The sequence below is a fragment of the Thamnophis elegans genome, chromosome 4 (genome assembly GCF_009769535.1).
Source record: "Thamnophis elegans isolate rThaEle1 chromosome 4, rThaEle1.pri, whole genome shotgun sequence".
Classification (NCBI taxonomy): domain Eukaryota; kingdom Metazoa; phylum Chordata; class Lepidosauria; order Squamata; family Colubridae; genus Thamnophis; species Thamnophis elegans.
The window spans coordinates 90,456,672-90,745,029 of record NC_045544.1 but is presented as its reverse complement, the minus strand read 5'-3'; the positions used below and the strand labels follow the sequence as shown (position 1 = coordinate 90,745,029).

General features: G+C 40.4%; 3 protein-coding genes across 3 annotated transcripts; 2 read left to right on the top strand and 1 right to left on the bottom strand.

Annotated features, from left to right (window-relative positions):
• The first annotated feature begins 30,887 nt into the window (after positions 1-30,887).
• Positions 30,888-72,147, top strand: SMYD2 (SET and MYND domain containing 2). Its single transcript, XM_032216259.1, has 12 exons — positions 30,888-31,403; positions 36,184-36,247; positions 44,594-44,704; positions 46,778-46,838; positions 54,285-54,409; positions 55,224-55,291; positions 57,548-57,650; positions 64,344-64,454; positions 65,154-65,274; positions 66,476-66,650; positions 68,682-68,790; positions 71,709-72,147. The coding sequence occupies exons 1-12, from the start codon at positions 31,222-31,224 to the stop codon at positions 71,787-71,789; spliced, it is 1,311 nt and encodes a 436-aa protein (XP_032072150.1). The 5' UTR covers positions 30,888-31,221; the 3' UTR covers positions 71,790-72,147.
• A 9,396-nt stretch (positions 72,148-81,543) lies between these two features.
• Positions 81,544-214,417, bottom strand: PTPN14 (protein tyrosine phosphatase non-receptor type 14). Its single transcript, XM_032217033.1, has 19 exons — positions 213,685-214,417; positions 154,194-154,518; positions 149,534-149,703; positions 125,866-125,981; positions 123,348-123,412; positions 113,927-113,997; positions 112,984-113,071; positions 111,016-111,104; positions 109,569-109,656; positions 108,097-108,179; positions 104,135-104,192; positions 103,655-103,733; positions 100,500-101,983; positions 97,898-98,041; positions 96,882-97,100; positions 93,136-93,264; positions 88,297-88,528; positions 86,542-86,705; positions 81,544-83,420 (listed from the first exon to the last, which is right to left on the bottom strand). Exons 2-19 carry the CDS (start codon positions 154,365-154,367, stop codon positions 83,292-83,294), a joined length of 3,582 nt encoding a protein of 1,193 aa, XP_032072924.1. The 5' UTR covers positions 154,368-154,518; positions 213,685-214,417; the 3' UTR covers positions 81,544-83,291.
• A 17,686-nt stretch (positions 214,418-232,103) lies between these two features.
• On the top strand, positions 232,104-271,304 carry CENPF (centromere protein F). The gene is given in 18 exon segments (XM_032216064.1): positions 232,104-232,198; positions 234,547-234,727; positions 239,292-239,488; positions 240,740-240,849; positions 241,078-241,169; positions 243,265-243,562; positions 245,132-245,334; positions 247,397-247,513; positions 249,624-249,698; positions 250,235-250,357; positions 254,261-254,396; positions 255,609-257,794; positions 257,797-258,630; positions 260,989-263,115; positions 264,106-264,268; positions 264,524-264,853; positions 268,378-268,547; positions 270,116-271,304. Coding segments are annotated over 17 exon segments (7,497 nt in total). The 5' UTR covers positions 232,104-232,198; positions 234,547-234,565; the 3' UTR covers positions 270,290-271,304.
• Positions 271,305-288,358: the final 17,054 nt, after the last annotated feature.

Here is a 288,358-nt window from a genome sequence, read left to right as displayed (position 1 = left end):
CGGTACCATTTCATCTCTCAATGTCTTACACAGTTTCATTTTTCATTTTCCTACTTTCTCTTAAAATTCCTGATCCTTTTATGGCTCCTTCTCTAAGTTAGACACACTCATATGAATTTAATTGTTGGATTCTTTGATTAATTAGATTAATATAGTTGGAAGGGACCTTGTAAGTTATCGTCCAAGCCCCCTGCCTAAGCAGGAGACCCTACACCATTTCTGACAAATGGCAGTCCAACCTCTTCTTGCCAGTCTCCAGTGATGAAGCTCCCACAACTTCTGAACACAAGCTGTTCCATTGGTTGACTGTTCCCACTGTCAGAAAATTTCTTCTTTATTGTTAGGTTGAATCTCTCCTTGATCAGCTTCCATCCATTATTCCTTGTCTGGTCTTCGGGTGCCTTGGAAAATAGCTTGACCTCCTCCTCTCTGTGGCAGCCTTCCCCCACCCCCAAAAAATATTGGAACACTGCTATCATGTTTCCCCTGATCCTTCTCTTCACTTCTTGATGTACATCATTGTTGGAGGATAGGAAATGTTATTCAAGATCAGGTTCCATTGAAAATAGAATGTAAGATATCTGTCCTTCCTACCTGCTAATAACAAAAATTGAGTACGAGCCTTCAGACATGAAGTGTCAGCAATCAGGGAAATTCAATAGTTTCAAAAATATCAAACAACTTTAGGAGTAAAAACAGTTAAGCAATTAGAATTACCACTTGACTTAGTAAAGTCTGAGCACACTACAGACTTAACAGCCACAAGATTATGAATGTGTGGTGGTTAGCTGGGTCAAATCCTAACATTCTATAAAATAGGTTTACTAAAGCTGCACTATTTGTATATGTCAGATTACAACAACTATCATTCCTGATCAGTAGGGCAATGCACTGGAATGATGAGGGTAGTAACTTAACACATCTGAAGAGAATCAGATTTGGGAAGAGAAGCATGGGGGAGGGGGATCAATCATAAACTTAGTAATATATGAGGGACCTATCAATTTTTTAAATTGTTTTGATTCTGACCACCTTGATAAACAAATGAAAGGAGCAGAAATGAAATGGGACTGAAATAAAAGACAGTATTAAACTAGAGTAGTCAGTAACTTTTACTGGATTTCCCAGATCTTTTATAATATATTGCCAAATGAATCATAGAATGAATTAATCCAGAGTTCTCAGTCAAAATACCCATGACTAGGATCAAATTATATTTGGAACATATTATGTGAAGACCAGCTTCCTTGATAAGTCCATTATGCTGAGAAAACTTAAAGGAAAAACAAGACAATGACCAGCAGCAAGGTAGATGGATTTAATTAGAGCAGTATCGGGGGCGTCTTTTAGATCAGTGGTCCCCAACCTTTTTATCGCCGCGGACCAGTCAGCCTTTGATAATTTTACCGTGGCCCGCTGAGGGCGCGCAGGAGTGGGGGGGCGTTGTTCGCGCGCGCTGTAAAATGTAAAATTTTATTGAATATTAACTAGGTTGCTTCTTTTAAGCTATTTTAATGTTTTAAAAAGTAAAATCTGATTTGACAACATTCTCAAGAGTAGTACATGAAAATTTGGCATAAACCTGCGTTATTCTTAGGTGAACATTCTGAGTAAGTTCTAAATAGCCGAATTTCTCTATTTCCTTTTGAGCCTGTATCCGCAAGACTCCATGCAACACATTCAAGGAACTCATATCCCTCCATGAAGTATGGAGCATTCCCAGAGTTTACAGAATACGCATCTTGACACCATATTTGACTCTTCACAAGGAGTAGAATACACAGCTATAAAACGGGAAGAAGCAGACTCGGTCGGGGGGCGGCAACGGGCGCTTCACCAGGCGGGTCGAAGGAGCCGCAGTTGGCTTGGCATTCGGGGCTGGGCGGGAGGCCTGGTGCACCGAAGCCTTCGCCTCTCGGAAGGGTCAGAGAACCGCCTGGCGACACGGGAGGTCGGCCGCCTGCCCCCTCCCCTCCATGGGAAGCACGAGGCTCCGCGTCGTTTCAGCCCGAGCGGCCGCCAGGCCAAGTGCGCGCCTTCGCTTCGGCGACAAAATGACAGCCCTGGAGAGCTACTGTGGTGCCAGGCTGGGCGAAGGGAGCCGCCGGCGGCGGGCGGGCGCCCTCCCCTCCCTCCCGCAGTGGAGCCTCCCTCGGCCTCTCGGAACGGCGAAGCTCCCCAAGTTCCCCCGAAACGGCCGCGCTGCGCCCCTCCCCCCCGCAACCTTAGTTTCTCCTTGGGAGGAAAATGCAGCGCCGCCGCCCCCTCCTTCCCCCCCTCGTCATTCCACGGGGCAGGCGGGCCGGGCGAGTCCGCGGACAAAGTTTCGCCTCCCAGGCAGCCTCCGCCAGCAGCATCCCAAGTTCGGGCCGAGGCCGCCACCGCCGCCCCCTCCCTCCCGGGGCGAGCAGAGCAAGAGGGCGGGGGGGAGATCAGCTATCATGGCCCCCGGCCGCTGCGCGGCCCGGTGCCAGGTACTCCACGGCCCGGCACCGGTCCGCGGACCGGGGGTTGGGGACCACTGTTTTAGATAACTGAAGGAACAGATTACAGATTAAGGTCAGATCATCCTGGAGGAAAATTATCTACAGTGTGTGGTTGCTAAGAGACAACATTGACTATAACACAAAATCAATCAATCAGTCAATCATAACTGCATAATTCTTTTGCTCTGCCTTCTATGTCCCTCAAAATTCCATTTTGGAAACTGAACTCATAACAAACATGTGGAAAAGTGTCTTGACTTATACTAGGAGTCCTGAATGAAATATTTACGGCGAAGCTTTGAGCCATCTGCCTCTGTTGTTAAATTGTCCTCGATGAGCTTTCAGCTAAGCAGAGCACATTTTGTGGCAGGGAGCCCACAGCTGAACTTTCAAAGCAACCTCTGTACAGAAGCATCCTGGAGGAAAGCAGGTCAATGAACACAAAAGAACAAGCATCTGTGTCAGTATGAGTGTGTCACTTCAGTCCACTGGAAAGATGTTGACATTATTTTACTTGGACCCAGAGGAAATACTGTAATTGTGACTGATTTCCAAGACAGAAGATGAACAAAATGTTGCATTATGGATTTAAACCACTGTGAATGAGAAAGTGCAAGGAGGAGAGGAGAGACTGATTAAAGGAAAAGAAGAAAAAAGTGAGAGGCAGCAAAGATATTTCTGAGAGAAAGGAGGGGTGTGTAGGAGGGAGGGGGGACACAATGCAACCAAACAGTAAAATCATATATTCCACCCAGTGACTTCTTTTGAAGGTTGAATTTATATAGATAAATGTTTTCCAAATAATAAGGTAATAATAAGGTAAAGGTAAAGTTCCTCTCACACATATGTGCTAGTTATTCCCAACTCTAGGGGGCGGTGCTCATCTCTGTTTCAAAGATGAAGAGCCAGCGCTGTCCATGACTCCGTAGTCATGTGTAAGGTGACCAGATTTTCAGATTGGTAAAGAGGGACACCTTTGATCGGGGGGGGGGGGGGGGTTGATTAAAAATTTTATACGGAGCAACAAAAATTTTCATACAACGCAAAAATAGTATTGTAATGTTTTTTTTATTTCAACATAACTACAATTTACAAATATAAATTGTAACTGTTGCCAAACATCCGAATTTTGATCACGTGACCATGAGGATGCTGCAACGGTCGCTAAGTGTGAAAATGGTCGCTAAGTGTGAAAAATGGTCATCAGTCACTTTTTTCAATGCCATTGTAACTTTGGTCACTATATCACCTTTCTTGCCACAGTTCTTAAGTGAATAAACGCAGCTGATAAGTTAGTAACATAAGTGAATCTGGTTTCCCCATTTGACTTTGTCAAAAAGTGATTATATGACCCTAGGACACTGAAACCATCATAAATACGAATCTGTTGCCAAACATCAAAATTTTGATCGCGTGACCATGAGAATGCTGCAACGGTCTCTAAGTGTGAAAATGGTCGCTAAGTGTGAAAAATGGTCATCAGTCACTTTTTTCAATGCCATTGTAACTTTGGTCACTATACCACCTTTCTTGCCACAGTTCTTAAGTGAATCTTAAGTGAAGATGTTATATCTTAAGTGAATCTTAAGTCTTAAGTGAAGATTTTATACAGTAGAACCTCTGGTCACGAACGCTTCTGACCAAAATATTCACATTCTCCACGCTGCTGATTTCCCCTTCCGCACCATTTTTTTTGTAAGCGCCAAATTTCCAAAATTAGGTTTGATTCATGACCAAATCAGTTTGCGACCAATATTATGGAATGAATTATGGTTGTGACCAGAGGTTCTACTGTATTCATGCCTTTACATACTCTATATCACCTCAAAGTGTTGCACAGCCTTCATAAGTTTCTAATACAGATAAAATTAAATACAACATCAAAACCATAAAAAAGTAAAATTAACCTGGCTAGAAAATCCTATGCCTGTCTTGCTATTATTACTGACACACTTGCTGCAGTATTTGATGGCTAAAAGAAAAAAAAATTGTTAAAGTGTGTATTATGTTCACTCCCATGTCTTGTCTGCTGCGTTGATTTTGAATTCATTAAAAGAGCTTATTTTACATCAAATCCCTCTCATATTATTCTCCTATGTTCAATAAACCCTAAGAGACAGCATACTATACATGAAATTCCTGTAACTGTATATTTAGTAAATTGTGGAGCTGAGTTTATCCAATTAACTCAGTTTTTGGACTTGAGTAATCACATACAATAAAGGAAATAAAACTATTTAGAATGAAGTGTAGTTGGCTATTTGTGATTAAGGGTGTCATGCAGAAACAATTATAGTTTTGATCAGGAAAATATCCTAAAAAAACCCTTTTGTTCTTTCAGAGGTTTTTTTAATGATTTTTCCATGGCACATCACATATTGTTTTGAATAAAAAAACAGCAGCTGCACATTTTTAAAAACCTACATTATTTTAAAATGCATTAAAAAATAAAAGAAAAAAACCCAGCACACTTACCAGCAGACAGAAACTCAATATTTTTCAAAGAAACTTTCCCACCATCTTGGAGTCCTCCAACCTCCGTGCCCCTCCCCTCCTGAAAATCCAGGCAGTAACACTGGCGACCTCTCTAGGCATTTCCTGCAGCTCTATGGTACTAGTTCATTTTTTTCTTATAAAATAAGGTAAAAAAGCGGTGCGGTGGGGGGGGGGGGAGGTCCGTTTTGTTGCTTTAACATTTTAATATCTCCAATGAAAGTACTGAGACAGAGAGAGGGATTAGACAGGGTGTCTTTTGTCTTGCCCCGTTAGGATTTCTTAAGCAAATCCACTGGCTTTCAACATGAAGCCAGAAAAAAATCAGGACTTTTTTAAAAGGCGGAGGGACGCGGGAAAAATTGTTATAAATCGTGACTGTCCTGCTGAAATCGGGTCATCTGGTCACCCTAGTCATGTGGCCAGCATGACTAAACACCAAAGGTGCACAGAGCACTGTTACCTTCCCACCAAAGGTGATTCCTATATTTTCTACTTACATTTTTACATGCTTTCGAACTGCTAGGTTGGAAGAAGTTGGGCAAGTAACAAGAGCTCACTCTGTTACACGGTGCTAGGGATTTGTATCACTGAACTGTTGACTTTTCTGATCAACAAGCTCAATGTCTTAGCCACTGAGCCACCGCGCCTCTTTCCAAATAATAGTTTCCCTTTAGTTTGGAAGCATTGAAAAGAATTACACTGGAAAAGTGCTGAATAATATGAGGAAAATGAAGGCATAAGACCACAAAGGAAACAGTCGAAGGATTTTCTCAACCTGGTATCTCCGGAGATCCTGGAACTGCAACTCCTAGAATCCCATCCGTGGTATTTCCAGCACAGTTGAACGGCATCAGGCTGGAGATTCTTAATAGCAAGTAAAAAACAAGTAAACATTCATAATTGGATGGAAGTCATTCCTGAGAGGTTTCTTTCACTTACCCTTCTTGGCCTATCAACACAATGTAAACATTTACAACAGCCTACAGATATTCATTACAGCAGCAGATTAGGTTTTAAAATATTTAGATTATAATCTTTTGGATTTGATTTAAATGTACATTCCTTGAAGCTTTATTTTTTTAATTGCAAATCCAATTTGTATTTTCCTATTCTGAATCATTTATTTTTATAAGCTTTTAATGGAAAGTATCTGTTTAAAGTTCAACTAAACCCCATTGAAATTCAATGGTGAAAAAAGTAAGGTTCTACATTTAGGCAAGAAAAATGAAATGCACAGTACAATATAGGTGGTACCTTGCTCAATAGTAGTAACTGTGAGAGGGATCTTGAAGTCCTAGTGGACAATCACTTAAATATGAGCCAGCAGTGTGAAGCAGCTGCCAAAGAAGCCAACACAGTTCTAGGCTATATAAACAGAGGAATAGAATCAAGATCATGTGAAGTGTTAATACCACTTTATAATGCCTTGATAAGGCCACACTTGGAATACTGCATTCAGCTTTGGTCGCCACAATGTAAAAAAGATGTGGAGACTCTAGAAAGAGTGCAGAGAAGAGCAACAAAGATGATTAGGGGACTGGAGGCTAAAACATATGAAGAATGGTTGCAGGAACTGGGTATGTCTAGTTTAATGAAAAAAAGGACTGGGGAAGACATGATAGCAGTGTTCCAATATCTCAGGTGTTGCCACAAAGAAGAGGGAGTCAAGCTATTCTCCTAAGCACCTGAGGGCCGGACAAGAAGCAATGGGTGGAAATAAATCAAGGAGAGAAGCAACTTAGAACCAAGGAGAAATTTCCTGACAATTAGAACAAGTAATCAGTGGAATAGCTTACCTCCAAAAGTTGTGAATGCTCCAACACTGGAAGTTTTTAAAAAGATGTTGGATAACCGTTTGTCTAAAGTGGTGTTGGGTTTCCTGCCTAGGCAGGGAGTTGGACTAGAAGACCTCCAAGATCCCTTCCAACTCTGTTATTCTATATTCTAGTTACTTAATGCTGGTCCAATACATCGATATATAGCTGCTTCTTTGCACCATGTTTTTTGGTCTTCTTCACAACTATCTAGAACATGGGTGTCAAACTCAATTGCATCATGTGATGTATCATGACAGATTGCAATGATTTTTTTGCCTTTGCAGAGCTGGGATGGGCCTGGCCTACACGTGACACATCCGGCCCATGGGCCACCAGTTTGACACCCCTGATCTAGGAGAAGCTGGGTTAGGGAAAGCTGTGCCAGAAATCTGTGCTTCTCTACCTTTTTGCTCCACTACGTTAGTTTTGTGCATAATGTTTACAGAGTGAAATGTTCAAAAATCCAACTTTTTAAATATATTCTAAAGTCAGAACAAAATACCTTGCATTCCAAAGTTTTGTCTCAAACTCAGCACTCTACGCTCTGTGCTTGCCTCAACTTTAGAAGAAAAATAAGGACATTCTTTCCATACTGTTTTGAGTGCTCCAATATTCTGTGATTGGTTTGTTATTGTTTTTTAGGTTAAGGCGAAGCCAAGGAGACTCATTATTCAGTATAACAACAAACACAGTTATCATTCCTCTTATCATTTGCTGGTGCTAAAGGAGATGGGATGAAAAAGTGTTAGTTTAAAACATATTAAGAGACTGTGAACATTTCAGGTACAGCAAAAGATTACTTCCTATCTGGTAATTAAGGTTATAGGTAGTTCTCAACGTATAGCCACAATTGAGCCCAACATTTGTGTTGTTAAGTAAGAATTTTTTAAAGTGAGTTTTGCCCTATTTTATGACTTTTCTTGCCACATTTGTTAGCCAAATCACTGCAGTTCTTAAATTAGTAACCCGATCGTTAAGTGAATCTGGTTTCCCCATTGACCTTTGCTTGTCAGAAGGCCGCAAAAGGAGATCACATGACTCTGGGACACTGCAACTGTCATAAATGTGAGTCAGTTGTCAAGCTTTCAAATGTAAATCACGTGACCATGGGGGTGCTGTAATGGTCGTGTGAAAAATGGGCATGTCAATTTTTTCAGAACCGTTGTAAGTTTGTCACTAAAACAACTGTTGTAAGTTGAGGACTCTATTTAAATGTTTTGCCATGTAGGCATTGGGATTCATGGGTTGTATTACATCATAATGTGGTTATTTTGTGAGCTCTTTTATTGAGCTTGGTTTGTATGTGGGTCAGGCAGAATGCCAAATGTAAAAGAATGCATCGAGCAATGTCTGGCATTTCAGATATCTACTCTAAAATATTACTATTGAAGTTTCAAACTGTAAATGCCAAACATTAAGTTGTTTCTGAACAGAGCCATCAGTATATTTTTGTTTTTATATTCTCCATTCTGGTTTAAATGAGTCAAATGGCTATGACTTGCTTCTTAGCTGGGCTTCTACAGCCGTTTTAGGGCAAGCTAGGTTACTTTTGTTTGCTATGAGAATGTTTTCAAAAATAATGAAAACACTTCGCTCGCTTCTTCTGATGGCTGGGTTTAGATATAATTCTGGATGCGCAATAATAATCCAATCTACTTTGGTAGCACTGACATGAAACCAAAGGAACTAAAGGTTTTGTATTACTTTCCCCAGTGTCATTTAAGGCATTCTGTGAAAACATAGGAAACCTGAAAAGTTCAGATAGTATGGATGTTTTATTCCGAGCTCACAGCAAAACATGAGGATGACACATCCACAGTGGCATCATTTACACCAAGGCCCTGACTGATTTCATTTCATTTCATTTATTGAATTTCTATGCCGCCCAATCCCGAAGGACTCCAGGTGGCTTACAGAAATGAAAAATATTAAAAAAGAATTAAAACAATAAGACACAACAAAATTAAGAAAAAGCACAACATGCACCTAATCAAAACGGGGCTGGACCTCAATCAAGAGGTCAACAGCCCCAGGCCTGCCGGAAAAGCCAGGTTTTAATGGCTTTACGGAAGGCCATGAGAGTGGGTAGGGCCTGGATCTCTGGGGGTAGTTCATTCCATAGGGCCGGAGCAGCAACAGAGAAGGCCCTGCTCCGAGGCGTCGCCAGCCGACATTGTCCCACTGAAGGCACCCAGAGAAGGCCCATCCTGTGCGATCTTATTGGTCTTAGGGAGGTATGCGGCAGAAGACGGTCTTGCAGTCTGATGTACTTATACCAGACATTGTCACACAATTACATCAGCATGGCCTTTGAGTTATTTATCACACACATCATAATTTGGCTTCTTCTCATCTTCTCTGTAGAATCCTGCATTCTATGACATGGTGCCCTGTTGGTTGTTAACGTTGTATATTTGTGGACTGGTTATGAAAATACCTTACACAGTCCAGCTGAATTTGATTTTGCTAACCCTAGGATAAATCTGAAGAAAACATTGTCTTCTAATAGTTATTTTCCAGATGACCCGACTGTCTATTTTCCCACCACGTTTAATAAACATCTCCAGCAGCTCTTACTAGCACATCCCTATGTCACATGCCTTCTTCTTCTCAAAGCAGGAAATGACCTCTGTTCCTCAGCAGGAATCTGTTCACACCATTCTGCTTCCTTTTCCACAGACAGACCCAGCAGAATTATAAGAGTTCCATTTAAGTGAAGAAAGCAGCTTCTTTTTTATTCCTGTTTCCACCCCTTTCATCACAGATAGAAGCAAGTTTTTCTTGTTCTAGTTATAGGCTATATCTCTAGTAATTTTAAGACTTTTTATTAAAATATCTTTGATAGTGTCTTGCTCCTCAGATAGTTATCAGCGTGAAAAGATACAATTTGCACTGTTAGATCTATTAGAAAGCACACTAGAAATCTTTCAATATACTTGCTCCAAACAAACTTGGGAATGTGGGGAAGAAAAAAAAAACAGATTGTCTAGAGCAGGAGTGTCAAACTCACATCATCATGGTGGTGCCATGTGATGTATCTCGACTCCCCCCCCCCTCAGTAAACCATCTGTGGGTGTGGCCAGCACATGACGAACCCGGCCCATGGGCCGGGAGTTTGACAGCCCTGGTCTAGAACTTCCCTTCTATTGTTTAGGAGATAAGAATGTAAAATCTAAGATATGCAGCCAACTTTGCAGATTTGTTTCCCTTATGAAATAGTTCCTGGGGAAGGAGGTATCAAAAGGCTGTCAAGACTATCACATCCCTAGAATTCAGAAGATTTGATCTATAATCTTTGCAAGAAAAGGCACTCTTACTTTCTGTTTCCCATCATTAACACCAACTAGATGACTTCATCTTCAAATCAAGCAATTCTGTACCATATTAAAAAGGAAGAGGAAAGACATTGTCTACATGATTCTAAACTCCAAAATGCCAGATGCAGCCTTTGTATCAGCTCCAGGTAGGAGGAACTCCTGGGCAAAATAGGCTAAAGTAGCATCCCCTTCATTTACATTTGTTTATTTCTTTGTATCGGGCCAATGTGAAAGAGCAAGATAACTGCAGTCTGGTGCAGTTTCTTCTTCTTCTTACCATTGTTCATTTATCTGGACAGGCTCTGGGGTCAAACAGAAGTAAAGAAAGAGGCCACACCCAATTAGTACCGGATCCCTGATGGACCTTGCTTAATGGTGTCAATTTTTGATACCACATGGTAATAGCCAGAATCACTTTTCTTCCTATTGATGAAAGCTGGGATCCATAAATATGATGTATGGTTTGAGTATGAATAATGCAGTGGTTCAAAAGCAATGCTTACTTTTGCAATGGTTCTGGTTTCCACTTCTATAAGAATATCTAGAGTTCAAAAGATATCCATCACAATTTATTATTTTAAAAAAACTTCAAGGCATTTGCATCTCTCCTTTCTGATGAAAAAATGATCAGGGCATCTTCCTTTTTCCAGGATCAATTCCAGTCATACCCTATCCTACTCTGCTATGCTGCAGGGGTAAGTAAGTGCTCTTTCAGCTTCTATTTAATACCTACATTTCTCTGGGTGCACATTCATTGCCATAGGGTGAAATATTATCAATATGCTGATGATACCCAACTGTACATCTCAGCTCCTGCAAATTCAGCAATGCTGTGAATAAATGTGAACAATTAACCAATGGAACAGTTTGCCTTCAGATGTTGTGGGTGCTTCATCATTTGGGGTTTTTGAGACTAGACAGTTATTTGTCTGAAATGGTATAGCATCTCCTGCTCCAGCAGGGGCCTGGACTAGAAGACCTCCAAGGTCCCTTCCAACTCTATTCTGATTCTGATCTTATGCCAGTATCTGGAGGTTGTGGAGATCTGAATGGGGAACAATAGGCTTTAGCTGAACTCTGGCAAGACTGAGTAGTTTTGGGTTTGGAGGCTCTCTGGCTCTAGGACTAGACTATCTCTGGTGCTGGAGAGGGCTGTACTGCTCCACATAAACCCCATATGCCATCTGGGAATCCTTGTGGACTCACAATTCCTGCTTTAGGGGACAATTGTTGTTATGAGGGTCTTTGCCTAACTTCATATTGTTTACCAGTTGTGCCTGCTTCTAGACCAAGGGGCTCTCCTTATAGTCACTCATGTACTGGTTACCTTCTGTTTGGACTGTATAAATAAGATGTGTTACATGAGGCTGCTCTTGAAGAGTAGCTGGAAACTTCAGCTGGTTCAAAATGCAGTAACACCAGGAGTAATGTGTGTTATTAGTTCAGCTCTGCTGCAAGAGCTGCATTATTATGGCTCAGAGTCCAATTCAAGGGCCTACATGGCATGGGAGGGTTTTTTTTTTAAAGCACCACCTCTCCCCAATTTCATCTGCTTCACTGGATCCAAAAGAATGGGGATGAGAAATGGTATTCAGCAGGTTCTGACCAGTTCTGGAGAACCGGTAACAGAAAGTTTGAGTAGTTTGGAGAACCGGTAAATACCATCTCTGACTGGCTCCGCCCCCATCCATTCTCTGCCTCAGCTGATTGGGAGGAAATAGGGAGTGGGGAGGGAATGGAGATTTTACAGTATCCTTTCCCTGGAGTGGGGAGAGAATGGAGATTTTGCAGTATCCTTCCCCTGCCATGGCCACCAAGCATGCCCACAGAACCGATAGTAATAAAAATTTGAAGCCTACCACTGATGGGAATATTATGGGTTTCATCATCTATGAAGTTACATCTGGTGGGTCCCAACTGGCAGACCATCTATATTGTGGCATTAACATTTGGGGAATCTTTTCGGTTCCACCACAAATGCGCAAACGACAAAAGCGCGCCTGACTAAACTGCGGTGACAAAACCGCACCGACGAATGAGCACTGAAGCGCGCCGACAACAGTGCCCGACAGAGGCGCGCTGTAACCCTAACCCTAAACCTAACCCTAAACCTAACCCTAAACCTAACCCGAAACCTAACCCGAAACCTAACCCGAAACCTAACCCTAAACCTAACCCTAAACCTAACCCTAAACCTAACCCTAAACCTTACCTTACCTTAAATCCCGCTTCTGTCGGCGCGCTGTTGTCGGCGCGCTGTTGTCGGCACGCTTTTGACATCGCGGTTTTAGCGCCGCAGTTTTGTCGGCGCGCTTTTGCCATTCGCGCATTTGTCGGGTCACGATCTTTTCCCCTTGAGGTAAGATTGGCTTCATCATTTCAGAAGGTCCTTCAACATCTAGTAATTCCAGAAGGTTTAGAGATTCCAGGTAATAGGTGAACTAGTGTAGTAACAGTCTTAATATTAACATTCCTTCATCTATTATTCTTAGTTTAGCTATTTATATATTCTTAAATGCTTTTTTATAATTGTTAACTATAATGGTTTTAGGTATTTATTGTTTTATTTTTTATTTTATGCCACCCAGAGTCAATTGCTTGTGAGATGGGCAGATATTTAAATCGTGATCTGTCAAAACCGCGGAGGACAAAATCGCGCTCAACGAAAGCGCGCATTTGACGTCATCACAGCGCGATGAAAAAAATTAAAAATTGAAATAAAAATAAAATTAAACCAAGCCGATTCACATAAAGGTAAGGGTTAGGTTTAGGGTTAGGGTTAGGTTAAGGGTTAGGGTTAGGTTTAGAGCGTTAGGGTTACGTTTAGCATTAGGTTAAGGGTTAGCATTAGGTTTAGCGTTAGGTTAAGGGTTATGTTTAGGGTTAGGTTAAGGGTTAGGTTTAGGGTTAGGTTTAGGGTTAGGTTTTGGGGGGTTAGGGTAAGGTTTTCGCTTTATTTTTACATTTTTCGATCACAGCGCGATGTTTTCATCGCGCTGTGATGACGTCAAATGCGCGCTTTCGTCGAGCGCGATTTTGTCCTCCACGGTTTTGTGGTGGAACCATTTAAATTAGATTAATAAATAATTAAAACAAAACAATAAAAGCCTGCTAAAAGATGATGATCTGTAATGAGGTAAAATCTCATTTTGTAAGATCAACCATTCCATAATCAAGGTACTGCCATCCTCTCCCTGATCCCAGTTAAATGCTTCTACCCAGATTTCATTCATATTCAGGTCAAAATAAGGTGGAAGAAGACAAGAGACAGTTCTCTAATGCACAGCCACAATTTTTTGAAAAGCAAAATAAATATTCAATGGGGTAGAAAATGATATGTGCCAATAGGCATAGGCATAACTATCCTAGCCAGCTGGAGTTCATGGGTTCTAAACAAGAGATCAAAGTATGACTCCAGCTGACAAAATGATCTCTCTTGTCATCTTCTTCCTGTCCTTAAAGGAGTTTCTTTATTTTTCTTCTGAAGTTTGAGTTTCCATGTGAAAAGTGTGTTTGCTTAATTCATTTGGCTGGATAAAGAATGAAGAATCATTATTTCATGATCAAGAGGAAGAGAAACATTCTTGCTGTTCTGATATTATCTGAAAGTGTTATTTTTTCTGCCTCAAATAATGGGATTCTGGTAGGACAGCTATAAATCTTCAATGCTTACCATTGCTTTATACTCAGATAAAGGTAATTATTGCTGATGGTGTCATGCATTTTTCTTTTGCCTGGCCAAACAACATACTTCAAGTGAAACAGGCAGAACTCCAGCCGATCTTCTCCCTTCCTTTAACAGAACTTGGGCTTTGAGCTGTGAGATTACTCATACCATAGGAAATACTGTTGATTGAAAGCCATAGTCATTATTTGGTTCAAGAATCATTTCCCTTCTCAGCAAATGGAAAGGTGTTGAGTGCACTCCAGCTGAAAGGCTAGCTCACACAAAGAAGTCTCTTGTGCTGTTGAAAGAAACAGAAAAAAATAGTATGGTAAAATTAGAATTAAGTTCTTACTTATTTGCTTCACCCAATATTGGATTTTTGTCTTCTTCTGAAGACCTCCTAAACTGCTATCAAAAGACCATTGTGCTCAACAGCATCATGCCACCTCACAGTGAAAGTTGTAAATTAATTTTCGCCTACCTACTATTCATTCTTCACCTTACCTCCTACAAGCAGAGTCTTCTTTATTGCTGTTTGTTTGTTTGGATTTTTTTAAAATTTGCAATGGGAGTTTCTCCACCAAGGACCCTCAGTGCATTTTGTTTCAACAAGAGACACAAACATTGGTTCTTTGACTATGAAAGATTCTTCCCACAAAGATTTGAAAGTTGTCTACATTACCATTTTTTCAGTATGTGTTCACCATCTTTTTATTTAATCAGACATTTCATGATTATACACTATTGTGATGATTTGATACTTTTGTTGTTTCAGTATATAAAACTTTGATTTCGTTACTTTTTTAAAATTGTGAGAAATAATGTCATATACTAACATCAAGATCCTTAAGTACCTTTTTTGCCCTATTAAATCCCTAAAACAGCTCCAGCCTCTCAGTAATTTTGGTTGCAAAAAATCTTGAGTTGTTTTCAGGCTATCTTTCCCCACCCCATCCCCAGAAAATCACTTTTAAATTATTATTTATATTTCATTGCCACCAGTGGAAACATTCTTTGAAATGTAGATCCCAGCTTTGGAAAGTTAATTTTCCAAAGGCTTCCCCATGGAGAGTGACAGGGTGGAGTGGAGAACAGGATGATAATAATTGCATCCTGTATCCTTTTAAGTCAACATCTTTTCCCCCACCAAACATTTTTACCATATCACGTGGTACTATCCAGTTTCTCATAATTTATAGCCATGCTCCATACAACTGCATCTTGATATTTAGGAAATCTTTTTAAACCATCTCAAATTTTTGAGAGGGTTTTTTTATTTTAGAAAAGTTGGGATCTCAAACTGTCAGAAGCAGATATTTGCAGTTACTTGATGTTTGCACAAAAATATGTCTCTATTGCCAAGAGTCACTGATTAAAACAGGCAGTAACCAAGTTCTGCAGCAGATAAGCAAGGACTACTTGACACAGTGATGGCTATTGTGATTTATAAAGCCTGAGGATTTATCTGTAGACTGAAACAAACTCACAGATTAGTTGTTCAAACTGAGGAATAAAGCTTGGAACTGTTTCTCTATAGATCCAGTTAGGGGACTGTTGGTTCCTAAGCTAAACAAATCTGGTTATAGCACTGTTGGTGGACAATATCAAAATGTTCCTGTTTTCATACCTTGGATTGCATACATCTGTGTATGCAATCAAATTCTTTTTCTTACATCATCTCCTAACAACATAAGCAGGTTTTCCCATTATTTCACCCATCAGCCCACAAATGCTTTCATCCCCTTTTTCTTATGATCCATCACATGCTTAAAAATCAGACTCCAGACAAGTAACCCTTAGAAAGTTCTTACTGCTTCAAGCTATAAGCAGAGAAGTTCCTATCGAGACCTACTCATTGCTTCAAATACCTTTTCAGCTCCTGACCAATTCAGATGCTACTTATTGATATTCTTCTCCTCCCATCTTAGTGGAATCCAGCTCAGCTGTTGTCAAATCTGCCAACAATCACAGCAATGCTACTGTGATAAAATAGGTCCAATTCTCTCCCAATCTTACATTTCTGGGGAAGGACAGAACTCATTAAATAATTATCAATTGTGACAAGAAAGTAGCCAGCCAAACACTTGCTGCTAATCTAGCCATGACAGCAGGACTATACCTTTCAAAGCGGTAATTAGCTAGATGAACGACAACATAAGTAGCAGGCAATGACATGGAAAGGACTGTCCCTAAAGAACGGATTCATTATACATAGGGTTTAGAGTTTGCATGACTTATGAATGGCATTTTGCATTACACAGTGGCATCCCATCTTTTTCCTTTGTTGCTGTAAGCAAAGGAAGAAAGGAAGTGTGTCTATTATGTACCTAAAGGTGACGCTGAACATCAGAAGAAGTAATTCTGCTTTGGCACAGGTATGACGAGAGAAGGAGCCATTATCTATCATTAGAACCTGTGCCCCATCATTCAAAGCACTTGACTATTAACTTCCCTCCTCCCATGAATGATTATAGCAACAAAGGGCTAAATTAAATATTATGTGAATACCTGTGTGAACAATACAGACCAACAAACACCTATGCGACCTGGCAAAGATCCTCAAACGAAACTGCTGAAATCCCAGCTGAAATATCACCTAAATGGCTCACATGGTGTTTGCTTTCATCTTGCAAGAAATAAATATCAATATAATACAATGTAATAGGATTCATTTTGCCCAAGAGAGGTATCTTCAGGAGATAGTAAAAAATGATCAGGAAGGCAGCTGTGACAGAGTGGGCAACCAATGGAAATGAGATGTGCCTCATCTCAGGTAGTTTGCTACAGTGATTAAAACATCAGGATAGAAACTGGAAGACTGTGAATTCTAGTCCTGCCTTAGGCATGAAGCCAGCTGGTGACCTTGGGCCAAGCATTCTCTCCCAATTTTAGGAAGGCAGTGGCAAAACATTTCCAAAAATGGTGCCAAGAAAACTGCAAGTGACTAATCCGGGCAGCCATCAGGAACTATAATTTTGAAGATTCAAGAATAAATATTCAGTGAAGTTCCTTTGGAATCCACTTTAGTATCATTTCAACATCAGAAGACCTACTTTCCCAGGCTTTTTAATTGGCTTTTCGCTAATATTTTAATTTATATTGTTTTAGGTTTTGAATGACCACCATAGGTTTGACATTTGACACCCTAGTGTAGTGTCAGCTCTCAGAATTCTCTGGCCAGCATGTTGGAGTTGAAATCCAGACATCTTAAAGTTGACAAGTTTGAAAATCGCTTCCCTAACATACATGATTTTATTTGATTTTATTATAAATTGTTTTCACTCAGATTGTATTTTGTAGATTTGTATTTTATTGCAAAGCGTTCATAGTGCTTCATCTACTGAATGGTATAAATAGTAGCAATAGCACTTAGATTTACATACTGCTTCATAGTGCTTTTACAACCCTCTCTAAGCTGTTTACAGTCAGCATATTGCCCCCAACAATCTGGGTCCTCATTTTACCCACCTTGGAAGGATGGAAGGCTGAGTTAACCTTGAGCCTGGTGAGATTCGATCTGCCAAACTGCTGGCAACTGATGACCAGCACAAGTAGCCTGCAATACTGCACTCTAACCACTGCACCACCGCAGCTCATAATAAATAGATATAAAATAAATCAACGCACAAGAAAAGGGACAGGGATTCAGCCATGCAGTTGAGGTCACCAGCCTGATTTTGCACGCTCTCTTCAGCAAAGTCTTGTTCTCCAGACATGTTTTCATGACTTCAAGTGGGAATCTGACAACCATGTCAAATTGCAAACCTGACATACTCTGGTAAAAAGTTTTAAATCGTAACAGGATTTCTCTTGGGGCGGACTTCAGAAAACATATTTCTTAAATAAATGAGTAAACATAAGAATGAAGGAAATGTAAAATTAGAAGAAAATTTGATTTCCCTTATGAAATTGTTGGCCTGGGGGAAGTATTTCCTTTCTCCCCCTTTTTGTTATGTTGTTAGAAATTCTGATACGTTGTAATATTTCAATACAGTAGTATTTATACAATATTAATTAAAGATTATTTACATTCTGTTAGTTAGATAATTTAGAGTGTTGAAAATAGAAAAAGTATTCTATCAATAGAGAATAATTTATTTATAAATATATATCACCTATTCCCACAATTTTAAGCACTTACAAAACACCCAATAAAAGATCTATAAGTACTCATAAAACTATCCATACTTGTCTTTTTTTAAATCAAAAATTGTTAAGTTGGATTGTTGTGTGGCAAGGCCTGTTTGCTTGAATTCTAACACTCAAAGCACTTTACCTTTTTCATTTTCTATTATTTTGTCTATTTTGTGGTCCCACTAGTTCTTGCTTGCAGGAAAATGGTATTTCTTCCAGAAATTATTGTGTTTTGTTGCATAGTCAGCCAAATTAGGTTTGATATTTTTATTCACCTATTCACCTATTCCCAAGGACCTGGGAAAGACAGATGTTTGTGTTTGATGATGCTAAAGGTATCATCACATGATATAAGCTGTTCCTAGTAAGGCTGTCTTTTGCAATTGACTGATGGTAATTTTGTCAATGCCAATGATGTTCATGTGGAGTGTTTTGGGATTGCATTCAAGGTACCTATTTCTATTGGTACTACTTTTGTTTTCTTTTGCCACAGACATTCTATTTCTATTTGCAATTCTTTCTATTTTGTGATTTTCTCCAGTGCTTTTTCTTGCAATCTACTGCCTCCAGGTACTGCCATATTTACAATTTGGCTTACTTATTGAAAGTTGTTAAGTCTGGAGTGTTATATGGCAGGTGCTTGTCTGTTTGAATTTTTTATTCTTATTATTACAGTAACATCAGAGTCACTTCATGAGGGGGGGATGGATGGTTTTAATATTTGATAGAAGATAGCTGGACAATGTCCATGAAATATGGACTTATTTAAATGCTCCAAGGAAGGCCTCTTCCCCAGCCCCAGTGCAACCTGTTCATGAAATAAAAATCAAATGGTGCATTAAAATGTTTATCTAATTGGAAGCAGAGGTAGAATTAATGTAAAGTGTTTCAGCACATCCAAAAAAAAAGATGAATTAGCTAATCAGAAGGTCAAAAGAAATACCCAGTTTATTACATGTTCTGGTTATTTATTACATGATTATTGCAAGGTAATATTTGGAAGTGGGATACAGATCTCCACATACATGCATAGGGTATTACAGAACAGCCAATATTCCTATTGGCACATGGGTCATGCTATCCTTACAAATTGTGGGTTTGTGGCTGCACTGCTCTGTTTCCAAAATTGCTTCTCGGTTGCCAGATTGCTGAAGTGCCTCCGGCTTCGGCCACTTCCTTTGTTTGCTTGCCCATTCAAATTCTTATCCCCCACTCCGCTTCGTATGGCAGATGATTCCATTATATCTGCCTTATATTGGTCTAGCCTCCCTCCTGCCTCACTTTTCATTAACCTAAGCAGCAAAAGCCAGGAGTAAACTGAAGCATCTGGTTGCAGATTCCCAGTATCAGACTATGCAACAGCTGCTTTGCAGAAGGGCCACACTGAAAACTGCCTACTGCAGATCTATTATTCTAAGTGTCAGCCCAACAGAGGAGAAGAGACTGGAACAAATTCTTCATTTTTACCTATGGAATCACTGGGTTAGCTCGGTGAAAGGAAAGGGGCAGAGAAGGAAAAAGAATTGAAATTGTATCTAATCTCTCTTTTTTTTGGATATTATGTCTGTACCCGAATCAGGCTTTGCAGGTACATTCTTGGCATTGGATCACATTATTTTCTATTTGTGCACCAGCATTCATTGGCTCTCTTTCACTGTACAGTCTTGAAAATGGTTTCTGGATTTTCACTAGAAATTAATATCCACTGGTTAGTTATTTTTGGCAATACGTTGTTTGACAGCATTTAATAGAAATGCCAAACAAGGGAACCAGATTCTAGTCTGTGAATATTTACACTCAAATAACTTCATTTGGATGACGGTAATTTAAGAGTAAAAGTAACCAGGCTCAGAGCATTGTCATGTTTTTAAAAAAATGCTTTGGTAAAGCTCTTTTTTCACCCCTGAAGAATTACAATAATGACACTGACACTTCCCTATGTTTCATATTGCCTAATAAACAATTAAACAAAACTTAAAAGTCAAAAATAGCCAATCAACCATAACCTTAAAACACAATAAATAAAATTTGTGGATATCATCCAGATTTAGCTGCCCAAAAATTTAGTGAGGCTTATATTCCTGATTAACCCCTCCCATTTATTTCAGTGGTCTAAGACTATATTTGGATTTAACCGGGTATATTTTAGAAAGACCACATTAATGCAAAGGCCTTTTTCTATGTAGACATTTACAATCAGTGAATCACAGATTCTCTTCAAAGTTAGCTTTCCTATTATCTATAGGGGGAGAATACTCAATGCAGAAAGTTAAAATAAAAGGATGCTTTCTGCAGTACTTCCTTTCATCACTTACAGTTCAGGCCATGTCTGATCATTTGTATAGCATGGAGATTCCATTAATATGATGAAGTTGATGGCCCTTTTCACCTGGACCTATTCCATGCCTAAGGAACTGTTTAGTCTTCTTTAAATCCTCAAGGCTCAAACAGGCTATTATCACCTAGAAATGATCAAGATTGCTTTTAAAATCTGAAATACTTCTATAGGAGGTTCTATGTAGTATAATTGAAAGTTAGACAATGGGCCTATAATATTATGAAGAGTCAAGGATAAAAATTCTAACACAATTGTGGATGATCAACTAGCAGATCATCCGAGGCATTGAATTAAACAGCAGGAATGTTAAGAGGGATAAGTTTCTCTCCTATTTTGTTGTTCATATTATTGTACAAATTTTATAGTGTAAACACCATAGCTAGGCATATTATCTAATCTAATCTCAATTTGCCATTCAAAAGTGACTAGTGCTGTCACATATCCATCTAAAACAGGTAAGTATTATCTAGAACTAGAAGCCAAGTTAACATTCCTTGGAGCACCAAAAGTTGTAAAAGACTGGGCAATGGCACAAAATAATACAGACAATAAAGTTCAGGATTTTCCATTTTTCCTTGGATAAGAGTTTCCTTCCTTCCTTCCTTCCTTCCTTCTTTCCTTCCTTCCTTCCTTCCTTCCTTCCTTCCTCTTTGAATAACAAAGTAGTAATAAAACAACTAACCAAGTTTAAAACAGTAGGAAATAAATATAACTACACAGAACTGATAGGAAACCCATGTTTGTATTAAGTATATTATTTTGCTGGACCCAGGAGTCAAATCTTGTATCTTGCCTCCTCTGCTTTGTGGCTCCCTTGGAGATTTGTATGGCTACACTTAAATTTTCTATAAGGCCCTCACAACTGACTCTTCCCTCAGGTATTTAGGCCAGAATATTAAATGAACTTTCATGATTGGTGTGTTTATTACAGTTTTATGGTAAAATTGGATTTTTTAAAGGTTCTGAACTTTTGATATGTGATTTATTGGTTTCTCAAAGTTACTGCTGTTTAGTTTCAACTTCTTGTACAACACTTACGTGATGAGCAGCTATAGAAATTGTGTATGTGTGTGTGTGTTTGCATTATGTGTAAATAACTGTTTTTTTGCATGCTATGCTGGATTAATTCCTTAGATCAATGATGGGATTCAAATAAATTAACAACCGGTTCTCTGCCCTAATGATTTCTTCCAACAACCAGTTCACCAAATTGCTCAGAAAGTTAACAATGGGTTCTCCCAAAGTGGTGCGAACTGGCTGAATCCCACCACTGCCTTAGATTATTTCCAAAAGAAGCAGCAGGAGGAGTAGAAATACTATATTGGGATGACAACTTAGTCTAAAATGAGGCAATTAAGGATATTGCCAGAATACTCTTTGTTTAATTATGTGGCAGCACCAACTTGTTTAAAACGACCAAAGGTTTATCCCTTGCTTTGATCAAGATCCATTTGGATAGGCAGAACTACAAATCCCATAATCCCCAGATGACTCAACCAAGAGTCTCAGCTGTACTGATTGGAGAAAAAGATTACATAGTGGCACACATGCATATCTAAGCCCATATGCAGCATCCTACAAGCTGTGGAGCCCGGGGCCTCTTGCCCCAGTTTGCCATTAGTCATCTTCAAGGCAGGGAAATTTGGGAATTAAACTAAGGCTGCTCAGCTTTGCTCAGGATGACACTGATAAATATTCACGCCAATGTCTTTCAAATGTTATTGTGATTCACCTTCCCCTCCTTCCTTCCCCTGCTTCAGTCATCTTGCTGGCTCTGAATTTTTTTACTTTTGTCTCGAACCTCAGCTGTCTTCAGTTTATTGCAGATGACTGCTATTGTCTTTCTCTTTTATCCGCTTCACTGTGTCTCATTTTCCTAAAGTACCTGGCACCCATTTTTCCGTAACATTGTTCCTTTGTTTCAGGAAAAGCATAATTTCAGGAGACAGCAGAAACATAATTCAGAAGGCCAGGAGGTGACATCCTCTCTCACCTGATCTTTATTCATATCTGGTTTTAATTGCATTCTTTTTTATTTTCCATTTCTCAAGCACCTTGTAACTCCCTTCCTCCCCGACAGGAAGATGCATTTTGTTTCTCATAAAATTGCTTTCCTATGGCATTTCTATTCTTCAGAAATGTAAGAGGCCTCTTGGCCTCTGGTGGCTCTGTCCTGCGGATTGAACTGTTGGCCTTCGTGTAGCTTATTCCTGTTAAAACTTGATGTTATTCTTTTTCTCAGCTGCACTCCCCTTACACCATAATGGACTTTTAAAATATTCCATGGCCATTGATTTCAGAATGAATGTTCGTAAGCATATGTTTACACCACAGCTATGTTTTTCCAGCCTTTCTCACAGTTAAGCTGATGCCTCTTTAGCGAAACAAATTTTCTCTGGTTCATTCAAAATACAAATTATACAAATACAATTATAATATAGTATACTGTACTGTACTACACTTCACTACACTTTACTGTTATGTATCAATAATCACATTTGTATTTGTATTTATTAGTTTATCAAATATGTACAAGATAGCAGGTATTAATATAAACATGGACATGAACGAAAGAAATGAATACAAATAAATGGGGACAGTGGGACAGGGACGGTAGGGATGCTGGTGCGCTTATGCATTTCTATATTGCCCATCTCCCTCAAAGAGGAACCTTGTGGGGTGTACAATAAAATGTTAAAATATAAAACATAATATATAAAAGGTTTTTAAAAAATTAAGAGGCGGCAAGAGATTAAAAGTAGTTAAAAGATGAAGGAAGGGCTTGCAGATGATTAACCAGCCCCATGGCTGCATGTTCCCCTGGGCTCCCAATAAGCAGCTACAGAGACATGTTTTGATTCCTTTTCAAGAAGCAAGCATGTTAACATTGTGGTTGCACAGAATATGGGTTCTGTGCAAAAGTATGTTGTGGCTGAAAAGCTGTCTCACTAGCGAACCCGTAGAATGCTTCTCATTGTGTAAATTATCCATTTTTGTGTAGGAGTTAAGCACTTGGCTAGAAACCAGGAGATTATGAGTTCTAGTCCCGTTTTAGGTATAAAAACTGACTGGGTGACTTTGGGTCAGTCATTATCTTTCAGTCCAACTCACCTCATACAGTTCTTGTTGTTGGGAAAATAGAGGAGGAAGGAGCATTAGATATACTCACTGAATGAGTTATTTATATAAAAAATAGAAAGGTGAAATTTAAATAATCTAAAAGAAAATAAATATTTGTTGTTTAATGAAGTTCCACTAGTACCAAAATGGCACAATAAGTTATGGTAAAACATGATGAATTTTAGATGGTGGTGAATGTGGTTGGAACTATCTTTAAATTCCATAAATATATAGATGAATAGTGCAATAAAAACTGGAAAAACTCACAAATTACCCTTCTCTACAAAGAGACTGACATCTTCGGTTCCACCACAAAACTGCGTAGACTAAAGCGCATGTGACTAAAGCGCGGTGACAAAACCGCACCGTCAAAACCGCGCGACAACAGCGCGCCGACAGAAGCGTGCTGTAACATAACCCTAAAAATAACCCTAAACCTAACCCTAAAGCTAACGCTAAACCTACCCTAAACCTACCCTAAACCTAACCCTAAACCTTAAGTGAAATCGCGCTTCTGTCGGCATGCTGTTGTGGGCGCGCTTTTGATATCACGGTTTTAGCGCTGCGGTGTTGTCGGCGCGCTTTTGACGTTCGTGGTTATGTTGTGCCATGACATCTTCACCCTTCCTTGCCCCAAATTTAGCTTAATGGATAGGAAATTTCTGAGTTCTATTTTAAAGTAAAATTCTGAGAGAATGAGCAAGAGAATCAATGAATGTTGTACACATGTACGAGAGACAGAACAATTTTTCTAGAAGAAAGCAATAAATTAACTTGCCTTTGGCATCATCAGACAACTCCTCTAATGCCAGTAACTATGTCTATACTATGTCCTCCATTTTAAGTCTTTATTTTAGCGAAGAACCTATAGGACAGCGGCATCAGCTTTCTATTTTGTGAAAATTTGATGGAAAAGATAGAAGAATTTGTAAGGTCAAGAAGAGAAGTCTCTTTAACCACCAATTCTTTAGACAAAGGGAACTAAGCTTTCATGGTTTTTATTTATGTAGTATACAGAGCCACAATGTTGCTGAAGTCAAAAACAGCATGGAAATAACTCAAAGATGAACAAAACAAATGGTGACTTCACAGCTGCCCCCTTTGGAAGACAACTCTGTAAAGTGCTGAATACCTCTGGTGTGGTTGTTTTCAATAATCAACAGCTTATTTTTCTAATGGGGCTGTCCTTGACAGAGACAAAGAGCTGTGTGTAAGGAATGACATATTAACCGTGACCTACTCATTAGTATCCATTCAAATCTTTTCTAACAACTGTACAGCTAAGCAAATCTCCTTGGAGTATTACACAATTCAATTCTACATTCAACTCTTTTCTGTTTTTTTTTAAATGAAGATATCCTTTCAGTATATGGAAATGTATAATACAGGTATAATGAGTGGCACCTTTCTTCCTCCCATGACATGCATGGCATTCCACTCCAAAACATTATATTGCAACAACTCTTGGGTTTTATTGTGCAAAGCTTAAAATCAAGAAAGAATACTTTCTTTTTAGCACAAAACCAAAGAACTTGATGCGATCTACTGTTATCGATTTCCTATGCCAAGGATATGATCCAAAGCAAATCAAGCACTATTAGACTTTGCTGATTGCAGTGTACAGTTAAGATTACATTTAATTCAATGGATGTAATTTAGAATACTGGTGGGTTCAGCCTAGAGGTCCACCTGGCAACACAATACTTCCAATTATTTACAGAAAATTAATCATTTTCAGTAGTTAATAGCTTCTCAGTTATTAATTTCTTAAAGATAAAAATCAGAAATTTTGGATCAAAGGTAACCAAACATGCAAGAGGTCAGAGAAAACTGGCTTTAATTCAGAAATCTCTTTGCCTAGTTGAGTTTATTTTCTTTAAATCTTTTTCATCTGTGAGATAAATATGCCCTAATATACACATGGAACATTCAAATCTATTCAACTGTAAGATGAACCCTGGGAGTCTACACCAGTGGTGGATTTCAAAAAATGTTACTACCACTTCTGTGGGTGTTGCTTGGTGGATGTGGCATAGCTTGGTAGATGTAGCTTGGTGGGCATGGCAGGGGAAGGATACTGTAAAATCTCCATTCCCACCTCACTCCAGGATACTATAAAATCTCCACTCTCTCCCCACTCCAGGAGAAGGTTACTTCAAAATCCCCATTCCCTCCTGATCACCTTGGACTCGGGAAGCAGAGAATAGATGGGGCTGAGCCAAGGTGGCACAGTGGTTAAATGCAGCACTGCAGGCTACTGCTAGATCAGCAGGTCAGCGGTTCAAATCTCACCGGCTCAGGGTTGACTCAGCCTTCCATCCTTCCGAGGTGGGTAAAATGAGGACCCAGATTGTTGGGGGCAATATGCTGACTCTCTGTAAACCGCTTAGAGAGGCCTAAAAGGCCTATGAAGCGGTATATAAGTCTACTGCTATTGAGGCCAGTCAGAGGTGGTATTTACCAGTTCTCCAAACTACTGTATATACTCAAGTATAAGCCTAGTTTTTCAGCCCACTTTTTGAGCTGAAAAAAGCCGCCTCGGCTTATACTCGAGTCAGTGAAAAATTTGCCCGAAATGGAGGAGAAAAAGGGGCAGGGCCATGCCGCTGGGTGACGCTCGTGAATGGCCCAGCACCCCTGAGTTTCCCCTCCCTCTGTGTCAGTTTGCCGCGCAGCGTGCACCGCACCATCCCCCCTCCTCACGTTCTAATGTAATGCACGGCTATCTTACGATTCCCCTTCCTCCCCCTCCTGCCGCTCTGCAACGATGTCCCACCTCCTCCTTGTTATGGCAAGCAGCCACATAGCGATGTCCCACCTCCTCTGGTACAGTGATCCAATGATAGGAATCACTGTGCCGTGTGTCATAGGAGGCGGGACATCATCATCACAGCGGGACGTCAGCATCATGAGGTGAGTGAAGTATTTCATTGAATACACCGGTATTGTGTGATAATAATTTGTTATGCAGAGCAAATTTTTACAATGGCTACTGTATATTTAATGGGCACAGGCAGGCTGTATATGTTATTCAATGGGCAATGGCATTATTGGTATCTATTTTTATTTTTGAAATTTATCGGTAGCTGCTGCATTTCCCACCCTAGGCTTATACTCGAGTCAATAACTTTTCCAGTTTTTTGTGGTAAAATTAGGTGCCTCGGCTTATATTTGGGTCGGCTTATACTCGAGTATATACGGTACTCAAAATTTCTGCTACTGGTTCTTCAGAACTGGTCAGAACCTGCTGAATACCACCTCTGGTCTACACTACTAGATTTCTGAAATTGATCTGAACATATATATTAGGTCAAAACGTATGTCTCAGCTGAGTTGCCAGTTCAGTTGTGAAGATGTGGAGATGTATTCCATATGCTCTTATTTACTTAATCCCTGATAGAGCTGGTAGGGCAAAATGGATTTAATACAGCATGACAATTGAGAAGCTGCTGTTTCTGATAAAAGGCTATTATAAACTTCTAGCCATCTAAGAACTGGATGTCATTTTCACACTTAACAGCTGCCCTTGCCTTTTCTTATCACTGTTTTCCTAATCTGTTATTGAAGAGACATCTGCGTTGCTGTCACTCCATGTCTTTGCAGATTTCCTGGAAGACTGATAGACTTAAAATGCATTCAGAAATGCTGACAAGCTGAAAAGATCTTGCAAGTTTTTTTTACAGCTTACTTATGGCACTAAATTGGGTATCTGTGTTTCTATCTCAAGTCTGTGTTTCTATGTCTCAGACGCCCAAACATTTATTTCAAAAATCAAACTATCACTGCCTCTGAATGTATACAGCATTATAAGTATTCAGGATCAGGGCTGAGGCCAACCAACAAGTTGCTTTTTAGAAACATATTTAGCAGTCTGACAAGCAGCATCATTTTTACAATTTTGTATGGAAAAGTTGTTGAATCATTCAAATTGTTCTGATGCTTAATTATTTAAATGATACAAACATTCAATCCAATTTTACTGCAACACAAGCCTATGTGCAGATCCATCCTGTGCCCTAGTTGGCATTTAGTGGACTGAGGCTCTGCTCACAGTCACTCATGATTTAGTCACCTCCCAATTAGTCAATTAGATGCCAATTAAATGCAACATGTTCTACTTGGAAATGCCCTTGAAGAACCTCCAGAATCTGCAACTGATCCAGAATGCAATAATGCAGTGCTTGGAGCTCTGGATACATGTCCATGTAATACCAGTTTTGTGAGTTGCACCAGCCAATAGGTTTCCAAGTGCATCAAAATGTTGATTGTCATCTATAAAACCCTGCATAGCACAGGTGCAGATTACTTATAAGACTGATGTCTGTAATGATCTAATTAAATCAGATTCAGCAGGATAAGCATACTTTTGTCAAACATCAATTGTTTACACCCACGCGATATAATTTTGCAGTACCTGCCCTATGGAACAGCCACCTCCCAAATTATTCAGATGGTCCCAACTCTATTAGCCTTCCATAAGATTTGGAAAACCTGGCAATTTCCCCAGATATTGAGGTCATAATTTCAATTGAGTCCAGTATGCATGCTTTACAATATGTTACGGACAAGGTTTGCTTGGACCCTCAATCACATTGTGTCATGTTGAACTCATTTTACTCTACTCCATTTTATGATTTTCATGTATTTATTTTTGGATTTTATTGTGATGTTTTTATCAATCTACACTGTAAGAAATTTTGGAACAGCAATGCTGGGAAGCAAGATGGCTACATATTACATGATCACATTTCCAGAATGTAAAGCAATTAAAAGGAATATAATTGTTGGAAGTTTTTTTGTTATATTCATAGTAAAGGCATGTTCAACTCTGTTCATCTGTTGCATTCCCTGTTTTTTAAAATCAATTTCTGCCTGTTAATTGTAGCCATGGCTAAGTCATCAAACTAATGCCTTGGGAAATCTGACACGAGTAATATCATTAGTAGTATTTAAGTTGATTTAATAACATTAATGAAAATGGTAAACATTACCAGAAAAATAAATGATCCACTATATTCTGGCGTGAATGAAATGTTAGATTATTCTACTGTTCTACTAATGCAGCTTGACAAATCTAATTGGCTTCAGAAAAGCATTACTGACTGAGATGACAAGGAAGGGAGAGTACTATAATATTCCATAACAGAAAGATCCATGCTATACAGGAAGGTGCATTTATTTTGTAAAATGATGGCCAGTCCTAGTTTAAGCAGGTATCAGCTATTTACTGGATTCACACATAATTTTCAAAAATATTTTTGAGTACACCATAGGTTGGATCTGTATATTTATACCCATATAATTATTTCAACATGATTAAGCCACAAATATCCATTCATTCATTCATTCATTCATTCATTCATTCATTCATTCATTCTTAGCTTGCTACAATGACTCTACTGGCAAGTGAGTTACAATCAGTTATTTGTAGTAAAGTATTTATAGTATCAACAATTCAGTTAATAAAATAATCCCAGGTTATAATCACAAAATCACATCAAAAATATAAATTCAAACAAGAAAACAATGAAAATATTACATTTAAGCACCAAATTCTGACATGAAAACTGAATAAATATACAAATCCAAATATAATCATGCTGAAGACCCACTCAAATCCATTAGTCTTACATTAATTGCCCTTCACCAATGCCACTGATTTTAATTCTCCTAAAACTGATTTCTTGGGAATAAACACATATGAGCAATCTCATTTATGACTGAGGTTACATTAAACTACGATTTATTATCATGGTTTGTTGACTAAACCATTGTCGAATCAAATGACAGCCCTGCAGTTTAATACAAGGTGTTAATTAGTCTCAGATTATTTATTTTTGATTCAATCCTATGAATATTTACTTAGAATTAAGACCTACAGAGTTCATGGATTTATTCCCAGATTAGTCTGTATAGGATCAAAGCTTCAGTTTAGTGTGTGATTTGGTAGGGTATCATCAATGAAACAGATTTTTTTTTTCTCTCATGGTTATTTATCCATAGACTTATGGATTTATGTGTAAAATAATTATGAAAATCCTGAACTATCACCCATACCTAATTGTCTTCAATTGCTTAGAAGCACAAATTGTTGAGCTAACAATTTCTGTAACAAAATTATAAATGAATAAAAGAATAGCATATAAACTTTTTATGTGGGTAGTGTGGGAAGCACAAATTGTTGAGCTAACTATTTCTGTAACAAAATTATAAATGAATAAAAGAATAGCATATAAACTTTTTATGTGGGTAGTGTAGGAAGAAAAATCCAATTCCAGTTCCAAGGTGGGAATAAAATGGAGGCTGCTTAAGAAAGAAAGATCCATTTATTGGTGAACAGAGCCAACACACAAACAGCATGCAGCTCTGGGACAGCTGACAAAATGGAGTTGAGAGTAGCGTGGCCTTTTATACCTTTTTCATTTCTATGGGGCAGTGGTGCATTGCTAACCGATTTACTACCGGTTCGCTCGTGCTTGCATGCGCTTGTGCATGCAAAACTTCTGCGCATACGCAAAAGCATCCAGGCGGGGGAGCAAAAGAGGAAAATGCAAATCCTAGTAGTTTGTATGACTTAATCTTGTCGTGTCTAATTGTTTATCTGGGGTTCTGTCTGACCCAGTTTTTCTGAATGGATTACCAAATCTGGCCTCCCCAATTTCTGCTTGGGGCAGGGAGACCTCTCTTAAGATTTTTTCCCCATTTCTCCTTTAGGGGAAATATTCTACTCTGCCTTTTTAATATCCCCCAAAATGTTTCATTCTCAAGGAAGGTGGGTGAGTGCTGACTTTCTACAGTAGCAAACAACCAAGAATAAATCCACTATGCAGCAGATTTCTGAGTATAATAATTGAATTGAATTGAATTGATTAAATTTATATGCCGCCCATGAACCTGAATAGAGTCTGCTTATACGCATTTGCATGGCTGTAAATTAAAACAGTACGTAACTGTGAAATGAGCACACAAAGAACACACTTAGGTCATCTGTCCTATGGCCTGGCTTTTTCCAAATGAACTGTCAATGGTTTTAAGATTAAATCAGAGTGGATTTGTCAGCCCCCTCACTAGACAAATTCTACAATTTTATCAAATTTAGATACTGCTCATCTCACTCTCAATTAGAAGGGATGTTAGTTTAAATTTCAATAATTAAACTGAAGTGAATTCTATTAATTATCTGGCCATAATATCTTACATTTCATCAACTGTAACCTGTTTGAAAGAAACTTGCTATATGCTTTTTAAACTTCCATAAATATCACACGAATAATATTTTACTACTACTCCATTTTTAGTGGAGGGTCGCCCCCCCCTCAAATTCTGGATCAGACCTAACCGATTCGTACTGAAAAGACCGACCCTCACTGAAAACACCGTTTTTATTTCTACTGGAGATAGGCCCAGAGACCTCCTAGACCAACAAGGCAGCCGGCACCCAGCGCGATGTCACTAGGAGCGATTTGGTCTTCGAACAACTTACTGGTGCAAAAGCCCAGCCTTTGTGCATGGCTTTAACAAACCGCGGGGTAGCAAAGGAGGCGCTCGGGAGATGCAGCAAACCCTGCCTCGGGCTCCTGCAATTGGGTCGTCCAAACTTTTCCTTCCAAAGGCGGGCTGGTTGTGCTCAATCTCAGCGGCACTCATTGCCTCTAGGACCCAGCGGGCTCCGGCGCACTTTTTTCAGGGAGCCGGCAGCTGCTGCCGTTCATGCCCATGTATGTGCCGCGGTGGCTGACTCGCTGGAACCGGGCGCTGCGGGTGGCGGGCGCTCCATTAATAGATCCGAGAGACGTGCCGCCATCCCGGAGCCGCGTTGCTTGAAGGCAGCGGCGCCCCTGGAGTCATGCGCGCGGCAGCCCCTTCCCAGATGGAAGGGCTGGAGAAGTTCCAGAGTCCCGGGAAGGGCCGGGGCCTGCGGGCGCTGCGCCGTTTCGTCATTGGGGAGCTGCTCTTCTCTTGCCCGGCCTTCACTTGCGTGCTGACTGTCAACGAGAGGGGTAACCATTGCGAATGCTGCTTTGCCAGGTACCACGCAGAGAGAAGACGGGCTGCCGGCCGCCCTGCGAGGAAGGAGACTAGGCCGAGGCCGAACGAGTGTCCCCCCCCCCCCCGGGTCCCACCACGATGCTATGGTCCCTCGCTTCCGGGTGGCTCCCGAGAGTTGCGGGCAGGGTGGGTGGGTGGAGTGGGAAAGGCCTTCGTGGAACTTGCGCCTCTCGTGCTTTAAAAATACAATAATCTCCTCCTCCTCCCTAAACCCGGATGTTAGCTAAGCGCAGCCGCTTCCTCCTTCACCTCGTGGGCTTAATGCGGTTGTCAGACCGATAGCAGCTCAACAGGTGCCCGCCCTGCGTTGAGGCCAATCGTTTGGCTGTTCCGCGTGCAGAAACTGCGCAACGGGTGTGAGTGTATAGAAATGAGAAGCAGAATCGAGCTGGAAGAGGCCTTGGAGGTCTTCTAGCGTAGCCCCCTGCTTAAGCAGGAGAGCCTGTACCATTTCAGACAAGCGACTGTCCAGTCTCTTCTTAAAAACCTCCAGTAATGACGCACCCACAATGGCTGAAGGCAAGCTGTTCTACTGGTTAATTTTCCTCACTGTTAGGAGGTTTCTCCTCAATTCCTTGATTAGTTTCCATCCATTGTTTCTTGCCTTGCCCTCTGGTGCTTTGGAAAATAAATTGACTCCTTCCTCTTTGTGGCAGCCTCTCAAATACTGGAATACTGCTATCCCCCCCCCCCCCAGTCCTTCTTTCCTCTAGACTAACCAAACCCAAATCCTGCAATTGTTCTTCATATGTTTTAGTTCCCAAGTCTTTAATCATTTTAGTTGCTCTTCTTTGCATATTTTTTTTGCAAAGTTTCAATATATTATTGTAATGTGGTGACCAAAACTAGATGCAGTATATTCCAGGTGTGGTCTTGCCAAGGCTTTATAAAGAGGTACTAATACTTCATGTGATCTTGATTGGATGTTTTTGTTTTTACAATGGCTTAGGCCCAGGATACCTGCGAGACCACCTACTGCCACCGGTAGCCTCCCACCGTCCAGTGCGATCCCACAGAGTTGGCCTCCTCAGGGTGCCATCAGCCAGACAGTGTCAGCTAGCGACCCCCAGGGGGGAGAGCCTTCTCTGTGGGAGCGCCTTCCCTCTGGAATGAGCTGCCCCCAGAGCTTCACATAATCCCTGACCTCCGGTCCTTCCGCCACGCCCTAAAAAGTTGGCTTTTCCATCAACCAGCCTGGCCTGAACAAAACAAAATAAATTATTGATCATTGTTAATTTTAATCATTTTTTTTTAAAAAAATGTTATTGTTAATCCTAATTGGGTTTGTTTGGGATATTCTATTTAATTTTTTTTTAACTTTTATAATATGTGTTTTTTTTAATGTTGTACGCCGCCCTGAGTCCTTGGGAGAAGGGTGGCATATAAATCCAATAAACCAAACCAAACCAAACCAAACAACCAAGGATTGTTTTAGCCCTTTTGGCTGTTGCCTCACATTGCTGACTCGTGTTTGATCATCCACTCAGTGATGATTAAGGTTCCTGATCAGCAAGGGAAGCACAGGTGTTTTGAACACGGTCTCACCTTCTGCTGTTATTTCTCTTGTCTCACAGCTGAATTGTGGACCTAAAATGAGACCCAGGATGTAATTTCATTAACCGCCTGTTTCTTGTATTCTTCCTTCAGCCCATATCATAAAGGGCAGTCCACATTGTCAAATAGAACAAATAAGCATGGCTTGAATAGTTTGAGTTGATTTTGGTACCTCAAGTTGGTGTCAACTTTTAGCAACTGCATAAATAGACCTTGTCTAGTATAGCGGTCCCCAACCACCCCCAGTTGGTGGATTGGCAACAGTCTGTGGTATGCCAGAAACTGGACCACACAAACAAATGAAGCCCCATCCGCAGGATGCAGGCAGCAGATGAAATATGCCCCTTCCAGTCCACGTAAAACCCTCTCTCCACGGAACTGGTTCCTGGTGCCCAAAAGGTTGGGGGCATGGTCTAGGATGATCTATCCCCAACTGGACCCTTTAGGAATGTTTCTGGTTTATAGATCACCACTGTAATAGGGTCCAAGCACTTTGCTGTCAGTCATATTTTTTCCATCTTTCCACACATTGTGATCTCAGGAAAACTGAGCCATTGAATGATGTGTCCAAAATATAAATTAAGCCTGGTCATTTATGCCATGGGTTTGGGAACTCTGCACTGGATTTATTCTATGTTTCATTTGTTTGTTTTAGAGTTGACCACAAAGGGTCTCAATAGACTTCTCCAACATCAAAATTCAGAAGCTGCAGGGGGGAAAAATATTGCATGCATGATTCTGATCTTTGTATAAACATGTTACAACATCTGAATAACTTTTCCCAGGCCTTCATTGCTACTTATTTAGTTCTAGGCTTGGTGCATTTATTATAGGGAACTTAAACTTGCAATTAACCTTTATATTCATTTGAGCAGCCTGGATTTCCTCATTGCCTTGGGGCTTGACATAAACCTGAATTTACTAACAGTCAAAGCAAATTGACAGTGGATAAGAGTCAATGGAATTCAAGGTGGACTGGACTTAGATCTCTTGGGGGTTCGAAGGGACTCAAGATTGAGGCTATGTTTGACCTCTCCCTCGGGCTCAGCCTGGTCATCTCCTACAGAACTATTGAGCAATGCATTATTCTGTGCTATGATTATTTTTTTTATGTATAAAAGGATGTTTCATTGTGAAACAAAACTTGTAACATTTGTAGCTTAGATGAATTAACAGGAGCATGACGCCAAAATGTAGAAGTCATGTGTGAAAAACTTACTGCTAGACCCTTACTGCTTCCATAGGTATAAAGAGGCTAAGTAGCAGCCAGATATTGCTAATCAAGTGCCCTTGATCATCAGCCTGTGTGACTATAAGAGCCAAAGTTTTAGGTGTTTGCTAGTCTTCAGCATTGTGATGTAATGTTAATACAATGGCAAAGAGTAAAGACATCAGCAAAGATCTTAGAGAAGTAATTGTTGCTGCCCATCAATCTGGACAAAGTTATAAGATGGTTTCCAGGCAATTTAAAGTCCATCATTCTACAGTGAAGAAGATTATTCACAAATGGAAAACATTCAAGACAGCTGCCAATCTTCCCAGTAGTTGGACATCTCAGCAAATTCATCCCAAGGTCAGACTGTGCAATACTCAGAGAAATTGCAAAAAATGCAAGAGTTACATCTCAGACTCTACAGGCCTTAAATGTTCATGACAGTACAATTAGAAAAAAACTGAACAAGTATGGTTTGTTTGAAAAGGTTGCCAGGAGAAAAGCTCTTCTCTCTAAAAAGAACATGGTAGCCCAGCTTAGGTTTGCAAAGTTGCCTTGGCTTTGCTGGATCTCATGGCTTCCCATATTTTCTGTACATTATTCAAGTCCAAAGAATTATCATGGAAACACGGCTTAGTAACAGCACTGGATATCATAGAGGAAAATCATAATATTTGGCTTAAGTGTTAAGAACAAAAAGCAATTGTTATTAACTTAAGTTTGTATTTATGTACTAATAGTATAAGATACAGAAATAGAAAAGAAAGTAAACATAAAGATAAAAACAGAAACTTTTCTTTTGGGTTTAATGGGAAAAGATTTGGGGGAAAAACCCTGGAACGTTGATGCTGTATATGTTGATGGCAGCAAGATTACTTTATGCAAAAAATGGAATCATTGTTGATTCCAACAATGGATGCAGAAGTTGATGGAGTTAGCAGAGATGGCTACACTGACTGCTTTGATGAAAAACTAAAATACAACTACTTTGTTTCTACTTGGAAGCTGCTTTTGATTTTTGTGCTTGAGGTGGGAAAAAAATGAAACTTTAATTTGGGGTTTTACCAATTAGATAGGTTTGTTGCTATAGAAATGGCTAGTTTATACTATTATGTAAAAGTAAAAAGTTGAGGTTCCATGTTATTATTTTATTCTACTGCACCAAAGCAAATCAGAAGTCAAAGCCGTCCCTCCCCTTCCCCCTACCTCAGTGGTGGGATTCAAATTTTTTTACTATGGGTTCTGTGGGCGTGACATGGTGGGCGTGACATGGCTTGATGGGCGTGGCATGGTGGGCGTGGCAGGATAAGGATACTGTAAAATCTCAATTCCCTCCCCACTCCAGGGGAAGGTTACTGCAAAATCCACATTCCCTCCCAATCAGCTGGGACTCAGGAGGCAGAGAATAGATGGGGGTGGGGCCAGTCAGAGGTGGTATTTACCAGTTCTCCAAACTACTCAAAAGTTCCGCTACCGGTTCTCCAGAACTGGTCAGAACCTGCTGAATACCACCTCTGCATCCCCCTTTCCCTGTCCTATCTTTCGTACTATTTTATTTTGTATTTCTGTATCTTATACTATTAATACAGGAGCAGAAAGCAATTCTTGAAAAGTAAATAGAAATAAAAGGAAGAGTAGAAGTAGAGGTAGACATAATTTGGGGGCTAGTGACCTGCTTAATCATTCAAAAGACCATGGCACTTTTACAGAATGGATCTAAGAAAAATGTCAAGTAGCAGTGAACCTAATGACCATCAAGAGAAATATCTGCTGGCAGAGCGATGCCCATGGGCTGAAAACTGCCAACCCTCTAGAGAATAAAGCTTATCTTGGCAACTTTTTATAATGATGATGATCGTTATACGTAACTATGAATCTGTCTTTGTCCTTATAGGGTTTACTCTTTGTTGTTGGTTTTTTTGTATGCTGCAGTACTAAAGGATGCTATTGTCATAAAGAAAGCATGACCATTTTATACTTTCTTCTGTTTAGGAAAGAAGGATTGTCCCGGTGTGGAAAATGCAAGCAGGCTTTTTACTGCAATGTGGAATGCCAGGTGAGTAATCCAATAAATGTGGCTTTTTGTTCTTAATGCTGTGTTTCTGAATATCTTTATGTCAGATAATAATTTCCAGGTACTGTAGTTTGTAGATGGAAACAGGGATTGAAAAGTTCAGTGTAGCACAAAGAAAGGCTGCAGGGGGAAGTAAGGGGACGTTATTGATCAGGGGGTCTGGTTGGAACTAAGTCAAGACCTGAACCATTCTAGGAATTTGGAAATTGCCAGAATGCATTATTTCTCAGCCTTGGCTACTTTAAGTTGCATGGACTTCGACTCCCAGAATTCCCTTGGTGGCTGAGGGAATTCTGGGAGTTGAAGTCCACCCAGCTTAAAAGTTGCCAAGATTGAAAAACACTACCATAACAAGTCACTGAGGATCAGCTGTGCTGGATCACAGGACTGCTGAGCCATTAGATTAGTTGACTGCTACATGGCCCTAATTGCTTCAAAAGCTTCTGCCTACTTTTAGGGAACCAGATGGTTTAACGTTATTTCACTAAGCCGATGAGGAAGCTTGTGCCTATCTGAGCAATCAGAAATAAAGACTAGATTTAGCTTTGGTTTGTGTGTGTGTGTGGTGTGTGAGTGGGTGGGAGAATCTGTTTGCAAATGTACTTCATTGCTGCTAATAATAATAGTGTGTGTTTACAAACCAACTGTGCCTGGTTTGGTAGTTTTATACTTATATTACATAGGCAGAGGAAGTACTATTAAGCTAATTTTGAATATTTACTACCACTTATAAAGCTTTTGTGCACAAAACAGGTTTTTAACCATAATTTAAAAGTGTTTTTTTCCAGTTTAGAGCATTCCTACATAATTGTTGTATGTGGATTTCCACTGCCACCTCGAAGATTTCTGTTTATATTCCAGATTGAAACTAATCTATGGAGTCAGTTTGGAATTAATTTACATTGCCATATGATTATACGTCAGGAAAGTACGATCTAAGAAATCATAAGGAATCATATGAAAATGGAATTGAATCAGGCAAATTTATATAATCATAGCCAGTTTTACCCTAGAAAGATTGCTATATAGATCGATACTTTTGTAATCATTGTCATTCATATCCTATGATGCCTTATTGCTACTTTTAATCAATGAATTAGAATCTATGTATCTTTTATCCTCTTGAGCTAACAGAATAAGACACAGAAGCAAACTTTGCTTTTCTTCATTTTTGGCAAGAATGATATGATGCACAGAAGCAAAACTGACAATAGAATATTTAAGGATAGAAAGTAAAATGATAAACATAATAATAATAATAATAATATTATATAATAATATAATATATAATATAATATAATATATTATATAATATAATATATTATATAATAATATATTATAATAATAATATAATAATAATAATAATAATAATAATAATAATAATAATAATAATAAAGGCATTTGACTCACTGCCACATAGTTGGATCATAAAATGCTTAGAAACAACTGGCATTAGCAAAAATATTACATCCTTTACTGAAAAGGCAATGAAACAATGGAGAACTGAGTTGGCAGTAGGGAATGAGAGCTACGGAATGGTTAATATCAAGCGAGGAATTTTCCAGGGTGATTCACTTTCACCTCTTCTCTTCATCATCGCAATGATCCCACTATCAGTAATCTTTAAAAAAATGAAATTAGGCTACCAAACAGCCAAAAAAGCTGAAAAAATTTCGCATTTACTATATATGGATGATTTGAAACTCTATGGAAAGTCAGAAATAGAAATCCAATCATTGACAAATACAGTCCGAGTATTCAGCACCGATATTTCAATGCAGTTTGGCATGGAAAAATGCGCCACTGTATCCATAAAAAGGGGCAAAATCACTGCATCTGAGGGAATTGAAATGCCCAATGGCCAACTAATTAAATGCAAAGAAAATGAAGCCTACAAATACTTAGGCATTCTGCAGTTGGATAACATCAAGCATGGAGAAGTAAAAACTATTGTCAGGCGAGAGTACACCAACAGAGTTAGGAAAATTTTGAAATCTAAATTGAATGGTGGAAATACAATCAAGGCCATAAATACCTGGGCAATACCAGTTATAAGATACACAGCTGGCATAGTTAACTGGACACAAACTGATTTGGACCTTTTGGACCGAAAAAACCAGGAAACTAATGACAATGCACTACAGTTTACATCCACGTGGTGATACTGATAGACTATATCTGCCCCGAAAATCAGGTGGCAGAGGATTATTACAAGTGAAGCAAACAGTTGAAGAAGAAAAACATGCACTGGCTGATTATTTAAAAGAAAGTCAAGAACATCTATTAATCGAAGTAAAGAACAAAAATCTACTGAAGGCCCAACAGACAAAACAAGAATACAGAAAAGATGTGATAAAATCAAGAATGGAGAGTTGGCAGAACAAAGCACTGCATGGTCAATTTCTGGAAAAAATAAAAGATAAAGTGGACAGGGAACAAACTTGGTTATGGTTAAAAACAGGTACATTAAAGAAAGAAACAGAGTCACTAATCCTGGCTGCGCAAGAACAAGCTATCCGCACAAATGCCATTAAGGCCAAAATCGAAAAATCCTCTGATGATGCCAAATGCAGACTTTGCAAAGAAGCTGACGAAACTGTTGATCACATTCTCAGCTGCTGTAAAAAAATCGTGCAGACTGATTATAAATTGCGGCACAATTCAGTAGCACAAATGATCCATTGGAATTTGTGCAAAAATTATAATATTAAAACAGCAACAAACTGGTGGGAACATCAGCCTGAAAAAGTCACCGAAAATCAGATGGTCAAGATCTTGTGGGATTTCCGTATACAAACCGACAAAATACTGGCGCATAATACACCAGACATCACACTGGTTGAGAAAAATAAGGTCACAATCATAGACATTGCAATACCAGGTGATAGCAGGGTCGCCGAGAAGGAACATGAAAAAATCGCAAGATACCAGGACTTAAAAATCGAAATTCAACGACTATGGCACAAACCAGCAGTGGTAATTCCAGTGGTAATTGGCACACTGGGTGCTATTCCAAAAGCACTGGAATTACATTTAAAACAGTTAAAAATTGACAAAATCACCATCAGTCAAATGCAAAAAGCCGCACTGCTTGGATCTGCACGCATATTACGAAAATATGTTACGACGTCCTAGGCCCCTGGGTGGGGCCCGACTAGTAACCAATGCCAAATCCAGCGAAACAACTGGCCGCTGTGATACAATTGTACAATAATAATAGTCTAATAGCATTTAATAATAGTTTAATAGATAAATTAAACTATTTGGAGAAGCTAAAATATATTAAAATTTAAAGATAGTGGAGACAAGAATGATTGCAACTGCTTGGACAAATATGCAATTTTTTTATTATCTGAAGATTAGGAGACAGTATTGTGGCAAAAGATTCACCACCAAAATAGCCTTACCTCTGGTTATCACACTCCCAGACAATGTCAATCTTCTTTTTAACACTTTCTTTTCTACCTTCCATTTTTTTCACCATCTAATATGACTGTCATTGAAGAGTGATGCCGTTCTTTTTTGAGTCTGAATAGATGGTTTGCAAAAGGCTTTTAAAATTAGGCCAAGGCCATCTTCCCTTTCTCTCCTCTTTCTGATAGATTCTTTCTGACTCTATCTAGAACTGAGACCAAGCTGAACTATTCAGAATTGACAAAAACAGAGAAGAATTTGTTATCATTAGAATTGCTGTTCACACTTTGATTTTTTTTGTGTTGCTGTTGTTAAATCACCAAAACTGAGGTAATGCTTTTTGCATATTGTCTGATTCTAAATACAGCAGATAAGCTGACTTACTATTGTGTATCTGCATGCTTCTTATTTATTTTACTGCCTGGAAGGTTTCTGTGTATTGGTTTGATGAAACTGTCATTTACTGCAAATGTCAGGCAGGATAGCTGTACAGTGGAAGACCTTTTATGGCAGAACAGTAGAAGCCATTTAAGGCACAACAGGCTGTATCTTAATAGAACACCCCCCACCCTGAGAGGTGTTAGGGGTATGTTACCCCCACAATATTTTTCTCCAGAGAGTAAGTCATCTGTGTACCAAATTTGATTGAAATTGCTCGAGGCATTCCAGAGTTATGCTGGAACATACACCACACACACAGAGTCGTTTTTATATGTTTTTATATGATTGGATGAAGGGTCATGAAAGAGTTACAGGCATATTATTCTTAACAGCTTTGTAATATGGGGAGATGAATATAGTTTCACAATGAATAGTGTACTAGCAAGTGTTTGGAAATGAAATAAAATTTTATATTTGAAATCGTCTGAAATAAAAATTATTTCAAGTTCTCTTCTAAATTTGAGTAGTCCTTCTTTCAACTGGACTTATGAGTCATTTAAAACCAATCCACTTCATAAATCCTGAATAGCCATGCCTTCTGGTTTGTTTGAACACTGTAGATTAATTACACTCCCAGCTTTAATGCTCTATACCAGAACACTCTCTGATGGTGTCCCCACCATGTGGTGTTATTGTGGCCTGATCCCTTTTTAGTGCTACTGCCAGCTCACCACGATCAAAGGCAGAAGTAAATTAAATACTTCTGGCGAATCTGCTGTTTTGCTGAAATTCCTTTTTCCTGGAGGAAAACCCATCTGAAGTCATTATTGTCCTGGTCAGACCAGGACTCTCTATAAATCTGATAATTCATTTGAAACAAACAACAACCTTACTTTTTTTGAACATACTGAAAATGCTACATTCCCTTATTTGTAGGGGGTGTCTATTTCTGTTGTTTGTATAAATACATGCCTTTATTCCTAATTTCATTTTGAGGGGGGTTATTCAGATGCTTTAGGGTTTGTAGAGTTCTTGTTCAGAATAGTCATAAATATACATTGTGGTTCATTTTGAGCTACTGTTGGTTTGTTAATCTTCCCATCCATGTTTTATGGGATGTATGGGAGGGGATGGGGGGAAAGGGAAAAAATTGTGTATCTTCTATTCCTCCTATGACTTTTCATTACATTACTTTTTGTATATGTATTGCTATTTGGATTCCCTTCTCAGCTTGTAATTATTCTGAATAAATTAAGCACCTCTAGGGAATCTGGCTGAATTTTCAATAGTAATGTGGATGATTTGCTTCTGGTTTAACATTCTGGCTCTCACCATAAAACAAGCCTTTAAACGGTCATCCAAGAAGGAAGATTCTTCCACCAGGATTTTTGGACACTTAAAAGTTGAAGGCAGATTAATATATGAATCCTTAAGATGTGCAATCATATAATAATTTCATGATGGACTTTCTACACATATAATGGACATTGCATGGCTTTATTTACTATAGTTTCAAAAATCTTGATTGTCTATATTCTGAAATCAGAACTATGCAAGGCTATAATATGAATAAGAGCTATATCAGGGTTAAAGAAAGTAGTTTATGAGGTTATGGCTTGGAGTCAGCTAATTTATGTTTAATGGTTATCAGCACAGTGAATAATTATGAAGCAAAACATTGTACTTTCCTTGTATCTGAGTCTTCGTTGAAACAGAGCAGGTATCTATTAACTCCATTTTTTTTAAAAAGCACCATAGAATGGGTATTTCCTCCCCTCCCTATTTTTAGGATTAGCACCCATTTTATCCCCAGTTGTAGAAATAGAAGAAATTGAGCCTAGGAGTTCAATCCTGCCAAACCTGGTGATGATATGATGTCACGGGTCTTGTCCCTTGCAATTCAAAGGGAAAGGCTCCCAAATTAAATTGGTTTGCACCTGCATCTCTAGTTTATATACAGCTATCTTAAATTAAAGTCATATTTTCATCTTGTTCAGATTGTGCTGTTGACTTGAGTGTGGAAATGATAACTCTAGTCTAGGTTGTTGCAAGCTTTGCTCCAAGAATAGTAATTAGCACCTCAGGCTGTATGCATTGCTTTTAAGATATGGACTACATTCCTCACTAGAAGATAGAAAAATATGTTTAAAAGTGCCTCTTTCACCAGGATTTTAATTTAAAGCTATCAGTTAAATTTAACATTAACTATGATATACATAGTTTTTGGACTGTCTTTTCTTTTTTCTTTTTACTAGCTGCCTTGAGTACTTGTTTAAACAAAAAAAGAAATATAAATATCAAGAAACATTACTTTTTGGACATGGGAATTTGTATAACTTATACAGTTCCACAATGATTTTCATTGTATTATGGTATATAATTTAAGATAGCTGGTCTTTTAACAGCTTTCCAAAATAACCAGTTCCCAATCAAGTCCAGATAATTTGCCAAGTCTTATTAGTTGTAATATGTTTCAAGTCAAAGAATTTTAGATTTATTTCTCTCTGTTATGTTTCCAGTTCAGAAATTGATTAACAGTACTGAAAGTAAGAATTCTTGTTTTTGTCCCAATACATCAGTCCATTCCACCTAGTCAGGCAGGGAAAGTATTTTGCAGATCCTGTCAGTGAAAGAACTCCAAATGGCAGATCCAGAAAGAGAGTCTTCCTTGCCACTGTTCCCACCCTTTGGAATCTACTTTCTCCAGAGGTGATACAGGCCCAACGCTGCTGGACTCCCAAAAAGGAGACAAAATATGGCTCTGCCACTTTGCATGAAGAGCCCAGAGGAGGTGGCTAGTGTCCTGAAAGCCCCCTCTTCACCTTTTAATTAAATTTAACTGCACTTCATCATCCTTGCCTCCTTCTAAAGCTTTAACTTTTATATACTGTTTTTAGATTGCAACATTTTATTATACACTGCCCAGAGTCACTCTCTGAGGAAGATGGATGGTCCAAAAAAAAAAGTGAAAAAATACATTCTAAAGCTCACCTCATCTATATGCATTATTATTTCTCCCACTGTTCATTTTATTGGACCTCAATAATTAAACAACAACCCATCTCTTTTGGGTTCAAATTTACTTTGGTTCTTCCCATCCAGGCCCTTGCCTGCCTTCAATCACCACTTCCAACTTTGACTCTAACATTAGTGTGATCTAGATTGGTGATGTTCACAATCATAGGTTTTTTTTTTTTTAATTCTCTCCTCTACTTTTTATGTATTATTTATTTTAGGTTTCGGTGACTTTTCCTTTGGTCTTCATGCCTCTGAGTAATCTAAAACTCATAGGGGACTTCGAAAGGAGATATCGAGGTAGCCACATTTTAGCTTTGGAGAACTTGATTTTGTGAGTGTGTGTTGTGTGTGTGTGAGAGAGAGATAACTTTCCATAAAGTTCTGTTCAGTACATCCTTAGCAGATGGGAGTCATTCTGAACACCCCAGCAGAGACAATTCATGTTATCCTTTCCATTTTTAAAAGGCAGATGTCCTTTCCAGAAGTTTTCTGATTGTAATCCTTAAATCAGAGAGAAATATTGGCTGCCCTGTTTTTTCCCCCTCTTGAATCTGGAGTATCGTTACAGCATTAGAGAGTTGGCTAGAACAACGCTGCCTGCTATCAATCAAATGGCTTAGAGGAATGGTGGAAAAGAATGTTAAATGTGATCCTGCTGTGATCACTAAAAAGATCTCTGTCAGAATGCTTCCGTGCCAGATATTATGCAGACACTGCTCCCATATTCCTGCAATGTTCCTGCCTTTTATCTTGTTTTGCACAATTCATCTATATCTTGTCCCTTTAACCACCTTACTAGTTCATATAACTCAGTTGGATTCAGCCTGAGGAAAAAATTTAATTAACTATGCTTAAAGAATAAAGGGGTCAGAAGGGCATGTTGGAAGGACATATTGGCATTGTCAATTTTGCATCTGTCTTAACTGGGCATTTTCTATGTCTATGTGTGCTAGTAAAATAAGACTGTTGATTAATTGTTTGAAGATTATTTTCTACCTCATAAAAGTCAGCAACTCCTCAACAGTGTTTTCTCTCATATGTATCTCATATGTATTCAGCAGCTTCGAATAGCGAGGTTTTTTTTTAAGCCTTAATCTCTGATGATTACTTCTTTGGCAAATATAAGTGGAGATCACTGGGAAATCGTTTCTGGAGAATAGGATTTTAAGAGATCAACCAAGATTTACTTCAGTTCTTTGTTGTGTAATTTGTAGCAAACACAATCATTTCATAGAATCAGCAATGGTGATCATAATATGGTTTCTATTCATGGCAATGGAAGAAGTAGGCAATGGTCAATGACATTTCACACTCTAACCTATCAGTTCTTTCAATTATCGTATTGCAGATAGGCTCTATGTTCTTTTAAGTATTACAAATCTTACTGATACATATGGATTTATGTCAGAAAAGAGGATATCTTTACCTTCAAGTTTAATTCCCCCCCCCCCAGTGCTATCTTTTCCTTGGAAAACAAATTTCATGCATTTTCCAATTGTATGTTTAATTCTTCAGAAGCAAGATTGGCCATTGCACAAATTGGAGTGTTCTGCCATGTGCATATTTGGACAGAACTGGAATCCCTCTGAGACAGTCAGACTCACAGCAAGGATTCTTGCCAAGCAGGTGAGCTGATCTGAAATATTTGTTTTGCCTTGCTTTGTCTAGATGGATAGGAAAGAAGAAAATAAGTCTGTCAATAACAGATCTCTGCAAAATTTATTTCCTAACTTTTTGCCTATAACTATTGATCTTTCTTTGCTGAACCTCTGAATAATACATTACTTAAGAATATTTAAAAATGTTGCATCTTGAAATAATCTCTGTCTTTTCTATTTGCCAAGCTGCCTCCTATTGCCCTCCCCCTTACAGGATTCCATAAAACATGAATCTGGGTTTGAGCGTACCTGCTTTAGTCATGCAGTTGAAATTTTGAGCCTGCTGTAGTCAATTTCTCTACAAATCTAGTTGTTTGGAAGTTGGTGTTATTTTTGCATCACTTAAAATACACAAGTTATTGTTCCGCAAGGTAAAGATAACTATTTTCACTAGGAAAGTAGAGGTCTTTGAAATGACCTTTGTGATAACCTGCCATTGCCAGATGAAAAAAATCATAGCTTGGTTTTAAAACAGAACATAGAGAAGATTTGAGAAAATAGAATAAAAGGTAGATATGAAGCTCAGTCTGATTAGCTCACTAAAAATAATAGTCTAGCAGATGTACGAGTTTGATTCTAGAAGAGCTGCTTTATATTTGGAAAGAGAAGAAGAGGGGGGAAATCCCTAGAGTCCTTTATACTAACTATTTGCTAGCTGATTTTCACTGTTCCATTGGTCATATTTTATACAACTTGGAGATTTTCCTTGTTTGTATAGTTCAGACACGTTATATATCCATTGATGATTCACATCCTGTATCAGGGTGGCTTAACAAAGATGAAACAATTGGAATATTGTGACATCAATGGGGCCTAAATTAGCCAGCACATGCTTAATTTGTTTTAGGATTAATGGATATATTGCTATGGGGTGACCCACTTTGGCTTTAGCCCACTGAAATTTCCTCAAAAGCAAACTGTTCAGAAAAAACGTAATCCAATGTGAAAAAAGCATTATATCAAAATATGCCTTGAATAAGATACCTTCTTCCTTGTTTTCGAGATAACTGCATGAATGGGTATATCTTAGCTTATTTTACAATGCAAGGATATCAGCTGAGTAGAAGAGAGGTAAGAGAGACCACAGAGAATAGAAATAACCCCACTGGCATCAAAATACCTTGACAGTCTTTCCTATATAATTCTTGGATTGGTGAGAAGCATGCCTCAGAATTTGTTCACAGGTAGAATTTGCTTGCTTGCACGTTTCTAAGTGACTATATTGTACTGCTCTTGCACTTCTCCAGTGTGCCTGTCTTTGCCATTAAAAGAAAAATTAAATTCCATAAACGATGGCCTTTGAAGAAAATCTATATGTCCAAGAATTGCTAATCTGACAAGAACAATCAAGGTAGAGTATAGAGAAAAGATACTGAAGGCCTACTGGCAGGGTAATCTGACAGATTCCCTCCTTCTCTGCTTCTTTCTTTTCTCTTTCTCCCTTTCCCTTTTTCAAATTAAAGCATAGTCTACTGGTGACCCACAAGCAAAATTAGATGTTTCATGATGAAAAGTCATTGGAATAAATTTGAGCTTTTATAGCTTGCAGGGAAAGGAAGGGGGCCCTACATGGAATATAAAAACTAAATATGCAAACTAAAGTCTCTAAACCTCAGCTGTTGGGCCACCTGCAAACTCACATTTAATGGCCAAGATTACAAAGGAGTGGCCTTAGGCCAATGCTGGAGTGTTGCTTTTGAACTCTTGTCAACATTGAGATTATTCACTTTCCTCAAAGCCATCTGACTGCTCGCTATTCTTAGCTGGTTTTCCCCCAAATTTGCAACTAAAACAAGGGAGCATTTTTTCAATCACTCCTTCTATATGTATGCGTGCAAATTCCAGCATGAGCTCTATATCTTTTGATGGCTTATATATTGTAAGAGGTTGTGACAGGTAAACCTGAAAAGCTGTTCATCCCCTCCTCTGCAGTCTTTACAGGATGATTGTTGCAAGTGACAATTGCAAATACCTGAAGAAATACTTTGGAGGTTTTTCAACAAGTCATTTTCTCTCCCTCCTTTTTTTGCACCATTACCAGAAAACACACCTGGAAAGGACTGAGTCAGAGAAACTCCTTTCTATAAAAGACTTTGAATCCCGTAAGTAAAAATAAAGCAAACAGTATGTTGATTTTCAAAAGGCTTTTTTTGGGGGGGAAAAAGCTTTACTAATTTTTCTACATATATACTCACTTTGTATCTGTTATGGATTGGATGTAGACAGAAGTGAGGAGCAGGGAATAACTGAATTCTGGTCATCCTCTTCTTGCCTTCTTTGCAAGAAGTTCCCTCCAGGCCTGCTGCCTGGACTGGAGCATTGTGAGAAAAATGAGAGATATGAAATAGTGGCAGAAGCATCTTCTGAATATGGAGCAGATGAATATGAACTGCTGCCTATTTTCTATCGTCTTCCCCCTTTTCACTTGGTGGTTATCCACAACAAACTATGAAAATCCAAAATGACAGTACACATGAAAAATGGCACAAGTTTTAGCTTTTGTGTGACTGGGTTCCCTCTTGTCCCCTTTGAGGATAGTCATGTGCATCTCTGTAGGCTAATGGGAGAAAGTATAAAAGGAAAGTCTTTTTCTCCTGACTCTCATCTAGAGTTGGATATCTGGATCTAGTGCAATAGTTAAAGTAACCCAATAAGCAAAACTGCATTGTTGATCTCCTTGATTTTGGCCTAGTGTTAAATACAAATGCATCCATTTTGCATTATTAACCATTGTTTAGAGTGAGCCCAAACCAGTTGTGGCTTTTTAAACAAACTGTACTTAAACTATGACTTGCTGGGATGGTTTGAACAGAGCCAATGAGGGGCAGAGTAACCCCCTTCCCTGACCTACCTTCCCAGATGATTCTCCCAGATGTTATAACTTTGGGAAAGATAATTAAAATTCCAGATAATAATTATGTCATTTCTATTTGTCAAACAATATTCCTGGCCGAGGGTAACTTTTGTAGCTATTACTGTTGTAAAATTTTAAACAGCCAGTTTTGTTGCTACAAGTCATAAAATTAGAGATGGTACAGATTTTTGACATGTCTCGGAGGCAGTGGTGGGCTGTGCCGGTTTGGACTGGTTCAGGCAAACCAGTAGTTGTGATTAGCAGGTGGGCCAGCCCACCCACACCGATGCTATCCTCTCCTATATCACTGTGTATTTGAAACTCTGCGCATGCGCGCTCGCACACTCACATTTTCGGTGCTGGGCGAACTGGTTGTTACATTACGTGACACCCATCTCTGCTCGGAGGCTAATTGTAAGGTCCACTAGTATTTGTTGTATATCATTGCCATTCAACTCTGACATGTCCTTCATGATTTCCACTTTCCGAATATCCCTAAAGTAAACTAAGGAAATTACTGCGATTAACTCTTTATGTATGTGGTGGTAGTATTGTCAGAGAAAAATCAATAAGGGAACTTCTGAATGTATTTCTCCTATTTACGGCTTTCATGATCATCTGCCTTATCCCTTTGCCTTGCAAGACAAAGTGAATTTATTTTTCATAGTACTTCAGTCTCCACACAATTTATTATAGGTTTGCCAAGCCCAGTCAAGTGCACGTGGACATGCTCAATAACATACCATGGACAAAATCATGAAACAAAGAAAATAGGGTGTGCTTATTGTCAAGCAACAAGAACCTAGAAATTAACACACTATGCTATACTTGTCAAAGGCAAAATCTCCAGCTTTCCGATAGTTCTAATTGTCTGACCAATTTCTTCTTGAACTCTTCCGAATGTGATTCAAGATGCTGATGATGCCATGTAATCTTCAAGGCACAGGACTGGGTTATTTGAGGAATAACCCCTCCCACCAATTACATCTACCCATCCCAACAGAAGGGGAATGCTTTGAAGTCTATCACCTGGGACTCCTGAAAGAGAACTTGGTCAAGTAGAACAGATCAAATGGAGAGATGAGTTGTGTCTGTGCCACCAGGCTTGGGGATCTGGAGATGCAGTAGAGCCTGTACAGTGATTGTATTGATTGTAGATTAGATTTTTTAGACCTATGGATTCTGTTACTTAGCCTTTTAGATGGTTCCATGGGCTTTTTACATTTTTCAAGATTGCATTTCATTCTGTTGTACTTTTTAATTTGTAAGCCAACCAAAGTCAAGAATCTGAAATGTGTAGGTATATAAATTGAAATAATAAATAAAAAAGCATTAACACAGAGTTGGAACTATCACAAGCTTACTAATGAATACTTAAAACTCTGGCAATGCTCAAGTCTGTGCTAAAGTGCTTATCAGTATCAAATGGTACCTTGCATGGTATATCTGTATGTGTATGTGAGAGACACAGAGAGAAAACACCGCCCTCCACATTGCCCCATGGCAGACATAGAAATAATGCAATTGTAAAAGAGGACAAATCAAGAAGGGAGAGTTCCACTTCAATCAATTAATAAAACTGTTGCCTGATCTAGAGAATTAAAAAGTTCCACTTAGGGGTTCAAGGGAAGCTCCTCGGACAGTGAAGGTTATGAATGCAGGCCAGATTCATTTTTGGGGGGGGGGGAGGGGACAGTTAGACCTTCATTCAGTTGAAGCACTTGCAATTTGTGTTAAATAAAGTATTTGCATTGTACCCTATGGAAAAAGGGTACAATGCAAATACTTTAAATGTTTCTCAAGCATATTATAACATAAGCTTGGCTTAACAAGTAATTGTTCAAAATGAAATATTGTTACTTCTACCTTTACTCAGTTAGACTTTTAGAACTACTTTAATAGTTGTCTTTTCAGATGATGCCTCTCAAGATGCTTTCTTCTTTAATCACAATTTGAAAAAACAGCACAACAGGTTATTAGGCATGTAATTTTTTGCATGATTGAAGACATTTTTTGACATGTGATTTTCAATCACTTTCAAGTCCTAAATTTTAAAATCCGAGCAATGTTAAAAATCTGTTTTCCTTTTGAATTTTCTTGCTTTATTGAAACAGGATTATTCACTTCGGATATCATAACATTGGTGTCGATTTAAAACAAAGAGTATTAGTTTTATTACAGGATTAGCAAAAATTTTGGTTGTTAATTTTTTTCCTCCAAGATTGAAGGTTGAGGGCCAGTTTGATTAAGTTACCAGGTTAGAGATTGTGAGTTCCAATCCCATTTTAGGGGCAAAGCCAGTTGGGTGATTTTGCGTCAATCACACTCTTATCCAAAGGAAGAAATGCAGCTGCAAACCTTTCTGAAATCTTGCCCCAAAAATTGGCTAGGCATTCACAAGGAGTTATGACTGGTTCAAAAGTACATGTACACACATACTCACATACAGAGTTAAAATGTCCTGTTATTAACATTTTTGCTGAGAATTACTCATGTTCACAAATCCTGGACAAGGGAAAGATTGGAGTAACATTGTCTATTGCAGTAAAAGAACGGTAGATGTTCTTTCCATAGATTGTATAATATCTTGAGCCTGAGTTTACTGCTGACAACAAGTGATCATTATGGTGTTAAAAAAATGTCCTTTCTGTGATAGTGGATGTACTTAGCCGGTTTTACCTTCCTGCAGACCGCTCCTTAACAAAATAAACTCTTCTTCTTTGGAAATAGAGGGGAGCCAAGCGCTGCTTACTTGTTTATTTATTATGGCACCCAGGTCAAAGAAGCGTCTTGCTACAAATGTGTCTAAAGAATTTAAAGAATTTTTACTGGAACCACAGCCTTTGTCTCCTATGCCCTCTACTGGAGAATTTCTAACACAGGAATATTTCTTTAAAATGTTTAATGCCTTTAAACAAGAAATTAAGGAATTTGTATTGGAACTATATGATGATTTAAAGTCTAGGTTTAGGTTTAGGTTTAGGTTTATTGGGATTTATATGCCGCCCTTTTCCCTGAGGGGACTCAGGGCGGCTTACAACCACAGGGGGGGGGTGCAAGGTCAAAAACAAAACAATATGTGAACAAAGAAAAGATAGTAAAACACAACTTTCATTCAACAATCAAACACTCGGGCGGGTGAATTGGAAGCCTATCCCCAGGCCTGCTGGGAGAGCCAGATCTTGAGGGCTGCGCGGAAGGTCTGGATAGTGGTGAGGGTACGGATCTCCATGGGGAGCTCGTTCCACAGGGTCGGAGCAGCAACAGAAAAGGCTCTCCTCCGTGTGGTCGCCAGTCGGCATTGACTGGCAGATGGGACTCGGAGGAGGCCCAGTCTGTGCGATCTAATTGGTCGATTTAGGGAAGTAATTGGCAGAAGGCGGTCTCTCAAGTACTCAGATCCACTACCATGGAGTGCTTTAAAGGTGGTCATCAGTACCCTGAAGCGCACCCGGAGACCAACAGGTAGCCAGTGCAGCTCGCGGAGGACAGGTGTAACGTGGGCGAACCGCGGTGCGCCCACTATCACTCGCGTGGCTGCATTCTGGACTAGCTGCAGTCACCGGATGCACTTCAAGGGCAACCCCATGTAGAGCCCATTGCAGTATTCCAGTCTAGAGATCACAAGGGCTCGAGTGACTGTTGTGAGAGCCCCCCAGTCTAGGTGGGCCGCAACTGGCGGACCAGGCGAACCTGGGCAAATGCCCCCCTGGTCACAGCTGACAGCTGGTGATCAAAAGTCAGCTGTGGGTCCAGGAGGACTCCTAAGTTGCGGACCCTATCTGAGGGGTATAAAATTTGACCCCCCAGCCTAAGCGTTGGTATGTTAGCCAAATTATTGGGGGGGAAGCACAACAGCCACTCGGTCTTGTCCGGGTTGAGTACCAGTTTGTTAGCACTCATCCAGTTCTTAACGGCCTCCAGACCCCGGTTCATCACGTCCACCGCTTCATTGAGTTGGCACGGGGCGGACAGATACAATTGCGTATCGTCCGCATATTGGTGGTATTTTATCCCGTGCCTCCGAATGATCTCGCCCAGCGGTTTCATGTATATGTTAAATAGTAGGGGGGATAAGACCGAACCCTGTGGCACCCCACACGTTAGGGGCCTCAGGGACGATCTCTGCCCCCCGACCAACACCGACTGCGACCTGTCCGAGAGGTAGGAGGAGAACCACCGCAAAACAGTGCCTCCCACTCCCACCTCCCGCAGTCGTCGCAGAAGGATACCATGGTCGATGGTATCGAAAGCCGCTGAGAGGTCAAGGAGAAAGTCTAAAGTTAATCAAATGAAGGCGAATACGTTTGCAGCCGTGTCTGCCCTGTCAGATTACTCTGCTGAAATAGAGAACAAATTGGAAAGTTTGGAGAAGGCTAATTTTAATTTGACTACCAATATTCAAATTTTACAACAAAAAATTAGAGACAATGAAGAACAGCTCATGATGATAAATTTTAATAGGAAGGCATTTGCAATAAGAGTCAGAGGATTCCGTGAAAAGGAGGAAGAGAATTTGAAACAGACCTTTGCTGAAGCCTTCAGCTATGCGGTGGGAAGCCCGGGACTTAACTTTGATTGGCAGATTCGGAAAATCTATCGCCAGAACTCATTGATAGCGGAACAGCGACAGCTCCCGAGGGACATAATTATACATTTTTCTACAAAAGAATCTAGAAATGCGATTGTGCAAAAGTTTCATAATAACAGTCTCCGAGTTGATGACCAGGACCTGATTGTCTTCAAAGATATTCCTTTCCAGATGCTGAAAGCAAGAAGGGACTACACCTTTTTAACTAAGGAGCTTAGGAGTCAACAGATTCGATACAGATGGGAGGCCCCTGCCGGCATCACGGTTACATTTGAGAATCAAAGATTTCGTCTTAACTCTGTTTCGGAGGCTCAAGATTTCTATTGCAGGATTCTGAAGGCGGGACTTCCTGACTCGCTTGGAAGAGAGGAGAGACAAGCGGAAGGAGAAGGCAAACGGCAGGCCATGTGGTTGCAAGATGGAGGGGGTAGCCCTTCCTCCCTCGGAGAAGCAGAAAAACGGAGATCGAGAATTTAGACATTTTAAAATACTCGCCAAAGTTGAGGACTGAATGGGGGTTTGAGACCTCTCTCCGGTAGAAAAAGCGGACTAATTCTTATTAGAAGGGAAAGCTGGGTGAAACTACTTTGAGCTAGATTTTAAATTAACGTTAGCATAAATTTGATAGTGGTAAACATCAGACAAGCAAGGGATGAGGGTAAAATATATGTGGAATGATTTACGTTGTTTAAGGCTTATTAGAACAGAAAGCCGGTTGGGATTATCTTAAGATAAGTGTAAAAAGAATGCGGAATGATTTATGTTGTTTAAACTTTGTTAGAAGGGACTATTTTAAAACAGAAGGTTAACTGACTCTTGCTGAAAGTATTATTTGAATATGTGGAATGATCCATGCTATTTAACTTTTATTAGAAGGGAAAGTTGGTTGAAATTGCTTTGAGTTAGATTTTAAACAAATGCTAGTATAAATTTGATAGTGGTAAATATCAGACAAGTAAGGGATGAGGGTAAAATGCATGTGGAATGAACTACGTTATTTAAATCCTATTAGAAGAGAAAGTCGGTTGGAATTATCTTAAGATAGAAATTGATTTCTGTGTAAAGTAATATTTGATCTACGCTGCTTAATTTTACTAAGAAGGGGAAGCTTGGCTAGATTATTTTGAATTACTGTTTGAAAAGGAGGTTAAGAAAGATCATTTACGCTGTTTAAATTTTACTAGAAGGGAAAGTTTGATTACTCTTCTGTAAAGTCATATTTGAATATGTGGCATGAACCACGTTGCTTAAATCTTATCGGAAGGGATCATGAGGTTTAGGAAGAGGAACGGGAGAGTCTACAGAAGGTTGGGGTAAATAGCAAAGAAGTAAGAGACGAGAATAAAATATAGATAGAATGATTTATACTATTTAAGCATAGATAAAGATGGGGGGCTGAGATCAACACAAAGAGTGGTTTCTTTTTTTTTTCTTCTTTTTTCTTTTCTCTTTTCTTTTCTCTCTTCTTTTTTTTTCTGTTTTTCTTTCTTTTGACATATTACTTTTATTTTTTAATCCATATGTATACAAGATATTTTAGACAGAAGGTAGTGCCAGGTGTGGGCCCTGGGAAGTCGGGAGGATTGGGGATGGGGATTTGTGGGGGGAGTGGGGGGGTGTTAACATAGTCTTAATAAGAACAAGAATGTATTTATATACGGTGGGTTTTTTTTTCTTTTATTTTTTTATTTTTTTTTCCTTGGTTCATTTTACTTTTATCAGATCAAACAACACTCGAATAAAGGCATACACCAAGGAGGGAGGTAGAGGGAAAGAAGAGGGAGGAGTAAAGAAGGAGTAAGGGGAATGTAAGGAGGGTGTCTGGGGAGTAAGGGGAGAAGGAAGGTTTGAGGGGAAAGGGAAATAGGAGGGGAGTGTTAGAGGGAGAAAGGAAAGTTGGAGGGGGTAGATGGGGTGTATGGAGGATGGAAGGGTTAGGTGGGGTTGTGAATGATGAGTTGTGTTTCCTTTTTATTTGTTCGTTTTATTCCCTTTTTCTTTTTTTCTTTTCTTATAGTAAATACCCTGTATATAAGTGATTGCAAATGGAATGTGAAAAATGAATAAAATATATTTTTTAAAAAAATGTCCTTTCTGTCATAGATCTTGATAAGCTTGACAATGAAAAGAAGGAGCTGATTCAAACTGATATCTCTGCTCTTCATCACTTTTATTCGAAGCACATGGAATACCCTGACAATGAAGCTCTGGTGGTACTTTTTGGACAGGTAAGGTGGTTGAAGATAAAAGGGGGTTATGGACCTCAAATAGCGCAGGAGGTACAAAACTGTGTTGTAATTTCTGCAATTGTTTCTTGGCAGTCCTCCAGCATGGACTGTGGCTGCACTGATTCTTCAATACTGTAAAGATTTTTTTTTACAGATTGCTTCCTCTTGTATTGTATTTTTTTTAAAAAAAACATGGGCATATTAACTTTCAAATCCCTTCTTTTGAAAGCATGCTAATATCAAAACCACATCAGATTCACACATTATGTTCCAAGGAATTCTGCTTGGGAATTTTCAGATAAAATGCAACATGTTTAAATGATGAGTTGCTTTAAGGTTGAATTTCTTTTCTAAAAAAAAATAAAATATACTTTTATTATTTGTTAAGCAATTTAAAGTAGGAATAATTTACTTTCATATTTTTCTGGACTGTTATCATTTCAGGTTCTATTTTTTTATTTAAACATGAATGAATGAATGAATGAATGAATGAATGAATGAATGAGATTTTTTAAAAATCCCTCCCAGCCTTCCATCTTTTATGGTATTTGTGTGTGGTTTGGTCTGCCCCAACTAGGCTATGCAGTTCTAATTTTTCAGGCAAAATTAGATTATAAATAAACTTTACATAAGCTCCCTTATGTAATTCTGGTAGTTCAACAGCAAGACTTAATTAAGAATAAGCAGTGTTATAATCAGATTAATCAGCATGGTACAGATGAATGGGGTCAACTACCATGCAGAGCGGTAAGCCAATGGATTTTTTAAATTTATTTCTAAGATCTGAGTGCTTCTGACTTCCCCCTTCTCTCAGGTTAACTGCAATGGCTTCACAATTGAAGATGAAGAACTTTCACACTTGGGATCAGCAATATTTCCCGAGTAAGCATTTGAGAAATAATACTGTATTCTTTTCCACAATGTATTAATGTTATTTCCAATAATAAATGTTAAAAAAATCTCTAGCTTGTTTACAGACTTGAGCCAGTAGTCCTTATTCCAACTTGTACGTCAGACACCATTCTCAACTGCTCCATGTTCAACCAAGAAGCAGATTTTCTAGGTAGCATCTCTCTTTCTACATTAGGAATAACTGCTAAACAGAAGAACTTGCATTAGGTTAGGTTAGGCAGAGTAAAATAACTTACTTCTCTAACTTACTATTGTCTACTTACACTGGCAATAGCTCCTCCAGAGACATTTGCTTGGGAGAATAGCCAAAAGTTGGGAATCAGAACAACTCGGAAAGACTCAATTTACAAAAACCTGATATAAACCATAATAGATTCAATGGTCTCATATGTGTATTACAATCTTTTATGGTAGTAGCCTACCTTTGTAGAGAGAAAGCTGTAATGTTAAAGACATAACATTTGATTTCTTTGGACCTCTGAGAACTGAGCCTTGTGAATCGATGCAAAAGAAGCATCAAACACTTCAAAGGCAAACATAAATTTTGCATGCACAGGAATTCGCCAAGGTCTCTGGCTTCTCTAGTTAAAATCCTCACCATTATTAAGAAGGCTTGAAGGTATTAGATTCATGAGTCCCATTGTAAATTAAGATAGGTGATTTTACCCTACGCTATGGCTGTTGACAGCTTTTTAATATTTATATGGTTGGGGGATAATTGAGTTGATACATATGGAACGTGTATATGAATCCCATAGAAAAGGAAGATGCTGAAATGTCAAAAAGAAACAGAGAAATAAGAGGTCCAGTTGGCCAACTGACCCATGGGGAAAATGGAATGTGCCTCCTCTTTTATTTGCTTAGCTTATATAGTGTTGAGGTATAGGCTAGATAGTCTTGAATTATCTGTTGGTGCTTGGGACGTAGAATTGGGACTGGAAATGTGACCACTGAGTTGTAAGTTGGGTTGTAAGTCAAGGCACCTAGATGATTGGTCCTGATTTTTTTGATATTTTTGCAGAAGCCATGCAGTAGTCATGCAATTGTTAAGTGAATGGCACAGTCATTAAGTGAACCCATTCTGAATGGGTGTCTTTTGCTGGAAACTGGCCAAAACCACTGGAAACCTGCAAAAAAAAACAACCATAGCAAATCATGGTTGTCTGACCACAGGATGCTGCAATCGGTCATAAAAGTGAACTGATTGCCAGGTGCCCAAATGTGGTCACATGACTGCCTGTTTTCAAGTTTAGCAATTTGGAGGAAGGAAGAGCAGGACATAGACCATGAGGGAGACTACAAATTAATGACTTGGCAAAAGGGCCCTTGAAGGTGATCATGCACATCAATATGGCATTGATTTTCATGTCTTGAAACAGTAAAATCAACATTATCCTTTGGGAGTTGGAATATGGGACATGTGGCTCAACTATGATCGATTCCATTATGATTTCAATTGATATTCAGCAACACAATGTGTTGCCACAAAATAATCATTTCTGTAATATATTAACTCTTGGATATGATTTATGACCACCATTGAGCCCAAAATTTCTGTTGCCAAGTGAATTTTGTTAAGTGAGTTTTGCCTCATTTTACCACCTTTCTTGCCACAGTTGTTAAGTGAATTATGGAGTTGATATAGTTAGTAACACAGTTGTTAAATGAACCTGGCTTCCCCATTGACTTTGCTTGTCAGAAGGTTGCAAAAGGTGATCACATGACATTAGGACACAACAATAGGCATAGGAATGAACCAGTTGTCAAGCATTTGAATTTTGATCACATGAACTTGGGGATGTTTCAAAGGTTGTAACTGAAAAATGGTCATAAGTTGCTTTTTTCAGTGCTGTTGTAACTTTGAATGGTCAATAAATGAACTGTTTCAAGCCTACTTTATAGAAAAGTTGAAAATTCACCAACCAACCCAAACCAGGCACAGTGAAATTGCTTTAGTACAGTGGCTTCAGTGAGAAAGTTAACACACACTGAATGAACTGTGTTTCTTTAAAATAACTTGTGATTTTAATTCATTTAACTACATTGTATGCAAACGTCACTTTCTGAAACAATCACTGGCAATGGCCACATATTTTAAAAATTAAGCAAATTGTTATGTCCATTTCACATTGTGCTAACCTTTTCCAGTATTAGAAATATATCTCACACCTTTGCATAAATTGGAGTATTGTTTCTTAAAAAAAAAACACCTTTTGTTTTTCTCAGTGTGGCACTTATGAACCACAGTTGTTGCCCCAATGTGATTGTTACCTATAAAGGGACAGTGGCTGAAGTCAGAGCAGTTCAAGAGATTGAAGCAGGAGATGAGGTAATTGAATATATGCAACTTTTATGTGTTTAGATGGAATGTATAACGAATATGTTGCACAGGAAAAGGCCAAATGGCTTATTCATGCAGTATTGCTCAAATAAATAGTATCAAGTTTATGGTATCTCATTCACTTAACCTGGTTTCTAGTTTTAAAGTACAGCTAAAAGATAAGTGACTAAATTTGTAGGAATACAAAAAAGAGAATAATAGAGCTGGAAGGGACCTTGAGGTTCTTCTAATCCAACTCCTTGCCTAAGCTGGAGACCCTATACTAGTGATGGCTAACCTTTTTGTAAAGGGATGACAAAATTGCTCATGCCCAGACCCACAATGGAATGTACCTCACCCACCTGTGCATGCGTATGACCCTCCCCACATGCATGCGTGCGTGCCTCCCATGTGTGTGTGTGGGGGGGGTTCGCCCTCCCCAGGCTACAGATGCTATCCTGAAGCCTGGGAAGGGTGAAAACACCCCCCTCAGAAGGCGGAAATGGATCGTTTCTGAACTTCCGGTTGGCCCATTGGGCCCGATTTTCATCATCCCCAGGCTTTCGCTCTCCAGAGCTTGTGGATGGTGAAAAACAGACCCAGAGGTCCAACCAGAAGTTCAGAAAAAAACTGTTTCCGCCTTCCAGAGGGCCTCAGGGGGCCGGGGGATGCCATTTTTGCCCTTCCCAGGCTTTAGGATAGTCTCCGGAGCCTGGGAGGGTGAAAAACAGGACCAATGGGCCATCCGGAAGTTTGGAAACGAATTTCCGGTTGGCCCGTTGGACTCGTTTTTCGCCTTCCCCAGGCTCCGGAGGCTTTCTGGAAGCCTGGGGACGGCGAAAAATGGGCCAACTGGAAGTTTGGAAGGCTGAAAATCAGCTGAGGGCTGGTCCATAGGTGCCATGGGTTTGCCATCATGGCACTATATCATTTTGGACAAATGGCTATTCAATGTCTTCTTAAAAATCTCCAGTGATGGAGCACCCACAACTTCTGGAAGCAAGAGTTCCCATTGATTAATTTTTCTTATTGACAGGAAATATCTCCTTGGTTCTAGGTTGGAGCTCTCCTTAATAAGTTTCCATCTGTTACTTTTTATTGTGCCTTGAGGTTCTTTGGAGAATAAATTGACATCCCCTCTTCTTTGTGACCACCCCTTAGATATTGGAAGACTGCTATCATGTCATTCCTAGTCCTTCTCTTCATTAGATTAGTGATACCCAGTTCCTAGAACTGCTCATCATATGTTTTAGCCTCAAGCTTCCTATCATATTTGTTGCTCTTCTCTGCAGTCTTTCTAGAGTCTCAACATCTTTTTGTATCACAGTGACCAAAACTGGACACAATATTCCAAGTGTGGCCTTACCAGTGCAGTATATAATGGTATTAACACTTCACATTATTTTGATATTATCCCTCTGTTGATGCAACCTAGAACTGCATTGGCTTTTTTGGCAGCTACAGCACGCTGCTGGCTGATATTTAGACTCCTACTGTTACTACTGGTAAATGACAGTTGGTGTTACCTGAACTGTTGTTTTAGGAGGTTTTGCAGGATTAGCCAGGATTGGGTATTGTGATGTCCAATTGGCCTCGAGACAGAGTTAATTTGAAGCCATGCCTCTGCTCCTTGCTTCTGGTTCCCAGTTTCAACAAGTCAAGACCACTGCAAAACACCTGAAAACAAGTCATAAGGGAACACACCCTACCCCCTGAACTCTCCCAACCCCTGGACCAACGCTAGGGTGGGAACCTGGCTAATCCTGCAAAACCTCCTAAAACAACAGTTCAGGTAAGACCAACTGTCATTTTCTGGAGGAGTTTTGCAGGATTAGCCAGGATTGGGACATACCCAAGTTAATGTCCCTCAGGGGGGCACTATTGGTCCTGGGTCCCTCATGTGCTACCACCTGTTGTAACACCCTATGACCAAACGCCACATCAGCCAATACGAACGCGTCTAACCTGTAGTGCCTGATAAAGGGAGACGGGGACGCCCATGTAGCCGCCCTGCAAAGCTCCATAATAGGGGGAAGGCCTCAGCCTGGCCTGAGCAGTGGCAACTCCCCCCGGGACCTTTGCCACCATTGCAGGTCGCACAGACCCCTTCTGTAACCCAGCAGAAATTCCATGTCAAATTGCAGAGGAGATAAACCTCTGAATGCTTGCTGGAAGCTGCTCCATTTCTCTAACGAAGGAATCCTCCTCCTCCTCTTGTGCACAGCCTTCAGATTGTGGAGCTAATGATGGCCTGATAGGACTATCCCCCCTGGTCCCCCTGAACTGAAAAGGATCCTGGGTCCCTTTCTACACTGAGGGGTGTAGAATTTGGGGGTCAAATTCTACACCCCTCAGAGAGGGTTCGCAACTTGGGAGTCCTCCTGGATCCACAGCTGTCCTTTGACCACCATCTGATGGCTGTGACCAGGGGGGCATTTGCCCAGGTTCGCCTGGTGCGCCAGTTGCGACCCTACCTGAATCGGGAGGCTCTCACAACAGTCACTCGGGCCCTTGTGACCTCTAGGCTGGAATACTGCAATGCGCTCTACATGAGGCTGCCCTTGAAGAGCATCCGGCGACTTCAGCTAGTCCAGAACGCGGCCGCGCGAGTGATCGTGGGTGCACCTCGGTTCACCCACATAACACCTATCCTCCGCGAGCTGCGCTGGCTACCTGTTGATCTCCGGGTGCGCTTCAAGGTGCTATTAGTCACCCATAAAGCCCTCCATGGTAGTGGGTCTGCGTACTTGAGAGACCACCTTCTGCCAATTACCTCCCTGCGACCAATTAGATCTCATAGATTGGGCCTCCTCCGAGTTCCATCTGCCAGCCAGTGCCGGCTGGCAATTACAAGGAGGAGAGCCTTCTCAGTAGTAGCTCCGACCCTTTGGAACCATCTCCCCGTGGAGATTCGTACTCTCACCACCGTCCAGGCCTTCCGCATAGCCCTTAAGAACTGGCTAGCCCATCAGGCCTGGGGACAAAGATAATTGCCCCTCCCGAATGATGAATGAATGTTGCTCATTATTTTATTCTATGTTTGTCTGCGTTACTGTTTGTATATCCCTCCCTTGATTTTATGTAAGCCGCCCTGAGTCCCCTCAGGGAAAAGGGCGGCCTATAAATGTTAATAAACCTATAATAAACCTATAAACCTATCCCTTAGATAGGGGCCCTGTTCCACCATGGAGAGTGGGGGGGAGGTGAGATACACTGGGGAATCCCCCCTGTGAGGAAACCTAGACCTGGATCTAATGGGCGAACTAGGCCTACCCCTCCGTTCAGCCCTGAATACCTGCTTTTTCGGGGCCCTGTGCCTCCCTTCCTCATCCTTCTGCAAGGCCTTGGAGGATTTCCCAGCTGCTGCAGTTTTTCGCAGTCTCACAGAGGCTGTGGGCCTCACTCGGGCCCCACTGGAGGTCCCCTCCCCAGGGGACAATGGGGGGGGGAATCTGGCATCTCCTCTGCCATGGCATCAGGTCAGGACCCCACCAGGCTCAGCTCACCAGAAACAGCAGCAACCAAAAAACAGCTTCCCCCAATCACTCACGGCCTCCACGAGACAAAATCAGCCTCTGCTAGACCTTTCCTGCCCCTTTTGCAAGCCATGCCGCTCCAGGCCTCCTGGTGTCGATCTGCGCTTGCAGGGCCTTGCCACTGCCGCCAATGTAGAAAGGATGGCCACCCAGGAAGGCAGGGATGAAAACGAGGCTTCATTAGCCTCTGTCCCAGCCCATGCAACCTGCAGGAATTGAGGCTCCCAAATGGCTACCATAATGGCGTCCTGCCTCTAAAGCCCCAAGAAGCAACTTTTAAATCCGGTAGCCGGGAGCGAGCCACACCAAGGGGAGGCTTCCAGGTATCAGATGGAGGCAAGGGGAAGAAAGCAGGGAGAAGGAATTTGCAGGATGGCACTGGATTGTTTTTGGAAGAATCGAACCAAAAGCAACCTTTCTTTCTTCGGCCAGACAGAGTTGAAACTGGGAACCAGAAGCAAGGAGCACAGAGGTGTGGCTTCAAATTAACTCTGTCTCGAGGCCAATTGGACATCACAATACCCAATCCTGGCTAATCCTGCAAAATTCCTCTGGAAAACCACCTATTCTATATCTCTGCATTTGGTTTTTCTTGTCTAAATGTTAACTCTTAGTTTGCTTGTCACTGAACTGCATTTTGTTGGATAGGGCTCAGTGTTCAAGTCTGTCAAGATCCTTGTGGATCTTCTCAAGTGTTGAGTGTTCTCTCCAGCTTGCTGCAAATTTGATGAGTTCCCCTTCTATCATCTTATCTAAATTGTTTATGCTAAGAATACTGGGCATAAGCCAGAAACCCGGGGTACCCCCACTGCATTCTTCCCTCCATGTAGATGTAGTTCCATCTTTATCTTTAGAGATTTGATTGACTGTAGTTATTTTCAGTGTGCTGCCTAAGGTGGTAATCCCACTTCTTTTCTCCCACTTCTCTCCCTGAATCTTAAATTAAAAAAACTGTACTTTTTGTCTCCAATCTTCAATATGATTGAATAGCCACTGCTAAGAGTGGGCCATTTTGGCTAAGTGCAGTTTAACCAAAAGAAGATATTGTGGAGTTGCTGGATTCATTAGCAAAGAATATGTGATTATGGTAAATGGGCATGCAGTTGCTCTCCAGCACTCTGCATGCCTTCAGAATTATATTGCTGCAAAAATTTGGACTAAGTTTTACTTGCTAATTCAAGCACCTAAATGTAAAGAACAGAAAAATAACAAGATACATAGACAAATAGACACCTTCTCATAGTGAAGAAGTATTTTTGGAATGTAACTTCTCACTTCCTGCATAATCATCCTCATTTGAGTTTGCCATGGCAATGGTGCTAGAACCTCTTCACTGCATTCCTGACTACTATGGGGTTATTCAGGAAGACCCTGATATCTTTGGATGCCTGCCTTATATCTGTTTTGGAGACAAAAAGGCTGTAGAGGAAAAGTTTTAACAGGTCAAATGGAGAGAATATTAATTAAACTTCTGGAAAAGATTCTTAAGTAGAGTTAAACTCTTAACTCATTAATCTTTGGTGGTATGGCCTATGCCTCCATCTTCTGGTTCAATGTGATTATTGCATGAGAAAGCTGTCAAAAAAATCCCAGAGTCTGGGGAAGGAGAGTACGCATGTTTAAATTGGCTTTCATATTTTGTGCCTGGAAAAAGCCATTGAAATACACTCACTGTAGAATAAAAACAAGCAACTGTTAACTAACATCATTGCCTTAGGCATGCTGTGAGAAAGTGAAGGACACATAGAAGAGCAGGCAGAATGAACAATTTGCATCCGTGGTGGAACAGTTAGATATTTGCCTTTCCTTCTTGGTTTTATCCTGTTTTATTTTAGATGAGAGATTCAGAATGGGACTAAGATCATTTTAATTTTCTTTTTTTCTTATGTGTGAATGTATTTTTTATTACAAAACTTTTAGAAAAAAATACAGGTACTTTATAGCTGACTTATAATAGATATAAGCAAAAGACTTTGACATCCTATTTTATATATGGAAGAAACTAAAAAGAAAAAAAACAAAGGCTAAATTAAGATGTGCAACTTTTATTTGTTTGGCTGTATTTGTCCAGAGATAGCTTTTAGTAGTCATTTGATTTGATCCTTCTATAATGCAGTGCCCCAAAGTATGTTCTACCAATGCTATTTATTTAAACAATCAGGTTGGGATTGCTTAGGACAGCATTCATTCCTGGAATTGGTCTGTTTGTTTATTAGATTTTTTTATTCAACCTTTATTATTTTATAAGTATCTCAAGGGAGCTTAATACTCATTCTTCCTCCTTTTCCCCCTCAACAATCCTGAGTTGACATTGGGCTGAGAAAGGGACTGGCTGAAAGCCACCCAACCAGCTTTCATGCCTAAAGTGGGACTAGAACTCATAGTCTCCTGGTTTATTTATTTATTTATTTATTTATTAGACTTGTATACCGCTTCATAGGGCTTTCAGTCCTCTCTAAGCGGTTTACAAATTTTTTAGCAAATTGAGTCAGCAACTTGCCCCCACAGTCCGGGATTTCACCCACCTCGGAAGGATGGAAGGCTGAGTCGACCTTGAGCCGGTGAGATTTGAACCGCTGAACTGCAGATCACAGTCAGCTAAAGTGACCTGCAGTACTGTACCCTAACCACTGCGCCACCTCGGCTCCTGGTTCTTAGGCCAGCTCCTTAACCACTGTACTAAACTGGACATTCTGGCTCTCCTTATGTCTAGTAACCCAGTAACAAACTCTGGTTAGGAATTATGATTTTCTTGGGTCCATTGAATCTTTTTGTTTGTTTACTTGTTTACATGAAGAACCATACATTGGCTGGAAGCTTACTATGTCCTGAAGTTCTGAAAAATAATTGTCATTGGTGTTCCATATGTATAGCACAGTGTTTTTCAACCACTGTGCCGTGGCACACTAGTGTGCTGTGACATAGTGTAAGGTGTGCCGTGGGAAAATTACTTTATATATAGTCAATATAGGCACAGAGTTAAATTTTTTTAACATTTTCTAATGGTGGTGTGCCTCGTGATTTTTTTCATGAAAAAAGTGTGCCTTTGCACAAAAAAGGTTGAAAAACACTGGTATAGCATATATAGCAGGTCTAGTATAAGGTGGGCTTTATTAAAATCTGTGTGCTGTGTGCTGTTAGACAATCATCATTTTACTTTTCTCAGATTTTTACCAGTTACATTGACTTATTGTATCCAACAGAAGATAGGAATGATCGATTAAAAGATTCCTATTTCTTTACCTGTGATTGCAGGGAATGTTTTACTAAAGAAAAGGTAAGCCAATTTAACCATTTAATTATATGCTTTATTACTTAGATTGGTAGATTGACTACGATCACAACACTATTCTTATACTCTAGCATTTTTATAGTGTCTGCAGTACTTGAGACTCCCAAGCAGATTTGGGATTTTTGAGGTCAGCTAGAGCTAAGGGGAGATTGAAGCCCAGGTTAAGTTTCCATTTCATATTTTCTGTCTGCTCCCCTTTCTACTGTATCTTAACAACAGCACTTATTTCTATTACAATGCAATGCCCTTTTCCAAAAGCATTCCATAATTCAGATCAGGTAGGTGAAATGGTCAGAAGCCAAGGGTCATAGATCCCTCACCCTCAGACATGGGGAGATATATGAATTAAAACCAGAAGCTACTCTTTTACTTTCTCAGCAACTTTTGTCTTATAGATGGTATTGTAGCCTTCCAATCAAGTCAGATCTCATTTTGAAATTGAATGATTTTTTAACTTGCTTCTTTGTCAGACTTCTGTAATCTAGGGCCTTGCAGATCTCCTCACGATCACAGTAGCTAGCCCACGGCTTTTAGTTTAATAGAAATTAGCCAATACATTCAGAAGGAACCAAGTTTTAAGATGCCTTACACATTTTGATCAGTTTAGTTACCTACAGTTTGCCTGTGGATCTGCTTTTTGTTTTTGGAATAGCCTTTGTAACTTTCTTATAAATCTTCCCTCAGGACAAAGATAAACTGGAAATCCGTAAACTGAATGAGCCTCCGTCTACAGAGGCTGTGCGAGATATGATCAGATATGCCAGAAATGTGATTGAGGAATTCAGGCGGGCCAAACATTACAAATATATCCTTTGGTGTTATCTTTCTTGTGTCCATTTCTGCAAAGATGAAATTTCAGTTCAATTTAGCAGTCTCACTTGTTGAGGCATATCCAAAAAATGATTTTCCACAAACTTGGGTTGCAGCTATCAAATGGAAACTTTTTAAGAATTTTACTTGAACTGCATTGTTAAGCCATCCTAATTCATGGTTCCTGGACTAAGGTACAGATTAGAAAACAGTTGTTGTTCTTTGAATATTGCAATGTACTTCCCGGCTCAGAAAGTAAATGTATATATGTGTGTGTATATGTCTGTGTGTGTGTGTTTGTTTGTTTGTTTGTGTGTGTATGCTGGTGTTCTTGTATTTGGGTCTTTCCCGTATAAGATTGAGATTGTCTTGGCAATGTTTCAGCGAGGTCTCACTTGCCATCTTCAGGCTGGGTTTTGGGCCCAACGTTGCTGAAACTTTGCCAAGACAATCTCAATATTACACGGGAAAAGACCCGAATACAACAAAACCCGCATACCTACACCTGTGGAAATCTACAACATATATATATATATATGTACACACGTACACACACACACACACATATATGATGTATACATACATGATGCATATATACATCATGCCTATTGGAACCATAATTTGAACATTTAAGCTAATATACAAGGTGTATTATGAATACACTTGGTGAAAATGTTCATAAATGTTCATACAAGCTAAAAAAAAATTACAGATCAGTATTGGAGAAAGGATGGGGCTATCATAAGACATCAAACTGAAGTGGATTGGAAATAGAGTGCTGTTTCCATCCATCCTTATTGAAAGCATCCTCCATCTTCCTGGGATGAAAACAAGCAAGAAAGAACATATTTGGTATCATCAAAATCCTGCTGTCTATCTACTATCAGCTTCACATTGTTTTGTGTAGATTTTGAACAAAGATGAACTGAAACTATGTAGCACCTCAAAGGTCAAATGTCATATGAAGCCATCATAATTCCTTTAGATAAATCTTCAGATAAGATCATACCTAGGAAGGGACATATTTACAATTAATAATCTCTATAAATGTTAGTCTATAAGAACAAAAAGCAAGAAGGGGCAGAGTATACATCCTTGTAATTTCAGCTGAGGCAGTAATGATGGGACATAATATTCAGAAACCTAACTTGGAAAATATAGTTTTCATTTGTCATGTACCTTAACTCTTGGCTTACCCCCAGGTGAACTGCAGGAGATTTGTGAACTCAGTCTGGACAAGATGGGTTCTGTGTTTGCAGAGAGTAATGTTTACATGTTGCATATGATGTATCAGGCCATGGGAGTTTGTCTGTACATACAAGACTGGGAAGGTGCTTTGCGCTACGGGCAGAAGATTATTAAGCCATATAGGTACCTGACTTTTCTTCTTGCAATTTGTATAATATAGGAAATTGAAATATCTGTCAAGAAATACGTCTAATGAAACACACGGTTGGCTTTCCTTTCATTGAGCAAAGAAACAAATATCATTCCTAAATATTTTGGTGTGCATGGTGCCAATATAAAATTACATGAAACAATTACCCGAAAAAACATAAGCCTGTTTATGGTGACAATTGGTTGTCTTGAGGCAACAATGTTTAATTACTTTACATTGATGTTTGAATAAATATAGGTATATATAACAAACAAATTTCTCTGGAAGATTAGATTAAAAGTTCTAGAGAAAAAAAACAGTAAGGTGGGAAGAGACCTATGGACGTTGACTGTGTAAACAAACCCTGTGTGACTGAAATTTTATAAAGCACCCTATCTCTAAGGCCCATCAAGTGGTAGGCTCTATGATAAAAAAATCTTTTCTTGGATCTCTGGCCTCTTCTATCATTAGAGATCTCATGTTTTACGTTCCCGTTTCTCTTCTTCTGTTAGCCAATCTTCCCAATATCTCACGTTGTGATTATGACTGGTTGGTATTCTGACTTCTTGCTTTCCTTACCTAAAGAGTCATGGAATTAAGAACATTTAGGGATCTATTTTGATGTCACAAAATATGAAGCAGATTTTGCGCAGAAAACAGAATGTTAGGATAGCTATGCATTTTGACCTTAAGCACCATATAAGTTATCAATCTTGGGGATTTTCCTAATCAATATATCCTTCATGAGGAGGACAATAACTCATACATGTTTTACGTGGAAAAGGTCACGGGTTCATTTGTCAGCATTTTTGGTAATGGCTGGAAACAGTGTTGTAGGAACTAAATTGTTGCTGTAATGTAATATCGAGACACAGCTACAGGGTCCAATGGCCTGTCTTCATATAAGGCATCTTTCTTTGATCCTATGTTCCCAACATTTTTCTCCCTAGTATGCCTGCTCCTCTTGCTCCCCTCCAGCAATGCTACTGTAACTGGTTGGTCTTTTATTTTGCTCATGAAAGTTAGGAATTGACAAAGTTCAGCAGAGTTTTAGGAGAAGAGGAAGGCGGGTTCTTGTGGCAGACTTCTGGCTTACAGGAGGTACTTTAGTAGGCCTCTCGAGGCATTTGGTTTGGAAAAAGATTTCATTGGCTTGGATTTTAAAGAGCCACTGAGGTATATGGACACTTCTGTATCACACAGATAGGCAGTCCGATTGCCTCCAGGTGCTTTGGAATACAGCTATCGTAGTCGGCAGCCATTATGAACAAAAGGAAAGGGTTGTGGGAGTCCCTGTCCAAAATCTAGAGGACCAGCTCACCTTCTGTATGGGAAGAACCAGTATTTCTTTGAAATGGCAGATTTTTACAGGACTGGTGGCTTCTTAGATATTTTAGTTTTAAGGCTATAAACAAGATTGTTCTTAAAAGGCTATATTTTGTAGCCTATTGAGAGAGAAGCATTAGCACCAGCCTTGGAAACCTCAACATTGTATATATGGTTGCGTGAGCCAGCAATCAGTAGGTTCCTTGATAAATTATCTTAGAGCATAATTTCCCCCCTAGCTGGGAATACAGCTCTTTTGCTTTGAATCTGATGCCAGTGTGAAGTCATAGATCAACTGGCGGGGAGTGGTGATAGGGAAAGCACAAGAGCACACACTTCCCCTGAGGCCAAAATCAGATTTATCACCCCTGATCCTTGCCTAGCTTTTATGGGCTTGGAGCCTAATGTCCTAAGCTGGTTTAGGCTGGCTAAAAAACTACCAAGGCTCTGGTGTACTAATACTTTAGCTGTTGGATTTTCTCCTCCCTGATTGGCTATCTGTAAAAAAAAATCTTGATCTGTTGAGCATCAGTTGACTAAAGTTCGTTCCATGAGAATATCGTGAAACATCCACTGTCTCTAAAACAAATATTTGCCCTCATGGTCAAGTTAAGTTAAGGCAGGGCTGTGATAGATGCCTCTTGGATATCTAAGAAATCACACTCCTTTATAAGCAAACATGTGTTTATATTTTGCAGTAAGCACTATCCTTCTTACTCCCTCAATGTGGCATCCATGTGGCTGAAACTGGGAAGACTTTACATGGGCTTGGAAAACAGATCAGCTGGTGTTAAGGCTCTCAAAAAGGTATACTTGCTGTCTTTGCAGAATATTGGTGTTAGTTTAATTTGAACTTCATGTCATCACATATAAATGTTTTGCTTAGGAATATCTGTTCATTCCAAAGGGCTTTGCAGTATAATGTTCTTCGTTATGAATTCCTACTTGAAAGTCAGCCTCATTTATTTTAATGGGATTTACTCCCTATTAAATGTATATAGGGTCATATTCAACTTTTGCTTGTCACTGAAAGAGTAAAATAATTCAATCAAAATCATTATTTTTAAAACAAATGATTCCAAAGATTTTCCAAGTTTATTTCTTGTGGTTGCTCCAACTCTTCAGTTCAGGTAGGAGGAAGAGAGTGGTGAGTTTAAGTCATGCTTGTGGGGTTTCCAGCAAAATCCCTCACTGAAAAGTTGTTCTGAGTTTCCATGCTTTTGTATACAGTCAGGAGCTGTTCAGAAACTGAATGTTCTTGGCTGTGGTCAAAGCTGACATATGGCACCAAGCAGATTGCATTTCAGTAGCTAGTTTGAACGTTAGTGCATATGGTAGTCAAAATATTTTTTTGTCTGTGGCTTCACAAAAAACCATGTGTTTGTGTGTGTGTGGGAGGGGTGTGCAAGCAATAGATGTGGAGGCACAGATTTTGCTTCCATTTTCTCATTTTGGGGGACTCATTTTGCTTGTCTAGGGGCAATTTCTGGGGATGCCTTCTAGTGGGTCAACAGCCAGGCAGGAATGATAGAAGTTTTCTTGAAACTAGAGCAAAGATGAAAAGGAAGTTAGAGTTCTCGGTATAAAGGTAAAGGATCCCCTCGCACATATGTGCTAGTCATTCCCAACTCTAGAGGGTGGTGCTCATCTCTGTTTCAAAGCTGAAGAGCCAGCACTGTCCAAAGACAGTGGCTGGCATGATTAAATGCCGAAGGTGCACAGAACACTGTTACCTTCACACCAAAGGTGGGTCCTATTTTTCTACTTGCATTTTTACATGGTTTTGAACTGCTAGGTTGGCAGAAGCTGGGACAAATAACGGGAGCTCACTCCATTAGGCAGCACTAGGGATTCGAACCACTGAACTGCTGACCTTTCTGATCGACAAACAACTACTACAGAAAGCAGCTTACATAAATCATACATCAGGACAGTTTATCTAAATTAAGTTGATGATTCACGTAAGATGAAAGATGTTTATCCTTGATTTTTGGTACTTTGCGTGATTCCACCTAAATTGATTCATGGCCAATCTCGCTGATTTGCTTTAGAATTAACCTGAGATTTCACCTTCGTGAATTTCTTTGAATCCTCTGCCACTAGCTAATTCCATGATCACTCCATATAACATACTGATTTTAAATTGCATACATATTAATTCGGTACCTTGGGAAAGATGCTTTGTGACAAATTGTCAATTGTATTCTCTCCTTGTTGTGTCTGAATAATTTTTATTATTAATTATATCCAGTGATGTAGCATTACCCCCAAAAAATTGTTTTACATGCTATATATCTGATTCTAGTTGGTTGTGCTTTTCCAATTGAAAGTATCTTCAGGGAAGCATCTGTAATATAAATGTTATCATTATCATCATCATCATCATCAAAATGTATAAGCCACAACTCTCAGTGACTCTGGACAGGCTAGCAATTGTTAAAAACATTTACAAACAAGGAAATAATAACAACAGCAAAAGAATCAAGATGACAGAAATAACAAACCCAGATGGAAAAAAAGAAAAAGAAGGAAAAAAAGGTCTTTCAATCACACTTGCCAAAGGCCTGTGTAAGAAGCCACATCTTGAGAGGCCTTTGAAAAATGGAGGTCATTTGAATATCTGAGGGAAACTCATTCCAGACGGCAAAGCACTTCTACAGACAAAATGACTTCTGGGGTCCCAATACATAGCATTGTTTTAATCAAAGGAATTTGGAGTGCGCCAATCCTGCCAGATTGGTTGATCTTACAGGAGACAACTAGTCCCTATGCCTTTTAGGGCTTTATAGGTAGCAACCATACCTTGAATTGCACCTGGAAGCAAACTGGCAACCAGTGCAGCTTGTGAAGCTGAGGCTTTATAAGGCCGTACCGAGGCAGTCCCATCACTGCCTGCACTGCTGCATTCTGGACCAATTGAAGCCTCTAGATCAGGGGTGTCAAACTCAAGCACCCGTGGAGTGCTTAGATCTGGCTCACAGAGCAGCCCTGCTCTAGATGGTCTTCAAGGGCAGCCCCATGTAGACGACAATCTACATATATAATAATAACTTTAATCCTATTCACTTTTGGTGGGGCTGTTAACTGAATGTAACTGGGAATAATCAAGGTGGATCATTAATCCCTTTTAGGTATGTTTATTGCCTCGTATTTTTTATAAAGAATAAAGAGAAAATGAATAAATGAATAAAAATAAAGTATTACCTTAAATCTGATGAAATATTTAACGAAATTGTCACAATTTATAAGTACAAGTACTTCCCTGCTAATTGTGGCCCAAATGATTACAAGGTCTTAGCACGGGCTAAGGCCAAGATTATGGTACTTATATGGTCACAGGTTACAGAGGGAGCACGACCCATTCTTCTTGACTACCCAAACTCCATCTTGTAATACAGTTTTTTTTTTAAATATAATCAGGACCAAATGTGGCTCGAACAGCCCTAGGCAAAAGTCCTCTCAAGTTTGGAACAGAAAAGCCGATATAATGTCATTTAACTTTTTGCTTTTCTGTGCCTTTCAAAAGAGCTCAGAGATCTCTCAGGATCAAAGGTACTGTGTATAGAATACGGTTTGATACTTACAATCAAATGGGCTGTTTTCAATGGGGTACATTTAAGAGGACAAAAACCAGCCAGAGGTTTCTGACTCTTTGGAATCCCTGACGAGCATATTTCATAAACCAAGGCTGTCTGAATCAATTGTATTTTTCCCCCCTTTTGCAGGCAATCGCTATCATGGAGATAGCACATGGGAAAGATCATCCATACGTTATAGAGATCAAAAAGGAATTAGAGACCCACTGAGTCTTTGAATCTATGTAATCCTTCAACCTTTCTTTAAAAGCCTTGCTATGGAAACTTCAGGAGTGCTTTGAAAATTGACGCGGAATGAAAGCTTTTCTGTAAAATAATTGGAATGACAAACATGTGGTGCATTTGGGCCTTGCCTCTTCCATTCTCTGAGGTCTATGTGAAATATCTTGAGCCTTGATAAATTAATTCTGAATGCCTTTTCCTCCCTAAGAAAATGCCATGGTTTCACACAGCTAATGCCTTTGATTGATCATGTGCAAAAATGACCAGTTCTTTTCTCAATTGAGTTTAATGTCTTGTATCTTATGCAAAATGACTAATTAAATTTGGACAACATTGCTTGACCTGACTTGCTTGTTTGCCTCATTATTGTGATTTCAGTGTATAAAAAACATTCTGGGTACCATTTTTTGTAACTTTTAAATATAATTGCACACCTTGCATCTCAAAAGTTAAAATTCAAGACTATTACATATGCAACTTGATTGTTGATGTTGCATATATTTTGTCTCTAATTATATTCTTATTATGCTTACTCAAGTTTGTGTTAATAATACATTTAGGGATTGTGAACACTTCATATATTTTCTAAGCATTGTGAATGGCTGTATAATTTAGCATGCCTGGTTTAATATGGAAAAAATGGAGGCTTGTCAATGATCTATTCCTGTTCCTTAATAGGAATAGTTTCCACATCTGGAAATACCTTTACTGTATTTGTGGTCTTTGAAAAAAACATTTAGCTGATACTCATCTACATGTATTTTAAGAAGGATACATTTGCCAAGTGCCTTCTGCTCATTTGGCCATACCGAATAGGATTCAATGCAGATTGTTTATATAGAAGTTAAATCTTAAATATTGTTTTCTGACATGAATAGCAGTATTCAGTGTTTTGATACTGCATGGGAAAGCTACACATGATGGACTTTATTCAGCTTAATTTTGCTTCTTCCAATTAAAGGCAATGTATTTTTTTAAAATTCAAATATAAAGCTGTTCGGTTAAACTAAACACTAAAAGTATATTCAGAGTAATTCTATGGTATATGTTTAATTGGAAAGAAACTTGAATGATTTAGGCAGGTACGTCCTCTGAGCTTTCTGCTTGGCTCCTAGACATTTCATTACCAACTAGGTAACATCTTCAGCAAGGTTTGGGGGCAAAGTATCTTGTTTGTTATATAGGGCCTGGGTGGTGTGTCTGCCTTGTGATTCAATCACAAGACTGATTGAGTTACAAGACGGATTGGATCACAAGATTGGTTGAATCACAAGACTGATTCTCGTCTTATGACTTCCGATTGGTTGCTAGGAGGCATGAAATTCAATCGGGGGAAGATCAGTTCTGTGGTTGGTTGGTGGTTTGGATGGTCTGCTTCCTTATTGGTTTGTACACTGGTTCTATGTCAATGTGTTTGTTGATGGACCCACTGGCAGAATGCCAGGCTTTGATAAACTCACATGCCTGACAGGTTTTGGTGTGGCCGATAACTTCGGCTTCGTCCCAGTTGAAACAGTTTGTTGTTGGTTTGACTACCAATCAGGGACTTTGAGTCATGCCGTTTGACAGCCAGCTGGTGTTCATGGATTCTGGTTTTTAACTGTTGTCCTGTCTGCCCAAGTAGAACTGGTTATAATAGCTGCAACTGATTCTGTATATTATGTTGGTACCATCTTCCTTCCGTGTTCAGTCGTTGATATTTGTATCCCGCTGAAGATGTTACCTATCTGGGAGGCAAGCAGCAAGCTCAGGAGGACAAACTTGCTTAAATCTACAACCCGAGCTACAAATATTCTCTTCTGTCTCCAGACTTGAACGAATTGTAATTTCCAAACAGATGGGCCATTTCTTCATACTTGATGCTTTCTTACAGCACCTTTTAAACAAATGCTGATTGTTGGGTAACATTATGTTTCAATAACAGATGCAAAACATTTCTCAAACCTCATTGCAGCAAGTGGGATGGACAGCATTGAAACTAAAGCTGCCAAGACAATGAACAATCTAGTCTCAAATTGAACTATTTCTGCTGATTGCCTAGAGTTAGAGGCTTGTTTGAATGACAGAAATTATCAGGGGACCTTAATTGACCCTAAGCTTCAAAAAGTTAAGCAGGTTCAGACCCAGATTATTTTTACATGGGAGATGACTAGAAAGTCCCAAGACCGAAAACCACACTGGAAAGTCCAAAAAGTTGTTTTGGAACACTTTGCATCTAAAAGAAGAATTTATGTGCTGTTGCTAGAAACCTTGTCAGTAACAAGAAATCAAGCCTGACTCAAGGACTGTATCTTTTAAATAATGGATTAAGACCCACAAAGGACATCATTGATATTATTTCTACATGTCTAAAAGTACCTAAATAATTTGGAACATTTTCCTTCTTAAAAAATTATGAGATCAGAAGAGTGGAAAGTATCTAGTGCCAATAGTGTGTTAGTATTTTTGATGAATCAAAGTGTGAAAGTCCTATCTTCCTGGATCTGAAACAAGATAATTCTTGTCACTTACTAATTCTTCTCTCTCTTGAAAGCTATGCATCTTCCTGCTCTACCAGCTGTGTCTGCAGATACCTGTATAGTTATTCTGTGGTATCATTTCCATAGTGCCTTCCCCTACTTATTTGGAAAATGCTAACTTATTCCCTCACCATTTTTAAGCTCTTAAAATGATTAGAAACAGCATACTAATTCATCTTCGAATATAGTATATGAATCAATATGCCTTTTCATTTTGTAATTTGTGTATGCTTGTATATATGTTAAAAATAAAGCATCTTCTTGAATGTGACTGACTGCTATTCTTTGAAGTGGTTATTTATTACTTTGCTGAAACCCAGTAAATTGTTGGATGTTTTTCTTATGCTAGTTGTCTAGAGAAGGCATGGGAACATGTAACAAATAAGTCTCTCCAACCTTTCCTCCCTCCATACACAGGACATTCAGTTATTTTTACACACCTAATTAGGCAAATTTAACAGCTGCCTTTTCTCATTCAGCACATATCCTGGAGACTGTATGGAAAGCCAGCTGGGTAGTTTTGGGCCAGTCACTCATGTCATCATCTTCTTTTAAATGACTCCCGCATAATCCTTTGAGGGGTGGAGTCTGAGCAACTGAGTTGAGTGTTTACTGGCCAAATGTCCTTCCTATCACCACACTGGTGTTATATTCAGCAGATATATTCTCATCATGCCTAGAAAGAGAAATATCTGCTTCTACCTAGGATTGAACGCACAGCCTCCTGATTGTGAGGCGAGCGCTCCAACTCTAGGCTACCACTGAACAGCATATACAAAATAGTCACAGCCAATGTTTTCAAATCAATACACTGATTATTAGAAAGTTGAAATTTTTTATTGCATAATAAGAAGGTTAAGCATAATCTTTTACAAAACAAAGCTTGAATCAAAATTTTCTTACATTGCAAATATTTACAAAGAGGCAGTGTAAGATGTAAAAAACATATTGCAATTATATGCTGAAGAAAAAATTATAAAAACCAAAGGAAAGCGGAGAAAGTGCAAAATACTGTCAAAAAGTCAATTGCTTTTATACAAAAGAAACCAACAAGCATAAGCTGAAGTATTGATACAAATATAAAATGGCATGCATAGGTTTTTTTTTAAGGCTTTCAACGGTACAAAAAATAGGAGATGGATTTTGGCAACCATAATGAATTCATAAAATGACTGAACTTAATTGTTTACAAAATGTATATTTAAGAAATAAGATTTTTTTCAATGATGGCTCTGGATTTAAGTTGATAATGTAATTCTCAAGTGAGGAATAAAAATACTGCAGTAAACCAGAACAAGAACAAACCAATGATGTAAAAAGTATTTTGTGTGTTAATTTCTGAAACACAAACCTGGTATATATTTGGTATAACTTAGGGACATCCATATAGAGCCTGTTGGGAAATACCCACTTAAGATATTTGCTTTAAGGTACTAAGTTGATACTGGTGGTGATCTCAGCAGACAATTATTGTTACTTTGCATCTTCTAGTGTACTAATGCCTTTTAGAACTGAATAGCAGCACACACACAGATTTATACATACAAGATTTCAGAAAACGTCAGTGATGAACTCATTTCTAGACCCTATGCTGACAATGAAGAGAGTTCAAATTTACTGTTGGAATGAAAGTTTACATTCCATTCTAATTGTTTACAAAAGAAAATATTACAGAATGGCATTCAAGGCAGTTTGCAAACTTCTGTGGCAGGCTCATAAAAAAAATCAAGGCAACTACAAACTATTTGAAATATATGGATATAGAGAAGTCTTAACACAGCACAGAAATGCATTTTAAAAGTAATAGTCAAACAATTAACTTTGTAGAGCTATCTTTAGTGCACAGGGCATTTTCCAAATGCTGCATAGTTGCCCAATGTTCAGCAGCTCTCTGCAATCTGCAAAACAATGGCCAAAGAGGCATGCCACCTATCAGGCATAGGGCTTCTAGGACAGAGGGCTGTGTTACCTTTTAGCAGCTAGGAATACCTCTCAACATGTTTTAGAGGTTAAGAGTTTCTTTCTCTTCTTTTGGAAAGGTCTTTTTTTTTAGTCATTCATACAACTTGCTTTACAGTTTCCCAAATATGAGATTTATGCCAATATTAGCAGTACTGCTCAGAAGTGGTGGGGGGAGTATAAAACAAGAGATTGTTGGCAACTCTGGAACTGCAAGTAGTCCTTCTTTGTCCTGTGATGTGAAGCCTAAAGCTGTAACCCAATGTGGTTTATTTCTATGGTTTATTAACTGTAAGGTGTTAATTCATAAAGTGAATTATGTTTCAAATACTTAATGGTGATATATCTAAGTATGGCTAAAATAATAGCCTAGACTTATAATTTCAATTTTTGGGGGCATTTCACTAAATAAAAATGACTTCAAATATACCAATGATTATAGGAACATCCTTTACAAATTTATGTAAGCCGAAACCATTGCCAGTAATTATTTGACACAACTTCCTAAATTAAATTAACTTGTGGATGAAATCTTTTCTAGCTGAAACCATGATTTGGATTACAGGAGACCTTCGTCTTGTTTTGCTAAAGAAATAGAGACTGTTGTTATAAAAACAAATAGAATAACTGAATTGGAGACTAATCACAAATTCACGTATGGTGTATAAGCTAACAAGGATACAAAGCTGTGAGTAAAAATAATTCACTTACTATGGAACATGATTATATCCTAATTACTTAACAATTAGTATCAATTTCATTGTATTTTACATGGCCAACACTAAAAAAGAGCTGAAAGAATTCAGTGCAAGGTCAGAGCATCTACGAATGTATAAACAATGATTTGAGGACAAAGTTTGGCTATATGTTTGTTTTTGCACTTCGGTGCTACAATGGAATATATATCATGAGAAGGCATTCTAAAAAATATCTACATCAACATACAAATGGGTTAAATGATCTGAAAATGTAATGCCCAATGGAGTGCAGATGAGGAAACCCTATCCAGTATTGTCCAGGTAAAATGCATTGTAACTCCAACTGTTAAATGTACGTAGATACATACCGGTAATTGTGGTAGCCCTTTTTCTAAAATATAGCCTAAAATATAGGCTCTGTTACACGAACGTCTGAAACATACTGGACAGTGTAAATATAGTATTGATTTAAAAGCAGATTAATAGCTTGATTTGAAATAATGAATTCAATCACTGTTAGCTGCACTTATAGTATATGGAGGAATTTCAGTTTTCAAGGTAATGGGAAGTTTTAAGTGGATTTTTAGTTAATAATGATTTATGGTATTATTTAAGAATTGAACCGTTGTAGGATAGGCTTTATGGGTATAGGTAATATTTAAGTTAGATTTGGAAAAATAATATGAATGTAGAAATTTGCTGCCAAAATGTGAAAGCCCAGAAGGAATATATTAAAGCAACCAATGTCACTATCAATAACTAGTTAGCAGACTCTAGAAAGGATACAATAAATTTTATCTACAACATAAAAATTAAATAGCATGGTTTTATATGTATATCCCTCATGAGTGATTTTAGGAGTTCAATCAGATTAAAAAGCTATGTGTCTTCAGTAACTACTGTCTTTATCTTAGTGTTTTGGATTTACAAGTTAGTAAATCCAGTTTGGGTTGCAACCTTGAGTAGTAATGTTTATGGCAGAAACGATCTGTGACAACAGGGGTGTTCATGGAAAGAATTTTATCTTTCGATCAAGAGATCAATGATAATTCAAAATGTACTAAATCGCTTTATTAAACACAACATAAACTTAAGAGAGAGCCATTTGGTGTAGTGGTTAAGGCATCAAGCTTAAAACTGGGAGACACTACCATATTTTTCAGAGTATAAGATGTACCAAGATTTTGAAGAAGCAAATTAAAAAAAGTTTTTCACAAAAATGTGGGTTTTTTTCCAGAAAAAAGGGACATGAATAGCCTTTAGGGAGGCTCATAGAGTGCTCCTGGGGGCTACAATTGAGCAAAAAACGACCCATTTTTCGCTCATTTCTGCCCTTCCCAGGAGCACTCTGAAAACCTCCTAAAGGCTATGCACGGCCATTTTGGTAAAGCGGGCGGAGTTTCGGGAGGCCAAAAATGCTGTATTCAGTGTATAAGATGCACCCAGATTTTCAGCCTTTTTTTGAGGGAAAAAAAATCACACTAAAATAATATGTGCCTTAATATCTTAAATTTTTTCTTTGAACACCATTGTCCTTGTAGTCATAGTGTGAAAATAGTTCCTTATTGCATTAGTAATGGATCTTTATTATATTATAGTATTAGTGGCTTGGTTTTGGGCATTTAACTGCAGGAAGTTTTCGCTTGCAATTATGTGTGCAAGATAGGTATACATTGTGACAAAACGTCTTGGCAATTCTCATCAATACTTCCTTTTTTAGTATCCATTATGTCTGCTTATTAAATAAATTCTTTTGGTTTGCATACTTCTAGAACAGCCAAGACTATACTGATCACATCCTAAATCTCAGAGCAATCAGACCTTGGAGGGGATTATTTTCTCTTTCTAACTCCCTACCTGTCAGGCCAAATAGAGCAATGGGACTTGACAGTTCTGGTTTCAAACTTAATTCATCATTAGGAAATTATTCAAAAAACTATAATGAGATAACTAATTTAATACACTTTGCTTCAAGGTTTATTCCTTGGCTAGCTTCCCAGATACAAAGCGTCTCTGTTCAATTATCACGCAGATGCCACTAAAAGACTTTAAATGGTTTCAGCTAATTTAACAAGAGATATGTTGGCATTGGCAAAGATATGCTGGACTGGAAACTGTACACTAAAGAAATAAGAGTCTCTAAAGGAGCATCAACAGAAGACATTCGCTATATATTCTTTTCCTAAACATTTAAGGTGGCTTGAATTCTGTCTTTTTTCTTACTAAGGTTGGGGTGAATTGATCAGTGATTTAGATTTAAACATGTGAAGGCACTGAAATAAGCTAAGCCTATCTATATATACTTAGAAGTAAATCCTTCGGAGATCAATGGGACTTGCTCCCAGGAACTTATAGACAAGACTGCAGGTTTAATCCCTACAAAGAAACTTTGCAGATTTTTTTAAAAAAATAAAAAGTATGTACTATGTAAAATATAGTACAAATAATCCTTGGCTTATAGTCATTCACGTCAGGTGCAAGAAGTCAGGAGTCAAGGTGGTTCAAATGTCTGCATGCTAATGCACTTTACAAGAATATGAGCTACTAATTGTCAAAGTAAATTGGAAGTAGATGTGAGTCAACAGAATTCAAGAAGGGCTGGACTTGGATCTCTTGGGGATGCGAAGAAAACTCCCTCTCCCCTCAACCTTCATTTAGTGACCATTTCAAGTTACAATGGCACTGTTTTTCACACAATTGCTGTAGCATCCCCATAGTCATGTGATCAAAATCTGGGTGCTTGTCAACTGGCAAATATTTATGACAGTTGCACTGTTCTAGTGTCATGTGATTGCCATTTGTTAAATTCCCAGCTGGCTTCCAACAAGCAAGGGGGGGGGGGGAAGCAGCTTATACTTAGTAACTGCATGATTTGCTTAACAATGACAATGACTCACTAAGCAACTATCAAAAAAAGGTTTAAAATAAGGCACAACTCACTTAACAACTGCCTTGCTTACCAATGGAAATGTTGGACCCAATTGTGGTTGTAAGTCAAGGATTACCCGCATAACATAAATATAGATAAAACACAGACGTCAAACATTATGTTAAGATAAATTTTCCCCATCAGATATACAATGGGAATGCTTCTTCTATTCAAGAAACTGCTTGCCATGTCACTTTGGGTGTTTATCTAAAAGAAAGTATCTGTAGAAAGTGTGACTGTTGCTTTGATATCATTCTTTTTATATATATTCAATTTTAATGTATAGTTTGGTCACAAAAATAACTTCATCTCTTTTTAAAATATATATATTCATTCTTACACTTTGGATTGGTTAAAAATCTTGAATCTGGCTCATTTCAAAAAGGCGCCTATTGGCTATAGAGGAACATGACCTCCCTCAGGGATGGCATGCCTCCCTCTGGCAAGAAAGAGACACCCCCCATAGGTACTTCATGGGACATTATATTCAGAAGATTTTGATGGGGGTCTGGGAAAAGATGAGGAAAAAATACTATCTTAGGGTTCCGTGCTGGTTGGCACCATTAGAGGCCTTAACGCATCCCAGTGTATTTAATTGGACAAGAAACATAACATATAAAGACATCATAACAGAAGATGGCAACATGAAAACAAAGATGGAATTAGAGCAGCAGGGCAGGAATCTGGAATGGTGGGAATATTTACAGGTTAGAAACAGGTTTAAAAGCGATAAGGTACGGTTTGGGATCTATCCAAAAACCCTCAGGGGCTAGATAAGATTTTGTTTGGTGGAGACAAGAAAATGTTATCGAAGATTTATCAATTTTTGAGCTGCCAAGATGCTAATGAAGAGATGGATAAAAGCCTTCTAATAGCATGGGAGAGAAACTTTGGCTATGAGATTGAAATGGGCAAATGGTGGGATCTATGGAGTAAGACCATTAAACTTACAATATCTACAGCATTCAAAGAAAACATATACAAGATGGTTTATAGGTGGCACTTCCCCCCAACGAGGATAGCCAAGATGTTTCCTGGGTTATCTCCATTGTGTTGGAAATGTGGAAGAAAGAATGGCACATTCTACCATATTTGGTGGTCCTGTCCTGAGGCCACGAAATACTGGAAAAGGATTAAAAAATGGCTAAAAGAGGTTACCGGGGCAAACATGGAATGGAGATCCGAGAACCTTCTACTAAGCATTAAACCAGAAAACATGAGCAGTTCAATATGGCATTTGAGCCTACATATAATTGTGGCCGCAAGAATAACTTATGCACAATTTTGGAAATCCACTACCATACCGTCGGAAGATGCTATAATTAAAAAGATCTATGAATGTGCAGAAATGGACAGAATGACGGGTTGGCTGAGGGACAAAGGAGAAACGGAACATTACCTTAGCTGGAACTTATGGTATATGTGGGCAACAAGGAGAACAGCAGGGACTTAAAACGGGGAAAGTTAAAAGTGAACATGGGTATTGTAATAGATCCCTGAATTTTGTAATGAGAAGATGTGGCTTAGAGACCTAACAATGAGGAAGGAAAGAAAAAAGTTGGGCTGTGAATGACTGTCACCGTGGGGGGGGGGGAAGGGGAGGGGGGGTATATGTTTAAAATTGTATTTGTATTTGCATGTTTTACTCTTAAAAAAATGTATAACTAATAAAGATTACTTTAAAAAAAAAAGGCTGTAACCCATCGAAGCGTATCAGCTTTAATACTGTTGTCTAATTTAGAAATGGGGGGGGGGGACAGAATCATAAGTATTTTTAAAAGCAACACAGGATTATGATGTATAAAAGCAATATTAAAACTAATTATAATAACTCAATGTCAGATGGATGTTTTGATGTGCAAATCATATTGTTCAGTGGGAGGGGGGGAAATAATTTGAATCAGGACCTTGGAGAGCGATGGCAAATCAGAGTGGACACTGCTGAGATAAATGGATCAATGATAATGTACCATCAAGTCACTGTCAATTCCTAGCGACAACATAGATTTTGTCTATGTTGACAATCTGTCTGTCACCTGATTTTTCAGGGGCAATAAACAAAAAGTCTACTTTAACATAATTATTATGTTATGTAGAGATGATTACAAATTATTTGTGAATCGATGTAATGCATTGCAGCCACACAACAGAGCCTGCAGACACAAACTGTACAGGGATTTTTAGAGCCTGAAGACACCGCACATACCCAAACCACTAGAACATTCTCTTTTGCAAACAATACTAAATCAGTAACAGTTAGAATTTCCTATTCATTTAAATCGATATTTTTAAAACACTTTGAACTCTCATGTCCTTATACCTGCTGTCCTAGGCTACAGGTAGTTATTGGTTTAAGCCAAAATTAACCTTAAAAACTGTTTGTATATTAGTAAGATTTCTAAAAAGAGCTACACAACCATGCTCAATATATACCTCTCCCTTAGAAGGAGAGAGAACAGACAGGAGGTCACATAAAGGGGAACTCTGCCACTATCAGCATATATGGCGACCAATAGAAAAAATCTTCAGATTTACTCTGTGTGATTCAAGGAATAATCTGACTTGAAATACGCCCCTGATCTGGGTATTTCACATCACCTGCAGGGCAATTTCTAGACTCAAGATACAGCATCAACTGTAGGATTTAGGATTGATTAGATCTTGCTCAGACCCTTAAAAACTTCTTAGAATGGATCTCTTTCCAGCTATTCCAGCTATTTTATAGCTTTAAATATTGCTACTATCCATCATCAAGGTACTACCAGTATAATCATACTTGCTTAGTACTCAACCCTTGAAATCTTGAGCTTATTGGAAATCCCACTGCTATTCTGTAAGGCACTGCATGTATCATTGATGGCAAAAGCTTGTTCCTTTTCAATAATATTATAGACATATATCTGCTTTTAAATTTGAACAAAAGTCAAATACTACTTTAAGCTGGTTTTTCTTCTATGTGCACAGCTCTGAAAACAGATTGCTAAATATTCTTTTCACAAAAATAAAATAGAATACAATAAAATAGCAAAGCTGCCTTGCATGTCATATAGAAATGCAATGGTCAAGAGAACATCTCCAGATAGGATTATTTCCCGTCCTAAAGACAGATTACAATGAAGAGATGTGTCCAATGTGGTTCTGTCATTTTAAGGTTACCCCACATTCCACCAATTAAGAAAGTTCACACATCATTTTAAAAAAATAAATTATCTCATATAAAATCATCTGCAAGAAGAACAAAGTGTCCTTATCATTGAAGCAATTTTGATCAGGTGTCACAAAATACCGCAAAGCAAGAAGCTTTGTAGTAGGGTGATTCTCAGCCAAACCAAAAAGGCTGTCTAAATAAGTGAGTGAAAAAGATGCTGTCTCTCTTTTGAAGATGTTAAATGAGCCTGGAATTTTGTAGAAATAAGATGAGGACTTGGTAGACAAATTTATACTGTGCGATAGTTTGGATCATGAACATTCTCTGTTCCCTCAGATGTTGAAGCATCACTGGAACATCTACTTTCTGCAAAGAGGTAGAGAAAATTCATAGCAATATTATCATTGTAGAGCTAAACAAAATAACATAGGAGTCATACAAGTGTTGCATTCACTTTCTTCAAACCTCTCTTTTTAATTCTTATTCTGCACCATTAAATCCCATTGCTGTATCAGTTAATGGCTTTTTTTTTCTGGGAATCACCACAGTAGGATAAATATAAATACAGAAGAACAACTAAGTCCAGGTTTGCATACCAACTTAGGAAGTATCATCCTAAAATTAAACTGGACAACATTCTTCTCCTTCCCTATAGATTAGAGGGCCATTTAGTTTCATTTCTCTTGTGCTCTAAATTGTATCAGAGACACATAAGATGTTTCTTTATTCAAGGGAAGGGTTTTCATATGAAAGAAAAGAACAAGAAAAGTGAATTATTCAGATCATTAGCAAATATTTGTTCTAGTGGATAGTTACCTGTGTCATAGCAAGAAAAGAAATGGTTCAACTCATATTCTGCAACTAATATAAATCCAATAATTAACAATAGCCTCAGAAGGGCCATTCTGATTTTTTTTTTAAATGTGTCAGTTAAGTCAAAAAAGACATCTAAAGACAACTTATTAGAATGATGCTTAACAAGATATATTTAGAACTCGTCTTACTGCCTTGCAGCCACTAGTGAGGCAAACATAGGAAGAAGACTGCATAAACATTTTTATACCACTCTTCCTCCTGGACCCTCTTCACCAAAGAATTGCAAAAGCTATGATGTGCTGACAGCACTTGCACAGAGAGTTCTATACAACCCAATAAAATTGAATACATAAAGATGCTTTAGAATACTTATATTCTAGCATGATCAAAACGCAAATATAAAACTCTACATCCCCGTTTATTTATTTTCTTGATAGAACTTCTTTCATTGACAGAAGCAGGACAGCACCATTTTTCTACCCTTTGCAGCCCTTAGCTACCCTTAATATTTGCTTTGAAAGTTTTAAAGAAAACATTGAGAGGCATAATTGGGATTACAGGTCTTATTATGAGGAGGGAAGTTTCCTTGTGCAAAGTTTGTTCTTTATGAAAAGTGGTTCTTAACCAGTTTCATTATTTGTATTTTTGCATTCATTTGCCACTGATGTTCCTTTGTTTCCCTGATAAATTTCAAAAGTTGTTATTCTACCTAAATTTGACCGTGTTTTACAACAGAGATATGCGATAGTTGTCTTTAACTAGTTGAAAAAATACTGAAGTTGTAGTAAACTTGTTTGCTGTTCTCTAGAAGGCAAAAAACAGTGAGCTGAATGGATAATGCAGATTTTGATTGGACATCAGAAAAATATCCTAATGATAAGAGCTGTTCAACAATGAAACTATATTAGGGAACTCCTGTATTAGCTACTCCTGGAAAAAGGGTTGGAGTAACTGATTTCAAAATTCAAACCAATACTAATTTTCTAGGATTATTTTAAGTAGCACAGTTCTTTCCCAGTGCTATTCCTATCACCTAGAGGTTCAAACAAGTTCAGCATATATAATACTAATTCATGTCAATCTTCATTGATGGCACCCCATGCTTGAACAACATCATACTTTTATCTATTTTGGGGTGAAGAGCTACTTTGAGTAGCACACTGAAATCTGATAATGTAAAACTTCAAATCTGATTTGTTAAATTTACTGTAAATTAAACACAATTAGTATTAATGCTCCCAATAAATTCACTTTTTATTACCCTGTAATCTCTTAATTCGGGGTAGAATTGGGGCAACTGGGTGGAGCGGAGAGTTTACTAGCCGGATGCCCTTCTCCACACCAGGCAGAGTTCACAGCAGATTTTTTTTTGGCATCCTAGAAGAGAAACATCTGCCGCTACCCATATTCAATGCTCAATCTTCCAAATGGGAGGCAAGTGTCTTCACCACTAGGTCACTGTGCCACTTAGTACTTTTGCTCCCAATGAAGTTTAAAAGTTCAGTTTTCTGTCACACTATAAATTAAGTATTATAGTTCAGAGGGACTCTAGAGAATATAGAAGATTATGAGAGGTAATGTTGTCTTGGGACTTTCAGATGAGTACCATTCCTCCACCAGGTCCTTATAACACATTTTATTTGAACCGTCAGATTGCTCTCTTTGTTTTAAACAAGTACAGATAAGGATCTCAGTTTTCCTCTTCTCAACTCTGTTAACTTTCAAACCTTACCAAAGAATGCTGCTGTGTGGAATTTGATCAACAGCAGCCTAAATTGCTTTGCTAAGCTAGTTAGAACTCAATCTAAGCAAGAAAAAAATGCAGGCTAGTTTCGACTTGCAGGGCTCAACCCAAATGTTAATAGCTGAGTGTTTCACTTTCAGCCTTAATTTTCATATTTGCTGCAAAAACAAATCCATGACAATATCCTTGTTTTCCAAGCCAAGCTTCAAAACCACGTGAGAGGATATGGACAAATATTGGACAGTGTGCTTTCAAATCTCTCTCTTTTTAATGTTTAAAAAAGGCAAATGGGGGATGGGACATGCAAAATTATTCATGGAGAGGAGGAGATTTGTCTCTTTTTCTTACTGTACTTACAAGCTGGGATTTGGAGACTCCACCATGAAATTGCTGAACTAGAACTAATTTAGAAGTTTTCCTCCATTTAGACTTGAATGGAAACACTTGTTTTCTATTCCACTACAGATGTTAATTAGCATACTTTACGGGGATGCCTGGATCATTACCAATGGCTGTTGTTTTGAATGGGTCAATTTACTTATCTTGAGCTTTGCAAAGATCTCCCCCCCCCTTTTTTTTTGCATTCTACTGATATTAGGCTTCATTTCTTTTTCATGTCTCTGTGTGAGTTTGAAGATGCATAGGCCAGTGTGTATAAACTATGTTGATACTTTGATGACTGACTGAGGGTCTTGCCACAATAAGAAATATATTCTGATTATCCTATCCATTTACATGGTTCACATTTGTTACGTTTTAAGGCCACACAAGAGTATTGCTTTTGTGGCACAGTGTAATATGATGACCCCTTTAGTATTGGTGGATCTTTACCTGCATACATTTATACTTCACCCTGTAGTGGCACTCTTTGGACCGCACCTCTTCTTAGGAAGAAATAAATGACTTCAGGAAGACCCTTTCACTTACCTCATTGTGTTCCAAGCAGCCAATCATAAGCTCTGTCAAAATAACCACACCTGTCCTCCCTACTCCAGCACTACAGTGCACAACAATTGGAGGGTTGCAATTATTACTGCTGTCCAGAATGCTGTTTGTGTGACGGCGCACCGACTGGATCTCTTCCAAATAGGCTGCAAGGTAGGAATAAACAAAAAAAGTACATTTCCCAAATCTATTGCAGTTTTACATAAACTATGGCAAGTAAGTTGAGGGGAAGTTTCTTTTTAAATTATGATCATTTACAGCTCTTAGGAATCACTAATTATTTGGCCTCTAGACAGCAAACCACGCTGAATTCAGTAAGTGCCAGCAGGGTGTAGATTACTACTTGGGACTTTAAATTAATCAGCTGTTCAAAAAAAAAAAAATCCTCCCCACACACTCTTACACCCTTTGCAAATCCCAAGGTCCCTGAAGCAGATGACTGTAGACATTACTTACAGCAATTCCTGTGATTAACAGGCTGGGATCAGAACAACAGCAAGTTTCCCCAGAAACATGCCTGCTGGAGCACTATCTAATGGGAAGGAGCCATCCATCTGGCCCTTTCCTTACCTTGCATATTGGGATGGAATTTCAAGTATTTCTGCCCTACTCTCAATTTCCAGGTGTCATTTTTAGGCCTAGTGAAAAGTCTGAATAGCAAAACAAGCAAACATCAGGTTTCCCTTTAGCTGCACCAGAGTTGTTAAAGACAAAACCTTCGACAACAATGATCTGTGATGTTAAACAAGGCCCAAGACTGCTTAGTCCTACTCAAGGACTCCGCTTTAAGAGTTGCTGGATGCAGAAGTGGAAGAGAGGAAGGATGTTATCCCCTTCATGTAATTGTTTCAGCTACTTTACAGATTTTGAAGCCAAACCTCTCTAGTGGGGAGTCTTCTGTATCCAAATAGGTTCTTAAAATGTTATAGTGTATACAGTAAAGTATTTCAAAGCAATCTGATTATCAGCTCATCAAATGCCACTATATGCAATCCCTGGCAGCTGCTCTCAAGAGAACAACTTCATAATAACTATGCACATTACGCAATCAGTGTGGAATCTTTTGCTAGAGATTCTGAGAACCACTTCTATGTAAGGTCAGCACTTCTGAGTAAGGTAAATTGTTTAAAGTGACATTATCAATTCAACTATGTATTCTATATCTTGAAGTATAGAATCTGAGTTCCTCTCTTTGGGAGAATCAGATTAGAAAACCAGTTGCTGAGCCTTATTATATATGTTTTTTCTCTAATACGGAAGTTAATCTAAGACAGTGTTTTTCAGACTTGACAGCTTTAAGAGGTATGAACTTTAACAACCAAAAATGGAGATGCATGCTGGCTGGGGAATTCTGGGAGTTGAAAACCTCGTATCTTATAGTTACTCAGTTTGAAAACACTGATCTAAGAGAATCCAACCAAAACCTTGGGAAATCCTGACAAGCACATAAGAATATTATTTAGGTATTTTACGGTCAATGTAGACTATTCATTATTCAACATTCATATGCAGAATTCATTCTTCACTGTTTTCTCGACAAAATGAATTCTGTTAGGTTATTGCATTTATTTTTGTAACATAATAGGATTCATTTCATTAAGAAAATGCAATGGTCATCTATTTGTTATCTTTCCTCATAAACATTTCTTAACAGTCCTCTTTTTTTGCTCTCCCTCCCTCTCCCCCTCCCCCTACATCCATACAGTTGCCATTGCATTCACATGTAGGAAAACTTACATAGGAAGTCTTGCTCTCCTGGACAAGTATGATCTGGCCAGTTGGTGTAATGTAAATGCCACACAGTCTTCTCCTGTGCTTCACCTAGGTGCTTGACCTTCAGGCCTGTTGTAGCATAGCAACCAGAAACAGTCCGGAATTTGGTGGTCACTTTGAATTTTCCATAAGTGGCTGAGCTATGTTTTGAGCCAAGTTTGGGCCAATAACGATGGCTTTTGGTTCTTCCTCTTTCCTACCCCGCCCCCAACGGAAACAGAAACAAAATTAGCAACAATCACTGAAACTAAAGAACAGATCAAGTATTAAGTTGGCATGATATAGGTGTTACAATGTCAGAATAAGATTGGAATCACCTGGATTCAATTCCCCATACAGTTCACTGGATAGTTGTGGGTTATTACCATATTTTTAAGACTATAAGACGCATCAGAGTATAAAACGTATAATTTTGAAGAGGTAAATTTTTTTTAAAAAGTTTTTGCACTCTGCAGACCTTCCAAACCCTCTGATGCCTCATTTTTGTAGAGTGCTCCTTGCGGCTGGGGGGAGGGAACAAAAACGAGCAAAAAGGGTCCGTTTTTTGCTCATTTTTGCCCTCCCCAGCACCCAGGAGCATTTTGCAAGCCAGCCCAAACCTTCTACACGTCCATTTTTGCAAATAGGGAGGGTTTTGGTAGGCCAAAAATGTTGAATTCAGTGTGTAAGATGCACCCAGATTTTCACCCTCTTTTTTTGGGGAAAAGGTGCGTCATACTCTGAAAACTACGGTATCTTCTTTTAGCTTATGGCATTATAATGCAAATAACATGAGCTATGGAGAAAACTCCATCTGCTATTCAGACTTCTTTGGAGAAAGGACAGGATAAATCAATGAGCTAAACAGCCGTTCAATGCTGCATATATCACTATTACTTTTGCCTCACCATCACCATAATATTTTTTAAATTGGCATATACAGTCACAGGTTTTACCTTTATTGAACAGAATTACGAAAATACAAATCTTGTGTTTATATTTGGTATGATCTCTGAGAAGACATTCAGGTTGAAATAGAAATTGAATAATTGATTAATTAATTAATGAATTAACCCTAACCCAACAACTAATTTGGCAGCATCCAAGATCTATAAAACACATGTGCTCAGGCACAAGACTATGGACATGTGTCCCTCTATACACAATGCACCCTGTAGTCAATAACTTGTCTGCTAATTAGAAATGTGGACTTTGAAGAAACAAGATAGAAAAAAGTATTGATGCTTTTGAACTTTGGGAATTTGAAAAGACTCCTGATAATAATATAGCTAGCCAAGATAACAAACAAATGAATAAATGAACAACTCAACTCAGAGATCTGACTCAAGACACACATGAACAGACTCAAATCATCCCACTTCCAACACATTATGCTAAGACCATTTCTCTAGAAAAGGCTCTAATACTGGAAAAGTATGGGGAAGGTGGGAGGAAAGAGAAGAAGAAAACCACCAGCAGCAACCTGGATGGACAATGGCATTGAGTGCACCATTGGAAAACCTGAAAGACCAACGAGGATGGAGAAACTAAACCGATAAAGTCGCTGAGAGTTAACACCGACTTGATAGCACATAATCAGTCAGAGGTGACTAGAGTTCCATGGAACTCTGTGCAAGCAACAGAGTAGGCTGGGAGAGGAGAGAGAGAATTCACCCAATGCATTATCATTACAATTATTCCTCCCTTTCCAGGATTCAGTTTCTATCAGCATTAGAAGAAGCAAAGTCACAAAATTGCAATACGCTGGAAGAGAAGGAACAGATTGGTAGATGAACTTATAGACCAGGGACATAATGCTTTATGTTTTAATTCATTGTGTTTTGGAGTTTTAAAAATAATTTTATATATCTTTAATTTTTGATTGAGAGGCGCCCAGAGTTGGCTGAAAAATGGGTGGCTATATAAATAAACAAACACATGTACACATTGTACACAATATGTACACATTGCCCATACATATACACACAGAAACAGTGTTTTTATATTACCATTGGAGAAGAGGAGCCTGTCTGCAAATATTACCGAAAAACAAATTAGTAAAACAATTTCCAGAACAGTAATCCTTGCAAGTGTGTTCCAATTGCCAATAGAGTTTACATCAAAGAAAGATTACACTAAGAAACAACTCTTTTTAAAAAATCCAACAAAAATCTATATAAAATAGCTTTATAGGATAAATCAAGAACTCTAGGTCAAACACACATGAATCTAGAAGGTGTTCAGAGATTGAAAAGTCCACAATGCAAACTGATCCCCTGTCTGGGTGTCATCTGCTCCACCTACTGCCAACAGAGTCATAGAATGAGATACGAAAGGTCAGCCTTTCCTTTTGTTCCTAGGAAGCTTCCTTCATTCAGGAAACTGCCAGAAATATTTTGGAGATTTTTGCAGAATGAGCCCAGGAAATTAAGAGACTGGTATAAGGACACTGAGAGAATGAATCAAACTCTCCTAAATTGCTCCGTATCCTTAAGATTACCCTTCTATATGTTTAGATTCTGTAATATAGCCACAAACAAAGTGTGTTGTTAAAGTGTGTTGTTAAAGACTTTCTATTATGAATTCATAGGTCTACGTCACAGCTTGTGTTCAAGCTAAACAAATTTCAGCATGGTAGGAATTCCCATTGCAATTATTATGTAGACATTTCTACTATTTTGGGATTCCAAAGTTTCCCTCCTTCATTAAAAAGGTAGCAACAGCATATATACATCTAATCACAGTCTGGGTCATAAGATTGTCCTGTTCTCTGCAGCTGCTTAGAAAGCAACTTTTTCCGTGGCCCAATTATTCTGTAACGGTGCATTTAATGGACTCTTGCTCCCCCTTCTGAACAGCTGATAGCTGTAAATGTTTAAAATGGGAATGATCAGGAAGAAAACAGCTGACCCTCTGTGCCTGTAAAATCCTTGCATCTGAACTGGATTCAGACTGCTGCTTGCCGGTGCGTGCCAGTTTTACAATGCAACGTACAGTTTGGGGATTATCTGTTTTGCTTGGCATGAACAGTAGACTCCCCCCCCCCCCCACTTGATACTTTTATACAGGAATAACAGCTTCTGGTCTCCTTGCAGCTGATAAGGATTCTAGTACGCAGAGGTGGCCTTGGATGAGCTGAGAATGCCATTCTTTTCAAATAAGAGAGGCTTTGTATTCTCAGAATTCACTGGAATTCTGTTTGCTTTGTTTGGCATGCTGCAATCTTCTAATGGAGCTAGAATGTTACAAACAAGGTTGTAATGGTTGAGTCATCCCAGGCAGAAGTTCAAAGGATTTAAAACAAAACAAAAGCAAAGAGGAAAGGGCCAGCAAAGCACGTTATTTCAGAGACCTTCCTACAGCACAAAACCCACACACGCATAACCATTTGGGCACCACTCCCTCAACGGTATGCAGGCTAAAACCCAGGCCTGCCGCAGAACAGTTCTTGCTATAACAGAGGGCAAACTGATCAAAAGAGAGAGAACAAATCCACAGAGGAAGACATGTTCCAAGATTTGAAAAAAGAAGAAGAAAAGGAATTAAATTTGTGGCATAGAGCCTAGTTATTTGAGAGATCACCTGCTTTAGGGTTGTTTTTGCCTGTCCCACGAGATTGGACAGAATCTCTCTTTTGTTAAGTTTCATTTGTATTTAGTTTTTAGCACTGAAATTAAAATTCTTAATTTTTTTTTGTTTAAAGAGTGGGTACAGTGGGTGCACTTCTGTTCAATCTTTGTGTTTCGTTGATCAAGCAGTGTGATCTTGTGTAACACAGACATCTGCCTTTTTCCCTTGCATCTGCTGGGATGTCTCCCAGCCCGACACTGTTCAGGAAGCTACTAACGGCCTATAATTTGTGGTGTGTGTGTATGTGTATGTGTACACATACAGATATATATATATATATATTTGGGCATACCAGGGGTTGTGACACTAATTACACACACACACACACAGACACACACACACACATATATAAAACACACACACTAAATACCAATTTCCTTTCCTTGCAGTTTCTCACTTGGTTGCCAAAACATCTCGGTGTGTGTTTGTGTATTAAAATCAATGTGGCCAGGGGTCAGCTCAAGCGAATGAATTAAAGATCATCTACAGAGTTATCAATGAGCCAGATGGTTTCTTTTGCAACCCCGATCAGTCTACACTAGCATAGCTAATTGCAAGGCTGCAGTTGTTTTTTTATTTTATATCCCCCTTTCTCTTCAGAAGCAAAAGGTACGCCATACTGAAATATTCCACATAATGATAATACTGGACAAGATATAAATTGCTCTCATTGAGCCCCAGTGTTACTAGGATGCTTTTGAAGTCTCTGTTGGGTAATAGTTAGTGCTGACTTACAAATAATATGTCCTGGGTTCATTTCCATATTTAGCCATATTCCTCAATGGCTTATTGTTTCATACTGTTGATACCTTAACTGCTATTTGTGTGATGATTATGGTTTCTATGCAGTATGTATTTAAAATTTTCTTCCTTCTGCCACATTCAAAATGATACTTTTGTAACTCCCTGGGATATCTCTGGATAGAGGAAGGCGAAGATGCCTAAGACTCTTATGGATCTCACAATTCACCTTTTCTGGAAGAGAAAGTTTCCTAATTCTTGTTCTTGGCTTCATGAGAGAAAGAGAAGGGAAGCACATGAGCCTGGGAAATGGCCAGAACTTTTAACACCTCACTTAGCCACAACTCAGCCTGATCTCAAAGGCAGCTAGTCCACCTCCCTTGGAAACTTTTTTCCTGGCTGGGAAGCGTCTGTTTGTGTTCCATTGCAGATGTTTCCTGTCCTGTTACATACCTCTTCTGCTGTCACCATGGCTATCACATTGACTCCTTCCTCCCACACCATCTGCCAGAAATCATGGCATGTTTGTGGCAAAGGTCCTTGTGTAGCTATATAGTGCCATTCTTCTCCACCTACCGTCACCTAGGGAAAAGAGAGAGAGGAATTACTGCACATAACTGCACAACTCTCCTATGGGTGCTTATAACATGTTGAGCTGATCTACCCATCTTTGTTCTTCTCACGAGCTCCCCGTGGAGATTCGTACCCTCTCCACCGTCCAGGCCTTCCGCACAGCCCTTAAGAACTGGCTAGCCCGTCAGGCCTGGGGATAAGGATAGCCGCCCCTCCCGAATGATGAATGTATGTTGCTTATTACTTTTATTATATGTGTCTATGTCATTGTTTGTGTTCCCCCTCCCTGATTTTATGTGAGCCGCCCTGAGTCCCCTCAGGGAAAAGGGCGGCCTACAAATGTTAATAAAATCTACAAAAAAAAATCTACAAAATTCTTAAGGCTGGACACCCAATCAAGTTTATGTTTTTATCTATTAATTCAAAGTAGAAGTTATATATTTACAATATTCAAGTAATTGGGATGTTCTTATTCTAGCTTTGATGGAAATATACATTTGACAGCAAAACAAACAAAATACAACCTAGGGCTAGAAGAAAAGTTGAAAATGGGCTTTTGAATGAAGCCACTTCTTGCCTCTGGTTCTCCTGTGAAATATTGTCTGCCATTCCTCCCCATTCTAATATTTTTCTGGATAAATTTTCTGATAAAAAAATTGGTCTGCTTATGTCACTTGTAATGTCATTCTACAACTCTACTCCGTAATCTATAAATGCATCTATGTGGAGTTTCCAGGGGCCTACATTCCATCTGATAATGTATGTCTATTTCTCAGAGATGAAAAATTCACCAGTTGTATGAAGGTGGTAAAAAAAGAAGTAGAAATGCTGGCAACAGAGATTATTTAGAACATATGGATAGAATGTTTGTAATTTCAGCAACCTGGATAAAAATTAAAGTATAAAAAAGGGAGACAACCTAACCAAGATTGGCAGAGAAGTAGGATAACTCTTATCAGACTATTCACCTTTGGTTACAATTCTTTTTTTCCATTTTTAAAATTTTTTTATTTTAATACAAACATTTTATCATTCATTAAACTGTGTGTTGTCTGGGTACAAATTTTTTGTGCCATAATAGTTAAAGCTTACCACCATATTCATTATATTTTCATTTTTATTTTAATACTAGTACTTAAAACTTAACATATTGTTATAACATTTCTCTTCTGAGTTTATTTATAATACATTATGTTCATATTTATTCTCTAAATAAATAAGTGCTCAACAAGAAGACTTATGCGGGTCCTTGAAATTGTGGCTGTCACAGTGTCCCCACAATCACAGGATTGGGGCACTTGGCAACTGGCACACAGCCACAATAGTCACAGCTTCTCACAGTCACATCATCACCATTTTTGATCTTCACTACCAGCTTCCAATAAGTCAAGTCAATGAGGAAACCAGCCACCACCTAATGTTGTGACTGCACATGATTCCTTAACAATCACAACCTGAACTGTCATTGTATACTGAAGATCACATTTAATTTCATTGTACAAGGTGCAATGACAATAAAGTAAACTAAACTAATCATTGATAGAATAGCTCCTATATATTATAATAATCAGATTCTTCCTTTCCTTTAATTGCATTCTAATATTTTTTTAAATCACATTTTCATCTGTGGGGATCTCTTCACTAGATTTGGTTACAATTCAAAGGCCCATTTTCAACTACCTGGAACAAGGTTGGAATAAAAATCCATAAACAGCCAAGAATGAAAGAATAGCCTGGAACATGGAGGAATAATATTATCCTGACTTAGATATTGGTAACTGGGAGAAAAATCACTTGCTGTGTAAATGAGGCAATTTCTTTTTATTGCAGATGGAGTTTCACCTTCTGAGTAAAAGAACATCTGCTTGGCTTCTGCCTCAGCCACTTGGAGTGCAGGAAAGAAATGTACTGACAACACGCAGAGTCGTATATGACTATAGATCAGCACATGCCCCGACATGTGCTACAGAACAATGTGTGCATGCCCAATACTGATATACCAGATGAAATATGAGGTTTTAAAACTGGCTAGGGAGACTTCTTCTTGGCCCTTGGCACCTGATGGGGTGAAACTATGCCTTTCCAAACAATTTCTCCTCCCATAGATAGATGAAAAATGTTCCATTCAGTAATCAGTCATCCAAGCTAAGGCAGATCGTGCCAAAAGTACCCAATATCTTCTTGCCACCAGGTCTTTTGGCAGAAATCTGATAGGATTCTGATTTAGAAGGCTTTTAACTCAACAAGGGGTTTTAGTATTGCAAATTATGATCAAACAGCTCTTGGAACTCAAGAGAAATGTCTTTCAGGAAGTATAGTTAGAGCTAAAAATTATTTGGACCAAAATGAAAAGTTATCATTATAAATAGATGTATTCATTTAGAAAAAAATAGCAAGACAACAAACCACTAGATAAAAAAACATGGAATGATTTTCTTCTAAACTCTTTTATTCTAGAAATTATTTTCAGTGTCACTATCAGTTACGCCATCAGGCCAAGAGGTTTGCTTTGAAAATGTTGCCCTAGCCATCTTCTTAGGCTTCGTGCAGGGTTGTTTTGAAAATACAGTAGGCTAAGAAAAGCCATAAACGGTGCCTTTAAATCAACTTATTTTGCATATGTTCAGCTGTTTCAGATTCAGATTGCAGAATGAAAGCAAGAATAAAGCCAAGTCGGGATCGAAGGATGATTTGGAATGTAATCTGAAATCAACTAAAGATGCCAGTTGATGCCATTTATCCATGGATTTCCATACACAGGTGCAATGGCAGCTCACATAAAATGTTAAAATTGAGATCAAATAAGAACATGAAAATAGTCTTAAAGTTTGCCGATGCTTTTAGTAGCAGAAAAGAAAACAACAGAAATATAATCAAAGAACTGCACTTGAGTCTGAAGAAATGAAAAGGTTCTCTGTCTGGCAACAACAACAACAACAACCAGAATAGGTTGCAGAAGAAAACTCTGGGAAAAGACCATCATGGAGTCAATCAGGTTGGAAGCAACCACCCACCAAAGCTCAAATTTTTAAGAGCACAAGGCAGAAATCTTCAAAAAGCCTGAATTTATAGCATACATTTTGGGCCTATTCCAACTAATGATACGGATTTACATTAAAAAGCCTCTCCGTACCAGTGTAGTCTTAGATATTCACTGAAATACAATCCAAATAACATCACTGATTCTGGAATTTTCCCTGTCACAGGCTGATTTACTGCCATGAAGCAATCACTGTTCCCTCACATAAATTTGGGATACAGCAACAAAATCATTTGCCTGCTTTGCTCAAAAATATTTTTTTAATAGTATGATCTTGAGTATCTACGAGCGGGGCCCAAATGAAGCCAAGTGATTACTCTTCAAAGGGATAGGTTTAAATTTTGATTCCCCACCACTCTCAAATATTCATTTTCAGGTGTAATAAATCCTGGATGACAATTGCAACCTAGTGACAATGGGGTGGGTTACTTATTAGCTACTGAGGCCAAGACGTTGCCTTGGTAACCAGCCTTCTACTTGGTTCACATCTCAGCAAGGACTGAGCACTTTGGTCACCCAGGTTCATGTCAACTTCTTTTAGCCACAATTCTTTTCCCTGTACATAGCTCGTTTTCCCCATCGTTACCTTTATGTGGGATGCATTGATATAGCCTGTATTGTTTTCTTTGGTGGGTACCAGCTCCACTCGATTCTCTTCGTATGGAATGACTTCTTTGACACGATTACGGTCATTGTTCTCAGGGAGAATGGCAGTGGTAAAAATCCCGTCTGCCTTCTTCTTTGGAATCTGCTCATACTCGGTGAACACCATCCCCTCTTCCAGTTTTCTCCTCAAGGTTTTGCACTACCATTTTCCATTAAAGATAAAAATGAAAAGTGTGTTTTTCTAAAAGGCTGTTTCAACCTGTTCTTTACTTTTTTTAAAAAAATATTTTTATTGCACAATTTTTTTCTACATGTCTCTATCACATATTTAACAGGTCTATGGCATTATTCATACAACTAGAATAAATATTAGATACATTATATATATCTTCTGTTTTCAAAAGTTCTAACCCTATGTACATTTCCATTTCTTATTTCTATTGTCTATCCATTCATACCGCTTCTCCCATACCGCAAAGTATTCCGACTCATCCTTTCCCTTTAACTCTAATGTGAGTTTGTCCATTTCTGCACAATCAAATATTTTTTGGGATTATTAATCCCTCTGGCGAAATACTTTCTTCCAATATTGCCCAAAAGCATTCTTATTCTTTACTTTTAATTCATTCTCAGAGAGTTGTTTGATGATATACTTAGCAAAGGAGAGAGAGTTACCTATGCTACCACTAGCAACTGAAAGGTAGGGAAGGATAAAAGCATTCTGTTGTTTACAGACAAATAAAACTGTTCATGGACTAATTCATGGGGAAGACTTTCATGACCTAGCATGGTCCTAATATTTCCCCCTATGTTGCACTGGTGATCCCATACATATAATCCCCATTTTACATTTTACACTTAACATAAGGGTATAGTATACTATTGCTCAAGTATTTTTAAATGAACTATTTAAGAATGACCATTGCTGGCAACCTCCCTATACCCACCCCCCCAAAAGAAAAAAAATCTGCTTTGTTTTGCAAGTCCTATTCTTACCCGCTCATCCATTGGCACCTTGGCTCCTTCATCTTGGCTATCCTCAGGCACTGGAACTCGAGCAACTGAGAGTCCATTGAGTGCTGCCAACATCAAGGGCCTCTTCTGGGCTTCCAGGCCTGCCATCTTCTGTTTCTCTAGATACTTTTGGCAAGAAAAGGCATGCTTTCATCTCAGGATGATTAGAAACAATGCCAGCAGAATGTTGGAATGTCGTTTTAATCTCCCACAAAATCTACAACACCAACTGAGGAGTGCAGATGATCGTCATTAGCAGAACAAACCCAAATGCATCTCCTAAACTTCCTATTATTTCCTTGGGGGAAGGAGATAATATCCTGACATGAATGCAGAATTTTAATTTCAAAGAAACTGTCTCACAATACAGAGGACTTGTCATCAGAGGCAGTCCTTTCTCTTTTTCATATTCTCCATCAAATGTAAATGTTAGCCACAGAATAAACAACACAAGCTAGCCAAGAAAACTGCAAAAATCAGATATAAGACCCAGATTGCTAATATACTTTAAATGATGTTGTCATGCTGAAATTAAACCAATGAGCTCCATTAAAAATGGAAACTGAATAAAAATATATCTTTCCTCACCCATCTACCCCAATCCCACCAAAAAGATCAACTTGAAAAGGTTCATAATAGGTAAGTATAGTAAGTATAAATGTGCAAAGCTATGAAATGTAAAAAAAAAAAAAGAACTCTTTCTCTCCCACCCTCTATGGCCCATTTGTTAGATTCAAAAACTATACATGCCATTAACTGGCATTTGTGATGCCATTTCTCAAAATTCATGAAAGCTCCTGCACCTTTTTCGATTGCTCTCAACTAACAAAATAAAGGGCATTTTTCCGGGGGGGGGGGGGGGGGGATGGATGATTTAGAGGGTATTATGAAATGTCGGCCATCTTTTCTTCTTTTAGTTTGGTAATATTCTACCTTTCAAATATATTATTTATAGATTTATATGTAGCCCTGAAATAATTCTCAAATATTTTTCAGGGTTCAACTATCATACTTTTTGGAGTATAAGACACACTTTCCCCCACTTAAAAAGAGGTTGGAAATGTCAGTGAGTTTTATACACCAAATACAGCCATTTTTGGCTTCCTGAAACTTTGCCCCGCACGTCCACTTTTCACCAAAAACGGAGCCGTTTTATGCAAAACTGGGATGCGCAGAGGGTTTGGGATGCCTGCAAAGTGCTGCTGGAAGCTGGGGAGGGCAAAAACGGGATGTGTGGGAGGTTTGGGAGGCTAAAAATGGGCCCATTTTTTGCAAAAACAAGACCATTTGTTGTTATTTTTTGCAAAAATGGGATGTGCAGAGGGTTTGGACTCCTGGAGAGTGCTCCTGGGGACAAGGGAGGGCAAAAACTATTTTTTTTCTTCGAAATCTTGGTGCATCTTATACTCGGTGCGTCGTATAGTCCAAAAAATACGGTAATCTCTTTACAAAAGTATTAAAATTAAAATTGTCTTACAAGTCTGTAATAAATGGCTGTATTTCAAATCTAGGTGGTCTGGCTTGATGTTGAAAGCTTCAGGGGAAACTGTTCTTCTGATTGCCTCCCTAAGCCTTACCACTTCATAAACCTTTCTGGGGAGTTTCCAGATCTTCAAAAGACAACCAAAATATGCCTAGTTACTACTGGATGACCTGAAACTAACAAAAGCCAAGGAATGATGAACTAGGGAGAGGTTGGGTAAAAAATGTACCCTGACTTAAAAATAAAATTAATGTTCTGTCAACCTGAGCAGTCTGAATAATCTAGATGTTGGATTTCTTGTTCACTCTGGAAATATGAGAACATCAGCAATTCTACATTTTTCTTATCAACGAGTCTGCTTTCAGTTGAAGAAAATAAACAGATTTATCCAAACAGCACATATTTAAACCAGGGGGCTAACTATAACAATGACAACGTGAATAGCTTTCAAAATGGGGGCAGATAGCTGTCAATGGTCAGTAGCTATGATGATTATTCACTATTTCAACAATCAGAGGAAGATATCCCTGAATATCAGTTGCTGGAGAATAGAAGAAAGATGGTGTGGGTCACCCATGTCCTGCTTGTAGATTTCCCCAGGATATCTGGATGAGTACCACAGCAATAGAATGTTGGCCTCGAGCTGTTTTAAGGTGATATAGCAGATCTCTTATTATCTTACTACAAGTTCAGACATCACATTGGCTTATGCATCAATGAAATCTAGTGTCTTCTATTTTAAGTATTCTGAAATATTCATGCTGACTCTGAACATGATCCAAGACAACATTTATCTATTTCAATGATTGTTATGTAAATTTTCTAAAAGCTACAGTTAAGAACTTTTCAACTTTGCTACTTACTTCAGTGAAAGATTTCAAGTTTCTAACCACTGATTATAATTTCAGTTTAATAAAGACATTCTTGGGTTGGATTCCCCCCCCCCGCCCAATCGCCCATATGTTCAAACAGAGGCCTATGCCTTTAATTTAAACTAGCTTTGAAAGGCTTCTTTTTGATGACATAGTAAATATTTCTCTTCAACTGTAACTTCTGGTTACCGTTCAGAGATACCACTAAAGTTCATGAAAATACACTCACCCTCATTTCCCTTTCTATGATACTATCTTCAATGGAGAACATTTCAGACACAGGCCTCTCCTTCACCGGCTCTTTCTTGACCCGTTCCTTGACACTTGTGAGGTCTGGCTCAGAGATTGATGGACCAAGGGAAGAGCCATTCATCATGTTCTGATCAGTCCGAGATATGCTAATTGTCCTCGCTGGTCCCGGCCTTGCCACCTTGACTCGAGACACAGCCCGCGGAACGTTATTTATCTGGTCATTCCGCAGAGCTCCATTGCTAACACTTTTCCTGGGACCTGGATACTCAGGAGGAGGTTTGTTAGGTATTCGAGCCAAGGCAGCTTGCAATTGAACGCTATATTCCATGTTTTCATGTAGGGCTGCCATGGAAGGCACAGATTCTGACGCTTCTTCCTCATCTTCACTTTCACTGCTGTGGATCAGCATTGTAGCATCCGAGAAGGTCTTTTTGTGATGGTAGTGAGGGAGCTGCTGAACCTCATGCCCTCTTTGTACCACTTCCTCTGACTGCATCTCATTGCGTAGGGTATTTCTGCGTGGCAAGGGAGCATTTAGGCTTTTTAAAGCCATCGCTTCCATTCCACGCACCATATTACTGATCACTTCCAAACTGTGGCGTTTGTTGATGGCTGCATGATGTTTGGCTGCCATCAGAGGTTCACTAACTTCCTGTAGTGACTGGTGGACGACAGGAGCACTGTCCTCTTGGAAAGTCTTCACTGAAAGCTGCACTTTCCGAGGGACCAGATCAGGACTACTGCCAGTGACATACTTGTGGCGGTGACTTGCTAGATCAGGTGTACTGGTAGCAGGACGTGGACGCGGATAGGGTGGTGGTGGCCTGAAAAGATAGTTCTTCAGTACTTGTGCAGGGCCACATCTTTGATTGTTGGGGAGCTGCATATTGGCCAGCTCTGGAGTGCTAACTGTATGAGAAATGGCACTAGATGTCGGTTTTGCCTGCAAAGCATTCATGGGATTCACTTGCTCAGAATGAGTCATGTGTTTTTTATAAGTGCCTTGAGGCCCATATGCAATGGTATAAGAAGGTCTCTCCTGAATTTCTGGTTGACTGTATACAAGATCTGTGGGTTGGCTGTAAACATGAGTGTTCCCAATGTTGAGGTTCCTCAAAGACTGGCTTTGGCTATCAGTGTGAATCACTCCTCTCTTCATTTGCCTCATTACAGTGTCATAATCTGGGGTTGGCCTATATGAAGGGACAATTATTGCACTGTGTCTATGGCTTGGTATGTAATCTGCTCTCATAATGTCACTTCCAGGGATACTGAGGTTGGAGGACACCGGAGAAGCTTGAACGAAGTTCTGCGAATGGTTGAGAGAGTTCATACTTTGGGCACTGCACACACTGCCATTTGGGACACTGCCGTTCAAATAGCTGAAGTCCATTGCACATCTGTCCAAGCTAGTCTGAGATCTATAGTAAAACATGTCTTCATTTCCATGAAAAATGCTATCTGTGTGTAGGAAAAATAGAAAATAAATGAAAAATACAATGAACAGGCAGATAGAAAAAAGTGATGTAAAAAACATTATTAGGGCTACATCTCAGTTTCGGCCATAGCAGTCCCACCTGCATAAACAAAATCTCGTCACTGATGGCTGTAGAAAAAGAAATCTAATGCAGTTTTGAAGTTCCTCACATTTAGGAATAGCAATGCCAACAAGCACAGAAACTTGGGATCATTGTCTTTTGAATGGAATAAATATTATTATTGTCACTATTCAATAATGTTCTTGTCAGTGCAGAATTCTAATATGGACAACTTGGGAAAGCTTTGTGTGTCAATCCATCTATCCACTCACCCACACATTCAAAAATCTTTTTCCTCCTTTTTAATAGGAATTTTACTCACACAAACATTTTGTACTCTCATCCAAGTACATGCAGGGCTCGTGATTAAAAGTTCGAAGCATAGTGATCATGTATTGCTGACTGCAGTTTTATTCAGAAGTATGACATCACCAAAAAAGTAGACATGATAAGATTTATCTATTGCCCTTCATTTACCTTCATCAACATGTCGATGGGAGGAAGCTCAGAAGAATAATGGTATTTATGTTCAACTTGATAATTTGATTTCAGATGTTCTCTATTCATTCAAGGAAATTTGGGGGTGTGGGTGGGGAGACTGGCAAGAACTTTTGTTCTCAGAAGACCAAATATGAATGATAAGCCTCCTCTGTGATGGCTTCCAAACTGGAAGCCATCTAGAACTCTTGACCACCAGATGTCAATAAGCTCTCTTGAAGTTTTTAGGTCTTCAAAGACTAGCTATGTTTTATTGGAGACCATCATAGAGAAAGAATTGACTGCTTGTTATAATTTTGATTTATTTCAACTGTTGATTTTATAATTTCAAGGGTTATAAGTTTGTCCAGAATCTTCTATAAAAAAACCTGTAAAATAAATAAATAAATTTTCCCTTGGACTCTCTAAGGAGAGATACGAAGGCAAACATAAGGTACTTTTTCTAAACTGTAGCAAAAATAAAGCAACCATCTATTTCCAAACCTTAGGATGGAATCAGAGCTATTTTATTATTTCCACTAGCCTGTTAATATTCCAAGACGTACCTTTTATCTATCTCTTCAATTTTAGATTTTAATACACTAGGAATGTCATTGCTAAATAATTCTTATCAATGAATCATTTACTTACTTACTTCACTTTCTCTGCCATTCAGTTCATGTATTAGCCAGATCACCAGTAACCCTTCCATGAGAAAGGGAGATATGACTACACAGTAGGTAAAAAAACTATGGCTGTCAACCAGAAAGGCTCCATTTCAATCCGGCAACTATTATTAACTATGTACCTGGCCAATGAGACAAATACAAACACTGAGACTGCTGAGTCAAGCTAGATGTTTGGATTTGGAATGGCAAAACTTGGATGCAAACCTATTTTGGAAAGAGGATGCATATATTGAACAAAGATGAAAGTTCATTTAATTCTGCCCTGTCTTCAGCCAATTGCTCAAATATGTTATAGAAACCTCATGAAGAAAAATGCCTATCCTTATCATAGTGCAAAAAAAAAAAAAAGCTTGATATTGTAAATTCCTTTTTAAAAAGTATGCACTGTATCTGATGTTGTTGCTATCATTCCCATTCCCATCACTAACCTTGTGAATTGTGAGTTTCAGTGTAATGTTCTCCGCATTGGACATGCACAGGAGGCATAATAAAGGTGTGTTGCCTTGGCTAAAAAGTGAAGTAAAATAAAACATACACATTGGACAGTTACTTACTGCATTTTTTTTGGTAATCTGTCTATAATAGCAATAGCACTTAGCCTTATATACCACTTCATAGCGCTTTACAGCCCTCTCTAAGCGGGTTACAGAATCAGCCTATTGCCCCCAATAATCTGGGTCTTCATTTTACCAACCTCAGAAGGATGGAAGGCTGAGTCAATCTTGAGCCTACTGAGAATCAAACTGCTGGCAGCTGGCAGTCAGCAGAATTAGCCTGCAGTACTGCATTTTAACCACTGCGCCACCACAGCTCTTTTTACAAAACGGTTTATTACAACAGTTTGTATTTGGAGCAACTCTAGAGTATTCCGTGTCTCTTGAGTTCAGCACTCATGGCAAGATATTTACCAAAGATGATCTGCTCCATGTGGGCCGCCGTCTGATAGGGGGAGGAGAATTTGATTGTCTGTGGGGAAAAGATGGAAATGATTCTTAATCATTGTAATTCTGTAAAATACAGAACATGTATTCTTATGCAAGTGGAATAAAAAGACTGTTACATAATGGCAGTTATTATCTGTTTTGAAATGGATATGAAAATATATGTACTAAAGCACTAGAGAGTATTATTTATAAAGGCATTAACATTTAATATCATACATGCCCTTAAAAAAACATTTATTTAAACCTGAAAATGCAGACAATAAATTCAATAGAACCAAACCAAACTATCAGTTAATTTGATATTGTTTAGGCCATATTTTCTCCAATTATAGCTCTCCAGACCTGTTTAACCACAACTTCTGTCATTTCCTTTAGTGAGGTGATGAGCATTATAGGTCCAAGATATGAAGGGCACCAAGTTGGAGAAAGCCAGTTTTGGAAAGGGAATTTAAAAAAAGATAACAGTAAGAGCATAACAAATCACCCAACAAGATAAAGGCACTCACAGGCTAAGAGAGAAACAAGCAGGTAAATGGAATTTCATGTTAAAATAGTAAGAAGCAGGTGGGAGGTGGGAGAAAGAACAAAGAGGCACAAAATAAAAAAAACAAATTCACAAGGTACAGTAGAAATAAAGTGCTTACGTGCAGAAAGGAAAGGTGGAATTCCTCATCTTACATTTTCTGATCTGGTAAATGATGTGATGTGCAATTAGAAAATACCCACTCATACCTGCCTCCATACAAATTGCAAACAGCAGATGCAAAAGATAAAGATATGGAAAACTTCAAGCTAGAAATAATAGATCTTGGGAACTAATGCTATTAACCCAACCAACATATTCTTTTATTAAATTCTGAAAACACTCTGACCACTTTCCAGACAAGACTCCAAAGGCAGTTGACAACAAAAGTAGAATTTGAAAAAAAGTAAAAAAATAAAATAAAAATCAAACAACACTACATCAATAAAACAAGAATATCAACATCTCACATGAAACACAATTCTTCCAGCTTCACAAATAATCTCTAGATCAGAGCTGTCAAACTCGTGGCCCGGATGCATCATGCGCTGGCCACGCCTATGCCCGGTTTAGCAAAGGGGCAAAAAGTTGTGATACGTCATGTGACAACATGGATTTGACACCCCTGCTCTAGATCATCATGTTCCCACCCAAAGGAAGAAAATCCTGAATGCTAAAAAATTCACGTGTAAGAATAAAAACCCTAGCTTTCATACTCGGATGGCCAGGACACCTAGAATAAAATGAATGGGAGAGGAGAGGGGCTGAAAATGGGGTCGATCTATCAGCAGTTTCTCTTTTGCTCTTCCCTCAGTCATCTCATGCAAAATTTACACCCACTCCCCATTTGTGGTAACTCAAATCTGGATCAAGACACCACACATTTTATATTACATTTTTTTTTATTAAAGATGCACCGAAAGAAACCTTCAAGAACTTTCAACCACTACAAAGAGTGCCAAGGTTTTAGCCAAGAAAACGCAAAAAACTTGCTTTTGGAGTATAGATATCTGTGCTTCTACCTTCATTTGAATTCTGTGGATGAACTATAACCTGGTCCTGCTCTTCTATCTCTGTCCATCAGTTACTGGCATACAGTAACTGGCATTATTTTCATTGAGGCATTAGGGGTTTTTTCCTTTCATGGTGGCAACTTTTATGGAAATTAGGTCACCGTGTAGTTCTACGTGATTGAAACTCATTAAGTCATCCTTCCTTATCTTCCAAAGCTTAAAGATACAGGACAGTAAACACAAAACCAATGCAAACGTTACTTCTTTCCCCCTATCACATTTCTAGAAAATATTTGCCACTGCAGGAAGCCTGCTATTTCTTATCATGCTGTCTTCCTATACCATCATTGATTTTATTTTCTCTTTCTGAAACTGGCTATAGGTGGTTGTGCTTTGTAATAAAAGGACAGTTGTTATACACTGCTATCTGTCTGATTACTGCAATGAAAATAAAAACAAAGGGTGCAAAGCTAAAAATAAAGTATCCAATTGTGTACAATGTTTTGATGTGATTTAGGTTTTAACCATAAGCGTTATACTTCCTACTTTCTCTGACTTCTCAGACTAGAATCAGGAAGAACCAGGTTCTAATTCATCCTCAACCATGGAAGCTCACAATGGGACTTTGGGCCAGTCTCACTCCCTCAAAGCAAAACTATTTTGCTGGTTTATAGTTGTGAGAACAGATAGGATAAAGGTGCATTTACTATATATCCTGTGTAGAAGACAAGATATAAATCTAATAAATATTTCAATTAGCATGCCAATATTGTCATGTAAGAAACACCCAGTTATAAAAGCTCCACAGATGATAAATACTGGTAGGACAGATATGGCAGTTCAATTTGTAAGCCAGGTTGTAAAGTCAACCATGATTTCCTCTTAGTCATATTTTAACTAATTAAACCCTAGAACACTGTTTGTTAATCTTAGGCATTTTAAGATGTATGGGCTTCAACTTCCAGAATTCCCCAGTTAGCATTGCCCTAAAGTTTCTGAGTCAACCTTGAGTTGGTGAGACTCGAACTGTGAAGTGCTGGCAGTCAGCACAATTAGCCTGCAATACTGCATTCTAACCACTGTGCCACCCATGGCTCAGATGCACAAGCTGCTGGGGCATTGCAAGCAAAAAAAGCACTGAGTAACTCCTGTAAGGCACTTTTACACAGGTTGACTTAGAAAGCAAATCTAGCATGGGAACTAAAGTCCAAATATCTGAAAGGCACCTATTTGTTTATCTTTGATTATTTCCTCCATTCAATCTCTTAGATAAACAGTGATAGATCAGTGATTTCACAATAGCTAAACACTTGAGTTTGGGCACAGATGTGCATCTCAAGAATCCCTCTTTCAAACATCTTACATGACATTAATCCACTTCCACGTCTGTGGCAAAAAACAAACAAAATAAAAATCACTGTAATCTAGTGGTTATCCAAATTTACAAAGCCCTGATCAGAGCAAATGAAACATCTAATACAACAGACTATTTAAATGGCCCATGCTTCAGACGTCACATTATTATACTGACACCTCTGATACAGGCTATTTGTATTCCTGAGACCAGAGTGACATAACTACCGGCAAGAAAATGCAGCTTACGTACCCATAGGAAAAATGGGAGTTCAACACAGACCACAATCTGTATAAAGTGGCAGTAAGTTTTTCTTCTCCACTCCAACGCAAAGGAATATTTGCCATGGCAAGTTAATATGAAGGAAGATAGAGGACAGAAAGCTTAAAACCAAGGAGAGATGAATATGCAGTATAGATGGGGATAGCTATAAATCAGAAAGAAACCAACAGAAAACCTGAACATAATAGTCTTTGGCATGAGCTGCTGGTTGCTTATTCCATAAATGACAGCAACACTAAAAAACACTTCCTCCAAGTGGAACCAGGAGGACAAAGCAAGTTTCTGGAAACCAATTTTCTCATTCTGGTTTGTTAACCAAAGTCAAGTTAGAAATTGAAAAGTCCTACGGGGCTTGCCAATAATTTATAAAGCCTTGTACAAATGTCTAAACCTAAACGGTAGATTTTAGACTACAGTGGGAAACACCTGATTTTCATGCCGTTCCTTCTCATCTGTTTCATTTCAAGCATTCTTTGACTGTCTTTCAATGAGAGATTTCCAAGACATCTACAAAAAAGAATGTTTCCTCTTTTTTTGTATCTCTGGCATACCCATGAAGAAAACACATTACGACTAGAGTTATAATCTTTGATTCTGCTATATGGGCAATGAGCAGATGGAGAATAAATAATACAATGGCCTCAAACAGACAAACAAACAAACCCATGACAAATACATAAATAACCTAATCCAAAAACACGACCACTTGACATTTATTGCAGCCAGCCAGAATTTCTCAAAGATATGTACTTACTCTGTGCAGATTTTGTTTTGTTTGTAAAACTTGTGCTTCGCAGCAAAGAGCCGTGAAATGTACTTGGCATTTTCAAGGTCATCCTTTTAAAGCAGAAAAGGTGGGAGGGAGAGAACAGGGAAAAAGAAGGGAAGAATAACACTGAATTTCACTGGGACAAACATAACAAAGAGTTATATAACACTGACCATGTTCCTCTGAAATATTCAGTAGGGAGAATGCTTTGCAGAAAAATATATACAAAAATCCCAAGTTTAGCATCATTCAAGTTATCGTAGATCAGGGATACTAGTGCAATCGTGCCATACCATCTGGCTCCAAAACTGGGCTAAAGAATAAATAAGGCTGCTGCATTATTAAACTTTAGCAGGTCTTTGCCAGTTCTGTGGCTCAGAAGTGAATGCAATTGGCTCAAAGTTTCCCAAAGGCAGAGCAGTATGAAAATGGAGAGAACAAGTTTCTCTAAACTAGGAAATTTATACATTGGGGAGATCAGGTTCAATCAGCATGTAGCCACTGGCCTGCTGAATCTGGCCACTTCTGACCAGCTGATGGTCACTGCTCAATGGGAGACTGCTAACAGATAGCTGGCACTGCCCTCTTCAGCCCTCATTCCATTCATTTACTGTCAGCCAACTGCCCAGTACAAAGCCCCCACCTCAATCAGTAAATACATAACTAATTTTGGGTTACAGTTTTAGTGCAAAATTCAACTTAAAGGGCCTTTTGAAATAAAAGGGATGTGGATACCTTTTATTCTAATTTAATACTTCAAAAAGTCATGAACTTCCAAGCTGTTAAAGCCAAATGTAAAGGGAGAAAATGCCTATTTAACTGAGTGCCCCCCCCTTTTTTCAAACTTTATTTAAAAGAGCCTTGCTGGTGCAATGGTTAGAATGCAGAATTGAGGGCTATCTCTACCCACAGCCTGGAGTTTGATCCTGATGGGCTTGAGGTCGATTCAGCCTTCCATGAGGTCAGTAAAATGAGAGCACAGATTGTTGGGGTAATATGCTGACTTTGCAAACAGCTCAGAGAGTGCTGTAAAGCACTATGGGGTGGTATATAACTCTAAGTGCTATTGCTATTATTTGGTAGGTTAGTGCAATACCAATTTGTATTATAGCTTCTCTCCAAAGATAAATTGGAGATAGCGAGACTTTTTCAATTTTGCTACATCTGGTTAACATCCCTGGAAGAAGGCTACTGCTCTCTATCATACAGAATACCTAGGTGTTGTAAATATTCATGAGAATGAAGTGGAAATTCCCACTTGAGTGGAAGATCTCTCTCTGAAAAGGAACGGACAAGATGCTTTGCTTCTGTGGAACCATCAGTCTACTCAAGAAATAAGTTCTAAGAATTGCCACATTTTCTTGTTGCTTTATTGCAATCTATCACTGGGCTCAGGATACGTCACTTTTATCATTATTAATTATGATTCTGAGACTGATCTTTTATCATTTGCCTACCGTATGAAATAGTACAGTTTCTTCTTTGTTAACCAATTCTACAACAATTGAAGACTTGTTGTGTGTTATGTTTCCAATATCATTCCACCTATAGAAAAAATAACGTGGTTTTAAACAGGGTAATTTCACTGTAAAAATATTTAATTTGGCTATCCATTACGTAAGTATTTAATTTGTCAATCCATTACACACACATACACACACACACACAGAAATTTGATCCTCCTCTCTCTCTTTTTTGAAATATTTAAATGTTTGCTTTCCTTTGGCAAAGAGATTATTTCATCTTACTGAATATGCAAGAGCTATTACCGGTATTTTTTGGAGTATAAGATGCACCAAGATTTTGAAGAGGCAAATAAAAAAAAAAGTTTTTGCACTCTGCAGACCTCCCCAAAATGCCCCCTTTTTCATGAAAAGGGGCCCGTTTTTTGTCAAAAAAAGGACATGGATAGCCTTTAGGAGGCTTATAGAGTGTTTCTGGAGGCAAAAATGGGCAAAAACGGCCTGTTTTTTTGCTCATTTCTGCCCTCCTCAGTCCCCAGGAGCACTCTGGAAGCCTTCTAAAGGATGTACATGGCCATTTTTTCAAAGGGGGCAGGGTTTCAGGAGGCAAAAAATGCTGTATTCAGTGTATAAACCGCACTCCGATTTTCTCTCTCTTTTTGAGGGAAAAAGTGTGCCTTATACTACGAAAAATACGGTACTTTTCAGAATTACCACCCAGCATTCCCTAAACTCATGGGGGACATGAGTGCTATAACTATTTAAATAAAGAAAGTTGACATAAGCTACATGTTCAGAATATTTGTTTAATTACAAGAAGAAATATTCATAAATCATTTAATTGCTCTAGATATAATTATGAATCCAGGTAATTTTATTGCATGTACAGTGAAATCACAAATCTTGATCCTTTCAGAAGCAAAGATAAGCAAATGGAAATCTAAGTGTGTTTTTATGGTTGTTAGGCTTCTTGAAGGAAAAAAAAATAACTGAAGGACAAAGGAAACATAAATAAGATCTGGTATATTCATTTTTAAAGATTATGTTTTTTCTCTGTGTATAAACTATGACTAATAACAAGCTAATTATCCAAAGAACACAAACACAATATAAGCAACTGTATTATTATAAGCAAAGCACTTTGGATTCTCATTGATTTCAGTGGCTAAAATCTAAATCATAATATATACAAAACCTGTTGGATTAGATCAATTGGTTATCAAGTCAAGTATGATGCTTCCCCTATGCATCATAATCATAATATATACAAAACCTGTTGGATTAGATCAATTGGTTATCAAGTCAAGTATGCTGCACAGTATAAGGGAAATTACACTTCCCTACATTGTTACCCCCTACCTAAACCAACCCAAAGTTTCAAATGCATTTTGATCTAGTTTTGGTCAGATCAAATGCAAAATCCCTTCAATCTTACTTTTACCTGTAGTTCACTGTGGATCTTCCCATTGGGTTCTTTAGAAAAATCCCCATGCAGAAAATTCCAAGATGAAAGTCATTTCCTTGATTGTCCTGCACAGAAAGTTAAAATGTACATCAAAATAACTTTAGCTCAAATTCTAATCTCTGAAAATGTAGAGATTCCAATCGTTTGATTAAAACTGCTACACAGTTCCAGATTTTACTAGCAGTCACTTGCATCAGATATTTGTTGGCTTGAATTTTCATATAATGTTGATAAAACAGATCAGTGGGAGAAATACTGGCCTTGCATGTCATGTTGAAAATAAGTCTGGAAATGGCTTGCTTTTTTTTTCTTTTAAAAGCATCTGAGAAACATTGCTGGAGCTATAGTGCATCAGAATTGGATTATAAGTAGTCCTCGACTTACAACAATTTGTTTAGTGACCGTTCAAAGTTACAAAGGCACAAAGAAACACGAAAAAGTGGCTTAAGATTGACCCTCACATTTATGACTGTTGCACATCCCCATGATCACGTGATCAAAATTTGGATGTTTGGAAACGAGCATGCATCTACAAAGGTTGCAGCATCCCGGGGTCATGTAATTGCCACTTGCAACTTTCTCAGTCAGTTTCCAATAAGCAAAGCCAATGGAGGAAGCTGAATTCACTTAACAACCATGGGATTTATTTAACAACTATAGTAATTCGCTTATGAAATTGCCTCGCTTAACAACAAAAATTCTGGTCTCAACTGTGCTCGTAAGTCAAAAACTACCTCTATTGATGAAGCTCAAATCATTTTTTTTCCCTCATGGCCCCAATTTATGTAAGTAGCCCATACACCTTATGTTTTGGCATCTCTCTCTTTGGTCTTGTGTAGCTCTGCAGTGGCGCATGCTTTGGCACTACCATAAATGTCAGTCGCCAATCATAATTACCCCAAAAATGATAAAACGTACATCACAACTTCCCAATTCAAGCCCCAATCTTTTGCCCTTATGGCACAATTTTGTGTAAAAAGGATGGAGCTCTTTTTGTGCTAAGAGTTTTGTCACTTGTCCCCTTCTCTTTCCTGAGCTCTTGCCAAATATCACTCATGCGAAGCAGAATAGAAATTTTGTTACAGAATTTGCTTGCTAGAGAACAGAATTTAAAATCTCCTGTACATCTTGCATTTGGTCAGTCAGCTAAAAGTTGAATGTGGAATGGGAGAGGAGGTGCTAATTTCTACCCTTTACTGCAAAAAGTCATTAACTTTGATGCAGACTGTCACAAGATCCAAACCACAGGAGCTACCCAAAATGTTTATTTACTTCTATCCCTCCAAGCTATTTTGAGAATTGTCCTGATTCTTTCTATCAGCTGCAGCAGAAACAGGATTGATCTTGAGCTAAGATGTGCCTTAGGGTAGAAATGGAATTGCCCATAGCACATAAAGCAATGGCATGGTTCCATAGCCAACACAAGGAGGGGAAAATGTGTTTCCTAAAGCTACAAAAAGCAATAATTTGAATTATTCTGTATGCATGCAATAATTATTATTGCTACAGGGTAAAAATGTGTGAATTATCAAAGGGGAAAAATCATATTAAGAAGATTATTACAGGAAAAAAAGTACAAAGGGAAAATACTGATTGATTTTTTAAAAAAAAAACGTGCAAGAATGTTAATTTTATTTTACACACACACACACACACACACACACACAGCGTACATAGCTCCACTTGCATGAGTGACAGGCACTCTTCTCTCGCGTTCACAGCTGCATCACTGAAGTATGATTTCAATCTGAATTTCCCTAGACAAAGTCTGGTACCTTAATCACAACATGTTAAGTCTCAAAGGTAATAGCAGAGATTGCAACAGGATTGGTCCCAAGCCCTAAACAGAAACAGAAACTTTTCATCCCTTCGTCCTCCTCCACTAATAATCATCTATTCAGTTGTTTTTACTTCATCAATATAGTATAAGCCCTCATTCCTTACCTTCACAGGAAAACTGTCCTGCCCAAATCCATCTAGTCGTTCCACTTCCCTGATGTAAAGCAATTCTGCTTCTGCTGCAGAAAGGTTGCTGCAAATAAAATTAACAGAAATATCATACAGGGTTATTGAAAAGGCCAAAGATTTTAACATCCTCTTTGCTTTGAATTTATTTTCTTAATCAATTTACATGGCTGCTCATCTTACAAGGGTGACTGTGGACAGCTAACTTTTTTTTTTTTAAAAAGCCCTCTCATAATATAAAAAGAATAAAAAAATTGGTAACAGCTTTTGGGGACAACATACAAGTAATCATTATCAAATTGTATTGGATAATTACAATATTCATGTATCTTCTGTCCATCAGCTTATCCAAATATTGTGAACACATGCTAAATCTGAGCAAAATCAAAGGAAATACTATAAGAGTGCAGATGCATGTAACCCAGTTTCAAGATGTCATTGAGTTAACTTCTATATAAGCTAAACGAGTATTTCAGTGTACTATGTGCCATTCATTCAGCAAATAGCTTTAGGCAGTCTACCACTTTACCCTATCACCTTATTAACAAAACATGTACTTCCCTTATAATCAGTAATTTGCATGAAAATTGACTAAAATCAGAAATGTTCAGCCAAAACAGGTCCCTATCACAGCAAAATTAATGATTTGCCCCAGAGTGGCCAAATACCTTTGAGAAATCTTGCAAGAAGAGCATCAGAAAAACTCTATGCCCTCATTGTTTCTTCCCTTAATCTTTTACAAGACTCATTTAACTAACATGACTGACATGGGAACAGACATTCTTTTCTTGAGACATGAAGTTCCAATCCACATAAAGTTACTACGTACATTAGAAAAATAGTTAATTGTAAGACATAGCCTATTGATTAAATAATAATTTATATTGACAGCAATGAAATATTAATAATTTGGGAATCAAACCTATGATTTCTGTGTTCCTGGACTACCTTCTGAATCAATTCTTCCAAAATGGCTTCATTTTGAACCAAATCCTGCAAAATAAAATGATAACAAAGAACTCTGTTTATTATGGATAAAGGAATTCAAAGAATCAATGCCTTTAATTTGCTTTTATTTATGTATTTAGACAATTTGCATGCCCCCTTAATCACACAGCGATTCTAAATGGCGTTAAAAGATCAAGAAAATAACAGTTACAAACAAAATGGAACAGACTCACTAAAAGAGTACAGGCTGTACAAAGGGGAGGTTAACAACACACGCTATTCCTCACAAAACTATCATAAGGGAGTCTCAAAGATACTTTTTTCAAGAGGCAACTGGACGTTCTAGTTTTTCTTTGAAGACATAATGCTTTTCATCCAATAAGTTTCTTCAGCTGAAGAAGAGCTGAAGAAGCTTCTTGGATGAGAACTGAAACGTTTCCAAAGAAAAACCAGAAACTCCAGTTGCCTCTTGAAAAAAGCATCTTTGGGACAACCATGACCTGGATGAAGAATCTCCATAGATTTCATAAGGGAGCAGAGCCCTCTTATGCTACCCAAGTCTTTACAGAAGCCCAAATGTCAGGGCCATATTGATCTCAACACCCTGTTCCACAGCACTGCTACAGAGAGAAAGCATGTCACCTAAAACCCACAAGGCAAAGTGCTTCACATCTGGTTCCTGGCATGCCAAATCACAGTCCTGTAAGTAACCAAAACCCAAGCTATAAAGGGCTTTATGAATTAAACAAATATCCAAAATTCCACCCAGAAACCCACCAGTAATCAGCAAAGTTCATAGGAAAATGGTATTATGTGGATGAAATGAGAAAAGTCAGTAACTGCTCATGAGACTGCCTTTTGATTGAACCAGCTGTAGTTTCCAAGTAGTCTTCTCCCCATCCAGATTCATCGCCTCCATGCAAAATCTCCACAGCATCATTTATTCAGCTTAGAGTTGAGATGGAAAATTGTGTATCCTATGCATATTGGTGTTAACTTTGTTCCAGTAGATCAGGAGTGTCAAACTCAAGGCCCATTGGCCATATCCAGCCCACAGGGTGCTTAGATCTGGCCTGTGGGCTCACCCTGAGAACAACAAAGGACCAGCCCGTGGCGCCTCTGCCAGCGAAAATGCAGCCCAGGAGGGCCGCATACAGCCTCCCCAGGCTCTGTTTTCACTGGCAAAGGCTGCAGGAGGCTGTAAGGATTGAAAACGGAGCCCCTGCAGGCCGTGTGCGGCCTCCCCAAGCTCCATTTTCACTGACAGGAGGCTGATGGAGGCTGTCACAGCTGAAAACAGAGCCTCGATGAATAAAATGGAGCTGGTCACGCCTCCCCAGCATCAAACATAACCCTCAATGAAATTGAGCGGCCCTCAATGAAATTGAGTTTGACACCTATGCAGTAGATAATCTTGCCCAGCAGCCTTTTGTGTATGTTCAATAGGACTGCTTATTCAAATATAACATCTTATGCCAAGTTTATGAAAATAAAGTTTACGGGCTTCATTTCTGTGTTGGAACAAAGAAGTTCAAGTTTTAAGGAAACTTTACTGCAATCAATTATTGGTTTGTGTAACTGTCTTTCATTTGCTCCCAAGAAACAAAATGATTCAGTTACATACTCTAACACAGTTACAATAAATCAAACTTTCTAATACATCAGGATCCATTTGGGAATGGTAGAAGAGTGAAGAAAATATTCAAATATTCAAAAAGTTAGAAGAGGAAAAACTTAAACAATACAAACAGGTCTACAAACTAACTGAGCAAACATGAACTGTATCACTTCAATGCAAGGGGCAAAGAGCTCTTCCTTGAACAAAATGCTGAAGATAAACTCATCTTTCCTGATAAACATTTTATGAAGGCATCAGAAAATCTTACTCCACAAATAACTAAGACAGACACTTTAAAGTTAGCCATACATTTGAAAGCCATCTGATTTTAAATAACTATGTACTTATTTGTACCCCAAAACAATCTTTAAAGCAGTGTTTTTTCAAAGTGGGCAACTTTAAGATGTATGACTTCAACTCCCGTAATTCATTAATCAGTATGCTCCCAGTTCTGGGAGTTGAAGTCATGCATTTTAAATTGCATGACTGTGAAAATCAGACAAAGGCAGAAGGAAATCAATGTACTTTAAAACCAGTCCTCTTAAGCCATGCTTGTTGCAAGGCAAACCAGCAACTGCTATCCCAAGGCATTAACCATTTTACTGGGAAAACAGGAAATTGCTTTAAATCATCTCATATGGTTGGCCCAAATAGCTCAATAGAGATTTCAGATTTGAGATTTATTAGATTTATATGCCGCCCTTCTCCCAAGGACTCAGGGCGGCGTACAACAATTAAAAGAAACACATAATATAAAAGTTTAAAAAAATTAAATGAAATATCCCAAACCCAATTAAAATTGACAATACATTTTTTTGCTGGAAAAGCCAACTTTTTAGGGCGCGTCGGAAGGTCTGTACCAGTCTTCTCTAATCTGGCATGCTCTAGTATGACAGAAATCTTGGCAGATTCTAACTATCCAAAATATACTAGATTGCAGAATACTAATTTGCAGATCTCCAGAACTTTGAAGAGGGTCTTTCTCAGCTGTACTTAATAGAGGTGAAGGACTAGAACCTGGCAATTGTTCTCGCTAGTTTGTAAACAATGCTCCTGCACATGATAATTTATTTCTAAAACTAAATATATCCTACAGTAAAAAAGCACAAAAAATTATAATAGCTTATTAATAGTGAACTGACTAGAACTTCCAACATTGGGGGGGGAGAGGAGGAGAGAATGTGGAAGATATTTTTTTAATTGCTGGCCATATATGACCAAAAGTACTGCAATATATGTTATTTGGAAGATGTCATACCTGTATTATTTACTAACCATAGGGCAGTGGTGGCGAACCTTTTCAGCACCGAGTGCCCAAATGGAAAGTGTGCTAATGTGTGTGCACTGTAGCACTGGAAAAGGGCATTAGTTCTTACCTGAGACGCCTCTTCTCATAGGGTGGAAGCAGGCTGGGTTAACCTTCATCCACTCATCGCAAGGACTGAGTCTGGTAGTTGTTAAGCCACGCCCCTGTTGCTAGGCAGACCCAGCTTTTAACGAAGAAATTCCAGACCCAGTGCATCATCCGTCTCAGTCGTGATGTACATGTAGTCTGGCCATAGATATGAATATTTCTGCTGAGGTGTCTAATGCAGAGGTCAGTCACATAAGTCAATCACATGAACGCCAACATCAAGGCAGGGCAAAACGGCCCATTTTCGAACCAGTTCCGTGCAGGGAGGGGCTGGATGCTGCCTCCACTCTATGAGAAGAGGCGTCTCAGGTAAGAACTAACGCCCTTTCTCCATAGTGGTAGAGGCAGCATCCAGGTTGGGACGTACCAAAGCTGTCCCTGTCCCAGGGAAGGTCTAAGACTGGTTCAGTGAATTCTCAGCCCTAACTACAGATTGTAGCACCCTGCGGCCAAAGGCTGCATCTGCAGATGCAAAGGAGTCCAGTTTGTAGTTCTTGATAAAGGCCGACGGAGTGACCTAGGTTGCTGCCCTGCATATCTCCTGCAAGGAGGCCTGAGCAGCCCAGGCCACCGAGGTGGCCGCACTCCTTGTAGAATGTGCGGTAATTCTACCTGGCACCTGTGAGGATTGGGACTGGTACACCAAAGAAATACAGGCCCTCAGCTACCTGCCTATGGTAGAAGAAGTAACTCTAGTGCCCAAGGAAGCCGGCTGGAAAGAAACAAAGAGAGTCTCAGATCTTCAAAATTCAGGCGTATGTTTCAAATAAATCTTGAGAGCCCTCCTTACGTCCAAGGTATGCCACTTGTGTTCCAACAGGTGAACAGGACGGGGACATAAATTGGGCAAAATGAACTCCTGAGCTTGAGGGAAACAGGAACACACCATGGGGACGAAGGAAGGGTCCAGTTGTAAGACCACACAATCTTGATGAAAAACGCATAAGTCCTCCCTGGCTGATAGTGCCTGCAATTTTGAAATCCTCCGAGCAGAGGTAATGGCCACCAGGAAGGAGACCTTTAAGGTCATGAATCTGAGAGGAACATCCCTCAGAGGTTCAAATAGAGCCCTAGACAAAGCTTCGAGGACTTTGAGTAAATCCTAGGAGGGATATCTGTGAACCGCAGGAGGCTTGAAATTGGACGCCCCTTTAAGGAAACGGCACACTGTAGGCAGTTGGGACAACAAAGGGGAACTCCAACATGTCAAAACAGATGAGACAGCTGCCACCTATCGCCGGATGGTGGTGAGGGCTAACCCTTTATCCAAGCCATCCTGTAGAAACTCCAGAACGTGAGGGATTGTGGCCTTAGTAGGTTCTAATGTCTTATCAGAACACCAGGAGCAGAAATATCTCCAGGTGGCATCATAGATTCTGTTGGTGGATGGTCACCTAGCGGCCTGACTCGTCTTTATGATCCTGGAGAAGAAATTGTCCCCCTTAGGACGCCCCACTCAAGCGCCAGGCAGTCAACTGGAGCCATTGAGGATCCGGGTGTTCCAGTGACCCCTGTCCCGAGGGATCCTCTAGGGTCTGTCTACCGAGAGTATCCATAGGTCAGCGAACCAAGTCCTGCGTGGCCAGTGGGGGGCAATCAACACGACCTCGGCCTTCTCCCCAATGATCTTCTGGATGACCCGTGGTAGAAGAGGCAATGGGGGAAAGGTGTATAGAAGGCCGGGTGGCCAGCTGCATCGCAGGGCGTCCACCCCCTCCGACCATTGTGCTGGGAACCGAGAGTAGAACCGCGGGAGCTGGGTGTTGTTGGGGGTGGTGAATAGATCGATCACCGGCATGCTGAATCTGTTCAATGTCCTGGAAGATCGAGGAATGCAGGTGCCATTCGGCATTGTCCAGAACCTCCCAGCTGAGCCAGTCTGCCTACATGTTTGTCACCCCCGAGATGTGCTTTGCGGTGAGAGAGAGCAAGTCCCTCTTGGCCCAAAGTCCCAGTTTCATGGCTTCGTCCATGAGGGAGCACCACCTGGTTCCCTCCTGTCAGTTTATGTGCACCTTGGCAGATAAATTGTCCGTTAACACAAGCACATGTTTGCCCGTCACCGATGGAAGGAAGTGACGGAGGGCCAAGTAGACCACCTGCAACTCCAGTCAGTAGATATTGTGGGTGCGGTCCACCTGGTCCCACTGAGCTTCTGCGACCTGGGCCTGAACGTGGGGCCCCCAGCCGAAAAGGCTGGCATTTGTAGTGACAGTCAAAGAGTCCTGGTTCTTGAAAAGTCAGCCCTTGGTGATGGCCTGAGACGTCCACCACCTGAGAGAGCGAGAGACCTCCACTGGGATGCGCACCTGGGCCAAGGAACAGCTTAAGAGTCTCCTCTGAAAAGGCAAGAGGAACCATTGGAGGTCTTTTGAATGCAAACATGCCCACGGAACAATTCCAATGGCTGACAACATGGTCCCCAATAACTTAGAGAGAGAAGCCAAGGAACACCTGCATGCCCTGGACACCTGAGCTGCCAAGGTCCTGAGGGAGTCCTGTCGATCAAGGGACAAGAAAACCCTGCATTCTACTGTGTCAATCAATACCCCCAAATGTACCAACCTGGTGGATGGAAGTGGCTCTTGGGTACGTTGATGGAGAACCCATGTTCTGAAGGTCCTGTATGATGGGTTCACTGTCCGCCCAAATCCTGTCAAATTTATTCACAACCACATTTACTTAACAATCCAACGTTTTTAAGACTGGAAAGAGACAATGATGCAGCAGTCTTCATCGAGGGACTGAGTCGAAAGCTGGGTCTGCCTAGCAAGAGAGGCGTGGCTTAACAATTTTACCAGACTGGGTCCTCGCGATGAGTGGATGAAGGTTAACCCACCCTGGATGCTGCCTCCACCACTATGGAGAACCTGAAGACCAGCTGGCTGGCGCACACATGCCTGTTTTTTGGACCATTTTTTTGGATTTTGTTTTGCTGAAAATGACCAGAAAAACGCCCTGCTTTTTGGCTGTATTTGGAGGTGTTTTCAGGGTGTTTTCCAGCCCTCCAGCTCCCGCAAAGACCAGCTATGCATATGTGTACCGGAAGCCAGAAGTGCAGCTGGAAACGGCATGTGTGCCCACAGAGAGGGCTCTGCGTGCCACCATACCTATAGGATGTCATACCTATAATAACCATTACCAAGAATCATACCTTTAGCTTTAAATATGGTTTTCGTGTGCCATATGTAAAAACGATGGGTACAATGAATGATACAAATAAAACATACACATCTATTTTTTTCTTTCTCTCTCTTTCCTTTCCTTTTATTTCTAATTACTGTTGATGGAATGCTCCACAGGTGTGTATTTATACTTAAATCAAAATGTCTAACTTCTTGTTCGTGGGGGCCTCCTCATAATATTTGTTCCTGACATTGAAAAATGTAAAACAGTGAGAATGAAAAATGGCACTGTACATGCCTGTACATAGCTACACACCTGTGAGCTGTTCTGTGTACATAACTTTGTTCCTTTCACTGCCGAAGAAATGTTGTTTCACACATTCTGAAGCAGTTATTGATAAAATAAAACAGAAGTGCAAAATACAATGCAAGTTGTATTCAATCCCACTGAACAGGCTTGCTATTAATTAACTAAAATCGCCCTTATATTTAATTTACTATAGTGGGCATTTGTTGTTAAAGAACAAGGGCAGCTAAAACTACTGCTTAGAGCAGACTGGATTAGCTACTTGATTAATTAATTGTCAGCATGTAAAAAACAGCATCATTTTAACTTCAAGAGTTACCCAGGAGTTTGCTGACAATGAGAGACTTACTTTAATACTAGATATGATAGAGTGATTACATCCACTATCTGTTTCAGAGTGTAGACACACATTAAAGATTAATATTCAGGTCTTGGCACCCATCCAAGACCTGAATATCACTTTTTCTTTTCTAAGCAAATCACTTTTTCTTTTTAACAGAATCACAACCATTCTACAAAGTATGTTCCATATCCTCCTTCTCTGGAGGTAGACATAGAGGTTTCAATGAATTATATGCCGGTAATTAGTATCTTAAAGAAAATGGTACATTCCTTACAACAGAAGAATGTTTACCCACCCCTATCCTTCATTTCTTACGATCCTTTGTATGGGGAGTTCTACATTTCAAAGAAGGGCTGTTTATTATCATTGGTGTAAATGATTGACTTGAAATTACTGAAAGCTGCTAAGAGGCAGGTAACTTTGTTGGCCTGGGGCATGAGAAATATTTTTGTACTGATTTATTTTTCTTTTACTGTAGAGAAAAATGGACTAAGTTTTGATAAAGTAACAATATATTGATATACAGTCCATATCCTTGTAAATGTACATTGTAATTTCCATGCAGATTTTTTCATGCAGGTTATACATACTCATTTTCACTATGTCTTGATTGCTAAATACATATTATTGATTATAGCAAAGTATACAGTTATCCATTTTTTTTTCTTTTGAAATTGTTTACATGGAAATAGGAATGATTTTGGTAAAGAGAAAGCAGTACTCAAAGTGAAGAGGATTGCCTTTCCAGCCATGTTCTTGGAAACAGCTACAAACAGCAACAGGAAAGGCCCTGTTGCCATGACTGCTTGTTTAAAAAATATGAACATCCATAGTCATACAGCGATATTGTCAAGTATTGCAAACTAAACATTCTTGATTTGACACAAATCGGGGAAGCTATTACACATGTTAAGAGTACAAGGTGGCATTCCAAATGCCTATTACAAACGCTTTGTAAAATAGGTAGGCTCTGAGTCACCTTGTAAATTGAGTAATGGTAGATTATAATCTGAGTTGCCCCAATATTAATCCAACACCTTAACCACTATATCACATTAACTCTCAGTTTATAATCCACCTTTCTTTGAAGACCTCAAGTAAACATTCATAATTCCTCCTTCTACTTCCAGTGATTATAAACCTCACCCAACAAGTTGACATAGATATGGCTGGTTTTCAACAACTTCATCACGGGACTACACTGGCTGCCCAATCTTAATATTCCTTCATTTGCACCACATTTAAGTTTAATATCATTTCTAATCTTTGTTACACATCATAGCAATACTTATATTTTATTTTTAAAACTTTTAAAATGTTTTATATAGCATAACTTTTTCAAAAGAGATTAAAGTAAGTATGTAAAGTAAATATAAATAATTTTTGGTGGATGCATTACTAAAACCGGATCATGAAAGCAGGAAGGATAAATGCTTATGAAACTATCCTTGAAATCAAAAGAGATGACTTGGGACTAGAATTCTTACCATTTCCACCTACTTTTGACCCATTTGACTTAACCATCTCAGAAAAAACTGTTTGTGATCCCTCTCTTTTAAGCGATAAGGTGGATGACGGTCACAGTCATGCCTTCGCTGTGGGAGTGTCTACAATCCAGAATAGCTTTCTTTCAGAAATCTGATCTGCCCCCGTTTTTTATAATTTATTAAAAAGTGGAATTACTTGGGACAGCCTTGAAGGGATTAGTTAAGTCATCCAATTGAATAACGGTGTGAGATATATATATATATATATATATATATATATATATGTATGTGTGTGTATATATATATATATATATATGTGTGTGTGTGTGTATATATATATATATGTGTGTATATATATATATATATATATACACACACACACACATATATATATATATATATTGTATTTGTGCAAAAAAATCATATATATATATATATATACACATATATATATATATATATATATATATATATATATATATATTGTATTTGTGCAAAAAAATCATATATATATATATATACATATACATATACACACACACACACACACACACACACACTGGGATTCGAACCTGTGCTGTAAGGGTATGGCTAGCTAATGAGAGCTAAATAGCTTGAAATAGATCTATACTAGTCTCCCTTTATTTATTTATCAGCACAAATAAAAAAAACACAAATATAACAAAGGCAACAGTAATAATATTGGGTTTCTGTCGTGATGGACTCTTGTGACGAGCAGATTGTGACAGATGATGGAAGCAGTTAGCTTCCTCCCATAATTGGGGCTTACCAGGGGTTGTGACACTATATATCTATATCTATATCTATATCTGAATCTGTATCTATATAGATATCTATATCTATACACACACACACACATATATATAAATACACACACACATATATATACACACACATATATATACACACATATACATACATACATACATACATACATATCTTGTGGATACTTGATTGTATTTTTAATCCATACATTGCCAATTTACCAGTAAAGAATCGTCTCTTTTGATTGCAGTGGAATACAAATTCAATAAATAAATACATGAAGAGGGATGGTAGGAAGATGCTGAGTTAACTCACCACAGGAAACAAAACATACCGCCGGAGATCCCGAGAATCAAAATGAGGGTAATCTCCAAAGCCAACTGGATGGGGAAAAAGAAAGAGAATTGAGAAATAAATTGCTTCAGCTTTTACTGCATATGAAAATCTTTCCTAAAAGATTCTTCAATGGCTTAACCTAGAGGAAGGAGGGATATTCAATATTTAGGTTGAAATCCCTGACTATGAAAACACAAAACTGTTCGTCTCATCTAAAAAGTACAGCCATGAGATCATGGGGCTAGTATTCATTGTTTTCTTGAAGGGGATTTAGATCTTTCAAATAGATTGGCGGAGGGGGGGGGGGGGAAACGACGACAAAAAATCATACTTGAATTCCTTCCTTTTCCTAATTTATACATTAACAGTGCTGGATTATTCTTCAGAAGCAGTAGAGTCCTGTTGAAATTCAGTTGTAATTCTGTGATGACAGAAATAATTTCCACTTTATACTTGAGGAAGGATACATGCTTGAACGTTTCCAATGATTCCAAAGAAGTTTTTGATGAAAAATGTACAAAAGTAAAGGTTTCACTATGTTAGTGGAAGTCTTCCCATTGATCAACCAATTTCACCCTATATTTCACTTGCATTCAACTTAGAATGACATTCCTATAAAATATTTCCTTTGCTTTACGTAAGTTTATCATCATAAATATACATTTCTTAAAATAACTGATAAATACAAACTTGTTGAAAACACTAAGGTGGTATGTATACAAACAATACAAATGATAGAGTACTAAAGAAAAACTTTTAGGAATTCTCTGTGTGTATTTAAGAACAACAGCTTAAAATAAAAATGTGAGCATATGGATTTATAAGTTCACATCATTCTGATAATAAAGACTATTTCATTTCACTCCATAATCAAGGTTTTGCAAATACTATTTGAGAAAACATGCTTCATTTAATTGATACTTGTAACAATGATTTCATCTATGATAAAGCTGTATCTAATTTTAGAGATGCAAACATCCTTTCCTATTTTATACTAAACATTCATTTGTGACTTTGAGAAAATAACCCACCATGTTTAAAAGCAATGAATTAGTTTAAATTCTGGTTAGTGAGAACAAACCAGAAACCACCTTTTCGCTAATGTATTCCCTTAACCATAATTTAAGCAATCTATAGCTTTCCAAGTTAGATTTCTGGGTAATTTTAATTAGTCTTCCTCTAGTGTGCCAAAAGTGTGAAGGGAAGTTTGCAAGCCTGAGCTTTATAAATGTGGTAGGAAATTTGTTACTATATTTCTCAGAGTATGACACACTTTTTTTCTCTCCCAAAAGAGGCTGAAAATTTGGGTGTCTTATACTCCAAATGTAGCTCCGCCCACCCGCCAGCCCCTACTTTTCAGCCGTCGCACGTCCTCTTCCTGGCTGCAGAGATTGCCATCGACAATGGCTTGTGTTTTTGGCTCTGCACGATGTGTTTTCAGCTTCCAAATGCTCAACACGTGGTGCCCAAAAGGGCTACCCAGAACAGCTGCTGCCTTCTCTTACGCCTTCCCCGCTTTCCTTGCTTTAGTCACTGGAGCTCCCTCCGAGGATCAGCTGTGCTTTTGAATCTGTTTTCAGCCCAAACACAAGCTAAGCGATCTTCCATGCTTTGCCAGCTTTTCTAATTGCTGCTCCCTCCGACAATCAGCTCTGCTTTAGAAGCACAGCCCAAATCATCCCCAACCTCAAAACCACCGAACGAACTAATGTGCTAAAGCTGACCAGGCTAAGGACTAGCCAGATGAATTCCTGGTAGGCAGAATCCCCCCCCCCCACCAATTTTCCTCCCAAAAAAACTAAGGTGCATCTTATACTCCAAAAAATACAGTATATTACGTTTATAAAATCCATTGCTTAAACACACTATATTTGCAGAAATCCAATGAATACATGCAAAATATATGAGAAATGGTAGAAGCAGAACATGCAAAATATATGAGAAATGATAGAAGCAGAACAGAAGATAGCATAGCTAAAGTGATACCTGACTAGACTTCTTTTTAACTCACCTTCTAATGCTGTAGTGCTGGAGAAAAAAGACCTGAACCATGAATTTAAGCCCCATCCTATTTATTTCTAACCCTGATCCACTATTCTTTTTCTAATGCAGTTCACTAATAAATTTGGATGAGTATCTGGCTTGTGGCATTAGTACAAAAATAATTATTTGCATGCTATGTTACGATATTACAAGTTCTCAAACTAAAATGCATCTTAATGATCTTCATTCTCAGTATCTTGCAAGAAGGCTAAGAATTTCCACTTCAGTAAAAAGAGAAAATGGATGATTCAAATGAATGACTCATTCATTTCAGGAATTATTGCCACTTAATGCCACTAATGTTTCCAAAATACACAGTATTAAGCTTTTAAGAATGCAGTTCAGTGTCAATATTCTCCCTAGGGGGTTGCCATCTCCAGTTTAACAGGAATGTATTGTTATACTTAAATAAATAGATAAGAGGGGAAAGAATGGGCAGATGTACTCACTGTACCTTGAGCTGCCAATGTAGCTTGAACGGCCAGTGCAGCCAACCTTATCCCTTGTTCAAAGGAAGATCGCAATCTTCCATCAATAACATCTTTTTTTACTTGAAGATAATACTGGTACCTGCGAACAAGGGACAGAACAGAATGAAACCGAGAGTACATGAACAATTTTTGTTCTCAATAGGTTTTAAGTATTGATAGGGCTGTTCTGTTCTGTATAAGAAAAGGAATATTGAAGGTGATACTTATGACTAAATCAAGTAGGCATTATATTTTGTATAAGTAGGCAAGGATGACTATTTCACCCTGACCAAAAAATATATTATTATTTTTAATGCCGTATCTGCATGGCAGTATTGAAAAGGTTTGAACAATACTATCTCTTAACTTTGGAGAATATGTATTCTGATATCATCTTAGTCTTCTCTCTAATGAGGTCAATATCAGACAGTACCATCAGAAATTAAAAGCAAAACTCGGCATTTTGATACCAATTTAATTGAGAAGCATCTGTTAAACATTAAAGGATTTCCTTGGGTGAGCAATGTAATATCTATAAAGAGGTTAGGAAGATTGACTTGCTTATGTCTGTGGTTATAATTGAAACAAAAAGAATCTGCCTTTACAACACTGTTTATGAATTTTGCAATTTCTGTTAATATTGTAAGGTTATCCTGTGATCTTCCACAACTGAGATTTTACTTTGCAAAAAACAATGGAAAAGTCTATAAAAAGTAAATTCTCCATGCATAAAGTATGCTAATCAATTTCAATTTCTAACCAAAAGTATTACTTTTTGTAAATGCCCTTTTCCTATCATCTTCAAACTGAAGAATATGTTGAATTGGCTAGAAGAAACTTCCATTCAAATTAATGGGATTTATTTTTGAGTTAACATGAATAATTTATACCAATTATCAGTAAATCAATTGGAGCAATTAAAATGTTTCACTTTTTTAAAGAAAAGTATTGCCATTTAATCAGGTAACTTTTAAAATAACCCACTCTTTCAATTGGCTGAGGGATTTAGGTTTTTTTGCAAGCTTTTGGTTTAATCGATATAACCTAACACAGGTTCACAACTTAAGGTTCTCAAAACTTTAGGTGTGATCCCAGAGCCCCTAAAAGTTGTAATTTTTAATATGATAAAAGGGGAGAATTATTAGAAACACAGAGGTAAACTTTAGTTTAGTTTTGTATTAGTCACAGCCACTTTCTAGGGAGCTATTCCTTCCATATCATCTAAAGATTCAGTTTTTTTTTTAAAAAGCATACTCTCCAATTAATTTTTTTGATTCAATTTAGATAATGCCCAACTCCAATTAATTTTGGGCAGTTCACAAATAAAAACACAAAAACAATATAAACCAAGCTCAATATTGCTCTGGACAAAATAATAATAGTAATAAAAAACTGATATTCCTCCCTAAGAATTTTACTCTGCCAAACATTTTACTACTGTACTGTACAGTACTGTACTATACAGTATATTGCATTAGAAAAAGATGCCATTCAGGTACCAATCAAATTAGTCTGGGTGGATGGATGGGTGTATTCTGCCACAAGAAAAGCACAATCCTACAAACCCTTGCCTTGCAAATATACATGACTGATGCACATAATAGGATAAAACACAAAGATGTATTGCAATGATCACTGGAATGTTTGACCACTTTTTTGAGAGAGTAATTTCTTATTATAAGATGAGCTTAATTTGGTTATCTAGAAACTCTATTGAAAAACAGCTTTGCTCTCCTTGTTATAAAATCCAAAGTCATGCTATACAATCTCTGAAACAGAGGCAGGCAAACATCGGCCACTAGACAGCACTAAAGCTCCAACAAGCCTGGCTTCCCAGGTTGTAACAGTCACGACATTATCACGAAGAAACACTTCAAACCATCACCATTCACTGAAAAAGAAATCCTGGGAGCTTTCACAGAATGAGAATTTCCCAGATATTTTAAAGGCTTTTGAAGAGTATCCAAATGACAGTATGACAAATGATAAAAAGAAAAACACCGAGTAGCATCTATACAAGCTCTTGTGGGGTTTTGGGGGGGAGCGGGAGAGGGAGGGAGAGAGACTGGGTCTGGGTTTTAAAATTATGTTAAGTTATAGATTGTTTTACTATGGTTTATCGAACCACAGTATGCACAGTGTGCACTAGGCAAAACCACAAAATCTGGCTTACGAGCCTAACTGGCTGAATTGTACGAGTTGGTTGTGTGTTTTTAGGGTCACCACATCCTGGATGAAATAAAAAAAAAGAATCAATTCAAGGCAAAGCTTTGCAGTCAGCAGAGACTTATACCCAAGTCCAGAATATCTTCTCTACTAAACAAGTTTCATGGAGCTTCCTTGGTTCTGTCACTTTTATTTTTGAGTAGAATATACATGGTTTTATTATCAATAATACGAACACAGTTTGTCAGCCTCATTTCATGGGAAGCATGTAAGAGTGGAAAACAAGTCCAAACAAAGGCATAATTACAAGATGGCTTTTTTCCTTCAGCAGACAACACGAATTGTAAACTTATGCTTTATCAGATGCATATCACTGTATTTACAGTCAAATGACAGGATTGTAACAGAGAGGCAGAAGAAGGCAAAGTGTTTATCTAAGGTAATTTGGTGCCTTCAGGCTGAACCAGCCAGGATCAAAACTCCAGTAAGATTTTTCATTCCTACTCAGATAATCTTTGATTTACAATCAAATTTGGGATCACAATTTTCATTGCCAAGCGATGCAGTCATTAAGTGTATTGCACCCAATTTTATGACCTTTTTTTGCAGCAATTATTAAAGCAAATAATTAAGTGTATCCAGCCTCTTGTGTTGATTTTGCATGTCAGAAGCTCCCTGAGAAGGTCACCCTGCTACTGTCAAGCCTCAAGAACCAGGAAAGACAAGTGGTGCTCTTCCGAACAATTTCTTTATTGTTGCTTGCTAATGAATAGAAATCTCATAAGACTAAAAAGTAGTTATCAGCACAGGTAAAGGTTCACCTCGCACATATGCACTAGTCGTTCCCAACTCTAGGGGGCGGTGCTCATTTCCATTTCCAAGCTAAAGAGCCAGCACTGTCCGAAGACGTCTCCGTGGTCATGTGGCCGGCATAACTAAACACCGAAGGCATATGGAACACGGTTACCTTCCCATCAAAGGTGGTTCCTATTTTTCTACTTGCATTTTTTACTTGCTTTCAAACTGCTAGATTGGCAGAAGCTGGGACAAGTAACAGGAGCTCACTCCGATATGTGGTGCTAGGGATTCAAATTGCCGAACTTTCTGATCGGCAAGCTCATCATCTTAGCCACTGAGCCACCCCCTTTAGTTATCTGTATAACTATACAGTAAATATACTCTGTGAACTGTTGGGGAAGAAGTCTTTCTTTACCTTTTTCCTGCATACCAGGCATTGCAGGCTATGTTTTTGCTTTGCCTTCTGGAAAAGAGCCCCTTGCTCCCACAGCTACATTCCACCACAGGAATACTGCAACTATGGCAAACATATGCAAATTGCCAAGCATCTTCCCCCTCCCAATTTTGATCATGTGACTGCAGGTATGCCATGCAGGTTGTAAATGTGAGGACCAGTGGTAAATCGCTTTTTTCAATGCTCCCCAAACCAATTGTTAAACAAAGACGTCAAGGTTATCATTTGTTTTCTCTCAAAATGAGCCTGGAAAGAAATGAATGGCAGAATCCCCATGTAAAGCCAAGCAATGAAACCAGAGGTGTGGGTAACAGTTTGGTACGAATCTCAACGCAAAACTTAACCCAGAAGTAAGGCAGAGAGATTTCTGCATGCAAAATATTATTTGAGAGTTAAAAAATCCCACTTCTCAAATCAAAATATCAATTCTCATTCCCCCCCACCCTCACACACACACACATTTTCTGAGTTAGAATTCCAGTAGAAACTAATTTTAGGGTTTAATCTTCTGTTTAAATTGCAAGCAGACCCAAAGAGGTGGAGAAGGTTAAAAAATAATCTTGCTAATGATATAGATCTGCATTTCTCAACCTGGACAACTTTTAAGATGTGTGCACTTCAATTCTTAGAATTCTTAAACTTGCTAAGTTGAGAAACACCAATAGAGACCACCACACATTTGGGATAGTCTCTACTGAATTCACTACTTCTGAGTAGAAATAGATACCAGCCTTCGCCACATTATCAAGGTCTGATGGTAATTAAGCAGTAAGACTAGTACTTAACTTACGGCCACAACGGAGCCTGCTCATCACAGTTATAAGTGGTGAAGGTCACCCTCATGCCTGACCAAATGTTACCGTTTTAGTGTAAAATTTTACAACCATGTTATAGATTTTAAGCAAATTTCATGGTAGTAAAGCAGCTGCTTTGGTCATTAAGCAAGCAACATGTTCCCTTAAGCAAATCAGTTGCTTACTATGGGCTGGTTTTACCAAAAACTGGAAGTCAATGGAGAATCTCGTGAGAGTGTAAGCTTCCACCATCCACGCACTATCTGCAAGTCCATATTGGAAGGAAGAAAGGAAGGAAGACAGGCAGGCAGGCAGGATTTATGATGCTCCCAATGGGGACATTGATCAAACTCAATGTGGAAGTTGTTCCTACTCCCACTATTTTTTTGTCCACCAGTGGCCATTCTCTATTTAGGTAAGGAAATATCTCTGAATCCTAACAATATCATGACATTAATTTCCTCTCACTTTTACTATGAATGCCTATGGAAGGGAGCACTGCTTTGCTTACTTAACTCCTGAAAACTATAATCTCCCTACCGGATCCATCTAGTTTCTATTGTCATTAGACACTGAAGGGAAGAGAATTAGGTTTCTCGTAATTCTAGAAGATCATTCCTTTTGAGATGCAGTTTGTTCAGCTTCCTATTGGCACGCTATGCCACAGAGGCTGGCTTCATGCAATGCGCTGAACCACAAAGTAGCTGACCTTGTTTTGGCCCAGCATCTTGAGCAAGTCTAGTTTGCATGGTTACATTTTGGTTCTATTTTGTAAACCAAGATGATTAGGTTAATTCCGTATATTATGCTTCCCTTAAACATAGGCAAGCATGTCATATACAAAGCTATCTTCATAAGTATCTTCCCTCTTAAATAGATGGATTTTGCATAGTAAGTTATAATGTTTTGGTTCTGAATAAAAATCTTCTGACTGCCCAACAAGTTATTGTTAGTCATCTCTTGTAGCTCCCTTGCACTGAACTGCTCCTACGCACAAGAGCTTCGTCTTGTTCTCCACTTGCTTTGACTATGAGGCTCTAGAATTCTATGAGGCAGTATATAAATCTAAGATGCTTGCTTTCATAGCAAGGAAAACATTTTGGAAAAAAAATGCTTTGTAAAGCTTCAAAGCTTCCATGCTGCCTCTTAAATCTCCAAACCTTAAAAAAAATGCCTAAAAATATCAGACTAGCCCAAAGGGCTGAATTTAAGTTGCTTCTAAAAAGAGTCCTAGTGCCTCCTCCGTTTCAGGAGATCTTGCCAACAAAAATAGCCACTAAGACTGGGACACAAGGGAGAGAATGTTATCCTGAGGCTATTTGCCCTAAATCATTGTCCTCTAACGAATAAGGTTTCTTTTTAAAAAGTATTCATTCCCATTGGTGTAACAGTGTGAATTGTACCTGCTCTGGAATAGAGTAAAAAGAAAATGAAATAAAAGAGGCATTTATTAAAATGTCTAAAGATAGTATGTAGAATTTTGAAAAGCATATAGTTTTGCAGCTAAAAGAAAGATGGAGTTTCAATCCAGTCCTTCTTTCTGTCTTTGGATGCTTGAATTAATTAGAGCAAATTACAAGGGATTCCACAAACAATTTAGAAGCACACAAAGCTCCCTTTTTGAGCCGCTTATAATTTAACCCAAATACCAGAGAAATATTCAGCATGATATCAGAAATGTCTATTTTTAAATAACATTTCACACTACAATTACTCTACGACTATTGATGAGAATAACATTACTAAATATTTACTAAACATTACTAAATATTTCTGGAACGGTCTCATTTGAACCTTATTTCTGTCCTGTTTCTCAAAGGCATTGTGAAACAAACCTCAAACTGAAAATGAAATTGGGGACAAGGTGAAAGCATAAAAACAAACAAACATAGAGGCTCTCAGGAAATTAATTCCTAGACCCAGAAAAATGCAGTTAAAGGGGGGAAAGGTTTTTTTTTTGGGGGGGGGGGAACGACGTTGAAATAAAATAAGTCAAAAGAAAAAAAAACCTGTGTTAGACGCTTGTCCTGTCTCACATAAATGAATAAGAGGGCAGATGAAGAGTTTGTTCCAGACTAAATTTGCACTCAGAATAGGATTGCCTTGTTTTCTCATGCTATTGAAATTATCGCCAGTCTGTCTTTTCCTTTTGTTTATGTCATGTAGCATGATATGTAAAATATTCACATCAATGTGCAGAAATATATTTAATGTACAGATACGAAAATATCCATGGCACATACGTACTCTATCTCACTCCTAGCACAAACTATGATATTCGTTGTTTTTTAGGGCTTTATATTTGATTGCTGCAACTTCAACCATTCATCTCTTGATCTGCTTATTTGTTTCCTTACATTGGCTTTTGCTGTATTTTATAGCAGTTATCTCTCCCCTACTGTAATGATATGTGGGAAAGACCTTGGGAGCTAGGGCAAAGAGATGCTGTCTAGAGGTCAGACACAGCATAGCCTGCTGCTAGATAGTGGGTGCAGCAAGAGGCTCAGAAAGGACCCTCCCCATATCGTGCTGACACTTTTAGGCTGGTGACAGGTCAGTTTATGCTCAATCAAGTTAGATGTAATTGCTATATTTAAATGAGTCGAAGTACTTATTATCCTACAGCTTGGCATAGTAGATTAAGGGGCAGAATCTCTCACATAGTTTGAAACTTACCTCACCATAATAGAGTTTAATTGTTCCACCAACATCAACTGAATCATCTGAAAATATGCCTCTGCTTGCCCAGAAAGGGGTACACTACTAACTATTACAGTACAGGGGGGAAGAAGATTGAATCACACGTGGAAGCAATGGGAATCAACAATTTGAGAATTTCTCTAATATTCAGTCTGGTTAATGGTTAAACTGGTTCCTGCCTGTCATTCTAAATGCACCTCCGGAGTTAGTTAGAACGAAATGTTAAGATAATCCAAAAGAACAGATTTCTATAATATAGTTAATCTCTGTAGCATGGTTGATACTATCTATGCTCAGCTTTGGACTCTTATTTAGTAGAAATAAAGAAGCATATTATGCTTTTCCATTTTAATATGTCCAAAGATTCTTTTTAGGGGAGGGAGTCATAGCATTTTTCCTGTTGATTCCATCATTGCCTCTTTTATGTTTTTTTTTTTTTATATTTTCACCAAGAAAGTTTCTGTAAAAAGATTTGGCACTATGACAACAAAGCATTGAAGGGGTGTAGTCTTGCCTTGCTCCCTTCATTTCATCCCCTGCCAGATTTCTCTCCAGGAACAGGTGAGTTGTAGATAGTCATTTCATCCTAAGGTGAATTTTTTTCCCACTTTCTCTTAAAAACAGAAACAATCCTAGTTTGCTAGGTAAGCATGAACGATAGTACTGATAGTTCAAAGGAAACACCAAACAAAGAAGACCTGGAATCTCCACACATACTTGGAGAAGAAACATGAAAGGGGAAAAGAAGCCTGAAAGGCAGAGGTTCATTCTCACTCTGCCAAAAGGCCACACCTTCACATTCTGATTAAGACAATATCACAATATTATGTGATGTAGGAAACTGCAGGGATACTTGATCAGATGCCCTAAGCTTTTTTTATTTTAAGCAAAAAGAAAGTGGAGCAACATTTCCCTATTCATGACAGTATTAAAATTGTTTCTAAGCATGCTTACTTTCACTCTGTTCATGTTCCAGAAGTTTATACGGATGCCCTTTAGCAAATGTTGGTCAACACTCAAAAGGGAGTTTATAAAACTAATATCTTTGTGCCAGCAGCCCAGTTCAGGTATGTGTTTATAGCTCATTACAGTACCAACCTGTAGAGAAATACCACAGGTCTGGGCAAGTGAATGGAATTCTTTTGTGACTTTGCACATCAACAAGCTGTTCACTAAATCCCAATTTTCAAGTCACCTGCATTATAGCAGTTTTCAAATTAGAAAATGGAACGTCAGATTTATGTTCAGAGTTACGTTGCTTGGATTGGTAGAAATAAGTTATATAGGGGAATGGGCAAACCAAGTCTTGTGCAATTAGATAAATACATTGCTCACCAGATGGAAAGGGTAATTTTTGAAAAGTTCAGAGAAGTCTACAAAAATGAGATGTAAGGAAAGTATAGCACACTTTTTAATATTTAGTCTTCTTTGCAATTTAATCATAGGCCGATTGGTTCTACAACTCTTGGGATCTACTCTAATTCCTTGGCATAGATCAAGGGTATAAATAGAGTATATAGCACAACATAATTACATAAGATTGTAACTCAATACATAGATGTTACAACTCTATGAGACTTCCACTTTTATAGAACTCAGATAACATGGAAATATCTGTCATGGAATGAAACTGAATTCATATTATATGGTACTCATATAATTTAGATGAGTGCCATATAGATGGCAAAGCACTGGAAGTCCTAGGACTTGGGAATGTATGTAACCTTCTAGCATAGGAGGTCATACTTTGCAATTTTATATATTTTTACTCAGAAGTAAATATGTAAAATTACAGCTTTCAAAGAAGAAACTCTAAATCAGTGTTTTTTTTCCAAACTTGGCAACTTTAAGGTATCTTGACTTCAATTACCAGAATTCTGAGAATTGAAGTTCATTCATTTTAAAGTTGCCAAGTTTGAAAAAATGCTACTGTAAATAAACCATCTTGCTTTCAATATTTTAATTTCACCACAAAGTATTTTGCTTGCCTCTAAGGCTTACCTTTATTTTACACAAGAGTGCTATATCACTAGTTTTAAGTTCCAGTAGAAAGTATGAACATTTCATAAATCTCCTTAAGATGTAATTTTCAGAGTTTGTTAGTTTACAGTTCACTTTATTCTCCAGACATCTTAAGTTGAACAGAAAATTTGCTTTTTGTTTCATTTGTGACAGAAAAATAAATTCTGCATACATTTTGGAGCAGAATATGAGAGCAAATATTTTAAAAAGTGTCAAGTTATGTTTACCTTTGAGCAAGTTCATGCTTAAAACTAAAATATAAACATTTGCATATATTTTAATCAATCAATAGTATAAAGCAGTCTCCCAAAGGAATTCAGTAAGATGATAAGCATGATTAGGATGCTTCTGAAACCAAATGGTAAGAGCTCTTAAGTCATAAAGAGATTGCGCTGATTTAATTAATTGTATGCATGTATTTATACTCATTTGTCTGCTGTCTATTTGCCAGACTCTTGAATAGGGGAATGTGCTAGTTAAGCTACAACAAGCCAAGCTGCATCCATTTAGTCCAAAACTTTTACTTTAAAGTTAGCCAAACAGAAAACGGAAAACAGACAAGAAATAAAATTGGAAATGTCCTTTTGGCAATATATAGTAGAAATCTGAGGCTAGAATAAATAAGCAACCAAATTTGTAGTCTTTCGTTATTAGACTACTGAGTTAGGATAGGAAAGATACAAGTTCAAGTCTATACTTTGCCATGGAATTGACTGGGTGATTTGGGGACTGTCAATGTCTCTCAGAATCTACTAATCTACCTTACAAGTATGTAGTTATGGTAGCAACTTGGAAGATGTAATATTATGCAAATTTTGAAGCAGAATATATATTTCATGAATAAAGAGATAAAATCTTAGAATAGAAAAAAAAGTCTTGCAAACCCTGGTCCTCTCACTAGCTACTGCATCTTTATTTAGATGACAAATTCTTGGGAATTTCTGTAAACCATTTAGGGATCTAGATCGAGTCCTTGCTCCATCTAAACAGGTTACTGTTCATGGAAGGAATGTATTTAAAGGAACTACTGCTTAACCTGAATCTTGCCTGAGATAGTCTTAATATCCTTTAGTCCTTCACACCTATTATCTTCCCACCATATCCATTGTGATTTAGTCCATAGCTTCTGGCTACTTCCATAGATTTCCTGCCTATGAAACTTTAATGTCAAGAGTCATCATTTCAACCATTTCTATATTTCTTGCCCCCATCCTATCCCATCCCCAATCCCAGACTCCCACCTAACTTCCTTCATCTGCCAAATATTGGCCAAATCCAATAAGCTCTGGCTTTTCTGTGTAATTTGCTTTCTTTAAATCCATGAGATCTTTCTATCAATCATTTGTTTCTCCTTCTGCTTCTTCTATGTGACACTTTCACAAGAAACCATGGAATATGATCAGGACTTTGAATTCAATGCCTGCACACCTCACATTTTCTGAACCTCCCATTTTAGTACACTTTGAAATTCAGGGAGTTTAAGTTACACATCTGATACACAGGACTGATATAAATCAAATCCCACAAACCTATGAATGGCATATGCAATTGTAAAATGCATTATATATAATGAAATTAGGCTGGCTTATGTATCAAGTAACTTGGATGATTCACAAGAAAATCAAAACTCCAAGATAAATAAATTCTCTATAGACACATATGGTGCAGAAAAACAATTCCCTGCCTTTTGTACGAGATGTGCAACTGAAAGATTTCCAACATCCTGCCTATACCTCTACAACTTTCATTACAAAGGCATTTTCCTCCAAATCTGACAAACTAATAAAGAATTAATGGCGTTTTAAAGTTTCTGGCATAAATAACTCTTTTTTTCCCAATAATCAACAATGAGAACAAGCTCTCCATTCACTGGAGGAAGAAAAAGTTACAATCCTCAGCAATTTATTTTATGAACATAGAATTGTGGCCTTGAAGGCGTTGTCACTCTGAAGGTCACGAGATAAATTTCTGACTCTGTAAAAGAATTCAAAATAATGAAAGGAAGCTAAAAGCATACAATTAACTCCAACACATGAACAGCACTCCCCGAAACACCACCCACTACAAAAAAACCACCTGCTCTATACAGACTTTTGTTGCACCCGCATGTGGAAAAATCTTTCAAGCATCCCATTGACACTGTAATATAGTTCCCTTCTAAAAGCAAAGCAGTCATGTTGCTTATATTTCACACTGCTCCAAGGCTACCTTAATATTTGAGTGTTTTCTGTTTTTTTTTTCTGTTTTATTAGACATTTATAGGCCGCCCTTTTCCCTGAGGGGACTCAGGGCGGCTTACAGTCAAAAAGGAAGGGAGTGTAGGACAATACAAAAAGAAATGTGCATAAAAGTAAATTAAATAGTAAAACTCAACATTCACTCAACATTCGGGAGGGGCAAAAGTAAACTTATCCCCAGGCCTGACGGGCTAGCCAGTTCTTGAGGGCTGTGCGGAAGGCCTGGACGGTGGTGAGGGTACGAATCTCCACGGGGAGATTGTTCCATAGTGTCGGAGCCGCAACAGAGAAGGCTCTCCTCCAAGTAGTCGCCAGTCGGCACTGACTGGCAGATGGAATACGGAGGAGGCCAACTCTATGCGATCTGATGGGACGCAGGGAGGTAATTGGCAGAAGGCGGTCTCTCAAATAGCCAGATCCACTACCATGGAGCACTTTATAGGTGGTAAATAGAACCTTGAAGTGCACCCGGAGATCGACAGGTAGCCAGTGCAGCTCACGGAGGATCGGTGTTATGTGGGCGAACCGTGGTGCGCCCACAATCACTCGCGCGGCCGCATTCTGGACTAGCTGAAGTCTCCGGATGCTCTTCAAGGGCAGCCCCATGTAGAGCACATTACAGTATTCCAGCCTGGAGATCACAAGGGCTCGAGTGACTGTTGTGAGGGCCTCCCGATTCAGGGCAAATGCCCCCCTGGTCACAGCTGAGAGATGGTGGTCAAAAGTCAGCTGTGGGTCCAGAAGGACTCCCAAGTTGCGGGCCCTTTCTGAGGGGTGTAAGTTTTGAAAACACAACAGCCACTCGGTCTTGTCTGGGTTGAGTATCAGCTTGTTTGCTCTCATCCAGTCTTTAACGGCTTCTAGACCCCGGTTCATCACGTCCACCGCTTCATTGAGTTGGCACGGGGCGGACAGATACAACTGTGTATCGTCCGCATATTGGTGGTATTTTATCCCGTGCCTTCGGATGATCTCGCCCAGCGGTTTCATGTAAATGTTAAATAGTAGGGGGGATAGGACCGACCCCTGCGGCACCCCATAAGTTAGGGGCCTCAGGGATGATCTCTGCCCCCCCACCAACACCGACTGCGACCTGTCCGAGAGATAGGAGGAGAACCACTGCAAAACAGTGCCACCCACCCCTATCTCCCGCAGTCGTCGCAGAAGGATACCATGGTCGATGGTATCGAAAGCCGCTGAGAGGTCCAGGAGAACTAGGATGGAAGCATGGCCTCCATCCCTAGCTCTCCAGAGATCATCGGTCAATGCGACCAAAGCGGTTTCTGTGCTGTAACCGGGTCTGAAGCCAGACTGGAAGGGGTCAAGATAGTTAGCTTCCTCCAAGGTGCGCTGAAGCTGGAGAGCCACCACCTTCTCAACAACCTTCCCTACAAAGGGGAGGTTGGAGACTGGACGATAGTTATTAAGAACAGCTGGATCCAAGGATGGTTTCTTCAGGAGGGGTCTTACCACCGCTGTCTTGAGCGCGGTGGGAAAGTACCCCTCCCGAAGAGAGGCGGTAACAACCGCCTGGATCCAGCCTCGTGTCACCTCACTGCTGTTGGCAACCAGCCAGGAGGGACACGGGTCCAGTATGCAGGTGGAGGCACTCACAGCTCGCATAGCCTTGTCCACATCCCCAGAGGCAACTTCCTGAAACTCAACCCAGAGATGGTTTGCCAAGTCTTCTCCTTGTGTCTCGGCTGGATCTACTGGGGTGGATCCAGGTCCGCTCGAAACCGGGCAACTTTGTCCGCCAAGAACTGGACATACTCCTCAGCCTTACCCTGTAGGGAGTCCCCCGTCTCCCTCCTATTTAGGAGGGAGCGGGTTATCCTAAACAGGGTGGCTGGGCGAGACTCGGCGGACGCTACCAAGGAGGCAATATATGTTCTTTTTGCTGTTCTTAAAGTCCGAATATACTCCTTGGTGCATGCTGTTAAAAGTGCCCGTTTCGACTCGGACCTATCGGACCTCCACGAGTGTTCTAGGCGTCTCCTCCGGCGCTTTACCTCCCGGAGCTCCTCAGTAAACCAAGGAGGCCTCCGGGGGCCGCTGACCCGGAGGGGCCGTAGCGGCGCAATCCGGTCTAGAGACTCCGAAGCTGCCGAGTGCCAGGCAGCGACGAGGGTCTCCGCCGAACTGTGGGCGAGGGTATCAGGAATAACCCCAAGCTCCGTCTGGAACCTGACAAGATCCATCAGTCGCTTGGGGCGGAACCAGCTGATCGGTTCCTCCTCCCTACGGTGGGGGTTTGGCCTCCGGAAGTCTAGCCTCAGTAGGTAGTGGTCTGACCACGACAGGGGTATGGTCTCATTACCCCTCAGACCAAGATCGTAACTCCACTGCTCCGAGAGGAATACGAGGTCGAGCGTGTGACCCGCTGAGTGAGTTGGGCCTCGGATTACTTGAGTCAAGCCCATGGCTGTCATGGAAGCCATGAACTCCTGCGCTCCATCAGAGTGTTCACCGAGCGAAGGCAAGTTGAAGTCCCCCAGAACTATAAGTCTAGGGAACTCAACTGCTAGCTCGGCTACTGACTCGAGGAGCGAGGGGAGGGCTGTTGCAACGCAGTTGGGAGGCAGGTACGTAAGCAGCAGACCCACTTGACCCTTGAGGTCCAGCTTCACCAGCAGGGACTCACACCCGACAAGCTCCGGAGCAGGGATCCTACGAGGTACTAAAGACTCCCGGACTACAATAGCCACACCGCCACCCCTTCCCTGGGCTCTCGGCTGGTGTAGCACCTGAAGTGGCACTTCTAGTATTTGAAGGAGCTTTCTGCACATGAAACCAGCATGGCTGCATAAAGAACTCTCTGACAAAATTGAAAGACAAAAAAGTTAAGTATAAAAAGTGGAAAGAGGGGAACATAACTAAGGCAGAATATCAGCAAATAGCCTGAGCCTGTAAAGATTAAGTAAGGAAAGCTAAGGCTCACAATGAAGAAAGACTTGCCACAAAAGTAAAAAATAACAAAAAAAGTTTCTTCCAACATGTTAAAAACAAGAAAAAGGTTAAGGAAACAATTGGTCCATTGCTGGAAGAAAGTGGCAGGAAGGTGACAAGCAACAGGGAGAAAGCAGAACTATTTAATTCATTTTTTGCATCTGTCTTTACACAAAGGGATAAAACAGTCCAATCTATCAAAACAACACCACAAAAATCAGATTAGGAACATGAAATAGGGAAGAAAATGGTAAGTGAGCACCTGTCTACCCTAGATGAGTTCAAATCACCAGGACCGGACGGATTATACCCCAGGGTTCTGAAGGAACTGGCAGATGAGATCTCAGAACCACTGAACTATATCTTTCAGAGATCCTGTAGCACAGGGGAACTGCCAGAGGACTGGAAAAGAGCTGATGTGGTTCCCATCTTCAAAAAAGGGAAAAAAATAGATCCAGAAAACTATAGACCTATCAGCCTGACCTCAATACCAGGAAAGATTCTGAAAAAGATAATCAAGCAACGAATTAGCGAACATCTAGAAGTAAACAAAGTAATAGCCAAAAGCCAACATGGGTATGTCAAAAACAGATCATGCCAGACTAATCTTATTGCATTCTTTGACAAAGTGACAAAATTAGGGACCAGAGGAATGCTGTTGATATAGTTTACTTGGACTTCAGTAAGGCATTTGATAAGGTAGACCATAACCTACTACTAGATAAAGTAGAAGAATGTGGGTTGGACAGCATCATCATCAGGTGGATTCGTAACTGGCTGATCCACCACACTCAACGTGTAGTCCTCAATGGAACTGCATCTACATGGAGGGAAGTATGCAGTGAGGTACCCAAGGCTGTTTTAGGCCCAGTACTCTTCAACATCTTCATCAATGATTTAGATTAGGGAATAAATGGGGAACTCATCAAATTTGCAGATGACACCAAGCTGGCAGGAATAGCCAACACTCCAGAAGGCAGGCTTAAGATACAGAAGGATCTTGACAAATTTGAACATTGGGCACTATCTAATAAAATGAAATTCAAAGTTGAAAAGAGTAAGGTTCTACATTTAGGCAAGAAAAATGAAATGTACAGGTACAATATAGGTGGTACCTTGCTCAATCGTAGTAACTGTGAGAGGGATCTTGGAATCCTAGTGGACAACCCTTTAAATATGAGCCAGTAGTGTACAGCAGCTGCCAAAAAAGCCAACACAATTCTAGACTACAAAAACAGAGGGCTAGAATCAAGATCACATGAAGTGTTAATACCACTTTACTGCATTCAGTTTTGGTCGCCACAATGTAGAAAAGATGTGGAGACTCTAGAAAGAGTGCAGAGAAGAGCAATAAAGATGATTAGAGGACTGGAGACTAAAACTTATGAAGAATGGTTGCAGGAACTGGGTATGTCTAGTTTAATAGAAAGGACTAGGGGAGACATGATAGCAGTATTCCAATATCTCAGGGGTTGCCACGAAGAAGAGGAAGTCGAACTATTCTCCAAGGCACCTGACGGTAGAACAAGGAGCAATGGGTGGAAACTAATCTAGGAGAGAAGCAACTTAGAACTGAGGAGAAAGTTCCTGACAGTTAGAACAATTAATCAGTAGAACAGCTTGCCTCCAGAAGTTGTGAATGCCCCAACACTGGGTTTTTAAGAAGATGTTGGATAGCCATTTGTCTGGAACGATATAGGGTTTCCTTTCTAGGCAGGAGGTTGGACTAGAAGACCTCCAAGGTCCCTTCCAACTCTGCTATTGTATTGTATGTGCTGTACCGACATCTCTTCAATCTATTGCAAAAGCTGGTTGAAGTTGTAAGATATCATGAAGATATTATCCCAGAAAGGTGAACATCTCCTTCATGCTATAACTACCTCACCTAACCCAAAAGAAAAAGCAGCCAGTCATAAGTCAACTCATAAATGGGAGACTGCCACATTTCAGCCTGATCAAGCTTCTCATCTTCTATGGTGCTATCCCCATTCCTGGGACTAACAAATGACATCTACTTCCTTCACTTTCAACCTTAACTGCAAGGCTTGATTAGTGACAGCTGACTTTGTGATGTTACAGCAAATATTTCTATTGAGCAAACCTTCCTAGGAACCAGACAGAGGTGACTACCATGTGTTCCAGTAAGTGTTCTGAATTCTAATATCCATTCCCTGAACACAGTTCAGGACAGAGACATCTGGGCTGTTCTAGACCTTCCATATTATTCTTATGTTATATTACAATTTAATGCTCCCCATAGGCTTCTCATTTGAACTAGAGCCCAGTTTAAACTAGTGGTGCTTATGTTTAAAGTGGTCTGCTCACAACTTCACTGGTAACTACCAGCTCTTATTTCTCTCTACTATCTTATTTCATCTTACATTCTTTTGTACTCCATGGTACATTAACGAGGATTTAAAAATATCCTGAAATCAGCTATTCTGCCCTCCCCCCCCCCCACTTCTCTTCAACTTCGTGAAAGTATGATGGCCTTTACACGCAGTTGGAATAGTTCTTGTTTTGATGAATAAGATAGTTTTGGTAAATACAGGGCCTAGTTATGCCAGCTTACCCTCTTTAATCTTGACAGCTTCTATGTTCCTATTTTATTTTATTTTATTTTATTGTATCTATGGATGATATCTGCTTGACTGCATTGAAGGCCAATGTTTCAAATATGCATGCTTCTTAAACATGCATGTTTGCTGTGTTTAGCTTGTTTTCGTTTTTACAATTGGCTATTAATCTGTGAACTAATTTTCTTGGATAAAATTTTATAACTGCTGTGCTTTTTTATTTGTACTGAAACTTGATAAATATTCATAATAAACACATTATAACTTCAACAATATTATAAATAAATGGTGGTCCTCGACGTACGACTACAATTGATCCCAAAGTTCTGTTGCTAAGTGAGATATTTGTTAAGTGATTTTTTTCCATTTTATGACCTTTCTTGCCACCGTGAATTACTGCCTTTGTTAAATTAGTAACATAGTTGTTAAGTGAATCTGGCTTCCCCATTGACTTTGCTTCTTGTTTTTGCAAAAGTAGATCACGTGACCCTAGGAAACTGCAACCATCATAAATATGAACCAGTTGCCAAGCAGCTGAATTTTGATCAAGTGACTATAGGGATGCTGCAACAGTCGTAAATGTGAAAAACGGCCAAAAAGTCACTTTTTTTCAGTGCCGTTGTAACTTCAAATGGTTCGTAAATGAACTGTTGTAAGTTGAGGACTACCCATAGTAATGTCTTTTCCATATTGCTCGTATCATTATGAATGTTGTATTACACAAATTCGGTTAATAAGAATACCCTACCATTCTCTTGGCATGTTTCATAATGCAATTAAGATCCTTTTCTACTAACATGTTTAATGTAACAGGAGCCCTACTTTCCGTTCTGAAAAATACAGGAGGATTCATTGTTCTCTGACAAAAACAGAAAATTTATGAGCAAGTCTGAAAAGAAAAACACTTGGAACAGCCATCATAATTTAACACCAGCGATAGTTGCTATCACAAAGGCAGACTGTAAAAGTAGGTTACCTAATTTAATCAAATATTCATTTAAAAACAATTGTTAGAAACACAGGATATGAAGGAAGCTTTAGATGCTAGATATGGAGAAAGCTTCAATTTATTTGGACCACAGTCAAAGCGTAAGCAGCAAGATTGATTATGTTTCTCCTCTTCCAATCTCCTCCATTTTCCCTGCAGAAATGCCTTGAGGGGATCATTCTCAAGGCATCTGCTTGACTTTCCTTACAGAAGAGTGAAACCAGGAAAAGTTTTTCATTCTGTGTGTGTGTGTGTGTGTGTGTGTGTGTGTGTGTGTGTGTGTGTGTGTGAGAGAGAGAGAGAGAGAGAGAGAGAGAGAGAGAGAGAGAGAGAGAGAGAGAGAGAGAGACCGAGACCTTGTATGTTTTAAAGGTATCACTAAGTATGAAGGAGATGTTTATTATGACGTATCTGATAGTCATAGTCATGGCTCCAATTCCACAGTCAACACATTTTCTCTTATGGGCCTATTCATCGCATGGAAACAGACTAGTTCAGAAGCAAAACACTGCTGAACAAAAGACATCTAGAACCCCACTTGACCCCAGTGTAACATAGTGGTTAAGATGTCAAACTAAGAAGTAGGGAGACATAAGTTCTAATCTATCCTCATCCATGGACACTAAGAGGAAGGTTTGGGGCCACTATCTTAGCCTAAGGTCCCTCCCACAGCACTTGTGGGAAAAATTAGGAAGAGAGAGAGAGTTATGCACATATCCTTTGGCTCCTGAGGAAAAGATGGATTACACATGTAGTAAATAAGTAATAAAAAGGATAAAAGAAAGAGAGCAAAAAGAGCTACCTCCTTCTTCCACAGAATTTTGTGCATTCTTTAAAAAACCATAACAATTATAATTTCCCACTGCAGCTCTTTGAAACCATGTACGAGGTATACAAACCAAAGCAAAACTGTCTGAGGAAACTATGAGTGTCTTTTTCCTTGCAGGAAAAGGGGGTGGCGGGAGCAATGTGGCTGTTTTTCTTTTTTGATTTATATTCTGTTACCACAGCAAAACAGATCGTCATCCTGCTCACTTTTTAGGAAAGTTAGAATCACAGGATGAGAACTGGGTGCTGATATGTAAACAATGACAGAACATGGAGCGCATGACAAATTCCTCATTTTATGTCCAGGAAGGAAATGATAACTCTGGGAAAATCAATCCTGATTAGAGGCATGAACGAGGCCGGCAAGGAAAATGCCAATAAAATGGAATTCACAAGACAGATGAGTGAAATGTACAACTCGGAGCCACTTCAAAATACTAAGAGACGAACACGTTTGTGCAATTTTCTGATTGACAATTGTAATTCAGTGTAACAACCTTTTTTGGACTTTCTGAATTTTTGCATATCTGTGAATATTATTAAAATGAAATGAATGTTATCAGAGCTTACTCTAAATCCTACAGATAAAGAAAGTGAATTTGAGAGAATAAATAAATTCCAAACTTTTATCTTTGTTACATTCATTACGTAATGTGTCAATGTGGGGGAAAAAATTGTGTGTCCTTAGAGTCAGTAACTGGTTGTACTAACTTTGGCTGCAATAATTGCAACTGAGGCTTCCTTTTAATTAGTGATCAGTCTCTCACATTGCTATGTAGGAACCTTAGTCTATGACGAATTGATTTGCCTCAGCAATATTTGGGGTTTTCTAGCAGAAATGATATCAAACCAGAAATTGGAAGATGACCTTGCCCAGTGGTTTCATGTAAATGAAATAAAGGAGGAGAGGACAGAACAGAACAAAGTTTTATCTTAGTTACATTCAGCATCCAACCTAAACCAATCAACTGGAGCTAGGTCTAGAAAAAGGAAGAGAACCATTGTAAAACAGGACTCCCAATCCCCAACCCACACAGCTGGCTTTCCATGTTTGATCATATAGGAAGTCAATTAGACATTAAGGGACAGAGGAATGGATGCCCCACTACCTTCCCAGCTCTGCCACAGGTCATCTAAAAACATAATCAGAGTTGTCTCAGTGCTAAATCCCAGTCTGAAACCTGACTGAAATAGGTTTAGATATTGCATTTCCTCCAGGATTCTCCTCAGCTGCTCATAGGCCACTTTCTCAAAATCCTTCCCACAAAGGGGAGGTAAGAAACTAGTCAAAAGTTATTGAATATTGTTGGGTAGAAGGATGGACTCTTGAGGAGGGCGTGCACTATTGTCTCTTTCAAGGCCGAGGCACCAGCCCCTCTATCAAAGAAGCTGCCACAACAGCATGAACCCAACTGTGGGTTACCTCCCTGGCCACTTCCACAACCCAGGAAGAAACTAAATTCAGGAAATAAGTGGCTGAACTGGGAGCACAGAAACCCTATTTTTTCAGGAGTCACATTCAAAGTCACCACAGATGGTACCACGGGCACTTAAGACTGTTCTCCTCAGTCAGTCCAAATCTGAGTGATGTAAAATTATTCTTTTTATCCATTTTCTTCTAAATGTTTTTGAATTCTTGAGAGCACTATACAATGCTATTGCATGTCAGCTTCAGTCTGGTACTCTCCTGTACAATTGTTGATTCATGATACCCTCAATGATGGCAAGTTGTTGACATTCTGAAGATACAAAGGCTCTCCCTACCAACTAGTAATAGCACTTAGATTTATATACAGCCATCATGACAGCCATTGTTAAGAAGATTCGCTATTTTTTCAAATCATCTTCTTTCCAAGACTTTATCTCTGACTTTTGATTGGTGCAATCCCAGAGCTTTGAAATAGTTCTCCCAGACTGATGGGCACCAATTATTATATATACAAGCTTTACATTTTTTTTAAAGTAAGCCATGATCTACCTCTATAACTATGTGGCGAGAACTACTGTGTGACAAATGAAGGCAGAAATCTACATAGGGTAGGAGTAGCCAAATCAACCTTTGTTGTTTAATGAAGTGTTCATATAATTCACTTTAGCTGCCCTTTTAATTGAATGGACTGAAGCAAGAAAACTAATTTCTTTTTCATATTGCTATATCATGTGTTGGATTACTTTATTTGTAACATAAAGAAAACAAATACTAAACTGTAGTATTATTTATTAACTGCCTACCATATATATTAATAGGACCTATGTAAAGATCGTTTGCAAAGATATACAAAACTTCAAAAGATTCAAAAAATTTACTTCCTTCTTCTCAGACCTGTACAGTATATCATATTTTTCAAGAAAAATTCTGAAAATCCAAAAATATAATTTAGAATATTTTACAGGGATTATTAACACTGTTCTTTTCCCTCAAATGTGGACATTTCCACCTATTATATTAGATGGCCATATTCCTACCCCCATCCCCTTCTCTGATAAGACCCTGGGGTCAGTACAAAAGCAATATCAAAGAAACATCAAACCCAATAATCAATAACTACAAAATGTGCTGACAGCAGAATCTAATGCTTTTTTTAAAAAAAATTCTTAATTGCCAATAGACTACAGAGGCAATGGAAATAAACTATGCCTTGGGGCACAGTGTTCCATATATGAGACACTGCATAGAGACATCTCAGCTTTCTGCCTTCCTGACTAGCTTTATTAGGTCAGGGATGCAAATCGACCTCAAATAATTTTCAGAGTACATGGGAAATAACATGAGGAAGAAAAGGGTCTTTTCAGATGCAAAAGCCTTTTAAACTAAAAGATTCACAACTACACTTTGAACTGACCATTGGAAGAAATAACAGTTTTAGCATATAAAAACTGGAATTCAGTGTTAATACGACAACAATGCCTAGCATATGCTAGCAATCAAAGTATTGCATTTTATATCAACTGCCTTTGAGGGACAGTTCTGTATAAACCACATGAAAACCCTCCAACCAGATAACTAGAGAATGAATGGCTGGAACACTGGAGAAAAGTGCACCTCACACCATTTCTCCATTTCCTCAAACTCCAGAAGTAATGCTACCTCACATTCAGACATCCACTATTTTAAGAATGAAACCCCATCCAACAGAGGTGGCACGTTTAAAGCCAAGTCATCTCACCCATTTACTAGAGGCAGTTTCATCTTGCCAGGATTACCTTTCACTATCCTTTGCTCTACACAGTCTGTCATAGGCTGTCAGTGAGAAATTTGATAAGGCTGTGCATGCTTCAAAAATAATTTCAGGCATAAGATTAAAAAAAAGATTATTTTCATGTTTGCACAGAAGACTGAAAAAGACTAGATGTTTTAATGATAGCAGAGATGCTAAGCTTGGGTTAGGTTCAAAGCACCTCCTCAGAATCACTGAAAAGTGCACAGCTCTGCAGTTTATTATTTTTATTCTTTTTCCAAAACCAGATAAAAACAAGAGATCAAGCTGGAGAGTGCCAGCATCCTCTGCAATCCAAATCTACCAATAACTTCACCCAAAACTTTCACCCAGAAGATAAAATGACTTTTTATCTAAATGTTCCTAACAAAGATGTTTTTAGACAAAGCCTTCCTAAATTATACAGGCTTGCAATGAGTTATCAATACAGTTGTTATTGCACCAGTATATCCAACTGGACTTCAAAAAGGCACTGCCAACATCTCGTCACGACTCTGCAGAATCTGCATGAAGTATTAGGGCCCATGATACTTTGCACAAGCCCATTCTATTGACTCCAAAGTTGTGAATGCCCCAGCACTGGAAGTCTTTAAGAAGATGTTGGATAGCCATTTGTCTAAAACGGTATAGGGTTTCCTGCCTAGGCAGGAGGTTGGACTAGAAGACCTCCAAGGTCCCTTCCAACTCTGCTATTGTATTGTATTGTATTGTATTGCATTGTATTGTATTGTGTTCTGGACCAGAACAGATTATGGATTCCTCCTGAGTCATATTGGAATCCTGTATAAAATTGCAAGTAACAGTAATAAGCCAAGTCCTGTCCCCCACCACAAGACAGTTTCAATTAGAAGGGTTCCACCAGAAGTTGCCTTAAGTGCAATAATGACATACAAGTAACAGCATTCTTACTATTCTGGCAAGAGCAGGCACATATGATGCAATACCTCTCCAAAGCAGAGTGGCTGGCATGCTGCAACACAAATCTGAGATAATAGCAAGAACTTGCAAGAACAGGTTTCCTGGCAGGGAAAACAGAATCAGGCAGTTGCTTCCTTGCCAGAGACAGGATGTGAGCTTGACACCACTACTGCGTGCCTTACGCTGCTACTATTGCTAGAACCCAGGTAAGGAAGCTGCTACTGTATTTTCAAGGTTTACATTCAATTGCAATGTTCCGTGGTGATTCCACTGAAGAAAACAAATTACTATGAAAAGAACAGAAAATACATGGTTCATTTGCAAAATTATTCATTTAGAGATCTTACAGAGATAGGGAAGGAATTCTGTTGTGTGTCCTATTATAAAGACAGAAAAAACAAGGCATTTATAGGAAAATATAAGCAGAACCCAAGCATATATTCTCACTTAACTCTTAAGTTATTCTGTTAATTTATATTCATAAATATAAAGGCATTCACCCACATGGCTTATACTTTGACATGTCTTAATTATACAATTTAAATTCTTTTTACTGATTGCAAAGAACTAAAAGCATTATTTATAAATAATGTATAGTTCAATCCTTTGTGTCTGTTCAGGACAGCATGCAATAGTACAAGATGAATGTGGATCACCATCATTTCTACCAGATAGAAACATGGAGAGACTTCAGACACAATAGAATACCACAGTAGGATCTGTACTGCCATCTATGAAGAGTTGACTTGCTACAAACCATGATTTTCAAACCTGAGTTTGAATCTGCAAATCCAGATTAGGCCTAATTAAGATATTAAGTAGACCTATTAAGTGCTAACCTATGTTTAAAAGTTAACAAGAAAAGGAAAACTGTAACAGACAAGAGAGCAAATACATTATTAAGGCAAAATTCTGAATTGCAAATAATGATGTCTGGGAGACATCTCTTCAACAAGAAAATATTTGTGCAGCAAAGAAAAGTGAAGCATCTTTGCAACAGATACCTTGTGACTTCGTGCTGCAGGAGGGCAACGCTGGGTACATAAAACATGACCCCAAAGAATAGCAAAGATTGGCTGGCAAATTTGTCCAGCTGCTTTTTCAAAGGTTTCTCCAGTTCTACCCATCGCACTTGCTGGCTCTTGTTGTGAAACCAAAGGCCAAAATAGTGTGTCTAGAGAAAGAGAAAAGTTTAAAAACAAACAAAAAAGTTATTATTTGGTCTTTGCAAACAATAAATGTTTCTCTTTTTTTCCCTTTTCCCTTACATGCTTCCTAACTGTTATTATGCAAATTGGAGAATGAATTCACAGGTCATTCTGGAGTACCTCCGTGATGGTGTTTCACAAGGCATTTGACCTTTGCAAGTGATTTAACACATCTGGGATCATAAAATAAGCTCTTCAAAATTACTTTATTATTTTTTAATTTATTAATCGCTATATCCACCCATCTCAAGCAAGTGACTCTGCGTTGTGAACAACTATGAAACAATTAAAAACACTTACATTATAATGCACATTCAATAAATATGTTGCAGCCATGGAAAAATGTCATAGATGTCAATATAGGAATCATTGTAATTACAGATATTATATTATATAGGAATTATGGAAGAGATGCAGCTGAAATCTCCTAATCCAGAAGCCATCCCAAGAGAAAATTTTGGTGGTCCGCAGAAAAATTATTTGCATTTTTTATACTGCACTAAATCAGAGGTCTTCAAAATACGGCCCCTGGGACGGATACCTACAATTAGCGTTTGTGCTACTGCAGAGAGTCTCCCACTTTGGGGTCTTTTTGTGTGGGTTGGAGGGGGATAGAAATTCCGACCTGGGGTCTGCTTCATCCTCCTGGTGTGGGGCTTTGGGTTAAGGCTGGAGGGAAGTGCCACTGGTGGCGAAGAACCGGAGGGCTTTGTTCCAGTGATACTGCATCATGGCCTGGAACTGGTTGACCATCTCAGCCCGCTGAATCTCCAGGCGTCAGTACTTGGCCTTGCACTCCCATAGTTCTTCCCTCTGCTTGGAAAGCCTATGCTCGTAGTCCTCAGTGAGGTGCTTCTGCTGAGCCTCCTCCTTGGTCAGAACCAATTTGAACTGAGACAGCTGTTTTGCCAACTCTTTCTCATAGTGGCTGCTTAGCTCCAACAACTGGTTCCTGTTGGGGCACTAAGGAACCCGGGTGGGCAGTCAAGGAGTGGCCGGGATGGGAGGGGCAAATAGAGGCTGGTAAGGCGCCCCTTGATGTGACATCGAGTTGGCCATGCCCACCCGTATGACCACCTAGCCATATGCACTCAGTCGGTCATTAGGCAGATCATATTAGCGGAATTTAAAATTATGCATTTAGTGCTTCCTGAGGTCCAAAAGCTTGGTGATCCCTGCCATAAAGGGCAGTCTGACATTTTGAAATACGTCGTCATCCAAGCATCCCAAAGATTTGTTTTAAGATATTCAAACCATAGTTTTATATATTTAAATAAACCTTTATGTAAACACTTCAGCTCCTAAATAGCCATTTAAATGCAAATCGTCAGCAGTAAAATACAGAATGACCAACTTCAATCCTTGGCATTGCCAATTAAAAGGTTTAGGCAGCAAATAATGGGGAAGATCTGTAGATGTAACCTTGGCCATATTCAACACACCTTCCTTCTTCTGTCTTTACATTGCCTGTTTTCACATTGTCGCTTTCTAGCTTAATGTGATTTTTAGGTCTTACCAATATCAACAATCATAAAATCCGATCAGCAAAATTAGCAGGATGTAAAGCTGGATTCAGGATTGGAGTTAAAAGCTGAGTCTTTTTCCAGTGAATACAGTTTTTATTTTATTTAAGACAATAATTTAGCCTTAAGTGGCATGTAGGAACTGCAACTGAAATATTTAAAGTCCCAGGAAGGAGGAAAAGATCAAGGAGTAAAAAAAAAAAAAACCTATTTGTAATTTATATTAAAAAGTTCAACTAATTAAAGTAACCTGTTCAATGTCTTAACTAAAAGAGGTTAAAGAAAAACAGGATTTTGAGGACTCTTGAGAAAAATCATTAAATTTTCAATTCCTTGGCTGAAAATGTCTGTTTAGGATATAAATAAAAATTCATCATGAAATAATTGGTGGAACTCATTTTTTTGCCAGATATGAAATATAACAGAAATCGGCTATATTCTAAATATTCTTAGACCTTTTTTAATTTAAATCTTCTGGTGTTTCATTTCCTTCTCAACACCAAATGGCACAGATCTCAGTAAAAATATGGTTCCAGAATTATTTGTGGGGGGATAAGTGAAAACAAGCATAGCAATAAATGTTATTACATCTATCAACCAGAATCCAAGTTTCCTGTATCAGCTATGATAAAAGGCTGCCAATTATCCAAAATGACATGTGGTTAAAACTTAGATCAGTTGGAAGAAAGCTAGAGCTGCAGAGTAATTCAGAACAGCTTTTAAACAGCAGCAGGTTTTGGTAGCTTTTTTTTTTTAAAGTACTACAATGTAGTAATACAAAAGTCATCAGAAGAGATTCCAAAAGCAAACTAACAAAAACAAAATATATCATTTGAAGCTTCTCCAGCGTTCCAAGAAAAAATGAATGAGTATAAATTCATGGTGCCTGGGAAGCAATGGCGATTGTAAAGAAAGCTGCTTCTTGTGTACCTTCAAACATTTTTGTGATGACTACACTAAGTTGTGGCAGAGAATTTAGCCTGGAATGGAATGCAGGAATGCCGTGTAGTTCGTTCTATATTAACACATATCTTTAACCCATATCTTAACTGGATAATGAATTATCAGATTGCAACTGCAAAAGCATAGAGATAAAATGAGTTCCACGAGCTGCATGCCAGCTATTTTATCATGCTTTTAGTCATCATTCCTAGCTTATTATATATAATTTTGATTTTTCCTTTTGCCTTGCTCATTTTTTAAAAAACAAAAAACAAAAACCAGAATTATACATAACAGTGTTGACCAACTATTAATTGGATTAGCAAGAAGTCTATGACTTGATATTAGGTGATGTCAAAATTCTACCCTTCCAAAAGCAGTATAGGCAGCAATCAAATGTCCAGCTATACTCCCAACACAAATATACAGGGTGAAAGATGGAGAAACATAAGGCCCTCCTTGTCTTAGTTGTCCCATAAGAACATTGATGTTTATTTCCATTATCTTCCTAATGAAAGAATTTAAATAACTGAAGTCTCATTCATTATACTTTGGCATCATCTGTAAAGAGAACAGAGCCTCATGCAGGGTTATTGTCCAGCAAAGAAGAAACTTATGTAGTACCGCAGCCCTGTTGATGGTGTACAATCTCCAAAGCAACTTTTTAGAAACTTGTCATCAGCCACTCCTCTCTGGTTAAAACACAAGATCAAAACATTATATAGTATTCTTAGCTCTTTCATATCATTGAAACTTTTTGCCCCAACTCTGTGGAATGAAGCACAGTGCCACTCCCACCTGCAGAGCTGGGTTTTCTTGGCTTGAGATGGGAACGGTATTTGCTGGTGTCTACAGCAAATTGCCTTTGCATGATTTTTGTCTTCTCTATATGTACCTAAACATACAAATTTTGGAGTCAGATGAATCTGTATGTTCTCTTTCTTTGTCATTAAGTGGGTGAGACTGAACAATGATTTTCTGCTTGGACTTAATCATGAGCTGGATTAGGGGTAATAAAATGAAAGGGGATTTTGAAAAGAGGCAGGCTGCGTGAAACTGATCAGTTTTTGTCCAGCAATCTTGTGTTTCATTGAAATTGTACCACTGTTATTCATCAGTTCAAATTTCAAATGCTGGTTTATAGGTCTGTAGCTGAAGTAAAGAGGCACCAAGAGGCCCCACTCTTCCCTTTAGAGCAGTGGGTCTCAACCTTCCTAATGCCGCGACCCTTTAATACAGTTCCTCATGTTGTGGTGACACCCCCAACCATAAAATTGTTTTATGCTTTCTGTATTTTTTCAAAAATATGTGTTTTCCGATGGTCTTAGGCGACCCCTGTGAAAGGGTTGTTCGACCTCCAAAGGGGTCCCGATCCACAGGTTGAGAACCACTGCTTTAGAGGAAACAGTTATTCTGCTTTAGATTCTTGTGGCAATAAAGTCAGACTTATAATAGCATTGAATTGAGATTCATGTTGAAATTCAAGTGAGAATTAGTTGATTTTTGAAACATACTGCTAGAATCACTCTTACATCTCATCGACTGTTTAATGAAACAGAAGAAAAAAACGGACTTTTAAGATACTTCTTCCAGCAAAACTGACATATATTTCATAGGACGAGCCACCCCCATTAATAAAAGTGGTTTGATGTCATGTGTGAATGTGGTTGTTATCCACTTTGTCTACATATAAGCAAAAACAGCCTTTTGCTTATAGACAAACCCCCCCCCCCCCATGTTCCCTTGCATATTAGTTAAGAGTTTCATCCTGACAGGAAATAACATTCAATCACAATCCAAATTGTAGGTAATAGACTGCCCTGATGTTTGGGCAAGCAAGGTACATTTGCCAAAGTTCCATTCAGCGATAAGATCGGACCAATTCCAAAAACAACATGATTGTAATAAACACATTCCAAATGACAAACAGCCAGAGCTAAAAATACACCGAGTGGCAAGTTACATATGGTCTTTTCTTGGGTTACCCTCACCTCTGGTAATTCCAGCTTCTGACCCACGGCCTCCAAGCATTCTTGCCCAGTGCTCTCCACAGACAATGTGCACTCAATCAGGTTGTTCTCCAACAGTTGAATCCGGGTCATGAAACTGTTCTTGCTCCGGACATTATAGCGTCGAGTCCTTCGTAATTTCAGCCCAAAAGGCATGTCTGCTAGGCTAAAGCAGCTAGCCCGCTTCTTCTCACACCTTGGATCTTCTTAGTAAGGAAGGTTTGAACGTTGTTCCTCTATTTCCAGAAATTCTCCTCCAGGTTTGCAAAAGGTTGCCCATGCCAAAGGTGGATACCACAGCAATATCCTGAAAAACAGCAATGCAATGTGTGGTTAATTGTCATGGATTTGGCTGGGAAATAGTTTTTCCCTTGGGGCAGTAACAGCTGTTGCCTCTCAAGATAGTTCAGACCATTGGCCAAACCCACAAATTTTCTTTGAAGAAACACTGTACTACATGTTTTCTTTGAACTCCCTGTCTACTACTAATGATTTCCTTCTTCAGTTCTGGACTTGAAAAAAGAAGCATACCACTAAGGCAGAAAGACAGAAATTGAAAACAGGATTAGAAAGATCAGCAGACTATCTGTATCAATTGTGATTTGCAAACAGAATTCCGTCTTGGGGATGCAAATATTTTCATAACCAGACTTAATGCTCCGTGGCCTTTTTCACTGGAAGTTAACTCAAGTTAGTACACTGTGAAGTAGAGAACATGATACTAAAAGTAGCCTTAACCATAATTAGCCCAGGTCCACATCTATAATAACTTTAAATTATTAATAATGCTGATAAAAAAGCAGGAATTAACTGTAAAACATTTCCCAGGAGGTCTCCTTGGAAGCATTGAGTTGTGGAAAGCCAAACTGTTTTATCAAACAGAAATTATGATAAATCAATTTTTTAAAAATAATTTAGTTATAACACAATAATTGTGGTAGGATGAGGCTGGAATCAACTAAAATGGTATGTGGATGTAAGGGAATGCTATCATGGAGTGTCATGAGTTTTCATAGAGATTTTATAGATTTTTTAAAAAATTCTGATTATTTGGGGGTGATTGATGTTTTGAGAGCTGTCCAGGGTTGTTGTTACAATATGTGTGGCTATGTAAGTATTTTTGAATCAATCCATGAATCAAATAACACAGAGTTACCACAGATCAGCCCCAAGCAATCTCATTTGCTTATTGAAATTAATGTTGCCATTTAGTTAAATCGTGGGGAAGACAAAAACAAGCTGCTCTTGTAAATTTCCTAGTCCAAATAATACCTTCAAAGTAGTTTCAAAAGTCTGGGAAGCTATTTTTGTTAAAAATCTGCACACTCAAAAACTAAGCAAAATGAAAAACAATTCTAAGACTAGTAAGTCTAACACAACATGTTTCTACCCACTCCCCATTACTACACTAAGCCATGTTTAGGTTCCCAATGGTAGTAGGCACTCTTGCCTCTCCAGTTGGAGTATCCTGCTGTCAAAGCTTCCAATAATGCCCTAGCATCAGACCAGCAGCTAAGAAAATAAGTCAAATACATTTTCCCCCTTTTATTGCCAGAGCTGTTGTATTTCCAACTTACGGGAAAGAAACGAGTCTTCTAAATTTTCCCCACAGTTGGAACTACAGCAGAGAGGAATCCAATTTTGTTTAGATGGAGAGATCCAACTGGGTAGAGAATGAAGTCTCACATATATTCACATGGAGGTCTGAAGGGACATGCACTCACATTACTTTGAGACTATGTCTCTTTTTGTGATCAAGGATCCTAATGAAAAAGATCTCAAGTTCTACATGGAGGACTTTACAAATATTCAATATTAGAAATTTAACTCCCCTTCAGATCTCCACCTGATTATATGGAATGGAAGGACAAAGCCACGAGCACGGTCCATTCTTTTCTCAGTTTGAACCCTCAAACATTCAACTACAACAAGGTTTCTGAACAAGTTTTCAGTTCCTTCTTCATCATGTTTGCCCCTTTGTCTTATTCTCCTAATGTCAAAGCCCTGATATCAGGAGAGAAAAACTACAGGTCTGTAGAATGATTTTTTACAACCCCCGCAGTTGGATAGAATCCTAGTAACAACTAACCAATCAAGCAATAAGGTCTGGGATTTAATTCCATAAAACTAAGGGCATCAGCTTGGATAAGGCTATAGTAAGAAACCTAATCCATTCTGTTTTTAGAAATGAAAAAGTAGGAAGAATGGAAGGAAACTAGACAAAGATTATTAAGGGCAGGATTGGGTTGTGTCTAAGTTTTTCTTTTGCAAATTGAACATCAAAAACTATTTAGCAATGTTATTTTCCTTATTGTTTTACTTAAATAGATTTCCTTTCATCAGAACAGGCACTCCCTTAGACTCATTTAATTTCAGACTAGTGTGCTATGAATAAAAATACATATTCTTTTATACAGTATTTCAAGGCTTGCAGAAACAAGAAGACAACAAATGAAAGAACTTGCATATAAAAATTATGGGGACAAATTATGGATGAATGCTACTCAGGTATAATTCAAGGGGATAGTTATGCTCTATAAAAGCCTTACATGATATATAGCCTTGTTATTTGAAGGACTGCCTATCTCTGTGATGGCAAACTTATGGAACGTGTGCCAGTGGTGGCACACAGAGCCCTCTCTGTGAGCACGTGTGCTGTCGCCAGCTGTTCTTTTGATTTCCGGCACGCACATGCACAACTGGTTTTCGCGGGCACCAGAGCACCAGAAAACGCCCCCCCCCAAAAACAAACAAAAAAACCCAGGCTGTTTTGGGGGCTGTTTTCCAGGGCATTTTTTGTGTTGTTTTCAGGCTGGTTTTTGGGGCTGTTTTTTTTTAAAGGCCAAAAACGGCCTGAAAATGACTCAAAAATGTCCTGAAAACAGGCATGTGCATGCCGGCCAGCTAGTCTTTGGGTTTTCGGTGCTCCGGCACACGTGGCGGACCAGCTGGCCAGCTCGTGCATGCAGACTGGCCAGCTTGTTTCTAATTTGCGGCACTGCAGTATGTCCATGCACATTCCAGTTTGGGCACTCGGTACTGAAAAGGTTCGCCACCACTGACCTATCTCTTGTGGTATCACTATGATCCAACAGGGTTGCAAATTCCTTCCTTCAATGTAACAGTGTCATTATCAGATTGAAGAAGCATGTCTACTCTATCAGGTAACTGACTTCTGAGTTACCCTCAAGAACTGGGAGGCTCCCACCCTAGAGCCATTCCAGAGAGCCTTAAAGACCTGGCTCTTTTCCCAGGCTTTAAGCAAGGTAGTTGGAATTCCTTGAAGGGTATATCTTAGTTGCTGTTGGCCAGATTTGTCATATTGTTGATTTTTTAAAAAATTAGGATTGTATACTGTCATTTGTTTTTATTCAAGAGCCACACAGAGGTGGCGGTGTCTAAATCAAATCATCATCAATAATAGTATCGAAATGCACGTATTATGACTCCAGAAAGAGGAGGTATCAAGATAGGATTGATAGGATTGCACTTCTCTATGTGTGACTGATGTGTGATATGTGTGACAACTTGGAAGTCATCTTTGAGTCACAATTCTGGTTCAAAGAGCAGCTGGCAGCTGTAACCCAAAAAACCTTTACACAGATACACCTAATTGTACCACTTGAAACCATTCCTAATCTGGGAGGCCATTCAGACAGTTACTTACACCATAGTTACCACATGCAAGGATTACTGTGGTATGCTTCACATGGAACAGTTTTGAAGACCACTTAGAAGCTACAGCTAGTTCAGAATTCAGTGGTGCGGGCAGTGTTGGCCATGCTTCATTAATACCTTTATGACCATGCTTATTCACAAGTTACACTGGCTTCTGGCTACAATTCATGGTGTTGGTTATTCACCTCCAAAACCCTTTTTGGTAGAGGCCTGGCTATTTGTGGGCCCTCCTTCTCTAATTGCCTTTGCCCATCCAGTACTATCAGGCAGAGTGAGCATCACTTAAGCATTATCATCTTATGGGGCATAGAAAGCATGTCTTTTCTATCGGGACGCCTGTCCTCTGGAATGATGTCTGTTCCTATCCTCAAGATTTAAATGACACACACACACAAAACATTAAAGAAACTATTAAAGTCCTGGTTATTCTCCCTTCTCCCATAAGAAGATTGAATAAATTATGTAAATAATTTATAAATATTCTATACATTTATAAATACCATAATTAGACTCTTTCCCTAGATGCATATTTATGAGAATAAATATTCAAACCAGTTTCTGATTATATAAAAAGATTATGATTTTCTCAAGTTGAGCAAAAATTTTTGGCAATAATATAGACATGTCTTTTTTGGGTAGAAATACTGAGTGAGACAGTATGAAGTTGATGGAGGATGGAAGTTGCTTCCTAGTTGAATCTACAGCCTTTATATAATCTGGTGCTCTCCCATACAAGTGTCAACCAAATATGACTAACTTTAGTTTTTTTTAAAAAATCATGTAAGGTCAGTAGGTACTGTATAAAAATTGCATAATAACTGTCACATTCATGTAGTTTTTTTTCCCCTGAGACAGCACAAGACTCAGGATGCCAGAAATGGAGTTGAAAGCAAGGTTACATATTCATAAGACCTTTGGTCCACCAATCAGACTCCATATCAGTTCTACTCCAAAGTCAAGCAAACTCTTGACCCCACATATCTTCAAAAAGGACAGAATTGGATAAAAACTATATCGGAATATATCTATAATTCTTGGAAACCCAGCACATTTGCAAATGAAGAACATATAAAACCATCTCCACAAGTGGTCGAATTTACTATTTTTCAGTCTTTCTGGTTAAGCCAGACAGGAAACATGACTAGATGAGCTAATTCTACTTTACTGAAAAGCTACATTAACATTAATCTTGCAAGTCTGAAGGCACAAATTTCCTACTGCCACTTTTAACTTTATCTGAATTATTAGGGTGGGTCCTTCCTAAGTTTCTTTCTTCGACCATTAAACCATTAGGTGTTCCCTGCCTCTCTTGTCTGATCTTTTTGTAGGCAATATCTCTTCCCCACACCACCCAAGATCATCCCCAGATTTCATTATAAATGAGAAGCACATTTTTTGGGGGGGGGGGGGATGAATGTGGAATCATAACTAGGATGTGAACATTTCACTACTGTCATGCCTAGTCCATAGAGTCCATAGAGTCCAAAGCACATTGCTGACTGAGATGCTTCCTGAGTGTCATTTGGGCAGGAAAAAAAAATTAAACAGTACAAGTAAATTGAAATAAATTAGGATTTTTCTATGCATAAATTATTATTATTTTTGCATTCACATGCATAAATGTAACAAAGTGTAAAGGGATTTTTTTAAAGAAACAAACAATACACTTCTCTTTCAAAAAGCTTTGCCCAAAAGCTTCATACATCTGTTTACAATGAGAGGGAATATTAAAAATGGCATGAGAAAAATAATTAAAAGCTGTGTTTATAAGAATGGAATTCTTTGTTGCAGAATCCAATGCATGTTTTCTCTTTACCATGTCCCACTGTGAACAGCCACTCCTTGTGTAGGCTTACATAACCCTCTTTGTTAACAATATGCTTGGTTGGCCTAGAACATTCACGATAGTTTATGAGTGGGCTTCCAGAAGAGAGGCAGAATATTCCATCTCTCCTTTGCTAGCTCAAACAAAAAGAAGGCACTTTGTTCCCCTACCCATCCCAAGCAAGCTACTTGATTCCTCTAGTTTTTCCCTAATATTGGACTCAGGTTTTTTGACTGTAGTCATTGTCAGCACTATTTTGACCAGAGTTTGTAGCATTTGGTTTTCCAGAAATGAAGCTACAACATACAAAATTCTTCATTACTGCCTTAGCTAGGACTGACAGAAGATGGGCAGATTCCACATTGGTGGTCAAAGCACAGATCATTCTATCCCTTATATGCATGTTGTATATCCTGCATATTCAACAGAGAAACCAAGGAGGAAGGGATTGCTCTGATCTCTTGATAGCTGCCGCCTTTTTAGCCTATAAAATATTTTACTAGTCTGAATTTTACTAATGTGAGGAACTGGCCAAAATGTGGATGGTATGCTCTATCTGTTGACCATGAAACTGTTTTTCTACCATGTTTTCCCAAAAATAAGACAGGATCTTATTTTCTTTTGGACCCCAAAATAAGCACTAGGCCTTATTTTCGGGGAGGTCTTATTTTTGAAGTGCAGGAGGTGGCGAGCGTGGTCACCTCATGGCTGCTGCTGTGTTGCAATATTTTCGGGAAAAGCATGCACTCAAAAGCCCAATTGGGTTTATTATCTGGGGAGGTCTTATTTCCAGGGAAACAGGGTAGTTAGTTAGTAATATGCTGCTATGAATTCTTAGAGGCAAATTTTCAAGGAACTTTACCTGAATGATTCTCTTCCCAGTTTCAGGTATAACAAAACTTAAAAAATTCAAAACTCTAATGTGTTTTGAGAAGCCAAGATCATAACTCAGTTTAATTCTTCGAATTCTCTACAATCCTGGCTGGTATGCTTCCCCAAACACATGTCATAACATTTGTGAGAATATGCCCTAGTTAATGTTAGTGACTTGATATGTTCTTTGACTGATGATTGGAACAAATATTCCTGAGTGACCTAATCATCCGGCACGTCTTATCTATCTGGAAAAGCCTAGGCAAAGTAGATTTCTCTGTGGAAGGGCGGCTGAAGTCAGAGGACAAAACTTAAAATGACACAATAAAATATAAAATAATATCAGGTACACATTACGTCTGACACCATGTAGAATGCCAGATCAGCTGGCATTTCTTCAACATAAACCAATTGTTCACTCTTGATCTAGATGATGAATTAACCAGAGCTATGATTAAAGAAGTTAGTTGATTAGTTCATAACTGAGAGCAGACATTTTTAAACCTTATCAGAGAAGAAGAGGGAAGGCCAATGCCTTAGACCAGTGGTCTCCAACCTTGTCAACTTTAAGACCTGTGGACTTCAACTCCCAGAGTTCCTCAGCCAGCTTTGCTGGCTGAGGAACTCTGGGAGTTGAAGTCCACAGGTCTTAAAGTTGACAAGGTTGGAGACCACTGCCTTAGACAATGTAGTGCATGTAGAAAAAGACCACTAGGACTTGCAGCAATAAACTGCTAAATTTTAGGTGTCTGGTTTGTTTAAATAAATTTGTGATTTAGCCTAAGAAATAGTGACTGTCCCAATGATAACTTCACATGTATTCTAATCACCATCTCACAGTGCTTTTCACTAAAGTTAATACAATTTCCTGCAGGAAGATTGTAGTTTTCATTAGGACCTTTGAATGTCCTGTTTCCACTGTTCAGGTACAAGCAAGACCTAAGAGTATCCTCTGATAACTACTATCAGTTTCCTTATGGGTAAATTGAAGTCAGCTTTACATTAAATGCCTCTTCTCTTATAGTTGAAGATTTCACTAACAGCTTCTGGAATTCTTCCAGCATTCCATATATTATAGAACTACAGCACACCTATCAGAACTATGCAATTCTGGGCTGGGCATGGATAAGGGGATAATTAGCTCAACTTGCTTGATGAGGTACAAGCCTGCACTTTTAGAAGAGGACATTAAAGAATGCCAAATACCAAAGACAGGTTTCATCTGGAAAGATTTACCTATTTACCTCCTGCAATATCTACTATTGCTCTGAGTACAAAAAACAGGTTTTGAAACAGAAGCCAACTTTTTTACAAACTAGTTAGAAACAAGAAAACTATTTTAGTTTTGTCGGTTAATTAAAATATATGTACAACATAGGGGTTTCATGTTAATTAGAAATGGAAGATTCTGCATTTTTAATTTTTTAATCAATTAGATCATTTAACACATGCACCAAAATATGTAAGAGATTTCCTATGTTTTTCTATTAATGAATACAGTGCACACATTTTTAACAAGTGCCTACCCCCCACACTGAGAAAATGATATACTTTTTTGCTATTCTGTAGCTTCTCTCTGCAGGGTTTTTTTAGATGAGAAATGAATCATAGTGTTTTCAAAGTATATATTTAGACATATCCATGCATTTCAAGTTTAATAATTTATTAGAACATCTACAATTGTATTTTGCTCTAAAGAGTTCTCAATCCAAAAAATTGCCATGCCATGTCACCTTAGTTAAATTGGCATCAAAACTGAGATAAGTACTATTCTGGTAAGCTAATATTGCATATACAGCAACTGAAGACCTATTTCAAAATATAATGGCAGCTAGAAGAAAATCAGTAAATCAAATGATACTTTCAATAGAAAAATTTGAAATTATTGAATTTGCAGATTGAAAAAATCTGCATGAATTAAACAGAATCTGAGATACCTTCATTCATTTTACAACTAGGAAAATAGTGTTCTAGATTCTACAGGTAGTCCTTGATTTATAAATGTTGAGTTCACAACAGTTCAAAGTTATGATGGTGCAAGAAAAAGTGACCTATGACCTCTCCTGTAGTTATGATCATCGCCCCATAGTTATGTGATCATGATTTGGGTGCTTGGCAACTGGCATTCATTTACAATAGTGGCAGCATCTTGTGGTGACATGATCATGTTCTGTGACCTTCGCAGTTGGCTTCTTTGTGTCAAATAATTTATTTACATTTTACACAGCATACACATTAAACAATATAAACTAATAATCAAGAGAAATGATAAAGAACAAAAAGAGAATAGGTCTCGAAGTACAGTATGAACAGGTATAAAGAAAAAGAAAGGAGAACACAAATATATATTAAGAATGACTTCTGATTTTTTTCTTCCAAAGTTGTAAAGGAAATTTACAACTTTCTCAGAGGATCTATGGGCAATACTATAGAGTTTGCAAGGCAGAAGCAGTTCTTAGAATGACATTATGACATCATAATCATAAAAGTGTTTCAAGGAGTATTGCTGAAAGTCCCTAATAGGACTACAATATATTGCTTTTAGAGAACTGACAACTGTGAAAGTTAATGATGCATGCATATGCACCCTCAGGAAGTTCAAACACATATTATCTCCACCAGCAATTTCCCCCCTAAAACAAATACCCTTTCTAAAAGGAGTCCTGGTGGTGCAGTGGTTAGAATGCAGTATTGCAGGCCATAATCTGGAGTTCAATCCTGAGGGAGCCTCAGATTGACTCAGCATTCCATACTTCCAAATTCAGTAAAATGAAGACTCTGATTGTTGGGGGGCAATATCTGACATTGTAAATCACTCAGAGAGTACTATAAAGCACTATGGAGCAATGCATAAGTGTAAATGCTATTGTTATTGCTATTGTTCTAACTCAAAAGTCAGAAACTGTGTGAATTACTCTTTGGAACCACAGTAACTTTATGTATAACTACTACCTTTTCAGTTTTAACAAACATTGTGGAGGGGACTTTCATATTTCTTCACTCTAAGTACCGTATTTTCACGACCATAAGCCGCACCGGGTTATAAGCCGCAGTATCAGTTAACGTTAATTTTTCAAACTTTTTTCATACATAAAGCGCACCGGGTTATAAGCCGCACCAACGGAGGGGCGCCCTAAAAAAAAAAAAGAAAGGAGCCAAGCCGTTCCAGAGATGTGAAGGGAAGCTCCGGGCGAGAAAGCGGCTTTCAAAGCTCCGTCGAGCCCCGCGTGTGGATTTATTTATTATTTGCTCGAGAGAGAGAGAGTATCCCTCCTTCCTTCAGCCCAACACACTCTCGCTGGCATCCCGGCCAGACGAGAGGGACTGCAGAGGGTCTCCCTGAGTTTAGGGCACCGAGTCAGGGCTGGGCCAGCTTGGGCACCGCAGAAAAGCAGCGGCAGCCAAAAGGGGAAGGGCAGGAACAGCCTGAAGCCACCCCCACACCAGCTAGAGGGGGTGCTGTGGGCTGCAGGCGGCGGCGAACAGGAAGGGAAGCGAATGGCAGCCAGCATCCCTGCCTTCTTCCTCTCAGAGCTGCTTCTTTGCCAGCCTCTCAGCTGATCGGTGCCAGGCAGCCCCCGCGGGGCGAGCGCTGCCGGGGGGAGATCCGGGGGAGAGGAGGGAAAAGGCGTCCCGAACAGAAGTTTCCCTTCTCCTCCCCCTCCCGCTGACTTCTCCCCAGCAGCGCTCGTCTCCAGCCGCAGCAACCCTGGCGGCCCCCAGGGAGACTGAAAGGGGCGCAGCGCTCTCCCAACTGCCGAGGAAGGCAGAGGAGCCGGCCCTGGGCTGTTGGGAGAAGCGCCCCAACCCTCCCTTCCCTTTGGCAGCCGCCTGGCAGAATGGGGAGATTTCTGACATTTTGCAGCTGGGGGACCAATGGGAATTCTCCCTTCTGCAGCGTCATCGGTCTCCGGGCAGAGTTTTCCTTGATTTCACCAATCAGAAATCAGAGTTCAGAAAGGAGGGAAGGGGGATATTTCCAGTCACATTTAAAGACATTCAAAAACACTGAGCTGCACTTTAAAACTTGTGCGCGGTGTTTCTTTGTTACCTGCGCGGCCGCTCACGCGCGCAGCTTAGAGGGAACGCTGGGTGGGGGGAGAAAACGGGGCGAGGGTCTGTCTGGTGGGTGGGCTCCGCTGGCAAATAAAACCCAGGGGGAAAATGGGTCGGTTGAACGACGCGTCAATGCAGGGGTGGAGGGAAAGCCTGGGCTGGGGCTAATGGGGCTTGTATTCCTCTACCCCAACTGGCCGGGGGCTGCTGCTGGGGCTGGTAGTCCGGCCAGCCAGCCAGCCAGCCGCAGGCTTGGCTTTCGATCTGGACTTCCTACCAAGCGGGGGGGGGGGGGGCTCGGAAACGGGCGCTCAGCCCAGCCGTCCTCGTGCTTCAAGTTTGAGCGTCAAATCGGGAGGAAGAGATTTTCGATCTTTTTCCATACATAAAGCGCACCGGGTTATAAGCCGCACTGCCGGTTTTTTATCAAATTTTAGGATTTTCAGTGCGGCTTATAGACGTGAAAATACGGTAATGTCATCCCATTCCAATTCAGATCTTAAAATAGTTGTAATTAGGCTTAGAAATAGAAAAAAGATTTACGTTTTTTAAAAATTGATTTAAAAGTTTTAATTGAAGTATTTACATATTAGGTACTTTAGCTCTAAATAACTTTCTGGTCCTAACAGAAAGACAGAGGACGGGTTCTGCAGTACCAATATGACCTTAAGACCATTTATTTAAGGTTCTGAGTATATTTTTGCTTGAAGTATAAAAAATATTTTTTAAATTTTTCTTGCTTTTGCTACAATAAATGTTCTTTCAGTGACCATTTATTCCAAGAATGCTGCTAGTGACTCTGTCTCCACAGTAAAACTGAAGGGGGGGAAATCATAATTATGAATCTGTAATGCATATTGAACAATTAACCATCGTCAACAGACCATGAAATAGTCAAGAAAGAAATTGAGAAAATGCACTGGCTGTTTTACAATGAATACACATTGCTTAGATTTGCTGCAGATGTACTCCAAGTTATACAAATATTCCTTTAGCAAAGATTAAAAGGGACACGTTTCTTTCAAAATCTCCTCAATTTTCCTAGCTACACTTCACTACTTTGGCCAACCATTCATTCTTAACTCAACCTGTCTCACAGGGTTGTTGTAAGGGGGAAAATGGGACAAGATTACATTGTACTTTAAGCTCCTGGGGAAAAAAGCCAGGATCTTTGTTAAATCCTTCTTTTACAAACACCTTAGCTCTTGAATCATTAATGCTACTTGAAAGTAGGGAACTAAATTACAGCCTTTTTCATCCTTGGACTGCAAGGTGATCAAACCAGTCAGTCCTAGAGAAGATCAACCCTGACTGCTTTTTAGAAGGCCAAATCCTGAAGATGAAACTCAAATACTGTGGCCACCTAATGAGAAAGGATGTTGGTCTTACCTGAACGTCTATTTTCTGATGGGAGGAGGGAATGGTCACAAGTGGGTTTTATCACAGCCTGATTGGTCCAAGACTGAGAGGAAATCTATAAATACCGGTGCCTGTCCATTGCTAGCCCAGATTCTCGAACATGAACGGTACAACTGAAAAACAAGAAACAACAACACAACAACCCCAGGAAACACCCCCCGGGCCCTCCCCTTGGCCCCAACAGACAGAACTCAGGGCGGGTTGTGACCATTCCCTCCTCCCATCAGAAAATAGACGTTCAGGTAAGACCAACGTCCTTTTTCCAGAGTGGGAGGAGGGAATGGTCACACGTGGGACATACCCAAGCTAAAGTCCCAGGGAGGGAGAACAGAAACTCTAGGGCCCAAGGGGAGCCTCAGCTGCCACCCCCTGTAATACCCTACGACCGAAAGACGCGTCCGCCGACGCAAAAGCATCCAGACGATAGTGTCGGATGAACGAGGTTGGAGTGGCCCAGGTAGCCGCCCGGCAGATGTCTTCAAACGGGGCCCTCGTGGCCCATGCTGCCGAGGTCGCCGCGCTTCTGGTAGAGTGCGCCGTGATGCCCGACGGAACCGGCCGCCCTGAGGCCACGTAGGCCTCTGAGATGGCCTGACGCAGCCAACGGCCGATGGTAGCCGAGGACACCCTCGAACCCAGAGCTCCAGGTAGGAAGGAGACGAACAAGGCCTCCGACTTGCGGAAATCCTTGGTCCGCCGGAGGTAGATCCGCAAGGCACGGCGGACATCCAGACGATGCCAGAGACGCTCCCTGTCAGTGGACGGACTCGGGCAGAAGTCGGGCAGGACGATCTCCTGAGCCCTGTGAAAGGGGATATTTACTTTGGGAACGAATGCCGGGTCAAGGCGAAGGACCACTCTGTCCTGGTGAAAATGACAGAGGTCGTCCTTACAAGACAGGGCGCCCAGCTCGGATATACGCCGGGCGGAAGTGATGGCCACCAGGAAGACCACCTTTAGTGATAAGAAGCGCAAGTGCACCGAGCGGAGAGGTTCAAACGGAGCTCCCGTTAAGGCCTTGAGGACAAGCGGAAGATCCCACGTGGGGAATCTATGAACGGGGGGAGGCCTGAGATTTGCCGCCCCCTTGAGGAACAGCTTGACCAGAGGAGACTGGGAAAGAGAAGAAGATCCCGCCCCCCCCAAGACCGAGGACAGAGCCGCCACTTGGCGTCGCAAGGTGTTTTGCGAGAGCCCGTCCTCCAGGCCCTTCTGAAGGAAATCCAAGACGTTGGGGATGGTGGCTCTGTCGGGAGAGATGCCCTTGGGGGAGCACCAGCGGACGAACGCTGCCCAGGTGGAGTTATAAATGCGGGTCGTTGAGGGACGACGGGCCGCCTCGATGGTGCGAATGACCCCGGAAGACAGATGAGTCCCCCTTAGAAGCCGCCGTTCAAGAGCCAAACGGTCAGCTGAAGCCACTGAGGCTCTGGGTGAATCAGGGCCCCCTGCCGTAAGACCACCTCCCCCTGCGGAATCCTCCACGGGGAAGTCACTGACAGCTGAACCAGGTCCGCAAACCAGGGTCTCCTGGGCCAAAACAGGGCCACCAGAATGACCAGGGCCCTTTCCGTCACCACCTTCCTGACGGTCCCCGGGATGAGTGGAATGGGGGGAAAGGCATAGAGAAGGCCCGGGGGCCACCGGCTCCTGAGGGCATCCGTGCCCTCCGCCGAGCTGGATTGGAAACGGGAGAAGAAACGCGGGAGTTGTGTGTTCTCGGGAGACGCAAACAGGTCCACCCGGGGGGACCCGAACCGACGACAGATCTCCCGGAACAGCGATGGGTGGAGTTGCCACTCGGCGTTGTCCAGAGTTGCTCAACTGAGCCAGTCTGCCTGGACGTTGGAGAGTCCCGAGATGTGCTCTGCCACCAGAGACTGCAGGTGTTTCTCTGCCCATGACCCCAATCGCAGAGCCTCCAGCCAGAGGGCCCTCGAGTGGGTCCCGCCCTGACGATTGATGTGCGCCTTGGTGGCCACATTGTCCGTCAGGAGGAGAACATGACTCCCTTCCACAGAGGAGCGAAAGTGACTCAGTGCCAGACGCGCGGCCTTCAGTTCCAGCCAATTGACGTTGTGACGGAGGTCCGAGGCCGTCCATCTGCCCTGAGCCATCCGAGAGCCCACCAGGGCCCCCCACCCGAACAGACTTGCGTCCGTGGTGACGGTCACCCTGCTCGGCTCCCAGAACAAACACCCCCGCCGGATGGCCGGGGAGAGCCACCACGCCAGGGATGCATGGACTCCCGCCGAGATGCGGAGAGTCTGAAGGGAATTGCTCATTCGTCCCCTCTGATAGGGGATAAGCTCCCATTGAAGGGGCCGAAGATGGAGCCTGGCCCACGGGACAATCCCTATGCAAGAGACCATCTTGCCCAATAACTGCGACAGAGAGAGGATGGAAACGGAGCTCTTTGTGCGAACGCTCTCCGCCAGCCGACGAAGGCTTACCTGCCTCTCCTGAGACAGACGCACCTCCCCCAACTTGGAATCTATGACTGTCCCCAGATACAGAATGCGAGTGGAAGGAGTGAGATGGCTCTTTTCGAAGTTTACCGAGAACCCCAGGGCCTGGAGGCTCCGAATGGTAAGCCGAAGATCTGAAACGGCCTGAGACAGGGAGCCCGCCTGAAGCAAGACATCGTCTAAATAACATTGGAGGCGGACCGGGACTGATCTCAGATGGGCCGCCAGAGCAGCCAGGACCTTTGTGAAGGTCCGCGGGGCCGAGGCCAGGCCGAAGGGAAGAGCCCTGTACTGGTAATGGTGGGACCCGTGGGAGAACCTCAAGAACCGGCGGTGAGCGGGCAGGATGGGAATGTGAAGATAGGCCTCCGTGAGATTCACGGAGGCCAGGAAATCGCCTTTTCTGATGCCCTGAAGGATGGACTTGAGCGATGACATTTTGAACCGCCTGTAGACCAGAAACCTGTTCAGGCGCTTGAGGTCTAGAATTGCTCTCCAACCCCCTGTGCTCTTCGGGACCACGAAGAGATTTGAGTAGTGGCCCAGGCCCCGTTCCCCTGCGGGAACCGCCTCCACCGCTTGGATTTCGAGGAGGTGGGCGATTGCCTGACTCATCAGGCGGCGGCGCTCTCGACTCCGGGATGGAGGGAACGACCGAAAGAGATTTGGAGGAGTGGAGAGAAATTCTAACCTGAGCCCGTAACGAACCGTGGCTCGGACCCAGGCATCCGACGTGATGTCGTCCCACCGGTCCGCATAAAGAGCGAGGCGGCCGCCGATGGGATGACTCGGGTTCGAGTCACTTCCCCCTGCGGAAGGGACGGCCGCCTCCCCCACGAAAGGGCCGCCGAGCCTGGCCCTGGAATCGGCTCCTGTCTTGGAAGGGCTGCCCCAAGAACTGCCTGTCAGAAGAGAAAGAAGAGAAGCGCTGGTTATAGCCGAAGCTAGGGGCCCTATACCGTTGCCTACGGAAAGGACGTGACTTGTACTCGGCCTTCTTAGCCGTGGAGGGGAGGACCTTCTTTTTGTCCTTATCCTCCACTAGGATGCGAGTAAGGGCCTCCCCGAAGAGATCGGGCCCCTTGAAGGGGGCAGCCGCCAAATCCTATTTCGCTTTGTTGTCCATTTGCCAATGGCGTAACCACAGGAGCCTACGGGAGGTGACCGAGGTGGCCAGGGCACTAGAAGCAAACTTGACCGTATCCAAGGTCGCGTCAGCTGAGAACTGACACGCTGCCAGAATCTTGACCAGATCCTGATGGATCCGGTCCTCCTGTATGGGAATGCGTGCCTGCAGCTTCTTGAGCCACATGACCGTGGCACGATTAAAGTATGAAGCTGAGGCCGCCGCCTTAATGGCCCACGCTGTGGCGTTGAAGTTCTTCCGCAAAGTAAGCTCTGCGCGCTTATCCTCCGGCTTCATCTTATCTGCCGCATCGCCCGACACCACCGGGGAGGAGGACACCAATGTGGCCACAGGGGTGTCAACCGTCGGGAGCTGAATGGCCTGAGCAAAGGTTTGCTCCACGTTATAATGCCGACGGTCGGTACTACCTGGAGAAGAGAAATTGGAAGGTTTAGCCCACTGGTCGGTCAGAACCTCAAGGAACAAGGGAGGGGCAGGGATCTCTTCCTTGTTGGTGGCCGTGGCAGAGAACATGACCATGTCGGGATCCCTTGGGGGGGGCACAGAGGGATCCCCAGTTCCGACCTTGGTGGTGTGTCTCGCCTTATCCAAGAGAACTTTAAACAATGCGGGCATAAATAGGACCTTGGAAGAAGGCTCCTCCGAAACAGTGGTATTCTCATCATCTGAGAATCCCATCTCCTGGGGTAACTCCCCCCCACCCAGGAAGGAAGTCTCACTGATCATGGAAGGGGAGGAAGCCCGACACTGAGCCCTGTTCAGCCCCCCATGCCTAGAGTAAAGGGAGCCTTTGTCCCGCTGGGCAATGCCCCGAGTGATGGCTGCAGAAATAAGCCTTTTAATCCCTTCAGGGAGATTATCCAGATCCTCCACATCCCCAAAAGTGGAAGCCGGGCCCTGGGGGGCCAACCTTTGGGGGGAACAGGGGCCTCTGGACGTGCCCTCCAGAGGATCATCTATGGGGGATGGAGAACGTCCCTTCCTGGAGAAGGCCCGCGACCTACCAGGGGAGCTGCCTGAAGAAGCCGGGCTAAAACCCCTAAGGGGTGACCTTTCTGAAATGGGCCTAAGAGGGGACCTGGATCTGTCCCTAGATAAAGGCTTGGAGGGCTGGGCCTGCCTTTCTGCCCTGGCAAAGGTCTTTTCCAGCGCCCTATGGCGAGCTGCCTCATCCCTAGAGACAGAACTGGAGGGGCGCCTTGAAGAAAGGGATCTCTGAGGGGGAGCCCCCCTCCCCACCTCCTGATCCAAGGCCTCCTCACTCCCAGTAGGGCCTGCCCCCTGCCCCTGGGGAATCTCCGCTCCCTCGTCCATGCCCCACTCACGTGCCTGACGAAAAGGAGCAGGAATCGGCCTCCAAAGTCCCACCTGAGACCAGGGCCTGAAGCCTGTGGGGAGACCTAGGCTCAAGGCCTCTCACTAGGCCGCACTAGGCCCGTCGATAAAGGCAAGGCCTCACGCACGTGGCAGCCTCCAAAATGGCCGCCGGAACTCCGTGCGCGGGAGAAAAGGGCTGGAAATAATCACCAGCAGCCCAGCCAGGCTTTTCTAGCCGTTACTTTAAAATTAGCAGGGAGAGTCACACGGCACACACACACGCTCTCCTCCCCCTGCTCTTTTGTCCCCAGGCAACACAAACAAAGGAGCCTGCAGCGAGGCCCCCTACGGAGCAATCAGCTGTAAGGCGGGGCCGCTCACTCCTTGAGGCTCGAAGCCACTTGTAACTTTTCTGCTGCAAAAAAAGGCTGCTTTTAAGCAGCTTAAAGGAGCCGCACCCCCGTACCCGGGGACAGGCGAAGGCTCCTGGCCTGCGGGGGGGGGGGGAGACTAGTGCCCCACTGGGCCCTCCCCCAGCCGCCCGAGGCAGAGATCTGTCCCTTGGGGCCACAGCAGATCAATTTAGAATTTAAAAGGATTTAAAGTGCCCAATTAGCCAAATAGGAATCAGATGCATAGAACTCACCCAAAAGGAGAAAACGAAACAGAATCCTAACAAACTACTCTACAGAACTTGGACCAGACTGAGAGAATCTGGGCTAGCAATGGACAGGCACCGGTATTTATAGATTTCCTCTCAGTCTTGGACCAATCAGGCTGTGATAAAACCCACGTGTGACCATTCCCTCCTCCCACTCTGGAAAAGAAAGAACTCACTGGAGAAGAGCCTAATGCTGGGAAAGAAGAAGGGGACGACAGAGAATGAGGTGGCTGGATGCAGTCACCGAAGCAGTAGGCGTGAGCTTAAATGGACTCCAGAGGATGGTAGAGGACAGGAAGGTCTGGAGGAATATTGTCCATGGGATCGCCATGGGTTGGGCACGACTTCACAACTAACAACAATTTTTAAAACTTTTGGCAATCAAGAGGTTTAGAATAAATATGCCTGATGTGTAGTTCAACATCCTCAGTTTTTTGAAGGAGGATTATCCTTGTTTTATTTAACTTGTTAACAAGTGTGATGTGCATCTCTGTTCCAACTTTCTTTGCAAAATCCACATCTTTTTTAGTTCTTTTATTTGGGAAGGAATTAATAAGTGTGCTTTTCATTTTTATTTTCCTTGCTAAGAACTACCATATGTTGTGTTTTATTTATATATGTAAGTAGAAAAGAATGCTAAGATATTTTAGAGCCAAATATAGGGATTAAAAAAAGGCACACACAGCCATCAAGTGGTTTTAATTTGAGGACACAAAAAAGGAAGACGTTTAGAAATAAAAAAATGTCTTTTTTACTGAAAAATGGGAAAATGGATATATATGATGCTTATTGTAAAATGGTCACAAAAATTAATTAAACTGATACTCAGCTTTTAGTTTACAAATAATCCTTACAAAGCTTACAAAGGATTCGGATAAGACTTTTTTTAAAAAAAAAAAGTAGGTTTTTTTTATTTTATTTAAACAAACGAAACAAAAAAAAAGAATCATCTTACATTACATCTTGTAGAAAGTGTGTCAATTGGTTACAAATAACTTTCGTGCATCTCTTCCACAGTCATTACTTATAATTCATATCAGTTATGTGTTTTAAGTCAAAAAAATTGTAAGAATCTTACTTTCAGCATACCATAATTCTCATTTGACTAAAATTGTTTTAATGTCCTTTTACCTAAAATAGTCCATAGTTAAAAACACAACCACATAATGACATTTCATTAATTATTACAAAAATCATCCTTCATAACATATTCTAAATAAGAATTAATTAGCAAAATTTCTAAGTTTTTTTTCTAAGTCATTGTTTACAATTTGTATCCAAATTCCTTTTGTTAGGACAGTACATATACATATCCTTAACGATATCCATTATCATTTCATTATTATGTTATAATTAATATTTGTTAACAGGAAATCCTTTACTATTTATATCCAATTTCTTCTCATCAAGCCAACACATATATGTACCTTGTTGTCATTATCAATTATTTATTTAATATGGCCATCTAAAAATTACTAAATTATTATTTACAAATTATAAAACTTAATTAATTTTTTGTTATCAACTTTCATATCTCCATTAACATTACCCCTTTATGACACATTCAAAATAAGGGTTAATTAGCAAAAGTTTCTAAGCCTTTTTTCCAAGACACTGTTTGCAGTTTGTATTCAAATTCCTTTTGTTAAACCAGTACATTATATATCATTAACTATATCTCTTATCATTTCAGTATTATTATTATCATTAATATTTATTAGCAAGAAATGATTTACTATTTATATCCAACTTCCGTCAAACCCACACAAATATTTACCTTGTTGCCATTATCAATTATTTATTTAACATAACCATCTAAAAATTGCTAAGTTACTACTTACTAATCACAAGGCTTAGCTAATTTTCTATAGTCAACTTTCATATATCAACCTGTGTCCTTCCAGTAGGCATACAGTCTTGTTTCTTTTGCCATTTGTGGAATTAATCTTCTGTTTATTTCCTTAATAAAGTTTTTATGGAATTCTCTCCACACTTTATTGCTTGTTGCATCTCTCAGGTAATCTCTACGCCCTCCATTTACTGCTTTAATTAATTTATATTCGGTTGTCGATCGTGCTCCTAGTAAAATTTCTCTCCTTAAATCCATCATTTTTCCCCTTTTTCTTCTTCTGTGCCTTGAAATTTGGGGTAGAGTTTCAGTCCATCAAATTCCCTTTTCCATACTCCCTTTTTTTTGCTTTCAGCCACATTCATTCCGCTAATAAAATCATCAGATTTATTATCTTTGTATTCATTTTTCCCTTCAATTTTGTGGGCTCCATCGCCACTATTTTTTACTCGTAAAAACCCTAGTTTTTCTATCTTCTTCTCAGTTACCTCCAGTAAATTTTGAATTCTAGTCAAGATATTTTGCAACATCAAAGTTTCCTCTTCTGAGAAATGATCCATATTTCTAAATTATTGTTTACTGCCGCCCTAGCTTTCCAAGCTATTTTTTTAAGTTAGCTCACATGCAAATACGTTTGTAATCTTCAAAAGAAAAGGGTTCTGTTTTTTAAGACTTTCTATAGTACTTGATTATTACTGTTATTCCAGTACATAGACGACAACAAAATGGATGTTTCATTTTTTGTTCCTTTTGATTGTTTCCTCATAAGGCGTTTTTTGTTGAAAGAGTGAATTGGTTGACAGTTTTCCAAGCCTGGGTTAGGTCTTTGATATGCAATGCAGGGGTATCAAACTCAAAGCCCATGAGCCGCATCTGGTCCTCAGGGTGCTTAGATCTGGCCCACAGGGCTGCCCTGGAAACAGTGAAGGACTGTGGTGCCTCTGTCGGCCCTCACAGACTTCATTTTCACTGGCAGAGGGCTGCAGGATGTTGAGCTGGCCAGGCCCACCCCAGCCATGCCCACTTGCCCCCCCAAGGTCAAACACAACCCTGATGCAGCTCTCAATGAAATTGAGTTTGATACGGTACAGGATCTGAGCCCAAGTAACAAATCTGGGTACAATTAGTCCTCAATATATCGACATTCATTTAACAATCATTCAAAGTCACCATGGCGTCGCAAAAAGTGATTTATGACCATATGATTTGCTTAATAGTCATGAGATTCACTAAACAACTGTGGAAAAAATTGGTTGTAAAACAAGGTCCATATGATAACTCACTTAACACATTGCTTAGCAACTAAAATTTTGGTTCCAATTGTGGTCATAAGTTGATTAGTACCTGTCTCATCTTGTGGCATTTCAGAAGAGGAAAAGATAATTAAATAAGTGAAGATTATGATTGGTTGTGCAGTCAGCCAGATGTTTAGGCTGGATTTGGCATTTTTATCCACCTATAGAATCCTTCCCAAGAACCTGTGATAAACAAATTAGGATTGGTAAATCAGCCAGATGTTAGACTGGATCTGACATTTTATCCATTCATCAAGTCTCTTGCAAGGATCCAAGATAGGAAGCTATTATTTAATGGTGTTAAAGGTATCAACACAAGATTAAGCAGTCCCAAGTAAAGCTGACTTTTACAATTGACTGGTGTCAAGGCCTATGATGATCAAGTGGTACTCCAGATGTTTTGGAATTGCACCCATCTTTGCTTTCTTTTGCCACAGATTATTATTATATATACAACAATATGAGATCAGTTCTCTAGTTGGTGTTGGCCTTCATATGCATCAAATTTTTCCCAAGAACCTATGATATCCGAATGCATTGGTTAGTATATGTGCAGATCCAGGTTCTGTGGCATTTTGTAATTGGCAAATGGAAATTCTGTTAATGCACACAATTTCTATCAATTTTTAGTATGATACTCAATGTGTCAATAACCATTGGGACCACCACAGCTGGTTTATGCCATAACCTTTTAATTCTGCTTTTTAGTTGTTGATACTATGTGATATTTTCTATTTTTTCTTCTTCTAGTATCCCTTGGTAATGCCACTTCAATTATTCAAACTTTCTTCTTTTCAAACAGACTTAAATCTGGTGCGCAAGACTTTATCAGTCCTGTATTTGGAAATCCCGTAACATATTAACCTGCTCTTTTGCAACTATTTTTTCAACTCTCAGTTTCTCATTATAGCACATAATTTTCACAGCTGTTCCGATGAATCATTGTGGTGACTGTGTTATATTGTTATTTATAAACAATTTGTGCAATCTTCCTGGATGAGCTGAGAAAAAGCTCTGTTACTACTGCTTCTTTGCATAATCTTCATTTTGAATCATTTGATAGCATTAAACAGCATTATTTCAAATAACTTGTTCTAGAGCAGCCAAAATCAAGCTTTCAGTTTCTTTCTTTCTTAATATTCCAGTTGTAAGCCACTGACAGGTTTTTATCTTTACCCAATTTCCCTTTGATCTTTTGTAGAAATTGTCCATGCAATGCTTTTTTTGCTAGCATTTTGTTCCTGTTTTTATTACATTATTGCAATATTCATGTTTTGTTTCTTAAACATTCAGTAATTTTCAATGTTTAACTTGCATCAATTTTTGTTCTTGGCTACGTTTTACATAATCAGCAATTCATACTTTTCTTTGTTTACAGTTTGACTTGAAATCAAACTTTACCTCCATTTCTGCAGGGCAGACATAATCTATCAATTATACTAAGGGGATGTAATGCATAGTAAATGCTAACTAGATTTTTAATTTTTTGGTGCAAACTACCATATTCCGCTTGTGTCTCATTAATAATTCCAGTTATTCCAGTTCAATCAATAAATTATATCACACATATGGTACAGGTATTAATGGCTTTGATGGTGTCTCCACCATTCAATTTGTCTTCAGCACTTTTCACACTCTTTAGATATATTCTTTACTAATCACATTTTTAATTCGTCCATGCTTGATGTTGTCCATCTGTAAAATACCCAGATATGTGTAGATGTCAGCCTCTATTTCTCTACTTGCTTTTCGGCTGCCATTGAAATGGGGAGGGGGAGGAATGGTATTTGGGAAGGGAAGTTTTAAGTACAGGAGAGATTGTGAAAAGGGAGTTTTGTTCTCACCATCTATTGCGCATACTGGAAATAGTGATTGGGCCCGCCAAGGCCAACTGTCCTGCATACCAACCTGATTATGCTTTTTGAAGATGGAACTCACATGACACCTGAGGGATTTGCAGATTTGACTAGGGATGGGGCTACCAAGGGGAGGTGGTTGGGTCACATATTGATATCTATGATTTCGCACGCTTTTGCTTCAGATCTTGCTTTGCTTAGCTGCTATCTTTTCATAACCAGTAAAAGTACTCTTAATTCTGCAAAATGGAGTTAAGTGGTTTCTTTCTTGCTTGCTGAGGGCGGCTGGCTTGACATTAAGCAAGATCTCACTTTCGCACTCATCCCAGAGCTAACACTTTCCGAGGGGAGTGTAAATAAAACCAAAACCTTCAAAAGAATGTCCTACCCAGGCAGCGACCAGGAGGACGACATGGGGGCTGCTGCATCCTCGTGTTCCTTGGAGACAGAGTGGATGGCTGAACTGAATTTGGAGGAATGATCCGTCCGCCCCAGGTAGTCGTTGGGAGTGGGACAGAAGTATGACCCTGAGGAAATTCCGGCTGGAGTTACCACAAGGCGATATCGGCGGCCAGCAACTGCTTGGCAGGACACTAATGAGGAGAACCTTATGATGTCCCAGGCTACGAAACTCTTTGAAGAGGCTTGGGAGAGACGACGCTTACGTGAGTGCGGTCCTGAAAAAGAAGCTGATCTTCCAGAACCAGAGGAGAGAACTGCAGAGGCCCTGTTCCACCCAAGAGGGGCCCTGGGGGTAGACAGTGGAGCTCATCAGGATGGTGAAGCTCCGGCGCCAGCAGCAGCAGCCACAAGAGCCCTTCCAAGAGGGGGAGGGCCCCCAGCAGACGCCGGATGGCAAAGGTTCCTCTGCTTGGTGTGAAATTTGGTGGGGAATCAAAGGACCTAGGATTTTTCCTGGTCCAAGTGTGGAATTTCATGCAACAGTTTGGAGAGGATCTTCCCACAGAAGCAGCCATGGTAAGAGTTGTTACCATGGCGCTGGAGAACAAGACAGTGGCTTGGATGGTTGCCCTGCATAACAATAACTCCCCCCTACTGAGACTATAATAGGTTTATGGCCGCCCTGAAGAAACGCTTTGACGATCCGCTCACAGAGCGGAAGGCCAGAACCAGAATGAAAACCTAATGGCTCACCCTAATGGCTCCTGATAGTTTAGCCATTTGGCATTTTAGCTTGATTACCATTTGTGATTTTACCCCAAGTTATTGCTACTGTAGCACATCTCTCTAGGCCATATCCCATTGCTATATTTGTGCTAAAAATTCATAGAGTATTTGTTAATGACTGGATTTTGATTTGTGATTTTATTATAATTTTATCCCATTTTTCATATTTGATCAACTCAAGACTGCAAATATTCTTAATACTCCTTCCTCCTATTTTCCCTACAGTCAACCTCCGAGTACAGTTGAGCTAAGAGAGAATGACTGGCCCAAGGTCACCCAATCTTTAAGCATTCATGTTTAAAGGAAACTTAGAACTCAGAGTCTCCTGGTTTCTAGATTAGTACCTTGACCTCTACAGTACACCATAGTTTTTGTGGCTCGAGTCTAAAACAAATTTATAGTGTAGACATCAACGTCATCACAATTATTATTGGTTTCAATGTGAAAATAAGGATATTTATGAAGACCATTTTCCTAATCCAGTCATTGACAAATACTCTGAATTTTTAACACGTTCAAGAAACAAAACATAGCAATGGAATGTGGCCTACAGAAATGTGCTACATAGCAATAAATTGGGGTAAAATCACAAACAGTAATCAAATTAAAATGCCAAATTGTAGTACTTAGCAGATGTAGCTCTGAATTCTAGGAGATAGATGAATAGATGCCTAGACAAATAGATGAATGGATTGATGCATGATATAAAATATAGTTCTCATGGTTATTAATGCCAAATAACTATAAAGGTTTTGGCAAAATTCAAATCAATGGACAGAAGGAAGATATTAGAATACTATAATGGATAACATAAGGTGATGTTTTGACTTCACAATAGCCAGTACCTAACAATCATCCCAAATTGGAATCATATTCTCTCTACAACCAGAGATGACTAAATGTTTAAAATTTTGAGAACACAGATTTCTGCCTCTAAAATTTACAAGAAACCACTTATTTGTCTTGGATCCCAGAAATGGCAAACACTATGAAACTTTCAACTTTTGCACAGGAAAAACCCTAAAATTCTCTGATAGAAAAATCCCTTGTATGGAATTAACATTTCCCCAATTAGGATAAGAGAGTTCAGACAATCCAATCATCCTGAAAACTAATAGATTATAGAAATATTATATTGTCCAATTGCTATCTTTGATGAACAATGAAGGAGAGGATCTTCTCTTCTGTTACTCTCAAAAATATATTCTTTTCAAAGTTATATTGAATGTAAAAAAAAAAAAGAAAGAAAGAAAGAAAGAAAGAAACTAGAACACCAAACCACAAAAAGAGTACTTTTAAGTAATGCAAATTAAAAGCCTGGGAAAACAGTTTTAGAAATTTTCTGAACTTTTTTTTTAGTGTTAGCCATCTTGAGAATTGAGTTCAGTAGAAAGGTATAGTAGAAGACAAATACATACCAACATAGGAATACAGAGTATATAAAACCTTCCGACATAGTTTAGTTACTAAAAAGAATGATTTCTTCTTCATTTTGCCCAATATTATTATTTATTAAATTAAATGTGCTACCTCTCTCTCAACAACTCTGAACAATCAAATAAAAACTTTAAAAACAAGAAAAACGTATAGTATGAAATTGGTACCCCACAGGATTTCCCTTAGTATGTCTATTGCGGTTATTATGCTTTTGATAGCTATATGTGGTTTCTGACACTATATTGTCTTCTGCCTTCTTATTTAGAAAAAAAAAATCAAGAACACTTAAAACATTCTTGATTCCATTAAGACTTTGCAATGAGGAAATCTATCAAAAAAAGTCTTTGGAACAGTAAGCAATGAAATGCTTTCTTATTACCAGAATTAAAGGAACACAATCATTGGCCAGGTATCTTGGAAATATTTTAACATCACATACATCTCCTTTTCAATGTTTAACAGAAAAGCAGAGTTGGAAGGGACCTTCAAGGTCTTCTAGTCCAACTCCCTGCTCAAGCAGAAAGTGCTATACCATTTCAGACAAATGGGGGTCCAATCTCTTCTTAAAACCACCTAAAACTTCTTCCTTGACAAGAACTCAGAATGTCATAGTTTCATGAACTTTACTACACTGCCCCAGATAACTCATTGAGATGGACTGTCATCATTACAAGCATATGCACGAAAATACCCTTTCTTCTGCCAAGCATCTAAGAAAGCAGAGGATGTCATGCTCACTGACAAAAATTCAGTAGTAGTTCCCAGATACAGGATGGAGGTCCAAAGTTTCCTGAGCACAGAATGGAGATTGGGGAGAATTTTAAGCAAGAAATGTTCTGGTTTGCATGATCAGACCTGCTTTTATGCATGCTTGGAATGTAAGGGATTTGAATGTTCAAACAAGGACCACATTTGTAACTTCCTGACCTGGTATTTGTTAAGTTTGCTCTGAGTCCGCAGATGTTCCAGGTTCTTATAATAACTTCTAACTTCTACAGGATAACTCACACCTCCAAGAAATGGCTCCAGGTCTGAAAGTGTCCTTTGATGGATAAAACCTCTTGATAAAGATATCAGTCTCACTTGGCTTATAACAACTGTTGAGTAAAAAAGTTACAGAGAAGGAGGCTACTGGAAAACTCTGAAGTGCACTGGAAAAGCATAGCTCCAAGGTAAGATGAGAGAGAGCAGTCACTATAACAGAAGGGCAGTAAGGAACCATAATGGAAGAAAGGTTGAGAGTGAGGAAAGGCTGCTAACCTTTGAAATCCCACTTGAAAGGAACATCTTTTTGAGAAATCAGGTCAGTGGCCACGCTTGCAAAGTCAAGAATATTTATGGTAAAAAAATCACCAAATACTCTGAAGTGCTGTACTTTTCTGATAATGCAAAAGGAATGAAGAAGTTCCCATACTATAATGGATTGTACTTTAGATGGACCTTTCAGAGGAAATATGGAATACAGTACTCCAAAAAACCTAATATAAGAATATAAAAGGGAAAATCTTTAGTGTAACACACAAAATGTTATTATTAAGAACCTCTTGAACATCTGGAGAAGAGGATCCTCAAAGTAAATTAGCAAGTTATTTAAATAACCAATCAATCACAGAAGATACAATTTCTCAGAGATTGAAAAATTGTCTGCCAATCCAGTGCTTTAAGGTTTACTCAATCCTCACATTATGACACCCAAAGGTTGTTAAATAAATATGTGTCTCACATAAATGAAAGCAAATATACGTGTTCCAGGAACAAGGTGTTGGCTACTAGATCAAATAATCAGCTGAGCCTCCATAGAATTGATAGTGACTGCATCAATTTTTGATCTGTAGACAATCTCTCTCTTCCAGTTGTGGTAGGAAAAATGAGATGGCAATCAGATTATCAAAGCTCATTGGTAGTTCCCAGAACTCAACAGTATGTAAAATGTCCCAGACATTCAGTTCAACTAAGCTGAACTGTGACTAAGTTGTTAAACACAAGCTTTGCCTAAGTTTCAGTCATAGCACAGCATTAGATAAAGCTTTTACTGTATACTAGAATAAAGCCACTAAAACAATTGATTGCCCTCTGTCAACATGAAACTGCAATCTCTTCTTACATCCACTGTATCTTAATTCTGCAATTCTCCTTTCCTGCTCTTTCCATGGTTTAATGGATTCTTTGCTTTGCTTGTTAACCTTGAAGCAAAGCAATTGTTGACATCTCCCTCTAAGAAACTCCAGCCCTCAATTTAGTCCAGTTCTCCATTTCTATAAAATAGATAGCACTGAAGGGGTTTTTTTTTAGAGAGAGAGAGTTTACTTGAGCCTGAGAGGGCAAAACTAAAATTAAACTGCTGGTTGGGAATTCAATGCAAAAAAGTAAATGCGGTTTTTAGTTTTGCTTAAAAAATAGAGAAAGAAGAAGAGTTTCCTGGAGAAGAAAGACAAGGTTAATCCTAGGGGGAAAGGAAAGGAACTTAGCCAAGATCATAGAAGATACCTATAAGATACAAAATCAAAACAGACAAACCAATGTATTTTTTTCCTAGTCATAATGTATGCCTGTGATGCTGGACATAAAGAAAAGCAGGAGACATGAGAGAGATGCCTTTTGAATTATGGATTTGGAGACTGTTACTAAAAGTTCCACGGACTGCAAGCAGAACCAATCAATCATTCCTGGATGAAATAAAGGCTGACTGCTCCCTTAAGGTGATGATTAGCAGGATGATTTACAGAAAGACTGTCACGAAAGCTACTAGTATCTCTCTTTTACTTTCTTTCATAAATACAGGGTATCTTTTTTTCTTTCTCTCTCTTATTTTGTCTGCCTGTCAGGACTGGCTTCCTCTAAACTCCCTCTCTTACTCTTCTCCATATTCCCTAAGTTTTCCATCTGATCTGATCTCCTAAAGTAACAGTTTATTTCAGGGGTAGGCTTCAAAAATTTTAGCAAGGGGTTCTCTGCCCAGTTGCTGGGTGGAGATGGCCATGGTGGGCATAGCCTAGTCAGCCTCCTGCATCAGTGGGGGGGAAAGCATTTTTTCCCTCCCTGGGCTCGGGGGGCTTTCCTCGAGCCTCCAGTAAGGGGAAAACGGCCTCCCCAGGCTCTGGAGGCTCTCTGGAGAGCTTTCCCGAACTTCCAGTAGGCCCATTTTTTGCCCTCCCCAAGCCTTCATGCGTGCCATGCACTTATCTGCATTCAAAATGGGCTGCGTGGGGACTCCTGGGAGGGGTGAGCAGGTCCAGCTAGGAGTGGGATTTGCGGGTTTCTGAACTGCACAGAGTCTTAGCTAGAGATTCTCCTGAACTCCTGCGCACCTCCAGCAGCCCGGTCCTTCAACCAATTTGCGTTCAACCAATGCAATAATCTAATATTTCATTAAGGCATATATATCAGTAAAGAAACTCAAACTCAGTAAGACTCCAGTTAGATCAGACACATGCACAGTGAGGCATGAAATGCAAACTATCAGCTGGAATCTTAACCTTGCTATTAAGAAACCTGGGGATTCTATAACACAGGACACCTAGTCTTGTGGAGGTGTTTGGAATGGATTTGAGTTTGGAGGCTTAGATGGCTTACACCATATAGACACACCCATTTTATCTTCTGAAAAATCAAATCTCTCTCAAAAAAATGAAGCTAGCTTTTCCCAAGGGTCAAAACATTAGGTTGCATCCAATCTAATGACATCATTACCTCAAGCTACCAGATCCTGGCAACCTAAAAAAAATTAACACACAGTTCACAAGCAAAAGAAAACTGTCAACATAGTACAACAATTTGGCTGCAAAGCCATCTGCAATACTATAGTATTATTATTATTATTAAATTCATGCATTCCCTTTTTCTGTATTAATCCAGAATTATATATCCCATAATACAAAGCCAGATAATGCTAGGAACATAATTAGTGGATGTTCATTACTATACCTGAGCAACCAGTATTCAAAAATTCCTGTAATAATAAATTTCATATGGATTTTCTATGTATTAATAATGAATTCATTTTCTGAATTCCTATGCATTTGTACCAAAATGGGACTATTCAAACTCAACATGTCCCAGTAGTTAGCATCTTATTTTAAACTGTGATAGTGATCACTATTCAAATTCAATGGATATAAAATGCTAACTAGCTTTTGGATTGCGTATGGACCAAATTCATGGCCAGTCTTTAGTGTGTAGACCAAGGGTGGGTTTCTCGCCCCGTTCCAACCGGTTCGGTTGGAACGGGGCTGGCAGCGTCCTTGTGCACGCGCGCAACGCACACATGCGTACTAGCATCTGCACGATGCTCCAGCTGCTCCTGGAGGATCGCGCAGGCGCTGTATGCGTCCTGTGCATGCGTGGAAGCGCAGAATTCGTCAAAACTGGGTAAGGAGCGCGGGCGAGCGGGTGGGCCCTTCGCAGTTCCCGGAAGTTACTTACTTCCGGGTTCGCCGACCAACCGGTTCGCAGGGACCGCCGCGAACCAGTTGAAACCCACCCCTGGTGTAGACTGTATATAGCCAGTGAGCAAGACTACTTCAGTGTATAGCCACTGAATAAAACTATGTCCCCTTCCATGAATGAGTGATGTTCTGGTGAATATACTTCGACAATCACCTAATGATGATAATAATGCAATACGGTTATTTGAATGTCATCTAAAGTTAAGAGTATTAAGGAGAGCTGGACTAGCACATATACATACATAGACACCATGGGAAATAATGTTTATCAAGGAAAATATGCCAAAGGCTAGGTCAATTTAATAGTAAAGCTTGACCCGCTGCTTTCACAAGTCTTTCTTGGCCAGCTGCTTTGAGTATTAGTACTTGAAAAGGGAGTTGAATGGACTGACCTCTTTACAGTGATGAAGTAGTGTCATTATAAACTTCTTTTTACAAAGGACACTTGATTGATAAACTATGGTCAGTATCCTCATTCCTTAACATTTCCTCTTGGTACAGCAATGGCCACATCTGTCTCCACAGATGTGAATTTATGCAAATGGGACATATGGGCTTAGGCTGGCATTGATCTGCTCATAAGAAATGCTCCTGGCAGGGGAGCAGGAATATGAACTGTGTACAGCCTGCCCCTCTTAACCCACCATTGGTTGGCACTAGGGCACTGTTGGTAATGAGTAGTCTACTTTCTCGGTGGGCCTTGATCCAATGTAACAGATGGCCAGCCAGGAAGATATGCCAGAGAGCCAGAATGTGCATCTAATTTGATAATTAAGGACTGTATTCCCCTCCAGACACAATGAAATGGAAGGCCACACATCACTTCTGGCTTATACTTGGGCAGAACCTCTAGTTCAAAACCAAAGTAAAATTCAAAATTAAGTGGAAAAAACTAAGCAATTCATTGGCCACTGAGGAAGAATTACAAGATTACTGAACTTCAAGAAAATGTGCCTGGGCGGAGAACATTAAAATATAAAGATTTTTATTTACAAACTAATTTCCCATATGTGATATGAGTAGGTCTTTCCTAGGACAGTACTATGTCCTTCCTGAATTATCCTGGATAAAAATAGAAGCAGTAAACAAACTTTTTACAGCCACTGAAATTAAGGTTTCTTGTTCATGCTGTTCATTTATACATAGCACAACTGTTTCAGTGAAAAAATGTGTATTGGACTTGTATTTTTTTAAAAAGTGAATTAAAACAGATTTGGCTTTGATAAATGGTAACACTGATTACTTAAGTGAAATAGTTTAGCTAGAGATTGATCCAAATCTCATACATTCATTCTACATTTCAACCGTCGGAATGGCACAATTTTGCCTCCTAGAAGTATGATATTATAAAACCAAAAGTTTAAGGTATACCTAAAAAGCTATACTTTGATAGAAAGATAGAAAAACAAATTGTATATTATAAGTACAGCAATGAGTTATCGATTATTTCACCAAAAAAAACCTGAAACCAGAGTATGCTGAACATCCATTGTCCAGACAATAAATCTCCAGACCCAATAAATGAAATGCACACCCCACCCTTGAGGTTTTCAAATGAAAACATTAGAATAAATCCCATGAATGCTTTTGAACATTCAATTAGGTTGTTTTCCTCAAATAGGCCTTTTGTCTGTAAAATTGTCTCTCTCTGATAGCTTGCCAGCTCTGGATGATCTTGTGGGCACCACATAAGGGTTTCTTTTGTTGAAAAAGAAAATGTTCGGAGTACTACAATCAAGGTAAGTGTGCCCAGGTGTGCAACAGACATTGGCAGGGATTCACCAAGTTGTCCATTAGAAAACAAGAAGGTCTGTTTATATGTCAATTAGTCCTTTTGGAGAGGTAAGTTACAAATCAGAAAATCATTTAAGAAGGAAGTGAAGCATTTTCCTCCTCTTTCTTCTTATTTCATTTTTGGGGCTTTTCAAAAACCACGTTCACAAAAAACAGAAACTCAGAAGAACCATTTCAAAACCAAGTTCCTCCAACTAACTATAAATTCCTTTCCTACAATTGCACAGGTTAAATCTTGATCAACTCTGGAAAATTACCTATATGATCCACTCTTCTATCCAAAAAATATCAAGGAACTTTCAATGTTATTATAGTGATAACTCTAACTCTAATGTTGCTATATATTGAAATGAAACAAATGCCATCATATCTTTCTATTTTGCATAGCCATCTACTTTTAACAGCACATGCATTCTTCATACGTGTCCAAACAACCGTGGGGATATTCAACGTATGCCCTTTATGTTATGTTTTCTCTAATTTTAAAAAAAGTGCATTTCTGAATTTTAAAAGAAAAAGAAAATCAGAACCCATATTTAAATAATGCTAAGGAGAGGATTAGTAACATATTTCAGGCCTGACTGCTCAATTCCTTCAACTTTCAGCCCAAATTCTTACCAGGAATGTGTTCTGTGAAAGCTCACAAAATTTCAACCAGTTCTGACCTTCAGCATTCATGCTTCATGATTTGACAAATTTGTGGCGATAAGACTGTTAATCACTTCTAGTTGCGATGACTATATGTTACTCTGGGAGAAGAAGGCAATACACCTCTAAGTATTAATTACTAGTAGTAGGAACAAATATGAACTGGTTTTAAGCTTTTCATAGTCATCATACTGATCACCATAAAGAAACAGAAAACTACTCAACTTGGTCAAATGTTAATGTTGTCTTGAAAAATGGAGCACTTTTTTGCATGTATTTTGCATGCATAAAATACAGAAGTAAAGAAAACATATACATACATATACTGTTATCATATGTTTGTGTGTGTTTTCCTTTATATACTTCCTTTTATTAAATCATTTAACAACAAACAGGGAACTGAAATAAATAAATATTGTTATGTAAAGCCCCAAATATCTACAATTCTGACCTGTATGTGACTTAACCCTTGGGTGCACAAATTTAGCTTGTTTCTGTCTCTGGATCATGTATGAACCCAAGCATACTAAAGGTTACTATAGGAACCAATATGGTTTATTTAAAAAATAGTGTATTACAAAAATCATGGTTAACAAACATTGGCTCAGTATAATACGTATATGAACTGAAATATATAAAAGACAGTCTATTTGCTTAAACAATATGGAGCTGTTATAATAGTGTACATCATAAAGCCATACGTGAAAAGGAATGTTGTCCTACCTGAACATTGTTTCTCAGGATATTTCAGAAGGGTCCAGAAATGGGATTATCATGTCCTAATCGGTCTAGAGACTGAGTCATATTTTTTAGCCATGCCTCTGACTCTCTCTCCTTGGCTCCAGTTTTGACGAGGTCACAGCTTCATAGAATGATCTCTATGTGTAGGCCGCCCCCTACACAAGCCCACTATGAAACAACTGATGAGGGAGAGGCCTGGACCCTCCTGCAATATCCTGAGAAACAACATTCAGGTAGGACCAAAGTCCTTCTCCAGGTTATATTGCAGGTGGCTCCAGGAATGGGACATACCAACGTCCTAAGGATGGGGAACTGAGTGGTCTGGAGTTCCCGAAGTGGATAGAACCTGTTGAAGCACCCTGCGGCCAAAGGACGCCTCAGCAGATGCAAACGCATCCAGCCGGTAATGTTTTATAAAAGGCAATGGCTACCCTGCAGATATCCTCAATAGGAGCCCTGGTGACCCATGCCGCTGAGATCACAGTGCTCCTAGTGAAGTGTGCCGTCATGCCGCTCAGCACTGGCAATCCCGAGCCTCATAGGCTCTCATTATTGAGGCCCACAGCCAGCACCCTATGGTTAACAGAGTAACCCTAGCCCCCACAAGGAGAGCTTCAGTCCTGATAGCTGCAGTGCGTTTAAGGTAGATCCTGAGGGCTCTACGAACATCAAGCCTATGTCAGAGGCGCTCCTTATCATGTGACGGATCAGGACAGAAATCAGGAAGAATGACTTCCTGAGACCTGTGGAAGGGAGTATTAACCTTTGAGATGAAAGTAGGATCAAGTCGAAGGATCACCCTATTTTGATGAAAAACGCAAAGATCTGCCATGTAACAGTTCCGAAATGCACCTAGCCAATGTCATGCTATCAAGAATGCAACTTTGCATATGAGAAGCTGCATGCTAACCGGCCACCCCTTTTGAAAACTGAATGTTGAGCCAGGGACAGGTGTGCCTCTCACACTAGCACTGTGGACAGTGCTGCCATCTGCTGGCAGATGGTATTGTGGGAGAGACCCCTATCCAGACCGTCTTGCAGGAATTCAAGGATCTGCGGAGCTGAAGCCCCCATTGGATCTATGCTAGCTGTCTGACACCACCTGCAAAGATCGACCACATGACATTGTAGATCCTCATGGTCAACGGACATCAGGATACCTCTATAGTTGGTATAACTCTTGAGAAGTTTGGTCTCTCAGGAGACCCCTCTCAAATGCCAGGCAGTCAACTGTTGATGTTGTGGCACAGGTCTGTCATTGTCCACCAACCCTGAGTCAATTGAGACTCCAGTAGAGCTCCCCAATCAAAGAGGCTTATGTCCATAGAACCCAGACCCACTGGTTAACGCTGGGGACAGCCACCAACACAACGAAAGAAGCACTTGTGGTGATTCCGGAACGATGGTATTGGACGTGCTGCTGCCTTGTCATTGATAAGGAATCATGTCCTTCGGGACTAGTTCAATAGCTTGGATATCGAAAAGGTGTTGGATTGTGGTCATCGTGAGGCCCCGCTTCACCTTGTTTCTGGAGACAGGAAATATCCTGAAGCAGTTTGGGGGAAGGGCGAGGAACTTTAGTCGATGCCTACTCTCACTGTGCTCAGAACCCAGGAGTCTGAGGTGATGTTCTCCCACAGGTTCACAAACAAGGCGAGGCAACCACCTATGGGAGGGCTCGCTTTCCAGTCACTTGCCTTTGTGAAAGGGAGTGTCACCAGCCCCTCAAAAGGGCCTCTTGACTTGTGGTTGAAACCAAGACCTGTCTTGGGAATAGGCAATATCTGGCTGCCTGTCTGAGCAGGCCTGGAAATAACTCTGGTAATAGAAATTTGTATCCGCAGTATGGAAGGAAGGCCACCGAAAATAAGGCGTAGGGTATTGATCTGGATGTTTGGTAGCGGTGGGCAAAACCTTGTGTTTGTCCTTGTTTTCAACTAGAATGGGGTCTAATGACTCACCAAACAAGGAACGCCCCCGTGAATGGAGATGATGCCAGCCTCCACTTAGACTTAGTGTTGGCCTGCCAATTATGTAACCATAATCGTCTCCTGGACGTTACTGAGGACAAATGTGCCCGGGACGCATATTTCAACGCATTAAGGGTTGCTTCCGCGGAGAACTGGGTGGCTGCCATCAATTTGTTAACATCTTGGTGAAGCCGGATGTACTGAGGGGGAATACAGTCCTGCAGTTGGCACAGCCAGAATAGGGTTGTACGATTAAAGGAGGCCGTGGTCGCTGCCTTAATGGCTTAAGCTGCTGACTTCAAGCTCTTACGTAAGGTCAGCTTATCTTTCTGTCCTCAGGTTTCAGGTTGTCTGCTATATCTCCCGTCACAAAGGAAGAGGATGAGGCCAAGGCTGCCAAGGGATCAATGGATGGAACCTGAAGGGCCTGATTGAATGATTGAAATCTTGTTTCGTGTTGCAGAACCTACGGTCATTCCCCCCGTTTGGTTAGCATTTGGTTAGCAAATGCGCCAGAACGTGCCCATTGCTTTTTCACAACATCCAGCCGAGGATGGCGCAGTGGTTAAATGCAGCACTGCAGGCTACTTCAGCTGACTGCAGTTCTGCAGTTCAGCTGTTCAAATCTTACTGGCTCAGGGTTGACTCAGCCTTCCATCCTTCCGAGGTGGGTAAAATGAGGACCTGGATTGTTGTTGGGGGCAATATGCTGACTCTGTAAACCGCTTAGAGAGGGCTGAAAGCCCTATGAAGTGGTATATAAGTCAAACTGCTATTGCTACTGCTATCCAGAAACAGTTGTGGTGCTGGGATTTCCTCCTTCTTGGCTAAAGGTTCAAAGAACAGGTCTCCACCCAAATCCTTCTAACTAGTGGCAGTAGTCAGAACAGAGGCTCCAGTCCCCAATTTGGATTGAGCCTTATGAAGAAGGGATTTGAAGAGGGGGGAGGAAAAAGACCCGTAAATGCCGGGCAATCCAGCACCAAGGATTCATCATCATCTGACAGATCAAGATCCCATTGAATCTCCTCCCCAATGAGGGAACCCTCGTTGGCCAGAGATAATGAGACTGGCCTATTTCCTTGTACAGTTGGCAACACCTGGCAGGACTGATAGGTACAAAAAGCCTCATGGGCCTCCTGGCGAGTTGGGGCAGTTTTCCTATAGTGCAGGCCTATGCTACGTGAAATGGTCCTAGTGATGAGCTGTCGCAGACTGTCTGGAATGTTGGGCAAGTCATCCTGGTCAATAAGTGGGGCCGCCTCTGCCAGTGGAAATTCAGACCGTTGTGCCAGTAGAGGTCTAGGCTGAGGATGCACCGAAACTAATGCCTTAGATCAGAGGGATCCCCTGGAATATCCTACATGTCCTTAATAGAAAGAAGGGGGTGTTGCCCCCTGGGGAAACCCTGGAATGAACTGGGGATAGAGGGGGAGAAATTGAGGCTAAAGACCCCTTGCAGGGAGACCATGACCTGGCCAGAGATGGACTGGACCGAAATCCACATGTCTCCCTCTGTGGCTCTGCCCTGGTCACCGCCTTTTCCAGTGCCTTCTGCCTCTGCTGTTCATCTCTCAGAGTTGCCCTGGACAGGTGCTGATGGCAGAGGTCTTGGTCATTCAGGTATGGAGCCTGGGGGACATAATCCCCGAACTGAGGGCTCTGGCCAATGTAGAGGGCCCCGTTGTATTGTTGGGCCTGGTGTCCACCATTTGGGGTGCCTCTGATGCCACGCTATACTCACACGCCCCAAAATGACCATCTGGCTTCTCCTGTAGCCTCCTGAGCCCATTCCGATGTGTGCTCTTCTATCCATGGTCCGCTCTGGGACTCTCCTTCCTGGTAGTTGCTGGGCGCCGCCATCTTGGACCACGTGGGTCCTCCCGGCTTCAAAATGGCGCCGACCGGCTTGCAAAGGGGCGTGAAATTTAAAAGTGCCTGAAGCGAGGCTTGAGCTCCTGAGAGCTTGCCACGTGCGCTCCCAGCCGGATTCTCTTCCTCCTGCCTCTCCTTCGATGCCGCTGTGGCCAGGAACAGCTTCTTCGGCTTCCTCACGATCCTCTGGCCACGTGGAGGCAGCACGGGCGCTCCAGGGCGTTTGAAAGCCCTGGTTCGTCGCTCAACCCTTGAGGGGAGCAACGGAGCGCTCCAGCGACTTACAAGCCTCAGCGGTTGGGGCTGCCTGCTAGAGGCTTTTGCCCGTCCTCCTGGTTAGGGCTGCCTGCTAGAGGCTTCTGCCCTTTCTCCTGCTGCCCGGCCAAGCTCCTCACTGAGAGTCTTCGGATCTCCTCAGTGTCCAGGGCAGCCTGCCGCCCCAGGGGGGCTAGTGGCAGTCCCAATCCTGCAGGAAGAGGCTGTGTGTGAAGCAGGGAGGCAAAACTCGACGGGTCCAAATGAATTTTCCTTTAGATCCTAGTAATTCCTGGAGCTCTCGAATGAGCAACTTCTCACGATCGTTTTGAGTCAGAAAACTGGGCAGGCTCACCTCCAGGGGGCGGAGCCCAAAGAGCTTATCTGACTCAAACCAATCACGAGAGGATAAGGTCAAACCCATTCTGGATACTCCTCCCCCCTCACTATGGAGAACAATTGAAGCAAATGTTTAGTATAATGCTGGTTGAAGGTCATAGGAGTTCTAGTTAATAGCAGAATTTCAGTGGAATAAATACTGAAGATTCAACATTCCAAGTGGCCTCAACAACTCTCAGAGAACTATCAACAACCTTCAGGGTGCTAATGACCAGATGACTGTAAAGAATATAAAATCCTTCCATTCCTAACCCTAACTCTAACCATTCAACCAGAACTGAAAAAGCCTTTTTCAAGGGGACCCCCCCCCCAAAATAAAGTCAACTTGCCTTTTCAACAGCATCTCAAGATTCTTTGTATTTCATAATCTATTCTCGCTTTGTATACGAAATGACTAAAGGTATGAACATTTATGCTATAATAAAAATGATCAAACACTGATGAATGCAATTGTAATAGACACTGTTGATAATAAGAGACACCACAATTAGTTTTATTATAACCAGACTTGATAGTTAGGGCAGGTTCCCCAAACTACTTTGGGAATATTGACTGGGAATTTTGGAGAGTCTGGAAAATTGTAATCGAAACACATCTAAAAAGTTTCAGCTTAGATAGAACTATGTTAGGATAATGCAGTTTAGGCTTGTCCAGAGCCTTAGCTTAATAATCACAATCACTAGAAGGTTTTGCGCAAATTCTTTCTCTGCAATTACATGCATGCATCTGCATAAAAAATGAAGGGTTACTTGATAAGAGCTAATCTAAAATACCAAAAAGAATGCTAAGTATTTTCTCTTGTTACAAAACACTCAGACCCAAACAGAGAATAAAAATGATTGCTGCTGACCTTGCTTTCTTGTGGGAGACATGGGGATCATCACAGGTTAGAGCCCACCACTCAACAGATAAGCAGGCATTCCTTAGAGGAGACTAAGCGAAATGAAAACAAAATGCCTTTCATAGTTTTACAAATACCTGTATCCCCTCCCAATTGGACCCTGCAGTAAATCCTTAACTTCTTGTAGGAACAACTCTGCAACACATTACAAAAAAGAAAGCATTATAAAGCATTAAGAACATTCTATCCATGTCAAGGTCAGGGCATGTATTATTTCTTTTTCCAGATTTAAAAATACTTCAGAAAATATATTCAAGATTAGATGTGAGTTTGGGACTATATTTATGTTTTTTATCAATCCAATATCTCGACATCAAGCTTCTGTAAGCTATTGTTCTCCAAATTTATTGGACAACAACTATATTTGCCAACAAGCTTGATTGGCAGGGGATGATGGAGTCTATTTTGCAACAGAGAATCCAACTGGAGAAGGCTGTTATAGGAATTACCTGAATCCAATGCAATTCAAGTCTCCAGGGAAAATCTACAGTACCACACTGAGTATATAATTTTCTTTCAAAACTAACATTACTTGTAATGAAAACAAGCAAGCTCAGAGAACAGCAAGGACTCCTCAAAAGTACTGTTTCGTTTCAAGTGAACTACTTTTCAAACTGGTTTGTCATTGCATTTTCTGAGATAATTCCCCAATCTAGCCAACAGTCCTCTAATTCCTAGGGGGTGCCACCTGCTAAATCTCTGTAGATGGTTTATTTGTTTGATTTATTTCTATAGCCATTCATCAGACAAAATGATTCCATTGGATGACTTCATCCCAACCAGTATGTTGGCTGGAAATTATAGTTTTCCTTCAGAATATCTTGGTTGTTAGTTGAGACCCAGCACGATCCCATGGACAATGTTCGTCCAGGCCTTCCTGTCCTCTGCCATCCTCTGGAGTCCATTTAAGCTCATGTCTACTGCTTCGGCAACTCCATCCAGCCACCTCATTCTCTGCCGTCCCCTTCTTCTTTTGCCCCCCCATCTTTCCCAGCATTAGGCTCTTCTCCAGTGAGTCCTTCCTTCTCATTAGGTGGCGAAAGTTTCATCTTCAGGATCTGGCTTTCTAAGGAGCAGTCAGGGTTGATCTCCTCTAGGACTGATCGGTTTGATTGTCTTGCAAGATAATTCATAAGCCCAGTTTAACAGATGAAAATTATTAATACAAATATTGCATGAACATTAAATGTTACTTTGAAGATGGGGACTTACAAATATTGCAAAACAACCAACCCTACTTGTCCCAAAGGTGCTTTTTCAAGAGACAACTAGTGTTTCTTTGTGTTTCTTTGAAGATGTTTTGCTTCTCATCCAAGAAGCAGAAAATATTAAATCAATGCATACATTAAAAATGGCAAATGCAAAATCCAAATTCTTTTATTCCCATTGCCCTATCTCATATGAAAATTTCCAACCTCTAATTTTTGGGGGGTGGGGGAGGAAAAAACCTCTCTCTACAGGTATCAAAAAATAGGTGTGAAAACATAAAAATAGATGCCCAAATCTTTCCAATATAGATCTGAAAAAGTTGTTTTCAAGCTTGGATACTTCGGATATGTGGATATGAACTTTCTTAATTCCCCAGCATGCCAGGATGCTTGCTGAGGAATTATGGGAGCTCAAGTCCACATATCTTCAAGCTGTCAAGATTGAGAAACACTCTGTGCAGGATTTCTGGGGTTGTGTCAGAGGTGGTATTCAGTCGGTTAGGCAAACCGATAGTGGCAGCTGCAGGAGGCTCCGCCCGCCCACCCTTGCGAAGGTCGTGCAATGACGTATTGCACGACCTTCTGCAGCATGTGCGCTCACATTTGTGAACTGATAGGGAAGGTAAGTGAATCCCACCACTGGATTGTGTGTATGTGTGTCAGTAAAATAAACAGGGTTTGAAAAGAACTGCAGCTTTACCACTTGCAATAGTGAAGTTAATTATACAAATAATCAAGTTTACAGAAACCGGTAAAGGAGAATTCATGACCCCACAAAACCTTTCAATGGCTCAGTGGCTTTTTCTGTTGAGTTGATGGACACTGAAAAAGTATGAAGTCGCAAAATAACAAGCAAGAACTTGCTGTTTCTGCAATTTTGTGATAGCAGGCATTTTTTTTCCTGGTATTTGGCTGCTGGGACAGAAGATGAATGCAGCTTCTCAGATTTCAAATGCTCAGAACAGACAGGTCAAGCAGTGGGAAACTAATTCATTTTCCAGAATGGGAGGAGGGAATGGTCACACGTGGGTTTTATCACAGCCTGATTGGTCCAAGGCTGAGAGGAAATCTATAAATACCGGTGCCTGTCCATTGCTAGCCCAGATTCTCTCTCAGCCTGGTCCAAGCTGTAGAGTAGTTGGATAGGTTCTGTTTGTTTTCTCCTTTTGGGTGAGTTCTATTCAATCTGATTCCTATTTGGCTAATTGGGCACTTTAAATTCAAATTCTAAATTGATCTGCTGCGGCCCCAAGGGACAGATCTCTGCCTCGGGCGGCTGGGGGAGAGCCCAGTGGGGCACCAGTCTCCCCCCCGCAGGCCAGGAACCTTTGCCCGTCCCCGGGTGCGGGGGTACGGTTCCATTCAAACTGCTTCGTTCAAACTACTTGAAGGGGCTGTTTTTTTGCAGCATTCAAACTGCTTCGTTCAAACTACTTGAAGAGGCTGTGTTTTTGCAGCAGGAAAGTGAAAGTGAAACTTTAAGCCTCGAGGCTCCAGTGTGCAGATCGCTCCGGAGGGGGCCCCTCGCTGCAGGCTTCCTTTGTTTGTGTTGCCGGGGAGACAGAGCAGGGGGGGAGAGCGGCTCTCCCTGCTCAATTTAAAGTGAAGCCGGCTAGAAGCCTGGCTGGGCTGCTGGTGATTATTTCCAGCCCTTTTCTCCCGCGCACGGAGTTCCGGTGGCCATTTTGGAGGCTGCCACGTGCGTGAGGCCTTGCCTTATTGACGGGCCTAGTGCGGCCTAGTGAGAGGCCTTGAGCCTAGGTCTCCCCACAGGCTTCAGGCCCTGGTCTCAGGTGGGACTTTGGAGGCCGATTCCTGCTCCTTTCGTCAGACACGTGAGTGGGGCATGGACGAGGGAGCGGAGATTCCCCAGGGGCAAGGGGCAGGCCCTACTGGGAGTGAGGAGGCCTTGGATCGGGAGGTGGGGAGGGGGGCTCCCCCTCAGAGATCCCTTTCTTCAAGGCGCCCCTCCAGTTCTGTCTCTAGGGATGAGGCAGCTCGCCATAGGGCGCTGGAAAGGACCTTTGCCAGGGCAGAAAGGCAGGCCCAGTCCTCCAAGCCTTTATCTAGGGACAGATCCAGGTCCCCTGTTAGGCCCATTTCAGAAAGGTCTCTACTTAGAGGTTTTAGCCCGGCTTCTTCATGCAGCTCCCCTGGTAGGTCGCAGGCCTTCTCCAGGAGGGGGCGTTCTCCATCCCCCATAGATGATCCTCTGGAGGGCACGTCCAGAGGCCCCTGTTCCCCCCAAAGGTTGGCTCCTCAGGGCCCTGCTTCTACTTATGGGGATGTGGAGGATCTGGATAATCTCCCTGAAGGGATTAAGAGGCTTATTTCGGCAGCCATCACTCGGGGCATTGCCCAGCGGGACAAAGGCTCCCTTTACTCTAGGCATGGGGGGCTGAACAGGGCTCAGTTTCGGGCTTCCTCCCCTTCCATGATCAGTGAGGCTTCCTTCCTGGGTGGGGGGGGGGGTTACCCCAGGAGATGGGATTCTCAGATGATGAGAATACCACTGTTTCGGAGGAGCCTTCTTCTAAGGTCCTATTTATGCCCGCCTTGTTTAAAGTTCTCTTGGATAAGGCGAGGCACACCACCAAGGTCGGAACTGGGGATCCCTCTGTGCCCCCCCCAAGGGATCCCGACATGGTCATGTTCTCTGCCACGGCCACCAACAAGGAAGAGATCCCTGCCCCTCCCTTGTTCCTAGAGGTTCTGACCGACCAGTGGGCTAAACCTTCCACTTTCTCTTCTCCAGGTAGTACCGACCGTCGGCATTATAACATGGAGCAAACCTTTGCTCAGGCCATTCAGCTCCCGACGGTTGACACCCCTGTGGCCGCATTGGTGTCCTCCTCCCCGGTGGTGTCGGGCGATGCGGCAGATAAGATGAAGCCGGAGGATAAGCGCGCAGAGCTTACGTTGCGGAAGAACTTCAACGCCACAGCGTGGGCCATTAAGGCGGCGGCCTCGGCTTCCTACTTTAATCGTGCCATGGTCATGTGGCTCAAGAAGCTGCAGGCACGCATTCCCATACAGGAGGACCGGATCCATCAGGATCTGGTCAAGATTCTGGCGGCGTGTCAGTTTTCAGCTGACGCGACCTTGGACACGGTCAGGTTTGCTTCTAGCGCCCTGGCCACCTCGGTCACCTCCCGTAGGCTCCTGTGGTTGCGCCATTGGCAAATGGACAACAAAGCGAAATGGGATTTGGCGGCTGCCCCCTTCAAGGGGCCCGATCTCTTCGGGGAGGCTCTTACTCGCATCCTCGTGGAGGATAAGGACAAGAAGAAGGTCCTACCCTCCACGGCTAAGAAGGCCGAGAACAAGTCACGTCCCTTCCGTAGGCAACGGTATAGGGCCCCTAACTTCAGCTATAACCAGCACTTCTCTTCTTTCTCTTCTGACAGGCATTTCTTGGGGCAGCCCTTCCAGGACAGGAGCCGTTTCCAGGGCCAGGCTCGGCGGCCCTTTCGGGGGGGAGGCGGCCGTCCCTTCCGCAGGGGGAAGTGACTCGAACCCGAGTCATCCCATCGGCGGCCGCCTCGCTCTTTATGCGGACCGGTGGGACGACATCACGTCGGACGCCTGGGTTCGAGCCACGGTTCGTTACGGGCTCAGGTTAGAATTTCTCTCCACTCCTCCAAATCTCTTTCGGTCGTTCCCTCCACCCCGGAGTCGAGAGCGCCGCCGCCTGATGAGTCGGGCGATCGCCCACCTCCTCGAAATCCATGCGGTGGAGGCGGTTCCCGCAGGGGAACGGGGCCGGGGCCATTACTCAAATCTCTTCGTGGTCCCGAAGAGCACGGGGGGTTGGAGAGCAATTCTAGACCTCAAGCGCCTGAACAGGTTTCTGGTCTACAGGCGGTTCAAAATGTCATCGCTCAAGTCCATCCTTCAGGGCATCAGGAAAGGCGATTTCCTGGCCTCCGTGGATCTCACGGAGGCCTATCTTCATATCCCCATCTTGCCCGCTCATCGCCGGTTCTTGAGGTTCTCCCACGGGCCCCACCATTACCAGTACAGGGCTCTTCCCTTCGGCCTGGCCTCGGCCCCGAGGACCTTCACAAAGGTCCTGGCGGCTCTGGCGGCCCATCTGAGATCGGTCCCGGTCCGCCTCCAATGTTATTTAGACGATGTCTTGCTTCAGGCGGGCTCCCTGTCTCAGGCCGTTTCAGATCTTCAGATTACCATTCGAAGCATCCAGGCCCTGGGGTTCTCGGTAAACTTCGAAAAGAGCCATCTCACTCCCTCCACTCGCATTCTGCATCTGGGGACAGTCATAGATTCCAAGTTGGGGGAGGTGCGTCTGTCTCAGGAGAGGCAGGTCAGCCTTCGTCGGCTGGCAGAGAGCGTTCGCACAAAGCGCTCCGTTTCCATCCTCTCTCTGTCGCAGTTATTGGGCAAGATGGTCTCTTGCATAGGGATTGTCCCGTGGGCCAGACTCCATCTTCGGCCCCTTCAATGGGAGCTTATCCCCTATCAGAGGGGACGAATGAGCAATTCCCTTCGGACTCTCCGCATCTCGACGGGAGTCCGTGCATCCCTGGTGTGGTGGCTCTCCCCGGCCATCCAGCGGGGGTGTCTGTTCTGGGAGCCGAACAGGGTGACCGTCACCACGGACGCGAGTCTGTCGGGTGGGGGCCCTGGTGGGCTCTCGGTTGGCTCAGGGCAGATGGACGGCCTCGGACCTCCGTCACAACATCAATTGGCTGGAACTGAAGGCCGCGCGTCTGGCTCTGAGTCACTTTCGCTCCTCGGTGGAAGGGAGCCACGTTCTCCTCCTGACGGACAATGTGGCCACCAAGGCGCACATCAATCGTCAGGGCGGGACCCACTCGAGAGCCCTCTGGCTGGAGGCTCTGCGATTGGGGTCGTGGGCGGAGAAACACTTACAGTCCCTGGTGGCGGAGCACATCTCGGGACTCTCCAACGTCCAGGCGGACTGGCTCAGTCGAGCAACTCTGGACAACGGCGAGTGGCAACTCCACCCGTCGCTGTTCCGGGAGATCTGTTGTCGGTTCGGGTCCCCCCGGGTGGACCTGTTTGCGTCTCCCGAGAACACACAACTCCCGCGTTTCTTCACCCGTTTCCAATCCAGCTCGGCAGAGGGCACGGATGCCCTCAGGAGCCGGTGGCCCCCGGGCCTCCTCTATGCCTTTCCCCCCATTCCACTCATCCCGGGGACCGTCAGGAAGGTGGTGACGGAAAGGGCCCTGGTCATTCTGGTGGCCCCGTTTTGGCCCAGGAGACCCTGGTTTGCGGACCTGGTTCAGCTGTCAGTGACTTCCCCGTGGAGGATTCCGCAGGGGGAGGTGGTCTTACGGCAGGGGGCCCTGATTCACCCAGAGCCTCAGTGGCTTCAGCTGACCGTTTGGCTCTTGAACGGCGGCTTCTAAGGGGGGCTCATCTGTCTTCCGGGGTCATTCGCACCATCGAGGCGGCCCGTCGTCCCTCAACGACCCGCATTTATAACTCCACCTGGGCAGCGTTCGTCCGCTGGTGCTCCCCCAAGGGCATCTCTCCCGTCAGAGCCACCATCCCCAACGTCTTGGATTTCCTTCAGAAGGGCCTGGAGGACGGGCTCTCGCAAAACACCTTGCGTCGCCAAGTGGCGGCTCTGTCCTCGGTCTTGGGGGGGGCGGGATCTTCTTCTCTTTCCCAGTCTCCTCTGGTCAAGCTGTTCCTCAAGGGGGCGGCAAATCTCAGGCCTCCCCCCGTTCATAGATTCCCCACGTGGGATCTTCCGCTTGTCCTCAAGGCATTAACAAGGGCCCCGTTTGAACCTCTCCGCTCGGTGCACTTGCGCTTCTTATCACTGAAGGTGGTCTTCCTGGTGGCCATCACTTCCGCCCGGCGTATATCCGAGCTGGGCGCCCTGTCTTGTAAGGACGACCTCTGTCATTTTCACCAGGACAGAGTGGTCCTTCGCCTTGACCCGGCGTTCGTCCCCAAGGTAAATACCCCCTTTCACAGGGCTCAGGAGATCGTCCTGCCTGACTTCTGCCCGAGTCCGTCCACTGACAGGGAGCGTCTTTGGCATCGTCTGGATGTCCGCCGTGCCTTGCGGATCTACCTCCGGCGGACCAAGGATTTCCGCAAGTCGGAGGCCTTGTTTGTCTCCTTCCTACCTGGAGCTCTGGGTTCGAGGGTGTCCTCGGCTACCATCGGCCGTTGGCTGCGTCAGGCCATCTCGGAGGCCTACGTGGCCTCAGGGCGGCCGGTTCCGTCAGGCGTCACGGCGCACTCTACAAGGAGCGCGGCAACCTCGGCAGCGTGGGCCACGAGGGCCCCGTTTGAAGACATCTGCCGGGCGGCTACCTGGGCCTCTCCAACCTCGTTCATCCGGCATTATCGTCTGGATGCTTTCGCGTCAGCGGACGCGTCTTTCGGTCGTAGGGTCCTACAGGGGGTGGCAGCTGAGGCTCCCCTTGGTTCCTAGAGTTCCTGTTCTCCCTCCCTGGGACTTTAGCTTGGGTATGTCCCACGTGTGACCATTCCCTCCTCCCATTCTGGAAAAAGGACGTTGGTCTTACCTGAACGTCTATTTTCTGATGGGAGGAGGGAATGGTCACAACCCGCCCTGAGTTCTGTCTGTTGGGGCCAAGGGGAGGGCCCGGGGGGTGTTTCCCGGGGTTTGTTGTGTTGTTTCTTGTTTTTCAGTTGTACCGTTCATGTTCGAGAATCTGGGCTAGCAATGGACAGGCACCGGTATTTATAGATTTCCTCTCAGCCTTGGACCAATCAGGCTGTGATAAAACCCACGTGTGACCATTCCCTCCTCCCATCAGAAAATAGACGTTCAGGTAAGACCAACGTCCTTTCTCTTCTGGGCAAGCCAACAGAAGTCGAAGAAAATTTGCTAGATTAAACTTTTTTTTAAAAAAAGTGTGCTTAATTACCAAACCTTTCACCCATCACTTCTATCTAAAATTAGACCTTTGTTTTATAACACTTCCACACTTTCCCTTAGAGCAATCCCACTTTGACCCAAAATTTATCCAACATTATTAGTGAATTAATGATCATAACATGGCAGCTAGCTCTGCATAACACATGTGAATTGCCCTATATAAGTAGCATATTTATTATATAAGTTGCTTAGGCTAATAAGAGTAGGTTAACCCCTTGGAACCTTGGTCATGAAATGAAATGGATAGCCTCAGGGAAACCTATACATGAAATTATTCCTTAGTACTAGAGGAGTAGATGGAAGGCAATCCTTTGCTTTTCTCAGCATATTCCAAAAAGCACTGTGGAGAGGGAAAACAAGAGATTTGGCCCAATTATTATAAGATGCCCCAATGAATGTATAAGGAACAAATTCAGGTAGCCCTCATTTAGCTACAACAATGGGGACTGCCAGTCTGGTCGACAAGAAAAATGGTAACTAAGCAAAACCACAACTGAACATGATCTTACTTCATCTTTCCTTTGCTGGTCGTAAATGCAAGGATTGGTTATAAAATTACTTTTTTATCTCCAACTGCAAATAGTCATTACATGTACAAGAGCAGGCCCTCAAGGGGCGGAATCAAGAGAGGACTCAACCTAGAATTGTTACATGTTCACACACACTCCCAAGTCCAACCCTTGAATTTTGTTAACTCTTATCTAGCGCTAATTTAGTGCTGACCATAAGTTGACCAGATTCTTGCATATAGCCTTGACCAATAAATTTTCTGAACTGGAACTTAGGCATGACCCTTATTCTTCATACCTGACACTAAATGAGGCAGTTGCTAAACAACTTTCTTGTATATCACCTTTTTATTTGATCAGATTTTCTTGGCATCCAACAAGAACACTGATAGAAGCTCTAATTCATAACATGTTGTCCTAGATCTTGTGAACCTTTAGCAACCAACAATTCTCTTATCTTCAGAAAGGTATACAATTAAATGTACAAGATTAGTAGTCCTCAACTTGGCCCTCCTTCAATTCATAACACAATAGTTTTAGAAAAATCTGGGAGTTGAAATGTAAAACATGACACAAGGTTCATGGTCGCTGTCTTACAGGGTCTTAAACTGCAAATAAAAGCTTCAAAAGTGCTATCCATTTCCTTTGTGTAAAGAACTATTCGTTGTAAACATGCTCAGCTGCAAAATCAAAGGGATTATTATGAAGACAATGTATTTCAGCTCTAAGCTAGGTCTGAGAAAGAATAGTTAGTCATGTAGATTGAACAGTAAAGTTGACTCATCTAATTTGATATACAGCTAGTCCTCAACTTACAACAATTTGTTTAATGATGGTTTGAAGTTACAATAGCACTGAAAAAAAAAGACTTATGACCATTTTTCACATTTCCATGGTCACATAATTTACATTTGAATGCTTGACAACTAGTTCACATTTATGAGTTGCAGTGTCCTGGGGTCATGTGATCCCCTTTTGCAATCTTCTGACAAACAATGTCAATGGGGAAGCTAGATTCACTTAACAACCATGTTATTAACAACAGCAGTGATTCACTTAACAAATGTGACAAGAAAAATTGTAAAATGAGGCAAAATTCACTGGACAAATTCATCACTTAGGAACATGCATTTTGGGCTCAATTGTGGTTGTAAGTAAGTTGAGGACTACCGGTATATAACTTTCCTTTGTTCCTAACCAACTTTTGTCTTCAGAAGCAGAATATCCAACAAAATGCCTATAACAAAATTGAATATACAGCTCATTTATGGAAAACTCTAATGTATATTTTAAGCAGTTTGTTCCTAATTTTAATTCCCTGCAATGATACATTTTCTTTTATCAGTTCAGCAACAAATCAGATTTAATTCTCTCAAAACAGTGAGCTAATCAGTTCTGAAACATATTTCAGAACATCTGTTGCAGTTCACGTGGTCAATGCATGAGGAAAAAAGGACAATGCATCTAAGAACATACAGGTTTGAGTAGTAATAGACCAGCACTCTCTTACTTTATTGATTGCAGAACAAGGAAAGAAAATAATCACTAATATAAACAGGTCCAGAATAAATAGATACACTGACCATTGGCTTACTTGAAAGGTCCTTTTCTGTGGACTGCGGGAGAGTCCAAGCATGGGTTAAATTAGTCTGGTTGCCCTTTTTCCTGGCCATGCCTCCTGGCTCTCCTTAATGCCAGTTTTTTTAGCAGCTCTGGAACCAGTGAAGGCTGATGATGTGATGAAGAAAACAAAACAAAAAAATGTCCGAGTCAATATGATTTCCGCAAATCCCTGTTCCCGGAGGCCACTGGGCGGGGTTGGATTCTCCCGCAGTGCACAGAAAAGGACCCTTCAGGTCAGCCAATAGTCATTTTCCTGTGCACTGCTTGGAGAGTCCAAGCATGGGACATACCCAAGTTAATTGTCACTGGGACGGGAAGAAAATCTGTCCTGGGATTCGATCGTGGAAACAACCCCCTTCAGAACCCGCCTGCCGAACAATGCTTTGGCCAAGGCGTACATGTCCAATTTACAGTTTCTGACAAAGAGCAATGGTGACAACACGTAGCTGCTCTGCAGATTTCGTATATTGTAGCCTGGGTTGCCCAGGCAGCGGTGGTTGAGGCGCTCCTTGTGGAATGAGTGGTGATATGTTGAGGGACCGCTTTGGACTGGTGCTCATATGCAGTTGCAATGCACGCTCACAGCCATCTGCCGACAGTAGAAGCTGTTACTTTTCGTCCCATGGACCCTGGCTGGAACAACACAAAAAGGGCCTCGGACCTGCGGAAGTCTGTAATTCATTTAATGTATGTACGCAGGGCCCGTCTGATGTCCAGGATGTGCCAGACACGTTCCCTCGGGTGTCTGGGACACGGGCAAAAGTTCAGTTAAATTACGTCTTGCACCCCTATGGAACCATGTGATAACATTTGGGATAAAGGCTGGGTCCAGATGAAGTATAACCCTGTCTGGATATATAATACATAGGTCCTTTCCGACAGACAGGGCCGCCAGTTCAGATATTCTCCGAGCAGAAGTTATTGCGACAAGAAACCAGTCTTAAGTGTGAGGTGCCAGAGATAAGTCATACAAAGAGGCTCAAAGGGAGCTGAAGTAAGAGCCTGCAGGATCACCAATAACTGCCAGGTCAGATACCAGTGTACCACCAGAGGACGCATATTGGAGGCACCCTTGAGAAAACACAAAAACCCTTGGTAATCTGCTGAGGGGCTGAGCCGAATCTCCACACCAAACAGTACATAATATGGCAACCTGGAGATGAAGAGTGTTGAGAGCAAGTCCCTTATCGAGGCCTTCCTGTAGAAAGTCCAACAAACAGGGCACAGGTGCTGTGACCGGGTAAAGCTGGAGATTGTCACAGCACTTGGCGAAGGTGGCCCACATGGAGTTATAAATTTTGGTCGTCGAAGGTCATCTGGATTGTACGTATCACCTCCTCCGACAGGCCGTCCCTCCTCAGGAGGTCCCCCTCAAGTGCCAGACAGCCAACTGGAGCCACTGCGGATCCAGGTGGACGTTGGTCCCTTGGCTGAGAGAGACCTGGCCTTGAGGGATTCGCCATAGGCTGGACACCAATAGGCTGATGAGGTCGGCATACCAGAACCTCTGGGGCCAGTGAGGCCCTACCAGAAGCACCTCCGCCTTCACGGTAATTTTGCGGTTCACCTGAGGTAGAAGTGGAAGTGGAGGAAACGCATATAACAGCTCTTGAGGCCACTTGCAGCGGAGGGCGTCTGTCCCTTCCACTCCCGGTGAATGGAAGCAGGAGAAGAAGCATTGGAGCTGCATGTTCTCGCAGGAGGCAAACAGGTCGATTATGGGGGTGCCTAATCTGCAGGACAGCTGGCGAAACAGGACCGGATGCAATCGCCATTCTGCATTGTCTATGGTGATCCTGCTCAACTAGGTGTTGAGGTCGCCAGGTGTTGTCCACCCCCGAGATGTGTTCGGATCGGATGGATTCGATGCAATGCTCTGCCCACCTGCCCAGGCCTTTGCTTCTGCCATGAGCTTCCTTGACCTCGTGCCACCCTGGTGATTTATGTGTGCCTTGGTGGCCACATTGTCCATTATTAGTAGTACATGCCGGTATAGAATGTCCTGTTGGAAATGATGCAGGGCGAGTCTTGCTGCCCGCAGCTCCAAACAGTTGATGTTGCAAGCCGCTTCGGCAGGAGACCACTTGCCCTGAGTCACGCAATGTCCCATGTGTGCACCCCAGCCAGCGAGGCTGGCGTCCGTTGTGATTACTACTCTCACAGGTTCTTTGAAGAGATGATCTTGTAGCAGGGCCCTACCCCCTCTAGTCGGCATCTGATCCTGCCTCTGAAGCCCCTTGGCTATGCTCTGGGAGATAGCACGTGTGATAACCAATTGCATGTGGGTGGACAGTTCGGGCTCCTGGACATCACTGGGTCTATTCCCCCCTGGAGGAAGAGTTACCCTGGTTTACAGGGGATGGGGCTGCCCCCCAAGGAGGGAACCCTGATTCCGGTTCAGTGGCCGAAGAGGGCGCAGTGGAGCCTGGATCCTCCAAGGATCTATCCAGGGATAGATCCTGTGACTCCACCTCTTCTTCAATGACCCTTAGTGGATCCCCCATGGGAGATCATGGAAGAACAGTTTCGACCCCTGCGGAAGTCTGCTGGGTCCCCTTTGTAACCTGGCATTGGGCCTTCTCGAACTGCTTGAGAGTCCTCTGCCGTTGTGCCGCATCACTGTCTGTAGCCGTGGACGATGGTTGGTAGGGATGACTAGCTTGACTGGCTACCCTGCCCTTCCTTACCCTCTTGCCCTTGCCTGAGGATATTCCCTGGCTAGGGGTCTGGGAGGGCCCTTGTCTACCTTCAATGTGAGAAGAGAGTCCGGGCTGCTCCATAGCTACAGGGCTAGGATCGTCTGCCATCTGGAACCAGGCACTGATGAATGACAAGGAGCGATGGAGACTCAGGTGACTGGATCAGGAACAGATGGTACTGCTGGTGATATTGTGAAGCTAAAGGCACAGGTAATAAGGATCAGAGTCAAGAGTCAATCCATAAACCACCACTGAATGTGTAAGTTATTGACGCTCATTGCCAAGAGTCAATCAATAAAAGCAGCCACAGCTTGAGTTGAGGAGATCTGTTGAAGGAAACGCAGACTGGTTGCAAAGGTTGCAACGCTGGTTGCGAAGCCTGGCAGATAACGCAGAGAGGGCGCACAAGTTGAATCCAGCCCTCTCTGTGCTGGTGTATGACTTCCAGGCAGCCAAGACACCAGCACCTCCTTGATCCGATGATCCTGAGTCCTAGGGCAACCAGACTAATTTAACCCATGCTTGGACTCTCCAAGCAGTGCACAAGAAAATCTAGGTTTCAGTGGTCTCTAGAGTCAACTCCAGAGATGTAAGTTACTGTCAAATAACAGTCACAACATAATGGAAAACATTAATAACACTTAATTTTGGAGATATCAGATTGTGTCAGATGTCACATTGGAAAAAATTTGCTAGCCAAGATTTATGCGAGCCAAGTATCTTTCACAATCCCATGAACCCACACAAAGCCCCTAAATCATATTACAGTTTAACATAATACTTAGACAAGTTAATTTAATCAACTATACTCTTGACAGCAGAGGCACAAATAAGACAGATGATGGCTTCTGTATGCAATTGTACAGTGCTAATTAACAGTGTTCCTTTGCAAAGACGTGATTTGCACTATCATCATCATTTACTCCACTTTTGACTGGAAGAGAGCCCACCTTATAGGGCTTACTCTCATTTCATCTCTCCATTCCTTCCCAACCAAATCCTTATTTCCTTTCTCAATAATTCATGTTTTGTGTCACACTCAACCAAGCACCATTATGCAGGCAGGGAGATTGGCAGAGAGCCAGCATGTTCTGTCTGCTATTCTGCCAAATGTGAATACAACCCCACCCAGGGGTATACCTGATTTGGATCTAACCCTATTATAAAATATATAGAGGGGATGCTCTACTCTTTGTTTGCAAAGAAGACTAAGCACTGGAATCAGTAACATTTTAGTGATGGCACCATAAGATGCCATCTTTTATTTGCATGTTTCCTATATGGTTTCTTTGGTCCAAGCTCAGCTTTACATATGAACCTAACTATTCTCTTTTATACTACCCATCAAGATACTATTAAAACAAACCCGACTTTGCCAGGTGTGCAAACTCCACTGTATTTTCCTCACTCAAAGAACTATAAATACACTTGACCTACCCAACGGAAAAACCTAGTGCAACCTATCCATCTGTTCTGACTCTTCTAGTCACATTCAAAATAATTATGGTTCTTATTTGGTTTTAGGCTAAACATGCTAAATTGCAACATTTTAACCATTATTAAATGAATAAGCAAAATGCTTGGATTGAACAGCCTACTCAATCATAAAAGCTATGGTTTATGATACATAAATGGCTGAATTCACACCCACTAAATTATTAGATATGCTACACTGCTGAAATGTCCAAGTCCAATTTTATAATACTGAATCTAGTTTATGTTACTATTCTGAAGTAACATACCTAGAACAGAGTCAGAAGCAATTCAGGTAAATGAGGTGGATGCAAATATCTTCAAACCTGTGGAATATTTATGTCAGCCAAACATGCAACTTCACTTTATAATGGAAAATGGATTACAACTTTATGAATTTCCTAGCTTTAAACTATGTCTTACCAGTATCTTTTTACTATTTCCAATTCTTTGAATTCTTAGGCTTATGATTATATTTTTTTCTTTCATCTAGGATTGAAGGCAGACTCATCAGATGTTTTCAAACTTGTTGTTCTGATCATCTCTAATAGTTTAGAAGTAGTTAATGAGCAACTTCTAAAAGTTACTAGAATGTGTGCCTTGCAAACGTCCTTTAAAAGTTTTTGTCTACTTACATGCAAGATGACTAATCTTATTGTCCTACAATCTCCTCAAGAGAAGCAGCCATCTTGACTACAAGTTGTCCAACTTCCCATCCATTCACTACTCAGAGAGCTTCCAAGGAACGTTGCTGCAGTCATCTTCAGTTCACCATACCTCCCCCAGAAACCACTCAGATTCACTTTTCATCTTATTCCACCTTCAAATATTCTTTAGCCACACTGGTATCTCGGTTGCTTCAAAACTTGTCCAATTTGGTACTCAATGTATTTTGATGTGAAAATTTTATCCTGCTATTCATCGTTAGTTTTGTACTCAACACACTATAATAGAAAGAGGGGGATGGCCATGGAGAACAGATAAAACAACCACATGAGAAGGTCATTACAAAAGGAAGTAGAGGATGGACAGGAGTTAGTCATACTGGGAAGGTTGTTGAAATAGGAAAAGGGGGATGGCAATGGAGAGCAGACAGGAAGTCCTTCCCAACCAAAACAAAGGGTCACATGGTTTGTTTGGTACTCGTCATTTTTAGTATTTGTCACACCTCCCGGAACCAATTAATGATGAGTACTGAGATATAACTGTACTACATTTCCTAAAGGTCCTCAATTCATCTATGAGCCAGTATGGATAAACTCAGAGACAGGCACTGAGGGACAAACTTTTGAAGCCAGTACAAATATTCCACCAAACAGCCTACTGGGCCACTGGAAAAACTCCAGACATCTGATGTCAATCAGTCAGATTTATAAGATGCCTAGATAGACAACTCTAATTGGGCCATTTGCCAATCAAGTATCCTCAGTATGGGAGTCCTTGGGTGATTTTAGGATCAACTACAGCCTATCCTACCCTGTAGTTTCAATGAGAATAAACTAAAGAGAGAGCCACACAGAAATCATTCTGAGCTCTTGGAGAAAGGTGATATATAAATAAATTCAATTAAAAAATAGCCTAAAACTGAAATGACACAAAATAAGGCTATAAACGTTATACATATATGTTTATTCTCCCACAGCATCAAAAGAACAAATGGCTGATAGGTTATTTAACCTATTTTCAAAATGCCTACTATACATTATAAATGAGATTGCATACAGAATTTGCAGTTTTTAATAACACATTTATGTGTCTGTATTATTTCAGTAACAATCATTATGCAGAACTATCTTCCTAGTTTTAGCCAAAAGTAAAACAGAAAGCCTATTTGAGTTCAAAAATTGCCAATACGGTACAATTTAAAGGAACAATTTTTGAACCAGGGTCCCTCAAATGAGCTGAATGTGTCCAAAATCTGGGACCTATAGTATCTATGGGATGAAATTTGTGAAAGTTGTGGTTGTTTCAGTGCCACCATGCCTTCTGACTATAGTTCCCAGAACCCTTTGGATTATGTGGCAAAAGGGAAGAGGGGTCTGATCCCTGCACCGAATTGGCTGACAACAATGTCCAATGAGTAAGCAATGATTGGTACTTTGAAACTAAGACTGAAATTTGAAATTTCTTAATGGTGTAAGGGAAAGAAAAGGAAGTGATCTGAATGCCTGCTTACGAAGTAGGACTGACTGGGACACTGGCAGTCAACAGAAGAGGTGAACCCTCTTCCTCCCTGGAGCGGGCCTTTGGAGACACACCAAGATGCAGAGTAGGGGTACAGTTTTCCTTGCAGACCATGGCTCCCTTTGTTCCCTCTCCCTTAGCAAAGTAGCAGGCATTTCTGTGGGTTAGTCAACTATCAGAAGTGATTTCTGACACTCCCTGCCAGTTCCCACAAGCGCCATCAATGGGCAAGCTGGCAGGAAGTTGGAAGACACTTCCACTCCCCCTGTTTTTTTTCCTCCTGCTTATGATCATTCTATTTCTCTGTTTAAGTAAGAAAATATCTCTGAAAGGATGACCTAATGGGTCATGGTTGTCCAGTTCTTGTCATACACTGTCTTGATATACCTTCCTATATCCTTTTTGCTTAGCCAAGTTACAGCTAAATAAAGAATCTTAAAAAGCTAAATAGAAGAAAAACCACATCAAAAAGTTATATTTATTTAACAGATATTGCTTTACAATTCTAAAACACCCACAGCCCAAGCCAAATGTAACTTCAAAAAAAGACAGCATAACAAAATAGCTGCAGAGCAAACCAATTTATGAAAAATGGTGTTTTATGCTAGAGCAGCGATGGCGAACCTTTTTTGGCTCATGTGCCATAAATGGGGGGAGCGCAGTGTGCGGGCATGCCGTAACCATAATGCAATGTGTGACCCCCCCCCCATGCACATACACACACTACAGGCGCGACCCCCCATTTTTTGCATGCTATTTTCGCCCTCTCCAGGCTCCAGAGGCTTTATAGGAGCCTGGAGAGGGCAGAAACAGCCTCCCCCACGCCGCCCCGGAGGCCCTCTGGAGGCTTCATGGACCTTCAGGAGGCTTCCCTGAAGCCTCCGGAGCAGTCAAAACGACCCTCCGAGCAAACCGGAAGTGACTTCCGGTTTGCTCGGAGGATCATTTTGAGCACTCCGAAGGCTTCAGGGACCTTCAGGGGGCTTCCCTGAAGCCTCCAGAGTGCTTAAAACGACCCTCCAAGCAAACTAGAAGGCCGTTCCCGAACTTCCGGTTTGTCCATAGGACTGGATTTTTGCGCTCCAGAGGCTTCAGGGAAGCTCATGAAGCCTCCAGAGGGCCTCGGGGAGGGGGGGGGCACTAAACCTAAAAGAGGTTTTTGAGGGTCTCATATCTTTCTTGATACTGCTAACAGAATTTTTAAAACAGGACATGGAAAAATTGTCTATCATTAAGCAATTGTAATCTTACAACACTAATAAGTCAATCGAAAGGGCAATCGTGCAAACTTAAGGCTGCAAAACAATCTAAATAAAGAATGGCTTCTGTCAAGGAAATACATCTACAAAGTATATATAATCCAATAATGCAATGTACCGGTATGTAGGATTATGCAGATCTGTCCACTATTTCAATAAACATGTTAAACTCCAAAAATAAAAACAAAAATAGGCAAAGGAGAGCTGACTAAACTCTGTCAGAACAACTTCTGTATAAACAGCCTGCCTTCTATTAATTTTACACCATATATTTTTTATTGCTAGGCAACATTTTATTACAAAACAAGTTGTAGACCACCTGCCCTCAGTGCTTTGGAGAATAGGTCAGTCCCCTCCCCTCTGCGGCAATCCTTCTCACAGTTACTGCTGTTCAGCCAAGTATTACCTATTCTATACCCGTGTTGTTGTTGTTTTGTTTTTTGTTTTTCCTAAATGCAAAATTTTACTTTGGTCACCACTGAGTTGCATTTTGTTGGATAGGGGCCAGTCTTCAAGTCTGTAAAGAGCCTTCTGGATCTTGGACCTATCTTCTCAAGTGTTAGCTCCCCCAGGTTGAAAATTCGATGAATTCCCCTTTTATGCCCTCATTTAAACCATTTATGAAGATACTGAAGAGAACTGGGCCAAAGACAGAACCTTGAGGGATGCCATTGCTTGCTTTTATCTATGTGGATATAGTTCTAGTGAGGACTACAGGATGAGTACAATTGGTCAGATAGTTACAAATCCATCTGGTGGTAATACTATCCCACATTTTTCTATTTAAGAAGTAGGCTCTGGTCTGTCACATACATTACTGTATACAGGAATATAATTACTGTATATAAGTATACTATGTCCACAGCATTTTGCTAGTCTCTTTGTCAAAGAATGCAATAATATTTATCTGGCATGATCAAATATTTTTTCAATGGTAATCATGATAATATATATGAAGCAATATTCTGAATTTGTTATTCCTAATGCTGACTGTTTATTAACATTGCCAATAGTTTTGCATGGGTTTACCAATATTCTTTCATTTGTATAAGAATTGTAATATTTTCGTGATTATATTTTTATGATTCTTGTTATTTTAATGCAATCACAATTTTAATCACAATCTAGAATAATTGGAAAATTAGAACAGCCCTCGAAAATCTTTCTACAAGTGAGATTGGCGGGGGAGGGGGAATACAAAACATACCAAGATAATCATTCACCTTACTGATAACAGCATGATGCAATGATGGGCAGAACGCTGGGTATTTTTCTAGACGACTTCACATTTGTGTAACTATGGTACTTTGTTTCCTGGCCTTAACATAAGCTGAAGCGCATTTGCTCCACAGCTTAACTCAGGTCTATAGTTCTCTGACATCAAATGATGTCACAAGATTCAACATGAAAAACTTTTCTCATAGCCAAAAAACACACTGCTGATTCTACTGGAATTGATTCATATATTAGCTAGTCATTCAGTTGCACTGTACAGAGTTGTACTGTAAAAAGAAATCCATCAACATTTATGGGTAGGTGAAAAAGTTGAATAATAAAATACAGTAAGAATCCTTGGCCTCTTAATGTCCAGCAACAATGAAGAATTTGTTCTTTTCCACATGTTGCCCACTGCCAACCTCCCTTCACTGCTACGCTGGCTGAGGCGGATGGAAATTATACTTAGTAACATCTGGAGGGCTTACCACACCTAGCACAGAGACGCAAACGGAAAAAATCACATTTCCATGCTTTTGCTCCCACTTAAGCACATACAAAAATGAAACCATGTTTTAGGAATTCTAAGTGACAATACAGTAATTGTATTTTAAAATAACTATATGCATAATTGTGGTATACACTTATGCAAGCAAATGTGTGAAACGTACACCTTTGGAAAAGACAAAAAGGAGTAGGGTTGCCTTTTAACTCTACGAGCCTCTCCTAAGGCCACATTTGGATGCACAATAACTAAAGGGAACTTGTACGGTTATGGCTTTTTTAGAGTCTTAAATTCTTAGGAAAAGCTTAAAACTTGTAAAATCCAATGCACTAAGAGGATCTACAAAGCATTTTTTTTTAAAAAGCAGCTTTCAACTTTACAATGCACACTTCACTGGAATAAAGACATCACAAGGGCAGAGAAAACATCATTTGGCACAACTTTCCTCCTTCCCTTCATTCCTGCAGCACTTTCTCAGAAAACCTTCATACAAGAAACTCAGAAAGTTCAAAACCCTCACCCTACTTGCTATATTTAAATATCCACACTTCTTTTGCAGATGTTATAAATCAAAGGACTTATCCCCAACCCCCAAATCCTTGTGCGGAGGACTGGCTGGGGATGCTGAGAAGCCTAACCCAAACCCAGCCAAAAAACATCAGGCTGGAAAAGGCCAGGTTAAGATTTTGCCATGCAAGGAACAGTAACAGATGCTACCTTGTCACAGCATTTGCTAGAGATGGATGGCTAACAGAGATTTGACTGCCAGGGAACAAAGAGGAAAGATACCCCTCCACACACCAGTGGAGAGCGGGAGGGTGACTGGCTGAAAGTTGAAGGACAGAAGTCACTCTGCAGTGCTCAGGAACTCCGCCATGGAGCAAGGAAAGTTAAACTGTTTACAGTTGTTGTTTTTTACTAATATCACAAACAGTAACCTAGAGAATTGAACAGGGATTTGGTCTAGTTACTTTCCAAATTCACTTTATTTCTAACTTTCCCTTCCATTTGCATGCAAAGCTTACAACTTAAATTGTATTTAAAGTCATTCTTCAGAAGACTCAGAAATTGCTTGTTAAGTGAGTTACATCAGAAGAAGAAGATGATAATGATGATGATAATAATAATAACAACAATAATAATAATAAGTTGATACCGAAGACACTGGCTGCAACCCTATCCACCATTAGCACTAGTCAATGATATTTGTGACACAGTTTTAAATGTTCAGTTGGTTGAGTTTCATGTTTAATGAATAAAGATAATGATAATGATAATAATAATAATAATAATAATAATAATAATAATAATAATAGCAGCAAGAAAAAATCACAAAGTACCAGGACTTGCAAATTAAAGTTGAGCGACTGTGGAAAAAGAAATCATGTGTTGTCCCGATTGTAATTGGAGCCCTTGGAGCAATACCTAAAGGGCTACCTCGCTATTTGGAAATTTTAAATTTATCAGACTTGAACATTCTGATTCTACAAAAAACCACCCTACTTGGAACAGCTTATATCCTCTGACGTTACCTAAAGTTCCTAGGTCCTTGATTAGGACTCGAGCTGTTGATCTACTAACCAGCCCTAAAGGTTGTGAATCTCACCAAAGATTAACATAATAATAATAACAACAACAACAACAATAATAATAGAAGCACAGCCGATAAAAGCACCCAAAGATTAGACTGAAGACCCGCTTACAAAGGCAAATGCGTTCTCGCACGCTAGACTCAGAAAGTTTTCGCCCAGGCCGCCACCCCCACTCCAAACTGTTGCATCTCCCGCTTACCTGTTCACATGTCTTGGGATCAATCAAATGCTGTTTTGCGCAAAGCAGCCAGATCACGAGCCTCTTTTTCTTCTCTCGCCTCCAACCCCCAGAGGGGGAAAAACACAATTTTTGAGGAAGGAGGAGGGGGAAATCCCGAATAAAATCTAGCCACGACGGATGGACCAGGCGTCTGTCTTAACCACAAGAATCCAATCCGGAGGGGGAAGAAAGTTTCAGGCGAGAGAGGTCCGTACGTTGCAAAAGTTAATCGGGAGAGGGGAGGGGGCGGGCTGAAAGGAAGAAGCGGGATACTGGTTGAGTGGGGGGGAGCGGCAAAAAAGGGGGGAGGGAAACGGCTCCGCCTTGGGTTCCCCCTCCCCTCCTAAGGCACAGGGGCGCTAGAGAAAAGTTTGGAGTTGGGGAAGGAAGCGCAAAACTCAGGAAAAAGAGAGGGGAGCGGTGGGGGAACAGGAGAACCAGGAATATTGTGGGGGGGAGGCAGGGATTACTGTCTCGCTGTTAAAACCAGGGCCGGGCGCTGCGGAGGCGGGCGCTGCGATGGGGCGAGCAGCGCCTGGCTTGCTGCTCTTTCTCATCCAAGCGCTGCTGCTCAGCGGAGACGACGATCTCGGAGTCACAGCCTAGGAATGGCAAGAATGCGGGGCGGCCGCCGGCAGTGGAAGGCAGGAAACGTCGGGGCTTTGAGTTGAGATCTTGCTTTTTTTTCTCTTTCTCCTCCTCCTCCCTCTCTCCCGTGCTTTACACACACACCACGCACAGAGTTCCCCTCCCCCGAGTACAGGAATGAAAGCCCCTCCCGACGGAAGCCCGGCCTCTCCACCGCACCGATCCGCTGAGGAGAGTTCTTTCAAACGGGAAACCGGGCAGAGCAGATGCCGAAGGAGAGACTCCTTAGACGGCACCGTCTTTTTCTTCCCCTCCCAGCCGCAGGGACTGGCTCCGAGCCCCGGTTCGCGGGTCTGCCTGGCAGCTTTGCGGGTCGTTTCAAATTTAACACGTGTTCTCGGGCGAAGGGGCACCAACCCATCGCCCCTCTCCCTTTTAGTGGGGGGGGGGCGTGCTGAACGAGCCAGGGGAGGGAGGGAGCGGTGGAAAAAAGGGACCTTTTGGGTCTCTGGCCGAGGGACGTAAAGCGAGGAACCCCGAAAAATCGGTTTCGGTAGGGAAGGAGGAGCTTTGGAAGGAGGGAAGTGAGGTTGGAAAAGCAGGCCGGGCGAAGAAACGGACCGAAGGCGGCTCTCCGCGAAGTTTGGGAAAGGCGGAGTTTAAGGAAGCCCTGCGAGCCCAGCGGCCGAGCTGGATTTGGCGAATTGCCGTCTTACCGCCCCGCTGGGAAGTAACGCTAATATAGACACCCCACCTCGCCCCCGAAGATCTGGGGTGCGTCTTTTGTAGCCAGATGTAGCTGTGGTTAGAATTTCGGCTAGTTCTTTTGGGAACTAGACGTTACATTACAAACCATAGGAGTTGGCGGTTTGGAGAAAAATGCTAGCAAATATTCCCTCAAAACGATTTTTGTCCCCCTCCCAGAAGTTGCTTGAACTGTTACGCTTTAATGGTAAATTTCTGGAATGGGTTATTGCCTGTTTTTTATGTTTTCTTTAATTTGATGGAAAGCTGGGATAGGAATGATGTAAATAAAATAGAGCAAGAATTTAAGGGGGTACTCCGGTTACCAGTATCGGCAAAGCATCATTTTGTTTTTATGACAATGTGGTTTCCTATCTCACTTCACCAAGTTTACCCAGGTGTTCAGGAAAACAAAAAACAAACGCAACATGTTTTGCATCATAGAAGAAATACAGTAGTGAAGGGATTTCATTTGTATTCCCAGCAGTGCAGCCCTGCCCACCCTCATATTTCTATTTTGCCTTCCTGATAAGCGTTCCTTAACCAAGCCAGCACAGACCTGTAAACATACACATTTCAATGCATAAACACGTAGGCCTTCTCTTTGGCCTTGATTATCAACTCTTGTCATTGTTCGTTTCAAATAAAAATGCTTGGTTTTCTGTTTACAACTAAATTGCATTCAAAGCACAGTTGGTTGTTATTTATTCAACATCTATATTATAGCCACCCATCTCAATCAATGACTGGGCTGCTTACAAGTCATAAGTACTGTATATACTCGAGTATAAGCCTAGTTTTTCAGCCCACTTTTTGGGCTGAAAAAAGCCGCCTCGGCTTATACTCGAGTCAGTGAAAAATTTGCCCGAAATGGAGGAGAAAAAGGGGCGGGCCCATGCCGCTGGGTGACACTCGTGAATGGCCCAGTGCCCCTGTGAGTTTCCCCTCCCTCTGTGTCAGTTTGCCGCGCAGCGCGCACCGCACCATCCCCCCTCCTCACGTTCTAATGTAATGCAGGGCTGTCTTACGATTCCCCTTCCTCCCCCTCCTGCCGCTCTGCAACGATGTCCCACCTCCTCCTTGTTATGGCAAGCAGCCACATAGCGATGTCCCACCTCCTCTGGTACAGTGATCCAATGATAGGAATCACTGTGCCGTGTGTCATAGGAGGCGGGACATCGCTCCCGCGGCTGCACGGGACATCATCATCACAGCGGGACGTCAGCATCATGAGGTGAGTGAAGTATTTCATTGAATACACCGCTAGTTTACTGTTTTTCTTTGAAATAAATATTCAAAAACATTATTGGTATCTATTTTTATTTTTGAAATTTACCGGTAGCTGCTGCATTTCCCACCCTAGGCTTATACTCGAGTCAATAACTTTTCCAGTTTTTTGTGGTAAAATTAGGTGCCTCGGCTTATATTCGGGTCGGCCTATACTCGAGTATATACGAGTACCAAATTTATGAGTGCATCTTCCTGTCCTTGCCCGCAAAAATATTCCTAAATTGTGGGCAAGCCTTTCTAAAAACAAGTGGGATAAATTTTATTTTTTAAATGAGTCTATATATCCAAGTAGGGGGAGCTGGATAAAGCAGCAGTGATTGTGGGATGACACCTAACAAGAGTACCCAGGTTTTACCATTGAAAACCATCTTAATATTCCTAGTTTATTAGACTGCCTGCTGTCAGGTTCTCCATTCTTTATTTAATTCAAGGTTGTGGTTGGATTGCTATATGTATGTACAATAATTATTCCAGTTACTTAAATTCTAAGCACAGTGGTATTGGTTGTTAATGGTACACACCTGTATAATAAACTACTCAAAACTCAAAAGAGTTGTGGATATTGATACTGAATCCACATCTGCACTTTTTTGTATCTGCATTGAAGAGGTGCCTGTACTAAAGCCAGTATAATGTAGTGATTAAGATATTATGCTAGTGATGGTTAACCTTTTGGCACCAAGTGCTGAAACTGGAGCACACACGCATGCACTGGAGCACCAGAACCTGGAAGAGAGCAGCTGTCTGGTGCGCATGCGCATGGCAGCCAGCTGCTCCAGCTGACTGGCACACATGTGCGCGACAGAACCCAGAAGAGCAGCTGGCGATGGAGGGTGTGTGCCCACAGAGAAGGCTTTGCTTGCCAAGGTTCGCCATCACATCTTCCTGTTTATGCTGTAAACAGGAAGAATCAGGTTCCAGCTATCCTCAGCCATAATATGGTAGAAGCTGGGTGATTTTGGGCGATTCACTGCATATTATGCTTCTCTGGATTGTTGGGGGAGGACTATACCACCCTGAAGAACTAAAAATGCAATACATGTAGTCCTCAACTTACAACAGTTCATTTAGTGACCAAACGGCACGAAAAAAATGACATGACCATTTTTCACACGTCCATTGCACATGCCAATGCTCCTGTGATTTACATTCTGATGCTTGACAACTGACTCGCATTTATGCTAGTTGCAGTGTCCTGGAATTGTGTGATGCCATTTTGCAACCTGACAAACAAAGTCAATGGGGAAACCAGCTTCACTTAATAACATGTATAATTTAAGAACTGCGATGATTCATTAAACCAATGTGGCTAGAAAAGTCGTAAAATGGGACAAAACCCACTTAACAAATTTCTCAATTAGAAACATAAATTTTGGGCTCAATTGTGGTAATAAGCTGAGGACTTAAATAAATCTAATAAGATGTATCTTCTATAAATATAAGTATAATCTTTATTGCCAATGTACTTAAATACAACGAAATTGGTTTTAACCTCACTGGTGCAAAAGTATAACAGAAACGAAAAAAGAAAGAAAAAGAAAAAAAACTAGCATGTGCATGGAGTGATTGTGGTTGTATTTAAAAGTCTCACAGCCCAAGGATAGAAACTATCTTCAAACCTGTTTGTTCGGCTGGCTATACTTTGATGTCTTCTGCCTGATGGTAGAAGTGCAAAGAGACACTGACCAGGGTGTGTAAATCATCTCTGAGTATCTTCCTTACTCTTCTAAAGCAGCAAGACCTGGCAATGTCATCCAGTGGTGTCAGAGGGCAACCAATGGTTTCTTGCGCCGAATTAATCACTCTCTGTAGTGCTTTCCTGTCTGTAGCTGTTAAACCAGCATACCATACTGTAATACAATATGTGAGGACACTTTCTTTGGTGGACCGATAGAAAGAGGTCATCAGCCTGTGTTCCACCTGATTTTTTCGCAGGACTCTAAGGAAATGAAATCTCTGTTGGGCCTTTCCAATCACCAGACATGTTGTTTTTCCAGATGAGATCTTGACTAATAAGCACTCCAAAGAATTTTAAAAAGGAAACCCTCTCCACACAGCCCCCCTTGATATACAATGGGGAAGGTTCCTCTCTGTGCTTCCAGAAATCTAGTACCATCTCCTTTGTCTTACTATTATTTAGATGTGAATTGTTTCTTGAGCACCATGTGGATACCTTCTGGACTTCTTCCCTGTATGCTGATTCATCCCCTCCAGTTATGAGACCCAGCACTGTTGTGTCGTCTGCAAACTATTATGATGTTGGATGGATCAGAGTATATGCAGTCATATGTATACAGCGAGTACAGATAGGGGCTGAGCACACAGCCCTTAGGGGAGCTATTTAGGACTATCATATTTAATTTTAGGTGAGTACATTTTCAGCTTAGGAAGTCTGAAAAAGGAGCTGAAGGACAAAGGGCAGCATCACAATGGAATCAAGGTCATAAATCACATGCCATTGAACTGCATTGAAAGCACAGTTACCAAGCTCATGGGGATAAGAGAAGTGATTAAAATCAAGGACCACCCAGGGCTAGATTGTTCCTGAAAGACACGGAACCTATGCGAATCTTTGGATATTTATCATGCATGTCTTTACCTGCTCTGGTCAACAAAGAAAGTTTTGTAACTTTTCAGCTGCAAAAAGATCACACTTTTCTTTTGGGGAAAAAAATGTAGCCGTATGGGACATTGATGGAGTAAAGACAGGCCTTCCTTCATTTTCGGGGGGGGGGGGGGGCTGTTTAAAAAATTTAACACATCTGTCAGGCTTACCTGAATTTACAACTTGCATAAAAAAATAAGGCTGTAAGGTTTTAATTTTAACAATAGGAACTCAGTGTGATTGGGGATTAGTATGCCAGTTTCAGGATTTCAGAATGAGGGGGTGGGAGCTGCTTATACAGGACACAGATCACCTACAACTTTGACAAAATAGCAGTTAGACTTATATACCGCTTCATAGGGCTTTCAGCCCTCTCTAAGCGGTTTACAGAGTCAGCATATTGCCCCCACAGTCTGGGTCCTCATTTCACCCACCTCAGAAGGATGGAAGGCTGAGTCAACCTTGAGCCGGTGAGATTAGAACCGCTGAACTGCAGATAACAGTCAGCTGAAGTGACTGTTATATATAACAATATAAATAGCCAATAAGCTAAAGCCAGCTTAAGACCAACAACCCTAAATCTGCAGTCTGGGATCTGCAGGTAGGACTGATAGAATTTACTAATCCCAAGCAATATCCTTGGGTGAGCAGCCCAAGAATATCTTATGTCTCTTGAGCCCTATAAAGGATGCTAAGAAGGACTACTGGCCAGTCTTTTTATGTTCATTGCATTTCAGAAGGACATTTCTTCCAATACATAATAGGAAATAATAAGCCTGACTTGCAGGATTATTCAAAAGGACTCCAATGCAGAAGGCTTTGAATATTTAAAAGCATTAACTATTATCTCCCCCAGAGATGATCATGTCCCAAAAAATGGGTATCATGCCTGGGATATACAGCATTAACCTGAACATTGTCTATAGGTGAAATTCTACTCCAAAATTGTTTTTGAAGGTTAAGCATTCTGCTGTAAATATATACTACTAGAAGGAAGCACTTTTCAGTAAGTTCCCGGTAGGGAGGAACTTTCATGTTTAAACTGGCCCTTAGTGCTTGGCTTTAGGACATTCAATTCTGGAAAGTCTCCAATGAACCTAGGAGATTGTACATTTAAAGCAATTCTTAACAAAAAGGAATTACATTGAAAATCTGAGCGCACATGGAATGAACTGAAGCATTTGAAAATGCTGCTAGAGTAACATTCACCAGATTATCTTGTTTGCATACTGTGCAACACACTGCCCCAGAGCACATTGCATGTCACCCTTGAGTTGGAAAGAGGAAGGAAAAGACACATTGCAGAGGTGGGCTGAAGCTCCTGCAAGGAGCTCAGATAAGACCTGGATGAGCAGGTCTGAGCATCTGTGTAGTAATGCAGTGATTTTTCAAAATGCAATGTGGATGCCTACATTCTTCTGGTTTTAATCAGTTGCAGAAAATAGATGACTTAAAATTGTTAAAAAGTATGTTAGAAAAAAGTTTTCATAGTGCCCTATAATTTGTGTTGTTATTATTTATACAATATATGCCTTTAAAAATATTGTTGTATAGTTATATACACATATATGCATACATAATCTTATACTGAGAGAAGCAACCTAGAACAAAGAAGCAATTTTGTGAGAGAACAAACAATCAGTGGAACAATTCGCCTCCAGAAGTTATGAATGCTCTAACACTGGGAGTTTTTAAGAAGAGATTGGACACCATTATGTCCTGAAATGGTATAGAGCAGGAGTGTCAAACTTGGTTCATTGAGGGCCGTATCAGGGATGTGTTTGACCTCAAGGGGCCAGGGTAAGTGTGGCCAGGGTGAGCTCAACATCATTCAGGTTGGGGTACCTATGGTGGCCCAAGTGCTCTGCCAGTGAAAACGGGCTTCCCAAACTGTTTTCATCTGTGGATGGCCTCCTACAACCCCCTGCCAGCATAATGGGAGCTCAAGAGGGCTCCCTGTGCTGGCAGGAGGGCCACCTGTACTAGCTGTTTTTGCTGGCAGAGGCACCACAGACCTGTCCTTCGCTATTTCCAGGCAGCCCACAGGCCAGATCTAAGCACTGTGCGGGCCGAATCCGGTCCCCGGGGGTCTTGAGTTGACACCCCTGGTATAGTGTTTCCTGCCTGAGCAATGGGTTGGACTAGAAAACCTACAAGGTGCCTTCCAACTCCTGTTATTCAATTCAGTTCAATTCAATTCTATACATACCATATTCACACAAAATTACTTCATTAAGCCAACTTTTCCGTACATGGTTTTTTATTCCTGCTCATCTACTTAATTAAAAAATGATTGCTCATGTAGCTTGAGAGAAAGACATTAGGATCTCTTTTATTTTTGTGTGAGGGGACTTAAAAAAACAAAGCTGAGGGGGGGGAACACGGAGTGTTACAGTTGCTGCCAAACCTTGAAGACTTGTGGCAGACATTGAATAGCATGATGCATTATACTGCCTTTTGATAATTCTGCTACATTAAAATAATAAAAATGATTTTACTGAAATTGAAAATTGAAAGAATATATTCTTGTAATGCTCAATTCAAGTATAGATTTCCAGTTCTTTTGATGCACTAATCTACATGCGTACAGAATAAATGTTCAAATTAAGACTCTTGCAAAAATGTACCATCTGATGAGACTAGCTGCTTGGCATCCAAGATTCAAAATGCTTGAATTTTGGGAAGTATACAGAACTCTTTTCAGGCAAAGACAAAGCCAGAAAGAGTCCTACTTTCTCATTCCCAAAATACACTATAACTTGCCTATGATTTACAGCCAGGGACGTGCAGTCAGGGGAGGCAGGGCCTCACCACTGTCATCATGAAAAGGAAAGAAAAATTAAAAGGAAAAAGGCTGAGGTAGTTGCTGCCAGAATCACAGTGGATGACTCTGCTTAGTGCTTAACTGCAGGAGGAGGCAAGAGAATCACGTGCCTCCTTTAGTCTATCTTTATGATCACTTGAGCAGAGTTAAGCAAGGGTTAAAAGGCGAAAAATTCCTTTTGCAAAGAGGCACCTGGTTCTCTCGTCTCCTCCTGCAGAGGGCACTTTTTTTAGAGGCTTTTTTTAAACAGTTAAGCAGAGTCATCCATTGGAGGCTCTGGCAGCAGCAGCTTTTGCCTTTTTCTTTTACATTTTTTACAAGAGGAGATTGAAATCCTCTGTGACACAGCTGGAAAAGGTATGTGGGGTCGGATGGAAGGAGGGGGGAGGAATTCAAAATTATTGTAATTTGTAAGTAATTTTTTATTGTAAGTAATTTGTGTTGTGTGTGGCATGTGTTTGTTTGTTCACTTCACTTCACTCAAACAAACTCTCAATTTGAGAGTTTGTTTGAGAAGAGAGGGAAGGGGAAGAAGCAGGGAGGGCAGCTTGTTTGAGAAGAGAGGGGCAGCCTTGTTTGAGAGAGGGGCAAGCCCGCCAGCAGAGGTGGGTCTTTTACCTACCTCTGCTGGAGGGCTGGCGCTTTCTTTCTTTGTGCCTGCTGTGCCCCCCTTCCCTTTCTCCTCTCGCCCCCACCGGGAGCCCGTCCTGCTCCCCTCCTTCCTTTTCCTCCTCCTCCTCTCTCCTTTTTTCGCTGGCTGCTGCCCTTGCCCCCCACCTCCTCCGTCCCCGCCGCTGTGTCCGACAGAGGCATCTCGCGTCTATGGCAGACAAAGACATGAGACGCCTCTGTCGGGGACAGTGGCGGGGACGCTGCTTCTCGCCGCCGCCACGCTCCACCGCCTCCTCCGTCCATGCCACTGTGTCCGATAGAGGCATCCGTGTCTATGGCGGACATAAATGCGAGATGCCTCTGTGGGGGACAGCAGCACGGATGCTGCTTCTCGCCGCCGCCGCGCTCTTGTCTCACCAACCGTAAATCTCACCGCAGGTCACTGATTTACAGCAATGTTTCTTAACAATGTTTTCTGTCCTTAAAGTGTTTGTATTAATAATCTTATAGGTCTCTCACCCTGGAGATGATGGTAACTGTAGTCTAACCCATTGGGCATGAGATTGGAAAACTGTTACAGCATATTTCAACATTGTCCTGTTCCACATGGTCAAATACAAAACCTACGTTTTACAAGGAGCTATGATTTCCCTTGCTTGTTTGCCACTCCTTGATTGCAAGAAAGTGGGCGATTGACATTTCTACTGAATCTGCAAACCACAACAAATTGATAAGCCACTGTTGAGGTTACAGTAGCTCACTGAAAGGCTTCTGATCTTGCTAGTTTGTTGTTCATTGGCATTTTCTAAATGCTTGAGAATAATCATAATAGCCTTCCCAACATTAATCTGCTGTTTTCTTGCTGTGACAGATTTCAGCTCCCATAATTTTCCAGTCATCTTGGTTGAGAAATGTTAGGCTAGTAGAAAGCACTGAGTTTCCAACTAAAATAATTGCAGGCTTTTTGATGTTTACATTCTAGCCAGAAGATTCTATAGGTATCTGAATGAACCAATTCCCACTTGGCTTTTTCTGTGCTAACATCAATACAGAGCCTGAAATACAATAGCAATAGCATTTAGACTTATATACCGCTACACAGTGCTTTACAGCCCTCTCTTAAGCAGTTTACAGCAGCGGTCATCAAACCAGTGGTTTGTGGACCACTGGTGGTCCATGAGAAAATTTTGATGGTCCGCAGAAAATTATTTGCAGTTTCTATTGCAGTAAATACTAATTTATCTTTTAAAAATCATATTAGTGGCTCATGGGATTTAAAATTATGAATTCAATGGTTCCTGAGATCCAAAAGGTTGGCAACCCCTTATTTACAGAATCCATATTAACATTAATATAGTTCCTGGCGCCCTGCCCTGACTGTTTCCTGAATTGGCTTTTCTCAAATGACGACACAAGGCTGAGCCACCGAGAATTGAGGCCTTTGTAACTATGGTGAATTCCTTGGACTGAATGGTTATCAAACCGGTCAGTCCTAGAGGAGATCAACCCTGATTGCTCTTTAGAAGCTAGATCCTGAAGATGAAACTATAGCAATAGCAGTTAGACTTATATACCCTTCATAGGGCTTTCAGCCCTCTCTAAGCGGTTTACAGAGTCAGCATATTGCCCCCAACAACAATCCAGTCCTCATTTTACCCACCTGAGAGGATGGAAAGCTGAGTCAACCTTGAGCCTGGTGAGATTAATACCTCACAAAATTGAGTGGGGGGGGGGGGGACGACAACAGACTTCATAGCAAATCCACATCTCTACTTTTCTCAGTATATTGTTTTAAAATATGAATGCTTTCTGTGTTTATTGTTTGTCCCAACTACCTTTTGCAAACAGTATTGAAAAGGTGGTGGTGCTGCTGCTGGTGGCTTCAGTCTCAAAAGGCTACACATCAAACTTTTACTTACGTAAGTGTGTGTAAATGTAAATACATGCTAGATTCCTTAGATACTCGAATTATAATATCTATCCATTGGAATCTATGACTCCATATTCTGGTGGTTTATTATGGTTTTATCTTAATTTAATATATTATGACCTATATTGTATTGTCCCATATCTTTTATACATACATATTTGCTGATGCTTTATTTAAATTAAATTTGTATATCAGGATTGCATGATTTTTATTTATGGCATCACTGAATAATAAAGCATACTAGCTGATGTTTATATTAAAAATAAACATATTTGTATAATACCACATGCCATCTCACATAGTTTACTGATATTCAACAAACAGACAGAATGCAGCATACAAAACAGCAGCAAGGAAAATCAAGCCAATGATGATTAAGTGGGGCATTTCTATTTAATAGCTACCTAACTGGAAAAGTCAGTTTCAATACATACTTGTCTTAAAGACCTACCCAAGGGACAAGCAGCAGAAAGAGAATAGGAAGAAAGCTCTGCCTATTGAATACTCTATGCTAGATTAGCTTTGGTGGAACATTAGCAAAATCTAGATAATAATCTAAATAGTGGATGAGCACCTGCCCCTTATCAATTGATTAAAAGCTAGCTATTTAAATTATTAGTTATTAAATGTATTTAAAGAATACCAGGTTATACTTACTCTAATATACTTTCACAACCTAAAAAACCCCACAGAATGCTGAACAATATATATAGAAAGAAAGTACTGTATGTCCGCTCAAGGCATAAATGCATTCTAAAAGTCTACTTTATATTTTGTGGTGCTTACAAATCATTAAGTCAAAAGTTTTATTAGCCTAATGTGTCTGTGCACGCTAATCCTTACACTTGCCAGCTTTATCTCCCTCCTCCCTTCTTTAGAAAAAGGAATTTGGATTACGCAATTCTGGAAAACAAACCTGTTGCCTTGAAGCATGAGCTATACACGTTATAATACTTTATGGCTTGCATTACTAAGGTGGATACTAAGCCAAATAGTTTTCTTTGGAGGTTATCATCCATTCTGATAACACGTTGGAAAAGAAAATAGGATGAAACGCAGCTTCTCAAATAGAAATATAGCATTTTTTATTTTTGTTTTTTAAAAGTTCTATACTTTAATATTAATTTTGAATATAATTTTCCTTCTCCTTGTGTGTGTTTTGTTTGTTTGTGTGTGTGTGTGTGTCTAACTATCTGCCTCATCATCACTTATTATTCTTGCCAGAGCAAGCCTACAGAACCCTGTATTCAATCATTTGTAGAAATTGTCATTTAAGAGCTTGAAAATAAAGCAGCCTAATTTTTCTACATGCTGTTACACAATGCCCGTCACAGCAAGCCATCACAGCCCACAAGAAGGCTCCAGGTTGCGGACATTTGATCCAAGAGAGCTAGGGATTGTTTAATAATAAGGTTCATATGCTAAATTAAATATTCAAAAAAATATAACGTCGGAAGCATAAAGCAATTATATAATTCAGTAATGGTACAATGTTTCACTAAAGCGATTTCTTATATTTGGAGGTAAAGAATTAGCATAATCTTCCAATGGAAAGGGAACTATGGAAATTTAACACATATCTACTGATTAAACGCAGTGGCTCAGTGGCTAAGACCCTGAGCTTTTCAATCAGAAAGGTTGGCAGTTTGGCAGTTTGAATCCCTAGTGCTGCGTAACTGAGTGAGCTCCTGTTACTTGTCCCAGCTCTGCCAACCTAGCAGTTCGAAAGCATATAAAAATGCAAGAGGAAAATTTGGACCATCTTTGGTGGGAAAGTAAAAGCATTACTTGCACCTTTAGCATTTAGTCATGCCGGCCACCTGACCACGGTGATGTTTTTGAACAGCGCTGGCTCTTTGGCTTTGAAACGGAGATGAGCACCGCCCCAAGAGTCAGGAACGACTAGCACATATGTGCGAGGGGAACCTGATTAAATGTACTAGCATTTCCAGGGGCTACAGAGGGATGAAGAGTCCATAGCTATGGTTCACTTTCTCCCTCCTCAAGTAATAGACCTCCAGTGAACCCAACTCTAGATCTTTGATTCAGTCCAATTGTTGGAGGAGCAAAAATAAAACAGAAATAGAGTAGACCACCACTTACATAATGGGGCTTTATCTTGAATCTAAAGATGTGTTTTCCAAACTCGGCAAACATAGGATGAATAGACTTCAGCTCCCAAAGTTGCCAAATTTAAATACACTGCTCTAAAATGAGACACTGATTTTGAGAGGGCATGCTGTATACAAATTGTCCTTGCTTATTGTCAGCCTTGTGTAGCAACCGTTTGAAGCTACACTAATGTAAAAAACACCAACTTTAAGACCAATCCTCACATTTACGACAGTTGCAGCATCTTGCACTTGTGTGATTGACATTTGCATATTTCCCAGCCTGCTTGCAACAAGCAGAGCTAATGAAGAACACAGAAGTAAAATCGTTAAATCATGTCACATGATGTTTTGCTTCACAACTGCAGTGACTCCCTTAATGATTGAATGGAAGCAACATTTTTAGTCCTTCACCTTCACATGATTTTCAACTGAATGACCATGGTGCTCCCCAATGGAATTGCTGCCGCCCACGGTGGGTCACTAAGTAAGAACAGTGTGTGTTTCTAATTTTCATTTTCTTACGGTTCGTATATGTGAAGGCTTTGTTTGTTTAAGCATAATTGTTGAATAACTTATAATTGGCTAATTCATACAACCCAATCATGTAAGCCAAACTTTGAATTATTTAGCAAAGCATGATGAAAGAAACCATGAATAACAGAAATAAGAGTTGGAAGGGACCTTGGAGTTCTTCTAGTCCAACCCCTTGCTCAGAACAGGAGACGTCTTACTATTTCAGACAATTGATTTTCCAGGTTGAAGCATTCACACTTCGGAGGCAATTGTTCTAACTGTCAGGAAATTTCTCCTTAGTTTTAGGTTGCTTTCTGCTTGATTAGTTTCCATCCATTGCTTCTTGTCCTGCCTTCAGGTGTTTGGAGAATAGATTGACCCCTTCTTTGTGGCAGCCCCTCAAATATTGGAACACTGTTATCATTTCACCCCTAGTCCCTCCTTTTCATTAAACATACAGTTCCTGCAACCATTCTTCATGTTTTAGTCTCCAGTCTCTCATCATCTTTGTTGCACTTCTCTACACTCTTTTAGTCTCAATGTCTTTTTATATTATGGCAACCAAAACTGGATGCATATTCCAAGTGTAGTCTTCACATTACAAAGTGGTATTAACACTTCACGTGATCTTGATTAAGTCCCTCTGTTAATGCAGCCTAGGACTGTGTTGGCTTTTTTGGCACATGCAGGATATTGCAGGCTCATATTTAAGGGATTGTCCTCTAGGACTCCAAGATTTCTCTCACCAGGTACCACCTATTCTATGTCTATGCATTTGTTTTTTCTTACCAAAATGTGGGACCTTTCTTTTCTTACCACTGAATTTCATTTGTTAGATCCTCCCAATGTTCAAGCATGACAAGGCCCTTCTGTATCTTGAGCCTATCTTCTGGAGTGTTGGCCATGTCCCTATTCCTGCCAGCATGGTGTCCTCTGCAAATTTGATGAGTTCCACTCTATCCCCTCAGCTAAATCATTAATGAAGATAATGAAGAGTACTGGGACAAAGACAGCACTTTGGGGCACCCCATTGTATGTAAAACTGAAGGTTGCTTTTTTTTACTCATTATATACTTTTTTTTTACCCACATTTCCACCCAGTGACTCCATACTATCATCACGCCAGATAATATTAACTGTGCCACATATAAAGGAGCTGAGATATTATGAATTAAATCATAAGAACTTTGGCAAAATCCCAGGCCTCTTCATGATTCATTCTTTTAATAGTGACTGTGTCATAAATCAGCAGCAATATTAATCACAGCTGTGGTAAATAAATCAATTACTTATTTACAAATGTTTAACTTGCTTTTCACTGATAAAGAATCCCAGAGTAGGCTTTAAAACTAGTTAACTAGTTTTAGACTCTAGACCAGAGGTGGGTTCCTATTGGTTCGCCCTGGTTCAGCCAAATAGGTAGTAACTTTTGTTTCTGCACATAAGCTTTTTTTTTACTACTGCGTATGCGCCCGAAGCGCATCCCTGAGCAAACCAGCAGTATAAGAACCAGAACCCACCCCTGCTCTAGGCACCACTTAACAAGAGTCTAAACTAGACTCTAGTTAAGTGGGAACCCTGGTTAAACTGTGGCACAGTCAACATACAAACAGTAGATAGCACACAGTGTTATAGGTAGCAGGGAAGAGTATAAACCACTGCCTTCAGCACAACTGTACAATAGAACACTGTTCATCTTGCTAATAGCAGGAATATTGGGAGTTATGGGTGCCTTCTCTCTCTCTCCCTCTCTCTCCCTCCCTCCCTCCCTCTCTGTTCAGTAGAGTTCCAGTCTGCCCCTCTCCCTTGCCTAACCAGAAGTAGAGGGCCAACCATGCCCAAAATAGAAAGAACACCCATGTGTCAATTGGCATAAAAAGAGGGACACATTCAGCTTGCACATCACCTCCTTTTCTCTGCACAGAATAACAATATGTTCTTTACATGCAATTATTTCTTTAAACAGTTTTTTTGTTCCTTAGGAATACAATAACCGATGAATTTAAAAAAAATTAAGATAGAGATTACCTATAGTATATTATAGGTAAATTTCATTATATCATTTTAGAGAGAAAAACACAAAAATATTACATGTAAAAATAAAATACAACCTATTTTTATATTTTAAATAAAACTTTAAACTTTGATCACAAAGCAATATTTGACTTTCCACTGAATCAAGAGTACCAGCATATATTTAACTTATCCATTTCTAAGAGATATTAAAATCAGAGTCTGCTGATGTCTAATATTATAATAACCAAGGTGTGGGCTATATAGAATGCCAAGGATTTAAAAATCCAAATCCATTTAGAAAGTTTTTGCTCCCCCCCCCAAAGCCACACATAACAGTATGGATTTTCCTGTGTAAAAGGGGATCACCTAGTGGCAAGAATAGAAAAGATGCCCTGAGATTTCAAAAATTCAGATGAAATTTACCACTCTGACAATCAATTACAGAATAATCAATATATTTATAATTTGAACCAACAACCCTGTAATCCCATACCTGTCTATTCAGAGTACTTAAGTAAGTACTTACTTATGTAATTATCTTGGGACCCAAGGAAGGAAAACAAATACTAGTGTTCTTTCCAGCAATAAAAGTGCAATGATGACAAATCCAATAACTAGGAATTTATCTCCCTTTCATACTGAAAGGTTCTCATTGTATTAAAAGTTTGAGTGTTGCCAAATCTCGCTCAGGTATTGTCTGCAGTGATTTGTGTATTTATTTATTTGCAGCAGTTTTATTTTGCTGAGTTATAATATTCTGCCATTTATAGCCACATAAAATTATAACATCATAAAACAGCCTCCTACCCCACCTCACGACACAATAGTGTCAGAGTGACTATGACAAGTTCCAGAAGCTCTACAGAAGACTTTTCACTACCTTCCTGAAAACTGAAGTAAGTTGCCATCCAGATCTCCTGATAAACAACAAATAGTCTTCGAAGGATCAACAATAACGATTTGTTCAGCGATTATTCAAAGTTACTGCAACATGGAAAAAAAATAGCCATATTACCAGTCCTCTAAGATCTAGCCAAGGCAGCATCACATGATTACAATCCAACACAGATGTGCCTAGCTAACAATTATGATGCTGCAGGGAACTGTGATCACTTGATCACCATTTGTGACATTCCCTGCTGGTTTCCCACAAGCAAAGTCAATGTGGCAGGGGAAGATTGCTAGTCATTCCAGTAAGACACTTCTGCATGTAGCACAACCCATCTGCTAACAGCCTCCATCAACTCACATTGGGACCTCCCATAGCATCCTGCTCTTCTGGGACTCCTGGCACTTCATACTTAACTACTCATACACCTTGAGGTTATGATAACAACCGGGATCACCAGGACTGCTGTGACTAGCAACACAAATATATTGTGTCAACCTTTATGCCTACATTGCTTATGCCACTCCCAATTGCCATCATAACAAGGATTACCTGCCATCTAATTCCCCCTCATCTGATCTCATTGGAGACGAAGTATCAACATGCTCCTCAGGGCTAAATGAATTAGATTGGCTCTACCTAAATCAGTCAGTCCTATAAATACCCAGATGCCAAGGGATTCATAATTACAACCAGCACTTTTAATTATATTTGAAGCCAGTTGAATGTCCACAAAACTGGTGTTGGACATTGCTGGCAATGGCTATGGCTAGGCTGCCTCATATTTAATAATTGCAACTTCAGAATAGCATTCAAAGAGAGTACATTGCAGTAATTGATCCAAGAAATAATGCGGCATGGACATCCATGCTGATTTTGCATGTAAAGCATTTGCACCAGGGCTGAGTCATGCATCCTCCTCCTATAACCTGTGGCCATTGGACCAGACTTGAAGCAGCTAGGCCTCTTAAGGGCAAATTTACAGCAAATTGTGGCTGTAAATTCATATTTATATGTGCCTTTGTACCTTATCCCTGGCCATGACAGTTGGAAACAGCCCCTTTTTGACTGAACTGAAGATATTAAGAGATTTGTGTCTCAAAATGCTGCTGGTTCTCTAAGCAAGATATGGATATACCAGAGGTGTGAATCAGGACTATATTCACATTTCTTCTTAGTGTTGTGCAGTCTTGGGTAACACCATTTCATAGAGTGAAAGTGAACTCTGTGTAGTTCAGGACTCTCCTTGAGTTTACAGAACAAATGTGAGGGGGAAATCAGGGGAGTTAGTGAATAAGAGAAAAAAATGCCCTCTTAGATTTCTTAAGGAAATTAAAAATTTACATAAAATTAAAAAATTCTAGGCAGCTTGACTCTGTCTTTCTGAGTCCTTCATTTTCCGCTTTCTCTTTCCAGCACTGACCTCAATGAACCTACCCAGGGAGAATTGGGAAGTATAACGTCAACAATTGCTGATCCTTACCTGATTATATGGCATCAATTGTCAAATCCTGCGGATTGCGCAGACCATGTCCAGAAGGAATCCATTTACTTTCCATTTTAGATTGTTAAAAAATGAAGACCACCGCCAGATGGGAGCAGCGAGTTGGGATTTTCTGTAATTTCTATTATCTAGTGATCAACTGGATTTTGGCGGTATCAGATAAGGCAGCTCTCATACTTTTGTGGACTGCGCAATGCTGTATTCAATCGCCGCTCTTAAAATAAATACATTATTGAGAACTTTTCTTTCCTTCCCGTTGTTGACTTGTCCCTTGGTTACAATGAAGAAAGAGAAATTTGGTCGCTTTTAATAAGCTTGCCTTCTGTCTCCCGCTTCCCACTTCATTTCCGATAATTAGTTTTGGGTACTATGGGAATGGGAGCTAGAATTCCCAAAAACAGGCTCCTCGATACTAGTACGGTAGTAATTTTGTCTCATTGCTATGCAAGTCACTCAATGCTCAAAAGTCAACCGGTCAGAATCAGTTGGGGAATGACGGAGCTACCAATTCCCTCAGTCTTCCAAGCTGCGCGAAGTCAAAAAGTCTCTTTGAAGAGGAAAAGTTGCAAAGACGCGCTCCCAGCACTCTTTTGCCTTCAGCCAATCCTTTCTTCTCACTTTTCGAATTCGTAAGCCAATGAGATTTGAAAAACAATCCAGGCAGTGCGGTTCGTAGGATTCCTATTGGTTTAACCGAAAAAACGCGGAGGGAAGATTATTTTCCATTGCTGACCAATCGTTCTCGGAATGGCTTCGGCTTTCAGAGCAATCGAGGGAGAAAGTGGCAAATTTGAATGTGTAGCGGCGCTCGAGGAAAAGAAAGTGAAAAAGAATTTGGAGCGTTGCTGGATTCTTCGGGGAAAGGTGAGGAATGAACTCATATTTCTCATAAAAGATGCATTTAAGTTAGGGTTGCTGTTTTCCTCTGTAGTATCAAACGAAAGTAGCGGGTTTGAACACTGATATGATTTTGTTGTGTTGTTAGTTGCGACCCATCGCGACCTCATGGACAACGTTTCTCCAGGCCCTCCTGTCCTCTACCATCCTCTGGAGTCCATTTAAGCTCACGCCTACTGCTTCTGTGACTCCATCCAGCCACCTCATTCTCTGTGGTCCCCTTTTGCCCTCAATCTTCCCAGCATTAGGCTCTTCTCCAGTGAGTCCTTCCTTCTCATTAGGTGGCCAAGGTGGTTAAATGCAGCACTGCAGGCTACATCAGCTGATTGCAGTTCTGTAGTTCGGCTGTTCAAATCTCACCGGGGTTGACTCAGCCTTCCATCCCTCCAAGATGGGTAAAATGAGGACCCGGATTGTTGTTGGGGGCAATATGCTGACTCTGTAAACCGCTTAGAGAGGGCTAAAGCCCTATGAAGCGGTATATAAGTCTAACTGCTATTGCTATTGCTATAGTTTCATCTCAGGATCTAGCCTTCTAAAGAGCAATCAGGGTTGATCTCCTCTAGGACTGACTGGTTTGATCACCATTCAGTCAAGGGATTCACCATAGTTCAAAGGCCCTCAATTCTTTGGTGCTCAGCCTTTGTGTCAGTCATTTGAGAAAAGCCAATTCAGGAAACAGTCAGGGCAGGGGACTCCAGGAACTATATTAATGTTAATATGGAATCATACATTAGTCTGTCCAAATTTCTTTCTGTCCCATCTCATGCTAAATAAAAGCAAGGTCTATTTTGAATTCCTCTTTCACGGTTTCCATTTTTTCAGAACCAAATTTCCTCCAAATCATCAGGGATAGCTTGCTACTCATGGAGACATGCAGATAGAAATAAATAGAGGGAAGGTACCTTGGAGGTCTTCTAGTCCAACCCCCTGCCTAGGCAGGAAACCCCACACCACTTCAGACAAATGGTTGTCCAGCATCTTAAAAACCTCCAGTGTTGGAGCATTCACAATTTCTGGAAGCAAGTTGTTCCACTGATTAATTGTTCTAACTATCAGGAAATTTCTCCTAAGCCTGATAGTTGTCAGGCTTCTGCAGTAATCTTATGTTACACAATCCAAAATTAATTTGATGAAAGGCATAGTTTCAAAGAAGAGAAATAACATCACCGGGACCTCACACAGATATTTCTCTCAATCAGCAGGACATAAGGATGGAAACTAGTGTGGAAAATTAGGTAACACATTTATTAGAAGAGGGCAGACAATGTTATTGATAGATTTAAAAGTAAGGGCTAGAAAAGTGTAGAACATCTTACTGGAAGTTGGCAAAGGATTATAGGAGCCAAGAAATATAGTCGGAATGACTACAGAAGTAACATGTACTCTGTATTGGGAGTACAGGGTAACATGTACCCTGTACTCTAATATTTAACTTGTACGCACACTTGACTGTTCAATAAAATGTAGTCCTCCTTTTTGCATTTTCTTGATTTATAAGAATCCATAATTGACAAGGCAGAATCTTGAATAAAATCAGGTTTCAAAAAGGGCAAGAAGCTTTCAGTCATTCTATTATTGCATTATGTTGTGGGAAACATACCTAAGATTACCTCAGTAAGGAAAGAGAGTTCTATGAACTTGGAAGGTGATGTTTGCATTTATTTGGATGGCCACATAAATGTTCTTAATTAAAATAAATATTGCTATATAGAGACCACTTCTACAGGTATAGAGGCATTGTAGAAGTGCAATGCTTCCCCGAGTTAGATTTTTTAGAAGGTCTCTGGAGGTTTGTTGATGTTTTATAATATTACTATTTATAAATATGCAAGCAGAGCATAATCAGTGTTTAAAACAGTTCAGGGAAGTGGCTAACAAAACTCTTAGGAATACTATTCCCCCAAAAGAAAACTCTTTGCTTAAACTAATGCAAAATAGTTGCAGAAATGTAAAGAATTGACCCACGAAGATGGGAAAGGAAATAGGACAACAGTCAGAATGCTTACTTAGCTATTTCTAGCAAAATAAACAATTGGAATAAAACCAAATTATTGCCTATGTGCAAATAACATTCCAATAATCCTGACTGTTACATGATCCTGACTATCTGATCTCATAGGTAGCAGAATGGATTTTGTATGAATCTTACTCAAAATGATACCCCATTTAGTTCAATGAGACTAATTCCTTTGTAAGCATGAATTCCTGTGTGATTTGAAACGTATCTATCCCACATTTTAGTCATGTAAGTATAAGTTTAGACATTGAAAAACAATTTATTTGTCCATTTTATAATGTCTCTTATGTATTAGGAGAGTGAAATCTGGTGACATGAGCTGGGTTGTGGAAGAGTGGAAAGAGGGTCTTTCCACCAGAGCCCTTCAGAAAATTCATGACCTTGAAAGTCAAGTTGAGAAATTTAAAAAGGAACGTCAGCAAAGGCAATTTCAACTGGAATCTCTGGAGGCAGCTTTGGAAAAACAGAAGCAGAAGGTAGTATAATTACTGTATAGCACATCGCTTTTTGAAAAAAATACTAGTATCACTCCTGTGTTGATTAAAAGTTTGCATACTAAAAGCAGATAGGTTAATGTTGTTTTTAGCAGGTCTTTATTTCATAACTAGCTGTTACCTGAGAGTAAAAAAGTGTGGTAACCAGAATCGCCCAAAATGTTGCCCATTATTCTTGGAGATTAAATAAAAGAGCAAAATTTAATTAAGTATTCATAGGCCACAATCTGTTGGTGTCTTCATGTAGGGAAACAACATAACATAATTCCAATTCCTAAACCATGTATTCAAGTATTTCTGTTTGGGAAAAAATATCTTCTATTAAGAGGAATGCTTCTTTTACATCAGGAGTGTCAAACTCATGTAGTCACGGTGGTGTCATGTGACATATCGGGACGTGGCCAGTGCAGAACGCATCCAGCCCATGGGGAGTTTGACAGCCCTGTTTTAGATTAAAAGGGATGTTCCTTTTTGATCGTGTTTTGTGTAGCTCCAATTAAAAGTTAACTTGGAGTTCAAAAAAATGAACACACACTGTTTAAACTGGTCAAAGGCAACCCTTGGCTCATAGGTCATATGGGTGGGACACGAATGAAAACTTTATTTGTTCAATTTCCTTGAATATAGTAATGGAAATGAATTCACATACATTAAAAATTACAAATTGAATTCAACATTTGACTGGCTTAAGTGCCAGAGCAAAAGGTTTATAGAGTCTTGAAACTGTGGCTAAATATCTAGAAGGTGAGATAAGCATAACATAGTTTTCTACTTTCATCTGATTTTTAAAACCAAAATGCCTGAGAAGACTAAGTCAGACTCGAATATTATGGAAGGATAGTAGACCTGTTTAAATTTCGTTTCAGCATTGTTCATTTTTCATCCTATTGATTGTCCCTATATTGTTTTATCTTAGTGGAAGGGAAATACAGGGGTTTTATGTGATGGGAAAGGCAACTTGGTACATGGAGGGATGTGAAGGAGTGTCTCTTTCTCTAAACTGTTAGGTTAATATTTCTTTTTCTTATTTTAATTTGCAAGAAGAGAAATAGAGCTGTTCCATACGGTAGCCCAGATAGTCAATAGTAGTTTGGTGAAACTCACACTTAGACAATTTGGCATACAAGTTGGCTGCACGGAGTTTTTTCAAAACAGTGCGCACTAGATTGACGTGGTGGTCGTGAGAGCGGGTATAAATGAGGATATCGTCCAGATATACGATAACGCCCTTATAGAGATGATCGTGTAGGATCTCATTAATAAACTGCATGAATACAGCAGGAGCCCCCTGTAGGCCAAAAGGCATGACCCGGAACTGGAAACAACCAAGAGGGCAGTTAAAGGCGGTCTTCCATTCGTCCCCCTCCTTAATGCGAACCCTATAGTACGCTTCACGCAGGTCCAATTTTGTGAAGATGCGGCCCTTCCCCAGTTGCGCCAATAAGTCCTTCATCAATGGGAGTGGGTAGAGGTTCTGAGAACATATGGCGTTAAGGTTCCTAAAGTCACAACATAAACGAAGAGACCCATCTTTCTTCTCACGAAACAGCACAGGGGCCGCCACCTTGGGTCGGGCCGGTTCAATGAAACCACGTTTCAAATTTTTGTCAATGAAAGAACGCATCTCCTCCATTTCCCTGGGTGACATGGAGTAAATGCGGGGTTTTGGGAGTTTGACCCCGGGCAAAATGTCAATGGAGCAATCAGTAGGCCTGTGGGGGGGCAGAATGTCCGAAGATTGCTCGCTGAAGACTTCCTTAAGATCCAAATATTCCTTCGGAATTTTCTCCTCTCCTGCAATCCTCTCCTGCCCCCTAGCGGCTACTTCAGGAACGTTAGTGACGTCAGGTTGGTTTGGAGAGCCCTCCCCCACTGGAGGAACTTTGGAGCGAATACGCAAGCGTCCTGTCCGCCAATTTATGTGAGGGTTCCACTTCCGGAGCCACGGGATGCCCAAAATAAGTGGTCTGTCCATGCCAGGTGCGACCACAAAAGAGATTAATTCAGTGTGGGTACCCATTTTCATTTCCAAAGGCTCAGTAAAAAAATGGGCGGGCCCCCCCCCCCGCAACCGATCCGTCTATCTGGCAAAAAACAATAGGGGTTTTCAAAGTGCGCAATTTGAGGCCTAATTTCTCAACCATGGCTGGGTTGATCATGGACCGGGAACAGCCGGAATCCAGTAATGCTAGGAGGGTGGCAGGTGTCCCCTCAGGAGGAACTTTTAATTCAATAGGGAGTAGAAGGGGCCCCTTGTTTGAACTCACCCAGTGAGGTGAAGTGTCGTCATCTGAGTCATCAGAAGAAGAGGAGTTAGCATCCGCGTCCTCCGTCAAAGGTTGGGGAAGAGGAGGGGGGTTGGTTTCCCCAGCGAAAGCCGTTTCCTTCTTTTTCTTTTCAGAGCCTCTGGCAGGTTTCTCCTCACGTCTGGGAGGGGGTTGGGCAGAGAGGGGTGATTTCGCCCGACAGAGGGGGGCCGTATGCCCAAGCTTCCCACAGCGAAAACATGTTAAAGGTCTGGAGGAGCCAGAAGGGGGCTCCCTCGCGTCGCCTCGGCGTCTGGAAAGCGCTTGAGTAGTAGGAGGGGGGAGGGACTTGGCAGCTCTTTCTTTTCGCTTCCTTCTTTCCTCAGTGGCATAACGCAGACGAATTAAGTCAAGCTCAGCGTCAGCAGCATGTTCAAACCAAGTGATTAAACGCCTCGGCAGGTTACGATTGACACATTGTTGATAAATGTCAGCGTTTAAGCCTTCAGCAAATCTGTCCAGAAGTGCATCCTCCCCCCAGCCTCTCATGTACTGAGACAGACATTGAAATTCCTGGATGTATTGGGCGACTGGTCTATCGTCTTGGTCAAAGGTTAAAAACTTTAATTTGTTCCGCTTCTCAGTTAACGGGTCATCAAAACGTTGGCGGAAAGCCGCCATAAAACGGTTGAAATTCCCCAAGAGGGGAGAACCAGACATATGCAAAGCAGTTGACCACGTAGCCGCTTCACCGTCCAAGGATAAAAGAACCATTCTGACCCTTAAAGTGTCAGATTCAAAGTCCCGCCCATATATTTCCATGTAGTTAAAGACTTGCATAAGAAAGGAGGGAAGGGTGGCTGAAGCACCATTAAAACGCACAGGCAAGGGAGGAATTTTAGCCATCCGATGTCGTCGAGGGGGGGCCTGGGGGGGAGGTCCCCTTTGATCAGCAAAACCTCTAGCCGCAGGGGGTGAGACAGGCCGAGGGAGGGGTGGGGGAGAATCCTGGCGTGGGTGACGTTGCCAACTTCTCCAGTCTCTTTCCTCCTCCCCCCTCCTGTCCTCCAAAAATGTTTGACCCCAATAATCAGGTAACTCACTCCGCTGTGGTTTTCTCACGGGGCCCTGGTGTTGATAATTTCTCCATTCAGCTTCATCGCCTCTTTGGCTCCAATAGTCAGGGAATTCACCCGCCTGAGGTTTCCTCACGGCCCCTGTCTCCAGCGAAGTTTGTTGAGGCGGTCTCTGGGTGAGTCCAGCATTCCAGCTTGTCTCTATTTCTCTTTGCCCCACTGAAGTTGACCAACGGGGTAGGGGGGAAGGCTCAGGCTGATTGGAAATTTGTAGTTGACATAAATCTTCGTGCAGAGGTCGGTCAGACGGGCTGGGCTGGTGTAAAGAAAGGTCGGGAGGTCCCAGTTCACTGGAATCCGTCCCTCCAACGGCGCCTTCCTCTTCTCTGGTCGGAGAAGACATTATGTCCCTTCTCGGTAGACGTAAATCTCCTGGAAAGGGATATTATTCAGATCTTGCTTCTTGTCACGCCCCACTCCATTCCATAATTAGGAAAGAAGACCAAGAGACTCCATGGGTTGGAAATCCAAAGTACTTTTACTAATTATAAATGGTAAGCGAGCAGTAGTGAAGCAAGATCTGAATAATATGGCGCGAAAGCAATTGATATATGGCAAAGCCCGTCCCCCCCCTTAGGATCAAAGCTCCAGTCCAATCATAAGTCCTTCAAATGTCAGGTGTGAGATAACTTCAAAAAGACAGGCCAAGATGGAATGTGAAGGCCGTTGATGCAGGCGGGAAACACGTACGCATGCGTAAACCCCAACGACTGGAACATCCTAGAACATTCCTGCAGCAGACCTCCAGCACATCAATTAAAACCCTCCCACATACACGCCCCCCCCCTCCCGTTTCATGGCAGCTGAAGCAGTAGCAAAGCAGAAGCTGACAACCTGGTTTAGCTCTTGGGGACTTAGCAGGCTGTTTTTGTGCCCAAAGTTGGCTATCTATGCCATGAAATAGGAAAATTAGATAGCTATGTATTCTCTGTAACTATGTGAATCACATATTATTAAAAAAAACTGAAGCCTGCTATTACATTTCCATAAATAGAAGTCTACCAAAACTGGACAGCTACTAGTTGGCAACAAAGAGATGTAGGCAACTCCAGGTCTCCAATTGCTACATTGTTACAGCTAAGATTGGTAGCACTATGAAATATGACCTTAAAGTCAGATTCTGTGGTAATATGTTCATGGATTCTTTATTATTCTTTTATTAAGGTGGATAAGGAAAAAAATGAAGGCGCAACCTTAAAGAGAGAAAATCAGAATTTGATGGAACTTTGTGATAACCTAGAGAAAAACAAGCAGAAACTTTTTCATGAACTTCAGACGAAAGAATCACAAATTAACTTTCAAGAAGGACAGCTCATTTCAAGCAAGAAACAGGTTGAAAGTTTAGAGCAAGACCTTAAAAGGTGAACATCTTTTTTTTAATCAAGATAGTAAGAAGGAATGGGTTGCACAGTTGCATTGGCTAGCCATTGTCATTGTGTCTTTAGTAATAGTGACAAAGGAAATTCCAAATCCAATCTTATTCCATTAAAGGCACTTGATTTGATTGGAACTGTATTCATTTAGAGGGCAAAGCTACTCATGGATCATAAAAAGTTAAAATACTTGGAAGCTTTTAACTTAGAACCTATATAAAAAGGAACATTATAGCAGTATTTAAAATTATACATGGTAAGAGGAAAGTGAAGAGAGACTTCTGTCTTTTTGATAATAACTGCTTATAGAATGAATCAAGACAAAAGGAGACACCAAGTCCATCATTAATCCATTCAAATTGCTATAATAACTTGGAATGATGGCCACCAATTTCTACTGTTTTAAGAAGTGGTTGGATAAATTGATAGAGGACAAAGCTATTAATGGATCCTGATTATGTTGGCTCTGTTTTCCTTCTAGTAGCAGTGACAATGTGCCTCTCAAGATCATTTTTGGGAAAACCAAAGCTGGAGGGTATTCTGTCCAACTTGTGGGCATTTCATAAGCATGTAGTTTACCACTTTGAATGGAATACTGATTAAATTGGCCTTTGTTCTAATGTAGAAAAGCTTCTTTGATGTTTTTTTAGTTACTAATGAATTACATAAAACAATACCCTTTTTTCAGCTTTGTTTTATTTTTGAAAATAGGAACATTTCCCTGGGAAATTATAGTATCCAGTCTATCTAAACTTGGCACTGAAAAATTGGGGCTTGTCATCCCAAACTGAGCATTTTTATTGATAAAATAGTTTTAATAATCTGCATATATATTTTTTACTTTTTATTCCAGCTGAGTAGGATAAAGTGGTCTGGATCCATAATATAATGCAATGAAGGAAGGCAGTATTAATTGCAAGTCTATAATATGCTATATTTGAGGTACAATAATGTCGTTTTCAGTGCTCCCATCTTAACATTTCCTTTACTTTCTGATTAAAAAGGTTACATTGCTTATATTTTAAAGAAATGTAGCCATAGTCTTCCCTTGAAATAGGAATGATGTCTGAGTAACCATACATAGAATTGTTCAGTAAGTTAAGTACAAATTAATTTACATTGAATTCATTGGTACAAGTAAGTTCCAAACTTGTTCTTTGAAATTTAGTCAGCTTAAATTCAGTCTTAAATTGTTTTGTGGCTATCCTAAATTTCTATCCTTTTTATTAACAAAAATAGATACAAATCTGAACTGGAAAAACAAACAAAGACCTTTGGCAGTGGAGATACATCTTTTGAAAACACACCACAGAGAAGCAACACTTGCTCTCCAGCAACAATCTACAATGGTATAAGAGATACATGAGTGTGTGTTTGTATGTGTGTGTGTGTGTGTTGTATTTGTGCTGATAAATAAATAAATAAGTAACTCTAATTACATATATAAATATAAATATAAATGTATATATATAATCTTACGAATATAATTCTTTCTTTACTGAAAGCATCTCAATTCAATATCTTCTTCCTTTCTACCGTAAAAGGTTTATTGTGACATTTTTGTTCAACATTAATAGATTCAAAAATCCAAGAACGTCAAAGAAAATCCTGCTTTGAAATTGAAGAAAGAAAACACCTGGAGGCAGAACTGAAGAGCATGACGAGTGAAGTAAGACTTTAAAACCCTGTGTAGTATCCATATATGTTAACTGATTTGAAATAAAAAAGGAATCATATGATTTATAAATAATTTTAAAATAAAGATTAGAGGTAATAATTGAATAATGTACCTTTGCTAGTGTTTGTGATCAATCATAGGAGACAATACGTGGCTAATTATACACTAGTTGTAATTTATAATAATAGAATATTGAATTGATAAATTGTAAATTTATGAGAAGAATTTAATGATCTAAATATCAATGTTATCACATACCAATTACATCCTTACCTAAACAGAAAATAAATTCACTTTTTGAAGGAAGGTTGAGATTTTCTGAAGGCTCCAGAAGTGACTTCCAGTTTGTCTGTTTGTCATTTTTCGCCCTCTGGAGGCTTCAGGGAAGCTCCTGAGACCTCCAGAGCAGTGGTCCCCAACCTTTTTATCGCCGCGGACCAGTCAGCCTTTGATAATTTTACCGTGGCCCGCTGAGCGCGCGCAGGGGTGGGGGGGCGTTGTCCTGCAGCGATCATGGCCCCCAGCCATTAATGTCTAAACTGCTGCAAGATATACTTAAATATTGATAAAATGTGAGGGGGGTGTACTCACTTCTGTGATATCTATCCATCCATGTCTGTCTCTGTCTCTGTCTCTGTCTCTGTCTCTCTCTGTGTATGTATGTGTGTATGCGTGTATGTGTATATATCCTCTATCTATCTATCATCTATCTATCTATTTATCTATTTATCCATCCATCCATCCATCCATCCCTCTCTATCTATCAATCACCTATCCACCATCTATCTATCTATTCTAGCTGGCTGGGCAATTTGGGGAGTTGAAGTCCAAAAGTGTTAAAGTTGCTGAGATTGAGAAATGAGGACGAAACAAAAGGGAAGAGAATGAAACAAGGTCGTAGAGAGAGATTGCAAAATGAAAGGGCAACTTCTCTTTTTATTTCCTTCCACCCCCACCACCCCCACCACCCCCACCGTGCCTCTCTGGCAATTGGCTGCCCAGGAGGTGGGGAGGGGAAGATGTTTCACAGACAGCTGCCACCCGCCCATCTCTCTCTCTCTCTCTCTCTCTCTCTCCGCCTCCCCATCTGACCTCGGCTGCTCCACGGCGGAGACCCCAGAAGGCAAGCAAAAAAAAAAAAAAAGGGCTCAGGAGTGGGGGAAGAAAACAAACCCCATCACGTTCCTATCTGTGAAAGCTCCCCGCTCCCTTCCTGGGCAGCCAATTGCCAGAGAGGCAGTGTGTGTATGTGTGTGGGGGGGGAGGTTGGCAGCCCGCGGCGCGCCTAGTCCGCTGTGGAACGCGCTGCCACCCGCCCAGCGCTCGCTCTCTCGCGCTCTCTCTCTCTCCCCCCCCTCCAATCTCCCGCTTCTGCTTCGACCGGCCAGCAACTTGTCCCCGCTTGCCCGGGGACTGGCCTCTGATTGGCTGGCGGGGAGAAAGCCTCGCCAGGGAAGGAGGCGAGGACTCCGCGGTGACGTCATGGGGACGGCGCCCCCAGGTAGCGGCGAACCGAACGCGCTCCGTCTCCACGGGCTACCAAGGCGGCTGGGCGGGCGGCCGGGGTGGGAGTGGGGTTTGGACCGGAGAGGCGGCTCTCGGGTTCGAGTCCCGGGGTTGATCTCAGGCTGCGCGTGTGGGTGAAGAGGCAGCAGGGATCATGGCCCCCGGCCGCTGCAGCGATCATGGCCCCCGGCCGCTGCGCGGCCCGGTGCCAGGTACTCCACGGCCCGGCACCGGTCCGCGGACCGGGGGTTGGGGACCACTGCTCCAGAGGACAGGCAGGGGGGGCTATTTTCTCCCTCCCCAGGCTTCTAGAACGTCTCTGGAGCCTGAGAAGGGCGAAAAAACTGTGGCAAAAATGGGGGGGGGGTTTGTCGCTGGTCATGCACATGCGTGGGGGCCATCATGCATAGCCTTATAGGTATGGCACACTGGCGCATCACCCACCCCCCTGTGCTCCCCCCGCTTTTGGCACGGCAGACAAAAAAGTTTCGCCATCACTGTCCTATAATATTTTGACTCTTCTTTATCTTTAATTTTTAAGCATCTTCTTTATTAAGTCCATTTTCTCGCTTACTTTTAGAAGAAAACCAATGCCTTGCATTCAGAAGGTAATATAACTCGCAGAGAAATTGCTCGGCACCAAGCTTCCTCATCTGTATTCTCATGGCAACAAGAGCAAACTCCAAGCCACCCTTTGCCCAGCCATCGAGAAACTCCTCATAGCAGTGGGTCAGCCAAGTCAAAATTTTCTTTGGAATCTGCAATAACTCCTAGTCCTAATATTATAAAATTAACCAAGAAAGATTTCATCAATTGCAATGTCACCAATAGCAGCCAGGACTCTTCAATTGCTGAGCAACTGAAAACTCAGAACCAAGGTATTTTAAAAAATATTACAAGCAACTTATTCTTCATATATTTGACAATACAATCATTTTTCTGCACTAGACAGCCACTTTGGCTAGCGGTAAAGACACTAGGCTAGGAACTAGGAGACTGTGATTTGTAATCCCACCTGGTGGAATTCAATTAATTTAACAACCGGTTCTCTGCCCTAATGACCAGCTGGGTGGGCGTGGCTTGGTGGTCATGTGACTGGGTGGGTGTGGCCAACTCAATGTCACTCATGTCAATGGGCGCTTCACCTTAGCTGTTATAATGTAATAAGGGTTAACTGGAGAGGCAGTTTCTGTAAGCAGGGCAATAAAGATTAGACTAGAAACAACATGAGAATGTTTCCTTCCTGCTTTCCTTACAGGATTAGCCCTGTAAAGTGGAAAAAAATAAAATGAGATTTCTTCCAACAACCAGTTCTCCAAACTGCTTAGAAAGTTAACAACCGGTTCTCCCAAATAGGTGTGAACTGACTGAATCCCATCACAGCACCTTCGTCATGAAAGCTGTCTGGGTGACAAACTGATTGGCAATTCCTGGCAATCAATGGATGAACACTTGGTTGATCTAGGAGGGGAAAGGATCCTACATTTGAGCAAATAAAATGCTAGGAAGAAAAAAAACATTTTCTGCAATGCCACCATAATATTATTCAACTAACCCTTCCTTTTGCACATTCATAAGACAACAGAAGATCGTACACCGATCCCTTGAGCTCCATAGAGTGGGCAGGACTCAAATACAAACATTTTTTGAAGGAAGAATATGAACATTTAAAATGGTAGAAAATAAAGCTTCAGGGATTTAGGGGCTGCTTAGATCTATAATACCCTCTTTCAGAACGATTCCTTTTTTTTTTTGTCATTTTGAGTAGGACTAAGGGACAGAATGGGGGCCTTAATCCTGTGTCCCTTAATTCCCCAGCACCAAAAGAAATGGATCCAAAAATTTCAGCACAGTAAAGTCCTAATATCACCCGTTGCTGCACAACGGCGCAAGGGAAAGATAAATTGTGGCTTCCAAGCTGAAATTGATCATTCATGCCTAATTTGCTGCTAGAAGATGTGAACATTACAAGAAAATGTTATGATTTATACTGAGTATCAGAATAATGGTCTTGGTCTAGGGGAAAGGAAAGGTTTCAAGCCAGAATTCGTCATGGAAAATGTAATAACCAATGGATCATTTTCACAGAAATAACATGCAGAGTTTTCCTACACAGGTTTTTCTTGGCTGAGATTATACTTGGAATAATATGTCACTAACTCTTGGCACAAGCTAGGACAAAAACTATTTCTGTTTTCATTTAATTAAAACTAAATATAGTTAATAGGATGACTTTCCAATTGGGGATTCAATGATTTCCCCTTTTTGATGTATTGTAGTCAAATCATGACATAATTGGTAAGGATATTAAGAGAGCTTCTATATTCTGAGGCCCTTAAATTGGGTACCACTGCTCAGGAGCAGTATAGATCCCACCTGTGAAGAAATCCAACATGTACCAAGATATACTGTACTTATATTTTATGCGTGTAATTTTTCATATGTAGAGCTAAGGTGCAGAATTCAGGAACTAGAAAATAAATTACAAATTCAGACACAAGACATGAAAGCCAAGGTTATGAAGCTTCAGGATAATCAGCTGCAAGTGGAAAAGATGCAGATGGAATTAACTGAAAAAGAGAAAACACTGAACAAAGCTAGAAATGAAATAATTAAAATTAATATACAACTGGATCAAACGACTGATCAGGTAATGTGCATTTTAAAATCTTGGAATCTTTTAAAATTCAAAGAACTGTTGTATGCATGGAAGGCCAATACTAATTGAGTTTAATATAACATGATAATTATTTGTCCTCGTGAGCTGTGTCTCTGAGAGAGGATTTGCCTAAACTGTACCCATAGAGTTTACACAGCTTGGTTTCTTAACCCTAATTCCTTGGGGAGGAGAGAGAACCAATTTTCACACTGCACTTACACTGAATAATTGAAGATTGCTGTTTTGAATAATACTTGCAAATCTCCGCTGTTTATCAAGATGGTCTTAAATTGACAGGAAAAGTAAACTTCAGTTTTTATTGTATTGGCTTCCTTGCTTTCCCTTTCCAGCCATAAATACAGGTAATGCTCGATTTAAAATGTTTAGTGACAGTTTGAAATTACAACAGCACTGAAAACGTGACTTGTGATCGTTTTTCACACTCACGACTGTTGCAGCAACTACATGGTCACATAATCCAAATTCCGACACTTGGCAACTGGCTCATATTTATGATGGTTGCAGTGTCCCAGGGTCATGTGATCACCTTTTGCGACCTTCAGACAAGCAAAGTCAATGGGGAAGCAGGATTCACTTAACTGCGGTGATTCATTTGTGGCAAGAAGTGTTGAAATATGGGGCAAAACTCACTTAAGTATCTTGCTTAGCAGCCTAAATTTTGGGCTCAACCTGTATATATTCATTCTTTTACTTTTACTTCATTAGAGCTGTGGTGGCGCAGTGGTTAGAAGGCAGCATTGCAGGCTAATTCTGCTGACTGCCAGCAGTTCGGCAGTTTGACTCTCACCTGCTCAAGGTTGACTCAGCCTTCCATCATTCCGAGATCGGTAAAATGAGGACCCTGATTGTTGGGGGCAATATGCTGACTCTAAACTGCTTGGAGAGGGCTGTAAAGCACTGCGAAGTGGATATAAGTTGAAAATGCTATTTCTATTAACTGTTGGTCTTTCTGCCTTAGTTTCAGGAGTTCAAACTATACTGTGTAATAATTCCACCTATAATTTTGCCCCATAGCAACAGTGCTCTGAGACATCATAACTACCGTATTTTTCAGAGTATAAGACGTACCGGAGTATAAGATGCACCAAGGTTTTGAAGAGGCAATTTTTTTAAAAAAGTAGGGAGGGAGGGAGGGAGAGAGAGAGAGAGAGAGAGAGAGAGAGAGAGAGAGAGAAATACAGTAGGTAGGTATGGAGAGAGAGAGAGTAGGTAGGTAGGTAGGTAGGTAGATAGAGGGAGAGAGAGAGGGAGAGAAATACAGTAGGTAGGTAGGGAGGCAGAGAGAGTAGGTAGGTAGGTAGGTAGGTAGATGTTTCCAGGTGTATTTATCCATGTGCTGGAGAAGGAAATCGCTGACAATCTGCAGTACCTAAGACTTTGTTTCTGCTGGCACAGCACTTGATCAATGTAATTCTCATCAATCAGTTAAAGAGCTTTCTAAAAGGAAAAAAAAGTTTTTGCATTCTGCAAACCTCCCAAAAACAGCTCGTTTTTCATGAAAATGGGCCCGTTTTTCATCAAAAAAAGGCATAGCCTTGGCTTGCAGAGTGCTCGGGGGGGGAGCAAAAACAAGCAAAAAATGGCCCGTTTTTCACAAAAACAGGTCCATTTTTGTCAAAAAATTGCATGCACAGCCTTATGGAGGCATAGAGTACTGCTGGGGGCTGGGGGGGGGGCAAAAATGGCCCATTTTTTGCTCATTTCTGCCATCCCCAGGAGCTCTCTGAAAGCCTTCATAAGGGTGTGCACATCCATTTTGGTGAAGGGGCGGAGCTTCGTGAGGCAAAAAATGCTGTATCTGTATAAGACGCATCCAGATTTTCAGCCTCTTTTTTTGAGGAAAAAAAGGTGCGTCTTATACTCCGAAAAATACGGTAGCCAAAATCATCCAGTGAGCTTCCATTATGGATTGTAGATTAGATCCTAATTCTCTGCATTAGCCATCACATCACATTGGCTATTTTTTCTTAACTACCAGATAAGTACCAGAAACATTTCCCATCCATGTTACCTTTACATTTTCTCTTTATAGCTTACAGCAAAGGAGAAAAAGTTCAGAGGACTCTCAAATGAGCTAAACTGTCAGAAGCAAAATTTTGAAAGTGTGCAGTGTGCTTTACAACAGAAGATTAAGGACAAGGACCAAGAGGTGAGGTGCTGCATTATAGTTACAGGTAGTGCTTTAACGATGGTTCAGAGTTATGATGACCTTGGAAAAGGTTTGTCACAACCTGTATTTATGACTATTGCACCACCACCATGGTCCTGTGATCACAATTTGGGCACTTGGCAACTAGGTCCCGTTTACAACTGGTTACAGCATTCTGTGATGTGATTGCGATTTGTTTTCTTTTTTCTTTTTGTCAATTTCCAGAAAAAAAATGATCACTGGGGAAGGTAGACTTCCTCAGCAACTGGTTGCAGCTTTAATAAAGAAAATATTGAAGGAAGCATATGCTTTCTTAATTGAAAAAAAATATTTGAATAGTTAACAGGGTAAACCTGGGAAATCTAATCTTTTCAGAATTTCTGGTTTTAAAATTTCATGTTTATAAGAGAAAATATTCCATGTTCATCAGCATCTTTCCTTTCCTGATGTCAGAATTCTAGTCGTAGCATTTACGTTCTACAACAAAGAATGTGGTTTGAAAACCCAGGTGTCCATAGAACTACTATTGGTGCTGGTAGTATAGCAGACTCACTAGCAATTTTAAGTATGTTCAGTTTTGTGTCAGCCTCTACCTATCACAGGTAGAAAAATTTCCAGATAGATATTGGTCTGTAGCATTAGCAGGAATATTTACTCAGTTCCAGAAGTTATACAGTTTATGGCCTTATAGAGCCATAGTTGCTCAGTGGTTAGAATACAGTATTGCAGACTAATTCTGCTGACTGCCAGCAGTTCGATTCTCACCGGCTCAAGGTTGGCTCAGCCTTCCATCCTTCTGAGGTCGATAAAATAAGGTCCCAGATTGTTGGGGAAAATATGTTGACACTTGTTAACCGCTTAGAGTGGGCTATAAAGCATAAAACAGTATATAGGTTTAAGTGCTATTGCTATATACCACTCATACAGCTTTTGCTATTAGGCAACTTTTAAGCCCATTTATTATCTTTGCAATAGATTACACATGCAAAAAGAAATTCCTGTGCATGTGCACAATCCATATATTTGCTGACAGTGATCAACAATAGATGTTGGAAAACATCTATTTTGTTTTTACTAGAATGTGATGTCAAACATGCAGACATTTTGGCGACTATCAGGGACAAGATGGATAGTTTAGTCTAAATGTGTCGTTAGATATTGCCTAAAGCTAATGAAAAATGTTTTTTTGCTAGAAGGATTATTTTTCATTTTCTTTCCTCTAGTACTAGAATTATTTTTCAATTTTTTCCCCTTAATTGAGCATTGAAATATTTTGAAACCATGCTCAAATGACTGAAAGAAAAGGAAGCATCACATTTTATACACAGTACATATAAGAGCTTATAACAAATAAGATTTATAACAAATATAACATTTTATATAGAGACATGTCCATGACTTCAGCAATATTTTAATTTAAAATATAGCTACAAATTAATTTTTGAAGAATCTAGAGCTGTGTGCTGTTTCAGGACAGAAATAGCTTATGTTATGTGATTCTGGCTATTCCATGATTTTTAAATTTTGAAGCAGTAGTGAACACCCAACCTGGACTGACAAATGTATGACTCTCAGCCCTAAAATTCTTATTCTTGCACAGTTTCTCCATCATTCATATCTTCAGATGTGATCCAGGTATAATTACAGGTAGTCCTTGAGTTATGACTGTTCATTTAGCAACAGCCTAGAATTATGATGACCTTGCAAAATGTAGCACCATCGTTACTACTGTATTCATTTGAATTTAATGTGGGTGCTTGGCAACTTTTTTGCACTTACAACCAGTTGCCAGTGCCCCACAATCAGTTGCAATCTTCTCTGCTGACTTCCCCAGACACTCAACGAGAAGCCGGCAATGAAGGTTGCAAGCTTTTGTTACCTGCTTTTCCTAAGGGGTGGCTAAAAGAGCTGCCTTCTGATACGAGCTGAATTCCTTCATCAGGTTGCAGAAATGTGTGCTCTCTTGCACTTCCTGAAAGGAGTTCCTTTCTGTGGACACAGGAGAGCTAAACTACTTTGGAGGGTTACAGAAATGGATCAAAAGCCTGACGCTTTTAGCTCTATTCCTGCATCCTTTTATCCCTGGAGAGGGATTGAATCCCTCTGGCAGGCAGCTGTTTCAGCCACTGCCAAAGACAATCAGGAGCTGAAATTCATGCAGAGGACAGAGAGTCAGTTCAGTAAGGTAAGGAATGGGATGCCTCAAGAGCGGGTGTGAGGGAGCCCTGGAAGGTCCAGCAAAGGCCACGCACAAGTATCTTTCTCCTCAGGGGCTAAAAATCCTACCTGGATTTCATCAAGGAAGATTTTCAGTTCCTGATGGAGCCTTTCAGAACCTCCTCCATCCCCTTGAGGCACCCTGGACTCTGTCCAGTTAAAACGTGTGTGATCGCTTAACAGACACAATCTGGAGTGTGAGGATTGCACCTGCTGAGTGAAGCAAACCTGTGGGCAGTCACATGATGTCTTGCTTAATGACTACTTCACTCAGTGACAAAGTTTCTGGTTCCAATTATGCCTGTAAGTCAAAGACAACCTATATAATACCTTGGGCAATACAGACGCTTGATGGTGAAAGATTTGTGTTTCTTGAAAGCTGGATTTTTCTAGTATTTTTTAGATGGACTTTTTCTCTGAGTTTCTGCTTTAGCAAGAATATTTCTCTACTCTTTACTGTTCAATATGAACACAAATTAAAGCTTTCCATTTTTTATTTTATAGATTTTCACAACAAAACAACAGTTTGAAAAAAATGCCAGGGACTGTGCACAGAAATTAAGTCATCTTGAACAAGCCACAAAAATGATGCAATTGAAGGAAACAGAATTGAAAGAAAATTATGAGGTAAATTAAAACTGTAATAGTAATTATACACCTTGGGCAAAGATGAAACAAGGTGGAACATCTAAGCATCAGTGTATCCTTAGATACTAAGCTTCCTGTCCTAATGTTTTTAAAACAATTCTTGAGCATTTTGAACATGTAGTGTAGTAGAAATCAGTTAAAATAAAGAAACCTGAGATAAACGTGACCCGTCAAAACCGCGGTCCACAAAAGCACGCTCGACGAAAGCGCGCATTTGACGTCATCACAGCGCGACGAAAAAAATTAAAAATTGAAATAAAAATAAAATTAAAGCAAGCCGATTCACATAAAGGTAAGGGTTAGGGTTAGGTTAAGGGTTAGGGTTAGAGCGTTAGGGTTACGTTTAGCGTTAGGTTTAGCGTTAGGTTAAGGGTTAGGTTTAGGGTTAGATTTAGGCTTAGGTTAAGGCTTAGGTTTAGGGTTAGGTTTAGGGTTAGGTTTGGGGGGGTTAGGGTAAGGTTTTCGCTTTATTTTTACATTTATCGATCACAGCGCGATGTTTTCGTCGCGCTGTGATGACGTCACGTACGCGCTTTCGTCAAGCGCGCTTTTGTCTACCGCAGTTTTGTGGTGGAACCGAGATAAAGGCTCTGTTTAAACAAAGTTTCCCACAAGGATAGTACAGAGCCTCACATGGCTTTAAACACCAAAGATAACAGGTCCTAAAACTGTTAACACTAATAGATTGTAGAAAAGTTGATATTAATAAAGCTATCAACCTGGAGGGGAAGGATAATGAAATGTCAAGGAATGATATATATTTGAGAACTAGGCATTAAATACATTAACAAAATGTTTGTTACTTGGGATCTCTCTCTGTATCTTTTCTCTTTTCCCAGTGTTGATAAACATGCCAATATTTTTGTTTGTTTCTGGTTTGGAAACTGTAGCGACTGTTCTAGCTCTACCAAAATGCAGTAAAACCTTTTGGGACATTCAGTATTGCTTTTCAGACAGTTGACATTTCCCAGATCTCAACTGCTTAAGCCCACAGTTCCCAAAATGTGCATTATGGCACCAGAGGTGTTATTCTGCCAGTTCAGACCGGTTCACCTGAACCGGTAGTAGAAATCGCGGGTGGGCCTGCTCACCTGCCCTGGTTCTATGACCTCCCATTTAGGCACGTTTTCAAGGCAAAGCACATGCACAGACAGGATGGGCGCTCACATTTGCAAACCAATAGGTAAGTGAATACCACCCGTGTATGGCAGCCCTAGAGCACTACAGCAAACTGCAGGGACACTGCAAGACAGTTTAGTTTGTTGTGACATCCATTTGTGAAATTGTGTTTTGGGCAGTCTTAGGCCTAGGACACTATGGAAGAAATATTATTAAGACACTGAGAACACTGTGAACCAAGAAAGTTGGGGAATTCTGGTTTAAGCTGATGGGGAATGATGCTATCTCACTGCAGTATAGATACATCCAATGGCAGGGTTTCAGCTGCCTGTGTGACTCGATGCCCTCCACATGTGTTAGATTACAAGAAATAAGTGTTGTTGTCTTGTACATCTGAATCCCACCAGATTGGAAAATGAGGGTCCAGAGCAATTTGGATCAGTACCTTACAGAATTATGCGCTTGCTGATGACATGTGCAAAATAAATGGGATAGATTGGGGAAAGTATAGTGCCTTATTGCTTCTTGGTATATAGTCCAGTGCTAAAGGACTTGTATTCATTTTTTTTTTCACTTCTATAAACTTAATTAGCCATATTTATGTTCTGGAAGTATTGAATGGTAACCATTACAAGTTGCAAATCCCATTATATATTCCATCTACCTAAACTCGTACAGTGGTACCTTGGTACTCATTATTAATTGGTCCAGGAGGCACGAGGAATACTAAAAAACTAGCCAAACTTAGTCACATAATTTTACCACATGAGCCTTTGTTTCAGACAAGAATGACTTCGTGTCTGTTCCTTTTCCTATGTTAGCAACCTTCCCAGCATGGCCAACTTCCTGTCTGTCCTCTATAGCTCTCCTTTTTTTGCAGCAACCTTTCCAGCATGGTCAACCTCCCATCTGTTCTTTGTGACCCTCCCCCTTTTTCTATGACCACACATCGAATACCAAACAAACAACTCGTACCAGGAAAACATTTTCATGTCAAAATGTGTCAAGTACCAAATGCTAGGAGCTCAGCTCAGGTACCACTGTACTTGAGATTTTTTTTAAAATAACCATCAACTCAAGAAGTTGTTTACTCTCGAAACTGTTAAACATCAAGAGGAAATGTTTGAAGTGAAATATAGATATAATATCAACAAGTATATTTTGTAAAGATAGAAAGGTTGAAAGGGGAAGATGGATGGTATAAATTAATTTTAGCCATTTATCTTCCCCCCTCCCTTATCTCCTTGATTTTCTTTGGCTTCTTTGTTACTTTTCTCCTCTCTGTATAATATTGTTTACCCTAAGTGGAAATTGCATAATGGATTTGTATGTCAAAAATTGCTCAAATACTTTCAAAAGTGGGCCTCTGGAGAGAACATTGGCACAATCCCCTGATTTTCTAACTATTTTGTTTGTTAGAGAGAACCGAAGCAGAAGACTGATCAACAGAATCACCAAGAAGTTCAGCCTTGCTCTGAGGCTGATTTGCTTCAATTGCTGGAAATACAAATCTGCTTTGCCAGCAAATTTCCAGCTTATGCTTCCCATCCTGGTGGCCCCTTCCCTTACACTTGGCTTGGGTGCCTTGGTGCCCATCTGTTGGTAGCAACTCAATGGATAATTGAGGGCTCGAGACCAACAAAGCTCTGCCAATGCCATCTGTTATCTTAGCAACTCAGGAGTGGGTGGTGCACGAATATATGTGCCATTTTCTTTTGGAAAGATTCTTTATTTTATTCCCAAGAGGACAAGGTTATAAAGAATAGACCAATGGGCTTTTTTTTAAAAATGCTATGAAGTTGACAGCAAAGTGACCCCAAATCTTTCACATTCTCTGTTAGCATTAAAAAAAAAAAAGGATGCAAAAACAAACCAACCAAAAAGTCAAGCTTTCCAGGCTCTGTAATGTAATGGAAAGGATGTCTGGCATTTGATTTAGGAATTCTCAAGATAACTGAGTATCAAAAGGCTGGCCTCTAAGCTATCCCTGATATCGAACCTTGTCTTAGAGGCTGGTTCTACTCCAAGACCTCTGGCTGTAGTCTAATTTATCTCTTCTTTTTAAGCTCTGAAAGAGATGCAGTTGGATTGTGACTCTCCAGTATTATTTCTTTTTACCCTGTGGAAACCTCACCATGGCACAATTTATTACAGGCTAGAGGTTTCCTTCTTTAGCAGCTGCACTTGGCAATTGCTGGGAGAGTACACTGACTTTCAATGTAGATTAACATGTGACAATAGACCAGGGGTGAAATCTACTTACCTTCACTACACGTTCGCAAATGTGAGCGCAAGCACGCTTGCTCTGCTCGCACGCTCCACATCTCCACATGTGCAGGACCTTCCGCACCTGCGCAAAGTGTCAAAAATGAGTGTGATGATGTCCTGGCGGGTGGGCAGAGCCTGCTACTGAGCGCGCCTGCAGAGGTAAGTAGAATAGCAAGGGAGGAATCCGCTGTGCCACCCAATTTAGATTAGCTAGAAAGCAGGAAATCCTGCTTTCTAGCTAATATAAATTGTGTGTTACAGCTGATCGTCGGAAATTCCGGTTCTCCCGAACTGGTAGCATTTTTTTACTACCAGTTTGGGTGAATCGGTAGCATATCACCCCTGCAATAGACTGAAAGTATAGGGCACTTGGCTACTGGAATTTGACACCTGATAAGGATAAAGATATTTGGTTTGGGATTGCAGGTAATTTCCTTTTCAAGAAAATATTTCTTTTTTTATTGATCAGTTATTTACCTTTTTCCAATTTCATAGGAAATTAAGAAGCGAAATAGCTTTCTCAGCTGCCAGACTGCTGAACAACAGCAAGAAATTTCTCAACTGAAAGAAGAACTCTGTAGTACTAAACTATCCCTACAGCAGAGTCAGCATTTTGCTGAAGACCTGAAAAGTAAGATTTCTGTTGTGCTTAATAACAGACCTTATTTCAATGCAAAATCCCGGTGTGGCATACAGTTGGTAAAATCTCATTTGAATGCTATGGCACCCCATTGTAGGTTTTATTTTTAAAGAAAGCAGAAATTGAATTTGCATTATGGTCTGCAATTGAAACTTACAAGCTGATCAAAAAGCCAAGAGTTCACAACTGATATCGGATTTATGAAATAATTATTCTCTCTTCTTTAATTATGTATCAATTGTGTCATTTTGTCTTGCACTTTCAAAACTTATCTAAAGAAAACTATTTGAACCCTTTCCTCTACACAAAAGAAACTGTAGTTCTATCCAAATTTCATAAATGTGTGACTGCTTATATAATTTGCACATTTCTGTATAACTGCTAGGGATAACACGATATTTATTTTTTATTGTGTTATGAACTGTCAGATTTTACAAAGAATGGCTCCCAGCATGTTACAACTTAAAAGCAATAAAAACAAAAAAGCTGATAAAAATAATAAGATAAAGTAATAAATGTAATGTTATGATTAATTCCCCAAAGACTTAGAACAATTTTCATCTTTAATCATCTGCAATAGGCCATCAAGGTACAAATATATCAGTGGGCTGCAATAGAAAAAAAAATTCTTGAGAATGTATCCCCCTTAATTTCCCTTATATAGGGGAACATTAAAAGATGTTGATGAGAGGTCAAACTGGATGAGTTGGGAAGGGTACCCTTATAAGGATAAAGTATCTTGCATATCTTGACATAAACTGTTTTGACCTCAGAATTTAGTTCATTATCATGGCTTCATTGTAAAGATAACTGCAATATTCAACAAATTGGTTTACATGTTATACCTTTGATATTTCAAACAAATGTGAAAAACCTGAAACCATTTGGTCCCCATTCTCGTTGGCAAGATTTAATAAATATCTTCTTCGTTCAATCAACAGTTTAATGCTGTATCCAGATGAAGCTTGTAAACCTTTGTTTTTCTAATGCAAGTTGCCTGATATTGGTGCAATGGCAAACTGTAGTCTAATATTTTCTAGGAGCATAAAGATAGGAGTAGTTATCACAGGAGCACAGATTTTATTTATGGTGTGTTAGGACTTCATAGACAGAATTGGAGCCTGTATTTTGTCAGTTTATATTTTAATCTTTGTATACTAAGCATTTTATATTTTTACGTCTTTTTAATGACTCTCGTTGCAGATAAAAATTGCTCACTGGAAAAAGAATTAAAATTGCTTGAAGAAAAACTGAACAAGCAAGATAATTCTGTCAGTTTAGAAAAAATGAGACTTGCTGTTTCTAATGTTGAACATGAACGAGATTCTCTCCAGCAAATTGTGAAGGACAAAGAAAATGTAATTGAAGAGCTCAATATGAAACTGGAAAACACAGAAACTCTGCAGAAAACTGCTTTAGAATGCGAAGACCTTAAGAAAGAGATTATGATTCTTTCTCAGTGGAAAAGCAAAAGCAAACAACTCTTGAATGAACTAGATTTAGAAAAAGAAGAACTAATGAGCAAAATACGCAGTTTGGAAAGTGCTTTAAACACTGAGCAACTTAAACATCAGGAAAAGGAAATTGCTCTCAAAGTTGAACATGAACAATTTAGTGAACAGCTAAACATTTTTGAGCAGGTGGTGAAAGAAAAAACAATTGAACTGGAGGCACAAAGGAAAGCCTATAGTGACCTCCAACAAAAAACAGCAATGTCTGAGGAAAAACTACAGAAAGAGAGAGAAAACAATTCACTGAAATTATTTGAGTTCACCAGAGAAGTGGACACCTTGCAGAAAAGACTCAACTCTGAAGCAAATGAAGTGTTAAAAAGGGGAGAATGTATTGTCTCCCTTGAAGCATCCTTAGCTTCTTACATGCAAGTAAATGCATTCCTTCAGAAGCAGGTTGAAGAACTGGTCCAAACCAGGGATGAAATAGAAAGAAGATTTGCTGAAAGAGACGATCCAAAGCAACACATCTTCATTCAGGAAATGAAGCAGCAGATCAGTGAATTACAAGAAACGGTTCTCCAAAAGGAAGGCCTGCTTTCCGAAGCATTAGCAGCTCTTGAAGGAAAAAACAAGAATCTACAAAAGTTGATTGAGGAATCAAATAGGCAACAAACAGAGATTCTGGATTTAAAAGAGGGTAATGTGCTGTTTAATAATGTGCAACTAAAAGTTATGGGCTCAAAGGAGCCAAATTTATCTATCAAAATATCCTCAGAACAAGGTGAAATCGAAGAACTTCAGAATGAAAGTTCCATGCTTGAGAATACTGTCAATATTTTGGAAGAAAAAAACACCAAGCAAGACATTTCCAAAAGTTGCAAAGAAAAGAAGGAAAGCCTTTTGGAGTTGTCACAAAGAAAGCAAGAGGGGAGCTTGTTGCTGCCAGAAGCTGATGAAGAAGTAGAAAGGAAAAGTACAAAGGAAGATTATTTAGAAAGTGTAAGGAATCAGACTTGTCATTTGAAGGTGCAAAAAGCCATATTTGATACACAAGAAAAACAGTTTATGAACAAATGTGAACAGGTGCAGAATAAGCCAATGTCCTTGGAGAAGAAAAAGAATACTTTACTTTGGCAACTTGAAAAAAGACACTCAGTATCTGAAGAAACTAATAGTTTAAGACAGGAGGGAACAGGAGAAAATAACAGGCCCTCTTCTGTAAATATCTTGCTGCAAACACTGGTCTCAGAAATGAAAGTAAGTGAACATGCAGCGCTTGACTTTGTTTTAAATGAACCAGCATTGGAACAGCTGAGGGTATTTGTAGAAGAAAGAGAGAATGAACTTAAGAAGTATAAAGTGAAGCTTGAACTGCTTCAAATGGACCTTGAAGACAGAGAAATTTCTTTAGAAAATTATGCTGATCAGATAAAGGACTTGGAGATGATATTGAGATCTATGGAGATAAAAATGGAAGAAAGTGACATGGAAAAAGAGAAGTTGCTGCATCAATTACAAGTACTTAAAGATTTGCAAAATTCAGCCTTCAAGATGACAGAGAGAAGTGAAGATGACGAATCACCAATGTGTTTCAGTGCTGTTATCAAGGACAATTTTAACCTACAGAAAGATGCCAAGTGTTCATCAGTTCCTCATGATCTGATGCCCAGCCAAAATGATTATCTCCAATTAGTATCCTCCCTACACATGACAATGAGCAAGCTAAATGAATTGGAGAAAATGTGTGAACACCTGCAGAAAGAAGACTCAACATTAGCATCACAGCTGAAAGACTCACAGTTGGAATGCATCATAAACACAGATATTATGAGAAAAGAATTAATAGAAAAAATGGATAGGCTGAAAGTAGAGACTATTTCTGTTTCTGATAAATTAAGAGAGAAGAGTAAAATGGAATCTGATATGAAGGAAGACCCTTAATAACTCCAGAAGGTTATGAGGAATTTGATTACAAATATTTGAAATTAATCAACAAAGAAATCAAAACACAGTTGAATGAAATCAAGGAAAAGATCTTTTCTTTGAAAAACAAATATGAAATTTTAGATATTCAAAACCTGAATATGGCCTTTGAATCATCAGAGTTGGAATCCTACAATGAAATGTTTAAAGATAAAAATATTACATTGCCAATAAATCTCAGCAAAGTTGGGCTGGTTTCTTTTCCAGCCCAGATGACAGTCAATAAAGAATGTAAAGCATATGGACATTTTTGTATGGAGACTCTGCATGATAGTGAAATCTTCCCAAGTACAAAACGAATTTTTATGGAGTCTGATTTGGACAACGGTGTGTCATCAACTGAAATGGAACAACCACATCAAAAGAGACAAATTGATTTGGAAGGTACTCCTGAACAATTTAATATTGCTGATGAATTATATAGCAATGATGCCTGGACCTTCCCCACTAAACTAATGACTATCTCCCAATATTTTCAATGTGAATATTGTGAAAACTCCTTTAAGATGCTTAAGGAATCATTTAGATCTCATAAGATTCTGGAAAGTAAGGAGATAGAAAAGATTCAAGAGCTGTTCCTTTCTGCAAAGAAGGAAGTAGATGGTCTACAAAAACGCAGTGTAGCTGGCAATGAGCCCTGGCGACAAAAAGTTCATAAAGTGATCCTGAAAGTGGCATCTGAACTTCCAGCTGAGAAGAAATTTCCTGAGCTGTTCCCTCAAAAACAAGGAGAGCTACCAAATCTTCATTTAACTTCTCACCCAATAACTTGTGATGATGCTGGCCACGTAAGTTTACCTAATATGACTGCTTAATTTGACTGAATTTCTTTAGGCATATTCAAGGAAGTGTCCCTCCCCTGACTTTCCTCCTTTTGTGAGGCAATGGGGTGTAGTTTGCTTGATGACAGAGGTTGCTGGTCAAGAACTTAGAAAGCTTAACATAGGCCTTTCCCAAAACACAAGCATGGAATGTTTGCACTTTGCTCTGGAGATGGACTTTTTAAAAGCGTTGAAAACTGATGCCTTGTGATCAGAAGTAGTTGGAATTAAAGTACAGATTTGTTTTTAGTATCTGAATTCTAAAAGAGCAGCTAATTTACTAATATGAGTTTGCACCAATTAAATTAAATCCTTCTCTGGTTCCAGCCATTAAAAAAAGAAGAAGCCATTTTTCTTACTCTTCTTGTTCCAAGATAATAAATATTAGTTCTTATGGTGCAGGTTCATCTAGTCCTAGCAACACTTGTAGAACAGTAGATTGAAGAAAGCTGCCATAATGCTTAATTTTAATCCCAATTCTGGCTTTATGGAATGACACGTGCTCACAAAATGAACCTACTTTACTATGTGAGATACAAGAGGATAAAATATACACTTTGGAAGTACAACCACAATGCTTATTCAGGAGAAAAATCAATATGCCTAAACAATTAATAGGAATAACAGTATTAGAACAGCAAATGTTTTCTTCATATTTTGGAACATGCCATTGTGATAACAATTCTGTTAAGGGGAAAATCCAACTCTTCCTGATTTGATTGTGTTTTTCTTCCAGTTTACATATTTAACTATATTCATTTCTACAGTCTTGTAGTCTGTCTTCATGAATAGAATTCAATAAAATGTACCATGTTTCCCCCAAAATACGACATGTCCTCATAATACAGCCATGCCCCATTTTTCTGGTGGGCAAAAATATAAGGCGCCTCCCCGCCTATAAGCCCCCTGGACAACCTCCCACCTCTGGCCAGGCAGAGCGCCGTTCACCAACCTAACAGTATCCCGAAGGTGCCAAGCCGCGGGAGCCTGGGGGGAAGAAAAAGTGATCACGGTGCTTGGTATACCGCTAGGTTGGTGAGTAGCGCTGTGCCCAGCTGAAGAGGTGGTTGCCGGGCAGCTGCTCTCTTGTAGTGGGTCCCCAAAGAGCCGGGCACAGCCTCATGGGCGAATGGCTGTGTTGTGCTGTCACAGCAGCGCAACACAACAGCCATGAAGTGACCACGCTCACGAGCAGCCACCCGGCAAGCCTCCTTTGCAGACGGGCACAGCACCATTCACTGACCTAGGCGTATCGCCAAGCCACATGAGCGCCTGTACACCGCCGCCTGGCTCCCGTGGTTTGGCGCTTTCCAAATGCCAGTGAATGGCGCTTTACACAGCTGGAAAGGGGGGGTGCGCGAATGGCTGTTCTGCTCTCGCTCACCCACCTCCCAGCCTCACTATGCATGGCCCAGCTCTCATTACGGAGCCAGGGCACCTCCGCTGCCATCCCAGCCTGGCTTTTTCTGCAGTTTCCAACTCGAGTCTTTCAGCAGTGGCCGCTCTGGGTGTACAAAAGTAATCCCCACTAGAAAAACTGCTAGAAAGAGGATCAGAAATGAAAAGGTAATGCCACCAACACTGGGCCGGAGAAATTATTTCTCAGGGTAAAGAAAAGGTTTCTCATTCCTGCTTTAGTATGGTTTATTGCACAGCCAGCCAGATGTTCAGACTGGATTTGGCATTTCTATCAACCTATCAAGTCCTTCCCAAGGACCTTGGCAGATGTTGCCATTTTCCTATGTCAGGTCCCTGGAAAACTTGATAAGTGGATAAAAGTGCCAAATCCAGTGTAAACATTTCGCTGTATGTATGGCTGATCATATTAATTGGAATTTAATGGTGGTGCAGTAGTTAGAATGCAATCCTGCAGGCCAGCAGTTCGAGTCTCACCGGCTCATGGTTGACTTAGCCTTCCATTCTTCCAAGGTCAGTAAAATATTATTGGAAAATAGACAATCCCTCAAGTAATCAGCCCTTTACCATGTTGGGTTTTATAGGTCATAACCAGCACCTTGAATTGTTCCTGGAAGCAAACTGGTAACCAGTGCAGCTCACAAAGCCACATGGAAATACTAAAACATGCCCATCACTGATTGATCTCTGCAGGCTGAACTGTTGAAGCTTCTTAACTTTAAGGGCATCCCCATGTAAAGGGTGTTGTAGTAGCCAGCCACAAGGTGATTAGGGTATGAGTGAGTGATGGGCAGATGGTGATGATGAAAATATAGAAAGGACATTCCCAAGGTCGGCATAAGTTTAATAGTTTGCTATTTATCAACTAGCTTTCATTTGATGAAAATAACTTTTTTATTTCCCCTTTAGCCAACTTCTGCTGATCCACCACCCTTTTGCTATTTGAAAATGGATAGTTTTCTTGGGGAAAGCCTTGGACTTAAAGCTGTAAATGATCAAGCAGTAAAAACCTATGAACCAAACAGAAGACAAAAAATTTCTGTGTATGTAGCAGATATAATATCTAGAGAAAAATACCTTCCACAACTCAAAGCAAATTATCCATTCATACGTTCTTCAAGATGTCCTCTTCAGTCATCATTTTTCCCTTCAAATCTCAGCACACACACAAAGTTGATAAACCCCACAGAAAACCAGAAGGCCATTGAAATGCATTGGTTATCAATAAAGAAAGCTGATGATAACAATTCTAAGTTTTCCCGTGAGGAAAGCAATAAAATGATGAACATGGCAGTTGAGTATCTTCATTCAGATTTGAATTCAAAGAATACAGAGTTGACTGAAAAGGAGGTTGCTTGTGGTGGATATAACAAAAGAGCTGCGGTTCTTGAACAAGAAAAGGAAGACTTGAGTGAGCTGCTCCAAACTGTAACTTTTGATACACCGCAATTATATTTTAATCTTATGATTCTTGAGCTAGAACTTAATAAGGTAAAATCTGAACGGGGAGTGTACAAAAGCAGATTGCCGGATACAACACATACTTTAAAAGAATTGCAAATGATCAAAGCAGACAATAATGAGAAGCTTTTTGAAGCTGAAACCGAACTGAGCAGGGTAAAATCTGAGAAAGAAAATTGCAAAGTTTACACCTTGTCCATGGAGACAGATACCAAAAAACGTCTATCAAAAAGTAAGCAATTGGAGCAAGAAAAACAAATCAACATAAAAAATATTTTTGGCCTTCAGGAGCAACTAAAGATTATCACTGCAGAGAGAAACCAATCTAGTCAAGATCTGACTACTTTATTAAGGGATAAAGAAGCATTGGATCAGGTGTGCAACAAAATGAATATAAAAGAGCTTGACTCAAATCAAATGGATTCTATTGAATTTATCAAAGTATTGGAAGCTGAAGATAAAACCCAAGCAAAATTGCTTCCAGCTGTTAAGGCTGCAGAGGATCAATTATCACATGAAAATGTTTGCTATATGTCGCAGTGCCAGAATCTGGACAGAGTTATGAGGGATCTCATGTTGGAAAAAGAGGCAGCAGAAATTCAAATAAAAAATCTGACTGAGGCAAGAGAAGTGAGCCTTAGAAAATACGAAATCCTACACAGCAAGCTAAACATATCTGAGGCCAAAAATGCCAAGATATCTAAGTCCTTGGAAGGTTCACTAGCAGAAAAAGGTGAACTTGCAGCACGGCTAAATTCTGCACAGGAAGAAGCAAATCATTTGCGACAAGGCATTGAGAAGCTGAAAATAAAAATAGAATCTGATGAAAGGAGCAGGCTTCGTCTGGCTGAAAAGTTAAAAGAAAGCAATCGAAAAGCTGACACTCTCGCAGACAAAATTGAGTATCTGGAAAGAGAATTAGATATGTCAGAGGAGAATTTGGAAGATGCAATTCTTAGAATGGAGGCAGCTAAAGCAGAGACTGAAATAATGATGGCTGAGATAGAAAGGATGCGTGTGAGCCAACAACATTTAGAAGGTGAAGCCAAAGTCTTTAGGTCAGAGAAAGAGACTCTAGAGAAAAACATGAAAGAAAAACAAGACAAAGTAACTTGTTTAGAAGTTACTAATTTTACATTAGTAAATCAACTGAAAGAGAATGAAAAAGAGAAGGTTCAAATTAGAGATGAATGTGAGAATGCACTAAGATTAAAGGAATCCCAGCTAAAAAAAATATGTGAAGAAAATAAACTTCTTTATAGTGAGAAAGAAACTTTCAAATCGAAAGAACAGGGTGTTGTTTGTGAAATTACTTCCCTCAAACATGACAATATGCAGTTGGTTGGATATCTGGAAGAAGCACAGTCCAGTAGCTCTAAAGTACAGCAGTTGATGGAAGCTTTCATCCAGGAACTACAAAGCTTCAAACAAACACTGAATGAAAATGTTTCTGTTTTTGAGCCGTTAGTCAAAAATGAATCTTTGCAAGCTATCCAAGATGACTTACAGGTGTCTTTCAAACATATCAAAGCAAATATAGAAGTCACACCATGTGAAAAAAACATCTTTGAAAAGGTATTGTACAATTTGTATACAACATGGGTAGGATATCCTGGAGGGTAAAAATGTCTGTATAAAATCAGGATCTCTGTACTGAGGGAAATTTTGTAACAGTTACTAAACACAGTTTAGAAACACAGTTCTTGCTGTGTTCATTGGCGCTTGATTCTAGATAACTGCCAAAAATTGTAGCACCTGTCAATATATGGTCCACTTGTTATGCAGCGATGTTTCCCACGCTGATGCTCTCAGCATGAATAGGATGAGCTACAATGGCTTGAAATTCTCAAAACAGAATCCAAACCATGAAAAGCAGTGGTTCTCAACCTGTGGGTCGGGACCCCTTTGGGCGTCGAACGACCCTTTCACAGGGGTCGCCTAAGACCATCGGAAAACACATATTTTTGAAAAAATACGGAAAGCAAAATAATTTTATGGTTGGGGGTCACCACAACATGAGGACCTGTATTAAAAGGTCACAGCATTAGGAAGGTTGAGACCCACTGATTGGTTCTTATGGGGTTTTTTAGTTGTGTACACCACCTTAAGTTGTTTTGAAGTGGCAGCCTTATAAATCTAGATAATGATGATATTTACCTTATGTGATTAAAGATAACAGATTATAATTACAAGATGAGTATACAAAGTAAAACCTTGACGACAATAAAAACATTTTCTCTCACTGTAAAAAAGAAAACAAAGTAAGCGTCTGGCTTACTTTTTGGAGGGCGTTTCAAAAATCTCTTGCTATTACAGAGAAAGCCCTACATCTGAGATAAGATTGCAAACGAAATGAAGGGGCTGGCAGTAAAATCAAATGGAAAATCAGCTGTCCAGGTTGGAAACAGGTAATGCTTGAGATCATTTAAGTTCAAAGAAGGTTTAATCAGAAGAAGACATATTAGAAACACCTGAATTCAGAACTGAATAAATATCCGATGCACTTCATTTTAATTATAAAGTTTCTATTGTAAGAATTACATGTATGTTGTTTTAATTATGCAGACCAACAGCCTAAATCAAATGCTTCAACTCCAAGAAGAGTATGATTCTTTCTGTCATTCAATTCAATTGTGTTTGGACGCCTATAAAATGCTAAAGCAGGAAAAAACAGTAATGGAGAAGCAAATTCATGAACTTGAAACTCAGATGAAGATGATAGATCCACGTACGTACCATGCTTTGAAAGAAAACAGTAGCTTCAGATGTCAATAGAATGCAAAGAAAAAATGGTGGTTGTGCTGGAATTTAAATGGATTATATTGAGCCAGCACAGATTTTGTCTATACATATCTGTTCAAAGTATACTTTATTCCTGTCTCTGCTAAACAACTATTCTAAACACACATATATAAGAGTGTGAGGTTTATTTTAGTAAATGTAGTAATTTCTAGTAATGAACCCCCCCTCTTATTTTACATAGGTTTTCAGGGGGATGTTGGTGCAGAAGAAATCAGGTTGGAGCTAGAAGAATTGAAAGAATCGGTTGAGGAGAAAACCAAAGAGGCAAATCACAACTTGGAAAAGTATTGTGTACTGGTAATCAAGCATGATAAATTAGAAGAAGAAAATGAGATGCTAAGGACACAGGTCTCGCTGTTAAACACTTCTCTCAAGCAGTTATTAAATGACACCAGTTCCTCTCTCCAAAGTTCTCAAAACCCAGTGGAAATCAACAGGCTTCTTACAGAAAGAGCAGATGTGTCTAAGATCATTAAGAAGAGAGAAAGGTGTGAAGAAAACAAAGTCAATGGTGAGAATTCACTTGGAAAAATCTAAGAATTCTTAATAGTTATCTTCTATAATTATTAAAGATTTAAGGTAAAGGTTCCCCTCGTACATATGTGCTAGTCGTTCCTGACTCTAGGGGGCAGTACTCATCTCTGTTTCAAAGCCGAAGAGCCAGCATTGTCCAAAGACGTCTCCGTGGTCATGTGTCCAGCATGATTAAATGCCAACCACATTTGGAACGCTATTACCTTCCCACCAAAGTGGTCCCTATTTTTCTACTTGCATTTTTACATACTTTCGAACTGCTAGGTTGACAGAAGCCAGGAGCTCACTCCGTTACACGGAACTAGGGACCCAAACCGCTGAACCTTCTGATCGAAAAGCTCAGCATCTTAGCCACTGAGCCACCGCTCAGTAAGAATGTCACTATTTTTTCCTCACCTTCTTTATTAATGTAAATAGTGGGAAATGCAGCACTTAGATTTATATAGCACTTCATAGTACTTTATAGTGCTCTCTGGGCGCTTAGTATTTCATCAAGCAATTGAAGGTGCTGCTTATCATTATAAAGCCCTTCATGAAACAGGCTATCAGGCTCACCAGCTAGTCCAAACCAGGAAACCCAGGTCCACAGGAAGACTACAATTATTTTTTATTGAAAGTGACTGTAATTCTGTACCTCCTCTTCTTTCATATACCCATGTAAATTAGGGAAGTGTCTGTCTGAGCTGTTTCTGCACATTTTCTCTCTGTTGGTGAATTAAAATATGCTTCACTCCTGGTCACTTTAGTGATGAATCTGACATATCTGTATCAGGATCATCTTCCTTACTCTCTATAAAGAGCCAGGTTACTTATGAGGCCAATTGTTTTTGTTCAATCTGTGAGCTCTAGCAGAGTGAGAATGCTTTGGATTTCTTCAATGAAAATGACATATTTTCTGTTGCAGCATTTGTTCTGTGGAATATAACTTTAGATGGCCCTGACCATTCTGACCTTCCACAAACCCTTAAAAACATGGCTCTTTCCCTGAGCATTGAACCAAACCCTTTTGTTATCTATAATGATCATCATATAGTGGCTGGATTGATGTGGATATGGGAGAAGTAAACTAGCAAACTGAGGGTGGGTTATTTATTTATTAGTGTATTTAGCAGCAGCCGGAGACAAAAGGAGAACTGAGGAATAATAATAGCTTACATCACTTAACGCAACTTCATAGTATAAGTGCATGATACATGTAGTTTCCCCCTTTTCTCAACAAGGAAGGGAAATTAAGTAAGCAAGTTAAACACAATTCAAAAGGGAAGATGCTTGAAATGTTGAAACCCACTAACTCACTGGACAAGGCGATGAGAGCTGTAGGTGCCTCCACATGCGTGCTGGACCCGTGCCCCTCCTGGCTGGTTGTTAACAGCAGGGAGGTGACACGGGGCTGGATCCAGGCGGTTGTTGCCGCCTCCTTACGGGAGGGGGTCTTTCCCCCCGCACTAAAGGCGGCGGTGGTGAGACCCCTCCTGAAGAAACCATCCTTGGATCCAGCCGTACTAAACAACTATCGTCCAGTCTCCAACCTCCCCTTTGTGGGGAAGGTTGTTGAGAAGGTGGTGGCCTTTCAGCTCCAGCGGTCCTTGGAGGAAGCCGGTTATCTTGATCCATTCCAGTCAGGCTTCAGGCCCGGCTACAGCACAGAAACCGCTTTGGTCGCATTGACTGATGATCTCTGGAGAGCCAGGGATGGAGGCCACGCCTCCATCCTGGTACTCCTTGACCTCTCGGCGGCTTTCGATACCATCGACCATGGTATCCTTCTGCGACGACTGCGGGAGGTGGGGGTGGGAGGCACTGTCCTACGGTGGTTCTTCTCTTACCTCTCGGACAGGTCGCAGTCGGTGTTAGTCGGAGGGCAGAGATCGACCCCTAGGCCCCTAACGTATAGGGTGCCGCAGGGTTCGGTCCTGTCCCCCCTTCTTTTTAACATCTACATGAAACCGCTGGGAGAGATCATCCGACGGCACGGGATAAAATACCACCAATATGCGGACGATACACAGCTGTATCTGTCCGCCCCATGCCAACTCAATGAAGCGATGGACGTGATGAGCCAGGGCCTTGAAGCTGTTAGAGACTGGATGGGGGTTAACAAGCTTGTACTCAATCCAGATAAGACCGAGTGGCTGTTGTGCTTCCCTCCCACTAATTGGCCAAGTGTTCCATCTCTCAGGCTGGGGGGTCATATTGTACGCCCCTCAGATAGGGTCCGCAACTTGGGAGTCCTCCTGGACCCACAGCTGACTTTTGAACACCATTTGTCAGCTGTGACCAGGGGGGCATTTGCCCAGGTTCGCCTGGTACACCAGTTGCGCCCCTACCTGAACCGGGAGGCTCTCACAACAGTCACTCGTGCCCTTGTGACCTCTAGGCTGGAGTACTGCAATGTGCTCTACATGGAGCTGCCCTTGAAGAGCATTCGGCGACTTCAGCTGGTCCAGAATGCGGCCGCGTGAGCTATCGTGGGTGCACCTCGTTTCACCCACATAACACCTATCCTCCGCGAGCTGCACTGGCTGCCTGTTGATCTCCGGGTGCGCTTCAAGGTGCTGGTTGTCACCTACAAAGCCCTTCATGGTATTGGATCTGGGTACTTGAGAGACCGCCTACTGCCAATTACCTCCACTAGACCAATAAGATCGCATAGATTAGGCCTCCTCCGAATTCCATCAGCCAGCCAATGTCGACTGGCAACTACCCGGAAGAGAGCCTTCTCTGTGGCTGCTCCGACCCTCTGGAACGAACTCCCCGTGGAGATCCGGACCCTCACCACCCTCCAGACCTTCCGCGCTGCCCTTAAAATCTGGCTGTCCCAGCAGGCCTGGGGCTAATGACTTTAACCCCACCCGAATGGTATGACTGTTGTGCTCTTTTTAACAATGTACTGTCTTCTTGTTGTAACTCGTTTGTCTTCCCCTCCCCCTGAAATGTGAGCCGCCCTGAGTCCCCTCAGGGAAAAGGGCGGCATACAAATAAAGTATAAATAAATAAATAAAATAAAAACGTTTACTCAAGTGAATATGGAGAGACTGCAGCTTTGATATACCTAGGGCAGTCTTCTGCATTCTAGTGTTGCCCAGGTTGATCCAGATGTTTCCAGCTTGGGGATGACAAAAGGATTTTTTTTTTCAAGTATCTTGTACTCGTGGGAATTGTTTGCTTGTTTGTTTACATTCATCAAACAAAAATTACAAATTCAAACAAAGAAAATAAGAAAATCAAAATGTAACAGGGACAACAGGCACACACCAGTGACCTTACTCACACCCACAGAAGTTAAGTTAGAATGACATTAAATTAAATTTGTTTTTCAAGCACCAATCAAATTCTAGAAATAGAAATCCTCGTATTGTTATGCATGGTCATTGGATGTTGTGGTCTCTCCAAATTGGCATGAAGAGCTACTGACACCGATTTTCTTTTTTCCCTTTTTACTAAGCCTACTAAATGTAAATGTGTAAGGAATTTTCTCAAGTGTTTTTCATGTCCTTCCAGAATACAGCTGTTCTTGCATTTCTCATCAAGCATCCTTAGAGCAAGGAATGGATTCCTGTCTTTTCGGTTCTAGCTTGAAATCACCAACATCTGTTGATAACTCACAAATAACAGAGAAGATGAAAACAGAGAATCTTAAAACAACAGCAGAGGGCAGCAGACTACAAAAGGTAAGCAGCATTATTAAACATCAGCTTGAATTTGTCAAGAGAAATTCAATATTAATATTAGTTAATATTTCCAAGTGCTCCTAAGAGTGTCTTATCAACGAGCTGTAAACATATTTAGGATGAAGACAAAAGTGAATAAAGGCAGCGGAGATATTCCATAGTATTTCTTGATCCAACTCTATGATAAAAATCTTTAAAATATTCTTCCTATGTATGCCTGTGATGTCACATCTTTAAGCCATAGCTGGGATGTTCTCATATTGCTTTTTTTTCTTGAATGCATAATGCCCAGAAAAATAATAATTCATTGATCAAGTTAAGGATAAACAATACTAAACTGAATGCCTAGAATAAATATCTGTTTCACAACCGCTAACCAAATTGCTGCCCACTCAATAATTTGAAACTTCTAATAGGACCTCTACAGGATATATAGGACTTCAAAAGCTGGGGGGGAGGGAGTCTCAAATACACTACATTTTGAATAGATTCTAACTTGCTGGTTTGGGACAAAATTAAATCTAAGTAGGAAAACTAAAATCCTATATAGAACTGGAAAAAATGGAACTGTTCTAAAAGAGAGAAAGTAAAAATGTTAGTAATGCTAGGCAACATATGTATGAAAGCAGTTTTTCAGCAACATCTTATTTGCTATTTTGAACTCCCTTGCAAAAGGCTCTTTAATGGGCTTGATTAACTTACTGGTTTCATACCAACATATATTTCTGTATCCTCCATATTATATGACTTCAGGATGTTTACAATGTCTAAAAATAAGTTCAGTAAAATCCCACTGGTGTAAACAAATACAACAGTGTATGAAAACATGATGCCCAACAATTCATGTACAAAAAAATAAAAGTCCAGCTTCATCATCAAACTAAAATTCAAACTCATAGAAATCAACACTCGGTCTAAACAATTCAGTTCCCCACTTAAGTCCACTGAATTAGAAACCTCTGACAAAAAAAAAAACAACAATAAGGAAGATGCCCAAATAATCAATGAAAACAAGGTATTCCCTAGAAATTGAGACTATAAGAGAGATGGATTGTCCTTGGGCACATATTCCCTGATTTCTCTCACGGATGGAATCCTAAACATCTCTCTGGATTCATGTATAAACTCAGATCTTGGACAGATTTGTATAAATATTTTTAGAGTAATGTTAATGGCAATGTCTCCGGAGGCAAGATCATGCTCTAAATCAAGATTCCTCACACACGTGGCATTTTCGATTTATTTTGCCACCCCCCAATTCCCAAAATGTATGGATATCTGGTATAACCTATTTTGTTTAAAAGTATGTTCACATCAAAAAATAACTTCATTGGTTCACCTCCCCTGGAAGCAGACTTCTGCTAAATGTCTTCTTAACAACTGAAGCAGCTTACATCCCTTAATAACCATTAAGAAATATCTAAGAGTTAACAGGAGTCACATAAACAGAAAAATAGGAATAATTTTCTGCTACTTTCATTTGAAATGTAAAACTGATGTTCACTTCTAAAATTCATTTACATCTTCCTTGCATAGCTGAAATAACCTGTTTCTTGTATATGTTTCAGATGAACCATAATCAAGTTGATAGTTTGGATCAGGATTTTGTTCCCAGATCCCCCCTTTCCATCTCTAACCAGTCACCTCAAGTGGTTGCTGAACAATCTGCCAAGCATCTTGATATAAGTTACTTTCCAAATACAGAAGAAAATGATTTGGACAAAGCCTGCCATGTACAATAAATCAGGACTGGGTTGGTTTTAGATTTGAAATCCTAGCAGCAAAGAATGATTCAGAATATAATGCTAAGAATTGTCTTCATAAGCTTCTCTAACCCCATGTCCTATGCAAGGGGAGAATCCTGTTTATGATTGATGTGTAACAAAGGGAAGGCATGTCTGCTCCTAGGAGCTGGGATGGCACAGTTGTTAGAATGCGCTGTCACAGGCTAACTGCCCACTGCCTGGATTCGATCCTGATCAGCTAAGGGTTGATTCAGCCTTCTATCCCTCTGTAGTCGGTAAAAGGAGGACCCAGACTGTTGGGGGGCAATATGCTGATTCTAAACCCGCCCAGACAATGCTGGAAAGCACTTTGGAGTTGTATATAAGTCTAAGTGCTATTGCTATCCCAGCATTCTGGAATATGCATTATAAGGACACATTTGTAGCCACAAAAGGTTTCATTTTTACAAGCTGTGAGGTTTTGCATATAACAGTAAATTATGTTTGCTGTGTGTGCCTGAACAAAGGAGCTTGAAGAAAATGAACGGCTAAGTTGCTCCATTTTACCAAAACATTCAATTTCATTTTAGTTAATTCTTAGATTATATTTATTATGTGCAAATAATGAATGGCAATGTAAAGGAACCTCACTTTCTGAAGAAATTGCTAATACATGCATACAGTTCAGACATTTATGGGTATTAGACAATCCAGAAAGAAAAAGCTGGCTATAAACCATGAACTATAATTTAGCACTTTGTATGTAATCAATGCCATTTTTTCATAATATTTTCATAGAGAAAGACCCCTCCCTAAAAAAGTAAATCCTAAAATAAAATGTCTCGTTTCCAAGAACTTTTTAAACAAAATAGAGTTGCTGGACAGTGAGATGGTGGTAGACCTATTGTATAATAAATAAAAATGAAAAACAAATAGCCACTGCCCAAATCCTGCTAGTCCCTTCCCTGGATCTTTATTTGGGAATTTTGAAAAAAGAAAAAGGCAAGCACCAAGAAAGAGCAAGAGCACTTAGATTTATATACTACTTCACAGTGCTTTACAGCCCTCTCTAAGCGGTTTACAAAGTCAGCATATTGCCCCCAACAATCTGAGTCCTCATTTTACCCACCTTGGAAGGCTGAGCCTGGTGAGATTCGAACTGCCAAATTGCAGGCAGGCAGCAGACGTATCATGCAATACTGCACCTTAACCACTGTGCCACCACGGCTCATTGTTGTATTGAAAGTTGCATTGTGTAGCACATCTGGACTAACATTGTTTCAAAACGAATTTTATATTGGAATATTTTAAGGTAGGGCATGCAAGTTTTCATCAAGATTATAAATGCAAAATGCAATCATCAGTCTTTGAATTGGTTCTAAATCAACGGAAAGAAAAGATTTGGAGGCACCGTATAGTGGTTATAATTCTGGGGAAAAAATCGGGAGACCTGGCTTCTTATCCTCCTTTAAGCATGAAAGTGTCTGAGTAATTCTCCTGCAGATCACTCCATCTCACAGGTTGTGGAGAAAACAGAAGGAAGGAGTACGTTATTTCAACTTGAATTGACCAAAATACAAAGGGATAAATACCTAATAAAATTATCAAGCCTGTTTAAACAGACTCACTTAAAAAACTGGTTTAAACCTGTAACTCACATTCTTGTTCTATAGAAAGACATGTCAATTCCAAATTATTGTAGGTTTTTTTTTTCTTATTCATTTCTTTACTTTAGCTCTTTGCATTGTTTCACTATTTAGTTTAGTTCATTTATTTGAATGGTACTTGCAGGGTTAGTTTTTCTGTTTTTATTCTTCAAGAAAATAAAAATGTTAACAAGGTTATAAATAACTAAGGATATAAGAGTACAACAAATAATAGATTGCTGCTTATACAGCCCTAATAAATGTCACCCCACAACTCCCCACCCAAGCAGTTCTCACTCTCCAAGCCTATGTAGTGAATAATATTGGAAACAGGAGTTTATGCATCTTTGTATTATCATCTAAAGTGGACCTGTTCTGAAAAACAAATTGAAACAGATCGTACCAAACTCCAAATGGAGCAGAGGTGGTATTCAGCAGGTTCTGACCAGTTCTGGGGAACCAGTAGTGGAAATTTTGAATAGTTCAGAGAATCAGTAAATACCACCTCTGACTGGTCCCATCTATTTTCTGCCTCCCAGCTGATCAGGAATCCCAGCTAATCGGGAGGAAATGGGGATTTTGCAGTCATCTTCCCCTGCCACACCAACCAAGCCACACCCACAGAACGATAGTAAAAACATTTGAATCCCACCACTGAAATGAAGGTACAAATGAATACCAGTATGATAGCACATCATCTCACCATCAGTCAAAGCAGTATTCAAATGTAGGCATTGAATAAAATAAACAATCCTTATCCCTAGGGCTGGGGTCAGAAATCTGTGGCTCTGGAGCCACATGTTGTTCTTTCATCCTGTCGCCAGTTGGCAGCAAAATTGATAGGGCTTTCGGTTAGGACAGGTAGAGGAAAAAGGGACACCACACTAGGAGACACTCTGGTGGGGGAACTGGACTTCCGGTTGGGAAAGGAAAAAGGATGCCACACTAGGAGGAGACTCTATGTGGGGGAACCAGACTTCTGTCGGCTCCAGAATTGAATGGGTTTCTGGTTTGGACCTTTGTGGCTCTTTGAGTGTTTAAGATTGCCAACCCCTGCCCTAGGAGAAAGGAAGTTGTAAACACCTGCTTTGAATCTTATTTCATCCCAGATGAGCCAGTTACAAGCATGGCGATAACCAAGCTGTGATATACTGTATGCAGTCAGCATATTGCCACATGGGGTTGCCATATTACAGACCCAACATCAAATAAAATCTTACCTTAAATTGCTCTAAATGTAAAGTTTAGTTATTTGGATTGGAGAAACCCAGATGATCATTAATTGGCAGAAAAGAGATAAACCACCTGGTTGCCGGTCTGATACCTGGATGTTTTGCTGCCTGGATCTAAGTAGTCCCATATTTGCAGATATTTAACTAGCAATAGCACTTAGACCTGTGATGGTGAACCTATGGCAATGCGTGCCTCAGGGGGGCATGCAGAGCCCTCTGCGGATATGCCATCCATCCCCCCAGCCCAGCTCCACTGTGCATGCTCATCTGCCTTCCGCTGGCCAGCTGGTCTTTGGATCTCTGCTGTACATGCACAGGGGGCATGGGACTCACATTGAATTTGGGGCCCTCATGCAGTGCTCTTCTTCTCCATTTTGGCTTCAGGTTGTGCAGAGGCCCTCCAGGCCCAAAATAGAGTGCGGGGGGGGGGGCACATTGCATTTTCTGCACACAATGATAAAAGGTTAGCCATCACTGACTTAGAGTTATATACCGTTTTTCAGTGCTTTACAGCCTCCTAAGGGGTTACAGAGTCATCCTATTGCCCCCCAACAATCTGGGTCCTGATTTTAACCAACCTCAGAAGAATGGAAGGCTGAGTCAACCTTTAGCCTCGTGAGATTCGAACTGGTAATCGGCAGTCAGCAGAAGTAGCCTGCAGTGCTCATTCTAACCACTGTGCCACCATGGCTCTTACACGGGTAGTACAAACTAGTACATTGGTTCAATGAGCAAAATGCTAGGAATTGCTAGGGGAGTTTTTTTTAATCCAAGTGTAACTTCTGGCTTGTTGGTAACAAGATGCTGAGAATTCAGATATATAGTTTGCTTTACCCTGCAATACAATTGTGTTTAATGGCTAAAACTCCAGTGGAGTTTCTACCTGGATCAACAAAAAAGCTGAATATAAATTTAAATTTTCTGTCGGTACTTATACTGACAAGTATTTTAAATGTGCAGATTAGTTAAACCAGTGCAAATTAGTTAGCTTTATGAATGCTTCAGTCATCTCACTCTTAAATTGCTTAATTATGCCTTACAAATTAATAAGTTAGTTTTACATGTTGCTGAATATTTTGCTTTCAGATAAGCATAGATTTCTGCATAAAGGAAGTAAAATGCTGTAAGGAAAATGTCACAAGAGTGACATCTTCTGGCAGATTTTATAAATCACAGATCAATGATATTTGAACAAGGAGAAGCAGAAACTTGCAGGAAACTTCAGAATTGTTTGTTGTCCTGTTCTTATAATGTTTATGCAAGATGTTACAAATGTTTTAACTTGACCAACTGTATAATTTTAAACCATCCTCTCTACACAAGCGTATTGATTTTTTAAATAAGAATTTACCCTAGTGTAGGGGTGTCAAACTCGAATTCATTGATGGTCGTCGCATCAGGGTTGTGTTTAACCTCGGGGGGGGGCTGTTTTGCTTTTAGTTTATTTTGCTAGCCCTCTGCCAGCGCAAACAGAGCTCGAGGGGGGCCACGCACTGCCCCCTGGCCTCCACTTTTGGCCGCGACAGCCTCCTGCAGCCCTCTACTAGTGAAAACGAAGCACATGCCCCCCCCCCCCCCCAAGCTCCATTTTTGCCGACAGAGAGCTGCAGGAGGCTGTTGCGGCTGAAAATGAAACCTGGGAGGACAACATGCAGCCCTCCCGAACTCCATTTTTGCTGGCAGAGGCACCATAGGCTGGTCTTTTGCTTTTTCCTAGATCTGGCCCATGGGGCGGCCCCATGGGCCAGATTCGGCCTGCAGGCCTTGAGTTTGACACCCTTGCCTAGTGCAAGTATTACCCATGAATGTACTTATTTTTGAATGTTGGGACAAATATAACCTGGAATATGAAAGTATATACTGTATGTACTATAATCTCAAAAGTCTCAAAAAGAAATTCTTCCACTTTATTGCACTTTCAAAATCTCTTGGGAAATCTATGGCATGGTGGTTGCTCCACAAGCATAAAAAGTGCTTCTTGATTGGAGGCTATTTAAAGAATATGAAAGTGGAGTAAGATTAAGAGATATCTGTAAAAATGTTTATTTTATAACAGGGAGACAAACCTGATTATGTCACGGTATCAAATTTAAGATTTTCTTAATCTGTGTTAAATGTTTATAATTGTAAAATGTATTACTGTTTATGCTGCACTGGCATTGTTTCTGGCGTTAGTGCATGGTGCTTAATATCTTTTTAGACTGAACAGGTTACAACTGAATAAACATTGCAATAAATAAATAATACTTTCTAACATTAAGCCATGATATTTTCCCTTGATTTTAATGAAACACTTTACACTTTCTCAGTAAATTGAGCAGACCTGAGAGGGCATGTTTCTCTAAATTGCTCACGCTATCCAATCCCTATAACAGCAGAGGATTGGGTGGGTGGGTTGGGGTCACAATTCCAGTTGCAGCAGTGCAGAGTTGAAAGCCTGCCCCTGTAGTACATGTATTGATCCTGCTGCAGATGCCACTGCATCTGCACGATAAGGCTATTAATACATGACCTTGGGCTAGTCTGCTCAGTCTGTGTTTACAATATCTCTATGGCGGGTAACTCTGCATCTAAACTTCCTTGGAGATGGTGCCTATACAAGAGAAGAGACATCTCCAGGTGTGCTTAGACTGAACAGCTATTGATTTTATTGTTGGCAGTCCTGTATGATGTACATATAGATGCAATCCGATGGAAGCCGGTACACTATGTTCCTGCTTGGTTTATTTTCAGTTGAGGTAAATACTACTCCATGCAAGCTCTCTATTATTCTTAGTAACTATTAAACCTCGGCTAGAAATTTGCAGACATGGTAAGAAGAAAAATATGAAGAAAGATATTTATTACTCTGTTATACCAAATCTAATATCACAACGAAGGGAACGCGGTGGCGCAGTGGCTAAGGACGCTGAGCTTGTCGATCAGAAAGGTCGGCTGTTCAAATCCCTAGCGACTCGTAACAGAGTGAGGCTCCTGTTTTATTTGTCCCAGCTTCTGCCAACCTACCAGTTCGAAAGCATGTAAAATGCAAGTAGAAAAATAGGAAACCACCTTTGTTGAGAAAGTAACAATGGTTCATACAACTTCTGCATTTAGTCATGCCGGCCATATGACCACGGAGACATCTTCGGACAGCGTGGCTCTTTGGCTTTGAAACAGAGATGTGTACCGCCCTCTAGAGTCGGGAACGACTAGCACGTATGTGCAAGAGGAATCTTTACCTTTACCTAATATCACATATAAGTAGAACTTTAAAATACTGTAAAATGGATAGCCAAATGTCAATGGGAAAGCGGGTATGTATGTACCCACGCACACCACACAGAGTATATAAATAGATCTCGAGAATTTTTCTCCAAGAGGAACATCCTCATTAGTGAAAAGAAGCTGCTTGAACAGTTAGAAAGCAAGAAAATAAGCTGTTGCCAAAAGGGCATGAATTGCCTACAACTTGGAAGTAGAAGTTGTTTGGTTTAATCAGGGTGGTTTCATTTATTTTAACAGTTGCGCTGATTTATGTGACCAATTATATCCCAGCACCCTGAGGTTTTAAATATAGCCCTTTTAAAAATAGCTAAGATTAGCTTGCTCTTCTTTTGCTTTGCCTGCACGGGCTGGGAACACTCCTTAACAAAGCCCAAATACAATTGTTTCTGTGACAGCTCGCATTAATGAAACATTAATAAGAAGAAAAAGGAAAAGAACTGGTGTGCAAGCCATCTTCCTCCCAAGCAATATCAAATATTTCTAATAAGCTGGAAGCAAGTTAAGCTCTTTGGAAGAGAAAAAAACTTTGTAAAGCAATTTGTATTTTGGAAACAAAGCCTACTACAGAATTTGTTTACATCAATCCAGATTTTCCCATGTAGGGTATTTGGCTACAGAAGGCTTTCAGGAAATTCTACCTGACATCACGACTGAAAAGTTTATGATTTATGGATAAATAATGTGATATGAGGGCGTGGTGGCTCAGGAACTAAGATGCTGAACTTGTCGATCAGAAAAGTTCTGCAGTTTGAATCCCTAGCACTGTGTAATGGAGTGAGCTCCCATTACTTATCCCAGCTTCTGCCAACCTAGCAGTTCAAAAGCATGTACAAATGCAAGTAGAAAAATAGGGACTGCCTTGGTGGGAAGGTAATAGCGTTCCATGCACCTTCTGCATTTAGTTATGCCGGCCACATGACCATACAGACTTCTTCGAACAGCGCTGGCTCTTCGGCTTTGAAATGGAGATGAGCATTGCCCCCTAGAGTCGGGAACGACTAGCACATTTGTGCGAGGGGAACCTTTACCTTAATGTGATATGGGAGAAGAGATACCCATTTGTAATCTTACAACAACTTTAGAGGAGTTACCAATCTGTCTAGTCTTACTGTAATAAAGGTTGGAAGCAGCTCTTTATATATTTACAATACAATAGCAGAGTTGGAAGGGACCTTGGAGATCTTCTAGTCCAACCCCCTGGCTAGGCAGGAAACCCTATACCATTTCAGACAAATGGCTATCCAACATCTTAAAGACTTCCAGTGTTGGGGCATTCACAACTTCTGGAGGCAAGCTGTTCCAACTGTCAGGAAATTCTCCTCAGTTCTAAGTTGCTTTTCTCCTTGATTAGTTTCCACCCAGTGCTTCTTGTTCTAACCCTCAGGTGCTTTGGAGAATAGTCTCTCTTCTTTGTGGCAACCCCTGAGATGTTGGAACACTGCTATCATGTCTCCCCTAGTCCTTTTCGACTTCTTGATCATATTCTTGTCATCTTTCTTGCATTTTTTAATCTTAGTATAGTTTTTCTTTCCGTTTAGTTGCTTTAAGTTTAGTTTATGTTCAGTTTTATTATTGTAATCAAAACCCTTAATTAAAAAGCATACACAGCAGGAAATTCCAGATCTGTTTGCTCTCTAGCAGAACATCCATATTTTTGCAGCCCAGATCTCCAAAGTTGTCTTGAAGGTACTTGATCCTGAATTGAAAGGACAAGTTAATGTATGGTTGAATCATGATACAGAAATTAATCAAGTGAACTTATCTTGAATTAAATTCATTGCTAAGTACGGAAGAGTCCTAGAAAGAAGGAGTGTCAACAATGTCATTGTTTTTTGGGTCTTATTTGAACGTGTTTGAACCTTCTTTCTAAATTACTGTGGTCCCTTTCTAGACCTATTTGAATCTTGGGGGGAGTGAGAAATAAATATTCTGGTACCTATGCACATTTTGTACCAAATATTTTGTGACCTAAAGGAAAGCTTTAACTTTCAATTTAAACCTTGAACACCTCTACAGACTTTTCAGATAATTTAGATGGATGTTTTTTCCTAAATTTGCTTAGAACAGGACTAGGTAACTAATATAAATTAAGTAATTCCCTAGAAAGCAACAGGGAATTTATATGGTGCATTCATTTTAAATCATGCTGTCATTATATTGATTTTAAATTTGTTGTGGGTATTTGTATATAAATAAATCACAGTTAAATACAACAGAGATGTTGACCTATCGGTAAAGAGTACATATTCTGTCTGATCAAGTCTTGGCTCTTAAGGGAAATGCAGGAGAGAGAGACAAATCTTAACCTTTAAAATGTAAGCAAAGAAGAAACATTTCTCTTTTTAAAAAGGTTTTTATTAGGTAAACATTAAAAATGTTGGACATAGTGTGACATTTCTGGCATAGTCATTTCTATAGAGTTCTTAGATCTTACAACAATAACAGTTTATATCCATACATAGCATACCATACCATATTTCCAATCTTAACTTATCTGTGTTTTTTTATGCCAACCTTTTTTCCCTGTTGTTTCTAACCATCATTAGCATTTGTCCCAGATTTCGTGGTATTCGGTCTCACTCTTGTCCTTGAGCTCTAGAGTCAGTCTGTCCATTTCTGTGCATATTAGTATCTTATTTATTATTTCTTGTGAAGGAAAGAAACATTTCTCGATGTGTTTTCAACGCATATGCATAAAGAACATTTATCATAGGTCTGACATTACAATATTACCTATAGTCTTCACTTAACAACTCTTTGAAGTTACAATGGATTTTAAAAAAAGCTATTTGCAACCCATCCTCAAAGTTACAACTGCTACACACATACATATGCATCACAGTCATGTGGTCATATTTTAGGCACTGGCAACCAACTTGCATTTATGACCAGTTGCAATGTTCCCACCATCACATAACTGCAATCTGCATTGCTTTTGTGGCATTTTTCATCAGAAAATGAGATACTTGCAATGGATGCAAATGTTAAAGAATTTTGAAATCAATCACTTTGGGTTTTCTGATATGAATTTCATTTTCATTTTTCAATTTCAGTGTTTATATTCTGATAAAAACTGACACTGACTCTTGGAACTGAGTTAACATAAGGGAGGTCGCAGACTAGCGTGGTCACCGTAAGAGGAATATCTACTTGAACAATACTTTTTCCTATATGCATATCTAAATGTGTTCTGGAAGGTTTTCCAGCTTCCTAGATGTACAGCATGTTTAACTCAGCAGGATTTCTAAATAAACGTTACACAATTTCACTATTAAGCTGACATGTAAATAGACTTTAATATGTATTTAATCTCTCTATGCCCATCTTTCTATTGTAAAATATAAGGCACAGGTAACCATTTCAAATAAATTCTAATAACTGACATTAGGAGTCACCCTAAAGGCTGTTGGATGGGCACACAAAAAAATTGTCCCAAAGGTGCTTTTTGAAACATGACCTGGATGACTGAGAATCTCCAAAGACAAAAATAAACCCCTAATTTTTTAATGATCAAAATCCCTCAAGATAATCAAGTCTTGTTAATTGATAATATCACAATATATTGATGATTCAAGAAATCAGCAATTGGGTTCTGGTAGACCCATATTGATGACTCTTTGTTTATATCATCTTTCTATAAATGCAGTGATACATAAATGGAAACAGTGTAAATTGTTTATATAAATTGTATATATCACATGATGAAAAGTTACTTTAAAAATCTTAATGTTATTTAAAATAAAAGCTTACTTTTCATACAGATAATTACAACAAAATAATAAAGATCATGTACGAATGCTGCCAGATAAAGATGATCCGAATTATAAATTTATTGCTTGATCTCACAATCTAAAATCTGAGTTGGTTGTTCTCGTAGAGCTAAGATTGCTAGGCTTCAAAAATCTGGACAGACCATTAAATAGCAAATAAGCTTTATCTCGTTCTTTCGAGATAAGTTGCATGAGTTGCAATTCCAGAACTGCAAAAACGTGGAGGAGCAATAGATGGCAGCGAAGAGACACAGAAAATTCTAAGTCTCCAAATTGTTGTCTAGCTATTTATAGTCAACATGTGCTAATTCTCTATTCAAGGGAAGTAGGTTTTTAAGTATCTTAGTGTGAGCTATTTAAGTACAATTATGTATCTAAAAGGACAGTGCCAAACTTGCCTATAGAAGGATCAGTGTTCATAAGAATTGAGAACCTCATTAATACAGTCTACAAAATACTTGTGCCTAGAGGAATTTAGAAATCCAATTTGTATTAGCAGATTCATTAAGGTTTATCTAAATTGCTGTCAGCATAGTATTTTTTCCTATGTTTATTATGAAATCTTTACTCTTGTTTGAATACGGTAATTTAGAAGGCTATAGATAGGGCCTATATGTAATTTATATTAAAGCCACTATTCCCATGTTTCAAGGCAGTGTAACCAGATGAATCAGGCAGCTGAGTGTCAATGTTCAAATCTTCCACCAGGGCTTGAAAAATTCTTGTATTTTTACCTTTAAAAAGTGAGGAAAGGGAAACAGGGAAGAAAAGAAAGAGAGATTTTTAAAAATTGGACTCTTAGGATTGTTTATTATTACTATAGCTATATCCAAGTGTTTAGCTCAGACTAATTTCTAGAAATATCTCCTGCACAGGCATAATTTCAACCTAAAGAGCTCCCAGTATCCAAATATGTCATTATAACTCATGCAATGTGGTAGCTCATAATGAATCAGAGATGTGCAATCTAACTTTTCTCTCTCCTTCTCTTCTTTCTAATGAAGCTGCAGTTTGTTTACTTCTGTGGCTTTTATACCCCAATAACATGAATAAATATGAATGTCAAGTACATGAACTTATAGGACCTCTGTAATTCAGAGCAGAAATGTCCAATTGGAACCACATACAAGCTGGAAAGCTTTGACTGTACAGCCTAGACGTTTTGAGATCTGGTGCTCCGTTCAAGCTGCCAACAGAGTTTTAATTTTTAATGTGAACCAAGAGGAAATTAGTTAACTTATTAGACACAGAAAGCTGATTTTATTATCAGCTTTCAATTAAAGCAACTTTTTTTATTTATGTCCTGTCCGCTTCTTGGAATGTAGCTCTCAGCATGCTGTTCAAGACCAAATTTGGCCCTCACCTCCATAAAAGTAGTGAACCCTTGTAGTAAAAAAATTTCTCGAACTTTATCATCAACTAACAGAATTTCAAAGAAAACTGGATGTTAGGGACTATCAATTTACCTATTGGGGTGCTTGTTGAACGCTGCAGAATATATCTTACACATTTTGGAAATTGCAGGAGGAAACCAGTATTAGCACTTTTACATTTCTCCTGATGTACCAACCTTCACTTCCCTAAGGGCAGAAGATATTTAGAATAATAGAATTGGAAGCTCTTCTAGTCCTACCCCTTGCACAAGGAGGAGACAATACACCATTCTGGACAAATGACTGTCCAAGCTCTTCTTTCAAAACCTCCAGTATTGAAGCACCTGTAACTTGTGAAGGTAAGCTGTTCCAGTGGTAATTGATCTCATTGTTAAGAAATTTCTCTTTAGTTCTAGGTTGGTTCTCTCCTTGATTAGTTTCCACCCATTGCTTCTTGTCCTGCCTTACTACTATACATACCTTTTGCTACTTTTTCAAGAAACATTCATGCTACCCTACAAATCAGTACCCTATCTTTATGAAAGCATTTGTACATCTTAATAGTTTCTCCATAAATCATTTCCCCATCTTCAGTAATATTCTACCAATATATAAATTTATTTACCTTGCTACAATTTTCATAATTTATGTATAATTTGCAAATATTCATTCCTATCAATCACAACTGTCTTAGTTTTGATAGATTAATTTTCAGATCCATACTTTTTATTCCATAACAAGCTAGACACTTACTGTAACAAATTTAGAGGGCTGCTATCACAGTTATCGAGTCGGTAGCCGAGCTGGCAATTGAGTTCCCCAGGCTTATGGTTCTGGAGGATTTCAATTTGCCTTTGCTCGGTGAACACTCTGATGGAGCGCAGGAGTTCATGGCTTCCATGACAGCCATGGGCTTGACCCAAGTAATCCGGGGCCCAACTCACTCGGCGGGTCACATGCTCGACCTCGTATTTCTCTCGGAGCAGTGGAGTTGTGACCTTGGTCTGGGGGGTAGTGAGATCTTACCCCTGTCATGGTCGGACCACTACCTACTGAGGCTTGACTTTCGGAGACCAAACCCCCACTGTAGGGAGGAGGAACCGACCAGGTGGTTCTGCCCCAGGTGACTTATGGACCCGTCGGGTTTTCAGACAGAGCTTGGGGTTATTCCTCTCGCCCGCAGTCCGGCGGAAACTCTGGTTGCTGCTTGGAATTCAGCAGCGACAGAGGCTCTTAACCGGATTGCGCCTTTACGGCCGATCCGAGGCAGTGGATCCAGGAGGGCCCCTTGGTTTACTGAGGAACTCCGGGAGATGAAGCGCCGAAAGAGACGCCTAGAGCACCGATGGAGATCCAGTAAGTCCGAGTCGGACCGAGCACTTTTAACATCTAGCATCAGAGTTTACATCCGGGCAATTAGGACGTCAAAAAGAACACACATTGCCTCTCTGATTGCTTCCGCTGAGTCGCGCCCAGCCGCCTTGTTCAGGATAACCCGTTCCCTCCTAAATAGGAGGGATACGAGCGATCCTTTGCAGGGCAGAGCTGAGGACTACGTCCAATTCCTCGCGGATAAAGTTGCTCGGTTTCGGGCGGACCTGGACTCCAAGCCCGCAGAACCAGCTGAGGCACCAAGGGATAATCTGGTAGGACATCACTGGATTGATTTTCAAGCTGTTACCCCTGAGGACGTGGACAGGGCCATGAGAGCTGTAAGTGCCTCCACATGTGTACTGGACCCGTGCCCCTCCTGGCTGGTTGTTAACAGCAGGGAGGTGACACGGGGCCTGGATCCAGGCGGTTGTTGCCACCTCCCTTCGGGAGGGGGTCTTTCCCCCCGCATTAAAAGCGGCGGTGGTGAGACCCCTCCTGAAGAAATCATCTTTGGATCCAGCCGTCCTAAACAACTATTGTCCTAAACAACTATCGTCCAGTCTCCAACCTCCCCTTTGTGGGGAAGGTTGTTGAGAAGGTGGTGGCCTTTCAGCTCCAGCGGTCCTTGGAGGAAACCAGTTATCTAGATCCCTTCCAGTCGGGCTTCAGGCCTGGCTACAGCACGGAAACCGCTTTGGTCGCATTGATCGATGATCTCTGGAGAGCCAGGGATGGAGGTCATGCCTCCATCCTAGTACTCCTTGACCTCTCGGCGGCTTTCGATACCATCGACCATGGTATCCTTCTGCGACGACTGCGGGAGGTGGGGGTGGGAGGCACTGTCTTACGGTGGTTCTCCTCTTACCTCTCGGACAGGTCGCAGTCGGTGTTAGTCAGAGGGCAGAGATCGACCCCTAGGCCCCTAACGTATGGGGTGCCGCAGGGTTCGGTCCTGTCCCCCCTCCTCTTTAATATCTACATGAAACCGCTGGGTGAGATCATTCGACGGCACGGGATAAAATACCACCAGTATGCGGATGATACACAGCTGTATCTGTCCGCCCCGTGCCAACTCAATGAAGCAATGGACGTGATGAGCCAGGGCCTCCAGGCTGTTAGGGACTGGATGGGGGTTAACAAGCTTGTACTCAATCCAGATAAGGACCGAGTGGCTGCTGTGCTTCCCTCCTACTAATTGGCCAAGTGTTCCATCTCTCAGGCTGGGGTGGTCAAATAGAATGCCCCTCAGATAGGGTCCGCAACTTGGGAGTCCTCCTGGACCCACAGCTGACTTTTGAACACCATTTGTCAGCTGTGACCAGGGAGGCATTTGCCCAGGTTCGCCTGGTGCACCAGTTGCGCCCCTACCTGAACCGGGAGGCTCTCACAACAGTCACTCGTGCCCTTGTGACCTCTAGGCTGGAGTACTGCAACGTGCTCTACATGGGGCTGCCCTTGAAGAGTATTCGGCGACTTCAGCTTGTCCAGAATGCAGCCGCGCGAGCGATCATGGGTGCGCCTCGATTCACCCACGTAACACCTATCCTCCGCGAGCTGCACTGGCTGCCTGTTGATCTCCGGGTACGCTTCAAGGTGTAGTCGTCACCTACAAAGCCCTTCATGGTATTGGATCTGGGTACTTGAGAGACCGCCTACTGCCAATTACCTCCACTAGACCAATAAGATCCCAACAGACTAGGCCTCCTCCGAATTCCATCAGCCGGCCAGTGTCGACTGGCGACTACCCGGAGGAGGGCCTCTCTGTGGCTGCTCCGACCCCTCTGGAATGAACTCCCCGTGGAGATTTCGTACCCTCACCACCCTCCAGGCCTTCCGCATAGCCCTTAAAACCTGGCTGTTCCGACAGGCCTGGGGCTAAAGACTTGCAGCCCCACTTCGAATGGTATGATTGTTGTGCTTTTTAATTGTGTATGGTTTTTATGTTTTGTAACTTGTCTGTTTTCCCCTCCCTTGAGTTGTGAGCCGCCCTGTGTCCCTTTCAGGGAAAAGGGTGGCATACAAATAAAGCAAAATGAAAAATGAAATGAAAATGAGTTATCCATTTCTTTATACAACAATATTAAAAGCTCCCTAGAGCTAAAAGCTATAGTTGTGGGATGTCACCTTAAAAAAGATGAATTCTAGAGCGCCTGGTTGAGGCACATTACAAATCAATTGCCTTTAATGAATATTTTTGTGAAGTACCGTAATCTATAGAAATCAACCCAATTCTGCTCCAATTGTTCTTTAATACATTTTGTACAGCCTACTGAATGCTATTTATACTATTGTCTGAACATTACAGTTGCTGAAATCACCCATTCTATCACAGTGATCCCAAAGAAAGCCACTTTACCATCCAATTATTCTGCAATTACCTAGATTATCACATCATTGTCTTTATAGAGAATCTGGTTAAGTCTCACATAACCTCTGATTTTAGAGAATGCTGATGAAGAATGCCAATACAGTTTATGGATATATTTTTTTGCCCCATCAGTTTTGGAGATTTAAGTCTTCAAGGCTTACATGAGAAAACTCGCTTTTTAAAGGCTAGTGTTTCAGCAAGCTAATAAAAATGTAGGGTTCTTTTTCCTTCTCAGGAAAGAAGAAAGCATGGTAGGACAAATGACCAAATAGATCTAAATCTAAATTGTATAGAGTAGGGGGTTCAGTTGGGGGTTGGATTAGAAGGTCTCAATCAATCAGAATAGAGCTGGAAGAGACCTGGAAGTTCTTGTCCAATTCCCTGCTCAAGCAGGAGACCCTATACAATTTAGATAAGTGACTGTCCAGTCTTTTCTTTAAGAGCCTCCAGTGGTGAAGCACCCACAACTTCTGAAGGCAAACTGTTCCATTGATTGATTGTCCTCACTGTTAGGAAGTTTCTCTTTAATTCCATTAATTCTCTGTGGTCACAGAGAATTAACTCAATCCTCTGTGACCACAGTTGGAAACCAAACTCTGGAAACTGATAAACATTGGGCCAATTTAGTTTAAGATTTTCTGAAATTAAAGTCTGAGATATTTCACTTTTTAGGTTGAGGACAACAGTTCACCTTTAGTGGCCCACAGGAGTCCATCTTCTAAAAAGTATGTATTTCAGATAGCATAAATTAAATCTTTCTGGCAAATTATTGCATGTGTATTTAACACATCCACTTTTCTCACATGTGTTCAATATGTGCTTTGTACCATCAGTACAGGCTTCATGCTAAAGAAAATACTTTGAAACTTGGAGAAGTTGAGCATTTTCCCCATGGCTTTACAGTTTAACGATGTATGAAAGGATCCACCTCTCATAAGTAGAGGGTTAAACATTTGCTCTGACCTTATCTGTTGCGTCAAATGCGAGAAATGAAAATCCAAATAGTTGTTGCAGGAAGGATCCTCATTTGGCTATTCCAAAATGCAGATTGCTAACTATTCAATCAAACAATGTTTTGTTCAGTTGTACTTTTTCTTTTCAGCTTATTACCCATATAATTCATTTTGTAGCTATCATTTAATGTTGGGACCTGGTTTTCTCCTCCTAATTAAAAAATGTAGTAGCCTAAATAATATAAAATTTTCTAGACATGCATAAGACTATTCCTGGAATACATTGCAGTGTTTATGATTATTACTCACCTCATCAAGGTCACACCTGTTGATAATATGCATCCGAATTATATCACCTAATGACCTTAAAAGGAAAGAAAGAAAAAGGAAACAAACTACTTCAATAAAATAACCCAGACATTATTTTACTTTCAAGGCACTTAAAAAATACAAACTGTTGGATCTTCAGAGTCACCTACGAATCTCCATGTTATTGTTATCCAAAGATAAAACTGTCCCCATGAAAAACAAGATCAAAGATGATTACAGTGATATGTCTAAAGGAAGATAATTTAATTTTAATTCAATAGGATTTACACAAAGATAAATGTGCATTGACTTAAACAACCCACTCATATTTGCCTTATTGACAAGCCTCATTGAATAAGCCATGTATTTCGACGCAATATATCTAATATTTGCTGAACATCATCCACCAACACATCATCTATATAAAGTACATATACAATCATGTTTCAGGCAATCACATTTTAATTCAAGCATTCTATATATGAATGCATAACATGAAACAGCATTCAAACAATTATCAATGTTGTGTTTGAGCTATTAGTTTATTTAGCATTTGGCCTTAAAATTAAAAATGTGTAGCATTGGAAGGAATTTAAATTTCCCGAAACAGCCCTATTTGTTTTGCTCAACTAAGCACAAGAATCCAAATGTTGATGATCTATTTAGTTTGCACCATGGAATAACCATTTTTGTGATAACTGGAACAACCTTCCCCAACCTTGTGTTCTTCCAATTATTGTCAGTATTCTTTCCGAACCTTTGATGTTGCAGTTGAAAAAGTTCCAGAAAATAGTAAATGTGATTGCGATGATTTAAAAAAATATGATGTACTCCATTGTTAGGAGAAGAATCAAAAGGGGTCTATATCAAAAGCATTTTCACAATGCAGAACAACCTTTAGCCTAATGAAGCTACTGTCCTACCCTATGCTACAAAGGATGATGGGAGATAAAAAAATTTCTTTTAAGCTATATTGGCAAGCAAGGTTCATTTCCAATGTCAACTACATCATGGAATGTCATCATCCATTTTTAAAACAATTTAATTAGAAGTAACATTACTCTTGTGGGTTTTGCTTATGTTCTGTGATATAAGCAGAGGCGGTATTCAGCCAGTTCTCATAGGTTCTGGAGAACCAGTAGCAGAAATTTTGAGTAGTTAGGAGAACCAGCAAATAGGCGGCCCAGCCCCTGCTGCCTCCCAGCTGATCTTCTATTGTTGCCCTAAACAGGAGAACGGAGCTAGAAAGCAGGTGAGTGGGGTGGGGAGGAGAATGGGGATTTTATAGTAACCTTCCCCCAGGAGTGGGGAGGTAATGTGGATTTTGCAGTATCCTTCCCCTGCCACACCCACAAAGCCATGCCACACCCACAAAGCCACACCCACAGAACCGATAGTAAAAAAAATGAATCCTACTACTGGATATAAGTACCTCCATACAGAAAGTGGGGATATGTACTAAGCAAATACATTTATCATCAATAGCTATATTTTTTTAAATAATATTTATTGGTTATACAATTTTTTTTAAGAGTAAAACATACAAATACAAATACAATTTTAAACATAACCCCCCCCCCCCGCAGTGACAGTCATTCACAGCCCAACTTTTTTTTCCTTCCTCATTGTTTAGTCTCTAAGCCGCATCTTCTCATTACAAAATTCAGGGATCTATTACAATACCCATGTTCACTTTTAGTTCCCATTGTTAACAACTGAATAGCTATATTTTTAATGGAATAGATTTTACTTTGCCTCATGCTTAATTTACTAAAGTTACTGCAGTAATATTGGC

Excerpts from the sequence above, each read along its gene's own strand:
- PTPN14 (XM_032217033.1), bottom strand. The coding sequence starts at position 154,367 with ATGCCTTTTGGGCTGAAATTACGAAGGACTCGACGCTATAATGTCCGG. Across the intron at positions 97,101-97,897 it reads AGGTGCCAATGGATGAGCGG|TGCAAAACCTTGAGGAGAAA; the intron begins GTAAGAATAGGA and ends GGAAAATGGTAG. Across the intron at positions 93,265-96,881 it reads TCAATGCATCCCACATAAAG|GTGACGGTAGGTGGAGAAGA; the intron begins GTAACGATGGGG and ends TCTTTTCCCTAG.
- SMYD2 (XM_032216259.1), top strand. The coding sequence starts at position 31,222 with ATGCGCGCGGCAGCCCCTTCCCAGATGGAAGGGCTGGAGAAGTTCCAG. Across the intron at positions 46,839-54,284 it reads TATAAAAGACTTTGAATCCC|ATCTTGATAAGCTTGACAAT; the intron begins GTAAGTAAAAAT and ends TTTCTGTCATAG. Across the intron at positions 68,791-71,708 it reads GTGTTAAGGCTCTCAAAAAG|GCAATCGCTATCATGGAGAT; the intron begins GTATACTTGCTG and ends CCCCTTTTGCAG.